The sequence below is a fragment of the Scyliorhinus torazame genome, chromosome 5 (assembly GCF_047496885.1).
Source record: "Scyliorhinus torazame isolate Kashiwa2021f chromosome 5, sScyTor2.1, whole genome shotgun sequence".
NCBI lineage: Eukaryota > Metazoa > Chordata > Chondrichthyes > Carcharhiniformes > Scyliorhinidae > Scyliorhinus > Scyliorhinus torazame.
In genome coordinates this window covers 32,171,090-32,459,447 of record NC_092711.1, presented here as the reverse complement: position 1 = coordinate 32,459,447, position 288,358 = coordinate 32,171,090, and positions in this window count along the sequence as shown.

Genomic DNA, 288,358 nt, shown 5'->3' with positions numbered 1-288,358 from the left:
CTATAGGAATGTCAGGAATAAGCGAATGACTAGGGAAAGAGTAGGACCAGTCAAGGACAGGGATGGGAAGTTGTGTGTAGAGTCTGAAGAGATAGGCGAGATACTAAATGAATATTTTTCGTCAGTATTCACTCAGGAAAAAGATAATGTTGTGGAGGAGAATGCTGAGCTCCAGGTAAATAGATTAGATGGCATTGAGGTACGTAGGGAAGAGGTGTTGGCAATTCTGGACAGGCTGAAAATAGATAAGTCCCCGGGACCTGATGGGATTTATCCTAGGATTCTCTGGGAGGCCAGGGAAGAGATTGCTGGACCATTGGCTTTGATTTTTATGTCATCATTGGCTACAGGAATAGTGCCAGAGGACTGGAGGATAGCAAATGTGGTCCCTTTGGTCAAAAAGGGGAGCAGAGACAACCCCGGCAACTATAGACCGGTGAGCCTCACGTCTGTAGTGGGTAAAGTCTTGGAGGGGATTATAAGAGACAAGATTTATAATCATCTAGATAGGAATAATATGATCAGGGATAGTCAGCATGGCTTTGTGAAGGGTAGGTCATGCCTCACAAACCTTATCGAGTTCTTTGAGAAGGTGACTGAACAGGTAGACGAGGGTAGAGCAGTTGATGTGGTGTATATGGATTTCAGCAAAGCGTTTGATAAGGTTCCCCACGGTAGGCTATTGCAGAAAATACGGATGCTGGGGATTGAGGGTGATTTAGAGATGTGGATCAGAAATTGGGTAGCTGAAAGAAGACAGAGGGTGGTGGTTGATGGGAAATGTTCAGAATGGAGTTCAGTCACAAGTGGAGTACCACAAGGATCTGTTCTGGGGCCGTTGCTGTTTGTCATTTTTATCAATGACCTAGAGGAAGGCGCAGAAGGGTGGGTGAGTAACCTGGCAGACGATACTAAAGTCGGTGGTGTTGTCGATAGTGTGGAAGGAAGTAGCAGGTTACAGAGGGATATAGATAAGCTGCAGAGCTGGGCTGAGAAGTGGCAAATGGAGTTTAATGTAGAGAAGTGTGAGGTGATTCACTTTGGAAGGAATAACAGGAATGTGGAATATTTGGCTAATGGAAAAGTTCTTGAAAGTGTGGATGAGCAGAGGGATCTAGGTGTCCATGTACATAGATCCCTGAAAGTTGCCACCCAGGTTGATAGGGTTGTGAAGAAGGCCTATGGAGTGTTGGCCTTTATTGGTAGAGGGATTGAGTTCCGGAGTCAGGAGGTCATGTTGCAGCTGTACAGAACTCTGGTACGGCCGCCTTTGGAGTATTGCGTACAGTTCTGGTCACCACATTATAGGAAGGACGTGGAGGCTTTGGAGCGGGTGCAGAGGAGATTTACCAGGATGTTGCCTGGTATGGAGGGACAATCTTATGAGGAAAGGCTGATGGACTTGAGGTTGTTTTCGTTGGAGAGAATAAGGTTAAGAGGAGACTTAATAGAGGCATACAAAATGATCAGGGGGTTGGATAGGGTGGACAGTGAGAGCCTTCTCCCGCAGATGGAAATGGCTGGCACGAGGGGACATAACTTTAAACTGAGGGGTAATAGATATAGGACAGAGGTCAGAGGTAGGTTCTTTACGCAAAGAGTAGTGAGGCCGTGGAATGCCCTACCTGCTACAGTGGTGAACTCGCCAACATTGAGGGCATTTAAAAGTTTATTGGATAAACATATGGATGATAATGGTATAGTGTAGGTTAGATGGCTTTTGTTTCGGTACAACATCGTTGGCCGAAGGGCCTGTACTGCGCTGTATTGTTCTATGTTCTATGTAACCAAGATCAAATGAAATAGTGACCTACAGTAAACAATGTGAAATTTAAAAGAGCCCGACGGTAAACAAGGTCAAATTAAACAAAGCACTACAACAGTGAATACGGTGAAATGAAACAAGGTGCCACAATAAAAAAAATAAAAGTAAACAGCCCTGCAATAAACACAGTAAAATTAAACAGTCCCTTTCAATAAAGAAGGTTAAATTAAACTGTGTACTACAGTACTACAGTAAATAAGGTCAAATTAAACGGAGCTCTGCAGTGAACAAGTTCAAATTAAACAGAGCACTTCTATAAAAAAGTTCAAATTATCAGCCTCCAGTAAAAAAAGTCAAATTAAACGGAGCCGTACAGTAAACAAGGCCAAATTATACAGAGCATTTCAATAAACAAGGTCGAATTAAACAGTGTCCTACAGGAAACAAGGTAAAATTAAACAGACCCCGACAGTAAACATGGTAAAATTAAACAGAGCCCGACATTAAATACGGTACAATGAAACAATGCCCACCAGTGAACAAAGTAAAATGAAACAGGGCCCTACAGTAAACAAGGTCAAATTAAGCAGAGCCCTTCAATAAACACGGTCGAAATAAACAGTGTCCTACAGGAAACAAGGTAAAATTTAACAGAACCCAACAGTAATCATGGTAAAAATGATCCCTACAGTATACCAGGTCAAATTAACAGTGACCTACAGTAAACAAGGTCAAAATAAGCAGTATTCTAGAGTAAATAAGGTAAAATTAAAAAGGACACTACAGTGAAGAAGGTGAAATTTAACAGAGCCCTAAAGTAAACAACGTCAGATTTTTAGCCTACAGTTATCAAGGGAAACGTAAACAGTTCCCTTCAGCAAAGACCGTAAAATTGCACAGTGCCTTACAGTAAGCAACAATGAAACAAATCAGATCCCTGCAGTAAATGAGGTCTATTGAACAAAGCCCTGGAGTAAATAAGTTAAATTAAACAGTGTCCCACAGTAAACAAGGTAAACTTATACTGAGCCGTACTGTAAATGTGGTAAAATGAAACAGTGCCATACAGTAAACAAGGTAGAATTAAACGATGTCCTGATGTATGAAAGATATAATTAAACACTGCCCTACAGCAACAAGATAAAATAATCAGTCCACAGTGAACACGGTAAAATAATCAGTGCCTTACAATAAACAAGGTCAAAGGAAACAGAGCACTACAGTAAAGACCGAAAAATTAAACAGAGCCCGGCAGTAAACACGATAAAATCGAACAGTGCCCTACCGGAAGAAAGGTCAAATTAAACAGTGCACTACAGTAAACTAGGTAGAATTAAACAGAGCCCTACAATAAATATGGTAAAATTAAACAGTGCCCTACAGTGGACAAGGTCGAATTTCACCGTGTCCACCAGTAAACGAGGTCAAATTAACCAGTGCCCTTCAGTAAACAAGGTAAATTAAACAGTGCCCAACAGTGAATAAGGTAATATTAAACAGAGCACAAGAGTAAGCAAGGTAAAATTATAGTGTGCCCTAGTGTGACCAAGATAAAAGAAAACAGTGCCCTAAAGGAATCAAGGTGAAATTAAAAATGAGCCCTACCGGAAACCTGGTCAAATTAGCAGTGACCAACAGTAAACAAGGTAAAATTAAACGGAGCGCAAGTGTAAACAAGGTAAGATTATAGAGTGCGCTATTGTGAAAAATGCAAAATTATACAGAGCCCTACAGTAAACAAGGGGAAATTAAACGGAGTCCGACATTAAATACGGTACAATGAAACAGTGCCCTACAGTGAACAAGGTAAAATTAAACAGAGCCTGACATTAAATACAGTACAATGAGACAGTGCCCTACAGTGAACAATGTAAAATTAAACAGAGCCCGACATTAAATACGGTACAATGAGACAGTGCCCTACAGTGAACAATGTAAAATTAAACAGAGCCCGACATTAAATACGGTACAATGAGACAGTGCCCTACAGTGAACAATGTAAAATTAAACGGAGCCCGACATTAAATACGGTACAATGAAACAGTGCCCTACAATCAACAAGGTAAAATTAAACAGAGCCCGGCATTAAATACAGTACAATGAGACAGTGCGCTACAGTGAACAATGTAAAATTAAACAGAGCCCGACATTAAATACGGTACAATAAAACAGTGCCCTACAGTGAACAAGGTAAAATTGAACGGTGCGCAACAGTAAACAAGGTAAAATTATAAAGTTCCCTACTGTGACCAAGGTAAAAATAAACACGGCCCTAAAGTAATCAAGGTCAAATTAAAAATGAGCCCGACAGTGAACCAGGACAAATGAAACAGAGCCCTACTGTAAACAAAGTCCAATCAAACTGTGACCTGCAGTAACCAATTAAACAGTGACCTAGAGTAAACAAGGTCAAAGCACTACAGTAAATACGGTAAAATGAAAAATTACGCCACAGTAAACAAGGTAAAATGAAACAGCCCTACAATAAACAAGGTAAAATTAAGAAGTACCATTCAGTAAAGAAGATAAAATTACACTGTGTACTATAGTAAATAAAGGCAAATTTAACGGAGCTTTGCAGTGAACAAGTTCAAATTAAACATTTCTGTGAAAAATGTCAAATTATCAGAATACAGTAAACAAGATAAAATGAAACAGAACCCTACAGTGAACACTGAAATTCAACAGAGCCCAACAGTAAACAAGGTGAAATTAAACAGTGTCCTACTGTAAACAAGGTAAAGTTAAACAGTACCTTACAGAAACAAGGTAACATTAAAAAGGACCCTACAGTTAAGAAGGTCAAATTAAACAGAGCACAACAGTAATCAAGGTAACATTATCAGCCTACAGTAAACAGGGGAATAGTAAACAGTGCCCTACAGCAAACACCGTAAAATTGGACAGTGCCTCAGAGTAAACAAGAATGAAACGAAACAGATCCCTGCAGTAAATATGGTCACATTGTACAAAACACTGGAGTAAGCAAGTTAAATTAAACAGTGTCCTACATTAAACAAGGTCAACTTATACAGAGCCGTGCAGTAAATACGGTAAAATGAAACAGTGCTGTACAGTAAACAAGGTAGAATTAAACAATGTCCTGCTGTAAGCAAATATAATTAAAGTTTGCCCGGCAGTCAACAAGATAAAAGAATCAGCCCACAGTGAACACGGTAAAGTGATCAGTTCCCTACAGTAAACAAGGTCAAATTAAACAGAGCCCTACAATAAGGATAGAAAAATTAAATAGTGCCCGGCAGTAAACAAGGTAAAATTATGTGGAGCAATACAGTAAACAAGGTAAAATTACACTGAGAACTACAATAAACAAGGTCAAATTAAACACTGCCTTACAGTGAACAAGGTAAAATTGAACAGAGCGCTACAGTAAACAAGGTTAAAATAAACTGTGTCCTACAGTATACAATTAAAATTAAACAGTGTCCTACAATAAACAAGCTAAATTTCAAATGTACCCCACAGTTAACAAGCATTGGTTAACAGCGTCCTACGGTGAATGACGTAAAATTAAAGAGTGCCCTATAGTAACCAAGATAAAATAAAAGTGTGCTCTGTAGGAAACACGGTAAAAAACCAACAGTGCTCTACACTGAATAAGGTAAAACTAAAGAGTGCACTACTTCAACAAGCCGACATTAAAAAGTGTCGCACAGTAATGAAGGTAAAATTGGTGAGTGCCGCACAGTAAACGAGGTAAAGAAACAACGTTGCACTGAACACGGTAAAATAATCGGTGCCCTATAATAAACAAGGTCAAATTAAACAGGGCCCTCCAGTAAATAAGGTAAAATAATTAAACAGAGTCCTCCTGGAAACACTGTAAAATCTAACAGAGCCCTGCCGGAAGCAAGGTCAAATTTAATAGTGCCCGACAGTAAACAAGGTCGAATTTAACCGTGTCGTAAACGAGGTCAGATTAATCATTGGACTGTAGTAAACAATGTAAAATGAAACAGTGAGCTAAAGTGAACAAGGTAAAATTAAACCGAGCGCAACAGTGAACAAGGTATAATTAATCAGAGCCCGACAATAAGCATGGTCAAATTAAACAAAGTCCTACAGTGAAAAAGGTAAAATTACTCGGAGCCCGACAGTAAATAATGTAAAATTAAACAGTGCCCTGAAAAAAACAAGGTAAAATTAAACAGTGCCCTACATTGAACAAGGTTAAATTGAACAGAGCCCTACAGTAAATAAGGTGAAATAATAAAACAGATTCCTGTAGGAAACAGTATAAAATCGAAGAGAGCCCATCAGGAGCAAGGTCAAATTTAACAGTTCCCTGCAGTAAACATGGTAAAACAAAACAGAGCCCTGCAGTAAGTACGGAAAAAATAGACAGAGCCCTACAGTAAACAAGGCCAAATTGAACACTGGTCTACTGTAAACATGGTAAAATTGATCAGAGACCTACAGTTAAACAAGGTATAATTAATCGGAGTCCAACATTCAATGTGGTAAATTGAAGCAGTGCCCTCTAGAAAACGAGGTCGAATTAAACAATGGCCTGCAGTCAACAAGGTAAAATAAAACAGAGCCCGACAGACAACAGGGTAAAATTAAATGGAGCCCGACATCAAATACGGTACAATGAAACAGTGCCCTACAGTCAACAAGGTAAAATTAAACGGTGCGCAACAGTAAACAAGGTAAAATTATCGAGTGCCCTACGGTGACCAAGAGAAAATTAAACATAGCCCTACAGAATACAATGCCAAATTAAACAGGGACCTGCAATAAACAAGCTAAACAGAGCCCACAGTAAACAAGGTCAAATTAAACGATGCACGACAGTAATTACGGTAAAATGAAACAAGGCGCCACAGTAAACAAGGTAAAATTAAACAGCCCGACAATAAACAAGGTAAAATTAAACAGTGCCCTTCAGTAAAGAAGTTAAAATTACACTGTTTACTACAGTAAATAAAGTATTCAAGGGCAAATTAAAAATGAGCCCAACAGTAAACAAGGACACATTAAACAGAGACTTATATTAAACATAGAGCCCGGCAGTAAACAAGGTAAAATTAAACGGAGCAATACAGTAAACTGGTTAAAATTAAACAGAGCACTACAGTAAACAAGGGCAAATTAAACAGAGCCCTACTCTAAAGAAGGTCATATTATATAGCGCCCCACAGTGTACACGGTTAAATTGGACAGACGCTACAATAAACCAGGTAAAATTAAACAAAGCAGTACAGTAAATAAGGTAAAATGAAACAAGGCGACACAGTGAACAAGTTAAAAGTAAACAGCCGTACAATCAACAAGGTAAGATTAAAAAGCGCCCTTAAGTAAAGGAGGTAACATTACACTGTGTACTACAGTAAATAAGGCCAAATTAAACGGAGCTCTACAGTGAACACGTTCAAATTAAACTGAGCACTTCTATAAAAAAGGTCAAATTATCAGCCTTCAGTAAACAATGTGAAATTCAACAGAGCCCAACAGTAACCAAGGTAAAATTAAAAAGGACCCTAGAGTAAAGAAGGTCAAATTAACCAGAGCCCGACAGTAAACAAGGTCAAATTATCAGTCTACAGTAAAGAAGGGAAAAGTAAACAGTGCCCGACAGTAAAGGTCGTAAAATTGGACAGTGCCTTCGAGAAACAAGACTGATACAAAACTGATCCGTACAGTAAGTAAGGTCATATTGAACAAAGCCCTGGAAGAAACAAGTTAAATGATAGCATGATATATTAAACATTGCACGGCAGTAAACAAGATAACAGAATCATCCCACAGGGAACACGATAAAATTACCAGTGTTCTACAATAAACAAGGTCAAATTAAACAGAGCCCGACAGTAAAGAGAGAATAATTAAACAGAATCCGGCAGTAAACAAGGTAAAATTAAACAGAGCACTACAGTAAACAAGGGCAAATTAAACAGAGCCCGACTACACAAAGTCATATTAAACAGTGCCCTACAGTGAACATGGTAAAATTGAACAGAGTGCTACAGTAAACAAGGTTAAATAAACTGTGCCCTACATATACAATTAAAATTAAACAGTGTCCTACAATAAACACGCTAAATTTCAAATGTACCCCACATTTAACAAGCAATGGTTAACAGTGTCCTACAGTGAATAACGTAAAATTAAAGAGTGCCCGATAGTAATCAAGATAAAAATAAAGAGTGCTCTGTAGGAAACACGGTAAAAAAAATCAACAGTGCTCTACACTGAATAAGGTAAAACTAAACAGTGCACTACTTCAACAAGCCGACATTAAAAACGTGTCGCACAGTAATGACGGTAAAATTGGTGAGTGCCGCACAGTTAACGAGGTAAAGAAACAGCCTTGCTCTAAACATGGTAAAATAATCGGTGCCCTACAATAAACAAGGTCAAATTAAACAGGGCCCTACAGTAAAAAGGCAAAATAATTAAACAGAGTCCTACAGGAAACACTGTAAAATCTAACTGAGCCCTACCGGAAGCAAGGTCAAATTTAACAGTGCCCGACAGTAAACAAGGTCGAATTTAACCGTGCCGGAAACGAGGTCAGAGTAACCATTGGACTGCAGTAAACAAGGTCAAATGTAACAGAGGCCTACCGGAAGCAAGGTCAAATTTAACAGTGCCCGACAGTAAACAAGGTAAAATAATTAAACTGTGCCCTGAAGAAAACAAGGTACAATTAAACAATGCCCTACATTGAACAAGGTTAAATTGAACAGAGCCCTACAGTAAATAAGGTGAAATAATAAAACAGAGTCCTGTAGGAAACACTGTAAAATCAAAGAGAGCCCACTGGGAGAAAGGAGAAATTTAACAGTGCCCTGCAGTAAACATGGTAAAATAAAACAGAGCCCTGCAGTAAGTACGGAAAAAATAGACAGAGCCCTACAGTAAACAAGGCCAAATTGAACACTGGTCTACTGTAAACATGGTAAAATTGATCAGAGACCTACAGTTAAACAAGGTATAATTAATCGGAGTCCTACATTCAATGTGTTAATTTGAAGCAGTGCCCTATAGTAAACGAGGTCAAATTAAACAATGGCCTGCAGTCAACAAGGTAAAATAAACCAGAGCCCGACAGTCAACAGGGTCAAATTAAACGGAGCCCGACATCAAATACGGTACAATGAAACAGTGCCCTACAGTCAACAAGGTAAAATTAAACGGTGCGCAACAGTAAGCAAGGTAAAATTATCGAGTGCCCTACTGTGACCAAGAGAAAATTAAACATAGCCCAATAGAATACAACGCCAAATTAAACATTGACCTGCAATAAACAAGCTAAAATTAAACAGAGCCCACAGTAAACAAGGTCAAATTAAACGAAGCACGACAGTAATTACGGTAAAATGAAACAAGGCGCCACAGTAAACAAGGAAAATTAAACAGCCCGACAATAAACATGGTAAAATTAAACAGTGCCCTTCAGTAAAGAAGTTAAAATTACACTGTTTACTACAGTAAATAAAGTATTCAAGGGCAAATTAAAAATGAGCCCAACAGTAAACAAGGACACATTAAACAGAGACCTTCACCAAACATAGAGCCCGGCAGTAAACAAGGTAAAATTAAACGGAGCAATACAGTAAACTGGTTAAAATTAAACAGAGCACTACAGTAAACAAGGGCAAATTAAACAGAGCCCTACTCTAAAGAAGGTCATATTATATAGCGCCCCACAGTGTACACGGTTAAATTGGACAGACGCTACAATAAACCAGGTAAAATTAAACAAAGCAGTACAGTAAATAAGGTAAAATGAAACAAGGCGACACAGTGAACAAGTTAAAAGTAAACAGCCGTACAATCAACAAGGTAAGATTAAAAAGCGCCCTTAAGTAAAGGAGGTAACATTACACTGTGTACTACAGTAAATAAGGCCAAATTAAACGGAGCTCTACAGTGAACACGTTCAAATTAAACTGAGCACTTCTATAAAAAAGGTCAAATTATCAGCCTTCAGTAAACAATGTGAAATTCAACAGAGCCCAACAGTAACCAAGGTAAAATTAAAAAGGACCCTAGAGTAAAGAAGGTCAAATTAACCAGAGCCCTACAGTAAACAAGGTCACATTATCAGTCTACAGTAAAGAAGGGAAAAGTAAACAGTGCCCGACAGTAAAGGTCGTAAAATTGGACAGTGCCTTCGAGAAACAAGACTGATACAAAACAGATCCGTACAGTAAGTAAGGTCATATTGAACAAAGCCCTGGAAGAAACAAGTTAAATGATAGCATGATATATTAAACATTGCACGGCAGTAAACAAGATAACAGAATCATCCCACAGGGAACACGATAAAATTACCAGTGCTCTACAATAAACAAGGTCAAATTAAACAGAGCCCGACAGTAAAGAGAGAATAATTAAACAGAATCCGGCAGTAAACAAGGTAAAATTAAACAGAGCACTACAGTAAACAAGGGCAAATTAAACAGAGCCCGACTACACAAAGTCATATTAAACAGTGCCCTACAGTGAACAAGGTAAAATTGAACAGAGTGCTACAGTAAACAAGGTTAAATAAACTGTGCCCTACATATACAATTAAAATTAAACAGTGTCCTACAATAAACACGCTAAATTTCAAATGTACCCCACATTTAACAAGCAATGGTTAACAGTGTCCTACAGTGAATAACGTAAAATTAAAGAGTGCCCGATAGTAATCAAGATAAAAATAAAGAGTGCTCTGTAGGAAACACGGTAAAAAAATCAACAGTGCTCTACACTGAATAAGGTAAAACTAAACAGTGCACTACTTCAACAAGCCGACATTAAAAACGTGTCGCACAGTAATGACGGTAAAATTGGTGAGTGCCGCACAGTTAACGAGGTAAAGAAACAGCCTTGCTCTAAACATGGTAAAATAATCGGTGCCCTGCAATAAACAAGGTCAAATTAAACAGGGCCCGACAGTAATCAAGGTAAAATAATTAAACAGAGTCCTACAGGAAACACTGTAAAATCTAACAGAGCCCTACCGGAAGCAAGGTCAAATTTAACAGTGCCCGACAGTAAACAAGGTCGAATTTAACCGTGCCGGAAACGAGGTCAGAGTAACCATTGGACTGCAGTAAACAAGGTCAAATGTAACAGAGGCCTACCGGAAGCAAGGTCAAATTTAACAGTGCCCGACAGTAATCAAGGTAAAATAATTAAACAGAGTCCTACAGGAAACACTGTAAAATCTAACAGAGCCCTACCTGAAGCAAGGTCAAATTTAACAGTGCCCGACAGTAAACAAGGTAAAATAATTAAACTGTGCCCTGAAGAAAACAAGGTACAATTAAACAATGCCCTACATTGAACAAGGTTAAATTGAACAGAGCCCTACAGTAAATAAGGTGAAATAATAAAACAGAGTCCTGTAGGAAACACTGTAAAATCAAAGAGAGCCCACCGGGAGAAAGGAGAAATTTAACAGTGCCCTGCAGTAAACATGGTAAAATAAAACAGAGCCCTGCAGTAAGTACGGAAAAAATAGACACAGCCGTACAGTAAACAAGACCAAATTGAACACTGGTCTACTGTAAACATGGTAAAATTGATCAGAGACCTACAGTTAAACAAGGTATAATTAATCGGAGTCCTACATTCAATGTGTTAATTTGAAGCAGTGCCCTATAGTAAACGAGGTCAAATTAAACAATGGCCTGCAGTCAACAAGGTAAAATAAACCAGAGCCCGACAGTCAACAGGGTCAAATTAAACGGAGCCCGACATCAAATACGGTACAATGAAACAGTGCCCTACAGTCAACAAGGTAAAATTAAACGGTGGGCAACAGTAAGCAAGGTAAAATTATCGAGTGCCCTACTGTGACCAAGAGAAAATTAAACATAGCCCAATAGAATACAACGCCAAATTAAACATTGACCTGCAATAAACAAGCTAAAATTAAACAGAGCCCACAGTAAACAAGGTCAAATTAAACGAAGCACGACAGTAATTACGGTAAAATGAAACAAGGCGCCACAGTAAACAAGGAAAATTAAACAGCCCGACAATAAACATGGTAAAATTAAACAGTGCCCTTCAGTAAAGAAGTTAAAATTACACTGTTTACTACAGTAAATAAAGTATTCAAGGGCAAATTAAAAATGAGCCCAACAGTAAACAAGGACACATTAAACAGAGACCTTCACCAAACATAGAGCCCGGCAGTAAACAAGGTAAAATTAAACGGAGCAATACAGTAAACAGGTTAAAATTAAACAGAGCACTACAGTAAACAAGGGCAAATTAAACAGAGCCCTACTCTAAAGAAGGTCATATTATATAGCGCCCCACAGTGTACACGGTTATATTGGACAGACGCTACAATAAACCAGGTAACATTAAACAAAGCAGTACAGTAAATAAGGTAAAATGAAACAAGGCGACACAGTGAACAAGTTAAAAGTAAACAGCCGTACAATCAACAAGGTAAGATTAAAAAGCGCCCTTAAGTAAAGGAGGTAACATTACACTGTGTACTACAGTAAATAAGGTCAAATTAAACGGAGCTCTACAGTGAACAATTTCAAATTAAACAGAGCACTTCTATAAAAAAAGGTCAAATTATCAGCCTACAGTAAACAATGCGAAATTCAACAGAGCCCAACAGTAACCAAGGTAAAATTAAAAAGGACCCTCGAGTAAAGAAGGTCAAATTAACCAGAGCCCTACAGTAAACAAGGTCACATTATCAGTCTACAGTAAAGAAGGGGAAGTTAAACAGTGCCTGACAGTAAAGATCGTAAAATTGGACAGTGCCTTAGAGAAACAATACTGATACAAAACAGATCCGTACAGTAAGTAAGGTCATATTGAACAAAGCCCTGGAGTAAACAAGTTAAATGATAGCATGATATATTTAATCTTTGCCCGACAGTAAACAAGATAACAGAATCAGCCCACAGGGAACACGGTAAAATTACCAGTGCTCTACAATAAACAAGGTCAAATTAAACAGAGCCCGACAGTAAAGAGAGAATAATTAAACAGAACCCGGCAGTAAACAGGGTAAAATTAAACAGAGCACTACAGTAAACAAGGGCAAATTAAGCAGAGCCCTACTATAAACAAAGTCATATTAAACAGTGCCCTACAGTGAACAAGGTAAAATTGAACAGAGTGCTACAGTAAACACGCTAAATTTCAAATGTACCCCACATTTAACAAGCAATGGTTAACAGTGTCCTACAGTGAATAACGTAAAATTAAAGAGTGCCCTATAGTAACCAAGATAAAATTAAAGAGTGCTCTGTAGGAAACGCAGTAAAAAAATCAACAGTGCTCTACACTGAATAAGGTAAAACTAAACAGTGCACTACTTCAACAAGCCGACATTAAAAAAGTGTCGCACAGTAATGACCGTAAAATTGGTGAGTGCCGCACAGTTAACGAGGTAAAGAAACAGCCTTGCACTAAACATGGTAAAATAATCGGTGCCCTACAATAAACAAGGTCAAATTAAACACGGCCCTACAGTAAATAAGGCAAAATAATTAAACAGAATCCTACAGGAAGCACTGTCAAATCTAACAGAGCCCTACCGGAAGCAAGGTCAAATTTAACAGTGCCCGACAGTAAACAAGGTCGAATTTAACCTTGCCGGAAACGAGGTCAGAGTAACCATTGGACTGCAGTAAACAAGGTCAAATGTAACAGAGCCCTACCGGAAGCAAGGTCAAATTTACCAGTGACGGCAGTAAACAAGGTCGAATTTAACCGTGTCGTAAACGAGGTCAGATTAATCATTGGACTGCAGTAAACAATGTAAAATGAAACAGTGACCTAAAGTGAACAAGGTAAAATTAAACCGAGCGCAACAGTGAACAAGGTATAATTATAGAGTACGCTATTGTGAATAAGGTAAAATTAAGCAGAGCCCGACGGTAAACAAGGTAATTAATCAGAGCCCGACAATAAGCATGGTCAAATTAAACAATGTCCTACAGCGAAAAAGGTAAAATTAATCGGCGCCCGACAATAAGCATGGTCAAATTCAACAAAGTCCTGAAGTGAGCAAGGTAAAATTAATCGGCGCCCGACAGTAAATAATGTAAAATTAAACAGTGCCCTAAAGAAAACAAGGTACAATTAAACAATGCCCTACATTGAACAAGGTTAAATTGAACAGAGCCCTATAGTAAATAAGGTGAAATAATAAAACAGTGTCCTGTAGGAAACATGGTAAAATAAAACAGAGCCCTGCAGTAAGTACGGAAAAAGTAGACAGCCCTACAGTAAACAAGGCCGAATTGAAAACTGGTCTACAGTAAACATGGTAAAATTAATCAGAGACCTACAGTTAAACAAGGTATAATTAATCGGAGACCTACATTCAATGTGGTAAATTGAAGCAGTGCCCTATAGTAAACGAGGTCAAATTAAACAATGGCCTGCAGTCAACAAGGTAAAATAAAACAGAGCCCGACAGTCAACAGGGTCAAATTAAACGAAGCACGACAGTAATTACGGTAAAATGAAACAAGGTGCCACAGTACACAAGGTAAAATTAAACAGCCCGACAATAAACAAGGTAAAATTAAACAGTGCCCTTCAGTAAAGAAGTTTAAATTACACTGTTTACTACAGTAAATAAAGTATTCAAGGGCAAATTAAAAATGAGCCCAACAGTAAACAAGGGCACATGAAACAGAGACCTTCACCAAACATAGAGCCCGGCAGTAAACAAGGTAAAATTAAACGGAGCAATACAGTAAACTGGTTAAAATTAAACAGAGCACTACAGTAAACAAGGGCAAATTAAACAGAGCCCTACTCTAAAGAAGGTCAAATTATAAAGTGCCCTACACTGTACAAGGTTATATTGGACAAACGCTACAATAAACAAGGTAAAATTAAACAAAGCAGTACAGTAAATAAGGTAAAATGAAACAAGGCAACACAGTGAACAAGTTAAAAGAAAACAGCCGTACAATCAACAAGGTAAAATTAAAAAGTGCCCTTAAGTAAAGGAGGTAACATTACACTGTGTACTACAGTAAATAAGGCCAAATTAAACGGAGCTCTACAGTGAACACATTCAAATTAAACTGAGCACTTCTATAAAAAAAGGTCAACTTATCAGCCTACAGTAAACAATGTGAAATTCAACAGAGCCCAACAGTAACCAAGGTAAAATTAAAAAGGACCCTAGAGTAAAGAAGGTCAAATTAACCAGAGCGCTACAGTAAACAAGGTCACATTATCAGTCTACAGTAAAGAAGGGAAAAGTCAACATTGCCCGACAGTAAAGATCGTAAAATTGGACAGTGCCTTACAGTAAACAAGAATGAAACAAAACAGATCCGTACAGTAAGTAAGGTCATATTGAACAAAGCCCTGGATTAAACAAGTTAAATGATAAAATGATATATTTAAACGTTGCCCGACAGTAAACAAGATAACAGAACCAGCCCACAGGGAACACGGTAAAATAACCCGTGCTCTACAATAAACAAGGTCAAATTAAACAGAGCCCGACAGCAAAGATAGAATAATTAAACAGAACCCGGCAGTAAACAAGGTAAAATTAAACAGAGCACTACAGTAAACAAGGGCAAATTAAACAGAGCCCGACTATAAACAAAGTCAGATTAAACAGTGCCCTACAGTGAACAAGGTAAAATTGAACAGAACGCTACAGTAAACAAGGTGAAATAAACTGTGCCATACAGTATACAATTAAAATTAAACAGTGTCCTACAATAAACAAACTAAATTTCAAATGTACCCCACAGTTAACAAGCAATGGTTAACAGCGTCCTACTGTGAATAACGTAAAATTAAAGAGTGCCCGATAGTAACCAAAATAAAATAAAAGTGTGCTCTGTAGGAAACACGGTAAAAAATCAACAGTGCTCTACACTGAATAAGGTAAAACTAAACAGTGCACTACTTCAACAAGCCGTCATTAACAAGGGTCACACAGTAAAGACGGTAACATTGGTGAGTGCTGCATGCACAGTTAACGAGGTAAAGAAACAGCCTTACACTGAACACGGTTAAATAATCCGTGCCCTACAATAAACAAGGTCAAATTAAACAGGGCCCTACTGTAAATAAGGTAAAATAATTAAACAGTGTCCTACAGGAAGCAAGGACAAATTTAACAGTGCCCGACAGTAAACAAGGTCGAATTTAACCGTGCCGGAAACGAGGTCAGATTAACCATTGGTCTGCAGTAAACAAGGTCAAATGTAATAGAGCCCTACCGGAAGCAAGGTCAAATTTAACAGTGCCCTATAGTAAACAAGGTCGAATTTAACCGTGTCGTAAACGAGGTCAGATTAACCATTGGACTGTAGTAAACAATGTAAAATGAAACAGTGACCTAAAGTGAACAAGGTAAAATTAAACCGAGCGCAACAGTGAACAAGGTATAATTATAGAGTACGCTACAGTGAATAAGGTAAAATTAAGCAGAGCCCGACGGTAAACAAGGTAAATTAATCAGAGCCCGACAATAAGCATGGTCAAATTAAACAATGTCCTACAGTGAAAAAGGTAAAATTAATCGGAACCCGACAGTAAATAATGTAAAATTAAACAGTGCCCTAAAGAAAACAAGGTAAACTTAAACAGTGTCCTACATTGAACAAGGTTAAATTGAACAGAGCCCTACAGTAAATAAGGTGAAATAATAAAACAGAGTCCTGTAGGAAACAGTGTAAAATCGAAGAGAGCCCACCGGGAGCAAGTGAGATTTAACAGTGCGCTGCAGTAAATATGGTAAAAGAAAACAGAGCACTGCAGTAAGGACTGAAAAAATAAATAGACACAGCCCTTCAGTAAACAAGGACAAATTGAACACTGGTCTACTGTAAACATGGTAAAATTAATCAGAGACCTACATTTAAACAAGGTAAAATTAATCGGAGCCCTACATTCAATGAGGTAAATTGAAACAGTGCCCTCTAGTAAACGAGGTCAAATTAAACAATGGCCTGCAGTCAACAAGGTAAAATAAAACAGAGCCCGACAGTCAACAGGGTAAAATTAAACGGAGTCCGACATCAAATACGGTACAATGAAACAGTGCCCTACAGTCAACAAGGTAAAATTAAACGGTGCGCCTCAGTAAACAAGGTAAATTTATCGAGTGCCCTACTGTGACCAAGATAAAATTAAACATAGCCCTACAGAATACAACGGCAAATTAAACAGTGACCTGCAATAAACAAGCTGAAATTAAACAGAGCCCACAGTAACAAATTAAAAATGAGCCCAACAGTAAACAAGGACACATTAAACAGAGACCTTCACTAAACATAGAGCCCGGCAGTAAACAAGGTAAAATTAAACGGAGCAATACAGTAAACAGGTTAAAATTAAACAGAGTACTACAGTAAACAAGGGCAAATTAAACAGAGCCCTACTCTAAAGAAGGTCAAATTATATAGTGCCCTACAGTGTACAAGATTATATTGGACAATCGCTACAATAAACAAGTTCAAATTAAACAAAGCAGTACAGAAAATAAGGTAAAATGAAACAAGGCAACACAGTGAACAAGTTAAAAGTAAACAGCCGTACAATCAACAAGGTAAGATTAAAAAGCGCCCTTAAGTAAAGGAGGTAACATTACACTGTGTACTACAGTAAATAAGGTCAAATTAAACGGAGCTCTACAGTGAACAATTTCAAATTAAACAGAGCACTTCTATAAAAAAAGGTCAAATTATCAGCCTACAGTAAACAATGCGAAATTCAACAGAGCCCAACAGTAACCAAGGTAAAATTAAAAAGGACCCTCGAGTAAAGAAGGTCAAATTAAACAGAGCCCTACAGTAAACGACGTCACATTATCAGTCTACAGTAAAGAAGGGGAAGTTAAACAGTGCCTGACAGTAAAGATCGTAAAATTGGACAGTGCCTTAGAGAAACAATACTGATACAAAACAGATCCGTACAGTAAGTAAGGTCATATTGAACAAAGCCCTGGAGTAAACAAGTTAAATGATAGCATGATGTATTTAAACATTGCCCGACAGTAAACAAGATAACAGAATCAGCCCACAGGGAACACGGTAAAATTACCAGTGCTCTACAATAAACAAGGTCAAATTAAACAGAGCCCGACAGTAAAGAGAGAATAATCAAACAAAACCCGGAAATAAACAAGGTTAAATAAACTGTGCTCTACAGTATACAATTAAAATCAAACAGTGTCCTACAATGAACAAGCTAAATTTCAAATGTGCCCTACAATTAACAAGCAATGGTTAACAGCGTCCTACAGTGAATAACGTAAAATTAATGAGTGCCCTATAGTAACCAAGATAACATTAAAGAGTGCTCTGTAGGAAACACGGTAAAAAATCAACAGTGCTCTACACTGAATAAGGTAAAACTAAACAGTGCACTACATCAACAAGCCGACATTAAAAAGTGTCGCACAGTAAAGACGGTAAAATTGGTGAGTGCCACACAGTAAACGAGGTAAAGAAACAGCCTTACACTGAACATGGTAAAATAATCGGTGCCCTACAATAAACAAGGTCAAATTGAACAGGGCCCTACAGTAAATAAGGTAAAATAATTAAACAGAGTCCAACAGGAAACATTGTAAAATCGAACAGAGCCATACCGGACGCAAGGTCAAATCTAACAGTGCCCAACAGTGAACATGGAAAATTAAATAGAGACCTATAGTTAAACATGGTAGAATTAAAAAGCGCCCGACATTAAATATGGTAAAATGAAGCAGTGACCTACAGTGAACAAGGTCAATTTTAACAGTGTCCAACAGTAAACGAGGTGAAATTACACAGTGGCCTGGAGGAAACAAGATCAAATTAAACAGTGAACTACAGTAAGCAAGGTAAAATTAAACAGAGCCTGACATTAAATACGGTGCAATGAAAACGTGCCTTACAGTGAACAAGGTAAAATTAAATGGCGCACAAAAGTAAACAAGGTAAAATTATAGAGTGCCGTACAGTAACCAAGGTAAAATTAAACAGAGCCATGCAGTAATCTAGGTCAAATTAAAAATGAGCCCTACAGTGAACAAGGACAAATTAAACAGCGTCCTCCTGCAAACAAGATCAAATTAAACAGTCACCTGCAGTAACCAAGGCCAAAGTAAACAGTGAACTGTAGTAACCAATGTCAAATTAAACAGTGATCTACAGTAAACAAGGTAAAATTAAACAAAACACTACTGTAAATACGGTAAAATGAAGCAAGGCGCCACAGTAAACAAGGTAAAATTTAACAGTGCCCCACAGTAAACAAGGTCAAATTAAACAGAGCTCTACAGAACAAATGCCATATTAAACTGAGCCCGACAGAAAGCAAGGTAACATTGAAGAGTCCGCTATAGTAAACACGGTAAAAAATAAACAGTGCTCTACAGTGAATAAGGTAAAACTTAAACCGAGCCCTACAGTAAATAAGGTAAAATAATTAAACAGAATCCTACAGGAAACATTGTAAAATCGAACAGAGCCCTCCCGGAAGCTGGGTCAAATTAAACAGTGACCTGCAGTAAACAAGGTAATATTAAACCGCGCCCAACAGTAAACACGGTCAAATTCAACAAAGCAATGCAGTAAATTCCATAAAATTAAACAAGGCGCCACAGTAAACAAGGTAAAATTAAAGAGCGCTTAAAATAAAGAAGATAAAATTAAACAGTGCCCTTCAGTAAAGATGATAAAATTATACTGTGTACTACAGTAAATAAGGTCAAATTAAACGTAGCTCTACAGTGAACACGTTCAAATTAAACAGAGCACTTCTATAAAAAAGGTCAAATTATCAGCCTACAGTAAACAAGGTCAAATTAAACAGAGCCCTTCAGTAAGTACGGTGAAATTAAACAGTGGCCTCCAGTTATCACGGTAAAATTAAACAGAGCCCAACAGTAAACAAGGTAAAATTATAGAGTGCCCTACTGTAAACAGGTAAAGTTAAACAGTACAATACAGTAACAAGGTTAAATTAAACAGAGCCCGCCATTGAATTCGGTACAATGAAACAGTGCCCTATAGTGAACAAGGTAACATTAAACAGAGCACAACAGGAAACAAAGTAAAATTATAGAGTGCCCTACTGTAAGCAGGTAAAGTTAAACAGTACACTACAGTAAACAAGGTAACATTAATAATGACATTACAGTAAACAAGGTCACATGATCAGCCTACGGTAAACAAGTGAAAAGTAAACAGTTCCCTTCAGTAAAGACCGCAAAATTGGACACTGCCTTTCAGTAAACAAGAATGAAACAAAACAGATCCCTACAGTAAATGAGGTCATATTGAGCAAAGCCCTGGAGTTAACAAGTTAAATTAAACAGTGTCCTACAGTAAACAAGGTAAACGTATACAGAGCCGTAAAGTAAATACGGTAAAATGAAACGTTGCCGTACAGTAAACAAGGTAGAATTAAACAACGTCCTGCTGTAAGCAAGATATAATTAAACATTGCCGACAGTAAACAAGATAAAAGAATCAGCCCACAGTGAACATTGTAAAATAATCAGTGCTCTACAATAAACAAGGTCAAATTAAACAGAGCCCTACAATAAAGAGAGAAAAATTAACAGAGCCCGGCAGTAAACAAGGTCAAATAAACCGTGCCCTAGAGTAAACACTTAAAAGTAAACAGTGTCCTACAACAAAGAAGATAAATTTAAAATCTTCCCTACAGTCAACAAGCAATACTTAATCGTATCCTACAGTGAACGACGTTACATTAAATAGTGCCCTACAGTAATCAAGATAATATTAAAGAGTACCCGAGAGTAAAAACGGGAAAAATCCAACAGCGCTCTACACAGAATAAGATAAAATTAAACAGTGCACTTCATAAACAAGCTAAAATTAAAAATGGCCCTACAGTAAGCACGGCAAAATTAGTCAGTGCCCCACAGTAAATAAAGTCAAATTAAACACAGTTCTACAGTAAATGAGATAAAATGATTAACCAGAGTCCTACAGGAATCACTGTCAAATAGAACAGAGCAATATAGTTAAACAAGGTAGAATTAAATAGAGCCCTCCAATATATATAGTAAAATGGAACAGTGCCCGACAGTGAACAAGGTCATATTTCACAGTGTCCTCCAGGAAACGAGGCCAAATTAAACAGTGGCCTGCAGTAAACAAGGTAAAATTAAACAGAGCCCGACATTCAATGCGGTACAATGAACAGTGCCCTATAGTGAATAAGGTAACATTAAACGGAGCGCAAAAGGAAACAAAGTAAAATTATAGAGTGCCCTAATGTGACCAAGGTAAAATAAAACAGAGCCCTACAGCAATCAAGGTCAAATTATAAATGGGCACTGCAGTGAACAAGGACAAATTAAACAGAGCCCTACTGTAAAGAAGTTCAAATTAAACAGTGACTTGCAGTAACAAAGGTCAAATTAAAGTGTGACCTGCAGTAACCAAGATCAAATTAAACAGAGCCCTTCTGTAACCACGGTCAAATTAAACAACCTCCTACAGTAAACAAGGTCAAATTATAGAGTGTCCCTCTGTGAAAATGGTAAAATTAAACAGAGCCCTGCAGTAATCAAGGTCAAATTAAAAATGAGCTCTACAGTGAACAACGACAAATTAAACAGAGCCTTACTGCAAACAAGGTCAAATAAATAGTAATCTACAGTAAACAAGGTAAAACTTAACAGAGACCCAAAGAAAACAACGTCAAATTAAACAAAGCACTGCAGTAAATACGGTGAAGTGAAACAAGGCGCCGCAATAAACAAGGTAAAATTAAATTGTGCCCGTCAGTAAAGAAGGTAAAATTACTCTGTGTACTACAGTAAATGAGGTCAAATTAAACGGAGCTCTACAGTGAACAAGTTCAAATTAAACAGAGCATTTCTGTAAAAAAAACAGAGGCCGATAGTCACCAAGGTAAAGTTAAACCACAGTGGAGACTAGATCCAGGGCTGTTAGCGGATCAGCAGATCTGTGAGCGAGTGAGAGTGGCCATTCGGGGGTACATAAAGATCAATGACACGGGAGAGACTGCAGCTGGGATGATCTGGGAGCGGTCATCAGAGGGGAATTCACTTCGTTCGAGCCCACAGGGATAAAACAGAGCGGTCGGAGCTGGACAGGTTGGTAGGAGAAATCAGGAGATATTCGGAGTCTCCAAATGAGGAGGTCCTGAAGGAGCGTCAGAGGCTTCAAATGGAGTTTGGGCTCCTTTTCACAGTAAAGGCGGAGGGTCAGCTGAGGAGGGCAATAGGGGCAACATATGAACATGGGGAAAAAGCTAGCAGGATGCTGGCACAACAGCTGAGGAAACAGGAGGCAGTGAGAAATAGGGAAAATAAAGGATTGGAGGGGGTAGACGGTGACGGACCCAGGGGCGGTGAATGAAGTGTTCCGGAAATGTTATAGCCAGCTGTACGAGTCGGAACCCCGGGTTGGGGAGGAGGGCATGAATCAATTCCTGGGGAGGCTAGAGTTCCCGAAGGTAAATGAGGATCTGATGGAGGCCTTGGGGGGCCCGATTAGGCTTGGGGAGGTGATAGAGGGACAGGGGGTAATGCAATCGGGTAAAGCCCCGGAACATGATGGGTTCCCAGTGGAATTTTATAAGAAGTTCTCTCGGTTACTGGGGCCGCTCCTGGTTAAGGCTTTCAACGAGTCCAAGGAGCTGGGAGTACTCCCCCCAATGTTGTCACAGGCATCAATTTCTCTCAACATGAAGCGTGACAAAGATCCAGAGAGCTGTGTATCGTACCGGCTAATCTCCCTGTTGAATGTCGATGCCAAATTATTGGCAAAGTTCCTGGCCACTCGAATCGAGGATTGTGTCCCAGAGATAATTGGGGAGGATCAGACGGGATTTGTAAAGTGTAGGCACCTGACAACCAAGATTGGACGGCATCTTAATGTAATTATGATGCCAGCGGAGGGGCTCGGAGGCTGCGGTGATAGTTGCCATGGACGCGGAGAAGGCTTGTGACCGAGTGGAGTGGAAGTATCTATGGGATATTTCAGGCAGGTTTGGGTTTGGGCAGAGAATTGTGGAGTCGGTCCGTCTACTTCACCTGGCCACAGTGCAAATATAAGGACTAACCGAGTTCGGCCAGAATACTTTAGGCTTTGTCGGGGGACAAGGCAGGGATGCACGCGCTGCCCATTATTGTTTGCCATGGCCATAGAAACATTAGCAATGGCCCAGAGAGCAGCGAATACCTGGAGGAGCATAGTAAAGGGCGGGGTGGCGGAGCACAGTGTCTCTCTCTATGCGGATGATTTTTGCTTTCTATCACGGACCCGGTGAGGCGCGATGACCGAAATCATGGAGGTTTAAGGAGAATTTGGACGATTTCCAGGCCATAAGTTAAATATGGGAAAAAGCGAGATGTTCGTGATTCAGGCACGGGGGCAGGAAAGGAGGCAGAAGGAGCTACCTTTTAAAGTGGTTGGGAACAGTTTTAGGTATCTGAGGATTCAAGTGGCCAAGGATTGGGGGCAGCTTCACAAGTTAAATGTGGGCAAAGCAGTGGATCAAATGAGAATAGGTTTTTGTAGATGGTACATGCTCCCACTGATGGTGGTGGGGAGGGTTCAGACAGTGAAGACGACTGTTCGTCCGAGGCTGCTTTTCTTTTTTCAGTGCCCCGATTTTTGTCCCAAAGGCTTTTTTCAGAAGTATGAATATGGCGATATCGAAGTGTATATGGGCGGGTAAAACCCCGCGATTAAAGAGGACACTCTGGGAACGGCCCCGCGGGTGAGAGGGATTGTCTCTCCCGAGCTTTATTAACTATTACTGCGGTCCCAACATATCGATGGTCAGCAAGTGGGCAGTGGGGGAGGAGTCAGTCGGGAGCGGATGGAGGCAGCATCCTGCATATCTACGAGCCTGGAAGCTTTCATGACGGTGACCCTGTCGTTCTCACCGGCTCTGTTCTCCACAAGTCCTGTGGTGGTGGCAGCCCTGAGTGTGTGGTGGAAATGGTGGCAATATATGAGACTGAAGAGGGCGTTAGTGTGGTCACCGATCTGTGACATTCACCGGTTTGTTACGTGGGGAGGGGACGGTGGTCGTGTTCTGGCTGGGTGGGGGCTGTAATGTATGGCAGCGGGCAGGGATGGAGAGGGTTGGCGATCTATTCATCCAGGAGGGCTTCCCGACCTTGGGGACATTAGATGAGGAGTTTGATTTGCCAGGGGGGATCGGGTTTCGGTACCTACAAGTGTGCGACTTTGTAGGGAGACAGGTCCCAAACGTTCCTCGCCTCCCCCTCAGGGGCTACAGGATAAAGTGTTGTCAAAAACAGGGGTTGGAGGTGGGACGGTTTCGGACATATTCAGGGAATTGTTAGAGTGGGAAGAGGCCGCTATCAGAGAGATGAAGAGGAAGTAGGAAGAGGAGCTAGGAGGGGAGCTGGAAACTGAAATGTGGGGAAAAGCCTTGTAACGGGAAAATGCAACCTCGTCCTGTGACGGACTTATCTTGATTCAGTTCAAGGTCGTCCAAAGGACCCACATGACGGTAGGCCGGATGAGTAGCTTCTTGGAGGAGGTGGAGGACAGATGTTGGCGGTGTGGGGGTACCCCGGCCAACCATGTTCATGTCCGAAACCGAGAGAATACTGGCAGGGATTTGCAGATGTTATGTCGGGTCCTGGAAGGTAGGGTAACCCCAATTCCAGAACCTGGCTTTCTCCTCCATGGTAGCCCGGAGACGGACCTTTCTGTAATGGAGGGGCTCGGAGCCCTCGAAATCAGGTGTGTGGGTCAGCGATATCGTGCTTATCGGTTTGGCAAAAATCAAGTTGGCTCTTAGAGGATCAATACAGGGATTCGCCCGGAGTTGGCGGCCGTTCATCGATGTTTTTCACAAAAGGTTAACGTCAGCAGTAAGGGGGGGGGGGGGGGGGAAGGCAAAAAGGCGGGGGCGGGGAGGGGGGGGGGAGGAAAATAGGAGGCATGGTCATGTTAAATAAGGACAGGGAATTTAGTATACGGGTACGTGGGGATAGGGCAGGAGATATCGGGTACGTGGTCTAATGTTTGATGTTATTTGAGGGGCTATTTTGTGTCCACCCGCGCGGTTGTTTTGGAAATGTCAATATGTGAAATTGTAAAAATTACAAATGGTTCAATAAAATATATTCTGAAAAAAATGTGAAAGAGTGCTCTAAAGTGAACAAGGTAAAATTAAACAAAACCCATGCAACAAATATGGTAAAATGAAACAGTGCCCGACAGTGACCAAGGTCAAATTAAACAGAGCCCTAAGATAATCAAGATCAAATTTAAAATGAGCCCGACAGTAAACAAGGACAAATTAAACAGGGGCCTACAGTAAACAAAGTAAAATTAAAGTGACGAACAGCAAACAAGTTATTTTAAACAGAGCCCTACAGTATTCAAGGTCAAAATAAACAGAGCACTACAGTAAATACGGTAACATGAAACAAGGCGATACAGTAAACAAGATACAATTAAAAAGAACACTGCAGTAAACAAAGTAAAATTAAACAGTCCGACAATAAACAAAGTCAAATTAAACAGAAGCCTGCAGTAAACAAGCTGAAATTACACAGAGCCCTTGTGTAAAAAAAGTCAAATTATCAGTCTACAGAAAACACTGTAAAATTAAGCAGAGCCCAACAGTGAACACGGCAAAATTAAACAAGGTCAAATTGAACGGTGGCCGACAGGAACCAAGGCCAAATTAAACAGTGAACTGCACTAACCAACGTCAAATTAAACAGTGACTTACAGTAAACAAGGTAAAATTAAACAGCCCTACAATAAACAAGGTAGAATAAAACAGAGGCCTCCCTTAAATATGGTAAAGTGAAATGGTGCCCTAAAGCAAGCAAGGTCGAATTAACCAGTCGCATGCAGGCAACAAGGTAAAATTAAACAGCGCCCCACAGTAAACAAGGTCAAAGTAAACGGAACCCGACATTAAATACGGTACAATGAAACAGTGCCCGACAGTGTACAAGGTAAAATTAAACAGAGTGCAACAGTAAACAAGGTAAAATTATAGAGTGCCCTATTGTGACCATGGTAAACTTAAACAGAGCCCTACAGTTAACAAGGTCAAAGTAAACGGAACCCGACATTAAATACGGTACAATGAAACAGTGCCCTACAGTGAACAAGGTAAAATTATAGAGTGCCCTATTGTGACCATGGTAAAATTAAACAGAGCCCTACAGTAATTTGGGTCAAATTAAAAATGAGCCCCACAGTGAACAAGGACAAATTAAACAGAGCCCTACTGTAAACAAAGTAATATTAAACAGTGACCGGCAGTATGCAAAGTCAAATTAACCAGTGACATGCAGTAAAACAAGGTCAAAACAATCAGCCCTCCAATAAAGAAGGTAAAATTAAACTGTGAACTTCAGTAAAGAAGGTAAGATTATACTGTGTACTACAGTAAATAAGGTCAAATTAAACGGAACTCTACAGTGAACAATTCAAATCAAACAGAGCAAATGGTCAGCCTATAGTAAACGAGGTCAAATGAAACAGAGCCCGACAGTAAACAAGGTAAAATTAAAAAGGGCCCGACAGCAGAGAAGGTCAAATTAAACAGAGTCCTACAGTAAACAAGGTCACATTATCAACCTACAGGAAAGAAGGGAAAAGTAAACAGTGCCCTACAGTAAACACCATAACATTGGACAGTGCCTTACAGTAAACAGGAATGAAAGAAAATAGCTCCCGACAGTAAATAAGGTCAAATTGAACAAAGCCCTCGAGTAAACAAGTTAAATTAAGCAGTGTCCTACAGTAAACAAGATAGAATTAAACAATGTCCTGCTGTAAACAAGATACAATTAAACATTGCCCGACAGTAAACAAGATAAAATCATCAGACCACAGTGAACAAGGTAACATAATCAGTACCCTACAATAAACAAGGTCAAATTATTTTTCATGCAATTTACAGTGCAGAAGGAGGCCATTCGGCCCATCGAGTCTGCACCGGCTCTTGGAAAGAACACCCTGCCCAAGGTCCACACCTCCACCCTATCCCCATAACCCAGTAACCCCACCCAACACTAAGGGCAATTTTGGACCCTGTGGGCAATTTAGCATGGCCACTCCACCTAACCCGCACATCTTTGGACTGTGGGAGGAAACCAGAGCACCCGGAGGAAACCCACGCACACACGGGGAGGATGTGCAGACTCCGCACAGACAGTGACCCATGCCAGAATCGAACTTGGGACCCTGGAGCTGTGAAGCATTTGTGCTATCCCACCGTGCTGCCCTATTAAAGAGACCTCTACAGTCAAGATGGAAACATGAAACAGAACCCGGCAGTAAACAAGGTAAAATTAAACGGAGCAATTTAGTAAACAAGGTGAAATTAAACAGAGCACTACAGTAAACAAGGGCATATTAAACAGAGCCTTACTATAAACAAGGTCAAATTAAACAGTGCCCTACAGTGAACAAGGTAAAATTGAACAGAGCGCTACAGTAAACAATGTTAAACAAACCGTGCCCTACAGTAAACAATTGAAATTAAACAGTGTCCTACAATAAACAAGGTAAATTTAAACAGTACCCTCTAGTTAGCAAGCAATAGTTAACAGAGTCCTACAGTAAATAACGTAAAATTAAAGAGTGCCCTACAGTAATCAAGGTAAAATTAAAGAGTACTCGATAGTAAACACGGTAAAAAATAAACAGTGCTCTACACTGAATAAGGTAAAACTAAACAGTGCACTACTTCAACAAGGTCAAATAATACAGAACCGCACAGTAAATAAGGTAAAAACATGAAACAGTGCCCTACGGTGAACAAGGTCAAATTAAACGGTGTGCAACAGTAAACAAGGTAAAATTAAATAGAGCCCGACATTAAATGCAATACAATGACACAGTGCCCTAGAGTGAACAATCTAAAATTATACCGAGCGCAACAGTCAGCATGGTAAAATTCTAGATTGCCCTATTGTGACCAATGTAAAATTAACCAGAGCCCTACAGTAAACACGGTCAAATTAAACAGTATCCTACAGGAAACAAGGTAAAATTGAACAGAGCCCGACAGTAATCATTATAAAATTAAACAAAGTTCTACAGGGAACAAGGTAAAATTAATCGGATCCCGACAGTGAACAACATAAAAATAAAGCATGCCATCCAGTAAACGAGGTCAAATGAAACAGTGCCCGACAGAAAACAAGGTAAAATTAATCAGGGCCACACAGTAAACAAGGTAAAATCAAACAGTGCCCTACATAAACAAGCTAAAATTAAAAAGTGTCCTACAGTAAACACGGTAAAATTAGTCAGTGCCCCACAGTAAACCAGATAAAGAAACAGCCATACACTGAAAACGGTAAAATAATCAGTGCCCCCCAATTAACAAGGTCAAATTAAACAGAACCCTACACTAAATAAGGTAAAATAATTAAACAGAGTCCTACAGGAAACACCGTAAAATCGAATAGAGCCCTCCTTGAAACAAGGTCAAATTTTCAAGTGCCCTACAGTAAACATGGTAAAATTAAAAAGAGACCGATAGTTAAATACGGTAGAATTAAACAGAGCCCTTCAATAAATAGGGTAAAATGAAACAGTGCCCTACAGTGAACATGGTCAAATTTAACAATCCCATACAGTACACGAGGTCAAATTATCAGTGCCTTACAGTGAACAAGGTAAAATTAAACAGAGCCCGGAATAAAATACGGTAAAACGAAAGAGTGACCTACAGTGAACATGGTCAAATTTAACAATGCCAAACTGTAAACGATGTCAAATTAAACAGCGGCATGCAGTAAACAAAGTAAAATTAAACAGTACCCTATAGCAAACAAGGAAAAATTAAACTGTGCCCGACAGAAATCAGGGTAAAATTCAACAGTACCCCACTGCACACAAGGTCAAATTTAACAGTGCCCTACAGTGAACAAGGTAGAATTAAACAGAGACCAACAGTAATCAATGTCAAATTAAACAGAGCCCAACAGTAAGCACGATACGATTAGACAGAGCCCTACAGTAGACAAGGTCAAATTGAGCAGTGGCCTGCAGTAAACAAGGTAAAATTAAGCAGACCCCGACATTAAATACGGTACAATGAAACAGTGCCTTACAGTGAACAAGGTAACATTAGACAGAGCGCAACAGTAAACCCGGTAAAATTACAGGAGTGCACTATTGTGACCAAGGTAAAATTAAACTGAGGTCTACAGTAATTATGATCAAATTAAAAATCAGTCCGACAGTAAAGCAGGTCAAATTAACAGTGTCCAACAGTTAACAAGGTAAAGTTAATATGAAATACAGTCCAATGAAACAGTGCGCTACGGTGAACAAGGTGCAATTTAACCGAGCGCAACAGTAAACAAGGTAACATTATAGGTGCTCTCCAGTAAATAAGCTAAAATAATTAAACAAAGGTAAAGTTGAAGAGAGCCCTTTGTAAACACAGTCAAATTGAACAGTTTCCTACAGGAAACAAGGTCAAATTCAACAGAGCCCGACAGTAAACATGGTAAAATTAAACAAAGTCCGACAGGGAACAAGGTAAAATTAATCGAATCCCGATAGAGAACAAAGTAAAACTAAACACTGCCATCGAGTAAACGAGGTCAAATTAAACAGTGTCGTACAGGAAACAAAGTAAAATTGAACAGAGCCCGACAGTAATCATTATAAAATTAAACAAAGTCCGACAGGGAACAAGGTAAAATGAATCGGATCCCGACAGTGAACAACATAAAAATAAAGAATGCCATCCAGTAAACAAGGTCAAATGAAACAGTGCCATCCAGTAAACAAGGTCAAATGAAACAGTGCCCTATATAAACAAGCTAAAATTAAAAAGTGTCCTACAGTAAACACGGTAAAATTAGTCAGTGCCCCACAGTAAACCAGATAAAGAAATAGCCCTACACTGAAAACGGTAAAATAATCAGAGCCCTACAATAAACAAGGTCAAATTAAACAGAACCCTACAGTAAATAAGGTAAAATAATTAAACAGAGTCCTAGAGGAAACACTGTAAAATCGAATAAAGCCCTACCGGAAGCATGGTCAAATTTAACAGTGCCCTACAGTAAACACGGTAAAATTAAAAAGAGACCGATAGTTAAACACGGTAGAATTAAACAGAGCCCTTCAATAAATATCGTAAAATGAAACAGTGCCCTACAGTGAACGTGGTCAAATTTAACAATCCCATACTGTACACGAGGTCAAATTAAACAGTGCCTTACAGTGAACAAGGTAAAATGAAACAGTGCCATACAGTAAACAAGGTAAAATTAAACAGTGTCATACAGTAAACAAGGTAAAATAAATCAGAGCCTGGAATTAAATACGGTAAAACGAAAGAGTGACCTACAGTGAACATGGTCAAATTTAACAATGCCAAACAGTAAACAAGGTAAAATGAAACAGAGCCCTATAGCAAACAAGGGAAAATTAAACTGTGCCCCACAGTAAAGAAGGTAAAATTAAACAGTGCCCTACAGAAAACTGGGCAAAATTAAACAGTGCCACACAGTAAACAAGGTCAAATTAAACAGTACCCTACAGGAAAGAGGGTCAAATTAAACAGTGCCCTACAGTGAACAAGGTAGAATTAAACAGAGACCAACAGTAATCAATGTCAAATTAAACAGAGCCCAACAGTAAGCATGGTAAGATTAGACAGAGCCTTACCGTAGACAAGGTCAACTTGAGCAGTGGCCTGCAGTCAACAAGGTAAAATTAAGCAGAGCCCGACATTAAATACGGTACAATGAAACAGTGCCTTACAGTGAACAAGGTAACATTAGACAGCGCACAACAGACAACGAGGTAAAATTACAGGAGTGTACTATTGTGACCACGGTAAAATTAAACTGAGGTTTACAGTAATCATGGTCAAATTAAAAATGAGTCCGACTTAAAACAGATCAAATTAACAGTGACCAACAGTTAACAAGGTAAAGTTAACATGGAATACAGTCCAATGAAACAGTGCGCTACGGTGAACAAGGAACAATTTAACCGAGCGCAACAGTAAACAAGGTAAAATTATAGAGTGCCCTCCAGTAAATAAGATAAAATAATTAAACAGAGTCCTAAAGGAAACACTGTAAAATCGAACAGAGCCCTATCAGAAGGAAGTTTAAATTGAACAGTGCCCTACAGTGAACGTGGTAAAATAAAACAGAGACCAACAGTTAAACAAGATAGAATTAAACAGAACCCCGCATTAAATATGGTAAAATGAACCAGCGAACAAGGTCAAATTTAACAGTGCCCTTTAGTAAACGCGGTCAAATTAAACAGTGGCCTGAAATAAACAAGGTAAAATACACCAGTGACCTACAGTTAAACAGGATAGAATTAAACAGAACCCCGCATTAAATATGGTAAAATGAAACAGCGAACAAGGTCAAATTTAACAGTGCCCTCTAGTAAACGCGGTCAAATTAAACAGTGGCCTGAAATAAACAAGGTAAAATAAAACAGTGACCTACGATCAACAATGTAAAATTAAACGGACGGCAAAAGTAAACAAGGCTAAATTATAGGGTGCCGTATTGTGACCAAGGTAAAATAAAACAGAGCCCTACAGTAAACAAGGTCAAATTAAAAATGAGCCCTACAGTAAACCAGGTGAAATTAACAGTGTCCTACAGTAAACAAGGTAACATTAAACAGAGCCAGACATTAAATACAGTACAATGATACAGTGCCCTTTTGTTACCAAGGTAAAATTAAACAGAGCCCGACAGTAAACACGGTAAAATTAAACAAATTCCTACAATGAACAAGGTACAATGAATCGGAGCCCGACAGTGAACAAGGTAAAAATAAACAATGCTATACAGTAAACGATGTCAAATTAAACAGTGCGATACAGAAACAAGGTAAAATTAAACAGTGCTCCATAGTAAACATGATAAGATTAATCAGCGTCCTACAGGAAACAAGGTCAAATTCAACAGAGCCCGACAGTAAACATGGTAAAATTAATCAAAGTCCTACAGTGAACAAGGTAAAATTAATCGAATCCCGATAGTGAACAAGGTAAAACTAAACACTGCCATAGAGTAAACGAGGTAAAAATAAACAGAGCCCAACAGAAAACAAGGTAAAATTAGTCAGTGCCCCGCAGTAAACGAGATAAAACAACAGCCATACACTAAAAACGGTAAAATAATCAGTGCCCGACAATATACAAAGAACAAATTTGAGCCCAACAGTAAACCAGGTGAAATTAACAGTGTCCTACAGTAAATAAGGTAAAATTAAACAGAGCCAGACATTAAATACAGTACAATGATACAGTGCCCTTTTGTTACCAAGGTAAAATTAAACAGAGCCCGACAGTAAACACGGTAAAATTAAACAAATTCCTACAATGAACAAGGTACAATGAATCGGAGCTCGACAGTGAACAAGGCAGCACGGTAACCTTGTGGATAGCACAATTGCTTCTATCTAACAAAGAACAAAGAAAATTACAGCACAGGAACAGGCCATTCGACCCTTCCAGCCTGCGCCGATCTAGATCATTTATCTAAAACTGTCAGCTATTTTCCAAGGCTCTACTTCCCTCTGTTACCCGTCCGTTCATATACCTGTCGAGATACATCTTAAATGATGCTACCACCTCCGCTGGCAGAGCGATCCAGGCTCCCACCACCCTCTGCATAAAAAACTTTCCACGCACATCTCCCTGAAACTTTCCCCCTCTCACCTTGAAATCGTGACCCCTTGTAATTGACACCCCCACTCTTGGAAAAGGCTTGTTACTATCCACCATGTCCATACCTCTCATAATTTTGTAGACCTCAATCAATTCCCCCTCAACCTCCATCTTTCCAACGAAAACAATCCTAATCTACTCAACCTTTCTTCACAGCTAGAACCCTCCATACCAGGCAACATCCTGGTGAACCTCCTCTGCCCACTCTCTAAAGCATGCACATCCTTCTAGTAATGTGGCGACCAGAACAGCACGCAGTATTCCAAATGTGGCCTAACCAAAGTCCAATACAACTGTGACATGACCTGCCGCCTCTTGTCCTCAATACCCCGTCCGATGAAGGCAAGAATGCTCTATGTCCTCTTGACCACTCTATCGACCTGCGTTGCCACCTTCAGGGTACAATGAACCTGAACTTCCAGATCTCTCTGTACATCAATTTTCCCCAGGACTCTTCCATTGAATGTATAGTCCGCTCTTGAATTAAATCTTCCAAAATGCATCACCTCGCATTTGCCTGGATTGAAATCCATCTGCCATTTCTCTGCCCAACTCTCCAATCTATCTATATTTTGCTGTATGCTCTGACAGTCCTCCTCGCTATCTGCAGCTCCACCAATCTTAGTATCATCTGCAAACTTGTGAATCAGACGTCCTATACAAGGTTAAATTAAACAGAGACTTACAGTAAATTACGTAAAATGATTATCAGAGTCCTACAGGAAACACTGTAATATCGAACGGAGCCTTAACGGCAGCAAGGTCAATTTTAACAGAGTCTTAAATGGTCATATTAAACAGTGACCTGAAGTTAAACAATGCAGAATTAAACAGAGCCCTACAATAAATATGGTAAAATGAAAGAGTGCCTTACAGTGAACATAGTCAAATTTAACAATGCCATACAGTAAACGAGGTCAAATTAAACAATGCCCTACAGAAAACACGGTCAAATTTAACAGTGCCCTATAGTGAACAAGGTAGAATTAAACAGAGGCCAACAGCACTCAATGTCAAATTAACCAGAGCCCAGCAGTAAACACGGTAAAATTAGACAGAGGACAACAATAGACAAGGTCAAATTAAACAGTGACCTGAAGTAACCAAGGTCAAATTGAACAGTGACCTGCAGTAAACAAGGCAAAATTAAACAGAGCACTACAATAAACAAGGTCAAATTAAACAAAGCACTACGGTAAATCCGGTAAGATGAAACAAGGTGTGACGGTAAACAAGATAAAATGAAACAGCTCTACAATAAACAAGGTAAAATTAAAGAGTGTCTTACAGTGAACAAGGTAAAATTGATCAGACCCCTACAGTAAATAAGGTAAAATAATGAAACAGAGTCCTACAGTAAACATGGTAAAATTAAACAGAGACCTATAGTTAAACAAGTTAGAACTAAACGGTGCTGCACATTAAATACGGTCAAAGTAAGCAGTGCCCTACGGTGAACAAGGTCAAATTTAAGAGTGCCCTCCAGTAAAAGAGGTCAAATGAAACAGTGACCGATGGTAAACAAGGTAAAATTAAACGGAGTGCAACAGTAAACAAGATAAAATTATAGAGAGCCCTATTGTGACCAAGGTAAAATAAAACAGAGCCCTACAGTAAACAATGTCAAATTAAAAATGAGCCCTACAGTAAAACCACGTCAAATTAACAGCGAACAAGGTAAAATTAAACAGAGCCTAACATTAAATACGTACAATGAAACAGTGCCCTATTGTGACCAAGGGAAAATTGAACAGAGCCCGACAGTAAACATGGTAAAATTAAACAAATTCCTATCGTGAACAAGGTAAAATTAATCGGATCCCGACAGTGAAAAAGGGATAAATGAGCACTGCCATACAGTAAACGAGGACATGTTATGCAGTGCGCTACAGAAAACAAGGTAAAATTAAACAGTGCCCCACAGTAAACATGGTAAAATTAAACTGTGCCCCACAGTAAACAAGGAAAAATTAAACAGTGCCCGATGGAAAGCATGGTAAAATTAAACAGTGCCCATAGTAAACAAGTTAAAATTAAACAGTGCCCTACATTAAACAAGTTTAAATTAAACAGAGCCCATCAGTAAAAAAGGTAAAATTAAAGGGTGTCCTACACTGAACAAGGTAAAATTGAACACAACATTACAGTAAACATGTTAAAATTAAACAAACGTAACACTGAACAGAGCCCTACAGTAAATAAGGTAATATAATGAAACAGAGTCCTACGGGAAACACTGTAAAATCGAACAGAGCCCTACTGGAAGCAAGGTCAAATTTAACAGTACTGTGCAGTGAACAAGGTGGAATTAAACAGAGACCAACAGTAATCACTGTCAAATTAAACAGAGCCCTATAGTAAACAGGGTAAAATTAGACCGAGCCCAACAGTAAACGAGGTCAAATGGAACAGTGGCATACAGTAAATATGGTAAAATTAACGAGCGCCCTACAGTAAACAAGGTAAAAGTAAACAGAGCCCGACTGGGAACAAGGACAAATTAAACAGAGCCCTATTGTAAAAAAGATCAAATTATCAGCCTACAGTAAACAAGGTAAAATGAAACAGAGCCCGACAGTAAACAAGGTAAAATGAAACAGAGCCCGACAGTAAACAAGGTAAAATGAAACAGAGCGCTTCAACAAACACGGTCAAATATACAATGTCCTCCAGGAAACAAGGTAAAATTAAACAGATTCCAACAGTAAACATGGTCAAATTACACAGTGTCATACTGGAAACAAGGTAAGATTAAACAGTGCCCCACATGAATCATGGTAAAATTAATCAGTGACTAAAGGAACAATTATCATAGAATCATAGAATTTACAGTGCACAAAGTAAAATTAAACAGTGCCCTCCATTAAACAAGGTTAAAATAAACAGAGCCCTACAGAAAAATAGTTAAGTTTAAAGTGTGTCCTTCAGTGAACAAGGTAAACTTGAACAGTTCCCAACAGTAAATAAGGTAAAATAATTAAACAGAGTCCTACAGGAAATACTGTAACATCGAAAAGAACCCACCGGAAGCTAGGTAAATTTAACAGTGCCCTCCAGTAAACAGGGTAAAATTAAACAGAGATCAACAGTAATCAATGCCTAATAAAACAGAGCCCTATAGTAAACACTGGAAAATGAAATTGTGCCCTACAGTAAACGAGGTCAAATGAAACAGTGGCCTGCAGTAAACAAGATAACATTAAACAGCGCCCTACAGTGAACAAGGTAAAATTAAACGGAGCCCGACATTATATACGGTGCAACGACACAGAGCCTAACAGTGAACAAGGTAAAATTAAACAGAGCCCTACGGTGAAAAAGGTAAAAGTAACAGAGTAAACACGGTACAATGAAACTGTGCCCCACAGTGAACAAGGTAAAATTAAACAGAGTGCAACAGTAAACACGGTAAAATTATAGAGTGCCCTATAGAATGGTTGTTGCAGGTGCCGGGGTATAGATATTTCACTAAGCTCCGGGAAGGTGGCAAAAGAGGGGGAGGGGTGGCATTGTTAGTCAAGGACAGTATTACGGAGGCAGAAAGGACGTTTGATGTGGACTCCTCGATTGAGGTAGTCTGGGCTGAGGTTAGAAACAGGAAACGAGAGGTTACCCTGTTTGGGGTTTTCTATAGGCCTCCGAAAAGTTCCAGAGATGTAGAGGAAAGGATTGCAAAGATGATTCTGGATTGGAGCGAAAGCAGCAGGGTAGTTGCTATGGGGGACTTTAACTTTCCAAATATTGACTGGAAACGCTATAGTTCGAGTACTTTAGATGGGTCCGCTTTTGTCCAATGTATGCAGGAGGGTTTCCTGACATAGTATGTAGATAGGCCAACGAGAGGCAAGGCCGTTTTGGATTTGGTACTGGGTAATGAACCAGGACAGGTGTGAGATTTGGAGGTAGGAAATTAAACAGTGGCCTGCAATAAACAAGGTAAAATTAAACAGTGGCCTACGGTCAACAATGTAAAATTAAACGGACGGCAATAGTAAACAACGCAACATTATATGGTGCCGTATTGTGACCAATGTAAAATTAAACAGAGCTCTAAAGTAAACAAGGTCAAATTAAAAATGAGCTCTACAGTAAACCAGGTGAAATTAACAGTATCCTACAGGAAACAAGGTAAAATTAAACAGAGCCAGACATTAAATACAGTACAACGATACATTGCCCTTTTGTTACCAAGGTAAAATTAAACAGAGCCCGACAGTAAACATGGTAAAATTAAACAAATTCCTACAATGAACAAGGTACAATGAATCGGAGTCTGACCGTGAACAAGGTAAAAATATACAATGCTATACAGTAAACGATGTCAAATTAAACAATGCCCTGCAGAAAACAAGGTAAAATTCACCAGTACTCCATAATAAAGAAGGTGAGATTAAACAGTGCCCTGCAGAAAACACGGTAAAATTCACTAGTACTCCATAATAAATAAGAAGGTAAGATTAATCAGTGCCCTACAGAAAACAAGGTTAAATTAAACAGAGCTCTACAGTAAAAAAGGTCAAATTAAATGGTCCGACAGTGAACAAGTTAAAATTGAACAGAGTCCGACAGTAAATATGGTAAAATGAAACAAATTCCTACAGTAAAAAAGGTAAAATTAAAGCGTGTTCTACAGTGAACAAGGTGAAATTGAACAGAGCCCTACAGTAAATAAGGTAAAATAATTAAACAGAGAAGTACAGGAAGCACTGTGAAATCGAACAGAGCCCTACCGGAATCAAGGTCAAATTTAACAGTGCCCGACCATGAACAAGGTAGAATAAAACAGGGACTAACAGCAATCAATGTCAAATTTAACAGTGCCCGACAGTGAACAAGGTAGAATAAAACAGGGACTAACAGTAATCAATGTCAATTTTAACAGTGCCCTACAGTGAACGATGTAAAATTAAACAGAGACTAACAGTAATCACTGTCAAATTAAACAGAGCCCTACAGCAAACACGGTAAAATTAGACAGAGCCCTACAGTAAACGAGGGCAAATTGAACAGAGCGCAACATTAAACAGAGACCTATTGTTAAACAAGGTAGATTTAAATGTAGCGCTACATTAAATATCGTAAAATGAAACAGTGCCCTCCAGTAAACGAGGTCAAATTAAACCGTGGCCTACAATAAACAAGTTAAAATTAAACAGTGACCTACAGTGAACAAGGTAAAATAAAACAGAGCCCTACAGTAAACAAGGTCAAATTAACAATGAGCCCTAAAGTGAACAAGGACAAATTAAACAGAGACCTGCAGTGAACAAGGTAAAATAAAACATGGCCCTACTATAAACAAGGTCAAATTAAACAGTGAACTGCAGTGAACAAGATAAAATAAAACAGAGCCCTACTACAAACAAGGTCAAATTAAACAGTGACCTGCAGTAATCAAGGTCAAATTTAACAGTGACCGACAGAAAACAAGGTAAAATTAAACGGAGACCTATATTAAATACGGTAAAATGAAGCTGCGGCTTACAGTGAACAAGGTAAAATTGAACAGTGCCCTGCAGTAAATAAGGTAAAATAATTAAACATAATCCTACAGGTAACACTGTAAAACCGAAAAGATCCCTAGCAGAAGCAAGGTCAAATTTAACAGTGCTGTACAGTAAACAAGGTGGAATTAAACAGAGCCCTACAGTAAATATGGTAAAATTAAACAGAGACCTATAGTTAACCAAGGTAGAATTAAATAGAGTCCTACATTAAATATGTTAAAATGAAACAATGCCTTACAGTAAACAAGGTAAAATTTAACAGAGCGCAACAGTAAACCAGGTAAAATTATACAGTGCCGGACTGTGACCAAGGTAAAAGTAATCAGAGCCCTACAGTACTCAAGGTCAAATTAAAAATGAGCCTTAGTGTGATCAAGGACAAATTAAACAGAGCCCTACTGTAAACAATGTCAAATTAAACAGTGACCTGAGTAACCAAGGCCAAATTAAACAGTGACCCACAGTAAGCAAGGTAAAATTATACAGGGCCGTATGGTAAACAAGATAGAATTAAACAGAGTGCAACAATAAATATGGTAAAATGAAACAATGCCCGACAGTGAAGAAGGTCTAATTCAACCGTGTCCACCAGTAAACAAGGTCAAATTAAACAGTGGCCTGCAGTAAACAACGTAAAATTACACAGCGCCCGACTTTAAATACGGTGCAACGAAACAGCGCCCGACAGTAAACATGGTAAAATTAAACATAGACCTGTATTTAAACAAGGTAGAATTAAACAGGGCCATACGGTAAACGAGATAGAATTAAACAGAGCCCTACAATAAATATGGTAAAATGAAACAGTGCTCGAGAGTAAACAAAGTAAAATTAAACAGAGCCTGATATTAAATACGGTACAATGAAACAGTGCCCTCCAGTCAACAAGGTAAAATTAAACGGAGTGCAACAGTAAACAAGGTAAAATGATAGAGAGTCCTATTGTGACCAAGGTAAAATAAAACCGAGCCCTACAGTAATCAAGGTCGAATTAAAAATGATCCCGACTATGAACAAGGACAAATTAAACAGTGACCTGCAGTAACTCAGGCCAAATTAAACATTGCCCTACAGTAAACAAGGTAACATTAAACAGAGGCCTACAGTCAACGAGACAGAATTAAATAGTGCCCTGCAGTTAACGAGATAGAACTAAACAGAGCCCTACAATTGATATGGTAAAATGAAACAGTGCCCCACAGTGAACAAGGTCGAATTTAACGGTGTCCACCAGTAAACGAGGTCAAATTAAACAGCGGTCTGCAGTAAAGAAGGTAAAATTATGCAGAGCCCGGCATTAAATATGGTGAAACGAAACAGTGCCCTTCAGTGAACAAGGTAAAATTAAACAGACTCCTACAGACAACAAGGGAACATTAAGCGGAGCGCAGCAGAAAACAAGGAGAAAATTATAGAGTGCTCCATTGTGACCAAGGTAAAATAAAACCGAGCCCGACAGTAATCAAGGTCAAATTACAAATGAGCCCTACAGTAAACAAGGTCAAATTAAACAGTGGCCTGCAGTAAACAAGGTAAAATTAAACAGCACCCTGCAGTAAACAAGGTAAAATTAAACATTGACCTGCAGTAACTAAGGCCAAATTAAACAGTAACCTACAGTAAACAAGGTTAAATTAAACAGTGACCAACAGTAAACAAGGTAAAATTAAACAGCGCCCTGCAGTAAACAAGGTAAAATTAAACAGTGACCTGCAGTAACTAAGGCCAAATTAAACAGTGACCTACAGTAAACAAGGTTAAATTAAACAGTGACCTACAGTAAACAAGGTAAAATTAAACAGAGACCTGCAGTAACTAAGGCCAAATTAAACAGTGACCTACAGTAAACAAGGTTAAATTAAACAGTGACCTACAGTAAACAAGGCCAAATTAAACAGTGACCTACAGTAAACAAGGTTAAATCAAACAGTGACCTACAGTAAACAAGGTAAAATTAAACATAGCCCTTCAGTAAACAAGGTAAAATTAACAGTGACCTGCAGTAACTAAGGCCAAATTAAACAGTGCCCCACAGTGAACAAGGTCGAATTTAACCGTGTCCACCAGGAAACGAGGGCAAATTAAACAGCGGCCAGCAGTAAAGAAGGTAAAATTATGCAGAGTCCGACATTAAATACGGTGCAACGAAACAGTGCCCGACAGTGAAGAAGGTAAAATTAAACAGACTACTACAGTGAACAAGGTAAAATTAAACAGAGCCCGACATTAAATACGGTACAATGAAACAGTGCCCGATATTCAACATGGTAAAATTAAACGGAGCGCAACAGTCAGCAAGGTCAAATCAAAAATGAGCCCTTCTATGACCAAGGTCAAATTAAATAGTGCCCTACAGTAAACGAGGTAGAATTAAACAGGGCCCTACAATAAATATGGTAAAATTAAACAGGGCCCTACAGTGAACAAGGTCGAATTTAACCGTGTCCAGCAGTAAAGGAGGTCAATTAACCAGTGGCTTACAGTAACCAAGGTAAAATTAAACAATGACCTACAGTAACCAAGGTAAAATTAAACAATGACCTACAGTAAACAATGGAAAATTAGAAAGAGCCCGACAGTAAACAAGGTCAAATTAAACAAAGCACTGCAGTAAACAAGGTTAAAATAAATAGTGGCCTTCAGTAAAGAAGGTAAAATTATACTGTGTGCTACAGTAAATAAGGTCAATTAAACAGTGCGCTACAGAAAACAAGGAAAAATATACAGTGCCCCAGGGAGGAGGGAGAATGTGTGGGACTGGGATTTACAGCTTTGGGGGAACAAGAGAGGGAAAAATGTTCCAGATAAAATAAAATTGTCTCTCCGGAATTTCTATCCTGGGCTGACAGTGATGACTTTAAAAAAAGGAGGGCAGCACGGTAGCATTGTGGATAGCACAATTGCTTCACAGCTCCATGGTCCCAGGTTCGATTCCTGCTTGGGTCACTGTCAGAGGGCGACAGTAAACATGGTAAAATTGAACAGAGACCTATAGTTAAACAAGGTAGAATTAAACAGACACCGACATTAAATACGGCACAATGAAACAGTGCCCTACAGTGAAGAAGGTAAAATTATAGAGAGCCCTAGTGTGACCAGGGTAAAATAAATGTTTAATGTTCCCTTGTTCACTGTCGGGCACTGTTTCATTGCACTGCATTTAATGTCGGGCACTGTTTAATTTTACCTTGTTTACTGTAGGTTGCTGTTTAATTTTACCTTCTTTACTGCAGGCCACTGTTTAATTTAACCATGTTTACTGTAAGCCACTGGTTAATTTGACCTCCTTTACTGCTGGACACGGTTAAATTCGACCTTGTTCACTGTAGGGCACTGTTTAATTTGAGCATTTTTATTGTAGAGCCCTGTTTAATTTGACCTTGTTTACATTAGGGCACTATTTAATTTGACCTTGGTCATAGTAGGGCTCATTTTTAATTTGACCTTGATTACTGTAGGGTTCTGTTTTATTTTACCTTGGTCACAATAGAGCTCTCTATAATTTTCACCTTGTTTTCTGTTGCGCTCCGTTTAATATTACCTTGTTGACTATCGGGCACTGTTGCATTGTGCCGTCTTTCATGTCGGGCTCTGTTTAATGTTACCTTGTTCACTGGAGGAGTCTGTTTAATTTTACCTTGTTTACTGAAGGGCACTGTTTCGTTGCACCGTATTTAATGTCGGGCTCTGCGTAATTTTACCTTCTTTACTGCATTCCGCTGTTTAATTTGACCTCGTTTACTGGTGGACACCGTTAAATTCGAACTTGTTCACTGTAGGGCACTGTTTAATTTTACCATATTTATTGTATGGCCCTGTTTAGTTCTGCCTCGTTTGCTGTAGGGCACTGTTTAATTTTACCATATTTATTGTAGGGCCCTGTTTAATTTGACCTTGTTTACAGTAGGGCACTATTTAATTTGACCTTGGTCATAGTAGGGCTCATTTTTAATTTGACCTTGATTTCTGTCGGGTTCTGTTGTATTTTACCTTGGTCACAATAGGGCTCTCTATAATTTTCACCTTGTTATCTGTTGCGCTCCGTTTAATATTACCTTGTTGACTATCGGGCACTGTTTCATTGTGCCGTCTTTCATGTCGGGCTCTGTTTAATTTTACCTTGTTCACTGGAGGAGTCTGTTGAATTTTACCTTGTTCACTGAAGGGCACTGTTTCGTTGCACCGTATTTTATGTCGGGCTCTGCGTAATTTTACCTTCTTTACTGAATTCCGCTGTTTAATTTGACCTCGTTTACTGGTGGACACCGTTAAATTCGACCTTGTTCACTGTGGGGCATTGTTTAATTTCACCGTATTTATTGTAGCGCTCTGTTTAATTATATCTCGTTGACTGTAGGCCTCTGTTTAATGATACCTTGTTTACTGTAGGTCACTGTTTAATTTAACCTTGTTTACTGCAGGTCACTCTTTAATTTTACCTTGTTTACTGTAAGCCACTGGTTAATTTGACCTCCTTTACTGCTGGACACGGTTAAATTCGACCTTGTTTACTGTAGGGCACTGTTTAATTTTACCATATATATTGTAGGGCCCTGTTTAATTCTACCTCGTTTACTGTAGGGCACTATTTAATTTGACCTTGGTCATAGTAGGGCTCATTTTTAATTTAACCTTGATTACTGTAGGGCTCTGTTTTATTTTATCTTGGTCACAATGGGGCACTCTATAAGTTGACCTTGCGAACTGTTGCGCTCCGCTTAATTTTACCTTGTTGACTGTAGGGCACTGTTTCATTGTCCCGTATTTAATGTCGGGCTCTGTTTAATTTTACATTGTTCAGTGTAGGGCACTGTTTCATTGTACCGTATTTAATGTCGGGCTGTGTTTAATTTTACATTGTTGACTGTAAGGCAGTGTTTCATTGTACCGTATTTAATGTCGGGATCTGTTTAATTTTACCTTGTTCACCGTCGTATTTAATTTTACCTTGTTCACTCTAGGGCACTGTTTCGTTGCACCGTATTTAATGTCGGGCTCTGCATAATTTTACCTTATTTACTGCAGGCCGCTGTTTAATTTGACCTCGTTTACTGGTGGACATGTTTAAATTCGACCTTGTTCACTGGGGGGCACTGTTTCATTTTACCAGATTTATTGTGGGGCTCTGTTTAATTTAACCTTGTTTACTGTAGGTCACTGTTTAATTTGGCCTTAGTGACTGCAGGTCACTGTTTAATGTTACCGTGTTTACTGAAGAGCTCTGTTTAATTTGACCGTGTTTACAGTAGGGCTCTGTTTAATTTGTCCTTGTTCATTGTAGGGCTCATATTTAATTTGACCTTGATTACTGTAGGGCTCTGTTTTATTTTACCTTGGTCACACTAGGGCTCTCTATAATTGTACCTTCTTCACTGTAGGGCACTGTTTCATTGTGCCGTATATAATGTCGGTCTCTGTTTAATTCTACCTTGTTTAACTATCGGTCTCTGTTCAATTTTACCATGTTTACTGTCGCCCTCTGTTTAATGTTACCTTGTTCACTGTTGGGCCATGTTTAATGTGACCTTGTTTATAGTGGTCACTGTTGATTTGACCTGCTTTACACTCGGGTCATTTTTAATTTCACCTTGATTACTTTAGGGGTCGGTTTTATTTTATCCTTGTCACAATAGGACACTGTATAATTTTACCTTGTTTACTGTTGCACTCCGTTTACATTGACCTTTTTCACTGCAGAGCACTGTTTAATTTTACATTCTTTACTGTAGGCCACTGTTTAATTTTACCTGTTTACTCTCGGGCTCTGTATAATTTTACCTTGCTTACTGTCGGGCTCTGTTTAATTTGACCTTGTTTACTGTAAGCCACTGGTTAATTTGACCTCCTTTACTGCTGGACACGGTTAAATTCGACCTTGTTCACTGTAGGGCACTGTTTAATTTTACCATATTTATTGTAGAGCCCTTTTTAATTTGACCTTGTTTACAGTAGGGCTCTGTTTAATTTGGCCTTGGTCATAGTAGGGCTCATTTTTAATTTGACCTTAATTACTGTACGGCTCTGTTTTATTTTACCTTGGCCACACTCGGGCACTCTATAATTCTCACCTTGTTGTCTGTTGCGCTCCGTTTAATGTTACCTTGTTGACTGTAGGAGTCTGTTTAATTTTACCTTGGTGACTGTCGGGCACTGTTTCATTGCACCGTATTTAATATCGGGCTCTGATTAATTTTACTTTGTTCACTCTCGAGCACTGTTGCATTGTACTGTATGTAATGTCGGTCTCTGTTTAATTTTACCTTGTTTACTGCGGGGCTCTGTTTAATTTTAGCTTGTTTACTGCAGGCCACTGTTTAATTTGACCTCGTTTACTCGAGGGTACCGTTTCATTTTACCATATTTATTGTAGGGCTCTGTTTAATTCTACCTTGTTTAAATACAGGTCTATGTTAAATTTTACCATGTTTACTGTCGGCCACTGTACAATTTGACCTCGTTTACTGTATGGCTCGGTCTAATTTTACCGTGTTTACTGTCGGGCTCTGTTTAATTTGACGTTAATTACCGTTAGTCTCTGTTTAATTTTACCATGTTTACTGTCGGGCACTGTTAAATTTGACCTTGCTTCCGGTAGGGCTCTGTTCGATATTACAGTGTTTCCTCTAGGACTCTGTTTAATTATTTTACCATATTTACTGTAGGGTTCTGTTTAATTTTACCTTGTTTACTGTAGGACACTCTTTAATGTTACCTTTTTTACGGTAGGGCACTCTTTAATTTTACCTTGATCACCGTAGGACTCTGTTTAGTTATACCTTGTTCACTGTCGGGCGCTGTTTCGTTGCACCGTATTTAAAGTCGGGCGCTGTGTAATTTTACGTTGTTTACTGCAGGTCACTGTTTAATTTGACCTCGTTTACTGTTGGACACGGTTGAATTAGACCTTCTTCACTGCAGGGCACTGTTTCATTTTACCATATTGATTGTTGCGCTCTGTTTAATTCTATCTCGTTTACCGTACGGCACTGTATACTTTTACCTGGTTTACTGTTGCGCTCTGTTAAATATTTCCTTGTTTACTGTAGGTCACCGTTTCATTTTAACATATTTAATGTAGAGCACTGTTTAATTTTACCGTGTTGACTGTAGGGCTCTGTTTAATTTTACCTAGTTTACTGCAGGCCACTGTTTATTTTGACCTCGTTTACTTGAGGGCACCGTTTCATTTTACCATATGTAATTCAGTGCTCTGTTTAATTTTACCATGTTCACTGAAGGGCACTGTTTCGCTGCACCGTTTTTCATGTCGGGCTCTGCGTAATTTTACCTTCTTTACTGCAGGCCGCTGTTTAATTTGACCTCATTTACTGATGGACACGTTTAAATTCGACCTTGTTCACTGGGGGGCACTGTTTCATTTTACCAGATTTATTGTCGGGCTCTGTTGAATTCTATCTCGTTTACAGTAGGTCACTGTTTAATTTAACCTTGTTTACTGTAGGTCACTGTTTAATTTGGCCTTAGTTACTGCAGGTCACTGTTTAATTTGACCTTGTTTACTGAAGGGCTCTGTTTAATTTTACCTTGGTTACTGCAGGTCACTGTTTAATTTGACCGTGTTTACAGTAGGGCTCTGTTTAATTTGTCCTTGTTCATAGTAGGGCTCATTTTTAATTTTACCTTGATTATTGAAGGGCTTGGTTTTATTTTACCTTGGTCACAAAAGGGCTCTCTATAATTTTACGTTGTTTACTGTTGCACTCCGTTCAATTTTACCTTGTTCACTGTAGGGCACTGTTGCATTGTGCTGTTTGTAATGTCGGTCACTGTTTAATTTTACCTTGTTTATTGCAGGCCACTGTTTATTTTGACCTCGTTTACTTGGGGGCACTGTTCCATTTTACCCCATATTTAATTTAGGACTATGTTTAATTATACTTTGTTTAACTATAGGTCTCTGTTTAATTTTACCATGTTTACTGTCGGGCTCTGTTTAATTTTACCTTGTTCACTGTCGGGCCTTGTTTAATTTGACCATGTTTGTAGTGGTCGCTGTTAATTTGACCTGCTTTACGGTCGGGCTCATTTTTAATTTCACCTTGATTACTTTAGGGGTCGGTTTTTTTGTATCCTTGTCACAATAGGGCACTGTATAATTTTACCTTGTTTACTGTTGCACTCCGTTTACATTTACCTTTTTCACTGTAGAGCACTGTTTAATTTTACATTCTTTACTGTAGGCCACGGTTTAATTTTTCCTTATTTATGTCGGGCTCTGTTTAATTCTACACCGTTTTCTGTAGGGCCCTGTTTAATTTCACCTTGTTTACTGTAGGGCTCTGTTTCATTTGACTTTGTTGACTGTAGGGCTCATTTTTAATTTGACTTTGTTTATAGTCGGGCCCTGTTTTATTTTACCTTGTTCACTGCAGGTCAGTGTTTAATTTGACCTCGTTTACTTTAGGGCTCATTGTTAATTTGACCTTGTTTATAGTAGGGCCCTGTTTTATTTTACCTTGTTCACTGCAGGTCACTGTTTAATTTGACCTTGTTTATAGTAGGGCCCTGTTTTATTTTACCCTGTTCACTGCAGGTCTCTGTTTAATTTGACCTTGTTTATAGTCGGGCCCTGTTTTATTTTTATCTTGTTCACTGCAGGTCACTGTTTAATTTGACCTTGTTTATAGTCGGGCCCTGTTTTAGTTTACCTTGTTCACTGCAGGTCACTGTTTAATTTGACCTTGTTTACTGTAGGTCACTATTTAATTTGACCTTGTTCCCTGTAGGTCACTGTTAAATTTTATTGTGTTCACTGCAGGTCACTGTTTAATTTGACCTTGTTTATAGTCGGGCCCTGTTTTAGTTTACCTTGTTCACTGCAGGTCACTGTTTAATTTGACCTTGTTTATAGTCGGGCCCTGTTTTAGTTTGCCTTGTTCACTGCAGGTCACTGTTTAATTTGTCCTTGTTCACTTTAGGGCTCATTGTTAATTTGACCTTGTTTACTGTAGGGCTCTGTTTTATTTTTACCTTGTTCACTGCAGGTCTGTTTAATTTGACCTTGTTTATATTAGGGCCATGTTTTATTTTACCTTGTTCACTGCAGGTCACTGTTTAATTTGTCCTTGTTCACTTTAGGGCTCATTGTTAATTTGACCTTGTTTACTGTAGGGCTCTGTTTTATTTTTACCTTGTTCACTGTAGGTCACTGTTAAATTTTATTGTGTTCACTGCAGGTCACTGTTTAATTTGACCTTGTTTATAGTAGGGCCCTGTTTTATTTTACCCTGTTCACTGCAGGTCACTATTTAATTTGACCTTGTTTATAGTAGGGCCCTGTTTTATTTTACCCTGTTCACTGCAGGTCACTGTTTAATTTGACCTTGTTTATAGTAGGGCCCTGTTTTATTTTACCCTGTTCACTGCAGGTCACTGTTTAATTTGACCTTGTTTATAGTCGGGCCCTGTTTTATTTTACCTTGTTCACTGCAGGTCACTGTTTAATTTGACCTTGTTCACTGTAGGTCACTGTTTAATTTGGTCTTGTTCACTGTAGGTCACTGTTTAATTTTATCTTGTTCACTGCAGGTCACTGTTTAATTTGACCTTGTTTATAGTCGGGCCCTGTTTTATTTTACCTTGTTCACTGCAGGTCACTGTTTAATTTGTCCTTGTTCACTTTAGGGCTCATTGTTAATTTGACCTTGTTTACTGTAGGGCTCTGTTTTATTTTTACCTTGTTCACTGTAGGTCACTGTTTAATTTTAACTTGTTTATTGTAGGCCACGGTTTAATTTGAACTCATTTACTGTAGGGCACTGTTTCATTTTATGATATTTAATGTAGCGCTACATTTAAATATACCTTGTTTAACAATAGGTCTCTGTTTAATTTTACCTTGCTCAGTGTTGCGCTCTGTTTAATTTTACCATGTTTACTGTAGGCTACTGTTCAATTTGCCCTCGTTTACAGTAGGGCTCTGTCTAATTTTACCGTGTTTGCTGTAGGGCTCTGTTTAATTTGACAGTGATTACTGTTAGTCTCTGTTTAATTTTACATCGTTCACTGTAGGGCACTGTTAAAATTGACATTGATTACTGTTAGTCCCTGTTTTATTCTACCTTGTTCACTGTCGGGCACTGTTAAATTTGACATTGATTGCTGTTAGTCCCTGTTTTATTCTACCTTGTTCACTGTCGGGCACTGTTAAATTTGATCTTGATTCCGGTAGGGCTCTGTTCGATTTCACAGTGCATCCTGTACTTCTCTGTTTAATTGTTTTCTGCAGGGCAGTGTTTAATCTCACCTTCTTTATTATGGAGTACTGGTGAATTTTACCTTGTTTTCTGCAGGACACTGTTTAATTTGACATCGTTTACTGTATAGCATTGTTTATTTTTAGCTTGTTCTCTGTCGGACTCCGATTCATTGTACCTTGTTCATTGTAGGAATTTGTTTAATTTTACCATGTTTACTGTCGGGCTCTGTTTAATTAAACTCGTTTATTTAAATTAAACAGTGGCCTGCAGTAAACAAGCTAAAATTAAACAGAGCCCTGCAGTAAACAAGGTAAAATTAAACAGAGACCGACATTACATACAGTGCAATGCAACTGTGCTCGAGAGTGAACAAAGTAAAATTAAACAGAGCCCGATATTAAATCCGGTGCAATGAAACAGTGCCCTACAGTCAACAAGGTAAAATTAAACGGAGTGCAACAGTAAACAAGGTCAAATTATAGAGTGCACTATTGTGACCAAGATAAAATAAAACAGAGCCCTATAGCAATCAAAGTCAAATTAAAAATGAGCCCTACTATGAACAAGGACAAATTAAACAGAGCCCAACAGTAAACAAGGTCAAATTAAACAGTGACCTACAGTTAACAAGGTAACATTAAACAGAGGCCTACAGTCAACGAGATATAATTAAACAGAGCCCTACAATAAATATGGTGAAATGAAACAGTGCCCCACAGTGAACACGGTCGAATTTAACGGTGTCCACCAGTAAACGCGGTCAAATTAAACAGCGGTCTGCAGTAAATAAGGTAAAATTACGCTGAGCCCGGCATTACATATGATGAAACGAAACAGTGCCCTACAGTGAACAAGGTAAAATTAAACAGACTCCTACAGTCAACAAGGTAACATTAAACGGAGCGCAGCAGACAACAAGGTGAGAATTATAGAGTGCCCTAGTGTGACCAAGGTAAAATAAAACAGAGCCCTACAGTAATCAAGGTCAAATTAAAAATGAGCCCTACTATGTCCAAGGCCAAATTAAACAGAGCCGTACTGTAAACAAGGCCAAATTAAACAGAGCCGTACTGTAAACAAGGTCAAATTAAACAGGGCTGTACAATAAATATGGTAAAATTAAACAGTGCCCTACAGTGAACAAGGTCGAATTTAACTGTGTCCAGCAGTAAAGGAGGTCAAATCAACCAGTGGCTTACAGTAAACAAGGTCAAATTAAACAGAGCCCGACATAAACAAGGAAAAATTAAACAGTTGCCTACAGTAAAGAATGTAAAATTAAACAGTGCTCTACAGTGAAAAAGGTAAATGTCAACGGAGTGCAACAGTAAACAAGGTAAAATTATACAGTGTCCTATTGTGACAAGAATAAAATAAAACCGACCCCTAAAGAAATCAAGGTGAAATTAAAAATGACCCAGAGTGTAAAGCAGGTCAAATCAACAGTGACAACTATAAACAAGGTCAAATTAAACAAGGCCCAACAGTGAAAAAGGTAACATTGAACAGAGGGCGACAGTAAACATGGTAAAATTGAACAGAGCCTATAGTTAAACAAGGCAGAATTAATCGGAGACCGACATTAAATACGGCACAATGAAACAGTGCCCTACAGTGAAGAAGGTAAAATTATCGAGAGCCCTATTGTGACCAACGTAAAATAAAACAGAGCCCTACTGTAAACACGGTCAAATTAAACAGTGACCTACAGGAAACAGGGTAAAATTAAACAGAGCTCGTCAGTAAACACGGTAATATTAAACAGTGACCTGCAGTAACTAAGGCCAAATTAAACAGTGACCTACAGTAAACAAGGTTAAATTAAACAGAGCCCTACAATAAATCTGGTAAAATGAAAGAGTGCTCCACAGTGAAAAAGGTCAAATTTAAACAGGTCCACCAGTAAACGAGGTCAAATTAAACAGCGGCCTGCAGTAAAGAAGGTAAAATTACGCAGAGCACGACATTAAATACGGTGCAACGAAACAGTGCCCTACTGTGAACAAGGTAAAATTAAACACTACAGTGAACAAGGTAAAATTAAACAGATCCCGACATTAAATACGGTACAATGAAACAGTGCCCGATAGTCAACAAGGTAAAATTAAACAGAGTGCAACAGTCAGCAAGGTCAACTTATAGAGTGCCCTATTGTGAACAAGGTAAAATAAAACAGAGCCCTACAGTAATCAAGGTCAAATTAAAAATGAGCCCGACTGTGACCCAGGTCAAATTAAATAGTGCCCTACAGTAAACGAGGTAGAATTAAACAGGGCCCTACAATAAATATGTTAAAATTAAACAGTGCCCGACAGTGAACAAGGTCGAATTTAACTGTGTCCAGCAGTAAAGGAGGTCAAATCAACCAGTGGCTTACAGTAATCAAGGTAAAATTAAACAGAGCCCGACAGTAAACAGGTAAAATTAAACAGTGGCTTACAGTAATCAAGGTAAAATTAAACAGAGCCTGACAGTAAACACGGTAATATTAAACAGTGGCACACAGTAAACAATGGAATATTAGAAAGAGCCCGACAGTAAACAAGGCCAAATTAAACAAAGCACTACAGTAAACAAGGTAAAAATAAACAGTGACCTGCAGTAAACAAGGTTAAATTAAACAGTGACCTACAGTAAACAAGGTATCATTAAACAGAGGCCTACAGTCAACGAGATATAATTACACAGAGCGCTACAATTAATATGGTAAAATGAAACCATATTAGTGCCCCACAGTGAACAAGGTCGAATTTAACGGTGTCCACCAGTAAACAGCGGAATGCAGAAAAGAAGGTAAAATTACGCAGAACCCGACATTAAATACGGTGCAACGAAACAGTGCCCTTCAGTGAACAAGGTAAAATTAAACAGACTCCGCCAGTGAACAAGGTAAAATTAAACAGAGCCCGACATGAAATACGGCACAATGAAACAGTGCCCGATAGTCAACAAGGTAATATTAAACGGAGCGCAACAGAAAACAAGCTGAAAATTATAGAGAGCCCTATTGTGACCAAGGTAAAATACAACAGAACCCTACAGTAATCAAGGTCAAATGAGCCCTACTATGACCAAGGTCAAATTAAATAGTGCCCTACTATAAACAAGGTCAAATTAAAAAGGGCTCTACAATAAATATGGTCAAATTAAACAGTGCCCTATAGCAAAGGATGTAGAACTAAACAGGGCCATACAATAAATATGGTAAAATTAAACAGTGCCCTACAGTGAACAAGATCGAATTTAACCGTGTCCAGCAGTAAAGGAGGTCAAATTAACCAGTGGCTTACAGTAAACATAGTTAAATTAATCAGTGGCCTGCAGTAAACAAGGTAAAATTAAACAGCAACCTACAGTAAACAAGGTAAAATTAATCAGTGCCCGACATTAAATCCAGTGCAATGAAACAGTGCCCGACAGTGAACAAGGGAACATTAAACAGAGCCCGTCAGTAAGCATGGTAAAATTAAACAGAAACCTTTAATTTAAAAAGGTAGAATTAAACAGAGCCCTACATTAAATATTTTAAAATGAAACAGTGCCCTACAGTGAACAAGGAAAAATTTAACAGAGCACAACAGTAAACCAGGTAAAATTGCACAGTGCCGGACGGTGACCAAGGTAAAAGTAATCAGAGCCCTACAGTACTCAAGGTCAAATAAAAAATGAGCCTTAGTGTGGTCAAGGACAAATTTAACAGAGCCATCTGTAAACAATGTCAAATTAAACAGTGACCTGCAGTTACCAAGGTAAAATTAAACAGTGACCCACGGTAAACAAGGTAAAATTAAACAGGGCCGTCCGGTAAACGAGATAGAATTAAACAGAGCGCAACAAAAAATATGGTAAAATGAAACAGTGCACTACAGTAAACAAGGTAACATTAAACAGAGGCCTACAGTCAACGAGATATAATTAAACAGGGCCCTACAATAAATATGGTGACATGAAACAGTGCCCCACAGTGAACAAGGTCGAATTTAACGGTGCCCACCAGTAAACGAGGTCAAATTAAACAGCGGTCTGCAGTAAATAAGGCAAAATTACACAGAGCCCGGCATTAAATATGGTGAAACGAAACAGTGCCTTACAGTGAACAAGGTAAAATTAAACAGACTCCTACAGTCAACAAGGTAACATTAAACGGAGCGCAACAGACAACAAGGTGAGAATTATAGAGTGCCCGAGTGTGACCAAGGTAAAATAAAACAGAGCCCTACAGTAATCAAGGTCAAATTAAAAATGAGCCCTACTATGACCAAGGTCGAATTAAACAGGGCCCTACAATAGATATGGTAAAATTAAACAGTGCCCTACAGTGAACAAGGTCGAATTTAACCGTGTCCAGCAGTAAAGGATGTCAAATTAACAAGCGGCTTATAGTAAACAAGGTAAAATTAAACAGAGCCCGACATAAACAAGGAAAAATTAAACAGTTGCCTACAGTAAAGAATGTAAAATTAAACAGTGCTCTACAGTGAAAAAGGTAAATGTAAACGCAGTGCAACAGTAAACAAGGTAAAATTATACAGTGCCCTATTGTGACAAGGATTTAAAAAAAACCGACCCCTAAAGTAATCAAGGTGAAAATAAAAATGACCCCGAGTGTAAAGCAGGTCAAATCAACAGTGACCACTATAAACAAGGTCACATTAAACAAGGCCCAACAGTGAACAAGGTAAAATTAAACAGAGCCCGACAGTGAACAAAGTAAAGTTAAACAGAGCCCGACAGTAAACGTGGTAAAATTGAACTGAAACCTATAGTTAAACAAGGTAGAATTAAACAGAGACCGACATTAAATGCGGTACAATGAAACAGTGCCCTACAGTGAAGAAGGTAAAATTAAACGGAGTGCAACAGTAAACAAGGTTAAATTATAGAGAGCCCTATTGTGAACAAGGTAAAATAAAACAGAGCCCTACAGTAATCAAGGTCAAATTAAATATGAGCCGGACTATGAACAAGGACAAATTAAACAGAGCCCTACTGTAAACACGTTCAAATTAAACAGTGACCAACAGTAAACAAGATTAAATTAAACAGTGAACTACAGTAAACAAGGTTAAATTAAACAGTGACCTCCAGTAAACAAGGTTAAATTAAACAGTGACCTGCTGTAAACAAGGTTAAATTAAACAGTAACCTACAGTAAACAAGGTTAAATTAAACAGTGACCTACAGTAAACAAGGTATCATTAAACAGAGGCCTACAGTCAACGAGATATAATTAAACAGAGCGCAACAATTAATATGGTAAAATGAAACGATATTAGTGCCCCACAATGAACAAGGTCGAATCTAACGGTGTCCACCAGTAAACGAGGTCAAATTCAACAGCGGAATGCAGTAAAGAAGGTAAAATTACGCAGAGCCCGTCATTAAATACGGTGCAACGAAACAGTGCCCTTCAGTGAACTAGGTAAAATTAAACAGACTCCTCCAGAGAACAAGGTAAAATTAAACAGAGCCCGACATGAAAGACGGCACAATGAAACAGTGCCCGATAGTCAACAAGGTAATATTAAACGGAGCGCAACAGAAAACAAGTTGAAAATTATCGAGAGCCCTATTGTGACCAAGGTAAAATACAACAGAACCCTACAGTAATCAAGGTCAAATTAAATATGAGCCCTTCTATGACCAAGGACAAATTAAATAGTGCCCTACTGTAAACAAGGTCAAATTAAAGAGGGCTCTACAATTAATATTGTAAAATTAAACAGTGCCCTACAGCAAACGAGGTAGAACTAAACAGGGCCTTACAATAAATGTGGTAAAATTAAACAGTGCCCTACAGTGAACAAGGTCGAATTTAACCGTGTGCAGCAGGAAAGGAGGTCAAATTAACCAGTGGCTTACAGTAAACATGGTTAAATTAAACAGAGACCTATACTTAAACAAAGTGGAATTAAACAGCCCACCATTAAATATGGTAAAATGAAACGGTGCCCTAGAGTAAACGAGGTCAAATTAAACAGTGGCCTGCAGTAAACAAGGTAAAATTAAACAGGAACCTACAGTAAACAAGGTAAAATTAAACAGTGCCCGACATTAAATGCAGTGCAATGAAACAGTGCCCGACAGTGAACAAGGGAACATTAAACAGAGCCCGACATTAAATACAGTACAATGAAACAGTGCCCTACAGTGTACAAGGTAAAATTAAACAGAGCCCGACATTAAATACAGTACAATGAAACAGTGCCCTACAGTGAACAAGGAAAAATTTAACAGAGCACAACAGTAAACCAGGTAAAATTATACAGTGCCGGACTGCGACCACGGTAAAAGTAATCAGAGCCCAACAGTACTCAAGGTCAAATATAAATGAGCCTTAGTGTGATCAAGGACAAATTAAACAGAGCCCTCCTGTAAACAATGTCAAATTAAACAGTGACCTGCATTTACCAAGGCCAAATTAAACAGTGACCCACAGTAAACAAGGTAAAATTAAACAGTGACCCACGGTAAACAAGGTAAAATTAAACAGGGCCGTCCGGTAAACGAGATAGAATTAAACAGAGAGCAACAATAAATATGGTAAAATGAAACAGTGCTCGACAGTGAAGAAGATCGAATTTAACCGTGTCCACCAGTAAACGAGGTCAAATTAAACAGTGCCCTACAGTCAACAAGGTAAAATTAAACGGAGTGCAACAGTTGTTGCTCTTTTTAGCCTTATTTTATTAGCTCTGATTACGTCACCTTTGCTCACGACTCGCCAGATATCTGTCTGATACCGCCACGTGGTTCAAGTTCAAGTTATGATTAAGAAGTCAGCACACGGGACTGGGAGCACAGATTGAGATGGAGGAGGTAATGAAAGGGATTGGGAGCATTCAGGCGGGGAAGGCCCCGGGACCAGACGGATTCCCGGTGGAATTTTATAAGAAGTATATGGACTTGTTGGCCCCGCTACTGACGAGAACCTTTAATGAGGCCAGGGAAAGGGGGCAGCTGCCCCCGACTAACGATATCGCTCCTCCTAATGAAGGAAAAAGACCAGCTGCAATGCGGGTCCTATAGGCCCATTTCCCATTTAAATGTGGATGCTAAGATTCTGGCCAAGGTAATGGCGACGAGGATAGAGGACTGTGTCCCGGGGGTGGTTCATGAGGACCAAACTGGGTTTGTGAAGGGGAGACAGCTAAACACGAACATACGGATGTTGCTAGGGGTAATGATGATGCCCCCACCAGAGGGGGAGGCGGAGATAGTGGTGGCGATGGATGCCGAGAAAGCATTTGATAGAATGGAGTGGGTTTATCAGTGGGAGGTGCTGAGGAGATTTGGCTTTGGAGATGGGTATATCGGATGGATACAGTTGCTGTATAGGGCCCCGATGGCGAGCGTGGTGACGAACGGACGGGGTCTGATTATTTTCGGCTTTATAGAGGGACGAGGCAGGGGTGTCCTCTGTCTCCGTTATTGTTTGCACTGGCAATTGAGCCCCTGGCCATAGCACTGAGGGGTTCCAGGAAGAGGCGGGGAGTGCTTAGGGGAGGAGAAGAACACCGGGTATCTATGTACGCGGGTGACTTGTTGTTGTATGTGGCGGACCCGGTGGAGGGGATGCCAGAGATAATGTGGATACTTGGGGAGTTTGGGGATTTTTCGGGGTATAAATTGAACATGGGGAAAAGTGAGTTGTTTGTGGTGCACCCGGGGAGCAGAGCAGGGAAATAGAGGATTTACCGTTGAGGAAGGTAACAAGATAACAGCAGTTATCATGGGGGATTTTAATCTACATGTTGATTGGTTTAACCAGGTCGGTCAAGGCAGCCTTGAGGAGGAGTTTATAAAATGTATCCGCGATAGTTTCCTCGAACAGTATGTAATGGAACCTACGAGGGAACAAGCGGTCCTAGATCTGGTCCTGTGTAATGAGACAGGATTGATTAATGATCTCATAGTTAGGGATCCTCTCGGAAGCAGCGATCACAATATGGTGGAATTTAAAATACAGATGGAGGGTGAGAAGGTAAAATCAAGCACTAGTGTTTTGTGCTTAAACAAAGGAGATTACAATGGGATGAGAGAAGAACTAGCTAAGGTAGACTGGGAGCAAAGACTTTATGGTGAAACAGTTGAGGAACAGTGGAGAACCTTCCAAGTGATTTTTCACAGTGCCCAGCTAAGGATATCTAAGGAAATAAGGGAGAGTATCAAATTGAAGGAAAAAACATACAAAGTAGCAAAGATCAGTGGGAGACTAGAAGACTGGGAAATCTTTAGGGGGCAACAGAAATCTACTAAAAAAAAGCAATAAAGAAGAGTAAGATAGATTATGAGAGTAAACTTGCTCAGAATATAAAAACAGATAGTAAAAGTTTCTACAAATACATAAAACAAAAAAGAGTGGCTCAGGTAAATATTGGTCCTTTCGAGGATGAGAAGGAAGATTTAGTAATGGGAGATGAGGAAATGGCTGAGGAACTGAACAGGTTTTTTGGGTCGGTCTTCACAGTGGAAGACACAAATAACATGCCAGTGACTGATGGAAATGAGGCTATGACAGGTGAGGACCTTGAGACGATTGGTATCACCAAGGAGGCAGTGATGGGCAAGCTAATGGGGCTAAAGGTAGACAAGTCTCCTGGCCCTGATGGAATGCATCCCAGAGTGCTAAAAGAGATGGCTAGGGAAATTGCAAATGCACGAGTGATAATTTACCAAAATTCACTAGACTCTGGGGTGGTCCCGGCGGATTGGAAATTAGCAAACGTGACACCACTGTTTAAAAAAGGAGGTAGGCAGAAAGTGGGCAATTATAGGCCAGTGAGCTTAACTTCGGTAGTAGGGAAGATGCTGGAATCTATCATCAAGGAAGAAATAGCGAGGCATCTGGATGGAAATTGTCCCATTGGACAGAGGCAGCATGGGTTCATAAAGGGCAGGTCGTGCATAACTAATTTAGTGGAATTTTTTGAGGACATTAACAGTGCGGTAGATAACGGGGAGCCAATGGATGTGGTATATCTGGATTTCCAGAAAGCCCTTGACAAGGTTCCACACAAAAGGTTGTTGCATGAGATAAAGATGCATGGCATTAAGGGGAAAGTAGTAGCATGGATAGAGGATTGGTTAATTAATAGAAAGCAAAGAGTGGGGATTAATGGGTGTTTCTCTGGTTGGCAATCAGTAGCTAGTGGTGTCCCTCAGGGATCAGTGTTGGGCCCACAACTGTTCACAATTTACATAGATGATTTGGAGTTGGGGATCAAGGGCAATGTTTCCAAGTTTGCAGACGACACTAAGATAAGTGGTAAAGCAAAAAGTGCAGAGGATACTGGAAGTCTGCAGAGGGATTTGGACAGGCTAAGTGAATGGGCTAGGGTCTGGCAGATGGAATACAATGTTGACAAATGTGAGGTTATCCATTTTGGTAAAAATAACGGCAAAACGAATTATTATTTAAATGATAAAATATTAAAACATGCTGCTGTGCAGAGAGACCTGGGTGTGCGAGTGCATGAGTCGCAGAAAGTTGGTTTACAGGTGCAACAGGTGATTAAGAAGGCAAATGGAATGTTGTCCTTCATTGCTAGAGGGATGGAGTTTAAGACTAGGGAGGTTCTGCTGCAATTGTATAAGGTGTTAGTGAGGCCACACGTGGAGTATTGTGTGCAGTTTTGGTCTCCTTACTTGAGAAAGGACGTACTGTCACTGGAGAGTGTGCAGAGGAGATTCACTAGGTTAATCCCAGAGCTGAAGGGGTTGGATTACGAGGAGAGGTTGAGTAGACAGGGACTGTACTCGTTGGAATTTAGAAGGATGAGGGGGGATCTTGTTGAAACATATAAGATTATGAAGGGACTAGATAAGATAGATGCGGGCAGGTTGTTTCCACTGGTGTGTGAAAGCAGAACTAGGGGGCATAGCCTCAAAATAAGGGGAAGTAGATTTAGGACTGAGTTTAGGAGGAACTTCTTCACCCAAAGGGTTGTGAATCTATGGAATTCCTTGCCCAGTGAAGCAGTAGAGGCTCCTTCATTAAATGTTTTTAAGATAAAGATAGATAGTTTTTTGAATAATAAAGGGATTAAGGGTTATGGTGTTCGGGCCAGAAAGTGGAGCTGAGTCCACAAAAGATCAGCCATGATCTCATTGAATGGCGGAGCAGGCTCGAGCGGCCAGATAGCCTACTCCTGCTCCTAGTTCTTATGTTCTTATGTTCTTATGAGACTTCCGGTACTTGGGGATCCAGATAGGCAAGAATTGGGGTACATTACACAGGCTTAATTTAACGCGGCTAGTGGAACAGATGGAGGAGGACTTCAAGAGAGGGGGCATGGTGTCCCTGTCACTGGCAGGTAGGGTGCAGGCGGTCAAAATGGTGGTCCTCCCGAGATTCCTCTTTGTAAAGTTAGAACGGATCAAGTTCGTATTAAGGGGTTCGGCTCAAGGGTTCACCAGGCGGTGGCAGCCGTTCGTCGACTACCTCACAGAAAGATAGAGTGATTGGAAAAGAAAGAAGACAACATCAGCAACCCGGGGGGGGGGGGGAGGGGGGGGGAGGAACCGGGCGGGCTCTCAGGGATGTCATTGTACATGTATAGACACTTGTTATAGGTAATGTATATTGGCCTGTTTTTGGATATTGGATATTTTTAGGGCAGCACGGTAGCCTTGTGGATAGCACAATTGCTTCACAGCTCCAGGGTCCCAGGTTCGATTCTGGCTTGGGTCACTGTCTGTGCAGAGTCTGCACATCCTCCCCGTGTGTGCGTGGGATTCCTCCGGGTGCTGCGGTTTCCTCCCACAGTCCAAAGATGTGCGGGTTAGGTGGATTGGCCATGATAAATTGCCCTTAGTGTCCAAAATTGCCCTTAGTGTTGGGTGGGGTTACTGGGTTATGGGGATAGGGTGGCGGTCTTGACCTTGGTTGCTCTTTCCAAGAGCCGGTGCAGACTCGATGGGCCGAATGGCCTCCTTCTGCACTGTAAATTCTATTCTATTCTATTTTGGAGAGTAACTATTTTTGACAAGGCAGTTGCCATTCTGTTTTTTGTTGTTGTTTCTGTTTATATATTATTTATTCATTTGTTTAAAACTAGCCACTGTTATTTATATTGCTTTATTGTTGTTTAAAAGAAAAATTATGTAATGTTATGTTTGGTCGAAAAATCTTGAATAAAATATATTGAAAAAAAAAATAAGTCAGCACACCGCTTAGTAAGGATTAAAACAACGGGCATTTATTATATACAACAAGCAATATTCATATACTAATACTACTATCTATACAATAAACCTATCACTACTTAACTTAGGAAGAGCCCACCAGGTCAGAGAAACGAATGGCTTGTCCAATCGGATCTGGCCCGCGGGATTCAAAAGGCTGATACAGGTCGGTGGCTAGGAGTCTCTATCGGATAGCGATCATTGGATTCAAACTTACACTTGCCGGTGGATGGTCTTGCGAAGGTCTCGAGCAGGCGAAGAGGAGAGAGATCTGAACTTGGCCCCTCACTTTTATAGGGTCCAGGGGCTTCCCGCCTCCCAGGGCGCCCCTTGACCCTGAGTCCCAAGTGATTGGATTTGGCCCCAATCCCTGGGGTCGATGTGTCCAATGGTGAGGCGATTTCTCGATCGGGGGGTGGTCGTTCACCTGTCTTTGTTTCGGCCACTGCAGGCGCCGACAGGTCTGGCCCAGTATTCAATTGCTAATATGTTGCAATTGTTCCCGGGGATAGCTGATTATACTGCAGATGTCTGGAGAGATGAGCTGCTAAAAGTCCTGAATGTAACTGCAAATATCTGGGTTGTGGGCTGTTGATAGCCCTGAGTATCGATCAGGGCCAACTTCCCCAGAGCCCAATATGCAATACTGTCTGCAGCTGCCTGTTTGTGTCTTGTTACCTGCTTTTCCCAGCAGCCTTTCTGCTGAGCCATTTCAAACTGGGTATTGGCCAGATTAATCGGGACGCAGCCATTTTACGTGGCTACGTTCCCACCTTGTGATCCTAACGCGAAGCGTGAAGGATCACATAAATTTTGTCCTCTTCGTTCCCTGACCGGGGGGGGGGGGGCACCTCCTACATGGCCACTACTCTGTCCTTAGCTATGCACAAAAAATTACCTAAACAATTCTTGACAGCGCTATGTCAGGCAGGGGCATGTGTCTAAAATAAATAAACTGGGAACCTCTAATTTTACTTAAACAATTCTTCAAGCATTATATCTTCCTATCTCTCTAAACATACAACAACAGTCACAACATTTAATATACTCTTTCCTGGCTTGGCAGTCAAGCTCTGGATCATACATTTCCATACATTTTTCTTTTTATTTACAGGAAAACGTCAGTGCATGTTTCATCATTAATAGGTCACGGGGGCCTGAGGTCTGGTCATAGCCGAATATCGGGGATTGGATCCGATAGACTGGGGTTCGAGCGCGGTACGCTCTAATTTTCCACTTGCGGAGGTGCATGGTCTGTACTGCACTACCGAGTATAGCCAATGCTAACAGTGCCTCAATGACGTACGATAAGGAGTACCAAGTTATGAACTTAGCACACCAGGATAATGCAGCATGGTCGGTGACTGGGCCCTTGGTACTACTGGGCAATGAAGTGTTAATGGCAAGGGGGTTTGGAGTAATGGGGTCCGCGTTCCCGCGCAACCAAATGTTCAGAACAAAAATGTTGAGCACGATGAAAGGAGTCCTATTGGCTGTCCTCTTTCTTTTCTTTTTCTGTGTTCGCTGGTTTTCTCCGGTCTTGGAGCTTCTGGAGTTCTGTAAGAAAAGCGTAGTGTTTGTAACTACTTGGGTTTAATAGCTGGTGTGTTAGTGTGTCTGCCCTTCTTGGGGCCAATTAAACCCTTATAATTGGTCACAATATGTGACTCTCCCCCCCCCCCCATTTTGTTTTTCAATACAAATGATTGGACACGGCACACTTCCCAATGGTGGACAAGTGCTAAGTTTATCATCCAAATGTTCTAGGATGTAAATAGCATGTGGCAGCAACCCAAAGGTTGCCTAAATAAAATAAAACTGTTTTTGAAAGAAAAGTTCAAATGAGGTGCGTGTGGGCCACGACGGGTAAGATTTGGTTGGAGTCCCCGTGTAGGACGGCTACCAATACCGTATCCCCTTCCCGAGCGTTTTTGATGAGGAAGGGGTCACTGGAGTCGAAGTCGGAGTTGCTGGGTGTGGGACCAGGATAGCAGGGAGGCGTGCTGTGGCTGTCGTCAGAGTCACAGTCGCTGTCTCTGCTGCTGCAGTCTGTGGGCGTTCCGGGGCAGAGCGTAAAGTTTGGCGAGTCAGTGTCTGGGCTGAACGTGGAGGGGGTGGGTGTGGTCACGTTGGATGTGGGCGGGGTTTGGTCGGCTGCGTCAAGCATGACGTGGTGGGAGTGGTTTGACTGTGCTCCATAAACCTTGAGCTGGTTTATGTGAAACCATGCAGTCTTACCATTTTGGTATTTAATTTTAAATACCGACGGGCTTATTTTGTCCGTAATTGAATAGGGACCCGAGTATTTTGGAGACAGAAATGTGCTGGGGTTATACACAGATAACATTACTTGCTGTCCTATGTTGTACTCCGTAGCATGTACTGCCTTAGCAAAACAGGCCTTGCTCTGTTTTCTTTTAGTGCCCAGTTTAACAGCGGCTGCTAACTGAGCCGTTTCTCTATTTGTAAGTAATTGTTCAACGGCCTTCTCGTGGGTGAGGGCTGTGACTTAGGGCTGGTCAGGTCTAAACCCAACAAGTATCCTGTCCCTTTCATGGGGCGTCCGGTCATGAGGGTGTGTGGGGTGAAACCTGTGGAGGTGGAAACAGTGTTACGCAAAAACATCAGAGCAAAGGGGAGGACCGGGTCCCAAGTGGTGTTGTTTTGCTGGACCATTTTTCTAAGGGTGGTTTTTAGGGTCCGATCCATGCGCTCCACTATACCACTCGACTGTGGGTGGTACGCAATGTGAAATTTTTGAGTTATGCCAAATATCGTGAGGACGTTCTGCATGACCCGTCCCGTAAAGTGAGAACCTTGATCCGATTCAATGCTGCGGGGGAGTCCCCATCTTGTAAAGATGTGGTGGGTTAGGATTTTGCTGTGGTTTTCGCGGTGTTGGTGCCGGCTGGAAATGCTTCCACCCGCTTTGTAAAAGTGTCAATGACCACCAGAACATATTTATAGCCATTCCTGCAAGGGGGCAATGGATCTATAAAATCGATCTGGGGGTTCGTCCAGGGGCCGTTAACGGGTCGGGTGTGGCTGAGATGTGCCTTTTTGGCAATCCTATCTGGGTTGTTCAGAGCACAGATGAGGCAATTTTCGATGTAATGGGATACATCCTCTTTAAGATTAGGCCACCAACAAAGCTGCTTGAGGTGGGCTGCGGTGGGTTCTATTCCCTGGTGTCCATGACTGTCATGGAATAGACAGATCATCTGATTCCTATCCTGTGCAGGAACCACATAAAGGCTGTCTTTTAGCACCACACCATCATGTGTGGTTATGGTATTTTGGTACCTATCGTATGAGGCTGGAAACTTCCCTTTCACAATTTCAGTGAGAGCGCTATCCTGCTTCTGGGCCGTTACTAGATCTTCGATCCTAGTCTGCACGACCTGAACTGCACTCACTGGCGCACTCACTGGGGCGCTCCCGGGGGCGTTTCCAAAAGTACCCATGCCTGGATCCTGCCTTAGCCAGTGCGTGGGCTTTTACATTTCCAGGGGGGGATGAACGATGGTGGCTGCGGACTTTTATAATGCCAAAAGTTCTGTTCTTAGCTTTTGGTAGGATATGGCGGAGTGATGGTGCTGAGGGGAGGGGTTTTCCATCCGCAGAAACAAATCCTCTTGTTTCCCAGAGGGGCAGAAATTCAGTGAGGCTGTTGCAGACGTATAGACTGTCTGAATATCTGTCTGCTGGGCTGGGGAAGGAATCTGGGTGCTCTACAATGTACGTGATGGCCGCAAGCTCTGCTGCCTGCGCGCCTAAGTGCCCGGATAATTTTTATGTGATTTCCTCGAGGGCGCGTTTCTGCGCGTCCTCTACATAAATCCCACAACCTGTCCGTTGCCCATCCAGGATTGAGGAAGATCCATCCACATAAATCCTGATGGGGTGACACGTGTCCGGGTGAGGGGGGTTCTGAGATGGAGTGGCTAGTTTTCTGGGGGGTGTTCTGGCTATAAAGGGGCCTGTATTATGGTGGAGCGAGATGATTTCACACTCATGGGGGTTTCGGGGTACTGTAGATTGTCCGCTAAGTATGTGTGAGTCTTTGTCCGTTTTACTGTGATGTCCCGTCCTTGTAAGAGAAGGGTCCACCTAGCAGCGCGGATTTGGCTGACGGTGCCATCTTTAAGTCGTCCGTCCAGTAAAAGTTGTGTGGGGGTGTGCTCGGTCAAAATGGTGATGGGGTTCAGTCCGGTAATGTAGGAAAAGTACTGGACTACCCAGAAAACTGCGAGCAGGTGCCTCTCACAGGTTGAGAATCCCTGATCCACAGCATCTAAAATTCGGGAAGCAGAAGCTACGGGTTTTAACTGGTCGCGCCGTTCCTGCAGGAGCGCGTCTGAAAGGGTGCGGTCTGTGGTCGCTACCTCTATGGCGTAAGGGGAAAGCGGTTCGGGAACTTGTCGTGCGGGGGCGGCTATGAGTGCCTGTTTTAGTGATTCCACAGCCTCCGTATGCTGCGGAAGCCATTCCCAGGGTGTTCCTTTCGTTAGGAGGTCTGAGAGGGGCGCTGCCTTGCTGGCGGAACCGTCAATGTGGTTTCAGCAGTAGCCAACCAGTCCTAAAAACGACCGGAGGGCTGACACGTGTTGGGGAAGGGGCAATTTTGCGATCGAGTCAATTCCTTTGTGCTCGATCTCGCGTTTGCAGTGTGTGATGATAGTACCCAAAAATATCACCTTTTCTTCCAATATTTGGGCCTTTTTGGGGTTTACTTTACAGCCAATGGAGTGTAGTAATTCCAGGAGTTCGGACAGAAGCTCAATGTGCTCTTCCTTGGTGTCTGTCTGCAGTAGTAGGTCGTCTACATACTGTACCAGACATTGGGGGCGAGAAAATTTTGCTAGTCCATTTGCCAGCTGTCGGTAGGAAATGGAGGGGGAGTTGTGGAAGCCTTGTGGCAGGCATGTCCACGTGTACTGCTGAGCTCTGAAAATGAAGGCAAATTTATACTGGCACGCCTTTGCCAATGGAATGGACCAGAACCCATTACTGACGTCCAAAACCGTGAATTATCGGGCATGGAGTCCCTGTTTGAGCATGGTCTCGGGACTTGTTGCAACGGTGGGGCTGCTGCGGGGGTGACTTTATTGAGTTCCCGATAATCAATGGTCAAGCGCCATGATCCGTCGGGTTTCCTTACTGGCCAAATCGGGGCATTATTAGTTGAGGCTACCGATCTTAGGACGCCGTGGACAGCATGGTAGCATTGTGGATAGCACAATTGCTTCACAGCTCCAGGGTCCCAGGTTCGATTCCAGCTTGGGTCAATGTCTGTGCTGAGTCTGCACATCCTCCCCGTGTGTGCCTGGGTTTCCTCCGGGTGCTCCGGTTTCCTCCCACAGTCCAAAGATGTGCAGGTTAGGTGGATTGACCATGCTAAATTGCCCTTAGTGTCCAAAATTGCCCTTAGTGTTGGGTGGGGTTACTGGGTTATGGGGTTAGGGTGGCGGTGTTGACCTTGGGTAGGGTGCTCTTTCCAAGAGCCGGTGCAGACTCGATGGGCCGAATGGCCTCCTTCTGCACTGTAAATTCTGTGAAAAATTCTATGACGCCCAGCTCTAATAAGCTTTCTATGACCTTCCGGATTTCTCCCTCTGCTTCCAGGGGAAATCCGTACGGTTTTGGGGGTCTTGGGTCCGGTTATTTGTATGGAACCGGTCATCCGCCCACAGTCGTGTTTGTGGGTGGCGAACGCTGCCCTGTTCCTTTGCAGGACTGCCCTAACCTGTCGGTCCGTGCTGAGGGTGCTGGGGTTGAACCAAAACTCGCCTACTGTGCTAATTTGGTTCATATAGTCCCCTATATTGAGCTTTGCGGGGGCTATAGCGGATTTCGCCATCTTCCAGACACACTGGTTGACTGGATCGAAAGAGAGGAGATGAGAGTTCATAAAGTCTATCCCCAAAATGTGCTCTGCTGTTGGGGGCAGGTCGACTAACACTACGGGGTGTTTTATATTAATGGTGCCGATCTGGATGGGTACAGGGGTTGTGATATGTCCCTGTTGTGAGTGACCTGTGAAGCCGCTGAGGGTGATAGTGGCTGTGGTGGGCCACGTGTTTTTACCAAGGGTGGAGGAATTTAAGGTTGTGCGGGACCCTCCTGTGTCCCGAGAAGCTCGATCGGCTGTCCCCTAACCTTTGCTGCGACTACGGGTCGTCCTGACCTATCCCAAAGGGTATCGCAGACCCACCTGGGGGAGCCTGTACACCGTCAGTCCGTTCCAGTCAAGTCTGTCTGGTCGGACTGGGCGCTAACGCTGTGTCTGGGCTCGGCCTTTTTCTTAATGAGAGTGCCTGTCTGTTGGGCTCTCTGTGGTTTTTTAGGGGCCTTGCATTCTTTGGCAAATTGTCCCAACTGTCCGCAATTGTAGCATTCTTGCGGTTTTGCTGGGGGGCTGCTCTTTCCCTCGTTTACCCAGGCGGGGTTGTGAAGAGTGGTTCTTACTGCCTGCACATCTGCGGCGGCTTGGTTTTCCTCAGGGGTTCTAGCTGCGGGTTTACTGTGAGCCGCTTGTTCTTTGACGGTGGCAAAGAAATGTGTAGGTCTGAAGCGGGGAGGAACGGTGCAATTTTAGCACATGCGTCCCGTAATTGGGTCACTGTGAGGGGGGGGGGGTGGAATATAAGACTTCCGCCTCGGCTGCTGTGGCGGTGCAGTGGGTTGTTACAGGGTTCATGGGAGCCTGCATTACCTGCTGTGTGTGTGGGGGGGGGGGGGGGGAGGGGGGTGCTCTCCTCCTTTGGGGTTTTCCCTGTGCACATGCTCCCTGAACATATCTCTGCGCTGTCTCTTGCAGTTCTTCCCAATCAGGGCCGTCTTCCTGGTCTAAACTTTCCCCAAAGGTGTCTTGGAATCCCTTTTGGACAGAGAGCAGTGCTTGCAGGTCTGCAATTTGCTTTTGGCACTTTGCATGGTCTAAGGTACTCTGCCTTTGTTCCGTGGTTGCAGCGTGGAGCGCTCTCAAGGCTGCCTTGAGATCACTACATTGCTTCTGTAGTGTGTCCACCTGCTTCTCCGTCTCATTCTTAACCAGGATGGCACGCTGCGTGTCCTGATAAGCCTTCTCATACTGGGATTGAAAACTGCTTAAATGCACCAGACAAGACTGGTGACCCCGTTTGGCGTCAGCCACCTCTTTGTCCTTGGCTTCTAACTGCCTTTTCAATTCCAGGTTTTCCTTTTCCATTTCGCATACATCGATTTTACTCATACGATGTATGCCCTCTATTTCCTTTCGGAGCGTCCTGACGACCTCCTCTGTGCCTCGCAATTGTGCCATGCAGGACACGCTTGCCATTGGCTTGAGCGCTTTCGCTAAGCTTTTCTTATGGATTTCACTCATTTACTTCCACCAAGTATGCCCTATACTTCCGGGACCTGAGTCGTCGTTATTACAGAAACCGCTCCACACGGGCCATCCTTTGCCCTGCAGAAATTTGCTCGTTACGTTCAAATTTGGAACAGGGGGCTAAGGTGGTGTCGTAGATGCGGGTACGGCTTGCGCTAATTTCCGAAAATACAGACTTCCGACAGTTTTGACGCAACACAATCTATCAGTTTTACCTTATAACCCTGTTAGTTACGCATGCATACACACACTTCCGAATTGTGAATTATTAACCAGAACCGCTTGAACACTTGTGGTTTTTTTGTTTTTGTTTCCGATTGGATTGTAATTCAAATTGTTGGGGTTCTTCCGGAGTGGTTTTCCACTTCTATGTCGGGTCCCGGCGGAGTCGCCAATTATGTTGCTCCTATTAGCCTTAATTACGTCACCTTTGCTCATGAGGCGCCAGGTATCTTTTTGATACCGCCACGTGGTTCAATTTCAAGTTATGATTAATAAGTCAGCACACCGCTTAGTAAGATTGAAATCAACGGTTATTTATGATATACAACAAGTAATGCTTACACAATAATGCTATTCTCTATATAGAAACCTATCACTACTGGCCAATACTTAGCTTTAGGAAGGGCCCACCAGCTCAGGGAAACGAAAGGCTTATCCAATCGTATCTGGCCCGCGGGATTCAAAAGGCTGATACAGGTCGATGGCTAGGAGTCTCTATCGGGTACCGATCGCTGGAGTCAAACTCACGCTTTCTGGTCGATGTTCTTGCGAAGGTCGCAAGCAGGCGAAGATGAGAGAGAGAGAGATCTGAACTTGACCCCGTACTTTATAGGGCCCAAGGGCTTCACGTCTCTCGGGGCGGCCCATGACCCTGAGTCCCAATTACTGGGTTCGATACGTCCAATAACGGGGCGATTCCTTGATCGGGGGGGGGGGCGGGGTAGTCGTTCACCTGTCTTTGTTTCGGCCACTGCAGGCGCCGACAGGTCTGGCCCGGCATTCAATTGCTCATATGTTGCAAATGTTCCCGGGGATAACCGATTAAACTGTAGATGTCTGGGTTGATGTGCTGCTAATGGTCTTGAGTATCGCTCTGGGCCGACTTCCCCAGAGCCGAATATGCTATTCTGTCTGCAGCTGTCCGTTTGTGTCCTGTTGGCTGTTTTTCCCATCAGCCTTTTCGGTAAACCATTTTAAATCAGGTTTTGGCCAAATTAAAAGGGACTCAGCCATTTTAGGTGGCTACACCACTTTAAATAAAGATATACTGCCCAGGGACCACTGTAAATAATGATGTACTCATCAGGGACTAATGTAAAGAATGTTATACTACCCAGCGACCACTGTAAATCAAGATATACTGCCCAGGGACCACTGTAAATAATGATATACTGCATAGAGACCACTGTAAATAATGACACACTTCCCAGTAACCACTGCAAATAATGACATACTGCGCAGTGTCCACTTAAATAATGACATACTACTCAGAGACGACAGTAAATAAGGATATTCTACACAGGGACCACTGTAAATAATAACATTTTACCCAGGGACCACTGTAAAGAATGATATTCTGCACAGTGACGACTGTAAATAATGAGTTACTACCCTGGAAACACTGTAAATAATGATATACTACCCAGTGACCACTGTAAATGCTGATATTCTACCAAACACCACAGTAAATAATGATTTACTACCCAGGAACCATTGCAGAAAATGATATACTACTCATGGACTACAATTAATAATGGTGAAGTGCCAATGATATTCTGCACAGTAACGACTGTAAATAATGATTTACTACCCTGGAACCACTCTAAATAATGATGTCCTACCCAGGGACCACTGTAAGTAATAATTTACTACACAATGTCGACGGGAAATAAGGACATACTAACGAGGGGCCATTGGAAATAAAGATATAATGCCCAGGTCCCAGGGTAAATAATGATATACTATCCAGGGACCACTGTAAATAATGATATTCTACACTGGAACCACTGTAAATAATGATATACTACCCAGGGACCATTGTAAATAATGATATACTGCCCAGGGACAACTGTAAATAATGATATTCTACCCAGGGACCACTGTAAATAATGATACAGAATCCAAGGACCACTGTAAATAATGATATACTGCTGAGGGACGACTGTAAAAAATGAGATACTAACCAGGGATCACTGTAAATCATGATATACTACCTAGCGACTACTGTAAATAATGATATGCGACACAGGGACCACTGTAAATAATGGTATTCTATCCAGGGACCACTACAAATAATGAGATACTACCCAGGGACCATTGTAAATAATGATATAATACACAGGGACCACTGTAAATAATGATATTCTTACCAGAGTGCACTGAAAATAATGCTATACTACATGGGGACCACTGTAAACAATCATCCACTATCCAGGGACCACTGTAACTAATGAAATACTATCCAGTGACCACTGTAAAGGATGATACCTACCCAAGGCCAATGTAAATAAAGGTGTACTCCCCATGGACCAGTGCAAATAATGATATAGTGACCAGGGACCACTGTAAATAATGATATTCTACCAGGGACGTCATGATGTTTCACTCTGGGACCACTGTAAATAAAACTACACGACACTGGGACCACTGCAAATAATGATTTGCTACCCAGGGACCAGAGTAAATAAAGATATACTATCCAGGGGACACTGTAAATTGTGATATACTACACAGGGACCACAGAAAATAACGATGTACTGACCAGGGAGCACTGTGACTAATGAATGACTACCAGGGACCACTGTAAATATGAATATACTCCCCAGGGACCACTGTAAATAAAGATGTACTACACAGGAAACACTGTGCATAATGATATACTCCCCAGCAACCACAGTAAATAAAGATATACTGCCCAGGGACCACTGTAAATAATGATATACTACATGGGGACCACTGTAAACAATAATGAGAACTAAATGGTTAACTATATACAGCACAGAGGTCTCTGAAACAGCTTTTTAATTGGGGGCTGCCGGACCACACTGCCTGCTCCCTGCTCCCAGGGATTATTGAGCAGTAAATGGTTAACTATATACAGCACAGAGGTCTCTGAAACACCTTTTTAACTGGCGCTCCTGAGGCCACACTGCCTGTCCCCTGCTCCCAGGGATTATTGATAATTAAATGGTTAACCATATACAGCACAGAGGTTTCTGAATCAGCTTTTTAATTGAGGTTCTCGAGGCCACACTGCGTGACCCCTGCTCCCAGGGATTATTGAGCAGTAAATGGTTAAATACGTACAGCACAGAGGTCTCTGAAACAGCCTTTTAATTGGGGGCTTACGGACCACACTGCCTGCTCCCTGCTCCCAGGGATTATTGAGCAGTAAATGGTTAACTATATGCAGCACAGAGTATTTGAAACAGCTTTTTAATTGGGGGCTCACGGACCACACTGCCTGTCCCCTGCTCCCAGGGATTATTGAGCAGTAAATGGTTAACTATAAACAGCACAGAGTATCTGAAACAGCTTTTTCATTGGGTGTATTTGTTGCGGAGGTTTGTGTCTGGGGTTAGTGTGTGTGTAGTGGGGATGTTAGTGTGTGAGGGGGTGTTTGTGTGTGGGGGGGTTAGTGTGTGTGTGTGTGTGGGACGGATAGTGTGTGTGGAGGGGGTTAGTGTGTGCGGGCGGTGAGTTAGTGTGTGTGGGGGAGGAGTTTATTGTGTGTGTGTGGGGGGCTAGTGTGTGTGTGGTGGGGGTTAGTGTTTGTTGGGTGTGGTTAGTGTGTGTTGGGGGTGTTAGTGTGTGTGGGGGGTTTAGTGTGTGGTGGGGGTTAGTGTGGGGGGGGGTTAGTGTGTGTGGGGGTGTTAGTGTGTGTGGTGGGGGTTAGTGTGTGTGGGGGTGGTTATTGTGTGTTGGGTGTGGTTAGTGTGTGTTGGGTGTGTTAGTGTGTGTTGGGTGTGTTAGTGTGTGTGGGGGGGTTAGTGTGTGTGTGGTGGGGGTTAGTGTGTGTTGGGGTGGTTATTGTGTGTTAGGTGTGTTAGTGTGTGTGGGGGTGTTAGTGTGTGTGTGGTGGGTGTTAGTGTGTGTTGGGTGTGGTTAGTGTGTGTGGGGTTGTTAGTGTGTGTGGGGGTGTTAGTGTGTGTGTGGGGGGTTATTGTGTGTTGGGGTGGTTATTGTGTGTGTGGGGGATATTGTGTGTGGGGGTGTTTGTGTGTGTGTTTATTTGGGGGGTTTAGTGTGTGGGGGGTTTAGTGTGTGTGAAGGGGCTAGTGTGTGTGAGGGGTGGGGATTAATGTGTGTGTGGGGGGTTAGTATGTGTGTTTGTGTGGGTGGGGTAGCTAGTGTGTGTGTGAGGGAGGGTTAGTGTGTGTGGGGGGGTTAGTGTGTGTGTGGTGGGGGTTAGTGTGTGTGTGGGGGGTTAGTGTGTGTGTGGGAGGTTAGTGTGTGTGAGGGAGGGTTAGTGTGTGTGTGGGAGGGTTAGTGTGTGTGTGGGAGGGTTAGTGTGTGTGTGGTGGGGGTTAGTGTGTGTGTGTGGGGGGTTAGTGTGTGTGTGTGGGAGGGTTAGTGTGTGTGGGGGGGTTAGTGTGTGTGTGGGAGGGTTAGTGTGTGTGTGGGGGGGTTAGTGTGTGTGTGTGGGGGGGTTAGTGAGTGTGTGTGGGGAGTTAGTGTGTGTGTGGGGAGTTAGTGTGTGTGAGGGAGGGTTAGTGTGTGTGGGGGGGTTAGTGTGTGTGTGGTGGGAGTTAGTGTGTGTGAGGGAGGATTAGTGTGTGTGTGGGAGGGTTAGTGTGAGTGTGGTGGGGGTTAGTGTGTGTGTGGGCTGGTTAGTATGTCTGGGGGGGTTAGTGTGTGTGTGGTGGGGGTTAGTGTGTGTGTGGGAGGGTTAGTGTGTCTGGGGGGGGTTAGTGTGTGTGTGGTGTGGGTTAGTGTGTGTGTGGGAGGGTTAGTGTGTGTGTGGTGGGGGTTAGTGTGTGTGTGGGGGTGTAGTGTGTGTGTGGTGGGGGTTAGTGTGTGTGTGGGGGGTTAGTGTGTGTGAGGGAGGGTTAGTGTGTGTGTGGGGGGGTTAGTGTGTGTGGTGGGGGTTAGTGTGTGTGAGGGAGGGTTAGTGTGTGTGTGGGAGGGTTAGTGTGTGTGTGGTGGGGGTTAGTGTGTGTGTGGGAGGGTTAGTATGTCTGGGGGGGGTTAGTGTGTGTGTGGTGTGTGTTAGTGTGTGTGTGGGAGGATTAGTGTGTCTGGGCGGGGTTAGTGTGTGTGTGGTGGGGGTTAGTGTGTGTGTGGTGGGGGTTAGTGTGTGTGTGGGGGGGGTTAGTGTGTGTGTGGTGGGGGTTAGTGTGTGTGTGGGGGGTTAGTGTGTGTGGGGTGGGTTAGTGTGTGTGTGGGGGGTTAGTGTGTGTGTGGTGGGGGAGTGTGTGTGTGGGGGGTTAGTGTGTCTGGGGTGGGGGAGTGTGTGTTTGGGGGGTTAGTGTGTGTGGGGTGGGGGAATGTGTGTGGGAGGGTTAGTGTGTGTGGGGTGGGGGAGTGTGTGTGTGGGGGTTAGTGTGTGTGTGGTGGGGGTTAGTGTGTGTGTGGGAGGGTTAGTGTGTGTGTGGTGGGGGTTAGTGTGTGTGTGGGGGGGTTAGTGTGTGTGTGGTGGGGGTTAGTGTGTGTGTGGGGGGTTAGTGTGTGTGGGGTGGGTTAGTGTGTGTGTGGGGGGTTAGTGTGTGTGTGGTGGGGGAGTGTGTGTGTGGGGGGTTAGTGTGTCTGGGGTGGGGGAGTGTGTGTTTGGGGGGTTAGTGTGTGTGGGGTGGGGGAATGTGTGTGGGAGGGTTAGTGTGTGTGGGGTGGGGGAGTGTGTGTGCGGGGGGTTAGTGTGTGTGTGGTGGGGGTTAGTTTGTGTGGGGGGGGGTTAGTGTGTGTGGGGTGTGTGGGGGTGATTTAGTGTGTGTGGGGTGGGGGAGTGTGTGTGTGGGGGGTTAGTGTGTGTGGGGTGGGGGAGTGTGTGTGGGGGGTTAGTGTGTACGTGGGGGGATGAGTGTGTGTCAGGGTGTGTGGGTGTGGTTTAGTGTGTGTGGGTGGGAGGGTGAACAGTGTGTGTGGGTGTTAGTATGAGTGGGGGTGTTAGTGTGTGTGGGGGGGTTAGTGGGTGTGTGGAAGGGGGTCAGTGTGTGTGGGGTGGGGTCAGTGTGTGGAGGGGTTAGTGCGTGTGGAGGGGTTAGTGTGTGTGAGGGAGGGTTAGTGTGTGTGTGGGGGGGTTAGTGTGTGTGTGGGGGGGCTAGTGTGTGTGTGGGGGGGGTTAGTGTGTGTGTGGGTGGGTTAGTGTGTGTGTGGGAGGGTTAGTATGTCTGGGGTGGGGGGGTGTGTGTGTGGGGGGTTAGTGTGTGTGGGGGTGGGTTAGTGTCTGTGGGGGTTAGTATGTCTGTGGTTGAGGGGGTTAGTGTGTGTGGGGGGGGTAGTGTCTGTCGAGGGGGTAGTGTGTGTGTGGAGGGTGGTGTGTGTGTGGAGGGACGTTTGAGTGTGTGTATTAGAGTCTGTGTGTGTCTGTATTTCTGTGTATATTAGTGTATCTGTGAGTGTCGGTGTGTGTGTGAGAATGTGGGCATTAGACTGTGTGTGAGAGTGCATTAGTGTCTATGTGTGTGAGTGTCTCTATTAGTGTGTGTGTGTTTGTGTATTAATGTCTCTGTCGGTCCGTGAGCTGTGTACTAGTGTCTCTCTGTGTGTGAGTGTCTGTATTAGTGTATATGTGTGTCTGTGAATGTGTCTTAGTGTCTCTGTGTGTGTATTAGTGTCGCTGTGTGTGTGTGTGAGTGTATGCATTAGAGTCTCCCTGTGTCTGTGAGTGTGTATATTATTGTCTCTGTGTATCACTGTGTGTGTATTCCTATCTGTGTCTGTGCGTTAGTGTATGTGTGTGTGTATTAGTGCCAGTGTGAGTTTGTGAGTGTGTGTATTAGTGTCTGTGTGTGTGAGTGTGTATGTGTGTATTGGTGCCAGTGTCTGTCTGTCTGTGAGTGCGTGTATTAGTGTCTGTGTATGTGAGTGCGTGTATTGTTGTCTGTGTATGTGAGTGTGTGTATTAGTGTCTGTATGTGTGTCTGTGAGTGTGTATTAGTGTATCTATGTGTCAGTGAGTGTGTGTACTAGTGTCTCTGTGTGTGTGAGTGTGTGTACTAGTGTCTCTGTGTGTGTGAATGTGTGTATTCGTGTCTGTGTGTGTCTGAGTGCGTGTGAGAATGTGTGCATTAGTGTCTGTTTGTGTGAGTGCATTAGTGGCTATGTGTGTGAGTGTCTCTATTAATGTGTGTGTGTTTGTGTATTAGTGTCTCTGTCAGTCTGTGAGCTGTGTACTAGTGCCTCTCTGTGTGTGAGTTGGTGTATTAGTGTATCTGTGTGTCTGTGAATGTGTATTAGTGTCTCTGTGTGTTAGTGTGTGTATTAGTGTCTGCGTGTGACTGTGAGTCTGTGTATTAGTGTCTGTGTATTAGTGTATGTGTGGTGTGTGTATTAGTGTCTGCTTGTGTCTGTGAGTGTGTGTATTAGTGTCTCTGTGTGTCTGTGTGTGTGCATTACAATCTCCCTGTGTCTGTGAGTGTGTATATTGTTGTCTCTGTGTATCAGTGAGTGTGTGTATTAGTTTATGTGTGTGTGTGTTAGTGCGTGTATTAGTGCATGTGTGTGTGACTGTGTGTATTAGTGTCGCTGTGTGTGAGTGTATGCATTCGAGTCTACCTGTGTCTCTGAGTGTGTATATTACTGTCTCTGTGCATCGTTAGAGTGTGTACTAGTATCTGGTGTGTGTGTGTTAATGTCGGTGTGTATTAGTGCCAGTTTGTGTCTGTGAGTGGGTGTATTAGGGTCTGTGTGTGTGTATTAGTGTCTGTATGTGTTTCTGTGAGTGTGTATTAGTGTCTCTGTGTGTCTGCGAGTGTGTATTAGTGTTTCTTTGAGCCTGTGAGTGTGTATTAGTGCCAGCGTGTGTCTGTGAGAACATAAGAACTAGGAGCAGGAGTAGGCCATCTGGCCCCTCGAGCCTGCTCCACCATTCAATGAGATCATGGCTGATCTTTTGTGGACTCAGCTCCACTTTCCGGCCCGAACACCATAACCCTTAATCCCTTTATTCTTCAAAAAACTATCTATCTTTATCTTAAAAACATTTAGTGAAGGAGCCTCTACTGCTTCACTGGGCAAGGAGTTCCATAGATTCACAACCCTTTGGGTGAAGACGTTCCTCCTAAACTCAGTCCTAAATCTACTTCCCCTTATTTTAAGGCTGTGCCCCCTAGTTCTGCTTTAACCCGCCAGTGGAAACAACCTGCCCGCATCTATCCTATCTATTCCCTTCATAATCTTATATGTTTCTATAAGATCCCCCCTCATCCTTCTAAATTCCAACGAGTACAGTCCCAGTCTCCTCAACCTCTCCTCGTAATCCAACCCCTTCAGCTCTGGGATTAACCTAGTAAATCTCCTCTGCACACCCTCCAGTGCCAGTACGTCCTTTCTCAAGTAAGGAGACCAAAACTGAACACAATACTCCAGGTGTGGCCTCACTAACACCTGATACAATTGCAGCATAACCTCCCTAGTCTTGAACTCCATCCCTCTAGCAATGAAGGACAAAATTCCATTTGCCTTCTTAATCACCTGTTGCACCTGTAAACCAACTATTTGCAACTCATGCACTAGCACACCCAGGTCTCTCTGCACAGCAGCATGTTTTAATATTTTATCATTTAAATAATAATCCCTTTTGCTGTTATTCCTACCAAAATGGATAACCTCACATTTGTCAACATTGTATTCCATCTGCCAGACCCTAGCCCATTCACTTAGCCTATCCAAATCCCTCTGCAGACTTCCAGTATCCTCTGCACTGTTTGCATTACCACTCATCTTAGTGTCGTCTGCAAACTTGGACACATTGCCCTTTGTCCCCAACTCCAAATCATCTATGTAAATTGTGAACAATTGTGGGCCCAACACTGATCCCTGAGGGACACCACTAGCTACTGATTGCCAACCAGAGAAACACCCATTAATCCCCACTCTTTGCTTTCAATCAAGTAACCAATCCTCTATCCATGCTACTACTTTCCCCTTAATGCCATGCATCTTTATCTTATGCAGTAACCTTTTGTGTGGCACCTTGTCAATTGTATTCTGGAAATCCAGATATACCACATCCATTGGCTCCCCGTTATCTACCGCACTGGTCATGTCCTCAAAAATTCCACTAAATTAGTTAGGCACGACCTGCCCCTTATGAACCCATGCTGCATCTGCCCAATGGGACAATTTCCATCCAGATGCCTCGCTATTTCTTCCTTGATGATAGATTCCAGCATCTTCCCTACTACCGAAGTTAAGCTCACTGGCCTATAATTACCCGCTTTCACCCTACCTCCTTTTTTAAACAGTGGTGTCACGTTTGCTAATTTCCAATCCGTGTATTACTTTCTATGTGTGTGAGTGTGTGTATTCGTGACTGTATGTGTGTCTGTAAGTGTGTATTAGTGTATCTATGTGTCGGTGAGTGAGTGTATTAGTGTGTCTGTGTGTGTGTGTGTCTGTGTCTCTGTGTGTGTCTTTGGGTTTGTGCATTAGTGTATGTGTGTGGTTGTGTGTGTTTGTGAGTTTGTGTGTTAGTGTCTGTCTGTGTCTTTGAGTGTGTGTATTACTATACGTGCGTGTGTGTGCGTGTGTGTATTAGTGTCTCTGTGTGTTGTGCGAGAGTGTGTTTTAGTGCATCTGCGTGCCAGTGAGTGAGTGTATTAGTGTCTGTGTGTGAGTGGTGTATGCGTGTCTCTGTGTGTCTGTGTGTGTGTATTAGTGTCTCTGTGTGTGTATTTGAGTTTGTGCATTAGTATATGTGTGTGTCTGTGTGTGTCTGTGTGTATGTATTAGTGTCTGTGTGTGTGTGTGCGTTCGTGTCTGTGTTTGTGTGAGTGTGTGTTTTAGTGTACCTGCATGTCAGTGTGTGTGTGTATTAGTGTCTGTGTGAGTGGTTGTATTAGTTTCTCTGTGTGTGTGTATTAGTGTCTGTGTGTGTGTCTTTGAGTTTGTGCATTAGTGCATGTGTGTGCCTGTGTGTGTATATTAGTGTCTGTGTGTGTGTGAGTGTGTGCATTAGTGTCTGAGTTGTGTGAGTGTGTTGATTAGTGTCTCTGTGTGTATCTGAGACTGGGTATATTAGTGTCTCTGTGTGTCAGTGAGTGTCTGTCTTAGTGTCTGGGAGAGTGTGTGAATATTCGTGTCTCTGCGTGACTGTGAGTGTGTGTGTCAGTGTCTCTGTGTGTTTGCGAATGTGTGTATTAGTGTCTCTGTGTGACTGTGAGTGTGTGTCTTTGTGTGTATGTGAGTGTGTGTAATTGTGTGCCTGCGAGTGTGTGTATAAGTGTCTCTGTGTGTCTGCGAACGTGAGTTAGTGTCTCTGTGTGTATGTGAGTGTGTGTATTTGTGTGTCTGCGAGTGTGTGTGTTAGTGTCTCTGTGTGTATGTGAGTGTGTGTATTTGTGTGTCTGTGAGTGTGTGTATTAGTGTCTCTGTGTGCCTGTGAGTGTGTGTTAGTGTCTCTGTGTGTATGTGAGTGTGTGTATTAGTGTCTCTGTGTGTCTGTGAGTGTGTGTATTTGTGTTATGGGCCAGGGTTTAGAGAACCCCAAAGTGTATCTTGGTGTTTCCCTGACCCACAAATTTTAATAGATTGTGTTATGGGGAGCACATGGCCCACACTACAGTGTGGTACAGCAGAAATGGAAAAGTATTTTTCGAAGCAAAACAATGTTTATTCTATCAGCTCAAGTTAACCTTTTTAAAACATACAGTGAACAACTTAGGAACCATTAATTCAAATTCAACCCCCAAAGAATACAACACTAAGTAATCCGTAAGCTGTCCTTTTGACATCCAGAAGACTTCAGACACATTTTACCAGAGGGACGTTAGGTTTACATTCACTACTGAGAACATTTATAATTCTGAATTCACCAAATGATCAAGAGATAGTTTCTCATGGCAGAGAGATCAACAGTACACCTGCTCTGTCTGGCTTCAGCTCCAACACTGAAAACAAATCTAAAACACACCCTGGAGCAAACAGCCAAAACGAAAGTAAAAAGCTGACAGCCAGCCCATCTCCACCCACTCTCTGACATCACTGCAGTAAAAACCACCCATTTCTAAAAGGTACTTCACTATAGATATTTATATACACACCCATTTATAAACACCCATTTCTTATAGGTACTCGCACATGACAGTGTCTGTGTGTGTGTGTGTGTGTGTGAGTGTGTGCATTAGAGTCTCCATGTGCCTGTGGGTGTGTGGATGGATGTCTCTATGTGTGCCTGTGAATGTGTGTATTAGAGTCTGTGTGTGTCTGTGTTTCTGTATTTATTAGTGAATGTCTGTGTGTGTGAGAAGGTGTGCATTAGTGCCTGTGTTTGGGTGTGTGAGTGTCTTAGTGTCTGTGAGTGTGAGTGTCTCTATTAGTGTGTGTGTGAGTACTCGTGTCTCTGTGTGTGAGTGCGTGTGTACAGAATACGAGTGTCTGTGTGTCTGTGTGGATCAGTGTCTCTGTGTATGTGTGTGTTTTAGTGTCTATGTGTGTCTGTGAGTGTCTGTATTAGCGTATGTGTGTGTCTCTGAGTGTGTGTAGCATTGCCTGTGTATCTGTGACTGTGTGTATTAGTCTCTCTGTGAATTTGTGTCTGTGTGTGATTGTATGTGTGTGTATTAGTGTCTGTATGTGTGTATGAGTGTGTGTATTATGGTTTGTTTGAGTTTGAATATAGTATTAGTATCTCTGTGTGTTTGTGAGTGTGTGTAGTAGTGTCTCTATGTGGTTGTGAGTGTGTGTATTAGTGTCTCTGTTTGTCTGAGAGTGTGTGTTAGTGTCTCTGTGTGTATGTGCGTGTGTGTATTTGTGTGTCTGCGAGTGTGTGTATTAGCGTCTCTGTGTGTCTACGACTGTGTGTTGGTGTCTCTGTGTGTCTGTGATTGTCTGTATTTGTGCCTGCGAGTGTGTGTATTAGTGTCTCTGTGTGTCTGTGAGTGTGTGTATTAGTGTCTCTGTGTCTGAGAGTGTGTTAGTGTCTCTGTGTGTATGTAACTGTGTGTATTTGTGTGTCTGTGAGTGTGTGTATTAGTGCCTCTGTGTGTTTGTGAGTGGGTGTATTAGTGTTTCTGTGTGTCTGTGAGTGTGTGTGCTACTGTCTGTGTGAGTCTGTGAGTGTATGTATTAGTGTCTCTGTGTGTGTGAGTGTGTGTATTGGTGTCTCTGTTTGTCTGTGAGTGTGTGTGCTACTGTCTGTGTGAGTCTGTGAGTGTATGTATTAGAGTCTCTGTGTGTGTCTGTGAGTGTGTGTATTAGTGTTTATGCGTGTGTGTGTGAGTGCTAGTGTCTGTGTGAGTCTGTGATTGTGTTTATTACTGTCCCTATGTGTGTATCATTGTATCTGTGTGTGTGTTTTAGTGTCTCTGTCTATGTAAGTGTGTATATTAGTGTATCTATGTGTCAGTCAGATAGTGTATTAGTGTCTCTGTATGTCTGTGAGTGTGTGCATTAGTGTGTGTGTGTGATTGTGTATATTAGTGTCCCTGTGTGTTTCAATTTATCTATCAATGTATCTGTGTATGTCTGTGTGTGTGAGTTTTGTGTATCTGGATCTGTAAGTGTGTACATTAGTGTCTCTGTGTGTCAGTGTGTGTGTGAATTAGTGTCTCTGGGTGTCTGTGAGTGTGTGTATTAGTGTCTGTGTGTGACTGTGAGTGTATGTATTAGTGCGCCTGTGTGTTTGTGTATTCGTGTCTGTGAGTGTGTATTAGTGTATCTGTGAGTCTGTGAGTGTGTATTAATGCCTGTGGGTGAGTATGTGTATTATTGTGTCTGTGTCTCTGAGTGTGTATATTACTGTCTCCATGTGTCAGTGAGTGTGTGTATTAGTGTCTGTGTGTGCGTGTGGATTAGTGTCTATGTGTGTCAGTGAGTGTGTGAATTAGTGCTTGTGTGTGAGAGTGTGTGTATTAGTGTGCGTGGGTGTGTGTCTGTGTGTGTGAGTTTTGTGTCTCTGGATCTGTAAGTGTGTACATTAGTGTCTCTGTGTGTCAGTGTGTGTGTGAATTAGTGTCTCTGGGTGTCTGTGAGTGTGTGTATTAGTGTCTGTGTGTGACTGTGAGTGTATGTATTAGTGCGCCTGTGTGTTTGTGTATTCGTGTCTGTGTGTGTCTGTGAGTGTGCATTAGTGTATCTGTGAGTCTGTGAGTGTGTATTAGTGCCTGTGGGTGAATATGTGTATTATTGTGTCTGTGTCTCTGAGTGTGTATATTACTGTCTCTATGTGTCAGTGAGTGTGTGTATTAGCGTCTGTGTGTGCGTGTGGATTAGTGTCTAGTGTGTGAGAGTGTGTGTATTAGTGTGCGTGTGTGTGTGTCTGTGAGTGTCTGTTTGTGTGTGTATTAGTGTGTGCGTGTGTGTGTGTGTCTGAGTATGTATTAGCGTATCTGCTTGTCAGTGAGTGTGTGTATTAGTGTCTCTGTGTGTCATTGATTGTGTGTATTAGTGTCTGTGTATGTCTGTGTGTGTGCATTAGTGTATCTGTGTGTGGCTGTGTGTGTTTATGAGTTTCTGTATTCGTGCCTCTGTCTGTGTCTTTCTGTGTGTGTGTATTAGTGTCTATGTGTGTGAGTGTGTGTGTTAATGTCTGTGTTTGTGTCTGTGAGTGTGTGTATTATTGTCTCTGTGTGAGTGTGTGTGTATTCGTGTCTCTGTGTCTGTGAGTGTGAATTAGTGTCCCTGTGTGTGTCTGTTTTGTGTGAGTGTGTGTATTAGTGTTTCTGTGTGTGAGTGTGCGTATTGCTGTTTGTGTGTTTGTCTGTGAGTGTGTGCATTAGTGTATCTGTGTGTGCATTAGTGTCTGTGTGTGAGTGTGTGTATTAGAGTCTTTGTTTAGGTCTGTGAGTGGATGTGTATTAGTGCATCTGTGTGTGAGATTGTGCGCATTGGTGTCTTTGTGTGTGTGAGTGAGTGTGTGTATTAGGGTCTATCTGTGTGTCTGTGAGTGTGTGTATTTGTGTCCCTGTGTGTGCCTGTGAGTGTGTGTATTACTGTCTGTGTGTGTGTGTGCATTAGTGTTTGTGTGTATTACTGTGCATGTGTGTGTGCCTGTGAGTATGTATTAGTGTATCTGCGTGTCAGTGCTTGTGTATTAGTCTATCTACTGGTCGGCGTAACATCGAGGGCTGAAGGGCCTGTACTGCACTGTAATGTTCTATGTTCTATCTGTGTGTCTGAGAGTGTGTGTATTTGTGTGTGTGAGTGAATGTGTGTATTAGAGTCTTTGTGTGCGGCTGTGTGTGTGTCTATTAGTTTCTGTGTGTGTGTATTCGTGTCTCTCTGTGTCTGTGTGTGTATGTATTAATGTCTGTGTGAGTCAGTGATTGTGTGTATTAGTGTATCTGTGTGTGAGTGTGTGTATTAGTGTCGCAGTCTGTCTGTGAGTGTTTATTCGAGTCTGTGTGTGAGTATGTGTATTATTGTCTCTGTGCCGGTGAGTGTGTTTATCAGTGTCAGTGTGTGTGTATGAGTGTGTATTAGTGTCAATGTGTGTCTGTGAGTGTGTATATTTCTTTCTCTGTGTCCGTGTGTGTGTATTAGTGTCAGTGTGTGTCTGTGGGTGTGTATATTTATTTCTCTATGTGTCTGTGTGTGTGTGAATTATTGTCTGTGTGTGTGTATAAGTGTCTGTGTGTGTCTGTGAGTTTGTATTAGTGTATCTGCGTGTCTATGAGTGTGTGTATTAGTGTCTCTGTGTGTCTTTGAGCGTGTGTATTAGTGCCTCTGTTTCTGTGAGTGTTTGTCTTTGTGTATCAGTGTCAGTGAGTGTGTGTCGTTGTGTCTGTTTGCGTGAGTGTGTGCATTAGTGTCTCTGTGAGTGTGTATTAGTGCCTTTGTGCCTGAGTATATTACTGTCACTGTGTGAGTGTGTTAGTGTCTGTGTGAGTGTGAGTGTATTACTGTCTCTGTATGTGTGAGTGTGAGTGTATTACTGTCTCTGTATGTGTGTGTGTGAGTGTGTTAGTGTCTGTGTGAGTGTATTACTGTCTCTGCATGTGTGTGTGTGAGTGTATTACGGTCTCTGTATGAGTGTGTATGAGTGTGTAGTGTCTGTGTGTGAGGGTGTATTACTGCCTCTGTATATGTGTGTGTGAGTGTGTTAGTCTCTGTGTGAGTGCATTACTGTCTCTGTCTGTGCGTGTGTGTACATTACTGTGTGTGTGTGTTAGTATCTGTGTGAGTGTGAGTGTATTACTGTATCTGCCTGTGTGTGTGAGTGTAATACTGTATGTGTGCGTGAGTGTGTGAGTGTGTTAGTGTCTGTGTGAGTGTTTTACTGTCTCTGTATGTGAGTGTGTGAGTGTGTTAGTCTGTGTGTGAGTGTTTTACTGTCTCTGTATGTGTGAGTGTGTGTGTAATACTGTCTCTGTATGTGTGTGTGAGTGTATTACTGTCTCTGTATGTGTATATGTGTGTGTTAGTGTCTATGTGTGTGTGAGTGTATTACTGCCTCTGGATGTGTGTGTGAGTGTGTGTCAGTGTCTGTGAGTGTGAGTGTATTACCGTCTCTGTCTGTGTGTATGTCAGTGTGTTACTGTATGCATGTGTGTGGTTCAGTGTCTGTGTGAGTGTGAGGGTATTACTGTCTCTGTCTGTGTGTGTCAGCGTGTGTTAGTGTCTGTGTAAGTGTGAGTGTATTACTGTCTCTGTATATGTGTGTGAGTGTGTTAGTGTCTGTGTGAGTGTGAGTGTATTACTGTCTGTGTGTTAGTGTCTGTGTGTGTGTTAGTGTCTGTGTTTGTGAGTGTGTTAGAGTCTGTGTGTGAGTGAGTGTATTACTGTCTGTGTGTGAGTGTGTTAGTGTGTGTGTGTGTTATTTTGTGTGTTAGTATCTGTATGTGTGTGTGTGAGTGTATTACTGTCTGTGTGTGAGTGTGTTAGTGTGTGTGTTAGTGTGTGTGAGTGTATTACTGTCTGTGTGTGAGTGTGTTAGTGTGTGTGTTAGTGTGTGTGAGTGTATTACTGTCTGTGTGTGAGTGTGTCAGTGTGTGTGTGTTAGTGCCTGTGTTTGTGTGAGTGTGTTAGTGTGTGTGTGTGAGTGTGTGTGTGAGTGTATTACTGTCTGTGTGTGAGTGTGTTAGTGAGTGTGTTAGTTTGTGTGTGTGTGTGTTACTGTCTCTGTATGTGTGTGTGTGTGTGTTAGTGTGTGTGTGAGTGTGTTTCTGTCTGTGTGTGTGTGTTAGTGTGTGTGTGAGCGTGTTACTGTCTCTATGTGTGTGTGTGAGTGTGTTAGTGTCTCTGTCTCTGTGAGTGTGTGTGTGTTACTGTCTCTGTGAGTGTGTGTGTGTGTGTGTGAGTGTTACGTTCTCTGTATGTGTGTGCCTGTGTGTGTATTTGTAATTTATTTGACTCCCTCAACACCTCGCCGACCATACTTGTGATGTCTTTCCCAGGCTGATGTATAATTTCATTGTGTATTTCCCTCCCTCACAGTGAACCTCATCACAATTGTGGTCCTGAAGAGAAGAAACTGTGGGCTGTCCAAATGTGTGACTTGTTACCTGTTGGCCATGGCAGTGGGGGATCTCCTGGTCGTGATTCTCGACCTGATATTCAGACACATTCCCATTGTTTTTATTGAACAGTTTATTTTCCTGCGGTCCATCCCCGTGTGTAATATCCACGCCGCCCTGCTTTATGCAGCCACTGACTGTTCTGTCTGGTTCACCGTCACTTTCACCTTTGACCGATTTGTGGCCATTTGTTGCCCGAGGCTGAAAAGTAAATATTGCAGCGAGAAAGCGGCGGCTGTGGTTCTGGGAACAGTGGCTGTGCTGAGCTGTCTGAAGGACAATTCCTGGGGGGTGATGCTGGCCGGTGGGTATCGGCTGTGGAACAACCCCTGGTTTTGTGATGTCACAGAGGGTGTTATGTTCTCTCCGGTCTGGGGACCAATCGAGTTCCTCCACCACATTCTAACCCCGTGTGTTCCATTCGTCCTGATTCTGCTGCTCAATGTTCTCACCGTCAGACACATTGTCCTGAGCAGCAGGGCCCGCAGGAGACTCCGGGCTTACAGCAGTGGGCACAGTGCCAGAGACCCAGAGATGGAGAGTCGGAGCAAATCCATCATGTTACTCTTCATTATCTCCGCCAACTTCATCCTGTTATGGTCAACGGTAATGGTTTATTCTATATGGAGCCGGATGTGGTTTCTGGGGTATGACTCTGTATGGTTAGATTATTATGTTCTGGAATTGGGCTTCATGCTGCAGCTCCTGAGTTGCTGCACAAACACTGCGATTTACGCCGTGACACAGATTCAGTTCAGGCAGCAGTTGAAAAATGTGCTGAAAGTTCCAGTTCGTTCAATTCTTCAATTTATTAAACCCTGAGAGGAAACCCCACACACTCGGCATCTCTCTCCTCGCACTGCCGGTAAAACTGACCCTCCCCAGCCAGCCTCACCCTGATTTACCATTCTGCATGACCAGGACTATCGGTGGGTGGGTGTGACTCCCCCCATTGCCGATCAGCTGGGTGTGTGCTTCCCCCCATTGCCGATCAGCTGGGAGTGTGCTTCCCCCCATTGCCGATCAGCTGGGTGTGTGCTTCCCCCCATTGCCGATCAGCTGGGTGTGTCCTTCCCCCCATTGCCGATCAGCTGGGAGTGTGCTTCCCCGCATTGCCGATCAGCTGGGTGTGTGCTTCCCCCCGTTGCCGATCAGCTGGGTGTGTCCTTCCCCGCGTTGCCGATCAGCTGGGTGTGTCCTTCCCCGCATTGCCGATCAGCTGGGTGTGTGCTTCCCCCCATTGCCGATCAGCTGGGTGTGTGCTTCCCCCCATTGCCGATCAGCTGGGTGTGTGCTTCCCCCCAATGCCGATCAGCTGGGAGTGTGCTTCCCCCCATTGCCGATCAGCTGGGTGTGACTCCCCACATTGCCGATCAGCTGGGTGTGTCCTTCCCCGCATTGCCGATCAGCTGGGTGTGTGCTTCCCCCCATTGCCGATCAGCTGGGTGTGTGCTTCCCCCCATTGCCGATCAGCTGGGTGTGTGCTTCCCCCCAATGCCGATCAGCTGGGTGTGTGCTTCCCCCCATTGCCGATCAGCTGGGTGTGTGCTTCCCCCCAATGCCGATCAGCTGGGAGTGTGCTTCCCCTCATTGCCGATCAGCTGGGTGTGACTCCCCCCATTGCCGATCAGCTGGGTGTGTGCTTCCTCCCATTGCCGATCAGCTGGGTGTGTCCTTCCCCGCATTGCCGATCAGCTGGGTGTGTGCTTCCCCCCATTGCCGATCAGCTGGGTGTGTGCTTCCCCCCATTGCCGATCAGCTGGGTGTGTGCATCCCCCATTGCCGATCAGCTGGGTGTGTCCTTCCCCGCATTGCCGATCAGCTGGGTGTGTCCTTCCCCCCATTGCCGATCAGCTGGGTGTTTGCTTCCCCGCATTGCCGATCAGCTGGGTCTGTCCTTCCCCCCATTGCCGATCAGCTGGGTGTGTGCTTCCCCGCATTGCCGATCAGCTGGGTCTGTCCTTCCCCCCATTGCCGATCAGCTGGGTCTGTCCTTCCCCCCATTGCCGATCAGCTGGGTGTGTGCTTCCCCGCATTGCCGATCAGCTGGGTCTGTCCTTCCCCCCATTGTCGATCAGCTGGGTGTGTGCTTCCCCGCATTGCCGATCAGCTGGGAGTGTCCTTCCCCCCATTGTAGATCAGCTGGGTGTGTGCTTCCCCGCATTGCCGATCAGCTGGGAGTGTCCTTCCCCCCCCATTGCCGATCAGCTGGGTCTGTGCTTCCCCGCATTGCCGATCAGCTGGGTGTGTGCTTCCCCCCATTGCTGATCAGCTGGGAGTGTCCTTCCCCCCATTGCCGATCAGCTGGGTATGTGCTTCCCCGCATTGCCGATCAGCTGGGTCTGTCCTTCCCCCCATTGCCGATCAGCTGGGTGTGTGCTTCCCCCCATTGCCGATCAGCTGGGTGTGTGCTTCCCCCCATTGCCGATCAGCTGGGTGTGTGCTTCCCCGCATTGCCGATCAGCTGGGTGTGTCCTTCCCTCCATTGCCGATCAGCTGGGTGTGTGCTTCCCCGCATTGCCGATCAGCTGGGTGTGTGCTTCCCCGCATTGCCGATCAGCTGGGTGTGTGCTTCCCCGCATTGCCGATCAGCTGGGTCTGTCCTTCCCTCCATTGCCGATCAGCTGGGTGTGTCCTTCCCCCCATTGCCGATCAGCTGGGAGTGTGCATCCCCCATTGACGATCAGCTGGGCCTGTCCTTCCCCCCATTGCCGATCAGCTGGGTGTGTACTTCCCCCCATTGCCGATCAGCTGGGTATGTCCTTCCCCCCATTGCCGATCAGCTGGGAGTGTGCTTCCCCCCATTGCCGATCAGCTGGGTGTGTCCTTCCCCCCATTGCCGATCAGCTGGGAGTGTGCATCCCCCCATTGCCGATCAGCTGGGTGTGTCCTTCCCCCCATTGCCGATCAGCTGGGCGTGTCCTTCCCCCCATTGCCGATCAGCTGGGTGTGTGCTTCCCCCCATTGCCTATCAGCTGGGTGTGTCCTTCCCCCCCATTGCCGATCAGCTGGGTCTGTCCTTCCCCCCATTGCCGATCAGCTCGGTGTGTGCTTCCCCCCATTGCCGATCAGCTGGGTCTGTCCTTCCCCCCATTGCTGATCAGCTGGGTCTGTCCTTCCCCCCATTGCCGATCAGCTGGGTGTGTGCTGCCCCGCATTGCTGATCAGCTGGGTCTGTCCTTCCCCGCATTGCCGATCAGCTGGGTGTGTCCTTCCCCCCATTGCCGATCAGCTGGGTGTGTCCTTCCCCACATTGCCGATCAGCTCGGTGTGACCTTCCCCCCATTGCCGATCAGCTGGGTGTGTGCTTCCCCCCATTGCCGATCAGCTGGGTGTGTGCTGTCCCCCCATTGCCGATTAGCTGGGTGTGTCCTTCCCCCCATTGCCGATCAGCTGGGTGTGTGCTTCCCCGCATTGCCGATCAGCTGGGTGTGTGCTGCCCCGCATTGCCGATCAGCTGGGTCTGTCCTTCCCCGCATTGCCGATCAGCTGGGTGTGTCCTTCCCCCCATTGCCGATCAGCTGGGAGTGTGCTTCCCCGCATTGCCGATCAGCTGGGTGTGTGCTTCCCCCCGCTGCCGATCAGCTGGGTGTGTCCTTCCCCGCATTGCCGATCAGCTGGGTGTGTCCTTCCCCGCATTGCCGATCAGCTGGGTGTGTGCTTCCCCCCATTGCCGATCAGCTGGGTGTGTGCTTCCCCCCATTGCCGATCAGCTGGGTGTGTGCTTCCCCCCAATGCCGATCAGCTGGGAGTGTGCTTCCCCCCATTGCCGATCAGCTGGGTGTGACTCCCCCCATTGCCGATCAGCTGGGTGTGTCCTTCCCCGCATTGCCGATCAGCTGGGTGTGTGCTTCCCCCCATTGCCGATCAGCTGGGTGTGTGCTTCCCCCCATTGCCGATCAGCTGGGTGTGTGCTTCCCCCCAATGCCGATCAGCTGGGTGTGTGCTTCCCCCCATTGCCGATCAGCTGGGTGTGTGCTTCCCCCCAATGCCGATCAGCTGGGAGTGTGCTTCCCCCCATTGCCGATCAGCTGGGTGTGACTCCCCCCATTGCCGATCAGCTGGGTGTGTGCTTCCCCCCATTGCCGATCAGCTGGGTGTGTCCTTCCCCGCATTGCCGATCAGCTGGGTGTGTGCTTCCCCCCATTGCCGATCAGCTGGGTGTGTGCTTCCCCCCATTGCCGATCAGCTGGGTGTGTGCATCCCCCATTGCCGATCAGCTGGGTGTGTCCTTTCCCGCATTGCCGATCAGCTGGGTGTGTCCTTCCCCCCATTGCCGATCAGCTGGGTGTTTGCTTCCCCGCATTGCCGATCAGCTGGGTCTGTCCTTCCCCCCATTGCCGATCAGCTGGGTGTGTGCTTCCCCGCATTGCCGATCAGCTGGGTCTGTCCTTCCCCCCATTGCCGATCAGCTGGGTCTGTCCTTCCCCCCATTGCCGATCAGCTGGGTGTGTGCTTCCCCGCATTGCCGATCAGCTGGGTCTGTCCTTCCCCCCATTGTCGATCAGCTGGGTGTGTGCTTCCCCGCATTGCCGATCAGCTGGGAGTGTCCTTCCCCCCATTGTAGATCAGCTGGGTGTGTGCTTCCCCGCATTGCCGATCAGCTGGGAGTGTCCTTCCCCCCCCCATTGCCGATCAGCTGGGTCTGTGCTTCCCCGCATTGTCGATCAGCTGGGTGTGTGCTTCCCCCCATTGCTGATCAGCTGGGAGTGTCCTTCCCCCCATTGCCGATCAGCTGGGTATGTGCTTCCCCGCATTGCCGATCAGCTGGGTCTGTCCTTCCCCCCATTGCCGATCAGCTGGGTGTGTGCTTCCCCCCATTGCCGATCAGCTGGGTGTGTGCTTCCCCCCATTGCCGATCAGCTGGGTGTGTGCTTCCCCGCATTGCCGATCAGCTGGGTGTGTCCTTCCCTCCATTGCCGATCAGCTGGGTGTGTGCTTCCCCGCATTGCCGATCAGCTGGGTGTGTGCTTCCCCGCATTGCCGATCAGCTGGGTGTGTGCTTCCCCGCATTGCCGATCAGCTGGGTCTGTCCTTCCCTCCATTGCCGATCAGCTGGGTGTGTCCTTCCCCCCATTGCCGATCAGCTGGGAGTGTCCTTCCCCCCATTGTAGATCAGCTGGGTGTGTGCTTCCCCGCATTGCCGATCAGCTGGGAGTGTCCTTCCCCCCCCCATTGCCGATCAGCTGGGTCTGTGCTTCCCCGCATTGCCGATCAGCTGGGTGTGTGCTTCCCCCCATTGCTGATCAGCTGGGAGTGTCCTTCCCCCCATTGCCGATCAGCTGGGTATGTGCTTCCCCGCATTGCCGATCAGCTGGGTCTGTCCTTCCCCCCATTGCCGATCAGCTGGGTGTGTGCTTCCCCCCATTGACGATCAGCTGGGCCTGTCCTTCCCCCCATTGCCGATCAGCTGGGTGTGTACTTCCCCCCATTGCCGATCAGCTGGGTATGTCCTTCCCCCCATTGCCGATCAGCTGGGAGTGTGCTTCCCCCCATTGCCGATCAGCTGGGTGTGTCCTTCCCCCCATTGCCGATCAGCTGGGAGTGTGCATCCCCCCATTGCCGATCAGCTGGGTGTGTCCTTCCCCCCATTGCCGATCAGCTGGGCGTGTACTTCCCCCCATTGCCGATCAGCTGGGTGTGTGCTTCCCCCCATTGCCTATCAGCTGGGTGTGTCCTTCCCCCCATTGCCGATCAGCTGGGTCTGTCCTTCCCCCCATTGCCGATCAGCTCGGTGTGTGCTTCCCCCCATTGCCGATTAGCTGGGTCTGTCCTTCCCCCCATTGCTGATCAGCTGGGTCTGTCCTTCCCCCCATTGCCGATCAGCTGGGTGTGTGCTGCCCCGCATTGCTGATCAGCTGGGTCTGTCCTTCCCCGCATTGCCGATTAGCTGGGTGTGTCCTTCCCCCCATTGCCGATCAGCTGGGTGTGTCCTTCCCCACATTGCCGATCAGCTCGGTGTGTCCTTCCCCCCATTGCCGATCAGCTGGGTGTGTGCTTCCCCCCATTGCCGATCAGCTGGGTGTGTGCTGTCCCCCCATTGCCGATTAGCTGGGTGTGTCCTTCCCCCCATTGCCGATCAGCTGGGTGTGTGCTTCCCCGCATTGCCGATCAGCTGGGTGTGTGCTGCCCCGCATTGCCGATCAGCTGGGTCTGTCCTTCCCCGCATTGCCGATCAGCTGGGTGTGTGCTTCCCCCCATTGCCGATCAGCTGGGTCTGTCCTTCCCCCCATTGCCCATCAGCTGGGTCTGTCCTTCCCCCCATTGCCGATCAGCTGGGTCTGTCCTTCCCCCCATTGCCGATCAGCTGGGTCTGTCCTTCCCCCCATTGCCGATCAGCTGGGTGTGTGCTTCCCCGCATTGCCGATGAGCTGGGTCTGTCCTTCCCCGCATTGCCGATCAGCTGGGTCTGTCCTTCCCCCCATTGCCGATCAGCTGGGTGTGTGCTTCCCCGCATTGCCGATCAGCTGGGTGTGTGCTTCCCCCCATGGCCGATCAGCTGGGTGTGTGCCTCCCCCATTGCCGATCAGCTGGGTGTGTCCTTCCCCCCATTGCCGATCAGCTGGGTGTGTGCTTCCCCCCATTGCCGATCAGCTGGGTCTGTCCTTCCCCCCCATTGCCGATCAGCTGGGTCTGTCCTTCCCCCCATTGCCGATCAGCTGGGTGTGTGCCTCACACCTAAACACAGTCTGTGCAGCAGAATGTGCCCCAGACAGAGACAGAGACTGAGACACAGACAGACACAGAGACACAGACAGAGGTACAGGGAGACACAGACAGAAACAGGGACACAGACAGAGACACTGACAGAGACATAGACACAGACTGAGGCAGAGACAGAGACACAGACAGAGATACAGAGACAGACACAGACACAGACAGACACAGAGACACAGACAGAGGCAGAAACAGGGACACAGATAGAGACACTGACAGAGACATAGACACAGACTGAGGCAGAGTCAGAGACACAGACAGAGGCACAGATAGAGACAAACACACAGAAACAGACTGAGACAGAGGCAGTGACACAGACAGAGACACAGACAGAGATACAGAGACAGACACAGACAGAGGCATAGACGCAGATAGAGACACAAACACAGAAACAGACAGAGACAGAGACACATACAGAGACAGAGGCAGTGACACAGACAGAGACACAGACAGAGATACAGAGGCAGACACGGACAGAGAAAGAGACACTGCCAGAGACACAGACAGAAACACAGACAGAGATACAGATAGAGACACAGATAGAGACACAGGTAGAGACACTGATATAGACTCAACAGGGACACAGACACAGAGAGATACAGACACAGACAGAGACGGAGACACAGAGAGAGATACAGACCGACACAGAGACACAGACAGAGACACAGACAGAGACACAGACAGAGACAGACACAGACAGAGAAACAGACAGAAACACAGACAGAAACACAGAAAGAGAGAGAATTGGACAGATACAGGCAGAGTCACAGGCAGAGATTTACCATTCTGCATTACCAGGAGAGACTGTCGGTGGGTGGGTGTGACTCCCCCATGGCCGATCAGCTGGATCAGTGTGACTCCCCCATGGCCGATCAGCTGGGTCTGTGTGACTCCCCCATGGCCGATGAGCTGGATCTGTGTGACTCCCCCATGGCCGATCAGCTGGGTCATTGTGAATCCCCCATGGCCGATCAACTCGTTCAGTGTGACTCTCCCATGGCCGATCAGCTGGTTCAGTGTGACTCCCCCATGGCCCGTCAGCTGTGTGTGTGCTTCCCCCCAGTGCCGATCAGCTGGGTGTGTGCTTCCCCCCCATTGCCGATCAACTGGGTGTTTGTGACTCCCCCAATGCCTATCGGCTGGGTGGGTTTCTCACACCTAAACACAGTCTGTGCAGCAGAATGTGCCCCAGATAGAGACAGAGACTGAGACACTGACAGACACGGAGATACAGACAGAGATAGAGAGTGAGACACAGAGACCGACAGACAGAGAGACACAGACAGAGACAGACGCAGAGACACAGAGAGAGATAGACAGACACAGAGACACAGACAGAGATACAGACAGAGACACAGACATAGACAGAGACACAGACAGACTAAGACACAGACAAACACAGAGACACAGACAGAGACGCAGACAGAGACAGGGACACAGACAGAGACAGGGACAGAGACAGAGATACAGACAGAGACACAGAGAGAGACAGAGACACAGGCAGAGACAGAGAGAGGGACAGAGAGAGAGACAGATAGAGAGACACAGACAGACACAGCGACACAGACAGAGACACAGACAGAGTTTAGCGGGAGCTTTTCCACTGCTGTCTGTGTGGGGAGCACTGACAGTGCTGGCTGTGTGGGGTAGCACTGGAAGTGCTGGCTGTGTGGTGGGAGCACTAACAGTGCTGGCTGTGTGGGGGAGCACTGACAGTGCTGGCTGTGTGGTGGGAGCACTGACAGTGCTGGCTGTGCGGGGAGCACTGACAGTGCTGGCTGAGTGGTGGGAGCACTGACAGTGCTGGCTGTGTGGGGGAGCACTGCCAGAGCTGGCTGTATGGGGAGCACTGACAGTGCTGGCTGTGTGGGGGAGCACTGACAGTGCTGGCTGTGTGGTGATAGCACTGACAGTGCTGGCTGTGTGGGTTAGCACTGACAGTGCTGGCTGTGTGTGTGGGAGCACTGACAGTGCTGTCTGTGTGGGAGGAGCACTGACAGTGCTGGCTGTGTGGGGAGCACTGACAGTGCTGGCTGTGTGGGGGGAGCACTGATAGTGCTGGCTGTGTGGGGGGAACACTGACAGTGCTGGCTGTGTGGTGGGAGCATTGGCTGTGCTGGCTGTGTGGTGGGAGCACTGACAGTGCTGGCTGTGTGGCGGGAGCATTTCCAGTGCTGTCTGTGTGGGGAGCACTGACAGTGCTGGCTGTGTGGTGGGAGCACTGATAGTGCTGGCTGTGTGGGGTAGCACTGGAAGTGTTGGCTGTGTGGGGGAGCACTGACAGTGCTGGCTGTGTGGTGGGAGCACTGACAGTGCTGGCTGTGTGGTGGGAGCACTGACAGTGCTGGCTGTGTGAGGGAACACTGACAGTGCTGGCTGTGTCGGGGAGCACTGACAGTACTGGCTGTGTATTGGGAGCACTGACAGTGCTGGCTGTGTGGGGGGAGCACTGACAGTGCTGGCTGTGTTGTTGGAGCACTGACAGTGCTGGCTGTGTGGGGGAGCACTGACAGTGCTGGCTGTGTGGGGGAGCACTGACAGTTCTGGCTGAGTGGTGGGAGCACTGACAGTTCTGGCTGTGTGGGGAGCACTGACAGTGCTGGTTGTGTGGTGGGAGCACTGACAGTGCTGGCTGTGTGGGGGAGCACGGACAGTTCTAGCTCTGTGGGAGAGCACTGGCAGTGCTGGCTGTGGGTGGAGAACTGGCAGTGCTGGCTTTGTGGTGGGAGCACTGACAATGCTGGCTGTGGGGAGCACTGACAGTGCTGGCTGTGTGGGGTGGGGTCACTGACAGTGCTGGCTGTGGGGGAGCACTGACAGTGCTGGCTGTGTGGTGGGAGCACTGACAGTGCTAGCTGTGAGGGTGGAGCACTGACAGTGCTGGTTGTGTGGGGAGCACTGACAGTGCTGGCTGTGTGGGGAGCACTGGCAGTGCTCTCTGTGTGGGGGAGCACTGACAGTGCTGGCTGTGTGGGGAGCACTGACAGTGCTGGCTGTGTGGGGCAGCACTGATAGTGCTGGCTGTGTGGTGGGAGTACTGGCAGTGTTGGCTGTGTGGTGGGAGCACTGGCAGTGCTGGCTGTGTGGTGGGAGCACTGACAGTGCTGGCTGTGTGGTGGGAGCACTGACAGTGCTGGCTGTGTGGTGAGAGCACAGACAGTGCTGGCTGTGTGGGAGGAGCACTGACAGTGCTGGCTGTGTGGGGAGCACTGACAGTGCTGGCTGTGTGGGGGAGCACTGACAGTGCTGGCTGTGTGGTGAGAGCACTGACAGTGCAGGCTGTGTGGGTTAGCACTGACAGTGCTGGCTGTGTGTGTGGGAGCACTGACAGTGCTGTCTGTGTGGGAGGAGCACTGACAGTGCTGGCTGTGTGGGTGAGCACTGACAGTGCTAGCTCTGTGGGAGAGCACTGGCAGTGCTGGATGTGTGGGGCGCACTCTCAGTGCTGGCTGTGGGTGGAGAACTGGCAGTGCTGGCTGTGTGGTGGGAGCACTGACAATGCTGGCTGTGGGGAGCACTGACAGTGCTGGCTGTGTGGGGTGGGGTCACTGACAGTGCTGGATGTGGGGGGTGCACTGACAGTGCTGGCGGTGCGGTGGGAGCACTGCCGGTGCTGGCTCTGTGGGGGAGCACTGACACTGCTGGCTGTGTGGTGGGAGCACTGACAGTGCTGGCTGTGAGGGTGGAGCACTGACAGTGCTGGTTGTGTGGGGGGTGCACTGACAGTGCTGGCTGTGTGGGGAGCACTGGCAGTGCTGGCTGTGTGGGGGAGCACTGACAGTGCTGGCTGTGTGGGGAGCACTGACAGTGCTGGCTGTGTAGGGGGAGCACTGATAGTGCTGGCTGTGTGGGGGGAACACTGACAGTGCTGGCTGTGTGGTGGGAGCACTGGCAGTGCTGGCTGTGTGGTGGGAGCACTGACAGTGCTGGCTGTGTGGTGGGAGCACTGACAGTGCTGGCTGTGTGGTGAGAGCACTGACAGTGCTGGCTGTCTGGGAGGAGCACTGAGAGTGCTGGCTGTGTGGGGGAGCAATGACAGTGCTGGCTGTGTGGTGAGAGCACTGACAGTGCTGGCGGTGTGGTGAGAGCACTGACAGTGCTATCTGTGTGGGAGGAGCACAGTCAGTGCTGGCTGTGTGGGGGGCACTGACAGTGCTGGCTGTGTGGGGGAGCACTGACAGTGCTGGCTGTGTGGTGAGAGCACTGACAGTGCTGGCTGTGTGGGTTAGCACTGACAGTGCTGGCTGTGTGTGTGGGAGCACTGACAGTGCTGTCTGTGTGGGAGGAGCACTGACAGTGCTGGCTGTGTGGGGAGCACTGACAGTGCTGGCTGTGTGGGGGAGCACTGATAGTGCTGGCTGTGTGGGGGGACCACTGACAGTGCTGGCTGTGTGGTGGGAGCATTGGCAGTACTGGCTGTGTGGTGGGAGCACTGACAGTGTTGGCTGTGTGGTGGGAGCACTGACAGTGCTGGCTGTGTGGTGAGAGCACTGACAGTGCTGGCTGTGTGGGAGGTGCACAGTCAGTGCTGGCTGTGTGGGGGGCACTGACAGTGCTGGCTGTGTGGGGCAGCACTGACAGTGCTGGCTGTGTGGTGAGAGCACTGACAGTGCTGGCTGTGTGGGTTAGCACTGACAGTGCTGGCTGTGTGTGTGCGAGCACTGACAGTGCTGGCTGTGTGGTGGGAGCACTGACAGTGATGGCTGTGTGGGAGGAGCACAGTCAGTGCTGGCTGTGTGGGGGGGCCCTGACAGTGCTGGCTGTGTGGGGGAGCACTGACAGTGCTGGCTGTGTGGTGAGAGCACTGACAGTGCTGGCTGTGTGGTGAGAGCACTGACAGTGCTGGCTGTGTGGTGAGAGCACTGACAGTGCTGGCTGTGTGGGGGATCACTGACAGTGCTGGCTGTGTGGGGGTAGCACTGACAGTGTTGGCTGTGTGGGGGAGCACTGACAGTGCTGGTTGTGTGTGTGGGGGAGCACTGACAGTGCTGGATGTGTGGGGGGAGCACTGACAGTGCTGGCTAAGTGGGGGAGCACTGGCAGTGCTGGCTCTGTGGGGGGAGCACTGACAGTGCTGGCTGTGTGTGGGGGAGCACTGACAGTGCTGGCTGTGTGTTGGGAGCTCGGACAGTGCTGGCTGTGTGGTGGGAGCACTGACAGTGCTGGCTGTGTGGGGTGGGAGCACTGAGAGTGCTGGCTGTGTGGTGGGAGCACTGACAGTGCTGGCTGTGCGGTGGGAGCACTGACAGTGCTGGCTGTGCGGTGGGAGCACTGACAGTGCTAGCTGTGTGGGGAGAACACTGACAGTGCTGGCTGTGTGGGGGGGGGGGCACTGACAGTGCTGGCTCTTTGGGGGAGCACTGACAGTGCTGGCTGTGTGTGGGGGAGCACTGACAGTGCTGGCTGTGTGTTGGGAGCTCGGACAGTGCTGGCTGTTTGGGGGACCACTGACAGTGCTGGCTGTGTGGGGGGGAGCACTGACAGTGCTGGCTGTGTGGGGGGAGCACTGACAGTGTTGGCTGTGTGGGGGGATCACTGACAGTGCTGGCTGTGAGGGGGAGCACTGACAGTGCTGGCTGTGTGGTGGGAGCACTGACAGTGCTGGCTGTGTGGGGGGAGGATGACAGTGCTGGCTCTGTGGGGGAGCACTGACAGTGCTGGCTGTGTGGTGGGAGCACTGACAGTGCTGGCTGTGTGGAGGAGCACTGACAATGCTGGCTGTGTAGGGGGAGGATGACAGTGCTGGCTGTGTGGTGGGAGCACTGACAGTGCTGGCTGTGTGGGGGGTGCCCTGACAGTGCTGGCTGTGTTGGGGAGCACTGACAGTGCTGGTTGTGTGGTGGGAGCACTGACAGCGCTGGCTGTGTGGGGGAGCACTGACAGAGCTGGCTGTGTGGGGCAGCACTGACAGCGCTGGCTGTGTGGGGGAGCACTGGCAGTGCTGTGTGGGGAACACTCACAGCGCTGGCTGTGGGTGGAGAACTGGCAGTGGTGGCAGTGGGGGAGCAGTGATAGTGCTTGCTGTGTGGGGTGGGGTCACTGACAGTGCTGGCTGTGTGGTGGGAGCACTGACAGTGCTGGCTGTGTGGTGGGAGCACTGGCAGTGCTGGCTGTGTGGGGGAGCACTGGCAGTGCTGGCTGTATGGGGGAGCACTGACAGTGCTGGCTGTGTTGAGGAGCACTGACAGTGCTGGCTGTGTGGGGGGAGCACTGACAGTGCTAGCTGTGTGGTGGGAGCACTGACAGTGCTGGCTGTGTGGGGGGAGCACTGACAGTGCTGGCTGTGTGGGGTAGGAGCACTGACATTGCTGGCTGTGTGGGGGGAGCACTGACAATGCTGGCTGTGGGGGAGCAGTGATAGTGCTGGCTGTGTGGGGTGGGGGCACTGACAGTGCTGGCTATGTGGTGGGAGCACTGACAGTGCTGGCTGTGTGGTGGGAGCACGGGCAGCGCTGGGTGTGTGGGGAGCACTGACTGTGCTGGCTGTGTGGGGTAGGAGCACTGACATTGCTGGCTGTGTGGGGGGAGCACTGACAGTGCTGGCTGTGTGGGGAGCACAGACAGTGCTGGCTGTGTGGGGGGGTGCACTGACAGTGCTGGCTGTGTGGTGAGCACTGACAGTGCTGGCTGTGTGTTTGGAGCACTGAGAGTGCTGGCTGTGTGGGGGAGCACTGACAGTGCTGGCTGTGTGGCGGGAGCACTGACAGTGCTGGCTGTGTGGGGGAGCACTGACAGTGCTGGCTGTGTGGGGGTAGCACTGACAGTATTGGCTGTGTGGGGGAGCACTGACAGTGCTGGTTGTGTGTGTGGGGGAGCACTGACAGTGCTGGCTGTGTGGGGGAGCACTGACAGTGCTGGCTGTGTGGGGGAGCACTGACAGTGCTGGCTAAGTGGGGGAGCACTGACAGTGCTGGCTCTGTGGGGGAGCACTGACAGTGCTGGCTGTGTGTGGGGGAGCACTGACAGTGCTGGCTGTGTGTTGGGAGCTCGGACAGTGCTGGTTGTGTGGGGGGAGCACTGACAGTGCTGGCTGTGTGGGGTGGGAGCACTGAGAGTGCTGGCTGTGTGGTGGGAGCACTGATAGTGCTGGCTGTGCGGTGGGAGCACTGACAGTGCTGGCTGTGCGGTGGGAGCACTGACAGTGCTGGCTGTGTGGGGAGAGCACTGACAGTGCTGGCTGTGTGGGGGGAGCACTGACAGTGCTGGCTGTTTGGGGGAGCACTGACAGTGCTGGCTGTGTGTGGGGGAGCACTGACAGTGCTGGCTGTGTGTTGGGAGCTCGGACAGTGCTGCCTGTTTGGGGGAGCACTGACAGTGCTGGCTGTGTGGGGGGAGCACTGACAGTGCTGGCTGTGTGGGGGGAGCACTGACAGTGTTGGCTGTGTGGGGGGATCACTGACAGTGCTGGCTGTGTGGGGGAGCACTGACAGTGCTGGCTGTGTGGTGGGAGCACTGACAGTGCTGGCTGTGTGGGGGGAGGATGACAGTGCTGGCTCTGTGGGGGAGCACTGACAGTGCTGGCTGTGTGGTGGGAGCACTGACAGTGCTGGCTGTGTGGAGGAGCACTGACAATGCTGGCTGTGTAGGGGGAGGATGACAGTGCTGGCTGTGAGGTGGGAGCACTGGCAGTGCTGGCTGTGTGGGGGGTGCCCTGACAGTGCTGGCTGTGTTGGGGAGCACTGACAGTGCTGGTTGTGTGGTGGGAGCACTGACAGCGCTGGCTGTGTGGGGGAGGATGACAGTGCTGGCTCTGTGGGGGAGCACTGACAGTGCCGGCTGTGTGGTGGGAGCACTGGCAGTGCTGGCTGTATGGAGGAGCACTGACAGTGCTGGCTGTGTTGGGGAGCACTGACAGTTCTGGCTGTGTGGGGGGAGCACTGACAGTGCTAGCTGTGTGGTGGGAGCACTGACAGTGCTGGCTGTGTGGGGGGAGCACTGACAGTGCTGGCTGTGTGGGGTAGGAGCACTGACATTGCTGGCTGTGTGGGGGGAGCACTGACAATGCTGGCTGTGGGGGAGCAGTGATAGTGCTGGCTGTGTGGGGTGGGGGCACTGACAGTGCTGGCTATGTGGTGGGAGCACTGACAGTGCTGGCTGTGTGGTGGGAGCACTGGCAGCGCTGGCTGTGTGGGGAGCACTGACTGTGCTGGCTGTGTGGGGTAGGAGCACTGACATTGCTGGCTGTGTGGGGGGAGCACTGACAGTGCTAGCTGTGTGGGGAGCACTGACAGTGCTGGCTGTGTGGGGGGTGCACTGAAAGTGCTGGCTGTGTGGGGAGCACTGACAGTGCTGGCTGTGTGTTTGGAGCACTGAGAGTGCTGGCTGTGTGGGGGAGCACTGACAGTGCTGGCTGTGTGGCGGGAGCACAGTCAGTGCTGGCTGTGTGGGGGGCACTGACAGTGCTGGCTGTGTGGGGGAGCACTGACAGTGCTGGCTGTGTGGTGAGAGCACTGACAGTGCTGGCTGTGTGGGTTAGCACTGACAGTGCTGGCTGTGTGTGTGGGAGCACTGACAGTGCTGTCTGTGTGGGAGGAGCACTGACAGTGCTGGCTGTGTGGGGAGCACTGACAGTGCTGGCTGTGTGGGGGAGCACTGATAGTGCTGGCTGTGTGGGGGGACCACTGACAGTGCTGGCTGTGTGGTGGGAGCATTGGCAGTACTGGCTGTGTGGTGGGAGCACTGACAGTGTTGGCTGTGTGGTGGGAGCACTGACAGTGCTGGCTGTGTGGTGAGAGCACTGACAGTGCTGGCTGTGTGGGAGGTGCACAGTCAGTGCTGGCTGTGTGGGGGGCACTGACAGTGCTGGCTGTGTGGGGCAGCACTGACAGTGCTGGCTGTGTGGTGAGAGCACTGACAGTGCTGGCTGTGTGGGTTAGCACTGACAGTGCTGGCTGTGTGTGTGCGAGCACTGACAGTGCTGGCTGTGTGGTGGGAGCACTGACAGTGATGGCTGTGTGGGAGGAGCACAGTCAGTGCTGGCTGTGTGGGGGGGGCCCTGACAGTGCTGGCTGTGTGGGGGAGCACTGACAGTGCTGGCTGTGTGGTGAGAGCACTGACAGTGCTGGCTGTGTGGTGAGAGCACTGACAGTGCTGGCTGTGTGGTGAGAGCACTGACAGTGCTGGCTGTGTGGGGGATCACTGACAGTGCTGGCTGTGTGGGGGTAGCACTGACAGTGTTGGCTGTGTGGGGGAGCACTGACAGTGCTGGTTGTGTGTGTGGGGGAGCACTGACAGTGCTGGATGTGTGGGGGGAGCACTGACAGTGCTGGCTAAGTGGGGGAGCACTGGCAGTGCTGGCTCTGTGGGGGGAGCACTGACAGTGCTGGCTGTGTGTGGGGGAGCACTGACAGTGCTGGCTGTGTGTTGGGAGCTCGGACAGTGCTGGCTGTGTGGTGGGAGCACTGACAGTGCTGGCTGTGTGGGGTGGGAGCACTGAGAGTGCTGGCTGTGTGGTGGGAGCACTGACAGTGCTGGCTGTGCGGTGGGAGCACTGACAGTGCTGGCTGTGCGGTGGGAGCACTGACAGTGCTAGCTGTGTGGGGAGAACACTGACAGTGCTGGCTGTGTGGGGGGGGGGGCACTGACAGTGCTGGCTCTTTGGGGGAGCACTGACAGTGCTGGCTGTGTGTGGGGGAGCACTGACAGTGCTGGCTGTGTGTTGGGAGCTCGGACAGTGCTGGCTGTTTGGGGGACCACTGACAGTGCTGGCTGTGTGGGGGGGAGCACTGACAGTGCTGGCTGTGTGGGGGGAGCACTGACAGTGTTGGCTGTGTGGGGGGATCACTGACAGTGCTGGCTGTGAGGGGGAGCACTGACAGTGCTGGCTGTGTGGTGGGAGCACTGACAGTGCTGGCTGTGTGGGGGGAGGATGACAGTGCTGGCTCTGTGGGGGAGCACTGACAGTGCTGGCTGTGTGGTGGGAGCACTGACAGTGCTGGCTGTGTGGAGGAGCACTGACAATGCTGGCTGTGTAGGGGGAGGATGACAGTGCTGGCTGTGTGGTGGGAGCACTGACAGTGCTGGCTGTGTGGGGGGTGCCCTGACAGTGCTGGCTGTGTTGGGGAGCACTGACAGTGCTGGTTGTGTGGTGGGAGCACTGACAGCGCTGGCTGTGTGGGGGAGCACTGACAGAGCTGGCTGTGTGGGGCAGCACTGACAGCGCTGGCTGTGTGGGGGAGCACTGGCAGTGCTGTGTGGGGAACACTCACAGCGCTGGCTGTGGGTGGAGAACTGGCAGTGGTGGCAGTGGGGGAGCAGTGATAGTGCTTGCTGTGTGGGGTGGGGTCACTGACAGTGCTGGCTGTGTGGTGGGAGCACTGACAGTGCTGGCTGTGTGGTGGGAGCACTGGCAGTGCTGGCTGTGTGGGGGAGCACTGGCAGTGCTGGCTGTATGGGGGAGCACTGACAGTGCTGGCTGTGTTGAGGAGCACTGACAGTGCTGGCTGTGTGGGGGGAGCACTGACAGTGCTAGCTGTGTGGTGGGAGCACTGACAGTGCTGGCTGTGTGGGGGGAGCACTGACAGTGCTGGCTGTGTGGGGTAGGAGCACTGACATTGCTGGCTGTGTGGGGGGAGCACTGACAATGCTGGCTGTGGGGGAGCAGTGATAGTGCTGGCTGTGTGGGGTGGGGGCACTGACAGTGCTGGCTATGTGGTGGGAGCACTGACAGTGCTGGCTGTGTGGTGGGAGCACGGGCAGCGCTGGGTGTGTGGGGAGCACTGACTGTGCTGGCTGTGTGGGGTAGGAGCACTGACATTGCTGGCTGTGTGGGGGGAGCACTGACAGTGCTGGCTGTGTGGGGAGCACAGACAGTGCTGGCTGTGTGGGGGGTGCACTGACAGTGCTGGCTGTGTGGTGAGCACTGACAGTGCTGGCTGTGTGTTTGGAGCACTGAGAGTGCTGGCTGTGTGGGGGAGCACTGACAGTGCTGGCTGTGTGGCGGGAGCACTGACAGTGCTGGCTGTGTGGGGGAGCACTGACAGTGCTGGCTGTGTGGGGGTAGCACTGACAGTATTGGCTGTGTGGGGGAGCACTGACAGTGCTGGTTGTGTGTGTGGGGGAGCACTGACAGTGCTGGCTGTGTGGGGGAGCACTGACAGTGCTGGCTGTGTGGGGGAGCACTGACAGTGCTGGCTAAGTGGGGGAGCACTGACAGTGCTGGCTCTGTGGGGGAGCACTGACAGTGCTGGCTGTGTGTGGGGGAGCACTGACAGTGCTGGCTGTGTGTTGGGAGCTCGGACAGTGCTGGTTGTGTGGGGGGAGCACTGACAGTGCTGGCTGTGTGGGGTGGGAGCACTGAGAGTGCTGGCTGTGTGGTGGGAGCACTGATAGTGCTGGCTGTGCGGTGGGAGCACTGACAGTGCTGGCTGTGCGGTGGGAGCACTGACAGTGCTGGCTGTGTGGGGAGAGCACTGACAGTGCTGGCTGTGTGGGGGGAGCACTGACAGTGCTGGCTGTTTGGGGGAGCACTGACAGTGCTGGCTGTGTGTGGGGGAGCACTGACAGTGCTGGCTGTGTGTTGGGAGCTCGGACAGTGCTGCCTGTTTGGGGGAGCACTGACAGTGCTGGCTGTGTGGGGGGAGCACTGACAGTGCTGGCTGTGTGGGGGGAGCACTGACAGTGTTGGCTGTGTGGGGGGATCACTGACAGTGCTGGCTGTGTGGGGGAGCACTGACAGTGCTGGCTGTGTGGTGGGAGCACTGACAGTGCTGGCTGTGTGGGGGGAGGATGACAGTGCTGGCTCTGTGGGGGAGCACTGACAGTGCTGGCTGTGTGGTGGGAGCACTGACAGTGCTGGCTGTGTGGAGGAGCACTGACAATGCTGGCTGTGTAGGGGGAGGATGACAGTGCTGGCTGTGAGGTGGGAGCACTGGCAGTGCTGGCTGTGTGGGGGGTGCCCTGACAGTGCTGGCTGTGTTGGGGAGCACTGACAGTGCTGGTTGTGTGGTGGGAGCACTGACAGCGCTGGCTGTGTGGGGGAGGATGACAGTGCTGGCTCTGTGGGGGAGCACTGACAGTGCCGGCTGTGTGGTGGGAGCACTGGCAGTGCTGGCTGTATGGAGGAGCACTGACAGTGCTGGCTGTGTTGGGGAGCACTGACAGTTCTGGCTGTGTGGGGGGAGCACTGACAGTGCTAGCTGTGTGGTGGGAGCACTGACAGTGCTGGCTGTGTGGGGGGAGCACTGACAGTGCTGGCTGTGTGGGGTAGGAGCACTGACATTGCTGGCTGTGTGGGGGGAGCACTGACAATGCTGGCTGTGGGGGAGCAGTGATAGTGCTGGCTGTGTGGGGTGGGGGCACTGACAGTGCTGGCTATGTGGTGGGAGCACTGACAGTGCTGGCTGTGTGGTGGGAGCACTGGCAGCGCTGGCTGTGTGGGGAGCACTGACTGTGCTGGCTGTGTGGGGTAGGAGCACTGACATTGCTGGCTGTGTGGGGGGAGCACTGACAGTGCTAGCTGTGTGGGGAGCACTGACAGTGCTGGCTGTGTGGGGGGTGCACTGAAAGTGCTGGCTGTGTGGGGAGCACTGACAGTGCTGGCTGTGTGTTTGGAGCACTGAGAGTGCTGGCTGTGTGGGGGAGCACTGACAGTGCTGGCTGTGTGGCGGGAGCACTGATAGTGCTGGCTGTGTGGGGGAGCACTGACAGTGCTGGCTGTGTGGTTGGAGCACTGACAGTGCTGGCTGTGTGTGTGGGAGCACTGACAGTGCAGTCTGTATGGTGGGAGCATTGACAGTGCTGGCTGTGTGGGGGGAGCACTGACAGTGCTGGCTGTGTGGTGGGAGCACTGGCAGTGCTGGCTGTGTGGTGGGAGCACTGACAGTGCTGGCTATGTAGTGGGAGCTCTGACATGCTGGCTCTGTGGGGGAGCACTGAAAGTGCTGGCTGTGTGGTGGGAGCACTGACAGTGCTGGCTGTGTGGGGGAGCACTGACAGTGTTGGCTGTGTGGTGGGAGCACTGACAGTGTTGCCTGTGTGGCAGGAGCTCGGACAGTGCTGGCTGTGAGGGTGGAGCACTGACAGTGCTGGCTGTGTGGGGGAGCACTGACAGTGCTGACTGTGTGGGGGAGCACTGACAGTGCTGGCTGTGTGGGGGAGCACTGACAGTGCTAGCTCTGTGGGAGAGCACTGGCAGTGCTGGCTGTGTGGGGAGCACTCGCAGTGCTGGCTGTCGGTGGAGAACTGGCAGTGCTGGCTGTGTGGGGGGGTCACTGACAGTGCTGGCTGTGTGGGGAGCACTGACAGTGCTAGCTGTGTGGGGGAGCACTGACAGTGCTGGCTGTGTGGGGAGCACTGGCAGTGCTGGCTGTGTGGGGAAGCATTGACAGTGCTGGCTGTGTGGGGGAGCACTGACAGTGATGGCTGTGTGGGGGAGGATGACAGTGCTGGCTGTGTGGGGAGCACTAACAATGCTGGCTGTGTGGTGGGAGCACTGACACTGCTGGCTGTGTGGTGGGAGCACTGACAGTGCTGGCTGTGTGGTGGAAGCACTGACAGTGCTGGCTGTTTGGGAGCACTGACAGTGGTGGCTGTGTGGTGGGAGCACTGACAGTGCTGGCTGTGCGGTGGGAGCACTGGCAGTGCTGGCTGTGTGGGGGAGCATTGATAGTGCTGGCTGTATGGGGGAGCACTGACAGTGCTGGCTGTGTGGGGCGTGCACTGACAGTACTGGCTGTGTGGGGGAGCACTGGCAGTGCTGGCTGTGTGGTGGGAGCACTGACAGCGCTGGCTGTGTGGGGGAGCACTGACAGCGCTGGCTGTGTGGGGGGAGGATGACAGTGCTGGCTCTGTGGGGTAGGAGCACTGACTGTGCTGGCTGTGTGGGGGGAGCACTGACAGTGCTGGCTGTGTGGGGAGCACTGACAGTGCTGGCTGTGTGGGGGGAGCACTGACAGTGCTGGCTGTGTGGGGGTGCACTGACAGTGCTGGCTGTGTGGCGGGAGCACTGATAGTGCTGGCTGTGTGGGGTGAGCACTGACAGTGCTGGCTGTGTGGGGGAGCACTGACAGTGCTGGCTGTGTGGGGAGCACTGACAGTGCTGGCGGTGTGGCGGGAGCACTGACAGTGCTGGCTGTGTGTTTGGAGCACTGAGAGTGCTAGCTGTGTGGCGGGATCACTGATAGTGCTGGCTGTGTGGGGGGAGCACTGACAGTGCTGGCTGTGTGGGGGGAGCACTGACAGTGCTGGCTGTGTGGGGAGCACTGACAGTGCTGGCGGTGTGGCGGGAGCACTGACAGTGCTGGCTGTGTGGTGGGAGCACTGACAGTGCTGGCTGTGTGGGTGAAGCACTGACAGTGCTGGCTGTGTGGTGGAGCACTGACAGTGCTGGCTGTGTGGGGGAGCACTGACAGTGCTGGCTGTGTGTGGGGGTGCACTGACAGTGCTGGCTTTGTGGGGGGAGCACTGACAGTGCTGGCTGTGTGGTGGGAGCTTTGACAGTGCTGGCTATGTAGTGGCAGCACTGACAGTGCTGGCTCTGTGGGGGAGCACTGTAAGTGCTGGCTGTGTGGTGGGAGCACTGACAGTGCTGGCTGTGTGGGGGAGCACTGACAGTGCTGGCTGTGTGGGAGGAGCACTGACAGTGCTGGCTGTGTGGGAGGAGCACTGACAGTGCTGTCTGTGTGGGAGGAGCACTGACAGTGCTGGCTGTGTCGTGGGAGCACTGACAGTGCTGGCTGTGTGGGTGAGCACTGACAGTGCTAGCTCTGTGGGAGAGCACTGGCAGTGCTGGCTGTGTGGGGCGCACTCTCAGTGCTGGCTGTGGGTGGAGAACTGGCAGTGCTGGCTGTGTGGTGGGAGCACTGACAATGCTGGCTGTGGGGGGTGCACTGACAGTGCTGGCGGTGCGGTGGGAGCACTGACAGTGCTGGCTGTGAGGGTGGAGCACTGACAGTGCTGGTTGTGTGGGGGGAGCACTGACAGTGCTGGCTGTGTGGGGAGCACTGGCAGTGCTGGCTCTGTGGGGGAGCACTGACAGTGCTGGCTGTGTGGGGAGCACTGACAGTGCTGGCTGTGCAGGGGGAGCACTGATAGTGCTGGCTGTGTGGGGGGACCACTGACAGTGCTGGCTGTGTGGTGGGAGCACTGGCAGTGCTGGCTGTGTGGTGGGAGCACTGACAGTCCTGGCTGTGTGGTGGGAGCACTGACAGTGCTGGCTGTGTGGCGAGAGCACTGACAGTGCTGGCTGTCTGGGAGGAGCACTGACAGTGCTGGCTGTGTGGGGGAGCAATGACAGTGCTGGCTGTGTGGTGAGAGCACTGACAGTGCTGGCTGTGTGGTGAGAGCACTGACAGTGCTGGCTGTGTGGTGGGAGCTTTGACAGTGCTGGCTATGTAGTGGGAGCACTGACAGTGCTGGCTCTGTGGGGGAGCACTGAAAGTGCTGGCTGTGTGGTGGGAGCACTGACAGTGCTGGCTGTGTGGGGGAGCACTGACAGTGCTGGCTGTGTGGGAGGAGCACTGACAGTGCTGGCTGTGTGGGAGGAGCACTGACAGTGCTGTCTGTGTGGGAGGAGCACTGACAGTGCTGGCTGTGTGGTGGGAGCACTGACAGTGCTGGCTGTGTTGGTGAGCACTGACAGTGCTAGCTCTGTGGGAGAGCACTGGCAGTGCTGGCTGTGTGGGGCGCACTCTCAGTGCTGGCTGTGGGTGGAGAACTGGCAGTGCTGGCTGTGTGGTGGGAGCACTGACAATGCTGGCTGTGGGGAGCACTGACAGTGCTGGCTGTGTGGGTGGGGTAACTGACAGTGCTGGCAGTGGGGGGTGCACTGACAGTGCTGGCGGTGCGGTGGGAGCACTGCCGGTGCTGGCTCTGTGGGGGAGCACTGACACTGCTGGCTGTGTGGTGGGAGCACTGACAGTGCTGGCTGTGAGGGTGGAGCACTGACAGTGCTGGTTGTGTGGGGGGAGCACTGACAGTGCTGGCTGTGTGGGGAGCACTGGCAGTGCTGGCTCTGTGGGGGAGCACTGACAGTGCTGGCTGTGTGGGGAGCACTGACAGTGCTGGCTGTGCAGGGGGAGCACTGATAGGGCTGGCTGTGTGGTGAGAGCACTGACAGTGCTGGCTGTGTGGTGAGAGCACTGACAGTGCTGGCTGTCTGGGAGGAGCACAGTCAGTGCTGGCTGTGTGGGGGGCACTGACAGTGCTGGCTGTGTGGGGGAGCACTGACAGTGCTGGCTGTGTGGTGAGAGCACTGACAGTGCTGGCTGTGTGGGTTAGCACTGACAGTGCTGGCTGTGTGTGTGGGAGCACTGACAGTGCTGTCTGTGTGGGAGGAGCACGGACAGTGCTGGCTGTGTGGGGAGCACTGACAGTGCTGGCTGTGTGGGGGGAGCACTGATAGTGCTGGCTGTGTGGGGGGACCACTGACAGTGCTGGCTGTGTGGTGGGAGCACTGGCAGTACTGGCTGTGTGGTGGGAGCACTGACAGTGTTGGCTGTGTGGTGGGAGCACTGACAGTGCTGGCTGTGGTGAGAGCACTGACAGTGCTGGCTGTGTGGGAGGAGCACAGTCAGTGCTGGCTGTGTGGGGGGCACTGACAGTGCTGGCTGTGTGGGGCAGCACTGACAGTGCTGGCTGTGTGGTGAGAGCACTGACAGTGCTGGCTGTGTGGGTTAGCACTGACAGTGCTGGCTGTGTGTGTGCGAGCACTGACAGTGCTGGCTGTGTGGTGGGAGCACTGACAGTGCTGGCTGTGTGGGAGGAGCACAGTCAGTGCTGGCTGTGTGGGGGGGGCCTGACAGTGCTGGCTGTGTGGGGGAGCACTGACAGTGCTGGCTGTGTGGTGAGAGCACTGACAGTGCTGGCTGTGTGGTGAGAGCACTGACAGTGCTGGCTGTGTGGGGGGAGCACTGACAGTGCTGGCTGTGTGGGGGTCGCACTGACAGTGCTGGCTGTGTGGGGGAGCACTGACAGTGCTGGTTGTGTGTGTGGGGGAGCACTGACAGTGCTGGCTGTGTGGGGGGAGCACTGACAGTGCTGGCTAAGTGGGGGAGCACTGACAGTGCTGGCTGTGTGTTGGGAGCTCGGACAGTGCTGGCTGTGTGGGGGGAGCACTGACAGGGCTGGCTGTGTGGGGTGGGAGCACTGAGAGTGCTGGCTGTGTGGTGGGAGCACTGACAGTGCTGGCGGTGTGGCGGGAGCACTGACAGTGCTGGCTGTGTGGTGGGAGCACTGACAGTGCTGGCTGTGTGGGTGAAGCACTGACAGTGCTGGCTGTGTGGTGGAGCACTGACAGTGCTGGCTGTGTGGGGGAGCACTGACAGTGCTGGCTGTGTGTGGGGGTGCACTGACAGTGCTGGCTTTGTGGGGGAGCACTGACAGTGCTGGCTGTGTGGTGGGAGCTTTGACAGTGCTGGCTATGTAGTGGGAGCACTGACAGTGCTGGCTCTGTGGGGGAGCACTGAAAGTGCTGGCTGTGTGGTGGGAGCACTGACAGTGCTGGCTGTGTGGGGGAGCACTGACAGTGCTGGTTGTGTGGGAGGAGCACTGACAGTGCTGGCTGTGTGGGAGGAGCACTGACAGTGCTGTCTGTGTGGGAGGAGCACTGACAGTGCTGGCTGTGTCGTGGGAGCACTGACAGTGCTGGCTGTGTGGGTGAGCACTGACAGTGCTAGCTCTGTGGGAGAGCACTGGCAGTGCTGGCTGTGTGGGGCGCACTCTCAGTGCTGGCTGTGGGTGGAGAACTGGCAGTGCTGGCTGTGTGGTGGGAGCACTGACAATGCTGGCTGTGGGGAGCACTGACAGTGCTGGCTGTGTGGGTGGGGTCACTGACAGTGCTGGCTGTGGGGGGTGCACTGACAGTGCTGGCGGTGCGGTGGGAGCACTGACAGTGCTGGCTGTGAGGGTGGAGCACTGACAGTGCTGGTTGTGTGGGGGGAGCACTGACAGTGCTGGCTGTGTGGGGAGCACTGGCAGTGCTGGCTCTGTGGGGGAGCACTGACAGTGCTGGCTGTGTGGGGAGCACTGACAGTGCTGGCTGTGCAGGGGGAGCACTGATAGTGCTGGCTGTGTGGGGGGACCACTGACAGTGCTGGCTGTGTGGTGGGAGCACTGGCAGTGCTGGCTGTGTGGTGGGAGCACTGACAGTCCTGGTTGTGTGGTGGGAGCACTGACAGTGCTGGCTGTGTGGTGAGAGCACTGACAGTGCTGGCTGTCTGGGAGGAGCACTGACAGTGCTGGCTGTGTGGGGGAGCAATGACAGTGCTGGCTGTGTGGTGAGAGCACTGACAGTGCTGGCTGTGTGGTGAGAGCACTGACAGTGCTGGCTGTGTGGTGGGAGCTTTGACAGTGCTGGCTATGTAGTGGGAGCACTGACAGTGCTGGCTCTGTGGGGGAGCACTGAAAGTGCTGGCTGTGTGGTGGGAGCACTGACAGTGCTGGCTGTGTGGGGGAGCACTGACAGTGCTGGCTGTGTGGGAGGAGCACTGACAGTGCTGGCTGTGTGGGAGGAGCACTGACAGTGCTGTCTGTGTGGGAGGAGCACTGACAGTGCTGGCTGTGTGGTGGGAGCACTGACAGTGCTGGCTGTGTGGGTGAGCACTGACAGTGCTAGCTCTGTGGGAGAGCACTGGCAGTGCTGGCTGTGTGGGGCGCACTCTCAGTGCTGGCTGTGGGTGGAGAACTGGCAGTGCTGGCTGTGTGGTGGGAGCACTGACAATGCTGGCTGTGGGGAGCACTGACAGTGCTGGCTGTGTGGGTGGGGTCACTGACAGTGCTGGCAGTGGGGGGTGCACTGACAGTGCTGGCGGTGCGGTGGGAGCACTGCCGGTGCTGGCTCTGTGGGGGAGCACTGACACTGCTGGCTGTGTGGTGGGAGCACTGACAGTGCTGGCTGTGAGGGTGGAGCACTGACAGTGCTGGTTGTGTGGGGGGAGCACTGACAGTGCTGGCTGTGTGGGGGGCACTGGCAGTGCTGGCTCTGTGGGGGAGCACTGACAGTGCTGGCTGTGTTGGGGAGCACTGACAGTGCTGGCTGTGCAGGGGGAGCACTGATAGTGCTGGCTGTGTGGTGAGAGCACTGACAGTGCTGGCTGTGTGGTGAGAGCACTGACAGTGCTGGCTGTCTGGGAGGAGCACAGTCAGTGCTGGCTGTGTGGGGGGCACTGACAGTGCTGGCTGTGTGGGGGAGCACTGACAGTGCTGGCTGTGTGGTGAGAGCACAGACAGTGCTGGCTGTGTGGGTTAGCACTGACAGTGCTGGCTGTGTGTGTGGGAGCACTGACAGTGCTGTCTGTGTGGGAGGAGCACTGACAGTGCTGGCTGTGTGGGGAGCACTGACAGTGCTGGCTGTGTGGGGGGAGCACTGATAGTGCTGGCTGTGTGGGGGGACCACCGACAGTGCTGGCTGTGTGGTGGGAGCACTGGCAGTACTGGCTGTGTGGTGGGAGCACTGACAGTGTTGGCTGTGTGGTGGGAGCACTGACAGTGCTGGCTGTGGTGAGAGCACTGACAGTGCTGGCTGTGTGGGAGGAGCACAGTCAGTGCTTGCTGTGTGGGGGGCACTGACAGTGCTGGCTGTGTGGGGCAGCACTGACAGTGCTGGCTGTGTGGTGAGAGCACTGACAGTGCTGGCTGTGTGGGTTAGCACTGACAGTGCTGGCTGTGTGTGTGCGAGCACTGACAGTGCTGGCTGTGTGGTGGGAGCACTGACAGTGCTGGCTGTGTGGGAGGAGCACAGTCAGTGCTGGCTGTGTGGGGGGGCCCTGACAGTGCTGGCTGTGTGGGGGAGCACTGACAGTGCTGGCTGTGTGGTGAGAGCACTGACAGTGCTGGCTGTGTGGTGAGAGCACTGACAGTGCTGGCTGTGTGGGGGGAGCACTGACAGTGCTGGCTGTGTGGGGGTCGCACTGACAGTGCTGGCTGTGTGGGGGAGCACTGACAGTGCTGGTTGTGTGTGTGGGGGAGCACTGACAGTGCTGGCTGTGTGGGGGGAGCACTGACAGTGCTGGCTAAGTGGGGGAGCACTGACAGTGCTGGCTCTGTGGGGGGAGCACTGACAGTGCTGGCTGTGTGTGGGGGAGCACTGACAGTGCTGGCTGTGTGTTGGGAGCTCGGACATTGCTGGCTGTGTGGGGGGAGCACTGACAGGGCTGGCTGTGTGGGGTGGGAGCACTGAGAGTGCTGGCTGTGTGGTGGGAGCACTGACAGTGCTGGCTGTGCGGTGGGAGCACTGACAGTGCTGGCTGTGCGGTGGGAGCACTGACAGTGCTGGCTGTGTGGGGAGAGCACTGACAGTGCTGGCTGTGTGGGGGGAGCACTGACAGTGCTGGCTGTTTGGGGGAGCACTGACAGTGCTGGCTGTGTGTGGGGGAGCACTGACAGTGCTGGCTGTGTGTTGGGAGCTCGGACAGTGCTGGCTGTGTGGGGGAGCACTGACAGTGCTGGCTGTGTGGGGGAGCACTGACAGTGCTGGCTGTGTGGGGGGAGCACTGACAGTGTTGGCTGTGTGGGGGGATCACTGACAGTGCTGGCTGTGTGGGGGAGCACTGACAGTGCTGGCTGTGTGGTGGGATCACTGACAGTGCTGGCTGTGTGGTGGGAGCACTGACAGTGCTGGCTGTGTGGAGGAGCACTGACAATGCTGGCTGTGTGGGGGGAGGATGACAGTGCTGGCTGTGTTGGGGAGCACTGACAGTGCTGGTTGTGTGGTGGTAGCACTGACAGCGCTGGCTGTGTGGGGGAGCACTGACAGTGCTGGCTGTGTGGGGGAGCACTGACAGCGCTGGCTGTGTGGGGGAGCACTGGCAGTGCTGTGTGGGGAACACTCACAGCGCTGGCTGTGGGTGGAGAACTGGCAGTGGTGGCTGTGGGGGAGCAGTGATAGTGCTGGCTGTGTGGGGTGGGGTCACTGACAGTGCTGGCTGTGTGGTGGGAGCACTGACAGTGCTGGCTGTGTGGTGGGAGCACTGGTAGTGCTGGCTGTGTGGGGGAGCACTGGCAGTGCTGGCTGTATGGGGGAGCACTGACAGTGCTGGCTGTGTTGGGGAGCACTGACAGTGCTGGCTGTGTGGGGGGAGCACTGACAGTGCTAGCTGTGTGGTGGGAGCACGACAGTGCTGGCTGTGTGGGGGGAGCACTGACAGTGCTGGCTGTGTGGGGTAGGAGCACTGACATTGCTGGCTGTGTGGGGGGAGCACTGACAATGCTGGCTGTGGGGGAGCAGTGATAGTGCTGGCTGTGTGGGGTGGGGGCACTGACAGTGCTGGCTATGTGGTGGGAGCACTGACAGTGCTGGCTGTGTGTTGGGAGCACTGGCAGCGCTGGCTGTGTGGGGAGCACTGACTGTGCTGGCTGTGTGGGGTAGGAGCACTGACATTGCTGGCTGTGTGGGGGGAGCACTGACAGTGCTGGCTGTGTGGGGGGAGCACTGATAGTGCTGGCTGTGTGGGGGAGCACTGACAGTGCTGGCTGTGTGGGGGGAGCACTGACAGTGCTGGCTGTGTGGTGGGAGCACTGACAGTGCTGGCTATGTAGTGGGAGCACTGACAGTGCTGGCTCTGTGGGGGAGCACTGAAATTGCTGGCTGTGTGGTGGGAGCACTGACAGTGCTGGCTGTGTGGGGGAGCACTGACAGTGTTGGCTGTGTGGGGGGAGCACTGACAGTGTTGCCTGTGTGGCAGGAGCTCGGACAGTGCTGGCTGTGAGGGTGGAGCACTGACAGTGCTGGCTGTGTGGGGGAGCACTGACAGTGCTGACTGTGTGGGGGAGCACTGACAGTGCTGGCTGTGTGGGGGAGCACTGACAGTGCTAGCTCTGTGGGAGAGCACTGGCAGTGCTGGCTGTGTGGGGAGCACTCGCAGTGCCGGCTGTCGGTGGAGAACTGGCAGTGCTGGCTGTGTGGGGGGTCACTGACAGTGCTGGCTGTGTGGGGAGCACTGACAGTGCTAGCTGTGTGGGGGGAGCACTGACAGTGCTGGCTGTGTGGGGAGTACGGACAGCGCTGGCTGTGTGGAGGGAGGATGACAGTGCTGGCTGTGTGGGGGAGCATTGACAGTGCTGGCTGTGTGGGGGAGCACTGACAGTGCTGGCTGTATGGGGGAGCACTGACAGTGCTGGCTGTGTGAGGGAGCATTGACAGTGCTGGCTGTGTGGGGGAGCACTGACAGTGCTGGCTGTGTTGGGGAGCACTGACAGTGCTGGCTGTGTGGGGTGGGGGCACTGACAGTGCTGGCTATGTGGTGGGAGCACTGACAGTGCTGGCTGTGTGGTGGGAGCACTGGCAGCGCTGGCTGTGTGGGGGGAGCACTGACAATGCTGGCTGTGGGGGAGCAGTGATAGTGCTGGCTGTGTGGGGTGGGGGCACTGACAGTGCTGGCTATGTGGTGGGAGCACTGACAGTGCTGGCTGTGTTGGGGAGCACTGACAGTGCTGGCTGTGTGGGGGAGCACTGACAGTGCTAGCTGTGTGGTGGGAGCACTGACAGTGCTGGCTGTGTGGGGGGAGCACTGACAGTGCTGGCTGTGTGGGGTAGGAGCACTGACATTGCTGGCTGTGTGGGGGGAGCACTGACAATGCTGGCTGTGGGGGAGCAGTGATAGTGCTGGCTGTGTGGGGTGGGGGCACTGACAGTGCTGGCTATGTGGTGGGAGCACTGACAGTGCTGGCTGTGTGGTGGGAGCACTGGCAGCGCTGGCTGTGTTGGGAGCACTGACTGTGCTGGCTGTGTGGGGTAGGAGCACTGACATTGCTGGCTGTGTGGGGGGAGCACTGACAGTGCTGGCTGTGTGGGGGTCGCACTGACAGTGCTGGCTGTGTGGGGGAGCACTGACAGTGCTGGTTGTGTGTGTGGGGGAGCACTGACAGTGCTGGCTGTGTGGGGGGAGCACTGACAGTGCTGGCTAAGTGGGGGAGCACTGACAGTGCTGGCTCTGTGCGGGGAGCACTGACAGTGCTGGCTGTGTGTGGGGGAGCACTGACAGTGCTGGCTGTGTGTTGGGAGCTCGGACATTGCTGGCTGTGTGGGGGGAGCACTGACAGGGCTGGCTGTGTGGGGTGGGAGCACTGAGAGTGCTGGCTGTGTGGTGGGAGCACTGACAGTGCTGGCTGTGCGGTGGGAGCACTGACAGTGCTGGCTGTGCGGTGGGAGCACTGACAGTGCTGGCTGTGTGGGGAGAGCACTGACAGTGCTGGCTGTGTGGGGGGAGCACTGACAGTGCTGGCTGTTTGGGGGAGCACTGACAGTGCTGGCTGTGTGTGGGGGAGCACTGACAGTGCTGGCTGTGTGTTGGGAGCTCGGACAGTGCTGGCTGTGTGGGGGAGCACTGACAGTGCTGGCTGTGTGGGGGAGCACTGACAGTGCTGGCTGTGTGGAGGAGCACTGACAATGCTGGCTGTGTGGGGGGAGGATGACAGTGCTGGCTGTGTTGGGGAGCACTGACAGTGCTGGTTGTGTGGTGGTAGCACTGACAGCGCTGGCTGTGTGGGGGAGCACTGACAGTGCTGGCTGTGTGGGGGAGCACTGACAGCGCTGGCTGTGTGGGGGAGCACTGGCAGTGCTGTGTGGGGAACACTCACAGCGCTGGCTGTGGGTGGAGAACTGGCAGTGGTGGCTGTGGGGGAGCAGTGATAGTGCTGGCTGTGTGGGGTGGGGTCACTGACAGTGCTGGCTGTGTGGTGGGAGCACTGACAGTGCTGGCTGTGTGGTGGGAGCACTGGTAGTGCTGGCTGTGTGGGGGAGCACTGGCAGTGCTGGCTGTATGGGGGAGCACTGACAGTGCTGGCTGTGTTGGGGAGCACTGACAGTGCTGGCTGTGTGGGGGGAGCACTGACAGTGCTAGCTGTGTGGTGGGAGCACGACAGTGCTGGCTGTGTGGGGGGAGCACTGACAGTGCTGGCTGTGTGGGGTAGGAGCACTGACATTGCTGGCTGTGTGGGGGGAGCACTGACAATGCTGGCTGTGGGGGAGCAGTGATAGTGCTGGCTGTGTGGGGTGGGGGCACTGACAGTGCTGGCTATGTGGTGGGAGCACTGACAGTGCTGGCTGTGTGTTGGGAGCACTGGCAGCGCTGGCTGTGTGGGGAGCACTGACTGTGCTGGCTGTGTGGGGTAGGAGCACTGACATTGCTGGCTGTGTGGGGGGAGCACTGACAGTGCTGGCTGTGTGGGGGGAGCACTGATAGTGCTGGCTGTGTGGGGGAGCACTGACAGTGCTGGCTGTGTGGGGGGAGCACTGACAGTGCTGGCTGTGTGGTGGGAGCACTGACAGTGCTGGCTATGTAGTGGGAGCACTGACAGTGCTGGCTCTGTGGGGGAGCACTGAAATTGCTGGCTGTGTGGTGGGAGCACTGACAGTGCTGGCTGTGTGGGGGAGCACTGACAGTGTTGGCTGTGTGGGGGGAGCACTGACAGTGTTGCCTGTGTGGCAGGAGCTCGGACAGTGCTGGCTGTGAGGGTGGAGCACTGACAGTGCTGGCTGTGTGGGGGAGCACTGACAGTGCTGACTGTGTGGGGGAGCACTGACAGTGCTGGCTGTGTGGGGGAGCACTGACAGTGCTAGCTCTGTGGGAGAGCACTGGCAGTGCTGGCTGTGTGGGGAGCACTCGCAGTGCCGGCTGTCGGTGGAGAACTGGCAGTGCTGGCTGTGTGGGGGGTCACTGACAGTGCTGGCTGTGTGGGGAGCACTGACAGTGCTAGCTGTGTGGGGGGAGCACTGACAGTGCTGGCTGTGTGGGGAGTACGGACAGCGCTGGCTGTGTGGAGGGAGGATGACAGTGCTGGCTGTGTGGGGGAGCATTGACAGTGCTGGCTGTGTGGGGGAGCACTGACAGTGCTGGCTGTATGGGGGAGCACTGACAGTGCTGGCTGTGTGAGGTAGCATTGACAGTGCTGGCTGTGTGGGGGAGCACTGACAGTGCTGGCTGTGTTGGGGAGCACTGACAGTGCTGGCTGTGTGGGGTGGGGGCACTGACAGTGCTGGCTATGTGGTGGGAGCACTGACAGTGCTGGCTGTGTGGTGGGAGCACTGGCAGCGCTGGCTGTGTGGGGGGAGCACTGACAATGCTGGCTGTGGGGGAGCAGTGATAGTGCTGGCTGTGTGGGGTGGGGGCACTGACAGTGCTGGCTATGTGGTGGGAGCACTGACAGTGCTGGCTGTGTTGGGGAGCACTGACAGTGCTGGCTGTGTGGGGGAGCACTGACAGTGCTAGCTGTGTGGTGGGAGCACTGACAGTGCTGGCTGTGTGGGGGGAGCACTGACAGTGCTGGCTGTGTGGGGTAGGAGCACTGACATTGCTGGCTGTGTGGGGGGAGCACTGACAATGCTGGCTGTGGGGGAGCAGTGATAGTGCTGGCTGTGTGGGGTGGGGGCACTGACAGTGCTGGCTATGTGGTGGGAGCACTGACAGTGCTGGCTGTGTGGTGGGAGCACTGGCAGCGCTGGCTGTGTTGGGAGCACTGACTGTGCTGGCTGTGTGGGGTAGGAGCACTGACATTGCTGGCTGTGTGGGGGGAGCACTGACAGTGCTGGCTGTGTGGGGGTCGCACTGACAGTGCTGGCTGTGTGGGGGAGCACTGACAGTGCTGGTTGTGTGTGTGGGGGAGCACTGACAGTGCTGGCTGTGTGGGGGGAGCACTGACAGTGCTGGCTAAGTGGGGGAGCACTGACAGTGCTGGCTCTGTGGGGGGAGCACTGACAGTGCTGGCTGTGTGTGGGGGAGCACTGACAGTGCTGGCTGTGTGTTGGGAGCTCGGACATTGCTGGCTGTGTGGGGGGAGCACTGACAGGGCTGGCTGTGTGGGGTGGGAGCACTGAGAGTGCTGGCTGTGTGGTGGGAGCACTGACAGTGCTGGCTGTGCGGTGGGAGCACTGACAGTGCTGGCTGTGCGGTGGGAGCACTGACAGTGCTGGCTGTGTGGGGAGAGCACTGACAGTGCTGGCTGTGTGGGGGGAGCACTGACAGTGCTGGCTGTTTGGGGGAGCACTGACAGTGCTGGCTGTGTGTGGGGGAGCACTGACAGTGCTGGCTGTGTGTTGGGAGCTCGGACAGTGCTGGCTGTGTGGGGGAGCACTGACAGTGCTGGCTGTGTGGGGGAGCACTGACAGTGCTGGCTGTGTGGGGGGAGCACTGACAGTGTTGGCTGTGTGGGGGGGATCACTGACAGTGCTGGCTGTGTGGGGGAGCACTGACAGTGCTGGCTGTGTGGTGGGATCACTGACAGTGCTGGCTGTGTGGTGGGAGCACTGACAGTGCTGGCTGTGTGGAGGAGCACTGACAATGCTGGCTGTGTGGGGGGAGGATGACAGTGCTGGCTGTGTTGGGGAGCACTGACAGTGCTGGTTGTGTGGTGGGAGCACTGACAGCGCTGGCTGTGTGGGGGAGCACTGACAGTGCTGGCTGTGTGGGGGAGCACTGACAGCGCTGGCTGTGTGGGGGAGCACTGGCAGTGCTGTGTGGGGAACACTCACAGCGCTGGCTGTGGGTGGAGAACTGGCAGTGGTGGCTGTGGGGGAGCAGTGATAGTGCTGGCTGTGTGGGGTGGGGTCACTGACAGTGCTGGCTGTGTGGTGGGAGCACTGACAGTGCTGGCTGTGTGGTGGGAGCACTGGTAGTGCTGGCTGTGTGGGGGAGCACTGGCAGTGCTGGCTGTATGGGGGAGCACTGACAGTGCTGGCTGTGTTGGGGAGCACTGACAGTGCTGGCTGTGTGGGGGGAGCACTGACAGTGCTAGCTGTGTGGTGGGAGCACGACAGTGCTGGCTGTGTGGGGGGAGCACTGACAGTGCTGGCTGTGTGGGGTAGGAGCACTGACATTGCTGGCTGTGTGGGGGGAGCACTGACAATGCTGGCTGTGGGGGAGCAGTGATAGTGCTGGCTGTGTGGGGTGGGGGCACTGACAGTGCTGGCTATGTGGTGGGAGCACTGACAGTGCTGGCTGTGTGTTGGGAGCACTGGCAGCGCTGGCTGTGTGGGGAGCACTGACTGTGCTGGCTGTGTGGGGTAGGAGCACTGACATTGCTGGCTGTGTGGGGGGAGCACTGACAGTGCTGGCTGTGTGGGGGGAGCACTGATAGTGCTGGCTGTGTGGGGGAGCACTGACAGTGCTGGCTGTGTGGGGGGAGCACTGACAGTGCTGGCTGTGTGGTGGGAGCACTGACAGTGCTGGCTATGTAGTGGGAGCACTGACAGTGCTGGCTCTGTGGGGGAGCACTGAAATTGCTGGCTGTGTGGTGGGAGCACTGACAGTGCTGGCTGTGTGGGGGAGCACTGACAGTGTTGGCTGTGTGGGGGGAGCACTGACAGTGTTGCCTGTGTGGCAGGAGCTCGGACAGTGCTGGCTGTGAGGGTGGAGCACTGACAGTGCTGGCTGTGTGGGGGAGCACTGACAGTGCTGACTGTGTGGGGGAGCACTGACAGTGCTGGCTGTGTGGGGGAGCACTGACAGTGCTAGCTCTGTGGGAGAGCACTGGCAGTGCTGGCTGTGTGGGGAGCACTCGCAGTGCCGGCTGTCGGTGGAGAACTGGCAGTGCTGGCTGTGTGGGGGGTCACTGACAGTGCTGGCTGTGTGGGGAGCACTGACAGTGCTAGCTGTGTGGGGGGAGCACTGACAGTGCTGGCTGTGTGGGGAGTACGGACAGCGCTGGCTGTGTGGAGGGAGGATGACAGTGCTGGCTGTGTGGTGGGAGCACTGGCAGTGCTGGCTGTGTGGGGGAGCATTGACAGTGCTGGCTGTGTGGGGGAGCACTGACAGTGCTGGCTGTATGGGGGAGCACTGACAGTGCTGGCTGTGTGAGGGAGCATTGACAGTGCTGGCTGTGTGGGGGAGCACTGACAGTGCTGGCTGTGTTGGGGAGCACTGACAGTGCTGGCTGTGTGGGGTGGGGGCACTGACAGTGCTGGCTATGTGGTGGGAGCACTGACAGTGCTGGCTGTGTGGTGGGAGCACTGGCAGCGCTGGCTGTGTGGGGGGAGCACTGACAATGCTGGCTGTGGGGGAGCAGTGATAGTGCTGGCTGTGTGGGGTGGGGGCACTGACAGTGCTGGCTATGTGGTGGGAGCACTGACAGTGCTGGCTGTGTTGGGGAGCACTGACAGTGCTGGCTGTGTGGGGGAGCACTGACAGTGCTAGCTGTGTGGTGGGAGCACTGACAGTGCTGGCTGTGTGGGGGGAGCACTGACAGTGCTGGCTGTGTGGGGTAGGAGCACTGACATTGCTGGCTGTGTGGGGGGAGCACTGACAATGCTGGCTGTGGGGGAGCAGTGATAGTGCTGGCTGTGTGGGGTGGGGGCACTGACAGTGCTGGCTATGTGGTGGGAGCACTGACAGTGCTGGCTGTGTGGTGGGAGCACTGGCAGCGCTGGCTGTGTTGGGAGCACTGACTGTGCTGGCTGTGTGGGGTAGGAGCACTGACATTGCTGGCTGTGTGGGGGAGCACTGACAGTGCTGGCTGTGTGGAGGGAGCACTGATAGTGCTGGCTGTATGGGGGAGCACTGACAGTGCTGGCTGTGTGGGGGGAGCACTGACAGTGCTGGCTGTGTGGTGGGAGCACTGACAGTGCTGGCTATGTAGTGGGAGCACTGACAGTGCTGGCTCTGTAGGGGAGCACTGAAAGTGCTGGCTGTGTGGTGGGAGCACTGACAGTGCTGGCTGTGTGGGGGAGCACTGACAGTGTTGGCTGTGTGGGGGGAGCACTGACAGTGTTGCCTGTGTGGCAGGAGCTCGGACAGTGCTGGCTGTGAGGGTGGAGCAATGACAGTGCTGGCTGTGTGGGGGAGCACTGACAGTGCTGGCTGTGTGGGGGAGCACTGACAGTGCTAGCTCTGTGGGAGAGCACTGGCAGTGCTGGCTGTGTGGGGAGCACTCGCAGTGCTGGCTGTCGGTGGAGAACTGGCAGTGCTGGCTGTGTGGGGGGTCACTGACAGTGCTGGCTGTGTGGGGAGCACTGACAGTGCTAGCTGTGTGGGGGGAGCACTGACAGTGCTGGCTGTGTGGGGAGCACGGACAGCGCTGGCTGTGTGGAGGGAGGATGACAGTGCTGGCTGTGTGGTGGGAGCACTGGCAGTGCTGGCTGTGTGGGGGAGCATTGACAGTGCTGGCTGTGTGGGGGGAGCACTGACAGTGCTGGCTGTATGGGGGGAGCACTGACAGTGCTGGCTGTGTGGGGGAGCATTGACAGTGCTGGCTGTGTGGGGGAGCACTGACAGTGCTGGCTGTGTTGGGGAGCACTGACAGTGCTGGCTGTGTGGGGTGGGGGCACTGACAGTGCTGGCTATGTGGTGGGAGCACTGACAGTGCTGGCTGTGTGGTGGGAGCACTGGCAGCGCTGGCTGTGTGGGGGGAGCACTGACAATGCTGGCTGTGGGGGAGCAGTGATAGTGCTGGCTGTGTGGGGTGGGGGCACTGACAGTGCTGGCTATGTGGTGGGAGCACTGACAGTGCTGGCTGTGTCGGGGAGCACTGACAGTGCTGGCTGTGTGGGGGAGCACTGACAGTGCTAGCTGTGTGGTGGGAGCACTGACAGTGCTGGCTGTGTGGGGGGAGCACTGACAGTGCTGGCTGTGTGGGGTAGGAGCACTGACATTGCTGGCTGTGTGGGGGGAGCACTGACAATGCTGGCTGTGGGGGAGCAGTGATAGTGCTGGCTGTGTGGGCTGGGGGCACTGACAGTGCTGTCTATGTGGTGGGAGCACTGACAGTGCTGGCTGTGTGGTGGGAGCACTGGCAGCGCTGGCTGTGTTGGGAGCACTGACTGTGCTGGCTGTGTGGGGTAGGAGCACTGACATTGCTGGCTGTGTGGGTGAGCACTGACAGTGCTGGCTGTGTGGGGGGAGCACTGATAGTGCTGGCTGTGTGGGGGAGCACTGACAGTGCTGGCTGTGTGGGGGGAGCACTGACAGTGCTGGCTGTGTGGTGGGAGCACTGACAGTGCTGGCTATGTAGTGGGAGCACTGACAGTGCTGGCTCTGTAGGGGAGCACTGAAAGTGCTGGCTGTGTGGTGGGAGCACTGACAGTGCTGGCTGTGTGGGGGAGCACTGACAGTGTTGGCTGTGTGGGGGGAGCACTGACAGTGTTGCCTGTGTGGCAGGAGCTCGGACAGTGCTGGCTGTGAGGGTGGAGCACTGACAGTGCTGGCTGTGTGGGGGAGCACTGACAGTGCTGACTGTGTGGGGGAGCACTGACAGTGCTGGCTGTGTGGGGGAGCACTGACAGTGCTAGCTCTGTGGGAGAGCACTGGCAGTGCTGGCTGTGTGGGGAGCACTCGCAGTGCTGGCTGTCGGTGGAGAACTGGCAGTGCTGGCTGTGTGGGGGGTCACTGACAGTGCTGACTGTGTGGGGAGCACTGACAGTGCTAGCTGTGTGGGGGGAGCACTGACAGTGCTGGCTGTGTGGGGAGCACGGACAGCGCTGGCTGTGTGGAGGGAGGATGACAGTGCTGGCTGTGTGGTGGGAGCACTGGCAGTGCTGGCTGTGTGGGGGAGCATTGACAGTGCTGGCTGTGTGGGGGGAGCACTGACAGTGCTGGCTGTATGGGGGGAGCACTGACAGTGCTGGCTGTGTGGGGGAGCATTGACAGTGCTGGCTGTGTGGGGGAGCACTGACAGTGACGGCTGTGTGGGGGAGGATGACAGTGCTGGCTGTTTGGGGAGCACTAGCAATGCTGGCTGTGTGGTGGGAGCACTGGCAGTGCTGGCTGTGTGGTGGGAGCACTGACAGTGCTGGCTGTGTGGTGGGAGCACTGACAGTGCTGGCTGTGTGGTGGAAGCACTGACAGTGCTGGCTGTTTGGGAGCACTGACAGTGGTGGCTGTGTGGTGGGAGCACTGACAGTGCTGGCTGTGCGGTGGGAGCACTGGCAGTGCTGGCTGTGTGGGGGAGCATTGACAGTGCTGGCTCTATGGGGGAGCACTGACAGTGCTGGCTGTGTGGGGCGTGCGCTGACAGTACTGGCTGTGTGGGGGAGCACTGGCAGTGCTGACTGTGTGGTGGGAGCACTGACAGCGCTGGCTGTGTGGGGGGAGCACTGACAGCGCTGGCTGTGTGGGGGGAGGATGACAGTGCTGGCTCTGTGGGGTAGGAGCACTGACTGTGCTGGCTGTGTGGGGGGAGCACTGACAGTGCTGGCTGTGTGGGGAGCACTGACAGTGCTGGCTGTGTGGGGGGAGCACTGACAGTGCTGGCTGTGTGGGGGTGCACTGACAGTGCTGGCTGTGTGGCGGGAGCACTGATAGTGCTGGCTGTGTGGCGGGAGCACTGATAGTACTGGCTGTGTGGGGGAGCACTGACAGTGCTGGCTGTGTGGGGGGAGCACTGACAGTGCTGGCTGTGTGGGGAGCACTGACAGTGCTGGCGGTGTGGCGGGAGCACTGACAGTGCTGGCTGTGTGGTGGGAGCACTGACAGTGCTGGCTGTGTGGGTGAAGCACTGACAGTGCTGGCTGTGTGGTGGAGCACTGACAGTGCTGGCTGTGTGGGGGGAGCACTGACAGTGCTGGCTGTGTGGGGGAGCACTGACAGTGCTGGCTGTGTGGTGGGAGCACTGACAGTGCTGGCTATGTCGTGGGAGCACTGACAGTGCTGGCTCTGTGGGGGAGCACTGAAAGTGCTGGCTGTGTGGTGGGAGCACTGACAGTGCTGGCTGTGTGGGGGAGCACTGACAGTGCTGGCTGTGTGGGAGGAGCACTGACAGTGCTGGCTGTGTGGGGGAGCACTGACAGTGCTGGCTGTGTGGGGGAGCACTGAGAGGGCTGGCTGTGTGGGGGGAGCACTGACAGTGTTGGCTGTGTGGTGGGAGCTCTGACAGTGCTGGCTGTGTGGTGGGAGCACTGACAGTGTTGCCTGTGTGGCAGGAGCTCGGACAGTGCTGGCTGTGTGGGGGATCACTGACAGTGCTGGCTGTGTGGGGGAGCACAGACAGTGCTGGCTGTGTGGTGGGAGCACTGACAGTGCCGGCTGTGTGGGGGGAGCACTGACAGTGCTGGCTGTGTGGTGGAGCACTGGAGGTGCTGGCTGTGTGGGGGAGCACTGACAGTGCTGGCTGTGTGTGGGGAGCACTGACAGTGCTAGCTGTGTGGTGGGAGCACTGACAGTGCTGGCTGTGTGGGGGGAGCACTGACAGTGCTGGCTGTGTGGGGTAGGAGCACTGACATTGCTGGCTGTGTGGGGGGAGCACTGACAATGCTGGCTGTGTAGGGGAGCACTGGCAGTGCTGTGTGGGGAACACTCACAGCGCTGGCTGTGGGTGGAGAACTGGCAGTGGTGGCTGTGGGGGAGCAGTGATAGTGCTGGCTGTGTGGGGTGTGGTCACTGACAGTGCTGGCTGTGTGGTGGGAGCACTGACAGTGTTGCCTGTGTGGCAGGAGCTCGGACAGTGCTGGCTGTGTGGGGGAGCACTGACAGTGCTGGCTGTGTGGGGGAGCACTGACAGTGCTGGCTGTGTGGTGGGAGCACTGACAGTGCCGGCTGTGTGGGGGGAGCACTGACAGTGCTGGCTGTGTGGTGGAGCACTGGAGGTGCTGGCTGTGTGGGGGAGCACTGACAGTGCTGGCTGTGTGGGGGGAGCACTGACAGTGCTAGCTGTGTGGTGGGAGCACTGACAGTGCTGGCTGTGTGGGGGAGCACTGACAGTGCTGGCTGTGTGGGGTAGGAGCACTGACATTGCTGGCTGTGTGGGGGGGAGCACTGACAATGCTGGCTGTGTGGGGGAGCACTGGCAGTGCTGTGTGGGGAACACTCACAGCGCTGGCTGTGGGTGGAGAACTGGCAGTGGTGGCTGTGGGGGAGCAGTGATAGTGCTGGCTGTGTGGGGTTGGGTCACTGACAGTGCTGGCTGTGTGGTGGGAGCACTGACAGTGCTGGCTGTGTGGTGGGAGCACTGGCAGTGCTGGCTGTGTGGGGGAGCACTGGCAGTGCTGGCTGTATGGGGAGTACTGACAGTGCTGGCTGTGTTGGGGAGCACTGACAGTGCTGGCTGTGTGGGGGGAGCACTGACAGTGCTAGCTGTGTGGTGGGAGCACTGACAGTGCTGGCTGTGTGGGGGTAGCACTGACAGTGCTGGCTGTGTGGGGTAGGAGCACTGACATTGCTGGCTGTGTGGGGGGAGCACTGACAATGCTGGCTGTGGGGGACCAGTGATAGTGCTGGCTGTGTGGGGTGGGGGCACTGACAGTGCTGGTTATGTGGTGGGAGCACTGACAGTGCTGGCTGTGTGGTGGGAGCACTGGCAGCGCTGGCTGTGTGGTGGGAGCACTGACAGTGCTGGCTATGTAGTGGGAGCACTGACAGTGCTGGCTCTGTAGGGGAGCACTGAAAGTGCTGGCTGTGTGGTGGGAGCACTGACAGTGCTGGCTGTGTGGGGGAGCACTGACAGTGTTGGCTGTGTGGGGGGAGCACTGACAGTGTTGCCTGTGTGGCAGGAGCTCGGACAGTGCTGGCTGTGAGGGTGGAGCACTGACAGTGCTGGCTGTGTGGGGGAGCACTGACAGTGCTGACTGTGTGGGGGAGCACTGACAGTGCTGGCTGTGTGGGGGAGCACTGACAGTGCTAGCTCTGTGGGAGAGCACTGGCAGTGCTGGCTGTGTGGGGAGCACTCGCAGTGCTGGCTGTCGGTGGAGAACTGGCAGTGCTGGCTGTGTGGGGGGTCACTGACAGTGCTGACTGTGTGGGGAGCACTGACAGTGCTAGCTGTGTGGGGGAGCACTGACAGTGCTGGCTGTGTGGGGAGCACGGACAGCGCTGGCTGTGTGGAGGGAGGATGACAGTGCTGGCTGTGTGGTGGGAGCACTGGCAGTGCTGGCTGTGTGGGGGAGCATTGACAGTGCTGGCTGTGTGGGGGGAGCACTGACAGTGCTGGCTGTATGGGGGGAGCACTGACAGTGCTGGCTGTGTGGGGGAGCATTGACAGTGCTGGCTGTGTGGGGGAGCACTGACAGTGACGGCTGTGTGGGGGAGGATGACAGTGCTGGCTGTTTGGGGAGCACTAGCAATGCTGGCTGTGTGGTGGGAGCACTGACAGTGCTGGCTGTGTGGTGGGAGCACTGACAGTGCTGGCTGTGTGGTGGGAGCACTGACAGTGCTGGCTGTGTGGTGGAAGCACTGACAGTGCTGGCTGTTTGGGAGCACTGACAGTGGTGGCTGTGTGGTGGGAGCACTGACAGTGCTGGCTGTGCGGTGGGAGCACTGGCAGTGCTGGCTGTGTGGGGGAGCATTGACAGTGCTGGCTCTATGGGGGAGCACTGACAGTGCTGGCTGTGTGGGGCGTGCGCTGACAGTACTGGCTGTGTGGGGGAGCACTGGCAGTGCTGACTGTGTGGTGGGAGCACTGACAGCGCTGGCTGTGTGGGGGGAGCACTGACAGCGCTGGCTGTGTGGGGGGAGGATGACAGTGCTGGCTCTGTGGGGTAGGAGCACTGACTGTGCTGGCTGTGTGGGGGGAGCACTGACAGTGCTGGATGTGTGGGGAGCACTGACAGTGCTGGCTGTGTGGGGGGAGCACTGACAGTGCTGGCTGTGTGGGGGTGCACTTACAGTGCTGGCTGTGTGGCGGGAGCACTGATAGTGCTGGCTGTGTGGGGGGAGCACTGACAGTGCTGGCTGTGTGGGGGGAGCACTGACAGTGCTGGCTGTGTGGGGAGCACTGATAGTGCTGGCGGTGTGGCGGGAGCACTGACAGTCCTGGCTGTGTGTTTGGAGCACTGAGAGTGCTAGCTGTGTGGCGGGAGCACTGATAGTACTGGCTGTGTGGGGGAGCACTGACAGTGCTGGCTGTGTGGGGGGAGCACTGACAGTGCTGGCTGTGTGGGGAGCACTGACAGTGCTGGCGGTGTGGCGGGAGCACTGACAGTGCTGGCTGTGTGGTGGGAGCACTGACAGTGCTGGCTGTGTGGGTGAAGCACTGACAGTGCTGGCTGTGTGGTGGAGCACTGACAGTGCTGGCTGTGTGGGGGGAGCACTGACAGTGCTGGCTGTGTGGGGGAGCACTGACAGTGCTGGCTGTGTGGTGGGAGCACTGACAGTGCTGGCTATGTCGTGGGAGCACTGACAGTGCTGGCTCTGTGGGGGAGCACTGAAAGTGCTGGCTGTGTGGTGGGAGCACTGACAGTGCTGGCTGTGTGGGGGAGCACTGACAGTGCTGGCTGTGTGGGAGGAGCACTGACAGTGCTGGCTGTGTGGGGGAGCACTGACAGTGCTGGCTGTGTGGGGGAGCACTGAGAGGGCTGGCTGTGTGGGGGGAGCACTGACAGTGTTGGCTGTGTGGTGGGAGCTCTGACAGTGCTGGCTGTGTGGTGGGAGCACTGACAGTGTTGCCTGTGTGGCAGGAGCTCGGACAGTGCTGGCTGTGTGGGGGATCACTGACAGTGCTGGCTGTGTGGGGGAGCACAGACAGTGCTGGCTGTGTGGTGGGAGCACTGACAGTGCCGGCTGTGTGGGGGGAGCACTGACAGTGCTGGCTGTGTGGTGGAGCACTGGAGGTGCTGGCTGTGTGGGGGAGCACTGACAGTGCTGGCTGTGTGTGGGGAGCACTGACAGTGCTAGCTGTGTGGTGGGAGCACTGACAGTGCTGGCTGTGTGGGGGGAGCACTGACAGTGCTGGCTGTGTGGGGTAGGAGCACTGACATTGCTGGCTGTGTGGGGGGAGCACTGACAATGCTGGCTGTGTAGGGGAGCACTGGCAGTGCTGTGTGGGGAACACTCACAGCGCTGGCTGTGGGTGGAGAACTGGCAGTGGTGGCTGTGGGGGAGCAGTGATAGTGCTGGCTGTGTGGGGTGGGGTCACTGACAGTGCTGGCTGTGTGGTGGGAGCACTGACAGTGTTGCCTGTGTGGCAGGAGCTCGGACAGTGCTGGCTGTGTGGGGGAGCACTGACAGTGCTGGCTGTGTGGGGGAGCACTGACAGTGCTGGCTGTGTGGTGGGAGCACTGACAGTGCCGGCTGTGTGGGGGGAGCACTGACAGTGCTGGCTGTGTGGTGGAGCACTGGAGGTGCTGGCTGTGTGGGGGAGCACTGACAGTGCTGGCTGTGTGGGGGGAGCACTGACAGTGCTAGCTGTGTGGTGGGAGCACTGACAGTGCTGGCTGTGTGGGGGAGCACTGACAGTGCTGGCTGTGTGGGGTAGGAGCACTGACATTGCTGGCTGTGTGGGGGGAGCACTGACAATGCTGGCTGTGTGGGGGAGCACTGGCAGTGCTGTGTGGGGAACACTCACAGCGCTGGCTGTGGGTGGAGAACTGGCAGTGGTGGCTGTGGGGGAGCAGTGATAGTGCTGGCTGTGTGGGGTGGGGTCACTGACAGTGCTGGCTGTGTGGTGGGAGCACTGACAGTGCTGGCTGTGTGGTGGGAGCACTGGCAGTGCTGGCTGTGTGGGGGAGCACTGGCAGTGCTGGCTGTATGGGGAGCACTGACAGTGCTGGCTGTGTTGGGGAGCACTGACAGTGCTGGCTGTGTGGGGGGAGCACTGACAGTGCTAGCTGTGTGGTGGGAGCACTGACAGTGCTGGCTGTGTGGGGGTAGCACTGACAGTGCTGGCTGTGTGGGGTAGGAGCACTGACATTGCTGGCTGTGTGGGGGGAGCACTGACAATGCTGGCTGTGGGGGACCAGTGATAGTGCTGGCTGTGTGGGGTGGGGGCACTGACAGTGCTGGCTATGTGGTGGGAGCACTGACAGTGCTGGCTGTGTGGTGGGAGCACTGGCAGCGCTGGCTGTGTGGTGGGAGCACTGACAGTGCTGGCTATGTAGTGGGAGCACTGACAGTGCTGGCTCTGTAGGGGAGCACTGAAAGTGCTGGCTGTGTGGTGGGAGCACTGACAGTGCTGGCTGTGTGGGGGAGCACTGACAGTGTTGGCTGTGTGGGGGGAGCACTGACAGTGTTGCCTGTGTGGCAGGAGCTCGGACAGTGCTGGCTGTGAGGGTGGAGCACTGACAGTGCTGGCTGTGTGGGGGAGCACTGACAGTGCTGACTGTGTGGGGGAGCACTGACAGTGCTGGCTGTGTGGGGGAGCACTGACAGTGCTAGCTCTGTGGGAGAGCACTGGCAGTGCTGGCTGTGTGGGGAGCACTCGCAGTGCTGGCTGTCGGTGGAGAACTGGCAGTGCTGGCTGTGTGGGGGGTCACTGACAGTGCTGGCTGTGTGGGGAGCACTGACAGTGCTAGCTGTGTGGGGGGAGCACTGACAGTGCTGGCTGTGTGGGGAGCACGGACAGCGCTGGCTGTGTGGAGGGAGGATGACAGTGCTGGCTGTGTGGTGGGAGCACTGGCAGGGCTGGCTGTGTGGGGGAGCATTGACAGTGCTGGCTGTGTGGGGGGAGCACTGACAGTGCTGGCTGTATGGGGGGAGCACTGACAGTGCTGGCTGTGTGGGGGAGCATTGACAGTGCTGGCTGTGTGGGGGAGCACTGACAGTGAAGGCTGTGTGGGGGAGGATGACAGTGCTGGCTGTTTGGGGAGCACTAGCAATGATGGCTGTGTGGTGGGAGCACTGACAGTGCTGGCTGTGTGGTGGGAGCACTGACAGTGCTGGCTGTGTGGTGGGAGCACTGACAGTGCTGGCTGTGTGGTGGAAGCACTGACAGTGCTGGCTGTTTGGGAGCACTGACAGTGGTGGCTGTGTGGTGGGAGCACTGACAGTGCTGGCTGTGCGGTGGGAGCACTGGCAGTGCTGGCTGTGTGGGGGAGCATTGACAGTGCTGGCTCTATGGGGGAGCACTGACAGTGCTGGCTGTGTGGGGCGTGCACTGACAGTACTGGCTGTGTGGGGGAGCACTGGCAGTGCTGGCTGTGTGGTGGGAGCACTGACAGCGCTGGCTGTGTGGGGGGAGCATTGACAGCGCTGGCTGTGTGGGGGGAGGATGACAGTGCTGGCTCTGTGGGGTAGGAGCACTGACTGTGCTGGCTGTGTGGGGGGAGCACTGACAGTGCTGGCTGTGTGGGGAGCACTGACAGTGCTGGCTGTGTGGGGGGAGCACTGACAGTGCTGGCTGTGTGGGGGTGCACTGACAGTGCTGGCTGTGTGGCGGGAGCACTGATAGTGCTGGCTGTGTGGGGGGAGCACTGACAGTGCTGGCTGTGTGGGGGGAGCACTGACAGTGCTGGCTGTGTGGGGAGCACTGATAGTGCTGGCGGTGTGGCGGGAGCACTGACAGTGCTGGCTGTGTGTTTGGAGCACTGAGAGTGCTAGCTGTGTGGCGGGAGCACTGATAGTACTGGCTGTGTGGGGGGAGCACTGACAGTGCTGGCTGTGTGGGGGGAGCACTGACAGTGCTGGCTGTGTGGGGAGCACTGACAGTGCTGGCGGTGTGGCGGGAGCACTGACAGTGCTGGCTGTGTGGTGGGAGCACTGACAGTGCTGGCTGTGTGGGTGAAGCACTGACAGTGCTGGCTGTGTGGTGGAGCACTGACAGTGCTGGCTGTGTGGGGGAGCACTGACAGTGCTGGCTGTGTGTGGGGGTGCACTGACAGTGCTGGCTGTGTGGGGGGAGCACTGACAGTGCTGGCTGTGTGGTGGGAGCACTGACAGTGCTGGCTATGTCGTGGGAGCACTGACAGTGCTGGCTCTGTGGGGGAGCACTGAAAGTGCTGGCTGTGTGGTGGGAGCACTGACAGTGCTGGCTGTGTGGGGGAGCACTGACAGTGCTGGCTGTGTGGGAGGAGCACTGACAGTGCTGGCTGTGTGGGGGAGCACTGACAGTGCTGGCTGTGTGGGGGAGCACTGAGAGGGCTGGCTGTGTGGGGGGAGCACTGACAGTGTTGGCTGTGTGGTGGGAGCTCTGACAGTGCTGGCTGTGTGGTGGGAGCACTGACAGTGTTGCCTGTGTGGCAGGAGCTCGGACAGTGCTGGCTGTGTGGGGGAGCACTGACAGTGCTGGCTGTGTGGGGGAGCACTGACAGTGCTGGCTGTGTGGTGGGAGCACTGACAGTACCGGCTGTGTGGGGGGAGCACTGACAGTGCTGGCTGTGTGGTGGAGCACTGGAGGTGCTGGCTGTGTGGGGGAGCACTGACAGTGCTGGCTGTGTGGGGGGAGCACTGACAGTGCTAGCTGTGTGGTGGGAGCACTGACAGTGCTGGCTGTGTGGGGGGAGCACTGACAGTGCTGGCTGTGTGGGGTAGGAGCACTGACATTGCTGGCTGTGTGGGGGAGCACTGACAATGCTGGCTGTGTGGGGGAGCACTGGCAGTGCTGTGTGGGGAACACTCACAGCGCTGGCTGTGGGTGGAGAACTGGCAGTGGTGGCTGTGGGGGAGCAGTGATAGTGCTGGCTGTGTGGGATGGGGTCACTGACAGTGCTGGCTGTGTGGCGGGAGCACTGACAGTGCTGGCTGTGTGGTGGGAGCACTGGCAGTGCTGGCTGTGTGGGGGAGCACTGGCAGTGCTGGCTGTATGGGGAGCACTGACAGTGCTGGCTGTGTTGGGGAGCACTGACAGTGCTGGCTGTGTGGGGGGAGCACTGACAGTGCTAGCTGTGTGGTGGGAGCACTGACAGTGCTGGCTGTGTGGGGGGAGCACTGACAGTGCTGGCTATGTCGTGGGGTAGGAGCACTGACATTGTTGGCTGTGTGGGGGGAGCACTGACAATGCTGGCTGTGGGGGAGCAGTGATAGTGCTGGCTGTGTGGGGTGGGGGCACTGACAGTGCTGGCTATGTGGTGGGAGCACTGACAGTGCTGGCTGTGTGGTGGGAGCACTGGCAGCGCTGGCTGTGTGGGGAGCAATGACTGTGCTGGCTGTGTGGGGTAGGAGCACTGACATTGCTGGCTGTGTGGGGGGAGCACTGACAGTGCTGGCTGTGTGGGGGGAGCACTGATAGTGCTGGCTGTGTGGGGGAGCACTGACAGTGCTGGCTGTGTGGGGGGAGCACTGACAGTGCTGGCTGTGTGGTGGGAGCACTGACAGTGCTGGCTATGTAGTGGGAGCACTGACAGTGCTGGCTCTGTGGGGGAGCACTGAAAGTGCTGGCTGTGTGGTGGGAGCACTGACAGTGCTGGCTGTGTGGGGGAGCACTGACAGTGTTGGCTGTGTGGGGGGAGCACTGACAGTGTTGCCTGTGTGGCAGGAGCTCGGACAGTGCTGGCTGTGAGGGTGGAGCACTGACAGTGCTGGCTGTGTGGGGGAGCACTGACAGTGCTGACTGTGTGGGGGAGCACTGACAGTGCTGGCTGTGTGGGGGAGCACTGACAGTGCTAGCTCTGTGGGAGAGCACTGGCAGTGCTGGCTGTGTGGGGAGCGCTCGCAGTGCTGGCTGTCGGTGGAGAACTGGCAGTGCTGTCTGTGTGGGGGGTCACTGACAGTGCTGGCTGTGTGGGGAGCACTGACAGTGCTAGCTGTGTGGGGGGAGCACTGACAGTGCTGGCTGTGTGGGGAGCACGGACAGCGCTGGCTGTGTGGAGGGAGGATGACAGTGCTGGCTGTGTGGTGGGAGCACTGGCAGTGCTGGCTGTGTGGGGGAGCATTGACAGTGCTGGCTGTGTGGGGGGAGCACTGACAGTGCTGGCTGTATGGGGGGAGCACTGACAGTGCTGGCTGTGTGGGGGAGCCTTGACAGTGCTGGCTGTGTGGGGGAGCACTGACAGTGAAGGCTGTGTGGGGGAGGATGACAGTGCTAGCTGTTTGGGGAGCACTAGCAATGCTGGCTGTGTGGTGAGAGCACTGACAGTGCTGGCTGTGTGGTGGGAGCACTGACAGTGCTGGCTGTGTGGTGGGAGCACTGACAGTGCTGGCTGTGTGGTGGAAGCACTGACAGTGCTGGCTGTTTGGGAGCACTGACAGTGGTGGCTGTGTGGTGGGAGCACTGACAGTGCTGGCTGTGCGGTGGGAGCACTGGCAGTGCTGGCTGTGTGGGGGAGCATTGACAGTGCTGGCTCTATGGGGGAGCACTGACAGTGCTGGCTGTGTGGGGCGTGCACTGACAGTACTGGCTGTGTGGGGGAGCACTGGCAGTGCTGGCTGTGTGGTGGGAGCACTGACAGCGCTGGCTGTGTGGGGGGAGCACTGACAGCGCTGGCTGTGTGGGGGGAGGATGACAGTGCTGGCTCTGTGGGGTAGGAGCACTGACTGTGCTGGCTGTGTGGGGGGAGCACTGACAGTGCTGGCTGTGTGGGGAGCACTGACAGTGCTGGCTGTGTGGGGGGAGCACTGACAGTGCTGGCTGTGTGGGGGTGCACTGACAGTGCTGGCTGTGTGGCGGGAGCACTGATAGTGCTGGCTGTGTGGGGGGAGCACTGACAGTGCTGGCTGTGTGGGGGGAGCACTGACAGTGCTGGCTGTGTGGGGAGCACTGATAGTGCTGGCGGTGTGGCGGGAGCACTGACAGTGCTGGCTGTGTGTTTGGAGCACTGAGAGTGCTAGCTGTGTGGCGGGAGCACTGATAGTACTGGCTGTGTGGGGGAGCACTGACAGTGCTGGCTGTGTGGGGAGCACTGACAGTGCTGGCGGTGTGGCGGGAGCACTGACAGTGCTGGCTGTGTGGTGGGAGCACTGACAGTGCTGGCTGTGTGGGGGGAGCACTGACAGTGCTGGCTGTGTGGTGGGAGCACTGACAGTGCTGGCTATGTCGTGGGAGCACTGACAGTGCTGGCTCTGTGGGGGAGCACTGAAAGTGCTGGCTGTGTGGTGGGAGCACTGACAGTGCTGGCTGTGTGGGGGAGCACTGACAGTGCTGGCTGTGTGGGAGGAGCACTGACAGTGCTGGCTGTGTGGGGGAGCACTGACAGTGCTGGCTGTGTGGGGGAGCACTGAGAGGGCTGGCTGTGTGGGGGGAGCACTGACAGTGTTGGCTGTGTGGTGGGAGCTCTGACAGTGCTAGCTGTGTGGTGGGAGCACTGACAGTGTTGCCTGTGTGGCAGGAGCTCGGACAGTGCTGGCTGTGTGGGGGAGCACTGACAGCGCTGGCTGTGTGGGGAGCACTGACAGTGCTGGCTGTGTGGTGGGAGCACTGACAGTGCCGGCTGTGTGGGGGGAGCACTGACAGTGCTGGCTGTGTGGTGGAGCACTGGAGGTGCTGGCTGTGTGGGGGAGCACTGACAGTGCTGGCTGTGTGGGGGGAGCACTGACAGTGCTAGCTGTGTGGTGGGAGCACTGACAGTGCTGGCTGTGTGGGGGGAGCACTGACAGTGCTGGCTGTGTGGGGTAGGAGCACTGACATTGCTGGCTGTGTGGGGGGAGCACTGACAATGCTGGCTGTGTGGGGGAGCACTGGCAGTGCTGTGTGGGGAACACTCACAGCGCTGGCTGTGGGTGGAGAACTGGCAGTGGTGGCTGTCGGGGAGCAGTGATAGTGCTGGCTGTGTGGGGTGGGGTCACTGACAGTGCTGGCTGTGTGGTGGGAGCACTGACAGTGCTGGCTGTGTGGTGGGAGCACTGGCAGTGCTGGCTGTGTGGGGGAGCACTGGCAGTGCTGGCTGTATGGGGAGCACTGACAGTGCTGGCTGTGTTGGGGAGCACTGACAGTGCTGGCTGTGTGGAGGGAGCACTGACAGTGCTAGCTGTGTGGTGGGAGCACTGACAGTGCTGGCTGTGTGGGGGGAGCACTGAGAGTGCTGGCTGTGTGGGGTAGGAGCACTGACATTGCTGGCTGTGTGGGGGGAGCACTGACAATGCTGGCTGTGGGGGAGCAGTGATAGTGCTGGCTGTGTGGGGTGGGGGCACTGACAGTGCTGGCTATGTGGTGGGAGCACTGACAGTGCTGGCTGTGTGGTGGGAGCACTGGCAGCGCTGGCTGTGTGGGGAGCACTGACTGTGCTGGCTGTGTGGGGTAGGAGCACTGACATTGCTGGCTGTGTGGGGGGAGCACTGACAGTGCTGGCTGTGTGGGGGGAGCACTGATAGTGCTGGCTGTGTGGGGGTGCACTGACAGTGCTGGCTGTGTGGGGGGAGCACTGACAGTGCTGGCTGTGTGGTGGGAGCACTGACAGTGCTGGCTATGTAGTGGGAGCACTGACAGTGCTGGCTCTGTGGGGGAGCACTGAAAGTGCTGGCTGTGTGGTGGGAGCACCGACAGTGCTGGCTGTGTGGGGGAGCACTGACAGTGTTGGCTGTGTGGGGGGAGCACTGACAGTGTTGCCTGTGTGGCAGGAGCTCGGACAGTGCTGGCTGTGAGGGTGGAGCACTGACAGTGCTGGCTGTGTGGGGGAGCACTGACAGTGCTGACTGTGTGGGGGAGCACTGACAGTGCTGGCTGTGTGGGGGAGCACTGACAGTGCTAGCTCTGTGGGAGAGCACTGGCAGTGCTGGCTGTGTGGGGAGCACTCGTAGTGCTGGCTGTCGGTGGAGAACTGGCAGTGCTGGCTGTGTGGGGAGTCACTGACAGTGCTGGCTGTGTGGGGAGCACTGACAGTGCTAGCTGTGTGGGGGGAGCACTGACAGTGCTGGCTGTGTGGGGAGCACGGACAGCGCTGGCTGTGTGGGGGGAGGATGACAGTGCTGGCTGTGTGGTGGGAGCACTGGCAGTGCTGGCTGTGTGGGGGAGCATTGACAGTGCTGGCTGTGTGGGGGGAGCACTGACAGTGCTGGCTGTATGGGGGGAGCACTGACAGTGCTGGCTGTGTGGGGGAGCATTGACAGTGCTGGCTGTGTGGGGGAGCACTGACAGTGAAGGCTGTGTGGGGGAGGATGACAGTGCTGGCTGTTTGGGGAGCACTAACAATGCTGGCTGTGTGGTGGGAGCACTGACAGTGCTGGCTGTGTGGTGGGAGCACTGACAGTGCTGGCTGTGTGGTGGAAGCACTGACAGTGCTGGCTGTTTGGGAGCACTGACAGTGGTGGCTGTGTGGTGGGAGCACTGACAGTGCTGGCTGTGCGGTGGGAGCACTGGCAGTGCTGGCTGTGTGGGGGAGCATTGACAGTGCTGGCTCTATGGGGGAGCACTGACAGTGCTGGCTGTGTGGGGCGTGCACTGACAGTACTGTCTGTGTGGGGGAGCACTGGCAGTGCTGGCTGTGTGGTGGGAGCACTGACAGCGCTGGCTGTGTGGGGGGAGCACTGACAGCGCTGGCTGTGTGGGGGGAGGATGACAGTGCTGGCTCTGTGGGGTAGGAGCACTGACTGTGCTGGCTGTGTGGGGGAGCACTGACAGTGCTGGCTGTGTGGGGAGCACTGACAGTGCTGGCTGTGTGGGGGGAGCACTGACAGTGCTGGCTGTGTGGGGGTGCACTGACAGTGCTGGCTGTGTGGCGGGAGCACTGATAGTGCTGGCTGTGTGTTTGGAGCACTGAGAGTGCTAGCTGTGTGGCGGGAGCACTGATAGTGCTGGCTGTGTGGGGGGAGCACTGACAGTGCTGGCTGTGTGGGGGGAGCACTGACAGTGCTGGCTGTGTGGGGAGCACTGACAGTGCTGGCGGTGTGGCGGGAGCACTGACAGTGCTGGCTGTGTGGTGGGTGCACTGACAGTGCTGGCTGTGTGGGTGAAGCACTGACAGTGCTGGCTGTGTGGTGGAGCACTGACAGTGCTGGCTGTGTGGGGGAGCACTGACAGTGCTGGCTGTCTGTGGGGGTGCACTGACAGTGCTGGCTGTGTGGGGGGAGCACTGACAGTGCTGGCTGTGTGGTGGGAGCACTGACAGTGCTGGCTATGTAGTGGGAGCACTGACAGTGCTGGCTCTGTGGGGGAGCACTGAAAGTGCTGGCTGTGTGGTGGGAGCACTGACAGTGCTGGCTGTGTGGGGGAGCACTGACAGTGCTGGCTGTGTGGGAGGAGCACTGACAGTGCTGGCTGTGTGGGGGAGCACTGACAGTGCTGGCTGTGTGGGGGAGCACTGAGAAGGCTGGCTGTGTGGTGGGAGCTCTGACAGTGCTGGCTGTGTGGTGGGAGCACTGACAGTGTTGCCTGTGTGGCAGGAGCTCGGACAGTGCTGGCTGTGTGGGGGAGCAATGACAGTGCTGGCTGTGTGGGGGAGCACTGACAGTGCTGGCTGTGTGGTGGGAGCACTGACAGTGCCGGCTGTGTGGGGGGAGCACTGACAGTGCTGGCTGTGTGGTGGAGCACTGGAGGTGCTGGCTGTGTGGGGGAGCACTGCCAGTGCTGGCTATGTAGTGGGAGCACAGACAGTGCTGGCTCTGTGGGTGAGCACTGAAAGTGCTGGCTGTGTGGTGGGAGCACTGACAGTGCTGTCTGTGAGGGTGGAGCACTGACAGTGCTGGCTGTGTGGGGGAGCACTGACAGTGCTGACTGTGTCGGGGAGCACTGACAGTGCTGGCTGTGTGGGGGAGCACTGACAGTGCTAGCTCTGTGGGAGAGCACTGGCAGTGCTGGCTGTGTGGGGAGCACTCGCATTGCTGGCTGTCGGTGGAGAACTGGCAGTGCTGGCTGTGTGGGGCGGCACTGACAGTGCTGGCTGTGTGGGGAGCACTGACAGTGCTAGCTGTGTGGGGGGAGCACTGACAGTGCTGGCTGTGTGGGGAGCACTGACAGCGCTGGCTGTCTGGAGGGAGGATGACAGTGCTGGCTGTGTGGTGGGAGCACTGGCAGTGCTGGCTGTGTGGTGGGAGCAGTGGCAGTGCTGGCTGTGTGGTGGGAGCACTGACAGTGCTGGCTGTGTGGTGGGAGCACTGACAGTGCTGGCAGTGTGGTGAGAGCACTGACAGTGCTGGCTGTCTGGGAGGAGCACTGACAGTGCTGGCTGTGTGGGGAGCACTGACAGTGCTGGCTGTGTGGGGGAGCACTGACAGTGCTGGCTGTGTGGTGAGAGCACTGACAGTGCTGGCTGTGTGGGGGAGCACTGACAGTGCTGGCTGTGTGGGGGTAGCACTGACAGTGCTGGCTGTGTGGGGGAGCACTGACAGTGCTGGTTGTGTGTGTGGGGGAGCACTGACAGTGCTGGCTGTGTGGGGGGAGCACTGACAGTGCTGGCTAAGTGGGGGAGCACTGACAGTGCTGGCTCTGTGGGGGGAGCACTGACAGTGCTGGCTGTGTGTGGGGGAGCACTGACAGTGCTGGCTGTGTGTTGGGAGCTCGGACAGTGCTGGCTGTGTGGTGGGAGCACTGACAGTGCTTGCTGTGCGGTGGGAGCACTGACAGTGCTGGCTGTGCGGTGGGAGCACTGACAGTGCTGGCTGTGTGGGGAGAGCACTGACAGTGCTGGCTGTGTGGGGGGAGCACTGACAGTGCTGGCTGTTTGGGGGAGCACTGACAGTGCTGGCTGTGTGTGGGGGAGCACTGACAGTGCTGGCTGTGTGTTGGGAGCTCGGACAGTGCTGGCTGTGTGGGGGAGCACTGACAGTGCTGGCTGTGTGGGGGGGAGCACTGACAGTGTTGGCTGTGTGGGGGGATCACTGACAGTGCTGGCTGTGTGGGGGAGCACTGACAGTGCTGGCTGTGTGGTGGGAGCACTGACAGTGCTGGCTGTGTGGGGGGAGGATGACAGTGCTGGCTCTGTGGGGGAGCACTGACAGTGCTGGCTGTGTGGTGGGAGCACTGACAGTGCTGGCTGTGTGGAGGAGCACTGACATTGCTGGCTGTGTGGGGGGAGGATGGCAGTGCTGGCTGTGTGGTGGGAGCACTGACAGTGCTGGCTGTCTGGGGGGTGCACTGACAGTGCTGGCTGTGTTGGGGAGCACTGACAGTGCTGGTTGTGTGGTGGGAGCACTGACAGTGCTGGCTGTGTGGGGAGAACTGACAGTGCTGGCTGTGTGGGGGAGCACTGACAGCGCTGGCTGTGTGGGGGAGCACTGGGAGTGCTGTGTGGGGAACACTCACAGAGCTGGCTGTGGGTGGAGAACTGGCAGTGGTGGCTGTGGGGGAGCAGTGATAGTGCTGGCTGTGTGGGGTGGGGTCACTGACAGTGCTGGCTGTGTGGTGGGAGCACTGACAGTGTTGGCTGTGTGGTGGGAGCACTGGCAGTGCTGGCTGTGTGGGGGAGCACTGGCAGTGCTGGCTGTATGGGGGAGCACTGACAGTGCTGGCTGTGTTGGGGAGCACTGACAGTGCTGGCTGTGTGGGGGGAGCACTGAGAGTGCTAGCTGTGTGGTGGGAGCACTGACAGTGCTGGCTGTGTGGGGGGAGCACTGACGGTGCTGGCTGTGTGGGGTAGGAGCACTGACATTGCTGGCTGTGTGGGGGGAGCACTGACAATGCTGGCTGTGGGGGAGCAGTGATAGTGCTGGCTGTGTGGGGTGGGGGCACTGACAGTGCTGGCTATGTGGTGGGAGCACTGACAGTGCTGGCTGTGTGGTGGGAGAACTGGCAGCGCTGGCTGTGTGGGGAGCACTGACTGTGCTGGCTGTTTGGGGTAGGAGCACTGACATTGCTGGTTGTGTGGGGGGAGCACTGACAGTGCTGGCTGTGTGGGGAGCTCTGACAGTGCTGTCTGTGTGGGGGGTGCACTGACAGTGCTGGCTGTGTGGGGAGCACTGACAGTGCTGGCTGTGTGTTTGGAGCACTGAGAGTGCTGGCTGTGTGGGGGAGCACTGACAGTGCTGGCTGTGTGGCGGGAGCACTGATAGTGCTGGCTTTGTGGGGGAGCACTGACAGTGCTGGCGGTGTGGCGGGAGCACTGACAGTGCTGGCTGTGTGGTGGGAGCACTGACAGTGCTGGCTGTGTGTGTGGGAGCACTGACAGTGCAGTCTGTATGGTGGGAGCATTGACAGTGCTGGCTGTGTGGGGGAGCACTGACAGTGCTGGCTGTGTGGTGGGAGCACTGGCAGTGCTGGCTGTGTGGTGGGAGCACTGACAGTGCTGGCTATGTAGTGGGAGCACTGACAGTGCTGGCTCTGTGGGGGAGCACTGAAAGTGCTGGCTGTGTGGTCGGAGCACTGACAGTGCTGGCTGTGTGGGGGGGCACTGACAGTGTTGGCTGTGTGGGGGGAGCACTGACAGTGTTGCCTGTGTGGCAGGAGCTCGGACAGTGCTGGCTGTGAGGGTGGAGCACTGACAGTGCTGGCTGTGTGGGGGAGCACTGACAGTGCTGACTGTGTGGGGGAGCACTGACAGTGCTGGCTGTGTGGGGGAGCACTGACAGTGCTAGCTCTGTGGGAGAGCACTGGCAGTGCTGGCTGTGTGGGGAGCACTCGCAGTGCTGGCTGTCGGTGAAGAACTGGCAGTGCTGGCTGTGTGGGGGGTCACTGACAGTGCTGGCTGTGTGGGGAGCACTGACAGTGCTAGCTGTGTGGGGGGAGCACTGACAGTGCTGTCTGTGTGGGGAGCACTGACAGCGCTGGCTGTGTGGGGGGAGGATGACAGTGCTGGCTGTGTGGTGGGAGCACTGGCAGTGCTGGCTGTGTGGGGGAGCATTGACAGTGCTGGCTGTGTGGGGGGGGGGGCACTGACAGTGCTGGCTGTATGGGGGGAGCACTGACAGTGCTGGCTGTGTGGGGGAGCATTGACAGTGCTGGCTGTGTGGGGGAGCACTGACAGTGAAGGCTGTGTGGGGTAGGATGACAGTGCTGGCTGTGTGGGGAGCACTAACAATGCTGGCTGTGTGGGGGGAGCACTGACAGTGCTGGCTGTGTGGTGGGAGCACTGACAGTGCTGGCTGTGTGGTGGGAGCACTGACAGTGCTGGCTGTGTGGTGGAAGCACTGACAGTGCTGGCTGTTTGGGAGCACTGACAGTGGTGGCTGTGTGGTGGGAGCACTGACAGTGCTGGCTGTGCGGTGGGAGCACTGGCAGTGCTGGCTGTGTGGGGGAGCATTGACAGTGCTGGCTGTATGGGGGAGCACTGACAGTGCTGGCTGTCTGGGGCGTGCACTGACAGCACTGGCTGTGTGGGGAGCACTGGCAGTTCTGGCTGTGTGGTGGGAGCACTGACAGCGCTGGCTGTGTGGGGGGAGCACTGAGAGTGCTGGCTGTGTGTGTGGGAGCACTGACAGAGAAGTCTGTATGGTGGGAGCATTGACAGTGCTGGCTGTGTGGGGGAGCACTGACAGTGCTGGCTGTGTGGTGGGAGCACTGGCAATGCTGGCTGTGTGGTGGGAGCACTGACAGTGCTGGATATGTAGTGGGAGCACTGACAGTGCTGGCTCTGTGGGGGAGCACTGACAGTGCTGGCTGTGTGGGGAGCACTGACAATGCTAGCTCTGTGGGAGAGCACTGGCAGTGCTGGCTGTGTGGGGAGCACTCGCAGTGCTGGCTGTCGGTGGAGAACTGGCAGTGCTGGCTGTGTGGGGGGTCACTGACAGTGCTGGCTGTGTGGGGAGCACTGACAGTGCTAGCTGTGTGGGGGGAGCACTGACAGTGCTGGCTGTGTGGGGAGCACTGACAGCGCTGGCTGTGTGGGGGGAGGATGACAGTTCTGGCTGTGTGGTGGGAGCACTGGCAGTGCTGGCTGTGTGGGGGAGCATTGACAGTGCTGGCTGTGTGGGGGAAGCACTGACAGTGCTGGCTGTATGGGGGGAGCACTGACAGTGCTGGCTGTGTGGGGGAGCATTGACAGTGCTGGCTGTGTGGGGGAGCACTGACAGTGAAGGCTGTGTGGGGGAGGATGACAGTGCTGGCTGTTTGGGGAGCACTAACAATGCTGGCTGTGTGGTGGGAGCACTGACAGTGCTGGCTGTGTGGTGGGAGCACTGACAGTGCTGGCTGTGTGGTGGGAGCACTGACAGTGCTGGCTGTGCGGTGGGAGCACTGGCAGTGCTGGCTGTGTGGGGGAGCATTGACAGTGCTGGATGTATGGGGGAGCACTGACAGTGCTGGCTGTGTGGGTCGTGCACTGACAGTACTGGCTGTGTGGGGGAGCACTGCCAGTGCTGGCTGTGTGGTGGGAGCACTGACAGCGCTGGCTGTGTGGGGGGAGCACTGACAGCGCTGGCTGTGTGGGGGGAGGATGACAGTGCTGGCTCTGTGGGGTAGGAGCACTGACTGTGCTGGCTGTGTGGGGGGAGCACTGACAGTGCTGGCTGTGTGGGGAGCACTGACAGTGCTGGCTGTGTGGGGGAGCACTGACAGTGCTGGCTGTGTGGGGGTGCACTGACAGTGCTGGCTGTGTGGCGGGAGCACTGATAGTGCTGGCTGTGTGGGGGAGCACTGACAGTGCTGGCTGTGTGGGGGGAGCACTGACAGTGCTGGCTGGGTGGGGAGCACTGACAGTGCTGGCGGTGTGGCGGGAGCAATGACAGTGCTGGCTGTGTGTTTGGAGCACTGAGAGTGCTAGCTGTGTGGCGGGAGCACTGATAGTGCTGGCTGTGTGGGGGGAGCACTGACAGTGCTGGCTGTGTGGGGGGAGCACTGACAGTGCTGGCTGTGTGGGGAGCACTGACATTGCTGGCGGTGTGGCGGGAGCACTGACAGTGCTGGCTGAATGGGGGGAGCACTGACAGTGCTGGCTGTGTGGTGGGAGCACTGACAGTGCTGGCTATGTAGTGGGAGCACTGACAGTGCTGGCTCTGTGGGGGAGCACTGAAAGTGCTGGCTGTGTGGTGGGAGCACTGACAGTGCTGGCTGTGTGGGGGAGCACTGACAGTGCTGGCTGTGTGGGAGGAGCACTGACAGTGCTGGCTGTGTGGGGGAGCACTGACAGTGCTGGCTGTGTGGGGGAGCACTGACAGTGCTGGCTGTGTGGTGGGAGCACTGACAGTGCCGGCTGTGTGGGAGGAGCACTGATAGTGCTGGCTGTGTGGTGGAGCACTGGAGGTGCTGGCTGTGTGGGGGAGCACTGACAGTGCTGGCTATGTAGTGGGAGCACAGACAGTGCTGGCTCTGTGGGTGAGCACTGAAAGTGCTGGCTGTGTGGTGGGAGCACTGACAGTGCTGTCTGTGAGGGTGGAGCACTGACAGTGCTGGCTGTGTGGGGGAGCACTGACAGTGCTGACTGTGTCGGGGAGCACTCACAGTGCTGGCAGTGTGGGGGAGCACTGACAGTGCTGGCTGTGTGGGGGGTCACTGACAGTGCTGGCTGTGTGGGGAGCACTGACAGTGCTAACTGTGTGGGGGGAGCACTGACAGTGCTGGCTGTGTGGGGAGCACTGACAGCGCTGGCTGTCTGGAGGGAGGATGACAGTGCTGGCTGTGTGGTGGGAGCACGGGAAGTGCTGGCTGTGTGGTGGGAGCACTGGCAGTGCTGGCTGTGTGGTGGGAGCACTGACAGTGCTGGCTGTGTGGTGGGAGCACTGACAGTGCTGGCTGTGTGGTGAGAGCACTGACAGTGCTGGCTGTCTGGGAGGAGCACTCACAGTGCTGGCTGTGTGGGGAGCACTGACAGTGCTGGCTGTGTGGGGGAGCACTGACAGTGCTGGCTGTGTGGTGAGAGCACTGACAGTGCTGGCTGTGTGGGGGGAGCACTGACAGTGCTGGCTGTGTGGGGGTAGCACTGACAGTGCTGGTTGTGTGTGTGGGGAGCACTGACAGTGCTGGCTGTGTGGGGGGAGCACTGGCAGTGCTGGCTAAGTGGTGAAGCACTGACAGTGCTGGCTCTGTGGGGGGAGCACTGACAGTGCTGGCTGTGTGTGGGGGAGCACTGACAGCGCTGGCTGTGTGTTGGGAGCTCGGACAGTGCTGGCTGTGTGGTGGGAGCACTGACAGTGCTGGCTGTGCGGTGGGAGCACTGACAGTGCTGGCTGTGCGGTGGGAGCACTGACAGTGCTGGCTGTGTGGGGAGAGCACTGACAGTGCTGGCTGTGTGGGGGGAGCACTGACAGTGCTGGCTGTTTGGGGGAGGACTGACAGTGCTGGCTGTGTGTGGGGGAGCACTGACAGTGCTGGCTGTGTGTTGGGAGCTCGGACAGTGCTGGCTGTGTGGGGGAGCACTGACAGTGCTGGCTGTGTGGGGGGGAGAACTGACAGTGTTGGCTGTGTGGGGGGATCACTGACAGTGCTGGCTGTGTGGGGGAGCACTGACAGTGCTGGCTGTGTGGTGGGAGCACTGACAGTGCTGGCTGTGTGGGGGGAGGATGACAGTGCTGGATCTGTGGGGGAGCACTGACAGTGCTGGCTGTGTGGTGGGAGCTCTGACAGTGCTGGCTGTGTGGAGGAGCACTGACATTGCTGGCTGTGTGGGGGGAGGATGACAGTGCTGGCTGTGTGGTGGGAGCACTGACAGTGCTGGCTGTGTGGGGAGTGCACTGACAGTGCTGGCTGTGTTGGGGAGCACTGACAGTGCTGGTTGTGTGGTGGGAGCACTGACAGCGCTGGCTGTGTGGGGAGCACTGACAGCGCTGGCTGTGTGGGGAGCACTGGCAGTGCTGTGTGGGGAACACTCACAGCGCTGGCTGTGGGTGGAGAACTGGCAGTGGTGGCTGTGGGGGAGCAGTGATAGTGCTGGCTGTGTGGGGTGGGGTCACTGACAGTGCTGGCTGTGTGGTGGGAGCACTGACAGTGTTGGCTGTGTGGTGGGAGCACTGGCAGTGCTGGCTGTGTGGGGGAGCACTGGCAGTGCTGGCTGTATGGGGGAGCACTGACAGTGCTGGCTGTGTTGGGGAGCACTGACAGTGCTGGCTGTGTGGGGGGAGCACTGACAGTGCTAGCTGTGTGGTGGGAGCACTGACAGTGTTGGCTGTGTGGTGGGAGCACTGGCAGTGCTGGCTGTGTGGGGGAGCACTGGCAGTGCTGGCTGTATGGGGGAGCACTGACAGTGCTGGCTGTGTTGGGGAGCACAGACAGTGCTGGCTGTGTGGGGGGAGCACTGACAGTGCTAGCTGTGTGGTGGGAGCACTGACATTGCTGGCTGTGTGGGGGGAGCACTGACAGTGCTGGCTGTGTGGGGTAGGAGCACTGACATTGCTGGCTGTGTGGGGGGAGCACTGACAATGCTGGCTGTGGGGGAGCAGTGATAGTGCTGGCTGTGTGGGGTGGGGGCACTGACAGTGCTGGCTATGTGGTGGGAGCACTGACAGTGCTGGCTGTGTGGTGGGAGCACTGGCAGCGCTGGCTGTGTGGGGAGCACTGACTGTGCTGGCTGTGTGGGGAGCACTGACATTGCTGGCTGTGTGGGGGGAGCACTGACAGTGCTGGCTGTGTGGGGAGCACTGACAGTGCTGTCTGTGTGGGGGGTGCACTGACAGTGCTGGCTGTGTGGGGAGCACTGACAGTGCTGGCTGTGTGTTTGGAGCACTGAGAGTGCTGGCTGTGTGGGGGAGCACTGACAGTGCTGGCTGTGTGGCGGGAGCACTGATAGTGCTGGCTGTGTGGGGGAGCACTGACAGTGCTGGCTGTGTGGGGGGTGCACTGACAGTGCTGGCTGTGTGGGGAGCACTGACAGTGCTGGCGGTGTGGCGGGAGCACTGACAGTGCTGGCTGTGTGGAGGGAGCACTGACAGTGCTGGCTGTGTGTGTGGGAGCACTGACAGTGCAGTCTGTATGGTGGGAGCATTGACAGTGCTGGCTGTGTGGGGGAGCACTGACAGTGCTGGCTGTGTGGTGGGAGCACTGGCAGTGCTGGCTGTGTGGTGGGAGCACTGACAGTGCTGGCTACGTAGTGGGAGCACTGACAGTGCTGGCTCTGTGGGGGAGCACTGAAAGTGCTGGCTGTGTGGTGGGAGCACTGACAGTGCTGGCTGTGTGGGGGAGCGCTGACAGTGTTGGCTGTGTCGGGGGAGCACTGCCAGTGTTGCCTGTGTGGCAGGAGCTCGGACAGTGCTGGCTGTGAGGGTGGAGCACTGACAGTGCTGGCTGTGTGGGGGAGCACTGACAGTGCTGACTGGGTGGAGGAGCACTGACAGTGCTGGCTGTGTGGGGGAGCACTGACAGTGCTAGCTCTGTGGGAGAGCACTGGCAGTGCTGGCTGTGTGGGGAGCACTCGCAGTGCTGGCTGTCGGTGGAGAACTGGCAGTGCTGGCTGTGTGGGGGGTCACTGACAGTGCTGGCTGTGTGGGGAGCACTGACAGTGCTAGCTGTGTGGGGGGAGCACTGGCAGTGCTGGCTGTGTGGGGAGCACTAGCAGTGCTGGCTGTCGGTGGAGAACTGGCAGTGCTGGCTGTGTGGGGGGTCACTGACAGTGCTGGCTGTGTGGGGAGCACTGACAGTGCTAGCTGTGTGGGGGGAGCACTGACAGTGCTGGCTGTGTGGGGAGCACTGACAGCGCTGGCTGTGTGGGGGGAGGATGACAGTGCTGGCTGTGTGGTGGGAGCACTGGCAGTGCTGGCTGTGTGGGGGAGCATTGACAGTGCTGGCTGTGTGGGGGGAGCACTGACAGTGCTGGCTGTATGGGGGGAGCACTGACAGTGCTGGCTGTGTGGGGGAGCATTGACAGTGCTGGCTGTGTGGGGGAGCACTGACAGTGAAGGCTGTGTGGGGGAGGATGACAGTGCTGGCTGTGTGGGGAGCACTAACAATGCTGGCTGTGTGGGGGGAGCACTGACAGTGCTGGATGTGTGGTGGGAGCACTGACAGTGCTGGCTGTGTGGGGGAACACCGACAGTGCTGGCTGTGTGGTGGGAGCACTGACAGTGCTGGCTGTGTGGTGGAAGCACTGACAGTGCTGGCTGTTTGGGAGCACTGACAGTGGTGGCTGTGTGGTGGGAGCACTGACAGTGCTGGCTGTGCGGTGGGAGCACTGGCAGTGCTGGCTGTGTGGGGGAGCATTGACAGTGCTGGCTGTATGGGGGAGCACTGACAGTGCTGGCTGTGTGGGGTGTGCACTGACAGTACTGGCTGTGTGGGGAGCACTGGCAGTTCTGGCTGTGTGGTGGGAGCACTGACAGCGCTGGCTGTGTGGGGGGAGCACTGACAGTGCTGGCTGTGTGTGTGGGAGCACTGACAGTGCAGTCTTTATGGTGGGAGCATTGACAGTGCTGTCTGTGTGGGGGAGCACTAACAGTGCTGGCTGTGTGGTGGGAGCACTGGCAATGCTGGCTGTGTGGTGGGAGCACTGACAGTGCTGGCTATGTAGTGGGAGCACTGACAGTGCTGGCTCTGTGGGGGAGCACTGACATGCTGGCTGTGTGGGCAGCACTGACAGTGCTAGCTCTGTGGGAGAGCACTGGCAGTGCTGGCTGTGTGGGGAGCACTCGCAGTGCTGGCTGTCGGTGGAGAACTGGCAGTGCTGGCTGTGTGGGGGGTCACTGACAGTGCTGCCTGTGTGGGGAGCACTGACAGTGCTAGCTGTGTGGGGGAGCACTGACAGTGCTGGCTGTGTGGGGAGCACTGACAGCGCTGGCTGTGTGGGGGAGCATTGACAGTGCTGGCTGTGTGGGGCGAGCACTGACAGTGCTGGCTGTATGGGGGGAGCACTGACAGTGCTGGCTGTGTGGGGGAGCATTGACAGTGCTGGCTGTGTGGGGGAGCACTGACAGTGAAGGCTGTGTGGGGGAGGATGACAGTGCTGGCTGTTTGGGGAGCACTAACAATGCTGGCTGTGTGGTGGGAGCACTGACAGTGCTGGCTGTGTGGTGGGAGCACTGACAGTGCTGGCTGTGTGGTGGAAGCACTGACAGTGCTGGCTGTTTGGGAGCACTGACAGCGGTGGCTGTGTGGTGGGAGCACTGACAGTGCTGGCTGTGCGGTGGGAGCACTGGCAGTGCTGGCTGTCTGGGGGAGCATTGACAGTGCTGGCTGTATGGGGGAGCACTGACAGTGCTGGCTGTGTGGGGCGTGCACTGACAGTACTGGCTGTGTGGGGAGCACTGGCAGTGCTGCTGTGTGGTGGGAGCACTGACAGCGCTGGCTGTGTGGGGGAGCACTGACAGCGCTGGCTGTGTGGGGGGAGGATGACAGTGCTGGCTCTGTGGGGTAGGAGCACTGACTGTGCTGGCTGTGTGGGGGGAGCACTGACAGTGCTGGCTGTGTGGGGAGCACTGACAGTGCTGGCTGTTTGGGGCAGCACTGACAGTGCTGGCTGTGTGGGGGTGCACTGACAGTGGTGGCTGTGTGGCGGGAGCACTGATAGTACTGGCTGTGTGGGGGAGCACTGACATTGCTGGCTGTGTGGGGGGCGCACTGACAGTGCTGTCTGTGTGGGGGAGCACTAACGTGCTGGCTGTGTGGTGGGAGCACTGGCAATGCTGGCTGTGTGGTGGGAGCACTGACAGTGCTGGCTATGTAGTGGGAGCACTGACAGTGCTGGCTCTGTGGGGGAGCACTGACATGCTGGCTGTGTGGGCAGCACTGACAGTGCTAGCTCTGTGGGAGAGCACTGGCAGTGCTGGCTGTGTGGGGAGCACTCGCAGTGCTGGCTGTCGGTGGAGAACTGGCAGTGCTGGCTGTGTGGGGGGTCACTGACAGTGCTGCCTGTGTGGGGAGCACTGACAGTGCTAGCTGTGTGGGGGAGCACTGACAGTGCTGGCTGTGTGGGGAGCACTGACAGCGCTGGCTGTGTGGGGGAGCATTGACAGTGCTGGCTGTGTGGGGCGAGCACTGACAGTGCTGGCTGTATGGGGGGAGCACTGACAGTGCTGGCTGTGTGGGGGAGCATTGACAGTGCTGGCTGTGTGGGGGAGCACTGACAGTGAAGGCTGTGTGGGGGAGGATGACAGTGCTGGCTGTTTGGGGAGCACTAACAATGCTGGCTGTGTGGTGGGAGCACTGACAGTGCTGGCTGTGTGGTGGGAGCACTGACAGTGCTGGCTGTGTGGTGGAAGCACTGACAGTGCTGGCTGTTTGGGAGCACTGACAGCGGTGGCTGTGTGGTGGGAGCACTGACAGTGCTGGCTGTGCGGTGGGAGCACTGGCAGTGCTGGCTGTCTGGGGGAGCATTGACAGTGCTGGCTGTATGGGGGAGCACTGACAGTGCTGGCTGTGTGGGGCGTGCACTGACAGTACTGGCTGTGTGGGGGAGCACTGGCAGTGCTGCTGTGTGGTGGGAGCACTGACAGCGCTGGCTGTGTGGGGGAGCACTGACAGTGCTGGCTGTGTGGGGCAGCACTGACAGTGCTGGCTGTGTGGGGGGAGGATGACAGTGCTGGCTCTGTGGGGTAGGAGCACTGACTGTGCTGGCTGTGTGGGGGGAGCACTGACAGTGCTGGCTGTGTGGGGAGCACTGACAGTGCTGGCTGTGTGGGGCAGCACTGACAGTGCTGGCTGTGTGGGGGTGCACTGACAGTGGTGGCTGTGTGGCGGGAGCACTCATAGTGCTGGCTGTGTGGGGGAGCACTGACATTGCTGGCTGTGTGGGGGGCGCACTGACAGTGCTGGCTGTGTGGGGAGCACTGACAGTGCTGGCGGTGTGGCGGGAGCACTGACAGTGCTGGCTGTGTGTTTGGAGCACTGAGAGTGCTAGCTGTGTGGCGGGAGCACTGATAGTGCTGGCTGTGTGGGGGGAGCACTGACAGTGCTGGCTGTGTGGGGGGAGCACTGACAGTGCTGGCTGTGTGGGGAGCACTGACAGTGCTGGCGGTGTGGCGGGAGCACTGACAGTGCTGGCTGTGTGGTGGGAGCACTGACAGTGCTGGCTGTGTGGGTGAAGCACTGACAGTGCTGGCTGTGTGGTGGAGCACTGACAGTGCTGGCTGTGTGGGGGGAGCACTGACAGTGCTGGCTGTGTGTGGGGGTGCACTGACAGTGCTGGCTGTGTGGGGGGAGCACTGACAGTGCTGGCTGTGTGGTGGGAGCACTGACAGTGCTGGCTATGTAGTGGGAGCACTGACAGTGCTGGCTCTGTGGGGGAGCACTGAAAGTGCTGGCTTTGTGGTGGGAGCACTGACAGTGCAGGCTGTGTGGGGGTGCACTGACAGTGCTGGCTGTGTGGGAGGAGCACTGACAGTGCTGGCTGTGTGGGGGAGCACTGACAGTGCTGGCTGTGTGGGGGAGCACTGAGAGGGCTGGCTGTGTGGGGGAGCACTGACAGCGCTGGCTGTGTGGGGAGCACTGACAGTGCTGGCTGTGTGGGGGAGCACTGACAGCGCTGGCTGTGTGGGGGAGCACTGGCAGTGCTGTGTGGGGAACACTCACAGCGCTGGCTGTGGGTGGAGAACTGGCAGTGGTGGCTGTGGGGGAGCAGTGATAGTGCTGGCTGTGTGGGGTGGGGTCACTGACAGTGCTGGCTGTGTGGTGGGAGCACTGACAGTGTTGGCTGTGTGGTGGGAGCACTGGCAGTGCTGGCTGTGTGGGGGAGCACTGGCAGTGCTGGCTGTATGGGGGAGCACTGACAGTGCTGGCTGTGTTGGGGAGCACTGACAGTGCTGGCTGTGTGGGGGGAGCACAGACAGTGCTAGCTGTGTGGTGGGAGCACTGACAGTGCTGGCTGTGTGGGGGGAGCACTGACAGTGCTGGCTGTGTGGGGTAGGAGCACTGACATTGCTGGCTGTGTGGGGGGAGCACTGACAATGCTGGCTGTGGGGGAGCAGTGATAGTGCTGGCTGTGTGGGGTGGGGGCACTGACAGTGCTGGCTATGTGGTGGCAGCACTGACAGTGCTGGCTGTGTGGTGGGAGCACTGGCAGCGCTGGCTGTGTGGGGAGCACTGACTGTGCTGGCTGTGTGGGGTAGGAGCACTGACATTGCTGGCTGTGTGGGGGAGCACTGACAGTGCTGGCTGTGTGGGGAGCACTGACAGTGCTGTCTGTGTGGGGGGTGCACTGACAGTGCTGGCTGTGTGGGGAGCACTGACAGTGCTGGCTGTGTGTTTGGAGCACTGAGAGTGCTGGCTGTGTGGGGAGCACTGACAGTGCTGGCTGTGTGGCGGGAGCACTGGTAGTGCTGGCTGTGTCGGGGAGCACTGACAGTGCTGGCTGTGTGGGGGGAGCACTGACAGTGCTGGCTGTGTGGGGAGCACTGACAGTGCTGGCTGTGTGGGGCAGCACTGACAGTGCTGGCTGTGTGGGGGTGCACTGACAGTGGTGGCTGTGTGGCGGGAGCACTCATAGTGCTGGCTGTGTGGGGGAGCACTGACATTGCTGGCTGTGTGGGGGGCGCACTGACAGTGCTGGCTGTGTGGGGAGCACTGACAGTGCTGGCGGTGTGGCGGGAGCACTGACAGTGCTGGCTGTGTGTTTGGAGCACTGAGAGTGCTAGCTGTGTGGCGGGAGCACTGATAGTGCTGGCTGTGTGGGGGGAGCACTGACAGTGCTGGCTGTGTGGGGGGAGCACTGACAGTGCTGGCTGTGTGGGGAGCACTGACAGTGCTGGCGGTGTGGCGGGAGCACTGACAGTGCTGGCTGTGTGGTGGGAGCACTGACAGTGCTGGCTGTGTGGGTGAAGCACTGACAGTGCTGGCTGTGTGGTGGAGCACTGACAGTGCTGGCTGTGTGGGGGGAGCACTGACAGTGCTGGCTGTGTGTGGGGGTGCACTGACAGTGCTGGCTGTGTGGGGGGAGCACTGACAGTGCTGGCTGTGTGGTGGGAGCACTGACAGTGCTGGCTATGTAGTGGGAGCACTGACAGTGCTGGCTCTGTGGGGGAGCACTGAAAGTGCTGGCTTTGTGGTGGGAGCACTGACAGTGCAGGCTGTGTGGGGGTGCACTGACAGTGCTGGCTGTGTGGGAGGAGCACTGACAGTGCTGGCTGTGTGGGGGAGCACTGACAGTGCTGGCTGTGCGGGGGAGCACTGAGAGGGCTGGCTGTGTGGGGGAGCACTGACAGCGCTGGCTGTGTGGGGAGCACTGACAGTGCTGGCTGTGTGGGGGAGCACTGACAGCGCTGGCTGTGTGGGGGAGCACTGGCAGTGCTGTGTGGGGAACACTCACAGCGCTGGCTGTGGGTGGAGAACTGGCAGTGGTGGCTGTGGGGGAGCAGTGATAGTGCTGGCTGTGTGGGGTGGGGTCACTGACAGTGCTGGCTGTGTGGTGGGAGCACTGACAGTGTTGGCTGTGTGGTGGGAGCACTGGCAGTGCTGGCTGTGTGGGGGAGCACTGGCAGTGCTGGCTGTATGGGGGAGCACTGACAGTGCTGGCTGTGTTGGGGAGCACTGACAGTGCTGGCTGTGTGGGGGGAGCACAGACAGTGCTAGCTGTGTGGTGGGAGCACTGACAGTGCTGGCTGTGTGGGGGGAGCACTGACAGTGCTGGCTGTGTGGGGTAGGAGCACTGACATTGCTGGCTGTGTGGGGGGAGCACTGACAATGCTGGCTGTGGGGGAGCAGTGATAGTGCTGGCTGTGTGGGGTGGGGGCACTGACAGTGCTGGCTATGTGGTGGCAGCACTGACAGTGCTGGCTGTGTGGTGGGAGCACTGGCAGCGCTGGCTGTGTGGGGAGCACTGACTGTGCTGGCTGTGTGGGGTAGGAGCACTGACATTGCTGGCTGTGTGGGGGAGCACTGACAGTGCTGGCTGTGTGGGGAGCACTGACAGTGCTGTCTGTGTGGGGGGTGCACTGACAGTGCTGGCTGTGTGGGGAGCACTGACAGTGCTGGCTGTGTGTTTGGAGCACTGAGAGTGCTGGCTGTGTGGGGAGCACTGACAGTGCTGGCTGTGTGGCGGGAGCACTGGTAGTGCTGGCTGTGTCGGGGAGCACTGACAGTGCTGGCTGTGTGGGGGGTGCACTGACAGTGCTGGCTGTGTGGGGAGCACTGACAGTGCTGGCGGTGTGGCGGGAGCACTGACAGTGCTGGCTGTGTGGTGGGAGCACTGACAGTGCTGGCTGTGTGTGTGGGAGCACTGACAGTGCAGTCTGTATAGTGGGAGCATTGACAGTGCTGGCTGTGTGGGGGGAGCACTGACAGTGCTGGCTGTGTGGTGGGAGCACTGGCAGTGCTGGCTGTGTGGTGGGAGCACTGACAGTGCTGGCTATGTAGTGGGAGCACTGACAGTGCTGGCTCTGTGGGGGAGCACTGAAAGTGCTGGCTGTGTGGTGGGAGCACTGACAGTGCTGGCTGTGTGGGGGAGCACTGACAGTGTTGGCTGTGTGGGGGGAGCACTGCCAGTGTTGCCTGTGTGGCAGGAGCTCGGACAGTGCTGGCTGTGAGGGTGGAGCACTGACAGTGCTGGCTGTGTGGGGGAGCACTGACAGTGCTGACTGTGTGGGGGAGCACTGACAGTGCTGGCTGCGTGGGGGAGCACTGACAGTGCTAGCTCTGTGGGAGAGCACTGGCAGTGCTGGCTGTGTGGGGAGCACTCGCAGTGCTGGCTGTCGGTGGAGAACTGGCAGTGCTGGCTGTGTGGGGGGTCACTGACAGTGCTGGCTGTGTGGGGAGCACTGACAGTGCTAGCTGTGTGGGGGAGCACTGACAGCGCTGGCTGTGTGGGGGGAGGATGACAGTGCTGGCTGAGTGGTGGGAGCACTGACAGTGAAGGCTGCGTGGGGAGGATGACAGTGCTGGCTGTGTGGGGAGCACTAACAATGCTGGCTGTGTGGTGGGAGCACTGACAGTGCTGGCTGTGTGATGGGAGCACTGACAGTGCTGGCTGTGTGGTGGAAGCACTGACAGTGCTGGCTGTTTGGGAGCACTGACAGTGGTGGCTGTGCGGTGGGAGCACTGGCAGTGCTGGCTGTGTGGGGGAGCATTGACAGTGCTGGCTGTATGGGGGAGCACTGACAGTGCTGGCTGTGTGGGGCGTGCACTGACAGTACTGGCTGTGTGGGGAGCACTGGCAGTGCTGGCTGTGTGGTGGGAGCACTGACAGCGCTGGCTGTGTGGGGGGAGCACTGACAGCGCTGGCTGTGTGGGGGGAGGATGACAGTGCTGGCTCTGTGGGGTAGGAGCACTGACAGTGCTGGCTGTATGGGGGGAGCACTGACAGTGCTGGCTGTGTGGGGGAGCATTGACAGTGCTGGCTGTGTGGGGGAGCACTGACAGTGAAGGCTGTGTGGTGGAAGCACTGACAGTGCCGGCTGTGTGGAGGGAGCACTGACAGTGCTGGCTGTGTGGTGGAGCACTGGAGGTGCTGGCTGTGTGGGGGAGCACTGACAGTGCTGGCTATGTAGTGGGAGCACAGACAGTGCTGGCTCTGTGGGTGAGCACTGAAAGTGCTGGCTGTGTGGTGGGAGCACTGACAGTGCTGTCTGTGAGGGTGGAGCACTGACAGTGCTGGCTGTGTGGGGGAGCACTGACAGTGCTGACTGTGTAGTGGAGCACTGACAGTGCTGGCTGTGTGGGGGAGCACTGACAGTGCTAGCTCTGTGGGAGAGCACTGGCAGTGCTGGCTGTGTGGGGAGCACTCGCAGTGCTGGCTGTCGGTGGAGAACTGGCAGTGCTGGCTGTGTGGGGGGTCACTGACAGTGCTGGCTGTGTGGGGAGCACTCGCAGTGCTGGCTGTCGGTGGAGAACTGGCAGTGTTGGCTGTGTGGGGGGTCACTGACAGTGCTGGCTGTGTGGGGAGCAGTGACAGTGCTAGCTGTGTGGGGGGAGCACTGACAGTGCTGGCTGTGTGGGGAGCGCTGACAGCGCTGGCTGTCTGGAGGGAGGATGACAGTGCTGGCTGTGTGGTGGGAGCACTGGCAGTGCTGGCTGTGTGGTGGGAGCACTGGCAGTGCTGGCTGTGTGGTGGGCGCACTGACAGTGCTGGCTGTGTGGTGGGAGCACTGACAGTGCTGGCTGTGTGGTGAGAGCACTGACAGTGCTGGCTGTCTGGGAGGAGCACTGACAGTGCTGGCTGTGTGGGGAGCACTGACAGTGCTGGCTGTGTGGGGGAGCACTGACAGTGCTGGCTGTGTGGTGAGAGCACTGACAGTGCTGGCTGTGTGGGGGGAGCACTGACAGTGCTGGCTGTGTGGGGGTAGCACTGACAGTGCTTACTGTGTGGGGGAGCACTGACAGTGCTGGTTGTGTGTGTGGGGGAGCACTGACAGTGGTGGCTGTGTGGGAGGAGCACTGACAGTGCTGGCTAAGTGGGGGAGCACTGACAGTGCTGGCTCTGTTGGGGGAGCACTGACAGTGCTGGCTGTGTGTGGGGTAGCACTGACAGCGCTGGCTGTGTGTTGGGAGCTCGGACAGTGCTGGCTGTGTGGTGGGAGCACTGACAGTGCTGGCTGTGCGGTGGGAGCACTGACAGTGCTGGCTGTGCGGTGGGAGCACTGACAGTGCTGGCTGTGTGGGGAGAGCACTGACAGTGCTGGCTGTGTGGGGGGAGCACTGACAGTGCTGGCTGTTTGGGGGAGCACTGACAGTGCTGGCTGTGTGTGGGGGAGCACTGACAGTGCTGGCTGTGTGTTGGGAGCTCGGACAGTGCTGGCTGTGTGGGGGAGCACTGACATTCCTCGCTGTGTGGGGAGGAGCACTGACAGTGTTGGCTGTGTGGGGGATCACTGACAGTGCTGGCTGCGTGGGGGAGCACTGACAGTGCTGGCTGTGTGGTGGGAGCACTGACAGTGCTGGCTGTGTGGGGGGCGGATCACAGTGCTGGCTCTGTGGGGGAGCACTGACAGTGCTGGCTGTGTGGTGGGAGCACTGACAGTGCTGGCTGTGTGGAGGAGCACTGACATTGCTGGCTGTGTGGGGGGAGGATGGCAGTGCTGGCTGTGTGGTGGGAGCACTGACAGTGCTGGCTGTGTGGGGGGTGCATTGATAGTGCTGGCTGTGTTGGGGAGCACTGACAGTGCTGGTTGTGTGGTGGGAGCACTGACAGCGCTGGCTGTGTGGGGAGCACTGACAGTGCTGGCTGTGTGGGGGAGCACTGACAGCGCTGGCTGTGTGGGGGAGCACTGGCAGTGCTGTGTGGGGAACACTCACAGCGCTGGCTGTGGGTGGAGAACTGGCAGTGGTGGCTGTGGGGGAGCAGTGATAGTGCTGGCTGTGTGGGGTGGGGTCACTGACAGTGCTGGCTGTGTGGTGGGAGCACTGACAGTGTTGGCTGTGTGGTGGGAGCACTGGCAGTGCTGGCTGTGTGGGGGAGCACTGGCAGTGCTGGCTGTATGGGGGAGCACTGACAGTGCTGGCTGTGTTGGGGAGCACTGACAGTGCTGGCTGTGTGGGGGGAGCACAGACAGTGCTAGCTGTGTGGTGGGAGCACTGACAGTGCTGGCTGTGTGGGGGGAGCACTGACAGTGCTGGCTGTGTGGGGTAGGAGCACTGACATTGCTGGCTGTGTGGGGGGAGCACTGACAATGCTGGCTGTGGGGGAGCAGTGATAGTGCTGGCTGTGTGGGGTGGGGGCACTGACAGTGCTGGCTATGTGGTGGCAGCACTGACAGTGCTGGCTGTGTGGTGGGAGCAATGGCAGCGCTGGCTGTGTGGGGAGCACTGACTGTGCTGGCTGTGTGGGGTAGGAGCACTGACATTGCTGGCTGTGTGGGGGGAGCACTGACAGTGCTGGCTGTGTGGGGAGCACTGACCGTGCTGTCTGTGTGGGGGGTGCACTGACAGTGCTGGCTGTGTGGGGAGCACTGACAGTGCTGGCTGTGTGTTTGGAGCACTGAGAGTGCTGGCTGTGTGGGGGAGCACTGACAGTGCTGGCTGTGTGGCGGGAGCACTGATAGTGCTGGCTGTGTGGGGGAGCACTGACAGTGCTGGCTGTGTGGGGGGTGCACTGACAGTGCTGGCTGTGTGGGGAGCACTGACAGTGCTGGCGGTGTGGCGGGAGCACTGACAGTGCTGGCTGTGTGGTGGGAGCACTGACAGTGCTGGCTGTGTGTGTGGGAGCACTGACAGTGCAGTCTGTATAGTGGGAGCATTGACAGTGCTGGCTGTGTGGGGGAGCACTGACAGTGCTGGCTGTGTGGTGGGAGCACTGGCAGTGCTGGCTGTGTGGTGGGAGCACTGACAGTGCTGGCTATGTAGTGGGAGCACTGACAGTGCTGGCTCTGTGGGGGAGCACTGAAAGTGCTGGCTGTGTGGTGGGAGCACTGACAGTGCTGGTTGTGTGGGGGAGCACTGACAGTGTTGGCTGTGTGGGGGGAGCACTGCCAGTGTTGCCTGTGTGGCAGGAGCTCGGACAGTGCTGGCTGTGAGGGTGGAGCACTGACAGTGCTGACTGTGTGGGGGAGCACTGACAGTGCTGGCTGCGTGGGGGAGCACTGACAGTGCTAGCTCTGTGGGAGAGCACTGGCAGTGCTGGCTGTGTGGGGAGCACTCGCAGTGCTGGCTGTCGGTGGAGAACTGGCAGTGCTGGCTGTGTGGGGGGTCACTGACAGTGCTGGCTGTGTGGGGAGCACTGACAGTGCTAGCTGTGTGGGGGGAGCACTGACAGTGCTGGCTGTGTGGGGAGCACTGACAGCGCTGGCTGTGTGGGGGGAGGATGACAGTGCTGGCTGAGTGGTGGGAGCACTGGCAGTGCTGGCTGTGTGGGGGAGCATTGACAGTGCTGGCTGTGTGGGGGGAGCACTGACAGTGCTGGCTGTATGGGGGGAGCACTGACAGTGCTGGCTGTGTGGGGTAGCATTGACAGTGCTGGCTGTGTGGGGGAGCACTGACAGTGAAGGCTGTGTGGGGGAGGATGACAGTGCTGGCTGTGTGGGGAGCACTAACAATGCTGGCTGTGTGGTGGGAGCACTGACAGTGCTGGCTGTGTGATGGGAGCACTGACAGTGCTGGCTGTGTGGTGGAAGCACTGACAGTGCTGGCTGTTTGGGAGCACTGACAGTGGTGGCTGTGCGGTGGGAGCACTGGCAGTGCTGGCTGTGTGGGGGAGCATTGACAGTGCTGGCTGTATGTGGGAGCACTGACAGTGCTGGCTTTGTGGGGCGTGCACTGACAGTACTGGCTGTGTGGGGAGCACTGGCAGTGCTGGCTGTGTGGTGGGAGCACTGACAGCGCTGGCTGTGTGGGGGGAGCACTGACAGCGCTGGCTGTGTGAGGGGAGGATGACAGTGCTGGCTCTGTGGGGTAGGAGCACTGACAGTGCTGGCTGTATGGGGGGAGCACTGACAGTGCTGGCTGTGTGGGGGAGCATTGACAGTGCTGGCTGTGTGGGGGAGCACTGACAGTGAAGGCTGTGTGGGGGAGGATGACAGTGCTGGCTGTGTGGGGAGCACTATCAATGCTGGCTGTGTGGTGGGAGCACTGACAGTGCTGGCTGTGTGATGGGAGCACTAACAGTGCTGGCTGTGTGGTGGAAGCACTGACAGCGCTGGCTGTGTGGGGGGAGCACTGGCAGTGCTGGCTGTGTGGGGGAGCATTGACAGTGCTGGCTGTATGGGGGAGCACTGACAGTGCTGGCTGTGTGGGGCGTGCACTGACAGTACTGGCTGTGTGGGGGAGCACTGGCAGTGCTGGCTGTGTGGTGGGAGCACTGACAGCGCTGGCTGTGTGGTGAGAGCACTGACAGTGCTGGCTGTGTGGGGGAGCACTGACAGTGCTGGCTGTGTGGGGGGAGCACTGACAGTGCTGGCTGTGTGGGTAGAACTGACAGTGCTGGCTGTGTGGGGGAGCACTGACAGTGCTGGCTGTGTGGGGGTGCACTGACAGTGCTGGCTGTGTGGCGGGAGCACTGATAGTGCTGGCTGTGTGGGGGAGCACTGACAGTGCTGGCTGTGTGGGGAGCACTGACAGTGCTGGCGGTGTGGCGGGAGCACTGACAGTGCTGGCTGTGTGGCGGGAGCACTGATAGTGCTGGCTGTGTGGGGGGAGCACTGACAGTGCTGGCTGTGTGGGGGGAGCACTGACAGTGCTGGCTGTGTGGGGAGCACTGACAGTGCTGGCGGTGTGGCGGGAGCACTGACAGTGCTGGCTGTGTGTTGGGAGCACTGACAGTGCTGGCTGTGTGGGGGAGCACTGACAGTGCTGGCTGTGTGGGTAGAACTGACAGTGCTGGCTGTGTGGGGGAGCAGTGACAGTGCTGGCTGTGTGGGGGTGCACTGACAGTGCTGGCTGTGTGGCGGGAGCACTGATAGTGCTGGCTGTGTGGGGGAGCACTGACAGTGCTGGCTGTGTGGGGAGCACTGACAGTGCTGGCGGTGTGGCGGGAGCACTGACAGTGCTGGCTGTGTGTTTGGAGCACTGAGAGTGCTAGCTGTGTGGCGGGAGCACTGATAGTGCTGGCTGTGTGGGGGGAGCACTGACAGTGCTGGCTGTGTGAGGGGAGCTCTGACAGTGCTGGCTGTGTGGGGAGCACTGACAGTGCTGGCGGTGTGGCGGGAGCACTGACAGTGCTGGCTGTGTGGTGGGAGCACTGACAGTGCTGGCTGTGTGGGTGAAGCACTGACAGTGCTGGCTGTGTGGTGGAGCACTGACAGTGCTGGCTGTGTGGGGGGAGCACTGACAGTGCTGGCTGTGTGTGGGGGTGCACTGACAGTGCTGGCTGTGTGGGGGGAGCACTGACAGTGCTGGCTGTGTGGTGGGAGCACTGACAGTGCTGGCTGTGTGGGGGGAGCACTGACAGTGCTGGCTATGTAGTGGGAGCACTGACAGTGCTGGCTCTGTGGGGGAGCACTGAAAGTGCTGGCTGTGTGGTGGGAGCACTGACAGTGCTGGCTGTGTGGGGGAGCACTGACAGTGCTGGCTGTGTGGGAGGAGCACTGACAGTGCTGGCTGTGTGGGGGAGCACTGACAGTGCTGGCTGTGTGGGGGAGCACTGAGAGGTCTGGCTGTGTGGGGGAGCACTGACAGTGTTGGCTGTGTGGTGGGAGCACTGACAGTGCTGGCTGTGTGGTGGGAGCACTGACAGTGTTGCCTGTGTGGCAGGAGCTCGGACAGTGCTGGCTGTGTGGGGGAGCACTGACAGTGCTGGCTGTGTGTGGGAGCACTGACAGTGCTGGCTGTGTGGTGGGAGCACTGACAGTGCCGGCTGTGTGGGGGGAGAACTGACAGTGCTGGCTGTGTGGTGGAGCACTGGAGGTGCTGGCTGTGTGGGGGAGCACTGACAGTGCTGGCTATGTAGTGGGAGCACTGACAGTGCTGGCTCTGTGGGTGAGCACTGAAAGTGCTGGCTGTGTGGTGGGAGCACTGACAGTGCTGTCTGTGAGGGTGGAGCACTGACAGTGCTGGCTGTGTGGGGGTGCACTGACAGTGCTGACTGTGTCGGGGAGCACTGACAGTGCTGGCTGTGTGGGGGAGCACTGACAGTGCTAGCTCTGTGGGAGAGCACTGGCAGTGCTGGCTGTGTGGGGAGCACTCGCAGTGCTGACTGTCGGTGGAGAACTGGCAGTGCTGGCTGTGTGGGGGGTCACTGACAGTGCTGGCTGTGTGGGGAGCACTGACAGTGCTAGCTGTGTGGGGGGAGCACTGACAGTGCTGGCTGTGTGGGGAGCACTGACAGCGCTGGCTGTCTGGAGGGAGGATGCCAGTGCTGGCTGTGTGGTGGGAGCACTGGCAGTGCTGGCTGTGTGGTGGGAGCACTGGCAGTGCTGGCTGTGTGGTGGGAGCACTGACAGTGCTGGCTGTGTGGTGGGAGCACTGACAGTGCTGGCTGTGTGGTGAGAGCACTGACAGTGCTGGCTGTCTGGGAGGAGCACTGACAGTGCTGGCTGTGTGGGGAGCACTGACAGTGCTGGCTGTGTGGGGAGCACTGACAGTGCTGGCTGTGTGGTGAGAGCAACGACAGTGCTGGCTGTGTGGTGAGAGCACTGACAGTGCTGGCTGTGTGGGAGGAGCACAGTCAGTGCTGGCTGTGTGGGGGGCACTGACAGTGCTGGCTGTGTGGGGGAGCACTGACAGTGCTGGCTGTGTGGTGAGAGCACTGACAGTGCTGGCTGTGTGGGTTAGCACTGACAGTGCTGGCTGTGTGTGTGGGAGCACTGACAGTGCTGTCTGTGTGGGAGGAGCACTGACAGTGCTGGCTGTGTGGGGAGCACTGACAGTGCTGGCAGTGTGGGGGGAGCACTGATAGTGCTGGCTGTGTGGGGGGACCACTGACAGTGCTGGCTGTGTGGTGGGAGCACTGGCAGTGCTGGCTGTGTGGTGGGAGCACTGACAGTGTTGGCTGTGTGGTGGGAGCACTGACAGTGCTGGCTGTGTGGTGAGAGCACTGACAGTGCTGGCTGTGTGGGAGGAGCACAGTCAGTGCTGGCTGTGTGGGGGGCACTGACAGTGCTGGCTGTGTGGGGGAGCACTGACAGTGCTGGCTGTGTGGTGAGAGCACTGACAGTGCTGGCTGTGTGGGTTAGCACTGACAGTGCTGGCTGTGTGTGTGCGAGCACTGACAGTGCTGGCTGTGTGGTGGGAGCACTGACAGTGCTGGCTGTGTGGGAGGAGCACATTCAGTGCTGGCAGTGTGGGGGGGCCCTGACAGTGCTGGCTGTGTGGGGGAGCACTGACAGTGCTGGCTGTGTGGTGAGAGCACTGACAGTGCTGGCTGTGTGGGGGGAGCACTGACAGTGCTGGCTGTGTGGGGGTAGCACTGACAGTGCTGGCTGTGTGGGGGAGCACTGACAGTGCTGGCTGTGTGTGTTGGGGAGCACTGACAGTGCTGGCTGTGTGGGGGGAGCACTGACAGTGCTGGCTGAGTGGGGGAGCACTGACAGTGCTGGCTCTGTGGGGGGAGCACTGACAGTGGTGGCTGTGTGTGGGGGAGCACTGACAGTGCTGGCTGTGTGTTGGGAGCTCGGACAGTGCTGGCTGTGTGGGGGGAGCACTGACAGTGCTGGCTGTGTGGGGTGGGAGCACTGAGAGTGCTGGCTGTGGGGTGGGAGCACTGACAGTGCTGGCTGTGCGGTGGGAGCACTGACAGTGCTGGCTGTGCGGTGGGAGCACTGACAGTGCTGGCTGTGTGGGGAGAGCACTGACAGTGCTGGCTGTGTGGGGGGAGCACTGACAGTGCAGGCTGTTTGGGAAAGCACTGACAGTGCTGGCTGTGTGTGGGGGAGCACTGACAGTGCTGGCTGTGATTTGGGAGCTCGGACAGTGCTGGCTGTGTGGGGGAGCACTGACAGTGCTGGCTGTGTGGGGGGGAGCACTGACAGTGCTGGCTGTGTGGGGGGAGCACTGACAGTGTTGGCTGTGTGGGGGGATCACTGACAGTGCTGGCTGTGTGGGGGAGCACTGACAGTGCTGGCTGTGTGGTGGGAGCACTGACAGTGCTGGCTGTGTGGGGGGAGGATGACAGTGCTGGCTGTGTGGGGGGATCACTGACAGTGCTGGCTGTGTGGGGAGCACTGACAGTGCTGGCTCTGTTGGGGAGCACTGACAGTGCTGGCTGTGTGGTGGGAGTACTGGCAGTGCTGGCTGTGTGGAGGAGCCCTGACAATGCTGGCTGTGTGGGGGGAGGATGACAGTGCTGGCTGTGTGGGGGTAGCACTGACAGTGCTGGTTGTGTGGGGGGATCACTGACAGTGCTGGCTGTGTGGGGGAGCACTGACAGTGCTGGCTGTGATTTGGGAGCTCGGACAGTGCTGGCTGTGTGGGGGAGCACTGACAGTGCTGGCTGTGTGGGGGGGAGCACTGACAGTGCTGGCTGTGTGGGGGGAGCACTGACAGTGTTGGCTGTGTGGGGGGATCACTGACAGTGCTGGCTGTGTGGGGGAGCACTGACAGTGCTGGCTGTGTGGTTGGAGCACTGACAGTGCTGGCTGTGTGGGGGGAGGATGACAGTGCTGGCTGTGTGGGGGGATCACTGACAGTGCTGGCTGTGTGGGGGAGCACTGACAGTGCTGGCTCTGTTGGGGAGCACTGACAGTGCTGGCTGTGTGGTGGGAGTAGTGGCAGTGCTGGCTGTGTGGAGGAGCCCTGACAATGCTGGCTGTGTGGGGGGAGGATGACAGTGCTGGCTGTGTGGGGGTAGCACTGACAGTGCTGGCTGTGTGGGGAGCACTGACAGTGCTGGCTGTGTGTGTGGGGGAGCACTGACAGTGCTGGCTGTGTGGGGGGAGCACTGACAGTGCTGGCTGAGTGGGGGAGCACTGACAGTGCTGGCTCTGTGGGGGGAGCACTGACAGTTGACAGCTACACCCCAGAGTGCAGTGGGCCCACCCAGAGAAACACACTGACAATTGGAACTGAATCACTGAATGGTCACAGTTACAGAGACAGCTACATCCCAGAGTGCAGTGGGCCCACCCAGAGAAACACACTGACAATTGGAACTGAATCACTGAATGGTCACAGTTACAGAGACAGCTACACCCCAGAGTGCAGTGGAAACACCCAGAGAAACACACTGACAATTGGAACTGAATCACTGAATGGTCACAGTTACAGAGGCAGCTACATCCCAAAGAGCAGTGGAACCACCCAGAGAAACACACTGACAATTGGAACTGAATCACTGAATGGTCACAGTTACAGAGACAGCTACACCCCAGAGTGCAGTGGAACCACCCAGAGAAACACACTGACAGTTGGAACTGAATCACTGAATGGTCACAGTGACAGAGACAGCTACATCCCAGAGTGCAGTGGAACCACCCAGAGAAACACACTGACAATTGGAACTGAATCACTGAATGGTCACAGTTACAGAGACAGCTACACCCTAGAGTGCAGTGGAACCACCCAGAGAAACACAGTGACAATTGGAACTGAATCTCTGAATGGTCACAGTTACAGAGGCAACTACACCCCAGAGTGCAGTGGAACCACCCAGAGAAACACACTGACAATTGGAACTGAATCACTGAATGGTCACAGTTACAGAGGCAGCTACATCCCAGAGTGCAGTGGAAGCACCCAGACAAACACACTGACAATTGGAACTGAATCACTGAATGGTCACCGTCACAGAGACAACTACACCCCAGAGTGCAGTGGAACCACCCAGAGAAACACACTGAAAATTGGAACTGAATCACTGAATGGTCACAGTTACAGAGGCAGCTACACCCCAGAGTGCAGTGGGCCCACCCAGGGAAACACACTGACAATTGGAACTGAATCACTGAATGGTCACAGTTACAGAGACAGCTACACCCCAGAGAGCAGTGGACCCACCCAGAGAAACACACTGACAATTGGAACTGAATCACTGAATGGTCACAGTTACAGAGGCAGCTACATCCCAGAGTGCAGTGGAACCACCCAGAGAAACACAGTGACAATTGGAACTGAATCACTGAATGGTCACAGTTACAGAGGCAGCTACACCCCAGAGTGCAGTGGACCCACCCAGAGAAACACACTGAGAATTGGAACTGAATCACTGAATGGTCACAGTTACAGAGGCAGCTACATCCCAGAGTGCAGTGGAAGCACCCAGACAAACACACTGACAATTGGAACTGAATCACTGAATGGTCACCGTCACAGAGACAACTACACCCCAGAGTGCAGTGGAACCACCCAGAGAAACACACTGAAAATTGGAACTGAATCACTGAATGGTCACAGTTACAGAGGCAGCTACACCCCAGAGAGCAGTGGAACCACACAGAGAAACCCACTGACAATTGGAACTGAATAACTGAATGGTCACAGTTACAGAGGCAGCTACACCCCAGAGTGCATTGGGCCCACCCAGGGAAACACACTGACAATTGGAACTGAATCACTGAATGGTCACAGTTACAGAGACAGCTACACCCCAGAGAGCAGTGGACCCACCCAGAGAAACACACTGACAATTGGAACTGAATCACTGAATGGTCACAGTTACAGAGGCAGCTACATCCCAGAGTGCAGTGGAACCACCCAGAGAAACACAGTGACAATTGGAACTGAATCACTGAATGGTCACAGTTACAGAGACAGCTACACCCCAGAGTGCAGTGGACCCACCCAGAGAAACACACTGACAATTGGAACTGAATCACTGAATGGTCACAGTTACAGAGGCAGCTACACCCCAGAGTGCAGTGGGCCCACCCAGAGAAACACACTGACAATTGGAACTGAATCACTGAATGGTCACAGTTACAGAGGCAGCTACGCCCCAGGGAGCAGTAGAACCACCCAGAGAAACACACTGACAATTGGAACTGAATCACTGAATGGTCTCAGTTACAGAGACAGCTACACCCCAGAGTGCAGTGGAACCACCCAGAGAAACACACTGACAATTGGAACTGAATCACTGAATGGTCACAGTTATAGAGACAGCTACACTCCAGAGTGCAGTGGAACCACCCAGAGAAACACACTGACAATTGGAACTGAATCACTGAATGGTCACAGTTACAGAGGCAGCTACAACCCAGAGTGCATTGGAACCACCCAGAGAAACACACTGACAATTGGAACTGAATCACTGAATGGTCACAGTTACAGAGGCAGCTACATATCAGAGTGCAGTGGAACCACCCAGAGAAACACACTGACAATTGGAACTGAATCACTGAATGGTCACAGTTACAGAGACAGCTACACTCCAGAGTGCAGTGGAACCACCCAGAGAAACACACTGACAAGTGGAACTGAATCACTGAATGGTCACAGTTACAGAGACAGCTACACCCCAGAGTGCTGGGGAACCACCCAGAGAAACACACTGACAATTGGAACTGAATCACTGAATGGTCACAGTTACAGAGGCAGCTACATCCCAGAGTGCAGTGGAACCACCCAGAGAAACACACTGACAATTGGAACTGAATCACTGAATGGTCACAGTTACAGAGGCAGCTACACCCCAGAGTGCAGTGGGCCCACCCAGAGAAACACACTGACAATTGGAACTGAATCACTGAATGGTCACAGTTACAGAGACAGCTACACCCCAGAGTGCAGTGGACCCACCCAGAGAAACACACTGACAATTGGAACTGAATCACTGAATGGTCACAGTTACAGGGGCAGCTACACCCCAGAGTGCAGTGGAACCACACTGAGAAACACACTGACAATTGGAACTGAATCACTGAACGGACACAGTTACAGAGGCAGCTACACCCCAGTGTGTAGTGGAACCACACACAGAAACACACTGACAATTGGAACTGAATCAATGAATGGACACAGTTACAGAGGCAGCTACACCCCAGAGAGCAGTGGAACCAGCCAGATAATCACATTGACAATTGGAACTGAATCACTGAATGGTCACAGTTACCTAGGCAGCTACACCCCAGAGTGCAGTGGACCCACTCAGAGAAACACACTGACAATTGGAACTGAATCGCTGAATGGTCACAGTTACAGAGGCAGCTACACCCCAGAGTGCATGGAACCACCCAGAGAAACACACTGACAATTGGAACTGAATCACTGAATGGTCACAGTTACAGGGGCAGCTACACCCCAGAGAGCAGTGGAACCACACAGAGAAACACACTGACAATTGGAACTGAATCACTGAATGGTCACAGTTACAGAGGCAGCCACATCCCAGAGAGCAGTGGAACCACCCAGAGAAGCACACTGACAATTGGAACTGAATCACTGAATGTTCACAGTTACAGAGGCAGCTACACCGCAGAGTGCAGTGGACCCACCCAGATAAACACACTGACAATTGGAACTGAATCACTGAATGGTCACAGTTACAGAGGCAGCTACACCCCAGAGTGCAGTGGAACCACCCACAGAAACACACTGACAATAGGAACTGAATCACTGAATGGTCACAGTTACAGAGGCAGCTACACCCCAGAGTGCAGTGGACCCACCCAGAGAAACACACTGACAATTGGAACTGAATCACTGAATGGTCACAGTTACAGAGGCAGCTACACCCCAGAGTGCAGTGGAACCACCCAGAGAAACACACTGACAATTGGAACTGAATCACTGAATGGTCACAGTTACAGGGGCAGCTACACCCCAGAGTGCAGTGGAACCACACTGAGAAACACACTGACAATTGGAACTGAATCACTGAACGGACACAGTTACAGAGGCAGCTACACCCCAGAGTGTAGTGGAACCACACAGAGAAACACACTGACAATTGGAACTGAATCAATGAATGGACACAGTTACAGAGGCAGCTACACCCCAGAGAGCAGTGGAACCAGCCAGATAATCACACTGACAATTGGAACTGAATCACTGAATGGTCACAGTTACCTAGGCAGCTACACCCCAGAGTGCAGTGGACCCACCCAGAGAAACACACTGACAATTGGAACTGAATCACTGAATGGTCACAGTTGCAGAGGCAGCTACACCCCAGAGTGCAGTGAACCACCCAGAGAAACACACTGACAATTGGAACTGAATCACTGAATTGTCACAGTTACAGTGATGGATACACCCCAGAGTGCAGTGGAACCACCCAGAGAAACACACTGACAATTGGAACTGAATCACTGGATGGTCACAGTTACAGAGGCAGCTACACCCCAGAGTGCAGTGGAACCACCCAGAGAAACACACTGACAATTGGAACTGAATCACTGAATGGTCACAGTTACAGAGGCAGCTACACCCCAGAGTGCAGTAGAACCACCCAGAGAAACACACTGACAATTGGAACTGAATCACTGAATGGTCACAGTTACAGAGGCAGCTACACCCCAGAGTGCAGTGGACCCACCCAGAGAAACACACTGACAATTGGAACTGAATCGCTGAATGGTCACAGTAACAGAGGCAGCTACACCCCAGAGTGCAGTGGTACCACGCAGAGAAACCCACTGACAATTGGAACTGAATCACTGAATGGTCACAGTTACAGGGGCAGCTACACCCCAGAGAGCAGTGGAACCAGCCAGATAATCACACTGACAATTGGAACTGAATCACTGAATGGTCACAGTTACCTAGGCAGCTACACCCCAGAGTGCAGTGGACCCACCCAGAGAAACACACTGACAATTGGAACTGAATCACTGAATGGTCACAGTTACAGAGACGGATACAGCCCAGAGTGCAGTGGAACCGCCCAGAGAAACACACTGACAATTGGAACTGAATCACTGAATGGTCACAGTTACAGAGGCAGCTACACCCCAGAGTGCAGTGTACCCACCCAGAGAAACACACTGACAATTGGAACTGAATCACTGAATGGTCACAGTTGCAGAGGCAGCTACACCCCAGAGTGCAATGAACCACCCAGAGAAACACACTAACAATTGGAACTGAATCACTGAATGGTCACAGTTACAGAGACGGATACAGCCCAGAGTGCAGTGGAACCGCCCAGAGAAACACACTGACAATTGGAACTGAATCACTGAATGGTCACAGTTACAGGGGCAGCTACACCCTAGAGTGCAGTGGAACCACACTGAGAAACACACTGACAATTGGAACTGAATCACTGAACGGACACAGTTACAGAGGCAGATACACCCCAGAGTGTAGTGGAACCACACTGAGAAACACACTGACAATTGGAACTGAATCAATGAATGGACACAGTTACAGAGGCAGCTACACCCCAGAGAGCAGTGGAACCAGCCAGATAATCACACTGACAATTGGAACTGAATCACTGAATGGTCACAGTTACCTAGGCAGCTACACCCCAGAGTGCAGTGGACCCACCCAGAGAAACACACTGACAATTGGAACTGAATCACTGAATGGTCACAGTTGCAGAGGCAGCTACACCCCAGAGTGCAGTGAACCACCCAGAGAAACACACTGACAATTGGAACTGAATCACTGAATTGTCACAGTTACAGAGATGGATACACCCCAGAGTGCAGTGGAACCACCCAGAGAAACACACTGACAATTGGAACTGAATCACTGGATGGTCACAGTTACAGAGGCAGCTACACCCCAGAGTGCAGTGGAACCACCCAGAGAAACACACTGACAATTGGAACTGAATCACTGAATGGTCACAGTTACAGAGGCAGCTACACCCCAGAGTGCAGTAGAACCAACCAGAGAAACACACTGACAATTGGAACTGAATCACTGAATGGTCACAGTTACAGAGGCAGCTACACCCCAGAGTGCAGTGGACCCACCCAGAGAAACACACTGACAATTGGAACTGAATCGCTGAATGGTCACAGTAACAGAGGCAGCTACACCCCAGAGTGCAGTGGTACCACGCAGAGAAACCCACTGACAATTGGAACTGAATCACTGAATGGTCACAGTTACAGGGGCAGCTACACCCCAGAGAGCAGTGGAACCAGCCAGATAATCACACTGACAATTGGAACTGAATCACTGAATGGTCACAGTTACCTAGGCAGCTACACCCCAGAGTGCAGTGGACCCACCCAGAGAAACACACTGACAATTGGAACTGAATCACTGAATGGTCACAGTTACAGAGACGGATACAGCCCAGAGTGCAGTGGAACCGCCCAGAGAAACACACTGACAATTGGAACTGAATCACTGAATGGTCACAGTTACAGAGGCAGCTACACCCCAGAGTGCAGTGTACCCACCCAGAGAAACACACTGACAATTGGAACTGAATCACTGAATGGTCACAGTTGCAGAGGCAGCTACACCCCAGAGTGCAATGAACCACCCAGAGAAACACACTAACAATTGGAACTGAATCACTGAATGGTCACAGTTACAGAGACGGATACAGCCCAGAGTGCAGTGGAACCGCCCAGAGAAACACACTGACAATTGGAACTGAATCACTGAATGGTCACAGTTACAGGGGCAGCTACACCCTAGAGTGCAGTGGAACCACACTGAGAAACACACTGACAATTGGAACTGAATCACTGAACGGACACAGTTACAGAGGCAGATACACCCCAGAGTGTAGTGGAACCACACATAGAAACACACTGACAATTGGAACTGAATCAATGAATGGACACAGTTACAGAGGCAGCTACACCCCAGAGAGCAGTGGAACCAGCCAGATAATCACACTGACAATTGAAACTGAATCACTGAATGGTCACAGATACCTAGGCAGCTACACCCCAGAGTGCAGTGGACCCACCCAGAGAAACACACTGACAATTGGAACTGAATTACTGAATGGTCATAGTTGCAGAGGCAGCTACACCCCAGAGTGCACTGAACCACCCAGAGAAACACACTGACAATTGGAACTGAATCACTGAATTGTCACAGTTACAGAGATGGATACACCCCAGAGTGCAGTGGAACCACCCAGAGAAACACACTGACAATTGGAACTGAATCACTGAATGGTCACAGTTACAGAGGCAGCTACACCCCAGAGTGCAGTGGACCCACCCAGAGAAACACACTGACAATTGGAACTGAATCACTGAATGGTCACAGTTACCTAGGCAGCTACACGCCAGAGTGCACTGAACCACCCAGAGAAACACACTGACAATTGGAACTGAATCACTGAATGGTCACAGTTACAGAGACAGCTACACCCCAGAGTGCAGTGGACCCACCCAGAGAAACACACTGACAATTGGAACTGAATCACTGAATGGTCACAGTTACAGGGGCAGCTACACCCCAGAGTGCAGTGGAACCACACTGAGAAACACACTGACAATTGGAACTGAATCACTGAACGGACACAGTTACAGAGGCAGCTACACCCCAGTGTGTAGTGGAACCACACACAGAAACACACTGACAATTGGAACTGAATCACTGAATGGTCACAGTTACAGAGGCAGCTACACCCCAGAGTGCAGTGGACCCACCCAGAGAAACACACTGACAATTGGAACTGAATCACTGAATGGTCACAGTTACAGAGGCAGCTACACCCCAGAGTGCAGTGGAACCACCCAGAGAAACACACTGACAATTGGAACTGAATCACTGAATGGTCACAGTTAAGGGGCAGCTACACCCCAGAGTGCAGTGGAACCACACTGAGAAACACACTGACAATTGGAACTGAATCACTGAACGGACACAGTTACAGAGGCAGCTACACCCCAGAGTGTAGTGGAACCACACAGAGAAACACACTGACAATTGGAACTGAATCAATGAATGGACACAGTTACAGAGGCAGCTACACCCCAGAGAGCAGTGGAACCAGCCAGATAATCACACTGACAATTGGAACTGAATCACTGAATGGTCACAGTTACCTAGGCAGCTACACCCCAGAGTGCAGTGGACCCACCCAGAGAAACACACTGACAATTGGAACTGAATCACTGAATGGTCACAGTTGCAGAGGCAGCTACACCCCAGAGTGCAGTGAACCACCCAGAGAAACACACTGACAATTGGAACTGAATCACTGAATTGTCACAGTTACAGAGATGGATACACCCCAGAGTGCAGTGGAACCACCCAGAGAAACACACTGACAATTGGAACTGAATCACTGGATGGTCACAGTTACAGAGGCAGCTACACCCCAGAGTGCAGTGGAACCACCCAGAGAAACACACTGACAATTGGAACTGAATCACTGAATGGTCACAGTTACAGAGGCAGCTACACCCCAGAGTGCAGTAGAACCACCCAGAGAAACACACTGACAATTGGAACTGAATCACTGAATGGTCACAGTTACAGAGGCAGCTACACCCCAGAGTGCAGTGGACCCACCCAGAGAAACACACTGACAATTGGAACTGAATCGCTGAATGGTCACAGTAACAGAGGCAGCTACACCCCAGAGTGCAGTGGTACCACGCAGAGAAACCCACTGACAATTGGAACTGAATCACTGAATGGTCACAGTTACAGGGGCAGCTACACCCCAGAGAGCAGTGGAACCAGCCAGATAATCACACTGACAATTGGAACTGAATCACTGAATGGTCACAGTTACCTAGGCAGCTACACCCCAGAGTGCAGTGGACCCACCCAGAGAAACACACTGACAATTGGAACTGAATCACTGAATGGTCACAGTTACAGAGACGGATACAGCCCAGAGTGCAGTGGAACCGCCCAGAGAAACACACTGACAATTGGAACTGAATCACTGAATGGTCACAGTTACAGAGGCAGCTACACCCCAGAGTGCAGTGTACCCACCCAGAGAAACACACTGACAATTGGAACTGAATCACTGAATGGTCACAGTTGCAGAGGCAGCTACACCCCAGAGTGCAATGAACCACCCAGAGAAACACACTAACAATTGGAACTGAATCACTGAATGGTCACAGTTACAGAGACGGATACAGCCCAGAGTGCAGTGGAACCGCCCAGAGAAACACACTGACAATTGGAACTGAATCACTGAATGGTCACAGTTACAGGGGCAGCTACACCCTAGAGTGCAGTGGAACCACACTGAGAAACACACTGACAATTGGAACTGAATCACTGAACGGACACAGTTACAGAGGCAGATACACCCCAGAGTGTAGTGGAACCACACATAGAAACACACTGACAATTGGAACTGAATCAATGAATGGACACAGTTACAGAGGCAGCTACACCCCAGAGAGCAGTGGAACCAGCCAGATAATCACACTGACAATTGAAACTGAATCACTGAATGGTCACAGATACCTAGGCAGCTACACCCCAGAGTGCAGTGGACCCACCCAGAGAAACACACTGACAATTGGAACTGAATTACTGAATGGTCATAGTTGCAGAGGCAGCTACACCCCAGAGTGCACTGAACCACCCAGAGAAACACACTGACAATTGGAACTGAATCACTGAACTGTCACAGTTACAGAGATGGATACACCCCAGAGTGCAGTGGAACCACCCAGAGAAACACACTGACAATTGGAACTGAATCACTGAATGGTCACAGTTACAGAGGCAGCTACACCCCAGAGTGCAGTGGACCCACCCAGAGAAACACACTGACAATTGGAACTGAATCACTGAATGGTCACAGTTACCTAGGCAGCTACACGCCAGAGTGCACTGACCCACCCAGAGAAACACACTGACAATTGGAACTGAATCACTGAATGGTCACAGTTACAGAGACAGCTACACCCCAGAGTGCAGTGGACCCACCCAGAGAAACACATTGACAATTGGAACTGAATCACTGAATGGTCACAGTTACAGGGGCAGCTACACCCCAGAGTGCAGTGGAACCACACTGAGAAACACACTGACAATTGGAACTGAATCACTGAACGGACACAGTTACAGAGGCAGCTACACCCCAGTGTGTAGTGGAACCACACACAGAAACACACTGACAATTGGAACTGAATCAATGAATGGACACAGTTACAGAGGCAGCTACACCCCAGAGAGCAGTGGAACCAGCCAGATAATCACATTGACAATTGGAACTGAATCACTGAATGGTCACAGTTACCTAGGCAGCTACACCCCAGAGTGCAGTGGACCCACCCAGAGAAACACACTGACAATTGGAACTGAATCGCTGAATGGTCACAGTTACAGAGGCAGCTACACCCCAGAGTGCATGGAACCACCCAGAGAAACACACTGACAATTGGAACTGAATCACTGAATGGTCACAGTTACAGGGGCAGCTACACCCCAGAGAGCAGTGGAACCACACAGAGAAACACACTGACAATTGGAACTGAATCACTGAATGGTCACAGTTACAGAGGCAGCCACATCCCAGAGAGCAGTGGAACCACCCAGAGAAGCACACTGACAATTGGAACTGAATCACTGAATGTTCACAGTTACAGAGGCAGCTACACCGCAGAGTGCAGTGGACCCACCCAGATAAACACACTGACAATTGGAACTGAATCACTGAATGGTCACAGTTACAGAGGCAGCTACACCCCAGAGTGCAGTGGAACCACCCACAGAAACACACTGACAATAGGAACTGAATCACTGAATGGTCACAGTTACAGAGGCAGCTACACCCCAGAGTGCAGTGGACCCACCCAGAGAAACACACTGACAATTGGAACTGAATCACTGAATGGTCACAGTTACAGAGGCAGCTACACCCCAGAGTGCAGTGGAACCACCCAGAGAAACACACTGACAATTGGAACTGAATCACTGAATGGTCACAGTTACAGGGGCAGCTACACCCCAGAGTGCAGTGGAACCACACTGAGAAACACACTGACAATTGGAACTGAATCACTGAACGGACACAGTTACAGAGGCAGCTACACCCCAGAGTGTAGTGGAACCACACAGAGAAACACACTGACAATTGGAACCGAATCAATGAATGGACACAGTTACAGAGGCAGCTACACCCCAGAGAGCAGTGGAACCAGCCAGATAATCACACTGACAATTGGAACTGAATCACTGAATGGTCACAGTTACCTAGGCAGCTACACCCCAGAGTGCAGTGGACCCACCCAGAGAAACACACTGACAATTGGAACTGAATCACTGAATGGTCACAGTTGCAGAGGCAGCTACACCCCAGAGTGCAGTGAACCACCCAGAGAAACACACTGACAATTGGAACTGAATCACTGAATTGTCACAGTTACAGAGATGGATACACCCCAGAGTGCAGTGGAACCACCCAGAGAAACACACTGACAATTGGAACTGAATCACTGGATGGTCACAGTTACAGAGGCAGCTACACCCCAGAGTGCAGTGGAACCACCCAGAGAAACACACTGACAATTGGAACTGAATCACTGAATGGTCACAGTTACAGAGGCAGCTACACCCCAGAGTGCAGTAGAACCACCCAGAGAAACACACTGACAATTGGAACTGAATCACTGAATGGTCACAGTTACAGAGGCAGCTACACCCCAGAGTGCAGTGGACCCACCCAGAGAAACACACTGACAATTGGAACTGAATCGCTGAATGGTCACAGTAACAGAGGCAGCTACACCCCAGAGTGCAGTGGTACCACGCAGAGAAACCCACTGACAATTGGAACTGAATCACTGAATGGTCACAGTTACAGGGGCAGCTACACCCCAGAGAGCAGTGGAACCAGCCAGATAATCACACTGACAATTGGAACTGAATCACTGAATGGTCACAGTTACCTAGGCAGCTACACCCCAGAGTGCAGTGGACCCACCCAGAGAAACACACTGACAATTGGAACTGAATCACTGAATGGTCACAGTTACAGAGACGGATACAGCCCAGAGTGCAGTGGAACCGCCCAGAGAAACACACTGACAATTGGAACTGAATCACTGAATGGTCACAGTTACAGAGGCAGCTACACCCCAGAGTGCAGTGTACCCACCCAGAGAAACACACTGACAATTGGAACTGAATCACTGAATGGTCACAGTTGCAGAGGCAGCTACACCCCAGAGTGCAGTGAACCACCCAGAGAAACACACTAACAATTGGAACTGAATCACTGAATGGTCACAGTTACAGAGACGGATACAGCCAGGAGTGCAGTGGAACCGCCCAGAGAAACACACTGACAATTGGAACTGAATCACTGAATGGTCACAGTTACAGGGGCAGCTACACCCTAGAGTGCAGTGGAACCACACTGAGAAACACACTGACAATTGGAACTGAATCACTGAACGGACACAGTTACAGAGGCAGATACACCCCAGAGTGTAGTGGAACCACACATAGAAACACACTGACAATTGGAACTGAATCAATGAATGGACACAGTTACAGAGGCAGCTACACCCCAGAGAGCAGTGGAACCAGCCAGATAATCACACTGACAATTGGAACTGAATCACTGAATGGTCACAGATACCTAGGCAGCTACACCCCAGAGTGCAGTGGACCCACCCAGAGAAACACACTGACAATTGGAACTGAATTACTGAATGGTCATAGTTGCAGAGGCAGCTACACCCCAGAGTGCACTGAACCACCCAGAGAAACACACTGACAATTGGAACTGAATCACTGAATTGTCACAGTTACAGAGATGGATACACCCCAGAGTGCAGTGGAACCACCCAGAGAAACACACTGACAATTGGAACTGAATCACTGAATGGTCACAGTTACAGAGGCAGCTACACCCCAGAGTGCAGTGGACCCACCCAGAGAAACACACTGACAATTGGAACTGAATCACTGAATGGTCACAGTTACCTAGGCAGCTACACCCCAGAGTGCAGTGGACCCACCCAGAGAAACACACTGACAATTGGAACTGAATCACTGAATGGTTACAGTTACAGGGGCAGCTACACCCCAGAGTGCAGTGGAACCACACTGAGAAACACACTGACAATTTGAACTGAATCACTGAACGGACACAGTTACAGAGGCAGCTACACCCCAGAGTGTAGTGGAACCACACAGAGAAACACACTGACAATTGGAACTGAATCAATGAATGGACACAGTTACAGAGGCAGCTACACCCCAGAGAGCAGTGGAACCAGCCAGATAATCACACTGACAATTGGAACTGAATCACTGAATGGTCACAGTTACCTAGGCAGCTACACCCCAGAGTGCAGTGGACCCACCCAGAGAAACACACTGACAATTGGAACTGAATCACTGAATGGTCACAGTTGCAGAGGCAGCTACAACCCAGAGTGCAGTGAACCACCCAGAGAAACACACTGACAATTGGAACTGAATCACTGAATTGTCACAGTTACAGAGATGGATACACCCCAGAGTACAGTGGAACCACCCAGAGAAACACACTGACAATTGGAACTGAATCACTGAACGATCACAGTTACAGAGGCAGCTACACCCCAGAGTGCAGTGGACCCACCCAGATAAACACACTGACAATTGGAACTGAATCGCTGAATGGTCACAGTTACAGAGGCAGCTACACCCCAGAGTGCAGTGGAACGACGCAGAGAAACACACTGACAATTGGAACTGAATCACTGAATGGTCACAGTTACAGGGGCAGCTACACCCCAGAGAGCAGTGGAACCACACAGAGAAACACACTGACAATTGGAACTGAATCACTGAATGGACACAGTTACAGAGGCAGCTGCACCCCAGAGTGGAATGGAACCACACAGAGAAACACACTGACAATTGGAACTGAATCACTGAATGGACACAGTTACAGAGGCAGCTACACCTCAGAGAGCAGTGGAACCACCCAGAGAATCACACTGACAATTGGAACTGAATCACTGAATGGTCACAGTTACTAAGACAGCTACACCCCAGAGTGCAGTGGACCCACCCAGAGAAACACACTGACAATTGGAACTGAATCACTGAAAGGTCACAGTTGCAGAGGCAGCTGCACCCCAGAGTGCAGTGAACCACCCAGAGAAACACACTAACAATTGGAACTGAATCACTGAATGGTCACAGTTACAGGGGCAGCTACACCCTAGAGTGCAGTGGAACCACACTGAGAAACACACTGACAATTGGAACTGAATCACTGAACGGACACAGTTACAGAGGCAGATACACCCCAGAGTGTAGTGGAACCACACATAGAAACGCACTGACAATTGGAACTGAATCAATGAATGGACACAGTTACAGAGGCAGCTACACCCCAGAGAGCAGTGGAACCAGCCAGATAATCACACTGACAATTGGAACTGAATCACTGAATGGTCACAGTTACCTCGGCAGCTACACCCCAGAGTGCAGTGGACCCACCCAGAGAAACACACTGACAATTGGAACTGAATCACTGAATGGTCACAGTTACAGGGGCAGCTACACCCCAGAGTGCAGTGGACCCACCCAGAGAAACACACTGACAATTGGAACTGAATCGCTGAATGGTCACAGTTACAGAGGCAGCTACACCCCAGAGTGCAGTGGAACGACGCAGAGAAACACACTGACAATTGGAACTGAATCACTGAATGGTCACAGTTACAGGGGCAGCTACACCCCAGAGAGCAGTGGAACCACACAGAGAAACACACTGACAATTGGAACTGAATCACTGAATGGACACAGTTACAGAGGCAGCTGCACCCCAGAGTGGAATGGAACCACACAGAGAAACACACTGACAATTGGAACTGAATCACTGAATGCACACAGTTACAGAGGCAGCTACACCCCAGAGAGCAGTGGAACCAGCCAGATAATCACACTGACAATTGGAACTGAATCACTGAATGGTCACAGTTACCTAGGCAGCTACACCCCAGAGTGCAGTGGACCCACCCAGAGAAACACACTGACAATTGGAACTGAATTACTGAATGGTCATAGTTGCAGAGGCAGCTACACCCCAGAGTGCACTGAACCACCCAGAGAAACACACTGACAATTGGAACTGAATCACTGAATTGTCACAGTTACAGAGATGGATACACCCCAGAGTGCAGTGGAACCACCCAGAGAAACACACTGACAATTGGATCTGAATCACTGAATGGTCACAGTTACAGAGGCAGCTACACCCCAGAGTGCAGTGGAACCACCCAGAGAAACACACTGACAATTGGAACTGAATCACTGAATGGTCACAGTTACAGAGGCAGCTACACCCCAGAGTGCAGTGGAACCACCCAGAGAAACACATTGACAATTGGAACTGAATCACTGAATGGACACAGTTACAGAGGCAGCTACACCCCAGAGAGCAGTGGAACCACCCAGAGAATCACACTGACTATTGGAACTGAATCACTGAATGGTCACAGTTACAGAGGCAGCTACACCCCAGAGTGCAGTGTACCCACCCAGAGAAACACACTGACAATTGGAACTGAATCACTGAATGGTCACAGTTGCAGAGGCAGCTACACCCCAGAGTGCAGTGAACCACCCAGAGAAACACACTAACAATTGGAACTGAATCACTGAATGGTCAGTTACAGAGACGGATACACCCCAGAGTGCAGTGGAACCACCCAGAGAAACACACTGACAATTGGAACTGAATCACTGAATGGTCACAGTTACAGGGGCAGCTACACCCTAGAGTGCAGTGGAACCACACTGAGAAACACACTGACAATTGGAACTGAATCACTGAACGGACACAGTTACAGAGGCAGATACACCCCAGAGTGTAGTGGAACCACACATAGAAACACACTGACAATTGGAACTGAATCAATGAATGGACACAGTTACAGAGGCAGCTACACCCAGAGAGCAGTGGAACCAGCCAGATAATCACACTGACAATTGGAACTGAATCATTGAATGGTCACAGTTACCTCGGCAGCTACACCCCAGAGTGCAGTGGACCCACCCAGAGAAACACACTGACAATTGGAACTGAATCACTGAATGGTCACAGTTACAGGGGCAGCTACACCCCAGAGTGCAGTGGACCCACCCAGAGAAACACACTGACAATTGGAACTGAATCGCTGAATGGTCACAGTTACAGAGGCAGCTACACCCCAGAGTGCAGTGGAACGACGCAGAGAAACACACTGACAATTGGAACTGAATCACTGAATGGTCACAGTTACAGGGGCAGCTACACCCCAGAGAGCAGTGGAACCACACAGAGAAACACACTGACAATTGGAACTGAATCACTGAATGGACACAGTTACAGAGGCAGCTGCACCCCAGAGTGGAATGGAACCACACAGAGAAACACACTGACAATTGGAACTGAATCACTGAATGGACACAGTTACAGAGGCAGCTACACCCCAGAGAGCAGTGGAACCACCCAGAGAATCACACTGACAATTGGAACTGAATCACTGAATGGTCACAGTTACAGAGGCAGCTACACCCCAGAGTGCAGAGGACCCACCCAGAGAAACACACTGACATTTGGAACTGAATCACTGAATGGTCACAGTTGCAGAGGCAGCTACACCCCAGAGTGCAGTGAACCACCCAGAGAAACACACTAACAATTGGTACTGAATCACTGAATGGTCACAGTTACAGAGACGGATACACCCCAGAGTGCAGTGGAACCACCCAGAGAAACACACTGACAATTGGAACTGAATCACTGAATGGTCACAGTTACAGGGGCAGCTACACCCTAGAGTGCAGTGGAACCACCCAGAGAAACACACTGACAATTGGAACTGAATCGCTGAATGGTCACAGTTACAGAGGCAGCTACACCCCAGAGTGCAGTGGAACGACGCAGAGAAACACACTGACAATTGGAACTGAATCACTGAATGGTCACAGTTACAGGGGCAGCTACACCCCAGAGAGCAGTGGAACCACACAGAGAAACACACTGACAATTGGAACTGAATCACTGAATGGACACAGTTACAGAGGCAGCTGCACCCCAGAGTGGAATGGAACCACACAGAGAAACACACTGACAATTGGAACTGAATCACTGAATGCACACAGTTACAGAGGCAGCTACACCCCAGAGAGCAGTGGAACCAGCCAGATAATCACACTGACAATTGGAACTGAATCACTGAATGGTCACAGTTACCAAGGCAGCTACACCCCAGAGTGCAGTGGACCCACCCAGAGAAACACACTGACAATTGGAACTGAATTACTGAATGGTCATAGTTGCAGAGGCAGCTACACCCCAGAGTGCACTGAACCACCCAGAGAAACACACTGACAATTGGAACTGAATCACTGAATTGTCACAGTTACAGAGATGGATACACCCCAGAGTGCAGTGGAACCACCCAGAGAAACACACTGACAATTGGATCTGAATCACTGAATGGTCACAGTTACAGAGGCAGCTACACCCCAGAGTGCAGTGGAACCACCCAGAGAAACACACTGACAATTGGAACTGAATCACTGAATGGTCACAGTTACAGAGGCAGCTACACCCCAGAGTGCAGTGGAACCACCCAGAGAAACACATTGACAATTGGAACTGAATCACTGAATGGACACAGTTACAGAGGCAGCTACACCCCAGAGAGCAGTGGAACCACCCAGAGAATCACACTGACTATTGGAACTGAATCACTGAATGGTCACAGTTACAGAGGCAGCTACACCCCAGAGTGCAGTGTACCCACCCAGAGAAACACACTGACAATTGGAACTGAATCACTGAATGGTCACAGTTGCAGAGGCAGCTACACCCCAGAGTGCAGTGAACCACCCAGAGAAACACACTAACAATTGGAACTGAATCACTGAATGGTCAGTTACAGAGACGGATACACCCCAGAGTGCAGTGGAACCACCCAGAGAAACACACTGACAATTGGAACTGAATCACTGAATGGTCACAGTTACAGGGGCAGCTACACCCTAGAGTGCAGTGGAACCACACTGAGAAACACACTGACAATTGGAACTGAATCACTGAACGGACACAGTTACAGAGGCAGATACACCCCAGAGTGTAGTGGAACCACACATAGAAACACACTGACAATTGGAACTGAATCAATGAATGGACACAGTTACAGAGGCAGCTACACCCAGAGAGCAGTGGAACCAGCCAGATAATCACACTGACAATTGGAACTGAATCATTGAATGGTCACAGTTACCTCGGCAGCTACACCCCAGAGTGCAGTGGACCCACCCAGAGAAACACACTGACAATTGGAACTGAATCACTGAATGGTCACAGTTACAGGGGCAGCTACACCCCAGAGTGCAGTGGACCCACCCAGAGAAACACACTGACAATTGGAACTGAATCGCTGAATGGTCACAGTTACAGAGGCAGCTACACCCCAGAGTGCAGTGGAACGACGCAGAGAAACACACTGACAATTGGAACTGAATCACTGAATGGTCACAGTTACAGGGGCAGCTACACCCCAGAGAGCAGTGGAACCACACAGAGAAACACACTGACAATTGGAACTGAATCACTGAATGGACACAGTTACAGAGGCAGCTGCACCCCAGAGTGGAATGGAACCACACAGAGAAACACACTGACAATTGGAACTGAATCACTGAATGGACACAGTTACAGAGGCAGCTACACCCCAGAGAGCAGTGGAACCACCCAGAGAATCACACTGACAATTGGAACTGAATCACTGAATGGTCACAGTTACAGAGGCAGCTACACCCCAGAGTGCAGAGGACCCACCCAGAGAAACACACTGACATTTGGAACTGAATCACTGAATGGTCACAGTTGCAGAGGCAGCTACACCCCAGAGTGCAGTGAACCACCCAGAGAAACACACTAACAATTGGTACTGAATCACTGAATGGTCACAGTTACAGAGACGGATACACCCCAGAGTGCAGTGGAACCACCCAGAGAAACACACTGACAATTGGAACTGAATCACTGAATGGTCACAGTTACAGGGGCAGCTACACCCTAGAGTGCAGTGGAACCACCCAGAGAAACACACTGACAATTGGAACTGAATCACTGAACGGACACAGTTACAGAGGCAGATACACCCCAGAGTGTAGTGGAACCACACATAGAAACACACAGACAATTGGAACTGAATCAATGAATGGACACAGTTACAGAGGCAGCTACACCCCAGAGAGCAGTGGAACCAGCCAGATAATCACACTGACAATTGGAAATGAATCACTGAATGGTCACAGTTACCTAGGCAGCTACACCCCAGAGTGCAGTGGACCCACCCAGAGAAACACACTGACAATTGGAACTGAATTACTGAATGGTCATAGTTGCAGAGGCAGCTACACCCCAGAGTGCACTGAACCACCCAGAGAAACACACTGACAATTGGAACTGAATCACTGAATTGTCACAGTTACAGAGATGGATACACCCCAGAGTGCAGTGGAACCACCCAGAGAAACACACTGACAATTGGATCTGAATCACTGAATGGTCACAGTTACAGAGGCAGCTACACCCCAGAGTGCAGTGGAACCACCCAGAGAAACACACTGACAATTGGAACTGAATCACTGAATGGTCACAGTTACAGAGGCAGCTACACCCCAGAGTGCAGTGGAACCACCCAGAGAAACACATTGACAATTGGAACTGAATCACTGAATGGACACAGTTACAGAGGCAGCTACACCCCAGAGAGCAGTGGAACCACCCAGAGAATCACACTGACTATTGGAACTGAATCACTGAATGGTCACAGTTACAGAGGCAGCTACACCCCAGAGTGCAGTGTACCCACCCAGTGAAACACACTGACAATTGGAACTGAATCACTGAATGGTCACAGTTGCAGAGGCAGCTACACCCCAGAGTGCAGTGAACCACCCAGAGAAACACACTAACAATTGGAACTGAATCACTGAATGGTCAGTTACAGAGACGGATACACCCCAGAGTGCAGTGGAACCACCCAGAGAAACGCACTGACAATTGGAACTGAATCACTGAATGGTCACAGTTACAGAGGCAGCTACACCCCAGAGTGCAGTGGAACCACCCAGAGAAACACACTGACAATTGGAACTGAATCACTGAATGGCCACAGTTACTGAGGCTGCTACACCCCAGAGTACAGTGGAACCACCCAGAGAAACACACTGACAATTGGAACTGAATCACTGAATGGTCACAGTTACAGAGGCAGCTACATCCCAGAGAGCAGTGGAACCACCCAGAGAAGCACACTGACAATTGGAACTGAATCACTGAATGGTCACAGTTACAGGGGCAGCTACACCCCAGAGTGCAGTGGAACCACACTGAGAAACACACTGACAATTGGAACTGAATCACTGAAAGGACACAGTTACAGAGGCAGCTACAGCCCAGAGTGTAGTGGAACCACAGAGAGAAACACACTGACAATTGGAACTGAATCAATGAATGGACACAGTTACAGAGGCAGCTACACCCCAGAGAGCAGTGGAACCAGCCAGATAATCACACTGACAATTGGAACTGAATCACTGGATGGTCACAGTTACAGAGGCAGCTACACCCCAGAGTGCAGTGGACCCACCCAGAGAAACACACTGACAATTGGAACTGAATCGCTGAATGGTCACAGTTACAGAGGCAGCTACACCCCAGAGTGCAGTGGAACCACCCAGAGAAACACACTGACAATTGGAACTGAATCACTGAATGATCACAGTGGATTTAAGCAGCTACATCCCAGAGTGCAGTGAAATCACCCACAGAAACACGCTGACAATTGGAACTGAATCACTGAATGGACACAGTTACAGAGGCAGCTGCACCCCAGAGTACAGTGGAACCACCCAGAGAAACACACTGACAATTGGAACTGAATCACTGAATGGTCACAGTTACAGAGACAGCTACACCCCAGAGTGCAGTTGAACTGCCCAGAGAAACACACTGACAATTGGAACTGAATCACTGAATGATCACAGTGGATTGAAGCAGCTACATCCCAGAGTGCAGTGAAATCACCCACAGAAACACGCTGACAATTGGAACTGAATCACTGAATGGTCACAGTTAAAGAGGCAGCTACACCCCAGAGTGCAGTGGAACCACTCAGAGAAACACACTGACAATTGGAACTGAATCACTGAATGGTCACAGTTACAGAGGCAGCTACACCCCAGAGTGCAGTGGAACCACCCAGAGAAATACACTGACAATTGGAACTGAAGCACTGAATGGTCACAGTTACAGAGGCAGCTACACCCCAGAGTGCAGTGGAACCACCCAGAGAAACACACTGACAATTGGAACTGAATCACTGAATGGTCACAGTTACAGAGGCAGCTACACCCCAGAGGGCAGTGGAACCACCCAGAGAAACACACTGACAATTGGAACTGAATCACTGAATGGTCACAGTTACAGAGGCAGCTACACCCCAGAGTGCAGTGTAACCACCCAGAGAAACACACTGACAATTGGAACTGAATCACTGAATGATCACAGCGGATTGAAGCAGGTACATCCCAGAGTGCAGTGGAAACACCCAGAGAAACACACTGATAATTCGAACTGAATCACTGAATGGTCACAGTTACAGAGACAACTACACCCCAGAGTGCAGTGGAACCACCCAGAGAAACACACTGACAATTGGAACTGAATCACTGAATAGTCACAGTTACAGAGGCAGCTACACCCCAGAGTGCAGTGGACACTCCCAGAGAAACACACTGACAATTGGAACTGAATCACTGAATGGTCACAGTTACAGAGGCAGCTGCATCCCAGAGTGCAGTGGACACTCCCAGAGAAACACACTGACAATTGGAACTGAATCACTGAATGGTCACAGTTACAGAGGCAGCTACACCCCAGAGTGCAGTGGAACCACCCAGAGAAACTCACTGACAATTGGAGCTGAATCATTGAATGGTCACAGTTACAGAGGCAGCTACACCCCAGAGTGCAGTGGAACCACCCAGAGAAACACACTGACAATTGAAACTGAATCACTGAATGGTCACAGTTACAGAGACAGGTACACCCTAGAGTGCAGTGGAAACACCCAGAGAAACACACTGACAATTGGAACTGAATCACTGAATGTTCACAGTTACAGAAGTAGATACACCCCAGAGTGCAGTGGAACCACCCAGAGAAACACACTGACAATTGGAACTGAATCACTGAATGGTCACAGTTACAGAGACAGCTACACCCCAGAGTGCAGTGGAACTGCCCAGAGAAACACACTGACAATTTGAACTGAATCACTGAATGATCACAGTGGATTGAAGCAGCTACATCCCAGAGTGCAGTGAAATCACCCAGAGAGACACACTGTCAATTGGAACTGAATCACTGAATGGTCACAGTTACAGAGATAGCTACACCCCAGGGTGCAGTGGAACCACCCACAGAAACACGCTGACAATTGGAACTGAATCACTGAATGGTCACAGTTAAAGAGGCAGCTACACCACAGAGTGCAGTGGAACCACTCAGAGAAACACACTGACAATTGGAACTGAATCACTGAATGGTCACATTTACAGAGGCAGCTACACCCCAGAGTGCAGTGGAACCACCCAGAGAAACACACTGACAATTGGAACTGAAGCACTGAATGGTCACAGTTACAGAGGCAGCTACACCCCAGAGTGCAGTGGAACCACCCAGAGAAACACACTGACAATTGGAACAGAATCACTGAATGGTCACAGTTACAGAGGCAGCTACACCCCAGAGTGCAGTGTAACCACCCAGAGTAACACACTGACAATTGGAACTGAATCACTGAATGATCACAGTGGATTGAAGCAGCTACATCCCAGAGTGCAGTGGAAACACCCAGAGAAACACACTGATAATTCGAACTGAATCACTGAATGGTCACAGTTACAGAGACAACTACACCCCAGAGTGCAGTGGAACCACCCAGAGAAATACACTGACAATTGGAACTGAAGCACTGAATGGTCACAGTTACAGAGGCAGCTACACCCCAGAGTGCAGTGGAACCACACAGAGAAACACACTGACAATTGGAACTGAATCACTGAATGGTCACAGTTACAGAGGCAGCTACACCCCAGAGTGCAGTGGAACCACCCAGAGAAACACACTGACAATTGGAACTGAATCACTGAATGGTCACAGTTACAGAGGCAGCTACACCCCAGAGTGCAGTGTAACCACCCAGAGAAACACACTGACAATTGGAACTGAATCACTGAATGATCACAGGGGATTGAAGCAGGTACATCCCAGAGTGCAGTGGAAACACCCAGAGAAACACACTGATAATTCGAACTGAATCACTGAATGGTCACTGTAACAGAGACAACTACACCCCAGAGTGCAGTGGAACCACCCAGAGAAACACACTGACAATTGGAACTGAATCACTGAATAGTCACAGTTACAGAGGCAGCTACACCCCAGAGTGCAGTGGACACTCACAGAGAAACACACTGACAATTGGAACTGAATCACTGAATGGTCACAGTTACAGAGGCAGCTGCATCCCAGAGTGCAGTGGACACTCCCAGAGAAACACACTGACAATTGGAACTGAATCACTGAATGGTCACAGTTACAGAGGCAGCTACACCCCAGAGTGCAGTGGAACCACCCAGAGAAACTCACTGACAATTGGAGCTGAATCACTGAATGGTCACAGTTACAGAGGCAGCTACACCCCAGAGTGCAGTGGAACCACCCAGAGAAACACACTGACAATTGGAACTGAATCACTGAATGGTCACAGTTACAGAGACAGTTACATCCCAGAGTTCAGTGGAACCACCCAGAGAAACACACTGCCAATGGGAACTGAATCACTGAATGGTCACAGTTACAGAGGCAGCTACACCCCAGAGTGCAGTGGAACCACCCAGAGAAACACACTGACAATTGAAACTGAATCACTGAATGGTCACAGTTACAGAGACAGGTACACCCTAGAGTGCAGTGGAAACACCCAGAGAAACACATTGACAATTGGAACTGAATCACTGAATGTTCACAGTTACAGAAGTAGATACACCCCAGAGTGCAGTGGAACCACCCAGAGAAACACACTGACAATTGGAACTGAATCACTGAATGGTCACAGTTACAGAGACAGCTACACCCAAGAGTGCAGTGGAACTGCCCAGAGAAACACACTGACAATTTGAACTGAATCACTGAATGATCACAGTGGATTGAAGCAGCTACATCCCAGAGTGCAGTGAAATCACCCAGAGAGACACACTGTCAATTGGAACTGAATCACTGAATGGTCACAGTTACAGAGATAGCTACACCCCAGGGTGCAGTGGAACCACCCACAGAAACACGCTGACAATTGGAACTGAATCACTGAATGGTCACAGTTAAAGAGGCAGCTACACCACAGAGTGCAGTGGAACCACTCAGAGAAACACACTGACAATTGGAACTGAATCACTGAATGGTCACATTTACAGAGGCAGCTACACCCCAGAGTGCAGTGGAACCACCCAGAGAAACACACTGACAATTGGAACTGAAGCACTGAATGGTCACAGTTACAGAGGCAGCTACACCCCGGAGTGCAGTGGAACCACCCAGAGAAACACACTGACAATTGGAACAGAATCACTGAATGGTCACAGTTACAGAGGCAGCTACACCCCAGAGTGCAGTGTAACCACTCAGAGAAACACACTGACAATTGGAACTGAATCACTGAATGATCACAGTGGATTGAAGCAGCTACATCCCAGAGTGCAGTGGAAACACCCAGAGAAACACACTGATAATTCGAACTGAATCACTGAATGGTCACAGTTACAGAGACAACTACACCCCAGAGTGCAGTGGAACCACCCAGAGAAACACACTGACAATTGGAACTGAATCACTGAATAGTCACAGTTACATAGGCAGCTACACCCCAGCGTGCAGTGGACCCACCCAGAGAAACACACTGACAATTGGAACTCAATCACTGAATGGTCACAGTTACAGAGACAGCTACACCCCAGAATGCAGTGGAACCACACAGAGAAACACACTGACAATTGGAACTGAATCACTGAATGGTCACAGTTACAGAGGCAGCTGCATCCCAGAGTGCAGTGGACACTCCCAGAGAAACACACTGACAATTGGAACTGAATCACTGAATGGTCACAGTTACAGAGGCAGCTACACCCCAGAGTGCAGTGGAATCACCCAGAGAAACTCACTGACAATTGGAGCTGAATCACTGAATGGTCACAGTTCCAGAGGCAGCTACACCCCAGAGTGCAGTGGAACCACCCAGAGAAACACACTGACAATTGTAATTGAATCACTGAATGGTCACAGTGGATTGAGGCAGCTACAGCCCAGAGTGCAGTGGAAACACCCAGAGAAACATACTGACAATTGGAACTGAATCACTGAATGTTCACAGTTACAGAAGTAGATACACCCCAGAGTGCAGTGGAACCACCCAGAGGAACACACTGCCAATGGGAACTGAATCACTGAATGGTCACAGTTACAGAGGCAGCTACATCCCAGAGTGCAGTGGAACCACCCAGAGAAACACACTGACAATTGAAACTGAATCACTGAATGGTCACAGTTACAGAGACAGGTACACCCTAGAGTGCAGTGGAAACACCCAGAGAAACACACTGACAATTGGAACTGAATCACTGAATGTTCACAGTTACAGAAGTAGATACACCCCAGAGTGCAGTGGAACCACCCAGAGAAACACACTGACAATTGGAACTGAATCACTGAATGGTCACAGTTACAGAGACAGCTACACCCAAGAGTGCAGTGGAACTGCCCAGAGAAACACACTGACAATTTGAACTGAATCACTGAATGATCACAGTGGATTGAAGCAGCTACATCCCAGAGTGCAGTGAAATCACCCAGAGAGACACACTGTCAATTGGAACTGAATCACTGAATGGTCACAGTTACAGAGATAGCTACACCCCAGGGTGCAGTGGAACCACCCACAGAAACACGCTGACAATTGGAACTGAATCACTGAATGGTCACAGTTAAAGAGGCAGCTACACCACAGAGTGCAGTGGAACCACTCAGAGAAACACACTGACAATTGGAACTGAATCACTGAATGGTCACATTTACAGAGGCAGCTACACCCCAGAGTGCAGTGGAACCACCCAGAGAAACACACTGACAATTGGAACTGAAGCACTGAATGGTCACAGTTACAGAGGCAGCTACACCCCAGAGTGCAGTGGAACCACCCAGAGAAACACACTGACAATTGGAACAGAATCACTGAATGGTCACAGTTACAGAGGCAGCTACACCCCAGAGTGCAGTGTAACCACCCAGAGAAACACACTGACAATTGGAACTGAATCACTGAATGATCACAGTGGATTGCAGCAGCTACATCCCAGAGTGCAGTGGAAACACCCAGAGAAACACACTGATAATTCGAACTGAATCACTGAATGGTCACAGTTACAGAGACAACTACACCCCAGAGTGCAGTGGAACCACCCAGAGAAACACACTGACAATTGGAACTGAATCACTGAATAGTCACAGTTACATAGGCAGCTACACCCCAGCGTGCAGTGGACCCACCCAGAGAAACACACTGACAATTGGAACTCAATCACTGAATGGTCACAGTTACAGAGACAGCTACACCCCAGAATGCAGTGGAACCACACAGAGAAACACACTGACAATTGGAACTGAATCACTGAATGGTCACAGTTACAGAGGCAGCTGCATCCCAGAGTGCAGTGGACACTCCCAGAGAAACACACTGACAATTGGAACTGAATCACTGAATGGTCACAGTTACAGAGGCAGCTACACCCCAGAGTGCAGTGGAATCACCCAGAGAAACTCACTGACAATTGGAGCTGAATCACTGAATGGTCACAGTTACAGAGGCAGCTACACCCCAGAGTGCAGTGGAACCACCCAGAGAAACACACTGACAATTGTAATTGAATCACTGAATGGTCACAGTGGATTGAGGCAGCTACAGCCCAGAGTGCAGTGGAAACACCCAGAGAAACACACTGACAATTGGAACTGAATCACTGAATGTTCACAGTTACAGAAGTAGATACACCCCAGAGTGCAGTGGAACCACCCAGAGAAACACACTGACAATTGGAACTGAATCACTGAATGGTCACAGTTACAGAGACAGCTACACCCCAGAGTGCAGTGGAACTGCCCAGAGAAACACACTGACAATTGGAACTGAATCACTGAATGATCACAGTGGATTGAAGCAGCTACATCCCAGAGTGCAGTGAAATCACCCAGAGAGACACACTGTCAATTGGAACTGAATCACTGAATGGTCACAGTTACAGAGATAGCTACACCCCAGGGTGCAGTGGAACCACCCACAGAGACACGCTGACAATTGGAACTGAATCACTGAATGGTCACAGTTAAAGAGGCAGCTACACCACAGAGTGCAGTGGAACCACTCAGAGAAACACACTGACAATTGGAACTGAATCACTGAATGGTCACAGTTACAGAGATAGCTACACCCCAGGGTGCAGTGGAACCACCCACAGAGACACGCTGACAATTGGAACTGAATCACTGAATGGTCACAGTTAAAGAGGCAGCTACACCCCAGAGTGCAGTGGAACCACCCAGAGAAACACACTGACAATTGGAACTGAAGCACTGAATGGTCACAGTTACAGAGGCAGCTACACCCCAGAGTGCAGTGTAACCACCCAGAGAAACACACTGACAATTGGAACTGAATCACTGAATGATCACAGTGGATTGAAGCAGCTACATCCCAGAGTGCAGTGGAAACACCCAGAGAAACACACTGATAATTCGAACTGAATCACTGAATGGTCACAGTTACAGAGACAACTACACCCCAGAGTGCAGTGGAACCACCCAGAGAAACACACTGACAATTGGAACTGAATCACTGAATAGTCACAGTTACATAGGCAGCTACACCCCAGCGTGCAGTGGACCCACCCAGAGAAACACACTGACAATTGGAACTCAATCACTGAATGGTCACAGTTACAGAGACAGCTACACCCCGGAATGCAGTGGAACCACTCAGAGAAACACACTTACAATTGGAACTGAATCACTGAATGGTCACAGTTACAGAGGCAGCTGCATCCCAGAGGGCAGTGGACACTCCCAGAGAATCACACTGACAATTGGAACTGAATCACTGAATGGTCACAGTTACAGAGGCAGCTACACCCCAGAGTGCAGTGGAATCACCCAGAGAAACTCACTGACAATTGGAGCTGAATCACTGAATGGTCACAGTTACAGAGGCAGCTACACCCCAGAGTGCAGTGGAACCACCCAGAGAAACACACTGACAATTGTAATTGAATCACTGAATGGTCACAGTGGATTGAGGCAGCTACAGCCCAGAGTGCAGTGGAAACACCCAGAGAAACACACTGACAATTGGAACTGAATCACTGAATGGTCACAGTTACAGAGACAGGTACACCCCAGAGTGCAGTGGAAACACCCAGAGAAACACACTGACAATTGGAACTGAATCACTGAATGGTCACAGTTACAGAAGTAGCTACACCCCAGAGTGCAGTGGAACCACCCAGAGAAACACACTGACAATTGGAACTGAATCACTGAATGATCACAGTGGATTGAAGCAGCTACATCCCAGAGTGCAGTGGAATCACCCAGAGAAACACACTGATAATTCGAACTGAATCACTGAATGGTCACAGTTACAGAGACACCTACACCCCAGAGTGCAGTGGATCCACCCAGAGAAACACACTGACAATTGGAACTGAATCACTGAATAGTCACAGTTACATAGGCAGCTACACCCCAGCGTGCAGTGGACCCACCCAGAGAAACACACTGACAATTGGAACTAAATCACTGAATGGTCACAGTTACAGAGACAGCTACACCCCAGAATGCAGTGGAACCACTCAGAGAAACACACTGACAATTGGAACTGAATCACTGAATGGTCACAGTTACAGAGGCAGCTGCATCCCAGATTGCAGTGGACACTCCCAGAGAAACACACTGACAATTGGAACTGAATCACTGAATGGTCACAGTTACAGAGGCAGCTACACCCCAGAGTGCAGTGGAACCACCCAGAGAAACACACTGACAATGGGAACTGAATCACTGAATGGTCACAGTTACAGAGGCAGCTACACCCCAGAGTGCAGTGGAACCACCCAGAGAAACACACTGACAATTGGAACTGAATCACTGAATGGTCACAGTTACAGAGACAGCTACACCCCAGAGTGCAGTGGAAACACCCAGAGAAACACACTGACAATTGGAACTGAATCACTGAATGGTCACAGTTACAGAAGTAGCTGCACCCCAGAGTGCAGTGGAACCACCCAGAGAAACACACTGAAAATTGGAACTGAATTACTGAATGGTCACAGTTACAGAGGCAGCTACACCCCAGAGTGCAGTGGAACCACCCAGAGAAACACACTGACAATTGGAACTGAATCGCTGAATGGTCACAGTTACAGAGGCAGCTACACCCCAGAGTGCAGTGGAACCACCCAGAGAAACACACTGACAATTGGAACTGAATCACTGAATGGTCACAGTTACAGAGACAGATACATCCCAGAGTGCAGTGGGACCACCCAGAGAAACACACTGACAATGGGAACTGAATCATTGAATGGCCACAGTGGAGTGAGGGTTATCACTGAAACAATGTGAGCTGTAGAGATGGGACTGATGGTGTCTGAGTGGACAGCATCCTTTCTGTTAATGTTAGTTGAACAATGTGATCAACACCGTCCAGTGTTTGCAAAGAGGTCACTCACTCAGAAAAATAATATTTGCTTTCTCTGAACACAATATCGTCATCTGTTTGTTCACATCTTTGAAAAATAAGTTGAACGATGTCACAACCTCAATTTCCCTGAGGTGGTTCCTCAGGGTATAAATTAAAAGCTTGGAGAATATATAACCTCAGAGTTTCAGACAGAGAGATTGCCAATCGCAGGAAGGGACACGTCACAGTGAAAATGCTTTATCCAATTGATATTGCTGAGAAAGTATTCTACCCAATCCTGGCTATTGTTGGTGTTCCTGGTAAGTGACTGTCACCATTGAAGTTGTGTTAATCTGTGTGTGAGCGGCTCTCTGATTTTAAACTGCGACTGAAAATGTTTAACGCTGATCTCGTGCTCACTGTTATACAGATACCTGGTCAACGATATCATTCACTTAATTCAAATATCGTTCATAATGTCTATGTTTTGAATCCATTTCATCAACTAACAATAAACCTGTTTGTAACTCACGGGATCTCTGATCAATAAAGTTGTCATGTTGAGTGGAATCTTGTATAATGTTAGATTGGATCTCAGTGAAGGCAATCTCTCTGAAGGAAGGTTTAGTAGGAGTAAGAGTGAAATCACACTGAGGGTGGATCACTAACCAGAGTGGAATATCTGACAGCGGTGAACAAGGATTACTGGAAGTATCTGTCAGTGTACAATTGTACTGAATATGGGTCTCTCACCAGAGTGGAATATCTGACAGCAGTGAACAAGCATTACTGGAAGTATCTATCAGTGTGGAATTGTCCTGACTGTTGCTCTCACCAGAGTGGAATATCTGACAGCAGTGAACAAGGATTACTGGAAGTATCTGTCAGTGTAGAATTGTACTCACTGTGGGTCTCTCACCAGACTGGAAGGTCTGATCCAATTATCTACCAATTACCGGGACTATCTGTCCGTGTAGAATTGTATTGTGTGTGGGTCAGTAACTGGACTGAAATTAGTTGGTTCTGTTTCGAAATGAGGTATTTTATTGGTGAGGGGTCGCTCCATTCTGTGGAGTTCTCTCTGTGTGTTTTAACTTTGGAATAGGTTGAAAACAGGAAGAGTTTGGCTGTGTTTTGAAGATGTTTGATATTTATTGTATGAAGTGAAATGTCTCTATCTCTGTTTTCTATTGACCTACTCCAACAGGAACGGATATCATCCACACTCTAATATTTCATAAAACCCACAACAGTGCAGTATTCCAATAGGTTTTGTGATATTTTCTCATTTCTATTGATCCTGAAATGAACTCACATGTTTGATCAATTTTTATGGGTGTTTTTAAACTGTCTTTCTGCTTCACACGATTTGTGAATCTATTCACCTGAAGCCAGAAACCCCTCCAATCCATTCACACACTTGTTTTCCAAGGAGCGATTGGGGGACTTATTGTTCTGAACAAAATGCAGCAGCGGACACGGATCTGTCGGGACATTAATGTCCCATTGAAATACCCGCTTTGCAAATTCATAATTAATGATGGTGTGTGCCTGTAATTAGTTGTATTCTGCCTCTGTATTCACTATCACTCCCAATTTGATTCTGTCTATAAATTGTATAGTTATCATTCTGCTTCCCGATCCCATACTGTTGATGGGAATGGTGAAGGAGAGTGATCCCAGTGCTGATCCTTGTGGAACACCACTTCCCACCTTCCACCAATCAGCCTAAATCCCTTTAACTCCTCTCGCTGTTTTCTGTGTGTGTCGCCAGCCTGTGTCCATCCTGCTGCTGTGTCCCCTAACTCCATTGGCTCTGAGATTACCCATCAGTCTGTTATGTCGGATCTTACTGACGGCCTTTAGAAAAATCAAATTGTTTAACATCTATCATACTACTCAGATCTATTATTTCTGGTAGTTATTGAAATAATTGGATGAAATGTGTCAGGAAGAATGTTGACTTTGGAATATGTGCCGGCTATTTAGTATACTCTGTGTTACTGGATTTCTTTTTAACTCAGACTTCTAATTCAATGCTTCCAACTGTTGACATTGTGACTGGAAGATTTGATTATATTCTGTTCTAAGTTCAAGAATAACAGAGACCGACTTCTGCTTTTCAATTCTTTGGTAATTATTCTGATGGTGATCAGTGAATAGATAATATTGTCTCTGCTGTTTCTCACTGTCTATTTTATGAATATTTGTTGTGAAATCCATCCGCCTCCAGTAATCTCCCTCTACCTGGACCCCACCCTCTGGCCTCCTATCAGCTCTTGATCTTTTCATTGAGATCTGTCAGTGCGACATCGACCGTCTCAATTTCCCTGTGCCTCTCACCAACTCTATCCTGACTCACTCTAAACTTGCTCCAATCCGCTATCGAATATCCAACCCTGGCCTGGTGATCTAAGCTGCTCACAAGGATGGTGCCATTATTGTCTGGTGTCCTGACCTCTTCCTCACAGAGGCTGACCGTCAGCTCTCAGGCCCATCCTGGTACCTCCCCCTGGACCAGCAGCACACCACCAAACATCATGTTATTGTTTACAGGGCTTTCACTGACCTCGTTGACTCTGGATATCTTCTGTCCACAGTCTCAGAGATCAGAGTCCCACAATCCCACACATCCTGCATCAACCTCCCGCTTCTACCTCCTTCCCAAAATCCACAAATTGGAAAGTCCCAGTGCACCCATTATTTCGGCCTGTTCCAGCCCCTCCAAGTTCATTTCTTCCTATCTTGATTCCATCCACTTTACCCTGTTCTGTCCCTTCCCAAAGACAGTGGTGGCACAGTGACACAGTGGTTTGCACTGCTGCCTCACAGCAGCAGGGTCCCCGGATGAATTCCTACCTTGGGTGACTGTCTGTGTGGAGACTGCACTTTTTCTCCCTGTCTGTGTGGGTTTCCTCCGGGTCTCCGGTTACCTCCCACAGTCCAGGTTAGGTGGATTGACCATGCTAAATTACTCCGGTGTCCAAAAAGATGTGTAGGTTAGATTAAGGGGTTAATAAGATAGGCGGGGGAGTGAGCTTGGTTGAGGTACTCTTTCAGAGGTTTGGTACAGACTTAATGGGCCGAATGGCCTCCTTCTGCACTGTGGGGATGTTATGGTTCCTGATTCCTCTGGTGTCGTATGTCATATAAACAAGGTCCATTTCCCTGGCCCTAACCGCCTAATCTTCACAATGGACGTCCAATCCCTCTGCACCTCCGTTCCCCAACACGAGGGTTGTGTACAGATCCTCATACCCTGCTTCCTGTAAAGACTGCATCTCATTCTCCCACTTTCTCCGCCTCCATTGCCTCTGTTCTGATGCTGGCGTCTTCGAAAATAGCCCCGCTGGCATGTCTGTCTTTTCCTTAACCGGGCCGTCCCCACCACCTTCCTTTGTTAACAGGGCTCTCGATCGTGTTCAATTCATTTCTCACACCTCTGTCCTCACACATCCCCCTCCCTCCCGGAAACATGATAGGGTTCCTGTCCTCACCTTCCACACCATCAGCCTTCCCATTGAAAGGAAAATCCTCCTCCATTTCTGCCAACTCCAGCATGATGTCACCACCAAACACATCTTCACCTCTCTCCAACCACCCCCCTCAATGTCTGCATTCCTCAGGTACCGCTCCCTCCCCCTTGTCCACTTCCCCCTCACACCCCACACCCCTTTCCCTTCCCCCAGCACCTTCCCCTGCAATCACAGACGGTGCAACAACTGTCCCTTTACCACCTCCCGTCTCCCGGTTCTCAGCAGCAAACTCTCCTTTCTGGGGAAGCAGCGTTTCACTTCTGTGCCTTCAGTTTGTTTTCCTGTATTCGCTGCTGCCAATACCGTCTCCTCGACAGTGGGGAGACTAAACGCAGACTGGGAGACTGCTTTGTGGAACACCTTCACTCAGCCCACAGCATGGCCCCAGCCTTCCTGTTGTGGCCATGTTAACTCAGCACCTTTCTCTCAGGCCCACATGTCTGTCCATGGCCTGCTACAAGAATGCAGTGAAGCCCAACGCAAGCTGGAGGAGCAACATCTCATCATCCAATTAGGATGTTGCATCCCGCAGGACGTAACTTTAATTTCAACTACTTTATTCTGGTAACTTTCTCCTCCATCTTAACGCTCTTGTTTTGGAATTTTCCTACTTTTTTGACGAATTCAATGAGTCCGAATCTGGAGAGAGTCTATTCCGGCCAAGTGAACCCTGGGGAATGTCCAATGCCGGAGCGGGAACATTCCTGAGAAAAGCTTGGCAGGGATTGTTTTCAAACAGGGAGAGGATAGATTCCTGGGAACAGTGATGTTGGGATGTTCCAGACATGGCAATGGGGGATTCCTGGGAGCGGGTGCTGTACGAATGACTAAACCTGGGAGGGGTGATCCCTCGGGATGTTCTGGAGACTGGACAGACTCTATTCTGGACAGGCTGGGCTGCATGGTAGCACAGTGGTTGGCACAGTTGATTCACAGCTCCAGGGTCCCAGGTTCGATTCCCGGCTTGGGTGACTGTCTGTGCGGAGTCTGCACATCCTCCCCGTATCTGCGTGGGTTTCCTCCGGGCGCTCCGGTTTCCTCCCACAGTCCAAAGATGTGCAGGTTAGGTGGTTCGGCCAAGATAAATTGTGTTTAGTTTCCAGACAATTTTGATGGGGTCACTGGGTTATGGGGATGGGGTGGGCTGAACTGGTTTTCTCTTTCCAAGGGCCGGTTCAGACTCGATGGGCCGAATGGCCTCATTTTGCACTGTACATTCTATATTTCTATTCCTCCCATGGTTATGAAGTGGGAAGGTCCCGCGTTTGTTTTATTTTTTCCATTGATCGTGGAGTATTCAAATAAACCAGGAGTGGGGTCCAACCCCATCAGAAATCCAGTCCAGGGAACGGTCCAATCTGGGGTGTGGTCCAATAATTGAGCTGGGGTGACAATCTCGGGTATGTTTGTATCCGGTTTGGGAAACCTGGCCGGCCTGAGTGAATCCTGTAAATCAGACTAAATGAGAAATGTAACCTCCCCAAAGGTCTCTGAATTATAAACATTTTCCTACCACTGCCATCAAACTGACAGGGCTGCAATTCACACTTCCCCCCATTCCCCATCTTTAACACTGGAGTTACATTTCCTACTCCCCTCTCTGCAATGTTAATCTCTGTGCCCACTCCTCTCCCCACACCCCCACCCACCCACTGTCCATTATATTGATGCTGCAATTGTCCTGGTTCAGACCGGGAGATTCATTACCCAGTAATTTCCCGCGTCTCTCCTTTCTCTCTCTGACAGTTAATATACTGGGAATTGTGATTCTGTGTCGGGGGAAGTGTGGCCTCTCTACCTGCACCACTCGCTACCTGGTGGCCATGGCAACGGCGGATCTGCTGTTTATTATCACTCGTCCCATACTGAACAGGATCAATGTTTATTATTTCCCCCGGAGTTTCCTGTCCCTCACCCCTGTGTGTAGTGTTAACTCTGTCCTGCGGGCTGCAGCCAGGGACTGTTCTGTCTGGTTCACCCTCACTTTCTCCTTTGATCGATTTGTGGCCATTCGCTGCCAGAAATTGAAAACTAAATATTGCACCGGGAAAACTGCGGCTGTGGTTCTGTCCACAAGCGGCCTCCTGCTCTGTGTGAAAAACATCCCCCGGTACTTTACATTGGAACCTGGGGGGATAATCGACAATGTCCAGTGGGACTGCGTCACAAAGAGCAGCTATTTCACTGACCCGGGATGGGGTGGGTATCTCTGGTTTGACCAGGTTGTAGCCCCATTGGTGCCGTTCTTCTCAATCCTGTTGACCAACGCTCTGACAGTCAGACACATTTTACTCAGCAGTCGGGTCCGGAAGGCACTGAGGGCCCAGAGCCAGGGAGACAATCGCAGCGACCCAGAGATGGAGAGCAGAAGGAAGTCAATGATTTTACTCTTCAGCATCTCCGGAACTTTCATCCTCCTCTGGACCGTGTCTGTTATTAAATTTTTCTATATGGATGTGAGAGGATTATATTACCTCACCGAGCCTCAATATACTTTACAAATAGTCGGATTTATGCTGATGGATTTAAATTGCTGCACAAACACATTTATTTATGTGGTGACTCAGTCCAGGTTCAGGGAGCAGATCAAGGTCGCGGTGAAATATCCGGTCACATCAATGATTAAATTAATGAGAAAATAAAACGGACTGAAAACCCCTCAGCCAATCAGGAGCTCCATCCGCTGACTGACAGCCTCTCAGCCGATCAGGAGATCCAGCCGCTGACTGACAGCCTCTCAGCCAATCAGGAGCTCCAGCCGCTGACTGACAGTCTCTCAGCCAATCAGGAGCTCCAGCCGCTGACTGACAGTCTCTCAGCCAATCAGGAGCCCCAGCCGCTGACTGACAGACTCTCAGCCAATCAGGAGCTCCAGCCGCTGACTGACAGCCTCTCAGCCAATCAGGAGCCCCAACCGCTGACTGACAGCCTCTCAGCCAATCAGGAGCTCCAGCCGCTGACTGACAGCCTCTCAGCCAATCAGGAGCTCCAGCCGCTGACTGACAGCCTCTCATCCATTCAGGAGCTCCAGCCGCTGACTGACAGCCTCTCAGCCAATCAGGAGCTCTAGCCGCTGACTGACAGTCTCTCAGCCAATAAGGAGCTCCAGCCGCTGACTGACAGTCTCTCAGCCAATCAGGAGCTCCAGCCGCTGACTGACAGCCTCTCTGCCAATCAGGAGCTCCAGCCGCTACGAACAGCCACTCAGCCAATCAGGAGCTCCAGCCGCTGACTGAAACCATCTCAGCCAATCAGCAGCTCCAGCCGCTGACTGACAGTCTCTCAGCCAATCAGGAGCTCCAGCCGCTGACTGACAGTCTCTCAGCCAATCAGGAGCTCCAGCCGCCGACTGGCAGTCTCTCAGCGAATCAGGAGCTCCAACCGCTGACTGAAACCATCTCAACCAATTAGCAGCTCCAGCCGCTGACTGACAGTCTCTCAGCCAATCAGTATCTCCTGGCGCTGACTGACAGCCTCTCAGCCAATCAGGAGCTGGGTCTGGGGCGTGGGGAACACTGACAGTGCTGGCTGTGTGGTGGGGAGCACTGACAGTGCTGGCTGTGTGGTGGGAGCACTGACAGTGCTGGCTGTGTGGTGGGAGCACTGACAGTGCTGGCTGTGTGGGGAGCACTGACAGTGCTGGCTGTGTGGTGGGAGCACTGACAGTGCTGGCTGTGTGGTGGGAGCACTGACAGTGCTGGCTGTGTGGTGGGGAGCACTGACAGTGCTGGCTGTGTGGTGGGAGCACTGACAGTGCTGGCTGTGTGGTGGGAGCACTGACAGTGCTGGCTGTGTGGTGGGGAGCACTGACAGTGCTGGCTGTGTGGTGGGAGCACTGACAGTGCTGGCTGTGTGGTGGGGAGCACTGACAGTGCTGGCTGTGTGGTGGGAGCACTGACAGTGCTGGCTGTGTGGTGGGAGCACTGACAGTGCTGGCTGTGTGGTGGGGAGCACTGACAGTGCTGGCTGTGTGGTGGGAGCACTGACAGTGCTGTCTGTGTGGTGGGAGCACTGACAGAGCTGGCTCTGTGGGGGGAGCACTGACATTGCTGGCTGTGTGGTGGGAAGCACTGACAGTGCTGGCTGTGTGAGGGGAGCACTGACAGTGCTGGCTGTGTGGGTGGAGCACTGACAGTGCTGGCTGTGTGAGGGGGCACTGACAGTGCTGGCTGTGTGGGGGGAGCACTGACAGTGCTGGCTGTGTGGTGGGAGCACTAACAGTGCTGGCTGTGTGGAGGAGCACTGACAGTGCTGGCTGTGTGGGGGGAGCACTGACAGTGCTGGCTGTGTGGGGTGGGAGCACTGACAGTGCTGGCTGTGTGGTGGGAGCACTGACAGTGCTGGCTGTATGGGGGGAGCACTGACAGTGCTGGCTGTGTGGGGGGGGCACTGACAGTGCTGGTTGTGTGGTGGGAGCACTGACACTGCTGGCTGTGTGGGGTGGGAGCACTGACAGTGCTGGCTGTGTGGGGTGGGAGCACTGACAGTGCTGGCTGTGTGGTGGCAGCACTGACAGTGCTGGCTGTATGGGGGGAGCACTGACAGTGCTGGCTGTGTGGGGGGGGGGGGCACTGACAGTGCTGGTTGTGTGGTGGGAGCACTGACAGTGCTGGCGGTGTGGTGGGAGCACTGACAGTGCTGGCTGTGTGGGGTGAGCACTGACAGTGCTGGTTGTGTGGTGGGAGCACTGACAGTAATGGCTGTGTGGTGGGAGCACTGACAGCGCTGGCTGTGTGGTGGGAGCACTGGCAGTGCTGGCTGTGTGGGGGGAGCACTGACAGTGCTGGCTGTGTGGGGAGCGCTGACAGTGCTGGCTGTGTGGTGGGAGCACTGACAGTGCTGGCTGTGTGGTGGGAGCACTGGCAGTGCTGGCTGTGTGGGGGAGCACTGACAGTGCTGGGTGTGTGGGGAGCACTGACAGTGCTGGCTGTGTGGTGGGAGAACTGACAGTGCTGGCTGTGTGGGGGGAGCACTGACAGTGCAGGCTGTGTCGGGGAGCACTGACAGTGCTAGCTGTGTGGGGGGAGCACTGACAGTGCTGGCTGTGTGGGGGAGCACTGACAGTGCAGGCTGTGCGGGGGAGCACTGACAGTGCTGGTTGTGTGGTGGGAGCACTGACAGTGCTGGCTGTGTGGGGGAGCACTGACAGTGCTGGCTGTGTGGGGGGAGCACAGACAGTGTTGGCTGTGTGGGGGAGCACTGACAGTGCTGGCTGTGTGGGGTGAGCACTGACAGTGCTGGCTGTGTGGTGGGAGCACTGACAGTGCTGGCTGTGTCGGTGGAGCACTGACAGTGCTGGCTGTTGGGGGATCACTGACAGTGCTGGTTGTGTGCGGGGAGCACTGACAGTGCTGGCTGTGTGGGGAGCACTCACAGTGCTGGCTGTGTGGGGTGAGCACTGACAGTGCTGGCTGTGGGGTGGGAGCACTGGCAGTGCTGGCTGTGTGGTGGGAGCACTGACAGTGCTGGCTGTGTGGTGGGAGCACTGACAGTGCTGGCTGTGTGGTGGGAGCACTGACAGTGCTGGCTGTGTGCTCGGAGCACTGACAGTGCTGGCTGTGTGGGTGGAGCACTGGCAGTGCTTGTTGTGTGATGGGAGCACTGGCAGTGCTGGCTGTGTGTTGGGAGCACTGACAGTGCTGGCTGTGTGGGGTGAGCACTGACAGTGCTGGCTGTGTGGGGGGAGCACTGACAGTGCTGGCTGTGTGGGGGGATCACTGGAAGGGCTGGCTGTGTGGGGGAGCACTGACAGTGCTGGCTGTGTGGGGGGAGCACTAACAGTGCTGGCTGTGTGGTGGGAGCACTGACAGTGCTGGCTGTGTGGTGGGAGCACGGGCAGTGCTGGCTGTGTGGTGGGAGCACTGGCAGTGCTGGCTGTGTGGGGGGAGCACTGACAGTGCTGGCTGTGTTGGGAGCACTGACAGTGCTGGCTGTGCGGTGGGAGCACATTTATTTATGTGGTGACTCAGTCCAGGTTCAGGGAGCAGATCAAGATCGCGGTGAAATATCCGGTTGCATCAATTATTAAATTAATGAGAAAATAAAACTGACTGAAAGCCCCTCAGCCAATCAGGAGTTCCAACCGCTGACTGACAGTCTCTCAGCCAATCAGGAGCTCCAGCCGCTGACTGACAGTCTCTCAGCCAATCAGAGGCTCCAGCCGCCGACTGGCAGTCTCTCAGCCAATCAGGAGCTCCAACCGCTGACTGACAGTCTCTCAGCCTATCAGTATCTCCTGGCGCTGACTGACAGCCTCTCAGCCAATCAGGAGCTGAGGCTGGGGCGTGGGGAACACTGACAGTGCTGGCTGTGTGGTGGGAGCACTGACAGTGCTGGCTGTGTGGGGGAGCACTGACAGTGCTGGCTGTGTGGGGGAGCGCTGACAGTGCTGGCTGTGTGGTGGGAGCACTGACAGTGCTGGCTGTGTGGTGGTAGCACTGACAGTGCTGGCTGTGTGGGGGAGCGCTGACAGTGCTGGCTGTGTGGTGGGAGCACTGACAGTGCTGGCTGTGTGGTGGGAGCACTGACAGTGGTGGCTGTGTGGGGGAGCACTCACAGTGCTGGCTGTGTGGGGAGAACTGACAGTGCTTGCTGTGTGGTGAGAACACTGACAGTGCTGGCTCTGTGGGGGAGCACTGACAGTGCTGGCTGTGTGGGAGAGCACTGACAGTGCTGGCTGTGTGGGGAGCACTGACAGTGCTGGCTCTGTGGGGGAGCACTGACAGTGCTGGCTGTGTGGGGGAGCACTGACTGTGCTGGCTGTGTGGTGGGAGAACTGACAGTGCAGGCTGTGTGGGGGAGCACTGAAAGTGCTGGTTGTGTGGTGGGAGCACTGACAGTGCTGGCTGTGTGGGGGGAGCACTGACAGTGCTGGCTGTGTGGGGGGAGCACTGTCAGTGCTGGCTGTGGGGGAGCACTGACAGTGCTGGCTGTGTGCGGGGAGCACTGACAGTGCTGGCTGTGTGGGGGAGCACTGACAGTGCTGGCTGTGTGGGGTGAGCACTGACAGTGCTGGCTGTGTGGGGGGAGCACTGACAGTGCTGGCTGTGTGGGGTGAGCACTGACAGTGCTGGCTGTGTGGGGGGAGCACTGACAGTGCTGGCTGTGTGGTGGGAGCACTGACAGTGCTGGCTGTGTGGTGGGAGCACGGGCAGTGCTGGCTGTGTGGTGGGAGCACTGGCAGTGCTGGCTGTGTGGGGGGAGCACTGATAGTGCTGGCTGTGTGGGGAGCACTGACAGTGCTGGCTGTGTGGTGGGAGCACTAACAGTGCTGGCTTTGTGGGGGGAGGACTGACAGTGCTGGCTGTGTGGGGCGAACTCTGATAGTGCTGGCTCTGTGGGGGAGCACTGACAGTGCTGGCTGTGTGGGGGGAGCACTGGCAGTGCTGGCTGTGCGGGGGGAGCACAGACAGTGCTGGCTGTGTGGGGGAGCACGGGCAGTGCTGGCTGTGTGAGGGGAGCACTGACAGTGCTGGCTGTGTGGGGGAGCACTGACAGTGCTGGCTGTGTGGGGGGAGCACTGACAGTGCTGGCTGTGTGGGGGAGCACTGACAGTGCTGGCTGTGTGGTGGAGCACTGACAGTGCTGGCTGTGTGGTGGGAGCACTGACAGTGCTAGCTGTGTGGGTGGAGGACTGACAGTGCTGGCTCTGTGGGTGAGCACTGACAGTGCTAGCTGTGTGAGGGGAGCACTGACAGTGCTGGCTGTGTAGGGAGAGCACTGGCAGTGCTGGCTGTGTGGGGGAGCACTGACAGTGCTGGTTGTGTGGTGGGAGCACTGACAGTGCTGGCTGTGTGGGGAAGCACTGACAGTGCTGGCTGTGTGGGGGATCACTGACAGTGCTGGCTGTGTGAGGGGAGCACTGACAGTGCTTGGTGTCTGGGGGGAGCACTGACAGTGCTGGCTGTGTGGTGGGAGCACTGACAGTGCTGGCTGTGTGGGGGGAGCACTGACAGTGCTGGCTGTGTGGTGGGAGTACTGACAGTGCTAGCTGTGTGGGTGGAGGACTGACAGTGCTGGCTGTGTGGGGGAGCACTGGCAGTGCTGGCTGTGTGGGGGGAGCACTGACAGTGCTGGCTGTGTGGGGGAGCACTGACAGTGCTGGCTGTGTGGTGGGAGCACTGACAGTGCTGGCTGTGTGGTGGGAGCACTGACAGTGCTGGCTGTGTGGTGGAGCTCTGACAGTGCTGGCTGTGTGGGGGAGCACTGACAGTGCTGGCTGTGTGGGGGGAACACTGACAGTGCTGGCTGTGTGGGGGAGCACTGACATTGCTGGCTGTGTGGGGGGAACACTGACAGTGCTGGCTGTGTGGGGGAAGCACTGACAGTGCTGGCTGTGTGGAGGGAGCACTGACAGTGCTAGCTGTGTGGTGGGACCACTGACAGTGCTGGCTGTGTGGTGGGAGCACTGACAGTGCTGGCTGTGTGGGGGGAGCACTGACAGTGCTGGCTGTGTGGGGAGCACTGACAGTGCTGGCTGTGTGGTGGAGCACTGACAGTGCTGGCTGTGTGGGGGAGCACTGACATTGCTGGCTGTGGGGGAGCACTGACAGTGCTGGCTGTGTGGGGGGAGCACTGACAGTGCTGGCTGTGTGGGGAGCACTGACAGTGCTGGCTGTGTGGGGGGAGCACTGACTGTGCTGGCGGTGTGGTGGGAGCACTGGCATTGCTGGCTGTGTGGGGGGAACACTGACAGTGCTGGCTGTGTGGTGGGAGCACTGACAGTGCTGGATGCGTGGGGAGCACTGACAGTGCAGGCTGTGTGGGGAGCACTGACAGTGATGGCTGTGTGGGGGGAGCACTGACAGTGCTGGCTGTGTGGGGGAGCACTGACAGTGCTGGCTGTGCGGGGGAGCACTGACAGTGCTGGTTGTGTGGGGGAGCACTGACAGTGCTGGCAGTGTGGGGGAGCACTGACAGTGCTGGCTGTGTGGTGGGAGGACTGACAGTGCTGGCTGTGTGGGGGGAGCACTGACAGTGCTGGCTGTGTGGGGGAGCACTGACAGTGCTGGCTGTGTGGGGGGAGCACTGACAGTGCTGGCTGTGTGTTGGGAGCACTGACAGTGCTGGCTGTGTGGGGTGAGCACTGACAGTGCTGGATGTGTGGTGGGAGCACTGACAGTGCTGGCTGTGTGGGTGGAGCACTGACAGTGCTGGCTGTGTGGGGGGAGCACTGACAGTGCTGGCTGTGTGGTGGGAGCACTGACAGTGCTGGCTGTGTGGTGGGAGCACGGGCAGAGCTGGCTGTGTTGTGGGAGCACTGGCAGTGCTGGCTGTGTGGGGGGAGCACTGACAGTGCTGGCTGTGTGGGGAGCACTGACAGTGCTGGCTGTGCGGTGGGAGCACATTTATTTATGTGGTGACTCAGTCCAGGTTCAGGGAGCAGATCAAGATCGCGGTGAAATATCCGGTTGCATCAATTATTAAATTAATGAGAAAATAAAACTGACTGAAAGCCCCTCAGCCAATCAGGAGTTCCAACCGCTGACTGACAGTCTCTCAGCCAATCAGGAGCTCCAGCCGCTGACTGACAGTCTCTCAGCCAATCAGGAGCTCCAGCCGCCGACTGGCAGTCTCTCAGCCAATCAGGAGCTCCAACTGCTGACTGACAGTCTCTCAGCCTATCAGTATCTCCTGGCGCTGACTGACAGCCTCTCAGCCAATCAGGAGCTGGGTCTGGGGCGTGGGGAACACTGACACTGCTGGCTGTGTGGTGGGGAGCACTGACAGTGCTGGCTGTGTGGTGGGAGCACTGACAGTGCTGGTTGTGTGGTGGGAGCACTGACAGTGCTGGCTGTGTGGTGGGGAGCACTGACAGTGCTGGCTGTGTGGTGGGAGCACTGACAGTGCTGTCCGTGTGGTGGGAGCACTGACAGTGCTGGCTGTGTGGGGGGAGCACGGACAGTGCTGGCTGTGTGGTGGGAAGCACTGACAGTGCTGGCTGTGTGAGGGAGCACTGACAGTGCTGGCTGTGTGGGGGGAGCACAGTCAGTAATGGCTGTGTGGGGGAGCACTGACAGTGCTGGCTGTGTGGTGGGAGCACTGACAGTGCTGGCTGTGTGGAGGAGCACTGACAGTGCTGGCTGTGTGGGGGGAGCACTGACAGTGCTGGCTGTGTGGGGTGGGAGCACTGACAGTGCTGGCTGTGTGGTGGGAGCACTGACAGTGCTGGCTGTCTGGGGGGAGCACTGACAGTGCTGGCTGTGTGGGGGGGCACTGACAGTGCTGGTTGTGTGGTGGGAGCACTGACACTGCTGGCTGTGTGTGGTGGGAGCACTGACAGTGCTGGCTGTGTGGGGGGGGAGCACTGACAGAGCTGGCTGTGTGGTGGGAGCACTGACAGTGCTGGCTGTATGGGGGGAGCACTGACAGTGCTGGCTGTGTGTGGGGGGGGGCACTGGCAGTGCTGGTTGTGTGGTGGGAGCACTGACAGTGCTGGCTGTGTGGTGGAAGCACTGACAGTGCTGGCTGTGTGGGGTGACCACTGACAGTGCTGGTTGTGTGGTGGGAGCACTGACAGTGCTGGCTGTGTGGTGGGAGCACTGACAGCGCTGGCTGTGTGGTGGGAGCACTGGCAGTGCTGGCTGTGTGGGGGGAGCACTGACAGTGATGGCTGTGTGGGGGAGCGCTGACAGTGCTGGCTGTGTGGTGGGAGCACTGACAGTGCTGGCTGTGTGGTGGGAGCACTGGCAGTGCTGGCTGTGTGGGGGGAGCACTGACAGTGCTGGGTGTGTGGGGGGAGCACTGACAGTGCTGGTTGTGTGGTGGGAGAACTGACAGTGCTGGCTGTGTGGAGGGAGCACTGACAGTGCAGGCTGTGTGGGGGGAGCACTGACAGTGCTAGCTGTGTGGGGGGGCACTGACAGTGCTGGCTGTGTGGGGGAGCACTAACAGTGCAGGCTGTGCGGGGGAGCACTGACAGTGCTGGATGTGTGGTGGGAGCACTGGCAGTGCTGGCTGTGTGGGGGAGCACTGACAGTGCTGGCTGTGTGGGGGGAGCACTGACAGTGTTGGCTGTGTGGGGGAGCACTGACAGTGCTGGCTGTGTGGGGTGAGCACTGACAGTGCTGGCTGTCTGGTGGGAGCACTGACAGTGCTGGCTGTGTCGGGGGAGCACTGACAGTGCTGGCTGTTGGGGGAGCACTGACAGTGCTGGCTGTGTGCGGGGAGCACTGACAGTGCTGGCTGTGTGCGGAGCACTCACAGTGCTGGCTGTGTGGGGTGAGCACTGACAGTGCTGGCTGTGGGGTGGGAGCACTGGCAGTGCTGGCTGTGTGGTGGGAGCACTGACAGTGCTGGCTGTGTGGTGGGTGCACTGACAGTGCTGGCTGTGTGCTCGGAGCACTGACAGTGCTGGCTGTGTGGGTGGAGCACTGGCAGTGCTTGCTGTGTGATGGGAGCACTGGCAGTGCTGGCTGTGTGTTGGGAGCACTGACAGTGCTGGCTGTGTGGGGTGAGCACTGACAGTGCTAGCTGTGTGGGGGAGCACTGACAGTGCTGGCTGTGTGGGGGGATCACTGGAAGGGCTGACTGTGTGGGGGAGTACTGACAGTGCTGGCTGTGTGGGGGGAGCACTAACAGTGCTGGCTGTGTGGTGGGAGCACTGACAGTGCTGGCTGTGTGGTGGGAGCACGGGCAGTGCTGGCTGTGTGGTGGGAGCACTGGCAGTGCTGGCTGTGTGGGGGGAGCACTGACAGTGCTGGCTGTGTGGGGAGCACTGACAGTGCTGGCTGTGCGGTGGGAGCACATTTATTTATGTGGTGACTCAGTCCAGGTTCAGGGAGCAGATCAAGATCGCGGTGAAATATCCGGTTGCATCAATTATTAAATTAATGAGAAAATAAAACTGACTGAAAGCCCCTCAGCCAATCAGGAGTTCCAACCGCTGACTGACAGTCTCTCAACCAATCAGGAGCTCCAGCCGCTGACTGACAGTCTCTCAGCCAATCAGGGGTTCCAGCCGCCGACTGGCAGTCTCTCAGCCAATCAGGAGCTCCAACCGCTGACTGACAGTCTCTCAGCCTATCAGTATCTCCTGGCGCTGACTGACAGCCTCTCAGCCAATCAGGAGCTGGGTCTGGGGCGTGGGGAAAACTGACAGTGCTGGCTGTGTGGTGGGAGCACTGACAGTGCTGGCTGTGTGGGGGAGCACTGACAGTGCTGGCTGTGTGGGGGAGCGCTGACAGTGCTGGCTGTGTGGTGGGAGCACTGACAGTGCTGGCTGTGTGGTGGTAGCACTGACATTGCTGGCTGTGTGGGGGAGCGCTGACAGAGCTGGCTGTGTGGTGGGAGCACTGACAGTGGTGGCTGTGTGGGGGAGCACTCACAGTGCTGGCTGTGTGGGGAGCACTGACAGTGCTGGCTGTGTGGTGGGAACACTGACAGTGCTGGCTCTGTGGGGGAGCACTGACAGTGCCGGCTGTGTGGGTGGAGCACTGACAGTGCTGGCTGTGTGGGGGGAGCACTGACAGTGCTGGCTGTGTGGTGGGAGCACTGACAGTGCTGGCTGTGTGGTGGGAGCACGGGCAGAGCTGGCTGTGTGGTGGGAGCACTGGCAGTGCTGGCTGTGTGGGGGGAGCACTGACAGTGCTGGCTGTGTGGGGAGCACTGACAGTGCTGGCTGTGCGGTGGGAGCACATTTATTTATGTGGTGACTCAGTCCAGGTTCAGGGAGCAGATCAAGATCGCGGTGAAATATCCGGTTGCATCAATTATTAAATTAATGAGAAAATAAAACTGACTGAAAGCCCCTCAGCCAATCAGGAGTTCAAACCGCTGACTGACAGTCTCTCAGCCAATCAGGAGCTCCAGCCGCTGACTGACAGTCTCTCAGCCAATCAGTAGCTCCAGCCGCCGACTGGCAGTCTCTCAGCCAATCAGGAGCTCCAACTGCTGACTGACAGTCTCTCAGCCTATCAGTATCTCCTGGCGCTGACTGACAGCCTCTCAGCCAATCAGGAGCTGGGTCTGGGGCGTGGGGAACACTGACACTGCTGGCTGTGTGGTGGGGAGCACTGACAGTGCTGGCTGTGTGGTGGGAGCACTGACAGTGCTGGTTGTGTGGTGGGAGCACTGACAGTGCTGGCTGTGTGGTGGGGAGCACTGACAGTGCTGGCTGTGTGGTGGGAGCACTGACAGTGCTGTCCGTGTGGTGGGAGCACTGACAGTGCTGGCTGTGTGGGGGGAGCACGGACAGTGCTGGCTGTGTGGTGGGAAGCACTGACAGTGCTGGCTGTGTGAGGGGAGCACTGACAGTGCTGGCTGTGTGGGGGGAGCACTGACAGTGTTGGCTGTGTGGGGGAGCACTGACAGTGCTGGCTGTGTGGGGTGAGCACTGACAGTGCTGGCTGTCTGGTGGGAGCACTGACAGTGCTGGCTGTGTCGGGGGAGCACTGACAGTGCTGGCTGTTGGGGGAGCACTGACAGTGCTGGCTGTGTGCGGGGAGCACTGACAGTGCTGGCTGTGTGCGGAGCACTCACAGTGCTGGCTGTGTGGGGTGAGCACTGACAGTGCTGGCTGTGGGGTGGGAGCACTGGCAGTGCTGGCTGTGTGGTGGGAGCACTGACAGTGCTGGCTGTGTGGGGGAGCACTGACAGTGCTGGCTGTGTGGTGGGAGCACTGACAGTGCAGGCTGTGTGGAGGAGCACTGACAGTGCTGGCTGTGTGGGGGGAGCACTGACAGTGCTGGCTGTGTGGGGTGGGAGCACTGACAGTGCTGGCTGTGTGGTGGGAGCACTGACAGTGCTGGCTGTATGGGGGGAGCACTGACAGTGCTGGCTGTGTGGGGGGGGCACTGACAGTGCTGGTTGTGTGGTGGGAGCACTGACACTGCTGGCTGTGTGGGGTGGGAGCACTGACAGTGCTGGCTGTGTGGTGTGCGAGCACTGACAGTGCTGGCTGTGTGGTGGGAGCACTGACAGTGCTGGCTGTATGGGGGGAGCACTGACAGTGCTGGCTGTGTGGGGGGGGGCACTGGCAGTGCTGGTTGTGTGGTGGGAGCACTGACAGTGCTGGCTGTGTGGTGGGAGCGCTGACAGTGCTGGCTGTGTGGGGTGAGCACTGACAGTGCTGGTTGTGTGGTGGGAGCACTGACAGTGCTGGCTGTGTGGTGGGAGCACTGACAGTGCTGGCTGTGTGGTGGGAGCACTGACAGTGGTGGCTGTGTGGGGGAGCACTCACAGTGCTGGCTGTGTGGGGAGAACTGACAGTGCTGGCTGTGTGGTGGGAACACTGACAGTGCTGGCTCTGTGGGGGAGCACTGACAGTGCTGGCTGTGTGGGAGAGCACTGACAGTGCTGGCTGTGTGGGGAGCACTGACAGTGCTGGCTCTGTGGGGGAGCACTGACAGTGCTGGCTGTGTGGGGGAGCACTGGCAGTGCTGGCTGTGTGGGGGGAGCACTGACAGTGATGGCTGTGTGGGGGAGCGCTGACAGTGCTGGCTGTGTGGTGGGAGCACTGACAGTGCTGGCTGTGTGGTGGGAGCACTGGCAGTGCTGGCTGTGTGGGGGGAGCACTGACAGTGCTGGGTGTGTGGGGGGAGCACTGACAGTGCTGGTTGTGTGGTGGGAGAACTGACAGTGCTGGCTGTGTGGAGGGAGCACTGACAGTGCAGGCTGTGTGGGGGGAGCACTGACAGTGCTAGCTGTGTGGGGGAGCACTGACAGTGCTGGCTGTGTGGGGGAGCACTAACAGTGCAGGCTGTGCGGGGGAGCACTGACAGTGCTGGATGTGTGGTGGGAGCACTGGCAGTGCTGTCTGTGTGGGGGAGCACTGACAGTGCTGGCTGTGTGGGGGGAGCACTGACAGTGTTGGCTGTGTGGGGGAGCACTGACAGTGCTGGCTGTGTGGGGTGAGCACTGACAGTGCTGGCTGTCTGGTGGGAGCACTGACAGTGCTGGCTGTGTCGGGGGAGCACTGACAGTGCTGGCTGTTGGGGGAGCACTGACAGTGCTGGCTGTGTGCGGGGAGCACTGACAGTGCTGGCTGTGTGCGGAGCACTCACAGTGCTGGCTGTGTGGGGTGAGCACTGACAGTGCTGGCTGTGGGGTGGGAGCACTGGCAGTGCTGGCTGTGTGGTGGGAGCACTGACAGTGCTGGCTGTGTGGTGGGTGCACTGACAGCGCTGGCTGTGTGCTCGGAGCACTGACAGTGCTGGCTGTGTGGGTGGAGCACTGGCAGTGCTTGCTGTGTGATGGGAGCACTGGCAGTGCTGGCTGTGTGTTGGGAGCACTGACAGTGCTGGCTGTGTGGGGTGAGCACTGACAGTGCTAGCTGTGTGGGGGAGCACTGACAGTGCTGGCTGTGTGGGGGGATCACTGGAAGGGCTGACTGTGTGGGGGAGTACTGACAGTGCTGGCTGTGTGGGGGGAGCACTAACAGTGCTGGCTGTGTGGTGGGAGCACTGACAGTGCTGGCTGTGTGGTGGGAGCACGGGCAGTGCTGGCTGTGTGGTGGGAGCACTGGCAGTGCTGGCTGTGTGGGGGGAGCACTGACAGTGCTGGCTGTGTGGGGAGCACTGACAGTGCTGGCTGTGCGGTGGGAGCACATTTATTTATGTGGTGACTCAGTCCAGGTTCAGGGAGCAGATCAAGATCGCGGTGAAATATCCGGTTGCATCAATTATTAAATTAATGAGAAAATAAAACTGACTGAAAGCCCCTCAGCCAATCAGGAGTTCCAACCGCTGACTGACAGTCTCTCAACCAATCAGGAGCTCCAGCCGCTGACTGACAGTCTCTCAGCCAATCAGGGGTTCCAGCCGCCGACTGGCAGTCTCTCAGCCAATCAGGAGCTCCAACCGCTGACTGACAGTCTCTCAGCCTATCAGTATCTCCTGGCGCTGACTGACAGCCTCTCAGCCAATCAGGAGCTGGGTCTGGGGCGTGGGGAAAACTGACAGTGCTGGCTGTGTGGTGGGAGCACTGACAGTGCTGGCTGTGTGGGGGAGCACTGACAGTGCTGGCTGTGTGGGGGAGCGCTGACAGTGCTGGCTGTGTGGTGGGAGCACTGACAGTGCTGGCTGTGTGGTGGTAGCACTGACAGTGCTGGCTGTGTGGGGGAGCGCTGACAGAGCTGGCTGTGTGGTGGGAGCACTGACAGTGGTGGCTGTGTGGGGGAGCACTCACAGTGCTGGCTGTGTGGGGAGCACTGACAGTGCTGGCTGTGTGGTGGGAACACTGACAGTGCTGGCTCTGTGGGGGAGCACTGACAGTGCCGGCTGTGTGGGTGGAGCACTGACAGTGCTGGCTGTGTGGGGGGAGCACTGACAGTGCTGGCTGTGTGGTGGGAGCACTGACAGTGCTGGCTGTGTGGTGGGAGCACGGGCAGAGCTGGCTGTGTGGTGGGAGCACTGGCAGTGCTGGCTGTGTGGGGGGAGCACTGACAGTGCTGGCTGTGTGGGGAGCACTGACAGTGCTGGCTGTGCGGTGGGAGCACATTTATTTATGTGGTGACTCAGTCCAGGTTCAGGGAGCAGATCAAGATCGCGGTGAAATATCCGGTTGCATCAATTATTAAATTAATGAGAAAATAAAACTGACTGAAAGCCCCTCAGCCAATCAGGAGTTCAAACCGCTGACTGACAGTCTCTCAGCCAATCAGGAGCTCCAGCCGCTGACTGACAGTCTCTCAGCCAATCAGTAGCTCCAGCCGCCGACTGGCAGTCTCTCAGCCAATCAGGAGCTCCAACTGCTGACTGACAGTCTCTCAGCCTATCAGTATCTCCTGGCGCTGACTGACAGCCTCTCAGCCAATCAGGAGCTGGGTCTGGGGCGTGGGGAACACTGACACTGCTGGCTGTGTGGTGGGGAGCACTGACAGTGCTGGCTGTGTGGTGGGAGCACTGACAGTGCTGGTTGTGTGGTGGGAGCACTGACAGTGCTGGCTGTGTGGTGGGGAGCACTGACAGTGCTGGCTGTGTGGTGGGAGCACTGACAGTGCTGTCCGTGTGGTGGGAGCACTGACAGTGCTGGCTGTGTGGGGGGAGCACGGACAGTGCTGGCTGTGTGGTGGGAAGCACTGACAGTGCTGGCTGTGTGAGGGGAGCACTGACAGTGCTGGCTGTGTGGGGGGAGCACTGACAGTGTTGGCTGTGTGGGGGAGCACTGACAGTGCTGGCTGTGTGGGGTGAGCACTGACAGTGCTGGCTGTCTGGTGGGAGCACTGACAGTGCTGGCTGTGTCGGGGGAGCACTGACAGTGCTGGCTGTTGGGGGAGCACTGACAGTGCTGGCTGTGTGCGGGGAGCACTGACAGTGCTGGCTGTGTGCGGAGCACTCACAGTGCTGGCTGTGTGGGGTGAGCACTGACAGTGCTGGCTGTGGGGTGGGAGCACTGGCAGTGCTGGCTGTGTGGTGGGAGCACTGACAGTGCTGGCTGTGTGGGGGAGCACTGACAGTGCTGGCTGTGTGGTGGGAGCACTGACAGTGCTGGCTGTGTGGAGGAGCACTGACAGTGCTGGCTGTGTGGGGGGAGCACTGACAGTGCTGGCTGTGTGGGGTGGGAGCACTGACAGTGCTGGCTGTGTGGTGGGAGCACTGACAGTGCTGGCTGTATGGGGGGAGCACTGACAGTGCTGGCTGTGTGGGGGGGGCACTGACAGTGCTGGTTGTGTGGTGGGAGCACTGACACTGCTGGCTGTGTGGGGTGGGAGCACTGACAGTGCTGGCTGTGTGGTGTGCGAGCACTGACAGTGCTGGCTGTGTGGTGGGAGCACTGACAGTGCTGGCTGTATGGGGGAGCACTGACAGTGCTGGCTGTGTGGGGGGGGGCACTGGCAGTGCTGGTTGTGTGGTGGGAGCACTGACAGTGCTGGCTGTGTGGTGGGAGCGCTGACAGTGCTGGCTGTGTGGGGTGAGCACTGACAGTGCTGGTTGTGTGGTGGGAGCACTGACAGTGCTGGCTGTGTGGTGGGAGCACTGACAGTGCTGGCTGTGTGGTGGGAGCACTGACAGTGGTGGCTGTGTGGGGGAGCACTCACAGTGCTGGCTGTGTGGGGAGAACTGACAGTGCTGGCTGTGTGGTGGGAACACTGACAGTGCTGGCTCTGTGGGGGAGCACTGACAGTGCTGGCTGTGTGGGAGAGCACTGACAGTGCTGGCTGTGTGGGGAGCACTGACAGTGCTGGCTCTGTGGGGGAGCACTGACAGTGCTGGCTGTGTGGGGGAGCACTGACTGTGCTGGCTGTGTGGTGGGAGAACTGACAGTGCAGGCTGTGTGGGGGAGCACTGGAAGTGCTGGTTGTGTGGTGGGAGCACTGACAGTGCTGGCTGTGTGGGGGGAGCACTGACAGTGCTGGCTGTGTGGGGGAGCACTGTCAGTGCTGGCTGTGGGGGGAGCACTGACAGTGCTGGCTGTGTGCGGGGAGCACTGACAGTGCTGGCTGTGTGGGGGAGCACTGACAGTGCTGGCTGTGTGGGGTGAGCACTGACAGTGCTGGCTGTGTGGGGGGAGCACTGACAGTGCTGGCTGTCTGGGGTGAGCACTGACAGTGCTGGCTGTGTGGGGGGAGCACTGACAGTGCTGGCTGTGTGGTGGGAGCACTGACAGTGCTGGCTGTGTGGTGGGAGCACGGGCAGTGCTGGCTGTGTGGTGGGAGCACTGGCAGTGCTGGCTGTGTGGCGGGAGCACTGATAGTGCTGGCTGTGTGGGGAGCACTGACAGTGCTGGCTGTGTGGTGGGAGCACTAACAGTGCTGGCTTTGTGGGGGGAGGACTGACAGTGCTGGCTGTGTGGGGCGAACTCTGATAGTGCTGGCTCTGTGGGGGAGCACTGACAGTGCTGGCTGTGTGGGGGGAGCACTGGCAGTGCTGGCTGTGCGGGGGGAGCACAGACAGTGCTGGCTGTGTGGGGGAGCACGGGCAGTGCTGGCTGTGTGAGGGGAGCACTGACAGTGCTGGCTGTGTGGGGGAGCACTGACAGTGCTGGCTGTGTGGGGGGAGCACTGACAGTGCTGGCTGTGTGGGGGAGCACTGACAGTGCTGGCTGTGTGGTGGAGCACTGACAGTGCTGGCTGTGTGGTGGGAGCACTAACAGTGCTAGCTGTGTGGGTGGAGGACTGACAGTGCTGGCTCTGTGGGTGAGCACTGACAGTGCTAGCTGTGTGAGGGGAGCACTGGCAGTGCTGGCTGTGTAGGGAGAGCACTGGCAGTGCTGGCTGTGTGGGGGAGCACTGACAGTGCTGGTTGTGTGGTGGGAGCACTGACAGTGCTGGCTGTGTGGGGAAGCACTGACAGTGCTGGCTGTGTGGGGGATCACTGACAGTGCTGGCTGTGTGAGGGGAGCACTGACAGTGCTTGGTGTCTGAGGGGAGCACTGACAGTGCTGGCTGTGTGGTGGGAGCACTGACAGTGCTGGCTGTGTGGGGGGAGCACTGACAGTGCTGGCTGTGTGGTGGGAGCACTGACAGTGCTAGCTGTGTGGGTGGAGGACTGACAGTGCTGGCTGTGTGGGGGAGCACTGGCAGTGCTGGCTGTGTGGGGGGGAGCACTGACAGTGCTGGCTGTGTGGGGGAGCACTGACAGTGCTGGCTGTGTGGTGGGAGCACTGACAGTGCTGGCTGTGTGGTGGGAGCACTGACAGTGCTGGCTGTGTGGTGGAGCTCTGACAGTGCTGGCTGTGTGGGGGAGCACTGACAGTGCTGGCTGTGTGGGGAGCACTGACATTGCTGGCTGTGTGGGGGGAACACTGACAGTGCTGGCTGTGTGGGGGAAGCACTGACAGTGCTGGCTGTGTGGAGGGAGCACTGACAGTGCTAGCTGTGTGGTGGGACCACTGACAGTGCTGGCTGTGTGGTGGGAGCACTGACAGTGCTGGCTGTGTGGGGGGAGCACTGACAGTGCTGGCTGTGTGGGGAGCACTGACAGTGCTGGCTGTGTGGTGGAGCACTGACAGTGCTGGCTGTGTGGGGGGAGCACTGACATTGCTGGCTGTGGGGGAGCACTGACAGTGCTGGCTGTGTGGGGGGAGCACTGACAGTGCTGGCTGTGTGGGGAGCACTGACAGTGCTGGCTGTGTGGGGGAGCACTGACTGTGCTGGCGGTGTGGTGGGAGCACTGGCATTGCTGGCTGTGTGGGGGGAACACTGACAGTGCTGGCTGTGTGGTGGGAGCACTGACAGTGCTGGATGCGTGGGGAGCACTGACAGTGCAGGCTGTGTGGGGGAGCACTGACAGTGATGGCTGTGTGGGGGGAGCACTGACAGTGCTGGCTGTGTGGGGGAGCACTGACAGTGCTGGCTGTGCGGGGGAGCACTGATTGAGCTGGTTGTGTGTGGGAGCACTGACAGTGCTGGCAGTGTGGGGGAGCACTGACAGTGCTGGCTGTGTGGTGGGAGGACTGACAGTGCTGGCTGTGTGGGGGGAGCACTGACAGTGCTGGCTGTGTGGGGGAGCACTGACAGTGCTGGCTGTGTGGGGGGAGCACTGACAGTGCTGGCTGTGTGTTGGGAGCACTGACAGTGCTGGCTGTGTGGGGTGAGCACTGACAGTGCTGGATGTGTGGTGGGAGCACTGACAGTGCTGGCTGTGTGGGTGGAGCACTGACAGTGCTGGCTGTGTGGGGGGAGCACTGACAGTGCTGGCTGTGTGGTGGGAGCACTGACAGTGCTGGCTGTGTGGTGGGAGCACGGGCAGAGCTGGCTGTGTGGTGGGAGCACTGGCAGTGCTGGCTGTGTGGGGGGAGCACTGACAGTGCTGGCTGTGTGGGGAGCACTGACAGTGCTGGCTGTGCGGTGGGAGCACATTTATTTATGTTGTGACTCAGTCCAGGTTCAGGGAGCAGATCAAGATCGCGGTGAAATATCCGGTTGCATCAATTATTAAATTAATGAGAAAATAAAACTGACTGAAAGCCCCTCAGACAATCAGGAGTTCCAACCGCTGACTGACAGTCTCTCAGCCAATCAGGAGCTCCAGCCGCTGACTGACAGTCTCTCAGCCAATCAGGAGCTCCAGCCGCCGACTGGCAGTCTCTCAGCCAATCAGGAGCTCCAACTGCTGACTGACAGTCTCTCAGCCTATCAGTATCTCCTGGCGCTGACTGACAGCCTCTCAGCCAATCAGGAGCTGGGTCTGGGGCGTGGGGAACACTGACACTGCTGGCTGTGTGGTGGGGAGCACTGACAGTGCTGGCTGTGTGGTGGGAGCACTGACAGTGCTGGTTGTGTGGTGGGAGCACTGACAGTGCTGGCTGTGTGGTGGGGAGCACTGACAGTGCTGGCTGTGTGGTGGGAGCACTGACAGTGCTGTCCGTGTGGTGGGAGCACTGACAGTGCTGGCTGTGTGGGGGGAGCACGGACAGTGCTGGCTGTGTGGTGGGAAGCACTGACAGTGCTGGCTGTGTGAGGGAGCACTGACAGTGCTGGCTGTGTGGGGGGAGCACTGTCAGTGCTGGCTGTGTGGGGGAGCACTGACAGTGCTGGCTGTGTGGTGGGAGCACTGACAGTGCTGGCTGTGTGGAGGAGCACTGACAGTGCTGGCTGTGTGGGGGGAGCACTGACAGTGCTGGCTGTGTGGGGTGGGAGCACTGACAGTGCTGGCTGTGTGGTGGGAGCACTGACAGTGCTGGCTGTCTGGGGGGAGCACTGACAGTGCTGGCTGTGTGGGGGGGCACTGACAGTGCTGGTTGTGTGGTGGGAGCACTGACACTGCTGGCTGTGTGTGGTGGGAGCACTGACAGTGCTGGCTGTGTGGGGGGGGGAGCACTGACAGTGCTGGCTGTGTGGTGGGAGCACTGACAGTGCTGGCTGTGTGGTGGGAGCACTGACAGTGCTGGCTGTGTGGTGGAGCTCTGACAGTGCTGGCTGTGTGGGGGAGCACTGACAGTGCTGGCTGTGTGGGGAGCACTGACATTGCTGGCTGTGTGGGGGGAACACTGACAGTGCTGGCTGTGTGGGGGAAGCACTGACAGTGCTGGCTGTGTGGAGGGAGCACTGACAGTGCTAGCTGTGTGGTGGGACCACTGACAGTGCTGGCTGTGTGGTGGGAGCACTGACAGTGCTGGCTGTGTGGGGGGAGCACTGACAGTGCTGGCTGTGTGGGGAGCACTGACAGTGCTGGCTGTGTGGTGGAGCACTGACAGTGCTGGCTGTGTGGGGGGAGCACTGACATTGCTGGCTGTGGGGGAGCACTGACAGTGCTGGCTGTGTGGGGGGAGCACTGACAGTGCTGGCTGTGTGGGGAGCACTGACAGTGCTGGCTGTGTGGGGGAGCACTGACTGTGCTGGCGGTGTGGTGGGAGCACTGGCATTGCTGGCTGTGTGGGGGGAACACTGACAGTGCTGGCTGTGTGGTGGGAGCACTGACAGTGCTGGATGCGTGGGGAGCACTGACAGTGCAGGCTGTGTGGGGGAGCACTGACAGTGATGGCTGTGTGGGGGGAGCACTGACAGTGCTGGCTGTGTGGGGGAGCACTGACAGTGCTGGCTGTGCGGGGGAGCACTGATTGTGCTGGTTGTGTGGGGGAGCACTGACAGTGCTGGCAGTGTGGGGGAGCACTGACAGTGCTGGCTGTGTGGTGGGAGGACTGACAGTGCTGGCTGTGTGGGGGGAGCACTGACAGTGCTGGCTGTGTGGGGGAGCACTGACAGTGCTGGCTGTGTGGGGGGAGCACTGACAGTGCTGGCTGTGTGTTGGGAGCACTGACAGTGCTGGCTGTGTGGGTGGAGGACTGACAGTGCTGGCTCTGTGGGTGAGCACTGACAGTGCTAGCTGTGTGAGGGGAGCACTGGCAGTGCTGGCTGTGTAGGGAGAGCACTGGCAGTGCTGGCTGTGTGGGGGAGCACTGACAGTGCTGGTTGTGTGGTGGGAGCACTGACAGTGCTGGCTGTGTGGGGAAGCACTGACAGTGCTGGCTGTGTGGGGGATCACTGACAGTGCTGGCTGTGTGAGGGGAGCACTGACAGTGCTTGGTGTCTGAGGGGAGCACTGACAGTGCTGGCTGTGTGGTGGGAGCACTGACAGTGCTGGCTGTGTGGGGGGAGCACTGACAGTGCTGGCTGTGTGGTGGGAGCACTGACAGTGCTAGCTGTGTGGGTGGAGGACTGACAGTGCTGGCTGTGTGGGGGAGCACTGGCAGTGCTGGCTGTGTGGGGGGGAGCACTGACAGTGCTGGCTGTGTGGGGGAGCACTGACAGTGCTGGCTGTGTGGTGGGAGCACTGACAGTGCTGGCTGTGTGGTGGGAGCACTGACAGTGCTGGCTGTGTGGTGGAGCTCTGACAGTGCTGGCTGTGTGGGGGAGCACTGACAGTGCTGGCTGTGTGGGGAGCACTGACATTGCTGGCTGTGTGGGGGGAACACTGACAGTGCTGGCTGTGTGGGGGAAGCACTGACAGTGCTGGCTGTGTGGAGGGAGCACTGACAGTGCTAGCTGTGTGGTGGGACCACTGACAGTGCTGGCTGTGTGGTGGGAGCACTGACAGTGCTGGCTGTGTGGGGGGAGCACTGACAGTGCTGGCTGTGTGGGGAGCACTGACAGTGCTGGCTGTGTGGTGGAGCACTGACAGTGCTGGCTGTGTGGGGGGAGCACTGACATTGCTGGCTGTGGGGGAGCACTGACAGTGCTGGCTGTGTGGGGGGAGCACTGACAGTGCTGGCTGTGTGGGGAGCACTGACAGTGCTGGCTGTGTGGGGGAGCACTGACTGTGCTGGCGGTGTGGTGGGAGCACTGGCATTGCTGGCTGTGTGGGGGGAACACTGACAGTGCTGGCTGTGTGGTGGGAGCACTGACAGTGCTGGATGCGTGGGGAGCACTGACAGTGCAGGCTGTGTGGGGGAGCACTGACAGTGATGGCTGTGTGGGGGGAGCACTGACAGTGCTGGCTGTGTGGGGGAGCACTGACAGTGCTGGCTGTGCGGGGGAGCACTGATTGAGCTGGTTGTGTGTGGGAGCACTGACAGTGCTGGCAGTGTGGGGGAGCACTGACAGTGCTGGCTGTGTGGTGGGAGGACTGACAGTGCTGGCTGTGTGGGGGGAGCACTGACAGTGCTGGCTGTGTGGGGGAGCACTGACAGTGCTGGCTGTGTGGGGGGAGCACTGACAGTGCTGGCTGTGTGTTGGGAGCACTGACAGTGCTGGCTGTGTGGGGTGAGCACTGACAGTGCTGGATGTGTGGTGGGAGCACTGACAGTGCTGGCTGTGTGGGTGGAGCACTGACAGTGCTGGCTGTGTGGGGGGAGCACTGACAGTGCTGGCTGTGTGGTGGGAGCACTGACAGTGCTGGCTGTGTGGTGGGAGCACGGGCAGAGCTGGCTGTGTGGTGGGAGCACTGGCAGTGCTGGCTGTGTGGGGGGAGCACTGACAGTGCTGGCTGTGTGGGGAGCACTGACAGTGCTGGCTGTGCGGTGGGAGCACATTTATTTATGTTGTGACTCAGTCCAGGTTCAGGGAGCAGATCAAGATCGCGGTGAAATATCCGGTTGCATCAATTATTAAATTAATGAGAAAATAAAACTGACTGAAAGCCCCTCAGACAATCAGGAGTTCCAACCGCTGACTGACAGTCTCTCAGCCAATCAGGAGCTCCAGCCGCTGACTGACAGTCTCTCAGCCAATCAGGAGCTCCAGCCGCCGACTGGCAGTCTCTCAGCCAATCAGGAGCTCCAACTGCTGACTGACAGTCTCTCAGCCTATCAGTATCTCCTGGCGCTGACTGACAGCCTCTCAGCCAATCAGGAGCTGGGTCTGGGGCGTGGGGAACACTGACACTGCTGGCTGTGTGGTGGGGAGCACTGACAGTGCTGGCTGTGTGGTGGGAGCACTGACAGTGCTGGTTGTGTGGTGGGAGCACTGACAGTGCTGGCTGTGTGGTGGGGAGCACTGACAGTGCTGGCTGTGTGGTGGGAGCACTGACAGTGCTGTCCGTGTGGTGGGAGCACTGACAGTGCTGGCTGTGTGGGGGGAGCACGGACAGTGCTGGCTGTGTGGTGGGAAGCACTGACAGTGCTGGCTGTGTGAGGGAGCACTGACAGTGCTGGCTGTGTGGGGGGAGCACTGTCAGTGCTGGCTGTGTGGGGGAGCACTGACAGTGCTGGCTGTGTGGTGGGAGCACTGACAGTGCTGGCTGTGTGGAGGAGCACTGACAGTGCTGGCTGTGTGGGGGGAGCACTGACAGTGCTGGCTGTGTGGGGTGGGAGCACTGACAGTGCTGGCTGTGTGGTGGGAGCACTGACAGTGCTGGCTGTCTGGGGGGAGCACTGACAGTGCTGGCTGTGTGGGGGGGCACTGACAGTGCTATTTGTGTGGTGGGAGCACTGACACTGCTGGCTGTGTGTGGTGGGAGCACTGACAGTGCTGGCTGTGTGGGGGGGGGGAGCACTGACAGTGCTGGCTGTGTGGTGGGAGCACTGACAGTGCTGGCTGTGTGGTGGGAGCACTGACAGTGCTGGCTGTGTGGTGGAGCTCTGACAGTGCTGGCTGTGTGGGGGAGCACTGACAGTGCTGGCTGTGTGGGGAGCACTGACATTGCTGGCTGTGTGGGGGGAACACTGACAGTGCTGGCTGTGTGGGGGAAGCACTGACAGTGCTGGCTGTGTGGAGGGAGCACTGACAGTGCTAGCTGTGTGGTGGGACCACTGACAGTGCTGGCTGTGTGGTGGGAGCACTGACAGTGCTGGCTGTGTGGGGGGAGCACTGACAGTGCTGGCTGTGTGGGGAGCACTGACAGTGCTGGCTGTGTGGTGGAGCACTGACAGTGCTGGCTGTGTGGGGGGAGCACTGACATTGCTGGCTGTGGGGGAGCACTGACAGTGCTGGCTGTGTGGGGGGAGCACTGACAGTGCTGGCTGTGTGGGGAGCACTGACAGTGCTGGCTGTGTGGGGGAGCACTGACTGTGCTGGCGGTGTGGTGGGAGCACTGGCATTGCTGGCTGTGTGGGGGGAACACTGACAGTGCTGGCTGTGTGGTGGGAGCACTGACAGTGCTGGATGCGTGGGGAGCACTGACAGTGCAGGCTGTGTGGGGGAGCACTGACAGTGATGGCTGTGTGGGGGGAGCACTGACAGTGCTGGCTGTGTGGGGGAGCACTGACAGTGCTGGCTGTGCGGGGGAGCACTGATTGTGCTGGTTGTGTGGGGGAGCACTGACAGTGCTGGCAGTGTGGGGGAGCACTGACAGTGCTGGCTGTGTGGTGGGAGGACTGACAGTGCTGGCTGTGTGGGGGGAGCACTGACAGTGCTGGCTGTGTGGGGGAGCACTGACAGTGCTGGCTGTGTGGGGGGAGCACTGACAGTGCTGGCTGTGTGTTGGGAGCACTGACAGTGCTGGCTGTGTGGGGTGAGCACTGACAGTGCTGGATGTGTGGTGGGAGCACTGACAGTGCTGGCTGTGTGGGTGGAGCACTGACAGTGCTGGCTGTGTGGGGGGAGCACTGACAGTGCTGGCTGTGTGGTGGGAGCACTGACAGTGCTGGCTGTGTGGTGGGAGCACGGGCAGAGCTGGCTGTGTGGTGGGAGCACTGGCAGTGCTGGCTGTGTGGGGGGAGCACTGACAGTGCTGGCTGTGTGGGGAGCACTGACAGTGCTGGCTGTGCGGTGGGAGCACATTTATTTATGTGGTGACTCAGTCCAGGTTCAGGGAGCAGATCAAGATCGCGGTGAAATATCCGGTTGCATCAATTATTAAATTAATGAGAAAATAAAACTGACTGAAAGCCCCTCAGCCAATCAGGAGTTCCAACCGCTGACTGACAGTCTCTCAGCCAATCAGGAGCTCCAGCCGCTGACTGACAGTCTCTCAGCCAATCAGGAGCTCCAGCCGCCGACTGGCAGTCTCTCAGCCAATCAGGAGCTCCAACTGCTGACTGACAGTCTCTAAGCCTATCAGTATCTCCTGGCGCTGACTGACAGCCTCTCAGCCAATCAGGAGCTGGGTCTGGGGCGTGGGGAACACTGACACTGCTGGCTGTGTGGTGGGGAGCACTGACAGTGCTGGCTGTGTGGTGGGAGCACTGACAGTGCTGGTTGTGTGGTGGGAGCACTGACAGTGCTGGCTGTGTGGTGGGGAGCACTGACAGTGCTGGCTGTGTGGTGGGAGCACTGACAGTGCTGTCCGTGTGGTGGGAGCACTGACAGTGCTGGCTGTGTGGGGGGAGCACGGACAGTGCTGGCTGTGTGGTGGGAAGCACTGACAGTGCTGGCTGTGTGAGGGAGCACTGACAGTGCTGGCTGTGTGGGGGGAGCACTGTCAGTGCTGGCTGTGTGGGGGAGCACTGACAGTGCTGGCTGTGTGGTGGGAGCACTGACAGTGCTGGCTGTGTGGAGGAGCACTGACAGTGCTGGCTGTGTGGGGGGAGCACTGACAGTGCTGGCTGTGTGGGGTGGGAGCACTGACAGTGCTGGCTGTGTGGTGGGAGCACTGACAGTGCTGGCTGTCTGGGGGGAGCACTGACAGTGCTGGCTGTGTGGGGGGGCACTGACAGTGCTGGTTGTGTGGTGGGAGCACTGACACTGCTGGCTGTGTGTGGTGGGAGCACTGACAGTGCTGGCTGTGTGGGGGGGGGAGCACTGACAGTGCTGGCTGTGTGGTGGGAGCACTGACAGTGCTGGCTGTATGGGGGGAGCACTGACAGTGCTGGCTGTGTGGGGGGGGGGCACTGGCAGTGCTGGTTGTGTGGTGGGAGCACTGACAGTGCTGGCTGTGTGGTGGGAGCACTGACAGTGCTGGCTGTGTGGGGTGACCACTGACAGTGCTGGTTGTGTGGTGGGAGCACTGACAGTGCTGGCTGTGTGGTGGGAGCACTGACAGCGCTGGCTGTGTGGTGGGAGCACTGGCAGTGCTGGCTGTGTGGGGGGAGCACTGACAGTGATGGCTGTGTGGGGGAGCGCTGACAGTGCTGGCTGTGTGGTGGGAGCACTGACAGTGCTGGCTGTGTGGTGGGAGCACTGGCAGTGCTGGCTGTGTGGGGGGAGCACTGACAGTGCTGGGTGTGTGGGGGGAGCACTGACAGTGCTGGTTGTGTGGTGGGAGAACTGACAGTGCTGGCTGTGTGGAGGGAGCACTGACAGTGCAGGCTGTGTGGGGGAGCACTGACAGTGCTAGCTGTGTGGGGGAGCACTGACAGTGCTGGCTGTGTGGGGGAGCACTAACAGTGCAGGCTGTGCGGGGGAGCACTGACAGTGCTGGATGTGTGGTGGGAGCACTGACAGTGCTGGCTGTGTGGGGGGAGCACTGACAGTGCTGGCTGTGTGGGGGGAGCACTGACAGTGTTGGCTGTGTGGGGGAGCACTGACAGTGCTGGCTGTGTGGGGTGAGCACTGACAGTGCTGGCTGTCTGGTGGGAGCACTGACAGTGCTGGCTGTGTCGGGGGAGCACTGACAGTGCTGGCTGTTGGGGGAGCACTGACAGTGCTGGCTGTGTGCGGGGAGCACTGACAGTGCTGGCTGTGTGCGGAGCACTCACAGTGCTGGCTGTGTGGGGTGAGCACTGACAGTGCTGGCTGTGGGGTGGGAGCACTGGCAGTGCTGGCTGTGTGGTGGGAGCACTGACAGTGCTGGCAGTGTGGGGGAGCACTGACAGTGCTGGCTGTGTGGTGGGAGGACTGACAGTGCTGGCTGTGTGGGGGGAGCACTGACAGTGCTGGCTGTGTGGGGGAGCACTGACAGTGCTGGCTGTGTGGGGGGAGCACTGACAGTGCTGGCTGTGTGTTGGGAGCACTGACAGTGCTGGCTGTGTGGGGTGAGCACTGACAGTGCTGGATGTGTGGTGGGAGCACTGACAGTGCTGGCTGTGTGGGTGGAGCACTGACAGTGCTGGCTGTGTGGGGGGAGCACTGACAGTGCTGGCTGTGTGGTGGGAGCACTGACAGTGCTGGCTGTGTGGTGGGAGCACGGGCAGAGCTGGCTGTGTGGTGGGAGCACTGGCAGTGCTGGCTGTGTGGGGGGAGCACTGACAGTGCTGGCTGTGTGGGGAGCACTGACAGTGCTGGCTGTGCGGTGGGAGCACATTTATTTATGTTGTGACTCAGTCCAGGTTCAGGGAGCAGATCAAGATCGCGGTGAAATATCCGGTTGCATCAATTATTAAATTAATGAGAAAATAAAACTGACTGAAAGCCCCTCAGACAATCAGGAGTTCCAACCGCTGACTGACAGTCTCTCAGCCAATCAGGAGCTCCAGCCGCTGACTGACAGTCTCTCAGCCAATCAGGAGCTCCAGCCGCCGACTGGCAGTCTCTCAGCCAATCAGGAGCTCCAACTGCTGACTGACAGTCTCTCAGCCTATCAGTATCTCCTGGCGCTGACTGACAGCCTCTCAGCCAATCAGGAGCTGGGTCTGGGGCGTGGGGAACACTGACACTGCTGGCTGTGTGGTGGGGAGCACTGACAGTGCTGGCTGTGTGGTGGGAGCACTGACAGTGCTGGTTGTGTGGTGGGAGCACTGACAGTGCTGGCTGTGTGGTGGGGAGCACTGACAGTGCTGGCTGTGTGGTGGGAGCACTGACAGTGCTGTCCGTGTGGTGGGAGCACTGACAGTGCTGGCTGTGTGGGGGGAGCACGGACAGTGCTGGCTGTGTGGTGGGAAGCACTGACAGTGCTGGCTGTGTGAGGGAGCACTGACAGTGCTGGCTGTGTGGGGGGAGCACTGTCAGTGCTGGCTGTGTGGGGGAGCACTGACAGTGCTGGCTGTGTGGTGGGAGCACTGACAGTGCTGGCTGTGTGGAGGAGCACTGACAGTGCTGGCTGTGTGGGGGGAGCACTGACAGTGCTGGCTGTGTGGGGTGGGAGCACTGACAGTGCTGGCTGTGTGGTGGGAGCACTGACAGTGCTGGCTGTCTGGGGGGAGCACTGACAGTGCTGGCTGTGTGGGGGGGCACTGACAGTGCTGGTTGTGTGGTGGGAGCACTGACACTGCTGGCTGTGTGTGGTGGGAGCACTGACAGTGCTGGCTGTGTGGGGGGGGGAGCACTGACAGTGCTGGCTGTGTGGTGGGAGCACTGACAGTGCTGGCTGTGTGGTGGGAGCACTGACAGTGCTGGCTGTGTGGTGGAGCTCTGACAGTGCTGGCTGTGTGGGGGAGCACTGACAGTGCTGGCTGTGTGGGGAGCACTGACATTGCTGGCTGTGTGGGGGGAACACTGACAGTGCTGGCTGTGTGGGGGAAGCACTGACAGTGCTGGCTGTGTGGAGGGAGCACTGACAGTGCTAGCTGTGTGGTGGGACCACTGACAGTGCTGGCTGTGTGGTGGGAGCACTGACAGTGCTGGCTGTGTGGGGGGAGCACTGACAGTGCTGGCTGTGTGGGGAGCACTGACAGTGCTGGCTGTGTGGTGGAGCACTGACAGTGCTGGCTGTGTGGGGGGAGCACTGACATTGCTGGCTGTGGGGGAGCACTGACAGTGCTGGCTGTGTGGGGGGAGCACTGACAGTGCTGGCTGTGTGGGGAGCACTGACAGTGCTGGCTGTGTGGGGGAGCACTGACTGTGCTGGCGGTGTGGTGGGAGCACTGGCATTGCTGGCTGTGTGGGGGGAACACTGACAGTGCTGGCTGTGTGGTGGGAGCACTGACAGTGCTGGATGCGTGGGGAGCACTGACAGTGCAGGCTGTGTAGGGGAGCACTGACAGTGATGGCTGTGTGGGGGGAGCACTGACAGTGCTGGCTGTGTGGGGGAGCACTGACAGTGCTGGCTGTGCGGGGGAGCACTGATTGTGCTGGTTGTGTGGGGGAGCACTGACAGTGCTGGCAGTGTGGGGGAGCACTGACAGTGCTGGCTGTGTGGTGGGAGGACTGACAGTGCTGGCTGTGTGGGGGGAGCACTGACAGTGCTGGCTGTGTGGGGGAGCACTGACAGTGCTGGCTGTGTGGGGGGAGCACTGACAGTGCTGGCTGTGTGTTGGGAGCACTGACAGTGCTGGCTGTGTGGGGTGAGCACTGACAGTGCTGGATGTGTGGTGGGAGCACTGACAGTGCTGGCTGTGTGGGTGGAGCACTGACAGTGCTGGCTGTGTGGGGGGAGCACTGACAGTGCTGGCTGTGTGGTGGGAGCACTGACAGTGCTGGCTGTGTGGTGGGAGCACGGGCAGAGCTGGCTGTGTGGTGGGAGCACTGGCAGTGCTGGCTGTGTGGGGGGAGCACTGACAGTGCTGGCTGTGTGGGGAGCACTGACAGTGCTGGCTGTGCGGTGGGAGCACATTTATTTATGTGGTGACTCAGTCCAGGTTCAGGGAGCAGATCAAGATCGCGGTGAAATATCCGGTTGCATCAATTATTAAATTAATGAGAAAATAAAACTGACTGAAAGCCCCTCAGCCAATCAGGAGTTCCAACCGCTGACTGACAGTCTCTCAGCCAATCAGGAGCTCCAGCCGCTGACTGACTGTCTCTCAGCCAATCAGGAGCTCCAGCCGCCGACTGGCAGTCTCTCAGCCAATCAGGAGCTCCAACTGCTGACTGACAGTCTCTAAGCCTATCAGTATCTCCTGGCGCTGACTGACAGCCTCTCAGCCAATCAGGAGCTGGGTCTGGGGCGTGGGGAACACTGACACTGCTGGCTGTGTGGTGGGGAGCACTGACAGTGCTGGCTGTGTGGTGGGAGCACTGACAGTGCTGGTTGTGTGGTGGGAGCACTGACAGTGCTGGCTGTGTGGTGGGGAGCACTGACAGTGCTGGCTGTGTGGTGGGAGCACTGACAGTGCTGTCCGTGTGGTGGGAGCACTGACAGTGCTGGCTGTGTGGGGGGAGCACGGACAGTGCTGGCTGTGTGGTGGGAAGCACTGACAGTGCTGGCTGTGTGAGGGAGCACTGACAGTGCTGGCTGTGTGGGGGGAGCACTGTCAGTGCTGGCTGTGTGGGGGAGCACTGACAGTGCTGGCTGTGTGGTGGGAGCACTGACAGTGCTGGCTGTGTGGAGGAGCACTGACAGTGCTGGCTGTGTGGGGGGAGCACTGACAGTGCTGGCTGTGTGGGGTGGGAGCACTGACAGTGCTGGCTGTGTGGTGGGAGCACTGACAGTGCTGGCTGTCTGGGGGGAGCACTGACAGTGCTGGCTGTGTGGGGGGGCACTGACAGTGCTGGTTGTGTGGTGGGAGCACTGACACTGCTGGCTGTGTGTGGTGGGAGCACTGACAGTGCTGGCTGTGTGGGGGGGGGAGCACTGACAGTGCTGGCTGTGTGGTGGGAGCACTGACAGTGCTGGCTGTATGGGGGGAGCACTGACAGTGCTGGCTGTGTGGGGGGGGGGGGCACTGGCAGTGCTGGTTGTGTGGTGGGAGCACTGACAGTGCTGGCTGTGTGGTGGGAGCACTGACAGTGCTGGCTGTGTGGGGTGACCACTGACAGTGCTGGTTGTGTGGTGGGAGCACTGACAGTGCTGGCTGTGTGGTGGGAGCACTGACAGCGCTGGCTGTGTGGTGGGAGCACTGGCAGTGCTGGCTGTGTGGGGGGAGCACTGACAGTGATGGCTGTGTGGGGGAGCGCTGACAGTGCTGGCTGTGTGGTGGGAGCACTGACAGTGCTGGCTGTGTGGTGGGAGCACTGGCAGTGCTGGCTGTGTGGGGGGAGCACTGACAGTGCTGGGTGTGTGGGGGGAGCACTGACAGTGCTGGTTGTGTGGTGGGAGAACTGACAGTGCTGGCTGTGTGGAGGGAGCACTGACAGTGCAGGCTGTGTGGGGGAGCACTGACAGTGCTAGCTGTGTGGGGGAGCACTGACAGTGCTGGCTGTGTGGGGGAGCACTAACAGTGCAGGCTGTGCGGGGGAGCACTGACAGTGCTGGATGTGTGGTGGGAGCACTGACAGTGCTGGCTGTGTGGGGGGAGCACTGACAGTGCTGGCTGTGTGGGGGGAGCACTGACAGTGTTGGCTGTGTGGGGGAGCACTGACAGTGCTGGCTGTGTGGGGTGAGCACTGACAGTGCTGGCTGTCTGGTGGGAGCACTGACAGTGCTGGCTGTGTCGGGGGAGCACTGACAGTGCTGGCTGTTGGGGGAGCACTGACAGTGCTGGCTGTGTGCGGGGAGCACTGACAGTGCTGGCTGTGTGCGGAGCACTCACAGTGCTGGCTGTGTGGGGTGAGCACTGACAGTGCTGGCTGTGGGGTGGGAGCACTGGCAGTGCTGGCTGTGTGGTGGGAGCACTGACAGTGCTGGCAGTGTGGGGGAGCACTGACAGTGCTGGCTGTGTGGTGGGAGGACTGACAGTGCTGGCTGTGTGGGGGGAGCACTGACAGTGCTGGCTGTGTGGGGGAGCACTGACAGTGCTGGCTGTGTGGGGGGAGCACTGACAGTGCTGGCTGTGTGTTGGGAGCACTGACAGTGCTGGCTGTGTGGGGTGAGCACTGACAGTGCTGGATGTGTGGTGGGAGCACTGACAGTGCTGGCTGTGTGGGTGGAGCACTGACAGTGCTGGCTGTGTGGGGGGAGCACTGACAGTGCTGGCTGTGTGGTGGGAGCACTGACAGTGCTGGCTGTGTGGTGGGAGCACGGGCAGAGCTGGCTGTGTGGTGGGAGCACTGGCAGTGCTGGCTGTGTGGGGGGAGCACTGACAGTGCTGGCTGTGTGGGGAGCACTGACAGTGCTGGCTGTGCGGTGGGAGCACATTTATTTATGTTGTGACTCAGTCCAGGTTCAGGGAGCAGATCAAGATCGCGGTGAAATATCCGGTTGCATCAATTATTAAATTAATGAGAAAATAAAACTGACTGAAAGCCCCTCAGACAATCAGGAGTTCCAACCGCTGACTGACAGTCTCTCAGCCAATCAGGAGCTCCAGCCGCTGACTGACAGTCTCTCAGCCAATCAGGAGCTCCAGCCGCCGACTGGCAGTCTCTCAGCCAATCAGGAGCTCCAACTGCTGACTGACAGTCTCTCAGCCTATCAGTATCTCCTGGCGCTGACTGACAGCCTCTCAGCCAATCAGGAGCTGGGTCTGGGGCGTGGGGAACACTGACACTGCTGGCTGTGTGGTGGGGAGCACTGACAGTGCTGGCTGTGTGGTGGGAGCACTGACAGTGCTGGTTGTGTGGTGGGAGCACTGACAGTGCTGGCTGTGTGGTGGGGAGCACTGACAGTGCTGGCTGTGTGGTGGGAGCACTGACAGTGCTGTCCGTGTGGTGGGAGCACTGACAGTGCTGGCTGTGTGGGGGGAGCACGGACAGTGCTGGCTGTGTGGTGGGAAGCACTGACAGTGCTGGCTGTGTGAGGGAGCACTGACAGTGCTGGCTGTGTGGGGGGAGCACTGTCAGTGCTGGCTGTGTGGGGGAGCACTGACAGTGCTGGCTGTGTGGTGGGAGCACTGACAGTGCTGGCTGTGTGGAGGAGCACTGACAGTGCTGGCTGTGTGGGGGGAGCACTGACAGTGCTGGCTGTGTGGGGTGGGAGCACTGACAGTGCTGGCTGTGTGGTGGGAGCACTGACAGTGCTGGCTGTCTGGGGGGAGCACTGACAGTGCTGGCTGTGTGGGGGGGCACTGACAGTGCTGGTTGTGTGGTGGGAGCACTGACACTGCTGGCTGTGTGTGGTGGGAGCACTGACAGTGCTGGCTGTGTGGGGGGGGGGAGCACTGACAGTGCTGGCTGTGTGGTGGGAGCACTGACAGTGCTGGCTGTGTGGTGGGAGCACTGACAGTGCTGGCTGTGTGGTGGAGCTCTGACAGTGCTGGCTGTGTGGGGGAGCACTGACAGTGCTGGCTGTGTGGGGAGCACTGACATTGCTGGCTGTGTGGGGGGAACACTGACAGTGCTGGCTGTGTGGGGGAAGCACTGACAGTGCTGGCTGTGTGGAGGGAGCACTGACAGTGCTAGCTGTGTGGTGGGACCACTGACAGTGCTGGCTGTGTGGTGGGAGCACTGACAGTGCTGGCTGTGTGGGGGGAGCACTGACAGTGCTGGCTGTGTGGGGAGCACTGACAGTGCTGGCTGTGTGGTGGAGCACTGACAGTGCTGGCTGTGTGGGGGGAGCACTGACATTGCTGGCTGTGGGGGAGCACTGACAGTGCTGGCTGTGTGGGGGGAGCACTGACAGTGCTGGCTGTGTGGGGAGCACTGACAGTGCTGGCTGTGTGGGGGAGCACTGACTGTGCTGGCGGTGTGGTGGGAGCACTGGCATTGCTGGCTGTGTGGGGGGAACACTGACAGTGCTGGCTGTGTGGTGGGAGCACTGACAGTGCTGGATGCGTGGGGAGCACTGACAGTGCAGGCTGTGTGGGGGAGCACTGACAGTGATGGCTGTGTGGGGGGAGCACTGACAGTGCTGGCTGTGTGGGGGAGCACTGACAGTGCTGGCTGTGCGGGGGAGCACTGATTGTGCTGGTTGTGTGGGGGAGCACTGACAGTGCTGGCAGTGTGGGGGAGCACTGACAGTGCTGGCTGTGTGGTGGGAGGACTGACAGTGCTGGCTGTGTGGGGGGAGCACTGACAGTGCTGGCTGTGTGGGGGAGCACTGACAGTGCTGGCTGTGTGGGGGGAGCACTGACAGTGCTGGCTGTGTGTTGGGAGCACTGACAGTGCTGGCTGTGTGGGGTGAGCACTGACAGTGCTGGATGTGTGGTGGGTGCACTGACAGTGCTGGCTGTGTGGGTGGAGCACTGACAGTGCTGGCTGTGTGGGGGGAGCACTGACAGTGCTGGCTGTGTGGTGGGAGCACTGACAGTGCTGGCTGTGTGGTGGGAGCACGGGCAGAGCTGGCTGTGTGGTGGGAGCACTGGCAGTGCTGGCTGTGTGGGGGGAGCACTGACAGTGCTGGCTGTGTGGGGAGCACTGACAGTGCTGGCTGTGCGGTGGGAGCACATTTATTTATGTGGTGACTCAGTCCAGGTTCAGGGAGCAGATCAAGATCGCGGTGAAATATCCGGTTGCATCAATTATTAAATTAATGAGAAAATAAAACTGACTGAAAGCCCCTCAGCCAATCAGGAGTTCCAACCGCTGACTGACAGTCTCTCAGCCAATCAGGAGCTCCAGCCGCTGACTGACAGTCTCTCAGCCAATCAGGAGCTCCAGCCGCCGACTGGCAGTCTCTCAGCCAATCAGGAGCTCCAACTGCTGACTGACAGTCTCTAAGCCTATCAGTATCTCCTGGCGCTGACTGACAGCCTCTCAGCCAATCAGGAGCTGGGTCTGGGGCGTGGGGAACACTGACACTGCTGGCTGTGTGGTGGGGAGCACTGACAGTGCTGGCTGTGTGGTGGGAGCACTGACAGTGCTGGTTGTGTGGTGGGAGCACTGACAGTGCTGGCTGTGTGGTGGGGAGCACTGACAGTGCTGGCTGTGTGGTGGGAGCACTGACAGTGCTGTCCGTGTGGTGGGAGCACTGACAGTGCTGGCTGTGTGGGGGGAGCACGGACAGTGCTGGCTGTGTGGTGGGAAGCACTGACAGTGCTGGCTGTGTGAGGGAGCACTGACAGTGCTGGCTGTGTGGGGGGAGCACTGTCAGTGCTGGCTGTGTGGGGGAGCACTGACAGTGCTGGCTGTGTGGTGGGAGCACTGACAGTGCTGGCTGTGTGGAGGAGCACTGACAGTGCTGGCTGTGTGGGGGGAGCACTGACAGTGCTGGCTGTGTGGGGTGGGAGCACTGACAGTGCTGGCTGTGTGGTGGGAGCACTGACAGTGCTGGCTGTCTGGGGGGAGCACTGACAGTGCTGGCTGTGTGGGGGGGCACTGACAGTGCTGGTTGTGTGGTGGGAGCACTGACACTGCTGGCTGTGTGTGGTGGGAGCACTGACAGTGCTGGCTGTGTGGGGGGGGGAGCACTGACAGTGCTGGCTGTGTGGTGGGAGCACTGACAGTGCTGGCTGTATGGGGGGAGCACTGACAGTGCTGGCTGTGTGGGGGGGGGCACTGGCAGTGCTGGTTGTGTGGTGGGAGCACTGACAGTGCTGGCTGTGTGGTGGGAGCACTGACAGTGCTGGCTGTGTGGGGTGACCACTGACAGTGCTGGTTGTGTGGTGGGAGCACTGACAGTGCTGGCTGTGTGGTGGGAGCACTGACAGCGCTGGCTGTGTGGTGGGAGCACTGGCAGTGCTGGCTGTGTGGGGGGAGCACTGACAATGATGGCTGTGTGGGGGAGCGCTGACAGTGCTGGCTGTGTGGTGGGAGCACTGACAGTGCTGGCTGTGTGGTGGGAGCACTGGCAGTGCTGGCTGTGTGGGGGGAGCACTGACAGTGCTGGCTGTGTGTTGGGAGCACTGACAGTGCTGGCTGTGTGGGGTGAGCACTGACAGTGCTGGATGTGTGGTGGGTGCACTGACAGTGCTGGCTGTGTGGGTGGAGCACTGACAGTGCTGGCTGTGTGGGGGGAGCACTGACAGTGCTGGCTGTGTGGTGGGAGCACTGACAGTGCTGGCTGTGTGGTGGGAGCACGGGCAGAGCTGGCTGTGTGGTGGGAGCACTGGCAGTGCTGGCTGTGTGGGGGGAGCACTGACAGTGCTGGCTGTGTGGGGAGCACTGACAGTGCTGGCTGTGCGGTGGGAGCACATTTATTTATGTGGTGACTCAGTCCAGGTTCAGGGAGCAGATCAAGATCGCGGTGAAATATCCGGTTGCATCAATTATTAAATTAATGAGAAAATAAAACTGACTGAAAGCCCCTCAGCCAATCAGGAGTTCCAACCGCTGACTGACAGTCTCTCAGCCAATCAGGAGCTCCAGCCGCTGACTGACAGTCTCTCAGCCAATCAGGAGCTCCAGCCGCCGACTGGCAGTCTCTCAGCCAATCAGGAGCTCCAACTGCTGACTGACAGTCTCTAAGCCTATCAGTATCTCCTGGCGCTGACTGACAGCCTCTCAGCCAATCAGGAGCTGGGTCTGGGGCGTGGGGAACACTGACACTGCTGGCTGTGTGGTGGGGAGCACTGACAGTGCTGGCTGTGTGGTGGGAGCACTGACAGTGCTGGTTGTGTGGTGGGAGCACTGACAGTGCTGGCTGTGTGGTGGGGAGCACTGACAGTGCTGGCTGTGTGGTGGGAGCACTGACAGTGCTGTCCGTGTGGTGGGAGCACTGACAGTGCTGGCTGTGTGGGGGGAGCACGGACAGTGCTGGCTGTGTGGTGGGAAGCACTGACAGTGCTGGCTGTGTGAGGGAGCACTGACAGTGCTGGCTGTGTGGGGGGAGCACTGTCAGTGCTGGCTGTGTGGGGGAGCACTGACAGTGCTGGCTGTGTGGTGGGAGCACTGACAGTGCTGGCTGTGTGGAGGAGCACTGACAGTGCTGGCTGTGTGGGGGGAGCACTGACAGTGCTGGCTGTGTGGGGTGGGAGCACTGACAGTGCTGGCTGTGTGGTGGGAGCACTGACAGTGCTGGCTGTCTGGGGGGAGCACTGACAGTGCTGGCTGTGTGGGGGGGCACTGACAGTGCTGGTTGTGTGGTGGGAGCACTGACACTGCTGGCTGTGTGTGGTGGGAGCACTGACAGTGCTGGCTGTGTGGGGGGGGGAGCACTGACAGTGCTGGCTGTGTGGTGGGAGCACTGACAGTGCTGGCTGTATGGGGGGAGCACTGACAGTGCTGGCTGTGTGGGGGGGGGGGGCACTGGCAGTGCTGGTTGTGTGGTGGGAGCACTGACAGTGCTGGCTGTGTGGTGGGAGCACTGACAGTGCTGGCTGTGTGGGGTGACCACTGACAGTGCTGGTTGTGTGGTGGGAGCACTGACAGTGCTGGCTGTGTGGTGGGAGCACTGACAGCGCTGGCTGTGTGGTGGGAGCACTGGCAGTGCTGGCTGTGTGGGGGGAGCACTGACAATGATGGCTGTGTGGGGGAGCGCTGACAGTGCTGGCTGTGTGGTGGGAGCACTGACAGTGCTGGCTGTGTGGTGGGAGCACTGGCAGTGCTGGCTGTGTGGGGGGAGCACTGACAGTGCTGGGTGTGTGGGGGGAGCACTGACAGTGCTGGTTGTGTGGTGGGAGAACTGACAGTGCTGGCTGTGTGGAGGGAGCACTGACAGTGCAGGCTGTGTGGGGGAGCACTGACAGTGCTAGCTGTGTGGGGGAGCACTGACAGTGCTGGCTGTGTGGGGGAGCACTAACAGTGCAGGCTGTGCGGGGGAGCACTGACAGTGCTGGATGTGTGGTGGGAGCACTGACAGTGCTGGCTGTGTGGGGGGAGCACTGACAGTGCTGGCTGTGTGGGGGGAGCACTGACAGTGTTGGCTGTGTGGGGGAGCACTGACAGTGCTGGCTGTGTGGGGTGAGCACTGACAGTGCTGGCTGTCTGGTGGGAGCACTGACAGTGCTGGCTGTGTCGGGGGAGCACTGACAGTGCTGGCTGTTGGGGGGGCACTGACAGTGCTGGCTGTGTGCGGGGAGCACTGACAGTGCTGGCTGTGTGCGGAGCACTCACAGTGCTGGCTGTGTGGGGTGAGCACTGACAGTGCTGGCTGTGGGGTGGGAGCACTGGCAGTGCTGGCTGTGTGGTGGGAGCACTGACAGTGCTGGCTGTGTGGTGGGTGCACTGACAGTGCTGGCTGTGTGCTCGGAGCACTGACAGTGCTGGCTGTGTGGGTGGAGCACTGGCAGTGCTTGCTGTGTGATGGGAGCACTGGCAGTGCTGGCTGTGTGTTGGGAGCACTGACAGTGCTGGCTGTGTGGGGTGAGCACTGACAGTGCTAGCTGTGTGGGGGGAGCACTGACAGTGCTGGCTGTGTGGGGGGATCACTGGAAGGGCTGACTGTGTGGGGGAGCACTGACAGTGCTGGCTGTGTGGGGGGAGCACTAACAGTGCTGGCTGTGTGGTGGGAGCACTGACAGTGCTGGCTGTGTGGTGGGAGCACGGGCAGTGCTGGCTGTGTGGTGGGAGCACTGGCAGTGCTGGCTGTGTGGGGGGAGCACTGACAGTGCTGGCTGTGTGGGGAGCACTGACAGTGCTGGCTGTGCGGTGGGAGCACATTTATTTATGTGGTGACTCAATCCAGGTTCAGGGAGCAGATCAAGATCGCGGTGAAATATCCGGTTGCATCAATTATTAAATTAATGAGAAAATAAAACTGACTGAAAGCCCCTCAGCCAATCAGGAGTTCCAACCGCTGACTGACAGTCTCTGAACCAATCAGGAGCTCCAGCCGCTGACTGACAGTCTCTCAGCCAATCAGGGGTTCCAGCCGCCGACTGGCAGTCTCTCAGCCAATCAGGAGCTCCAACCGCTGACTGACAGTCTCTCAGCCTATCAGTATCTCCTGGCGCTGACTGACAGCCTCTCAGCCAATCAGGAGCTGGGTCTGGGGCGTGGGGAAAACTGACAGTGCTGGCTGTGTGGTGGGAGCACAGACAGTGCTGGCTGTGTGGGGGAGCACTGACAGTGCTGGCTGTGTGGGGGAGCGCTGACAGTGCTGGCTGTGTGGTGGGAGCACTGACAGTGCTGGCTGTGTGGTGGTAGCACTGACAGTGCTGGCTGTGTGGGGGAGCGCTGACAGAGCTGGCTGTGTGGTGGGAGCACTGACAGTGGTGGCTGTGTGGGGGAGCACTCACAGTGCTGGCTGTGTGGGGAGCACTGACAGTGCTGGCTGTGTGGTGGGAACACTGACAGTGCTGGCTCTGTGGGGGAGCACTGACAGTGCCGGCTGTGTGGGTGGAGCACTGACAGTGCTGGCTGTGTGGGGGGAGCACTGACAGTGCTGGCTGTGTGGTGGGAGCACTGACAGTGCTGGCTGTGTGGTGGGAGCACGGGCAGAGCTGGCTGTGTGGTGGGAGCACTGGCAGTGCTGGCTGTGTGGGGGGAGCACTGACAGTGCTGGCTGTGTGGGGAGCACTGACAGTGCTGGCTGTGCGGTGGGAGCACATTTATTTATGTGGTGACTCAGTCCAGGTTCAGGGAGCAGATCAAGATCGCGGTGAAATATCCGGTTGCATCAATTATTAAATTAATGAGAAAATAAAACTGACTGAAAGCCCCTCAGCCAATCAGGAGTTCAAACCGCTGACTGACAGTCTCTTAGCCAATCAGGAGCTCCAGCCGCTGACTGACAGTCTCTCAGCCAATCAGGAGCTCCAGCCGCCGACTGGCAGTCTCTCAGCCAATCAGGAGCTCCAACTGCTGACTGACAGCCTCTCAGCCAATCAGGAGCTAGGTCTGGGGCGTGGGGAACACTGACACTGCTGGCTGTGTGGTGGGGAGCACTGACAGTGCTGGCTGTGTGGTGGGAGCACTGACAGTGCTGGTTGTGTGGTGGGAGCACTGACAGTGCTGGCTGTGTGGTGGGGAGCACTGACAGTGCTGGCTGTGTGGTGGGAGCACTGACAGTGCTGTCCGTGTGGTGGGAGCACTGACAGTGCTGGCTGTGTGGGGGGAGCACGGACAGTGCTGGCTGTGTGGTGGGAAGCACTGACAGTGCTGGCTGTGTGAGGGGAGCACTGACAGTGCTGGCTGTGTGGGGGGAGCACTGACAGTGTTGGCTGTGTGGGGGAGCACTGACAGTGCTGGCTGTGTGGGGTGAGCACTGACAGTGCTGGCTGTCTGGTGGGAGCACTGACAGTGCTGGCTGTGTCGGGGGAGCACTGACAGTGCTGGCTGTTGGGGGAGCACTGACAGTGCTGACTGTGTGCGGGGAGCACTGACAGTGCTGGCTGTGTGCGGAGCACTCACAGTGCTGGCTGTGTGGGGTGAGCACTGACAGTGCTGGCTGTGGGGTGGGAGCACTGGCAGTGCTGGCTGTGTGGTGGGAGCACTGACAGTGCTGGCTGTGTGGTGGGTGCACTGACAGTGCTGGCTGTGTGCTCGGAGCACTGACAGTGCTGGCTGTGTGGGTGGAGCACTGGCAGTGCTTGCTGTGTGATGGGAGCACTGGCAGTGCTGGCTGTGTGTTGGGAGCACTGACAGTGCTGGCTGTGTGGGGTGAGCACTGACAGTGCTAGCTGTGTGGGGGGAGCACTGACAGTGCTGGCTGTGTGGGGGGATCACTGGAAGGGCTGACTGTGTGGGGGAGCACTGACAGTGCTGGCTGTGTGGGGGGAGCACTAACAGTGCTGGCTGTGTGGTGGGAGCACTGACAGTGCTGGCTGTGTGGTGGGAGCACGGGCAGTGCTGGCTGTGTGGTGGGAGCACTGGCAGTGCTGGCTGTGTGGGGGGAGCACTGACAGTGCTGGCTGTGTGGGGAGCACTGACAGTGCTGGCTGTGCGGTGGGAGCACATTTATTTATGTGGTGACTCAGTCCAGGTTCAGGGAGCAGATCAAGATCGCGGTGAAATATCCGGTTGCATCAATTATTAAATTAATGAGAAAATAAAACTGACTGAAAGCCCCTCAGCCAATCAGGAGTTCCAACCGCTGACTGACAGTCTCTCAACCAATCAGGAGCTCCAGCCGCTGACTGACAGTCTCTCAGCCAATCAGGGGTTCCAGCCGCCGACTGGCAGTCTCTCAGCCAATCAGGAGCTCCAACCGCTGACTGACAGTCTCTCAGCCTATCAGTATCTCCTGGCGCTGACTGACAGCCTCTCAGCCAATCAGGAGCTGGGTCTGGGGCGTGGGGAAAACTGACAGTGCTGGCTGTGTGGTGGGAGCACTGACAGTGCTGGCTGTGTGGGGGAGCACTGACAGTGCTGGCTGTGTGGGGGAGCGCTGACAGTGCTGGCTGTGTGGTGGGAGCACTGACAGTGCTGGCTGTGTGGTGGTAGCACTGACAGTGCTGGCTGTGTGGGGGAGCGCTGTCAGAGCTGGCTGTGTGGTGGGAGCACTGACAGTGGTGGCTGTGTGGGGGAGCACTCACAGTGCTGGCTGTGTGGGGAGCACTGACAGTGCTGGCTGTGTGGTGGGAACACTGACAGTGCTGGCTCTGTGGGGGAGCACTGACAGTGCCGGCTGTGTGGGTGGAGCACTGACAGTGCTGGCTGTGTGGGGGGAGCACTGACAGTGCTGGCTGTGTGGTGGGAGCACTGACAGTGCTGGCTGTGTGGTGGGAGCACGGGCAGAGCTGGCTGTGTGGTGGGAGCACTGGCAGTGCTGGCTGTGTGGGGGGAGCACTGACAGTGCTGGCTGTGTGGGGAGCACTGACAGTGCTGGCTGTGCGGTGGGAGCACATTTATTTATGTGGTGACTCAGTCCAGGTTCAGGGAGCAGATCAAGATCGCGGTGAAATATCCGGTTGCATCAATTATTAAATTAATGAGAAAATAAAACTGACTGAAAGCCCCTCAGCCAATCAGGAGTTCAAACCGCTGACTGACAGTCTCTCAGCCAATCAGGAGCTCCAGCCGCTGACTGACAGTCTCTCAGCCAATCAGGAGCTCCAGCCGCCGACTGGCAGTCTCTCAGCCAATCAGGAGCTCCAACTGCTGACTGACAGTCTCTCAGCCTATCAGTATCTCCTGGCGCTGACTGACAGCCTCTCAGCCAATCAGGAGCTGGGTCTGGGGCGTGGGGAACACTGACACTGCTGGCTGTGTGGTGGGGAGCACTGACAGTGCTGGCTGTGTGGTGGGAGCACTGACAGTGCTGGTTGTGTGGTGGGAGCACTGACAGTGCTGGCTGTGTGGTGGGGAGCACTGACAGTGCTGGCTGTGTGGTGGGAGCACTGACAGTGCTGTCCGTGTGGTGGGAGCACTGACAGTGCTGGCTGTGTGGGGGGAGCACGGACAGTGCTGGCTGTGTGGTGGGAAGCACTGACAGTGCTGGCTGTGTGAGGGGAGCACTGACAGTGCTGGCTGTGTGGGTGGAGCACTGACAGTGCTGGCTGTGTGAGGGAGCACTGACAGTGCTGGCTGTGTGGGGGGAGCACTGTCAGTGCTGGCTGTGTGGGGGAGCACTGACAGTGCTGGCTGTGTGGTGGGAGCACTGACAGTGCTGGCTGTGTGGAGGAGCACTGACAGTGCTGGCTGTGTGGGGGGAGCACTGACAGTGCTGGCTGTGTGGGGTGGGAGCACTGACAGTGCTGGCTGTGTGGTGGGAGCACTGACAGTGCTGGCTGTATGGGGGGAGCACTGACAGTGCTGGCTGTGTGGGGGGGCACTGACAGTGCTGGTTGTGTGGTGGGAGCACTGACACTGCTGGCTGTGTGGGGTGGGAGCACTGACAGTGCTGGCTGTGTGGTGTGGGAGCACTGACAGTGCTGGCTGTGTGGTGGGAGCACTGACAGTGCTGGCTGCATGGGGGGAGCACTGACAGTGCTGGCTGTGTGGGGGGGGGGCACTGGCAGTGCTGGTTGTGTCGTGGGAGCACTGACAGTGCTGGCTGTGTGGTGGGAGCGCTGACAGTGCTGGCTGTGTGGGGTGAGCACTGACAGTGCTGGTTGTGTGGTGGGAGCACTGACAGTGCTGGCTGTGTGGTGGGAGCACTAACAGCGCTGGCTGTGTGGTGGGAGCACTGGCAGTGCTGGCTGTGTGGGGGGAGCACTGACAGTGCTGGCTGTGTGGGGGAGCGCTGACAGTGCTGGCTGTGTGGTGGGAGCACTGACAGTGCTGGCTGTGTGGTGGGAGCACTGGCAGTGCTGGCTGTGTGGGGGGAGCGCTGACAGTGCTGGGTGTGTGGGGGGAGCACTGACAGTGCTGGTTGTGTGGTGGGAGAACTGACAGTGCTGGCTGTGTGGGGGGAGCACTGACAGTGCAGGCTGTGTGGGGGGAGCACTGACAGTGCTAGCTGTGTGGGGGAGCACTGACAGTGCTGGCTGTGTGGGGGAGCACTAACAGTGCAGGCTGTGCGGGGGAGCACTGACAGTGCTGCATGTGTGGTGGGAGCACTGACAGTGCTGGCTGTGTGGGGGGAGCACTGACAGTGCTGGCTGTGTGGGGGAGCACTGACAGTGTTGGCTGTGTGGGGGAGCACTGACAGTGCTGGCTGTGTGGGGTGAGCGCTGACAGTGCTGGCTGTGTGGTGGGAGCACTGACAGTGCTGGCTGTGTCGGGGAGCACTGACAGTGCTGGCTGTTGGGAGAGCACTGACAGTGCTGGCTGTGTGCGGGGAGCACTGACAGTGCTGGCTGTGTGGGGAGCACTCACAGTGCTGGCTGTGTGGGGTGAGCACTGACAGTGCTGGCTGTGGGGTGGGAGCACTGGCAGTGCTGGCTGTGTGGTGGGAGCACTGACAGTGCTGGCTGTGTGGTGGGTGCACTGACAGTGCTGGCTGTGTGCTCGGAGCACTGACAGTGCTGGCTGTGTGGGTGGAGCACTGGCAGTGCTTGCTGTGTGAATGGAGCACTGGCAGTGCTGGCTGTGTGTTGGGAGCACTGACAGTGCTGGCTGTGTGGGGTGAGCACTGACTGTGCTAGCTGTGTGGGGGGAGCACTGACAGTGCTGGCTGTGTGGGGGGATAACTGGAAGGGCTGGCTGTGTGGGGGAGCACTGACAGTGCTGGCTGTGTGGGGGGAGCACTAACAGTGCTGGCTGTGTGGTGGGAGCACTGACAGTGCTGGCTGTGTGGTGGGAGCACGGGCAGTGCTGGCTGTGTGGTGGGAGCACTGGCAGTGCTGGCTGTGTGGGGGGAGCACTGACAGTGCTGGCTGTGTGGGGAGCACTGACAGTGCTGGCTGTGCGGTGGGAGCACATTTATTTATGTGGTGACTCAGTCCAGGTTCAGGGAGCAGATCAAGATCGCGGTGAAATATCCGGTTGCATCAATTAATAAATTAATGAGAAAATAAAACTGACTGAAAGCCCCTCAGCCAATCAGGAGTTCCAACCGCTGACTGACAGTCTCTCAACCAATCAGGAGCTCCAGCCGCTGACTGACAGTCTCTCAGCCAATCAGGGGCTCCAGCCGCCGACTGGCAGTCTCTCAGCCAATCAGGAGCTCCAACCGCTGACTGACAGTCTCTCAGCCTATCAGTATCTCCTGGCGCTGACTGACAGCCTCTCAGCCAATCAGGAGCTGGGTCTGGGGCGTGGGGAACACTGACAGTGCTGGCTGTGTGGTGGGAGCACTGACAGTGCTGGCTGTGTGGGGGAGCACTGACAGTGCTGGCTGTGTGGGGGAGCGCTGACAGTGCTGGCTGTGTGGTGGGAGCACTGACAGTGCTGGCTGTGTGGTGGTAGCACTGACAGTGCTGGCTGTGTGGGGGAGCGCTGACAGTGCTGGCTGTGTGGTGGGAGCACTGACAGTGGTGGCTGTGTGGGGGAGCACTCACAGTGCTGGCTCTGTGGGGAGCACTGACAGTGCTGGCTGTGTGGTGGGAACACTGACAGTGCTGGCTCTGTGGGGGAGCACTGACAGTGCTGGCTGTGTGGGGGAGCGCTGACAGTGCTGGCTGTGTGGTGGGAGCACTGACAGTGCTGGCTGTGTGGTGGTAGCACTGACAGTGCTGGCTGTGTGGGGGAGCGCTGACAGTGCTGGCTGTGTGGTGGGAGCACTGACAGTGCTGGCTGTGTGGTGGGAGCACTGACAGTGGTGGCTGTGTGGGGGAGCACTCACAGTGCTGGCTGTGTGGGGAGCACTGACAGTGCTGGCTGTGTGGTGGGAACACTGACAGTGCTGGCTCTGTGGGGGAGCACTGACAGTGCTGGCTGTGTGGGAGAGCACTGACAGTGCTGGCTGTGTGGGGAGCACTGACAGTGCTGGCTCTGTGGGGGAGCACTGACAGTGCTGGCTGTGTGGGGGAGCACTGACTGTGCTGGCTGTGTGGTGGGAGAACTGACATTGTAGGCTGTGTGGGGGAGCACTGAAAGTGCTGGTTTTGTGGTGGGAGCACTGACAGTGCTGGCTGTGTGGGGGGAGCACTGACAGTGCTGGCTGTGTGGGGGGAGCACTGACAGTGCTGGCTGTGGGGGAGCACTGACAGTGCTGGCTGTGTGCGGGGAGCACTGACAGTGCTGGCTGTGGGGGGGAGCACTGACAGTGCTGGCTGTGTGGGTTGAGCACTGACAGTGCTGGCTGTGTGGGGGGACCACGGGCAGTGCTGGCAGTGTGGTGGGAGCACTGGCAGTGCTGGCTGTGTGGGGGGAGCACTGATAGTGCTGGCTGTGTGGGGAGCACTGACAGTGCTGGCTGTGTGGTGGGAGCACTAACAGTGCTGGCTGTGTGGGGGGAGGACTGACAGTTCTGGCTGTCTGGGGCGAACTCTGACAGTGCTGGCTCTGTGGGGGAGCACTGACAGTGCTGGCTGTGTGGGGGGAGCACTGGCAGTGCTGGCTGTGTGGATGGAGCACTGACAGTGCTGGCTGTGTGGGGGAGCACGGGCAGTGCTGGCTGTGTGAGGGGAGCACTGACAGTGCTGGCTGTGTGGGGGAGCACTGACAGTGCTGGCTGTGTGGGGGGAGCACTGACAGTGCTGGCTGTGTGGGGGAGCACTGACAGTGCTGGCTGTGTGGTGGAGCACTGACAGTGCTGGCTGTGTGGTGGGAGCACTGACAGTGCTAGCTGTGTGGGTGGAGGACTGACAGTGCTGGCTCTGTGGGGGAGCACTGACAGTGCTAGCTGTGTGAGGGGAGCACTGACAGTGCAGGCTGTGTAGGGAGAGCACTGGCAGTGCTGGCTGTGTGGGGGGAGCACTGACAGTGCTGGTTGTGTGGTGGGAGCTCTGACAGTGCTGGCTGTGTGGGGGAGCACTGACAGTGCTGGCTGTGTGGGGGATCACTGACAGTGCTGGCTGTGTGAGGGGAGCACTGACAGTGCTGGCTGTGTGGGGGGAGCACTGACAGTGCTGGCTGTGTGGTGGGAGCACTGACAGTGCTGGCTGTGTGGGGGGAGCACTGACAGTGCTGGCCGTGTGGTGGGAGCACTGACAGTGCTAGCTGTGTGGGTGTAGGACTGACAGTGCTGGCTCTGTGGGGGAGCACTGACAGTGCTGGCTGTGTGAGGGGAGCACTGACAGTGCTGGCTGGGTGGGGGGAGCACTGACAGTGCTGGCTGTGTGGGGGGATCACTGACAGTTCTGGCTGTGTGGGGGGAGCACTGGCAGTGCTGGCTGTGTGGGGGAGCACTGACAGTGCTGGCTGTGTGGGGGAGCACTGACAGTGCTGGCTGTGTGGTGGGAGCACTGACAGTGCTGGCTGTGTGGTGGGAGCACTGACAGCGCTGGCTGTGTGGGGGAGCTCTGACAGTGCTGGCTGTGTGGGGGAGCACTGACAGTGCTGGCTGTGTGGGGAGCACTGACAGTGCTGGCTGTGTGGGGGGAACACTGAAAGTGCTGGCTGTGTGGGGGGAGCACTGACAGTGCTGGCTGTGTGGAGGGAGCACTGACAGTGCTAGCTGTGTGGTGGGAGCACTGACAGTGCTGGCTGTGTGATAGGAGCACTGACAGTGCTGGCTGTGTGGGGGGAGCACTGACAGTCTTGGCTGTGTGGGGAGCACTGACAGTGCTGGCTGTGTGGTGGAGCACTGACAGTGCTGGCTGTGTGGGGGGAGCACTGACATTGCTGGCTGTGGGGGAGCACTGACAGTGCTGGCTGTGTGGGGGAAGCACTGACTGTGCTGGCGGTGTGGTGGGAGCACTGGCATTGCTGGCTGTGTGGTGGGAGCACTGACAGTGCTGGATGTGTGGGGGAGCACTGACAGTGCAGGCTGTTTGGGGGAGCACTGACAGTGCTGGCTGTGTGGGGGAGCACTGACAGTGCTGGCTGTGTGGGGGAGCACTGACAGTGCTGGCTGTGCGGGGGAGCACTGACAGTGCTGGTTGTGTGGAGGGAGCACTGACAGTGCTGGCTGTGTGGGGGAGCACTGACAGTGCTGGCTGTGTGGTGGGAGGACTGACAGTGCTGGCTGTGTGGGGGGAGCACTGACAGTGTTGGCTGTGTGGGGGAGCACTGACAGTGCTGGCTGTGTGGGGGAGCACTGACAGTGCTGGCTGTGTGTTGGGAGCACTGACAGTGCTGCCTGTGTGGGGTGAGCACTGACAGTGCTGGCTGTGTGGTGGGAGCACTGACAGTGCTGGCTGTGTGGGGGGGGAGCACTGACAGTGCTGGCTGTGGGGGGAGCACTGACAGTGCTGGCTGTGTGCGGGGAGCACTGACAGTGCTGGCTGTGTGGGGAGCACTCACAGTGCTGGCTGTGTGGGTGGAGCACTGGCAGTGCTTGCTGTTTGATGGGAGCACTGGCAATGCTGGCTGTGTGGTGGGAGCACTGGCAGTGCTGGCTGTGTGGGGGAGCACTGACAGTGCTGGCTGTGTGTTGGGAGCACTGACAGTGCTGGCTGTGTGGGGTGAGCACTGACAGTGCTGGCTGTGTGGGGGGTGCACTGACAGTGCTGGCTGTGTGGGTGGAGCACTGACAGTGCTGGCTGTGTGAGGGGAGCACTGACAGTGCTGGCTGTGTGGTGGGAGCACTGACAGGGCTGGCTGTGTGGTGGGAGCACGGGCAGAGCTGGCTGTGTGGTGGGAGCACTGGCAGTGCTGGCTGTGTGGGGGGAGCACTGACAGTGCTGGCTGTGTGGGGAGCACTGACAGTGCTGGCTGTGCGGTGGGAGCACATTTATTTATGTGGTGACTCAGTCCAGGTTCAGGGAGCAGATCAAGATCGCGGTGAAATATCCGGTTGCATCAATTATTAAATTAATGAGAAAATAAAACTGACTGAAAGCCCGTCAGCCAATCAGGAGTTCCAACCGCTGACTGACAACCTCTCAGCCAATCAGGAGCTCCAACCGCTGACTGACAGTCTCTCAGCCAATCAGGAGCTCCAGCCGCCGACTGGCAGTCTCTCAGCAATCAGGAGCTCCAACCGCTGACTGACAGTCTCTCAGCCTATCAGTATCTCCTGGCGCTGACTGACAGCCTCTCAGCCAATCAGGAGCTGGGTCTGGGGCGTGGGGAACACTGACAGTGCTGGCTGTGTGGTGGGGAGCACTGACAGTGCTGGCTGTGTGGTGGGAGCACTGACAGTGCTGGCTGTGTGGGGGAGCACTGACAGTGCTGGCTGTGTGGTAGGAGCACTGACAGTGCTGGCTGTTTGGGGGAGCACTGGCGGTGATGGCTGTGTGGGAGGAGCACTGACAGTGCTGGCTGTGTGGGGTGAGCACTGACAGTGCTGGCTGTGTGGTGGGAGCACTGACAGTGCTGGCTGTGTGGGGGGAGCACTGACAGTGCTGGCTGTGGGGGGAGCACTGACAGTGCTGGCTGTGTGCGGGGAGCACTGACAGTGCTGGCTGTGTGGGGGAGCACTGACAGTGCTGGCTGTGTGGGGTGAGCACTGACAGTGCTGGCTGTGTGGGGGGAGTACTGACAGAGCTGGCTGTGTGGGGTGAGCACTGACAGTGCTGGCTGTGTGGGGGGAGCACTGACAGTGCTGGCTGTGTGGTGGGAGCACTGGCAGTGCTGGCTGTGTGGGGGGAGCACTGACAGTGCTGGCTGTGTGGGGAGCACTGACAGTGCTGGTTGTGTGGAGGGAGCACTGACAGTGCTGGCTGTGTGGGGGAACACTGACAGTGCTGGCTGTGTGGTGGGAGGACTGACAGTGCTGGCTGTGTGGGGGGAGCACTGACAGTGCTGGCTGTGTGGGGGGATAACTGGAAGGGCTGGCTGTGTGGGGGAGCACTGACAGTGCTGGCTGTGTGGGGGGAGCACTAACAGTGCTGGCTGTGTGGTGGGAGCACTGACAGTGCTGGCTGTGTGGGGGGAGCACGGACAGTGCTGGCTGTGTGGTGGGAAGCACTGACAGTGCTGGCTGTGTGAGGGGAGCACTGACAGTGCTGGCTGTGTGGGGGGAGCACTGACAGTGTTGGCTGTGTGGGGGAGCACTGACAGTGCTGGCTGTGTGGGGTGAGCACTGACAGTGCTGGCTGTCTGGTGGGAGCACTGACAGTGCTGGCTGTGTCGGGGGAGCACTGACAGTGCTGGCTGTTGGGGGAGCACTGACAGTGCTGACTGTGTGCGGGGAGCACTGACAGTGCTGGCTGTGTGCGGAGCACTCACAGTGCTGGCTGTGTGGGGTGAGCACTGACAGTGCTGGCTGTGGGGTGGGAGCACTGGCAGTGCTGGCTGTGTGGTGGGAGCACTGACAGTGCTGGCTGTGTGGTGGGTGCACTGACAGTGCTGGCTGTGTGCTCGGAGCACTGACAGTGCTGGCTGTGTGGGTGGAGCACTGGCAGTGCTTGCTGTGTGATGGGAGCACTGGCAGTGCTGGCTGTGTGTTGGGAGCACTGACAGTGCTGGCTGTGTGGGGTGAGCACTGACAGTGCTAGCTGTGTGGGGGGAGCACTGACAGTGCTGGCTGTGTGGGGGGATCACTGGAAGGGCTGACTGTGTGGGGGAGCACTGACAGTGCTGGCTGTGTGGGGGGAGCACTAACAGTGCTGGCTGTGTGGTGGGAGCACTGACAGTGCTGGCTGTGTGGTGGGAGCACGGGCAGTGCTGGCTGTGTGGTGGGAGCACTGGCAGTGCTGGCTGTGTGGGGGGAGCACTGACAGTGCTGGCTGTGTGGGGAGCACTGACAGTGCTGGCTGTGCGGTGGGAGCACATTTATTTATGTGGTGACTCAGTCCAGGTTCAGGGAGCAGATCAAGATCGCGGTGAAATATCCGGTTGCATCAATTATTAAATTAATGAGAAAATAAAACTGACTGAAAGCCCCTCAGCCAATCAGGAGTTCCAACCGCTGACTGACAGTCTCTCAACCAATCAGGAGCTCCAGCCGCTGACTGACAGTCTCTCAGCCAATCAGGGGTTCCAGCCGCCGACTGGCAGTCTCTCAGCCAATCAGGAGCTCCAACCGCTGACTGACAGTCTCTCAGCCTATCAGTATCTCCTGGCGCTGACTGACAGCCTCTCAGCCAATCAGGAGCTGGGTCTGGGGCGTGGGGAAAACTGACAGTGCTGGCTGTGTGGTGGGAGCACTGACAGTGCTGGCTGTGTGGGGGAGCACTGACAGTGCTGGCTGTGTGGGGGAGCGCTGACAGTGCTGGCTGTGTGGTGGGAGCACTGACAGTGCTGGCTGTGTGGTGGTAGCACTGACAGTGCTGGCTGTGTGGGGGAGCGCTGTCAGAGCTGGCTGTGTGGTGGGAGCACTGACAGTGGTGGCTGTGTGGGGGAGCACTCACAGTGCTGGCTGTGTGGGGAGCACTGACAGTGCTGGCTGTGTGGTGGGAACACTGACAGTGCTGGCTCTGTGGGGGAGCACTGACAGTGCCGGCTGTGTGGGTGGAGCACTGACAGTGCTGGCTGTGTGGGGGGAGCACTGACAGTGCTGGCTGTGTGGTGGGAGCACTGACAGTGCTGGCTGTGTGGTGGGAGCACGGGCAGAGCTGGCTGTGTGGTGGGAGCACTGGCAGTGCTGGCTGTGTGGGGGGAGCACTGACAGTGCTGGCTGTGTGGGGAGCACTGACAGTGCTGGCTGTGCGGTGGGAGCACATTTATTTATGTGGTGACTCAGTCCAGGTTCAGGGAGCAGATCAAGATCGCGGTGAAATATCCGGTTGCATCAATTATTAAATTAATGAGAAAATAAAACTGACTGAAAGCCCCTCAGCCAATCAGGAGTTCAAACCGCTGACTGACAGTCTCTCAGCCAATCAGGAGCTCCAGCCGCTGACTGACAGTCTCTCAGCCAATCAGGAGCTCCAGCCGCCGACTGGCAGTCTCTCAGCCAATCAGGAGCTCCAACTGCTGACTGACAGTCTCTCAGCCTATCAGTATCTCCTGGCGCTGACTGACAGCCTCTCAGCCAATCAGGAGCTGGGTCTGGGGCGTGGGGAACACTGACACTGCTGGCTGTGTGGTGGGGAGCACTGACAGTGCTGGCTGTGTGGTGGGAGCACTGACAGTGCTGGTTGTGTGGTGGGAGCACTGACAGTGCTGGCTGTGTGGTGGGGAGCACTGACAGTGCTGGCTGTGTGGTGGGAGCACTGACAGTGCTGTCCGTGTGGTGGGAGCACTGACAGTGCTGGCTGTGTGGGGGGAGCACGGACAGTGCTGGCTGTGTGGTGGGAAGCACTGACAGTGCTGGCTGTGTGAGGGGAGCACTGACAGTGCTGGCTGTGTGGGTGGAGCACTGACAGTGCTGGCTGTGTGAGGGAGCACTGACAGTGCTGGCTGTGTGGGGGGAGCACTGTCAGTGCTGGCTGTGTGGGGGAGCACTGACAGTGCTGGCTGTGTGGTGGGAGCACTGACAGTGCTGGCTGTGTGGAGGAGCACTGACAGTGCTGGCTGTGTGGGGGGAGCACTGACAGTGCTGGCTGTGTGGGGTGGGAGCACTGACAGTGCTGGCTGTGTGGTGGGAGCACTGACAGTGCTGGCTGTATGGGGGGAGCACTGACAGTGCTGGCTGTGTGGGGGGGCACTGACAGTGCTGGTTGTGTGGTGGGAGCACTGACACTGCTGGCTGTGTGGGGTGGGAGCACTGACAGTGCTGGCTGTGTGGTGTGGGAGCACTGACAGTGCTGGCTGTGTGGTGGGAGCACTGACAGTGCTGGCTGCATGGGGGGAGCACTGACAGTGCTGGCTGTGTGGGGGGGGGGCACTGGCAGTGCTGGTTGTGTCGTGGGAGCACTGACAGTGCTGGCTGTGTGGTGGGAGCGCTGACAGTGCTGGCTGTGTGGGGTGAGCACTGACAGTGCTGGTTGTGTGGTGGGAGCACTGACAGTGCTGGCTGTGTGGTGGGAGCACTAACAGCGCTGGCTGTGTGGTGGGAGCACTGGCAGTGCTGGCTGTGTGGGGGGAGCACTGACAGTGCTGGCTGTGTGGGGGAGCGCTGACAGTGCTGGCTGTGTGGTGGGAGCACTGACAGTGCTGGCTGTGTGGTGGGAGCACTGGCAGTGCTGGCTGTGTGGGGGGAGCGCTGACAGTGCTGGGTGTGTGGGGGGAGCACTGACAGTGCTGGTTGTGTGGTGGGAGAACTGACAGTGCTGGCTGTGTGGGGGGAGCACTGACAGTGCAGGCTGTGTGGGGGGAGCACTGACAGTGCTAGCTGTGTGGGGGAGCACTGACAGTGCTGGCTGTGTGGGGGAGCACTAACAGTGCAGGCTGTGCGGGGGAGCACTGACAGTGCTGCATGTGTGGTGGGAGCACTGACAGTGCTGGCTGTGTGGGGGGAGCACTGACAGTGCTGGCTGTGTGGGGGAGCACTGACAGTGTTGGCTGTGTGGGGGAGCACTGACAGTGCTGGCTGTGTGGGGTGAGCGCTGACAGTGCTGGCTGTGTGGTGGGAGCACTGACAGTGCTGGCTGTGTCGGGGAGCACTGACAGTGCTGGCTGTTGGGAGAGCACTGACAGTGCTGGCTGTGTGCGGGGAGCACTGACAGTGCTGGCTGTGTGGGGAGCACTCACAGTGCTGGCTGTGTGGGGTGAGCACTGACAGTGCTGGCTGTGGGGTGGGAGCACTGGCAGTGCTGGCTGTGTGGTGGGAGCACTGACAGTGCTGGCTGTGTGGTGGGTGCACTGACAGTGCTGGCTGTGTGCTCGGAGCACTGACAGTGCTGGCTGTGTGGGTGGAGCACTGGCAGTGCTTGCTGTGTGAATGGAGCACTGGCAGTGCTGGCTGTGTGTTGGGAGCACTGACAGTGCTGGCTGTGTGGGGTGAGCACTGACTGTGCTAGCTGTGTGGGGGGAGCACTGACAGTGCTGGCTGTGTGGGGGGATAACTGGAAGGGCTGGCTGTGTGGGGGAGCACTGACAGTGCTGGCTGTGTGGGGGGAGCACTAACAGTGCTGGCTGTGTGGTGGGAGCACTGACAGTGCTGGCTGTGTGGTGGGAGCACGGGCAGTGCTGGCTGTGTGGTGGGAGCACTGGCAGTGCTGGCTGTGTGGGGGGAGCACTGACAGTGCTGGCTGTGTGGGGAGCACTGACAGTGCTGGCTGTGCGGTGGGAGCACATTTATTTATGTGGTGACTCAGTCCAGGTTCAGGGAGCAGATCAAGATCGCGGTGAAATATCCGGTTGCATCAATTAATAAATTAATGAGAAAATAAAACTGACTGAAAGCCCCTCAGCGAATCAGGAGTTCCAACCGCTGACTGACAGTCTCTCAACCAATCAGGAGCTCCAGCCGCTGACTGACAGTCTCTCAGCCAATCAGGGGCTCCAGCCGCCGACTGGCAGTCTCTCAGCCAATCAGGAGCTCCAACCGCTGACTGACAGTCTCTCAGCCTATCAGTATCTCCTGGCGCTGACTGACAGCCTCTCAGCCAATCAGGAGCTGGGTCTGGGGCGTGGGGAACACTGACAGTGCTGGCTGTGTGGTGGGAGCACTGACAGTGCTGGCTGTGTGGGGGAGCACTGACAGTGCTGGCTGTGTGGGGGAGCGCTGACAGTGCTGGCTGTGTGGTGGGAGCACTGACAGTGCTGGCTGTGTGGTGGTAGCACTGACAGTGCTGGCTGTGTGGGGGAGCGCTGACAGTGCTGGCTGTGTGGTGGGAGCACTGACAGTGGTGGCTGTGTGGGGGAGCATTCACAGTGCTGGCTCTGTGGGGAGCACTGACAGTGCTGGCTGTGTGGTGGGAACACTGACAGTGCTGGCTCTGTGGGGGAGCACTGACAGTGCTGGCTGTGTGGGGGAGCGCTGACAGTGCTGGCTGTGTGGTGGGAGCACTGACAGTGCTGGCTGTGTGGTGGTAGCACTGACAGTGCTGGCTGTGTGGGGGAGCGCTGACAGTGCTGGCTGTGTGGTGGGAGCACTGACAGTGCTGGCTGTGTGGTGGGAGCACTGACAGTGGTGGCTGTGTGGGGGAGCACTCACAGTGCTGGCTGTGTGGGGAGCACTGACAGTGCTGGCTGTGTGGTGGGAACACTGACAGTGCTGGCTCTGTGGGGGAGCACTGACAGTGCTGGCTCTGTGGGAGAGCACTGACAGTGCTGGCTGTGTGGGGAGCACTGACAGTGCTGGCTGTGTGGGGGAGCACTGACTGTGCTGGCTGTGTGGTGGGAGAACTGACATTGTAGGCTGTGTGGGGGAGCACTGACAGTGCTGGCTGTGTGGGGGAGCACTGACTGTGCTGGCTGTGTGGTGGGAGAACTGACATTGTAGGCTGTGTGGGGGAGCACTGAAAGTGCTGGTTTTGTGGTGGGAGCACTGACAGTGCTGGCTGTGTGGGGGGAGCACTGACAGTGCTGGCTGTGTGGGGGGAGCACTGACAGTGCTGGCTGTGGGGGAGCACTGACAGTGCTGGCTGTGTGCGGGGAGCACTGACAGTGCTGGCTGTGTGGGGGAGCACTGACAGTGCTGGCTGTGTGGGTTGAGCACTGACAGTGCTGGCTGTGTGGGGGGACCACGGGCAGTGCTGGCAGTGTGGTGGGAGCACTGGCAGTGCTGGCTGTGTGGGGGGAGCACTGATAGTGCTGGCTGTGTGGGGAGCACTGACAGTGCTGGCTGTGTGGTGGGAGCACTAACAGTGCTGGCTGTGTGGGGGGAGGACTGACAGTTCTGGCTGTCTGGGGCGAACTCTGACAGTGCTGGCTCTGTGGGGGAGCACTGACAGTGCTGGCTGTGTGGGGGGAGCACTGGCAGTGCTGGCTGTGTGGATGGAGCACTGACAGTGCTGGCTGTGTGGGGGAGCACGGGCAGTGCTGGCTGTGTGAGGGGAGCACTGACAGTGCTGGCTGTGTGGGGGAGCACTGACAGTGCTGGCTGTGTGGGGGGAGCACTGACAGTGCTGGCTGTGTGGGGGAGCACTGACAGTGCTGGCTGTGTGGTGGAGCACTGACAGTGCTGGCTGTGTGGTGGGAGCACTGACAGTGCTAGCTGTGTGGGTGGAGGACTGACAGTGCTGGCTCTGTGGGGGAGCACTGACAGTGCTAGCTGTGTGAGGGGAGCACTGACAGTGCAGGCTGTGTAGGGAGAGCACTGGCAGTGCTGGCTGTGTGGGGGGAGCACTGACAGTGCTGGTTGTGTGGTGGGAGCTCTGACAGTGCTGGCTGTGTGGGGGAGCACTGACAGTGCTGGCTGTGTGGGGGATCACTGACAGTGCTGGCTGTGTGAGGGGAGCACTGACAGTGCTGGCTGTGTGGGGGGAGCACTGACAGTGCTGGCTGTGTGGTGGGAGCACTGACAGTGCTGGCTGTGTGGGGGGAGCACTGACAGTGCTGGCCGTGTGGTGGGAGCACTGACAGTGCTAGCTGTGTGGGTGTAGGACTGACAGTGCTGGCTCTGTGGGGGAGCACTGACAGTGCTGGCTGTGTGAGGGGAGCACTGACAGTGCTGGCTGGGTGGGGGGAGCACTGACAGTGCTGGCTGTGTGGGGGGATCACTGACAGTTCTGGCTGTGTGGGGGAGCACTGGCAGTGCTGGCTGTGTGGGGGAGCACTGACAGTGCTGGCTGTGTGGGGGAGCACTGACAGTGCTGGCTGTGTGGTGGGAGCACTGACAGTGCTGGCTGTGTGGTGGGAGCACTGACAGCGCTGGCTGTGTGGGGGAGCTCTGACAGTGCTGGCTGTGTGGGGGAGCACTGACAGTGCTGGCTGTGTGGGGAGCACTGACAGTGCTGGCTGTGTGGGGGGAACACTGAAAGTGCTGGCTGTGTGGGGGGAGCACTGACAGTGCTGGCTGTGTGGAGGGAGCACTGACAGTGCTAGCTGTGTGGTGGGAGCACTGACAGTGCTGGCTGTGTGATAGGAGCACTGACAGTGCTGGCTGTGTGGGGGGAGCACTGACAGTCTTGGCTGTGTGGGGAGCACTGACAGTGCTGGCTGTGTGGTGGAGCACTGACAGTGCTGGCTGTGTGGGGGGAGCACTGACATTGCTGGCTGTGGGGGAGCACTGACAGTGCTGGCTGTGTGGGGGAAGCACTGACTGTGCTGGCGGTGTGGTGGGAGCACTGGCATTGCTGGCTGTGTGGTGGGAGCACTGACAGTGCTGGATGTGTGGGGGAGCACTGACAGTGCAGGCTGTTTGGGGGAGCACTGACAGTGCTGGCTGTGTGGGGGGAGCACTGACAGTGCTGGCTGTGTGGGGGAGCACTGACAGTGCTGGCTGTGCGGGGGAGCACTGACAGTGCTGGTTGTGTGGAGGGAGCACTGACAGTGCTGGCTGTGTGGGGGAGCACTGACAGTGCTGGCTGTGTGGTGGGAGGACTGACAGTGCTGGCTGTGTGGGGGGAGCACTGACAGTGTTGGCTGTGTGGGGGAGCACTGACAGTGCTGGCTGTGTGGGGGGAGCACTGACAGTGCTGGCTGTGTGTTGGGAGCACTGACAGTGCTGCCTGTGTGGGGTGAGCACTGACAGTGCTGGCTGTGTGGTGGGAGCACTGACAGTGCTGGCTGTGTGGGGGGGAGCACTGACAGTGCTGGCTGTGGGGGGAGCACTGACAGTGCTGGCTGTGTGCGGGGAGCACTGACAGTGCTGGCTGTGTGGGGAGCACTCACAGTGCTGGCTGTGTGGGTGGAGCACTGGCAGTGCTTGCTGTTTGATGGGAGCACTGGCAATGCTGGCTGTGTGGTGGGAGCACTGGCAGTGCTGGCTGTGTGGGGGAGCACTGACAGTGCTGGCTGTGTGTTGGGAGCACTGACAGTGCTGGCTGTGTGGGGTGAGCACTGACAGTGCTGGCTGTGTGGGGGGTGCACTGACAGTGCTGGCTGTGTGGGTGGAGCACTGACAGTGCTGGCTGTGTGAGGGGAGCACTGACAGTGCTGGCTGTGTGGTGGGAGCACTGACAGGGCTGGCTGTGTGGTGGGAGCACGGGCAGAGCTGGCTGTGTGGTGGGAGCACTGGCAGTGCTGGCTGTGTGGGGGGAGCACTGACAGTGCTGGCTGTGTGGGGAGCACTGACAGTGCTGGCTGTGCGGTGGGAGCACATTTATTTATGTGGTGACTCAGTCCAGGTTCAGGGAGCAGATCAAGATCGCGGTGAAATATCCGGTTGCATCAATTATTAAATTAATGAGAAAATAAAACTGACTGAAAGCCCCTCAGCCAATCAGGAGTTCCAACCGCTGACTGACAACCTCTCAGCCAATCAGGAGCTCCAACCGCTGACTGACAGTCTCTCAGCCAATCAGGAGCTCCAGCCGCCGACTGGCAGTCTCTCAGCAATCAGGAGCTCCAACCGCTGACTGACAGTCTCTCAGCCTATCAGTATCTCCTGGCGCTGACTGACAGCCTCTCAGCCAATCAGGAGCTGGGTCTGGGGCGTGGGGAACACTGACAGTGCTGGCTGTGTGGTGGGGAGCACTGACAGTGCTGGCTGTGTGGTGGGAGCACTGACAGTGCTGGCTGTGTGGGGGAGCACTGACAGTGCTGGCTGTGTGGTAGGAGCACTGACAGTGCTGGCTGTTTGGGGGAGCACTGGCGGTGATGGCTGTGTGGGAGGAGCACTGACAGTGCTGGCTGTGTGGGGTGAGCACTGACAGTGCTGGCTGTGTGGTGGGAGCACTGACAGTGCTGGCTGTGTGGGGGGAGCACTGACAGTGCTGGCTGTGGGGGGAGCACTGACAGTGCTGGCTGTGTGCGGGGAGCACTGACAGTGCTGGCTGTGTGGGGGAGCACTGACAGTGCTGGCTGTGTGGGGTGAGCACTGACAGTGCTGGCTGTGTGGGGGGAGTACTGACAGAGCTGGCTGTGTGGGGTGAGCACTGACAGTGCTGGCTGTGTGGGGGGAGCACTGACAGTGCTGGCTGTGTGGTGGGAGCACTGGCAGTGCTGGCTGTGTGGGGGGAGCACTGACAGTGCTGGCTGTGTGGGGAGCACTGACAGTGCTGGTTGTGTGGAGGGAGCACTGACAGTGCTGGCTGTGTGGGGGAACACTGACAGTGCTGGCTGTGTGGTGGGAGGACTGACAGTGCTGGCTGTGTGGGGGGAGCACTGACAGTGTTGGCTGTGTGGGGGAGCACTGACAGTGCTGGCTGTGTGGGGGGAGCACTGACAGTGCTGGCTGTGTGTTGGGAGCACTGACAGTGCTGCCTGTGTGGGGTGAGCACTGACAGTGCTGGCTGTGTGGTGGGAGCACTGACAGTGCTGGCTGTGTGGGGGGAGCACTGACAGTGCTGGCTGTGGGGGGAGCACTGACAGTGCTGGCTGTGTGCGGGGAGCACTGACAGTGCTGGCTGTGTGGGGAGCACTCACAGTGCTGGCTGTGTGGGTGGAGCACTGGCAGTGCTTGCTGTTTGATGGGAGCACTGGCAATGCTGGCTGTGTGGTGGGAGCACTGGCAGTGCTGGCTGTGTGGGGGAGCACTGACAGTGCTGGCTGTGTGTTGGGAGCACTGACAGTGCTGGCTGTGTGGGGTGAGCACTGACAGTGCTGGCTGTGTGGGGGGTGCACTGACAGTGCTGGCTGTGTGGGTGGAGCACTGACAGTGCTGGCTGTGTGGGGGGAGCACTGACAGTGCTGGCTGTGTGGTGGGAGCACTGACAGTGCTGGCTGTGTGGTGGGAGCACGGGCAGAGCTGGCTGTGTGGTGGGAGCACTGGCAGTGCTGGCTGTGTGGGGGGAGCACTGACAGTGCCGGCTGTGTGGGGAGCACTGACAGTGCTGGCTGTGCGGTGGGAGCACATTTATTTATGTGGTGACTCAGTCCAGGTTCAGGGAGCAGATCAAGATCGCGGTGAAATATCCGGTTGCATCAATTATTAAATTAATGAGAAAATAAAACTGACTGAAAGCCCCTCAGCCAATCAGGAGTTCCAACCGCTGACTGACAACCTCTCAGCCAATCAGGAGCTCCAACCGCTGACTGACAGTCTCTCAGCCAATCAGGAGCTCCAGCCGCCGACTGGCAGTCTCTCAGCAATCAGGAGCTCCAACCGCTGACTGACAGTCTCTCAGCCTATCAGTATCTCCTGGCGCTGACTGACAGCCTCTCAGCCAATCAGGAGCTGGGTCTGGGGCGTGGGGAACACTGACAGTGCTGGCTGTGTGGTGGGGAGCACTGACAGTGCTGGCTGTGTGGTGGGAGCACTGACAGTGCTGGCTGTGTGGGGGAGCACTGACAGTGCTGGCTGTGTGGTAGGAGCACTGACAGTGCTGGCTGTTTGGGGGAGCACTGACAGTGATGGCTGTGTGGGAGGAGCACTGACAGTGCTGGCTGTGTGGGGTGAGCACTGACAGTGCTGGCTGTGTGGTGGGAGCACTGTCTGTGCTGGCTGTGTGGGGGGAGCACTGACAGTGCTGGCTGTGGGGGGAGCACTGACAGTGCTGGCTGTGTGCGGGGAGCACTGACAGTGCTGGCTGTGTGGGGGAGCACTGACAGTGCTGGCTGTGTGGGGTGAGCACTGACAGTGCTGGCTGTGTGGGGGGAGTACTGACAGAGCTGGCTGTGTGGGGTGAGCACTGACAGTGCTGGCTGTGTGGGGGGAGCACTGACAGTGCTGGCTGTGTGGTGGGAGCACTGGCAGTGCTGGCTGTGTGGGGGGAGCACTGACAGTGCTGGCTGTGTGGGGAGCACTGACAGTGCAGGCTGTGTGGGGGGAGCACTGACAGTGCTAGCTGTGTGGGGGAGCACTGACAGTGCTGGCTGTGTGGGGGAGCACTAACAGTGCAGGCTGTGCGGGGGAGCACTGACAGTGCTGGATGTGTGGTGGGAGCACTGACAGTGCTGGCTGTGTGGGGGGAGCACTGACAGTGCTGGCTGTGTGGGGGAGCACTGACAGTGTTGGCTGTGTGGGGGAGCACTGACAGTGCTGGCTGTGTGGGGTGAGCACTGACAGTGCTGGCTGTGTGGTGGGAGCACTGACAGTGCTGGCTGTGTCGGGGGAGCACTGACAGTGCTGGCTGTTGGGAGAGCACTGACAGTGCTGGCTGTGTGCGGGGAGCACTGACAGTGCTGGCTGTGTGGGGAGCACTCACAGTGCTGGCTGTGTGGGGTGAGCACTGACAGTGCTGGCTGTGGGGTGGGAGCACTGGCAGTGCTGGCTGTGTGGTGGGAGCACTGACAGTGCTGGCTGTGTGGTGGGTGCACTGACAGTGCTGGCTGTGTGCTCGGAGCACTGACAGTGCTGGCTGTGTGGGTGGAGCACTGGCAGTGCTTGCTGTGTGATGGGAGCACTGGCAGTGCTGGCTGTGTGTTGGGAGCACAGACAGTGCTGGCTGTGTGGGGTGAGCACTGACAGTGCTAGCTGTGTGGGGGGAGCACTGACAGTGCTGGCTGTGTGGGGGGATCACTGGAAGGGCTGGCTGTGTGGGGGAGCACTGACAGTGCTGGCTGTGTGGGGGGAGCACTAACAGTGCTGGCTGTGTGGTGGGAGCACTGACAGTGCTGGCTGTGTGGTGGGAGCACGGGCAGTGCTGGCTGTGTGGTGGGAGCACTGGCAGTGCTGGCTGTGTGGGGGGAGCACTGACAGTGCTGGCTGTGTGGGGAGCACTGACAGTGCTGGCTGTGCGGTGGGAGCACATTTATTTATGTGGTGACTCAGTCCAGGTTCAGGGAGCAGATCAAGATCGCGGTGAAATATCCGGTTGCATCAATTAATAAATTAATGAGAAAATAAAACTGACTGAAAGCCCCTCAGCCAATCAGGAGTTCCAACCGCTGACTGACAGTCTCTCAACCAATCAGGAGCTCCAGCCGCTGACTGACAGTCTCTCAGCCAATCAGGGGCTCCAGCCGCCGACTGGCAGTCTCTCAGCCAATCAGGAGCTCCAACCGCTGACTGACAGTCTCTCAGCCTATCAGTATCTCCTGGCGCTGACTGACAGCCTCTCAGCCAATCAGGAGCTGGGTCTGGGGCGTGGGGAACACTGACAGTGCTGGCTGTGTGGTGGTAGCACTGACAGTGCTGGCTGTGTGGGGGAGCACTGACAGTGCTGGCTGTGTGGGGGAGCGCTGACAGTGCTGGCTGTGTGGTGGGAGCACTGACAGTGCTGGCTGTGTGGTGGTAGCACTGACAGTGCTGGCTGTGTGGGGGAGCGCTGACAGTGCTAGCTGTGTGGTGGGAGCACTGACAGTGGTGGCTGTGTGGTGGGAGCACTGACAGTGCTGGCTGTGTGGTGGTAGCACTGACAGTGCTGGCTGTGTGGGGGAGCGCTGACAGTGCTGGCTGTGTGGTGGGAGCACTGACAGTGGTGGCTGTGTGGGGGAGCACTCACAGTGCTGGCTGTGTGGGGAGCACTGACAGTGCTGGCTGTGTGGTGGGAACACTGACAGTGCTGGCTCTGTGGGGGAGCACTGACAGTGCTGGCTGTGTGGGGGAGCGCTGACAGTGCTGGCTGTGTGGTGGGAGCACTGACAGTGCTGGCTGTGTGGTGGTAGCACTGACAGTGCTGGCTGTGTGGGGGAGCGCTGACAGTGCTGGCTGTGTGGTGGGAGCACTGACAGTGCTGGCTGTGTGGTGGGAGCACTGACAGTGGTGGCTGTGTGGGGGAGCACTCACAGTGCTGGCTGTGTGGGGAGCACTGACAGTGCTGGCTGTGTGGTGGGAACACTGACAGTGCTGGCTCTGTGGGGGAGCACTGACAGTGCTGGCTGTGTGGGAGAGCACTGACAGTGCTGGCTGTGTGGGGAGCACTGACAGTGCTGGCTCTGTGGGGAGCACTGACAGTGCTGGCTGTGTGGGGGAGCACTGACTGTGCTGGCTGTGTGGTGGGAGAACTGACAGTGCAGGCTGTGTGGGGGAGCACTGAAAGTGCTGGTTGTGTGGTGGGAGCACTGACAGTGCTGGCTGTGTGGGGGGAGCACTGACAGTGCTGGCTGTGTGGGGGGAGCACTGACAGTGCTGGCTGTGGGGGGAGCACTGACAGTGCTGGCTGTGTGCGGGGAGCACTGACAGTGCTGGCTGTGTGGGGGAGCACTGACAGTGCTGGCTGTGTGGGGTGAGCACTGACAGTGCTGGCTGTGTGGGGGGAGCACGGGCAGTGCTGGCTGTGTGGTGGGAGCACTGGCAGTGCTGGCTGTGTGGGGGGAGCACTGATAGTGCTGGCTGTGTGGGGAGCACTGACAGTGCTGGCTGTGTGGTGGGAGCACTAACAGTGCTGGCTGTGTGGGGGGAGGACTGACAGTTCTGGCTGTCTGGGGCGAACTCTGACAGTGCTGGCTCTGTGGGGGAGCACTGACAGTGCTGGCTGTGTGGGGGGAGCACTGGCAGTGCTGGCTGTGTGGGGGGAGCACTGATAGTGCTGGCTGTGTGGGGGAGCACGGGCAGTGCTGGCTGTGTGAGGGGAGCACTGACAGTGCTGGCTGTGTGGGGGAGCACTGACAGTGCTGGCTGTGTGGGGGGAGCACTGACAGTGCTGGCTGTGTGGGGGAGCACTGACAGTGCTGGCTGTGTGGTGGAGCACTGACAGTGCTGGCTGTGTGGTGGGAGCACTGACAGTGCTAGCTGTGTGGGTGGAGGACTGACAGTGCTGGCTCTGTGGGGGAGCACTGACAGTGCTAGCTGTGTGAGGGGAGCACTGACAGTGCTGGCTGTGTAGGGAGAGCACTGGCAGTGCTGGCTGTGTGGGGGGAGCACTGACAGTGCTGGTTGTGTGGTGGGAGCACTGACATTGCTGGCTGTGTGGGGGAGCACTGACAGTGCTGGTTGTGTGGGGGATCACTGACAGTGCTGGCTGTGTGAGGGGAGCACTGACAGTGCTGGCTGTGTGGGGGGAGCACTGACAGTGCTGGCTGTGTGGTGGGAGCACTGACAGTGCTGGCTGTGTGGGGGGAGCACTGACAGTGCTGGCCGTGTGGTGGGAGCACTGACAGTGCTAGCTGTGTGGGTGGAGGACTGACAGTGCTGGCTCTGTGGGGGAGCACTGACAGTGCTGGCTGTGTGAGGGGAGCACTGACAGTGCTGGCTGGGTGGGGGGAGCACTGACAGTGCTGGCTGTGTGGGGGGATCACTGACAGTTCTGGCTGTGTGGGGGGAGCACTGGCAGTGCTGGCTGTGTGGGGGAGCACTGACAGTGCTGGCTGTGTGGGGGAGCACTGACAGTGCTGGCTGTTTGGTGGGAGCACTGACAGTGCTGGCTGTGTGGTGGGAGCACTGACAGCGCTGGCTGTGTGGGGGAGCTCTGACAGTGCTGGCTGTGTGGGGGAGCACTGACAGTGCTGGCTGTGTGGGGAGCACTGACAGTGCTGGCTGTGTGGGGGGAACACTGACAGTGCTGGCTGTGTGGGGGGAGCACTGACAGTGCTGGCTGTGTGGAGGGAGCACTGACAGTGCTAGCTGTGTGGTGGGAGCACTGACAGTGCTGGCTGTGTGATGGGAGCACAGACAGTGCTGGCTGTGTGGGGGGAGCACTGACAGTGCTGGCTGTGTGGGGAGCACTGACAGTGCTGGATGTGTGGTGGAGCACTGACAGTGCTGGCTGTGTGGGGGGAGCACTGACATTGCTGGCTGTGGGGGAGCACTGACAGTGCTGGCTGTGTGGGGGAAGCACTGACAGTGCTGGCTGTGTGGGGAGCACTGACATGCTGGCTGTGTGGGGGGAGCACTGACTGTGCTGGCGGTGTGGTGGGAGCACTGGCATTGCTGGCTGTGTGGTGGGAGCACTGACAGTGCTGGATGTGTGGGGGAGCACTGACAGTGCAGGCTGTTTGGGGAGCACTGACAGTGCTGGCTGTGTGGGGGGAGCACTGACAGTGCTGGCTGTGTGGGGGAGCACTGACAGTGCTGGCTGTGCGGGGGAGCACTGACAGTGCTGGTTGTGTGGAGGGAGCACTGACAGTGCTGGCTGTGTGGGGGAGCACTGACAGTGCTGGCTGTGTGGTGGGAGGACTGACAGTGCTGGCTGTGTGGGGGGAGCACTGACAGTGTTGGCTGTGTGGGGGAGCACTGACAGTGCTGGCTGTGTCGGGGGAGCACTGACAGTGCTGGCTGTGTGTTGGGAGCACTGACAGTGCTGCCTGTGTGGGGTGAGCACTGACAGTGCTGGCTGTGTGGTGGGAGCACTGACAGTGCTGGCTGTGTGGGGGGAGCACTGACAGTGCTGGCTGTGGGGGGAGCACTGACAGTGCTGGCTGTGTGCGGGGAGCACTGACAGTGCTGGCTGTGTGGGGAGCACTCACAGTGCTGGCTGTGTGGGTGGAGCACTGGCAGTGCTTGCTGTTTGATGGGAGCACTGGCAATGCTGGCTGTGTGGTGGGAGCACTGGCAGTGCTGGCTGTGTGGGGGGAGCACTGACAGTGCTGGCTGTGTGTTGGGAGCACTGACAGTGCTGGCTGTGTGGGGTGAGCACTGACAGTGCTGGCTGTGTGGGGGGTGCACTGACAGTGCTGGCTGTGTGGGTGGAGCACTGACAGTGCTGGCTGTGTGGGGGGAGCACTGACAGTGCTGGCTGTGTGGTGGGAGCACTGACAGTGCTGGCTGTGTGGTGGGAGCACGGGCAGAGCTGGCTGTGTGGTGGGAGCACTGGCAGTGCTGGCTGTGTGGGGGGAGCACTGACAGTGCTGGCTGTGTGGGGAGCACTGACAGTGCTGGCTGTGCGGTGGGAGCACATTTATTTATGTGGTGACTCAGTCCAGGTTCAGGGAGCAGATCAAGATCGCGGTGAAATATCCGGTTGCATCAATTATTAAATTAATGAGAAAATAAAACTGACTGAAAGCCCCTCAGCCAATCAGGAGTTCCAAACGCTGACTGACAGCCTCTCAGCCAATCAGGAGCTCCAACCGCTGACTGACAGTCTCTCAGCCAATCAGGAGCTCCAGCCGCCGACTGGCAGTCTCTCAGCAATCAGGAGCTCCAACCGCTGACTGACAGTCTCTCAGCCTATCAGTATCTCCTGGCGCTGACTGACAGCCTCTCAGCCAATCAGGAGCTGGGTCTGGGGCGTGGGGAACACTGACAGTGCTGGCTGTGTGGTGGGGAGCACTGACAGTGCTGGCTGTGTGGTGGGAGCACTGACAGTGCTGGCTGTGTGGGGGAGCACTGACAGTGCTGGCTGTGTGGTAGGAGCACTGACAGTGCTGGCTGTTTGGGGGAGCACTGACAGTGATGGCTGTGTGGGAGGAGCACTGACAGTGCTGGCTGTGTGGGGTGAGCACTGACAGTGCTGGCTGTGTGGTGGGAGCACTGACAGTGCTGGCTGTGTGGGGGGAGCACTGACAGTGCTGGCTGTGGGGGGAGCACTGACAGTGCTGGCTGTGTGCGGGGAGCACTGACAGTGCTGGCTGTGTGGGGGAGCACTGACAGTGCTGGCTGTGTGGGGTGAGCACTGACAGTGCTGGCTGTGTGGGGGGAGTACTGACAGAGCTGGCTGTGTGGGGTGAGCACTGACAGTGCTGGCTGTGTGGGGGGAGCACTGACAGTGCTGGCTGTGTGGTGGGAGCACTGGCAGTGCTGGCTGTGTGGGGGGAGCACTGACAGTGCTGGCTGTGTGGGGAGCACTGACAGTGCTGGCTGTGTGGTGGGAGCACTAACCGTGCTGGCTGTGTGGGGGGAGGACTGACAGTGCTGGCTGTGTGGGGCGAACTCTGACAGTGCTGGCTCCGTGGGGTAGCACTGACAGTGCTGGCTGTGTGGGGGGAGCACTGGCAGTGCTGGCTGTGTGGGGGAGCACTGACAGTGCTGGCTGTGTGGGGGAGCACTGACAGTGCTGGCTGTGTGGTGGGAGCACTGACAGTGCTAGCTGTGTTGGTGGAGGACTGACAGTGCTGGCTCTGTGGGGGAGCACTGACAGTGCTGGCTGTGTGAGGGGAGCACTGACAGTGCTGGCTGTGTAGGGGGAGCACTGGCAGTGCTGGCTGTGTGGGGGGAGCACTGACAGTGCTGGCTGGGTCGGGGAGCACTGACAGTGCTGGCTGTGCGGGGGGGATCACTGACAGTTCTGGCTGTGTGGGGGGAGCACTGGCAGTGCTGGCTGTGTGGGGGAGCACTGACAGTGCTGGCTGTGTGGGGGAGCACTGACAGTGCTGGCTGTGTGGTGGGAGCACTGACAGTGCTGGCTGTGTGGTGGGAGCGCTGACAGTGCTGGCTGTGTGGGGGAGCTCTGACAGTGCTGGCTGTGTGGGGGAGCACTGACAGTGCTGGCTGTGTGGGGGAGCACTGACGGTGCTGGCTGTGTGGGGAGCACTGACAGTGCTGGCTGTGTGGTGGGAGCACTGACAGTGCTGGCTGTGTGGGTGAGCACTGACAGTGCTGGCTGTGGGGGGAGCACTGACAGTGCTGGCTGTGTGGGGGGAACACTGACAGTGCTGGCTGTGTGGGGGAGCACTGACAGTGCTGGCTGTGTGGAGGGAGCACTGACAGTGCTGGCTGTGTGGTGGGAGCACTGACAGTGCTGGCTGTGTGGGGGAGCACTGACAGTGCTGGCTGTGTGGTGGGAGCACTGACAGTGCTGGCTGTGTGGGGGGAGCACTGACAGTGCTGGCTGTGTGGGGAGCACTGACAGTGCTGACTGTGGGGGAGCACTGACAGTGCTGGCTGTGTGGGGTGAGCACTGACAGTGCTGGCTGTGTGGTGGTAGCACTGACAGTGCTGGCTGTGTGGGGGAGCGCTGACAGTGCTGGCTGTGTGGTGGGAGCACTGACAGTGCTGGCTGTGTGGTGGGAGCACTGACAGTGGTGGCTGTGTGGGGGAGCACTCACAGTGCTGGCTGTGTGGGGAGCACTGACAGTGCTGGCTGTGTGGTGGGAACACTGACAGTGCTGGCTCTGTGGGGGAGCACTGACAGTGCTGGCTGTGTGGGAGACCACTGACAGTGCTGGCTGTGTGGGGAGCACTGACAGTGCTGGCTGTGTGGGGGGAGCACTGACAGTGCTGGCTCTGTGGCGGAGCACTGACAGTGCTGGCTGTGTGGGGGAGCACTGACTGTGCTGGCTGTGTGGTGGGAGAACTGACAGTGCAGGCTGTGTGGGGGAGCACTGACAGTGCTGGCTGTGTGGGGGGAGCACTGACAGTGCTGGCTGTGGGGGAGCACTGACAGTGCTGGCTGTGTGCGGGGAGCACTGACAGTGCTGGCTGTGTGGGGGAGCACTGACAGAGCTGGCTGTGTGGGGTGAGCACTGACAGTGCTGGCTGTGTGGGGGGAGCACTGACAGTGCTGGCTGTGTGGGGTGAGCACTGACAGTGCTGGCTGTGTGGGGGGAGCACTGACAGTGCTGGCTGTGTGGTGGGAGCACTGACAGTGCTGGCTGTGTGGTGGGAGCACGGGCAGTGCTGGCTGTGTGGTGGGAGCACTGGCAGTGCTGGCTGTGTGGGGGGAGCACTGATAGTGCTGGCTGTGTGGGGAGCACTGACAGTGCTGGCTGTGTGGTGGGAGCACTAACAGTGCTGGCTGTGTGGGGGGAGGACTGACAGTGCTGGCTGTGTGGGGCGAACTCTGACAGTGCTGGCTCTCTGGGGGAGCACTGACAGTGCTGGCTGTGTGGGGGGAGCACTGACAGTGCTGGCTGTGTGGGGGAGCACTGACAGTGCTGGCTGTGTGGGGGAGCACTGACAGTGCTGGCTGTGTGGTGGAGCACTGACAGTGCTGGCTGGATGGTGGGAGCACTGACAGTGCTTGCTGTGTGGGTGGAGGACTGACAGTGCTGGCTGTGTGGGGGAGCACTGACAGTGCTAGCTGTGTGAGGGGAGCACTGACAGTGCTGGCTGTGTAGGGAGAGCACTGGCAGTGCTGGATGTGTGGGGGCAGCACTGACAGTGCTGGTTGTATGGTGGGAGCACTGACAGTGCTGGCTGTGTGGGGGAGCACTGACAGTGCTGGCTGTGTGGGGGATCACTGACAGTGCTGGCTGTGTGAGGGGAGCACTGACAGTGCTGGCTGTGTGGGGGGAGCACTGACAGTGCTGGCTGTGTGGTGGGAGCACTGACAGTGCTGGCTGTGTGGGGTGAGCACTGACAGTGCTGGCTGTGTGTGGTGAGCACTGACAGTGCTGGCTGTGTGGGGGGAGCACTGACAGTGCTGGCTGTGTGGGGTGAGCACTGACAGTGCTGGCTGTGTGGGAGGATCACTGACAGTGCTGGCTGTGTGGGGTGAGCACTGACAGTGCTGGCTGTGTGGTGGGAGCACTGACAGTGCTGGCTGTGTGGGGGGAGCTCTGACAGTGCTGGCTGTGGGGGGAGCACGGACAGTGCTGGCTGTGTGCGGGGAGCACTGACAGTGCTGGCTGTGTGGGGGAGCACTGACAGTGCTGGCTGTGTGGGGTGAGCACTGACAGTGCTGGCTGTGTGGGGGGAGTACTGACAGAGCTGGCTATGTGGGGTGAGCACTGACAGTGCTGGCTGTGTGGGGGGAGCACTGACAGTGCTGGCTGTGTGGTGGGAGCACTGGCAGTGCTGGCTGTGTGGGGGGAGCACTGACAGTGCTGGCTGTGTGGGGAGCACTGACAGTGCTGGCTGTGTGGTGGGAGCACTAACCGTGCTGGCTGTGTGGGGGGAGCACTGATAGTGCTGGCTGTGTGGGGAGCACTGACAGTGCTGGCTGTGTGGTGGGAGCACTAACAGTGCTGGCTGTGTGGGGGGAGGACTGACAGTGCTGGCTGTGTGGGGCGAACTCTGACAGTGCTGGCTCTGTGGGGGAGCACTGACAGTGCTGGCTGTGTGGGGGGAGCACTGACAGTGCTGGCTGTGTGGGGGAGCACTGACAGTGCTGGCTGTGTGGGGGAGCACTGACAGTGCTGGCTGTGTGGTGGAGCACTGACAGTGCTGGCTGGGTGGTGGGAGCACTGACAGTGCTTGCTGTGTGGGTGGAGGACTGACAGTGCTGGCTGTGTGGGGGAGCACTGACAGTGCTAGCTGTGTGAGGGGAGCACTGACAGTGCTGGCTGTGTAGGGAGAGCCCTGGCAGTGCTGGCTGTGTGGGGGCAGCACTGACAGTGCTGGTTGTATGGTGGGAGCACTGACAGTGCTGGCTGTGTGGGGGAGCACTGACAGTGCTGGCTGTGTGGGGGATCACTGACAGTGCTGGCTGTGTGAGGGGAGCACTGACAGTGCTGGCTGTGTGGGGGGAGCACTGACAGTGCTGGCTGTGTGGTGGGAGCACTGACAGTGCTGGCTGTGTGGGGTGAGCACTGACAGTGCTGGCTGTGTGGGGTGAGCACTGACAGTGCTGGCTGTGTGGGGGGAGCACTGACAGTGCTGGCTGTGTGGGGTGAGCACTGACAGTGCTGGCTGTGTGGGAGGAGCACTGACAGTGCTGGCTGTGTTGGGGTGAGCACTGACAGTGCTGGCTGTGTGGTGGGAGCACTGACAGTGCTGGCTGTGTGGGGGGAGCACTGACAGTGCTGGCTGTGGGGGGAGCACGGACAGTGCTGGCTGTGTGCGGGGAGCACTGACAGTGCTGGCTGTGTGGGGGAGCACTGACAGTGCTGGCTGTGTGGGGTAAGCACTGACAGTGCTGGCTGTGTGGGGGGAGTACTGACAGAGCTGGCTGTGTGGGGTGAGCACTGACAGTGCTGGCTGTGTGGGGGGAGGACTGACAGTGCTGGCTGTGTGGGGCGAACTCTGACAGTGCTGGCTCCGTGGGGTAGCACTGACAGTGCTGGCTGTGTGGGGGGAGCACTGGCAGTGCTGGCTGTGTGGGGGGAGCACTGACAGTGCTGGCTGTGTGGGGGAGCACTGACAGTGCTGGCTGTGTGGTGGGAGCACTGACAGTGCTAGCTGTGTGGGTGGAGGACTGACAGTGCTGGCTCTGTGGGGGAGGACTGACAGTGCTGGCTGTGTGAGGGGAGCACTGACAGTGCTGGCTGTGTAGGGGGAGCACTGGCAGTGCTGGCTGTGTGGGGGGAGCACTGACAGTGCTGGCTGGGTGGGGGAGCACTGACAGTGCTGGCTGTGCGGGGGGATCACTGACAGTTCTGGCTGTGCGGGGGGAGCACTGGCAGTGCTGGCTGTGTGGGGGGAGCACTGACAGTGCTGGCTGTGTGGGGGAGCACTGACAGTGCTGGCTGTGTGGTGGGAGCACTGACAGTGCTGGCTGTGTGGTGGGAGCGCTGACAGTGCTGGCTGTGTGGGGGAGCTCTGACAGTGCTTGCTGTGTGGGGGAGCACTGACAGTGCTGGCTGCGTGGGGGAGCACTGACGGTGCTGGCTGTGTGGGGAGCACTGACAGTGCTGGCTGTGTGGTGGGAGCACTGACAGTGCTGGCTGTGTGGGGGAGCACTGACAGTGCTGGCTGTGGGGGGAGCACTGACAGTGCTGGCAGTGTGGGGTGAACACTGACAGTGCTGGCTGTGTTGGGGGAGCACTGACAGTGCTGGCTGTGTGGAGGGAGCACTGACAGTGCTGGCTGTGTGGTGGGAGCACTGACAGTGCTGGCTGTGTGGGGAGCACTGACAGTGCTGGCTGTGTGGTGGGAGCACTGACAGTGCTGGCTGTGTGGGGGGAGCACTGACAGTGCTGGCTGTGTGGGGAGCACTGACAGTGCTGACTGTGGGGGAGCACTGACAGTGCTGGCTGTGTGGGGTGAGCACTGACAGTGCTGGCTGTGTGGTGGTAGCACTGACAGTGCTGGCTGTGTGGGGGAGCGCTGACAGTGCTGGCTGTGTGTTGGGAGCACTGACAGTGCTGGCTGTGTGGTGGGAGCACTGACAGTGGTGGCTGTGTGGGGGAGCACTCACAGTGCTGGCTGTGTGGGGAGCACTGACAGTGCTGGCTGTGTGGTGGGAACACTGACAGTGCTGGCTCTGTGGGGGAGCACTGACAGTGCTGGCTGTGTGGGAGACCACTGACAGTGCTGGCTGTGTGGGGAGCACTGACAGTGCTGGCTGTGTGGGGGGAGCACTGACAGTGCTGGCTCTGTGGCGGAGCACTGACAGTGCTGGCTGTGTGGTGGAGCACTGACTGTGCTGGCTGTGTGGTGGGAGAACTGACAGTGCAGTCTGTGTGGGGGAGCACTGACAGTGCTGGCTGTGTGGGGGAGCACTGACAGTGCTGGCTGTGGGGGGAGCACTGACAGTGCTGGCTGTGTGCGGGGAGCACTGACAGTGCTGGCTGTGTGGGGGAGCACTGACAGTGCTGGCTGTGTGGGGTAAGCACTGACAGTGCTGGCTGTGTGGGGGGAGCACTGACAGTGCTGGCTGTGTGGGGTGAGCACTGACAGTGCTGGCTGTGTGGGGGGAGCACTGACAGTGCTGGCTGTGTGGTGGGAGCACTGACAGTGCTGGCTGTGTGGTGGGAGCACGGGCAGTGCTGGCTGTGTGGTGGGAGCACTGGCAGTGCTGGCTGTGTGGGGGGAGCACTGATAGTGCTGGCTGTGTGGGGAGCACTGACAGTGCTGGCTGTGTGGTGGGAGCACTAACAGTGCTGGCTGTGTGGGGGGAGGACTGACAGTGCTGGCTGTGTGGGGCGAACTCTGACAGTGCTGGCTCTGTGGGGGAGCACTGACAGTGCTGGCTGTGTGGGGGGAGCACGGGCAGTGCTGGCTGTGTGGGGGGAGCACTGACAGTGCTGGCTGTGTGGGGGAGCACTGACAGTGCTGGCTGTGTGGGGGGAGCACTGACAGTGCTGGCTGTGTGGGGGAGCACTGACAGTGCTGGCTGTGTGGTGGAGCACTGACAGTGCTGGCTGGGTGGTGGGAGCACTGACAGTGCTTGCTGTGTGGGTGGAGGACTGACAGTGCTGGCTGTGTGGGGGAGCACTGACAGTGCTAGCTGTGTGAGGGGAGCACTGACAGTGCTGGCTGTGTAGGGAGAGCACTGGCAGTGCTGGCTGTGTGGGGGCAGCACTGACAGTGCTGGTTGTGTGGTGGGAGCACTGACAGTGCTGGCTGTGTGGGGGAGCACTGACAGTGCTGGCTGTGTGGGGGATCACTGACAGTGCTGGCTGTGTGAGGGGAGCACTGACAGTGCTGGCTGTGTGGGGGGAGCACTGACAGTGCTGGCTGTGTGGTGGGAGCACTGACAGTGCTGGCTGTGTGGGGGGAGCACTGACAGTGCTGGCTGTGTGGTGGGAGCACTGACAGTGCTAGCTGTGTGGGTGGAGGACTGACAGTGCTGGCTCTGTGGGGGAGCACTGACAGTGCTGGCTGTGTGAGGGGAGCACTGACAGTGCTGGCTGGGTGGGGGGAGCACTGACAGTGCTGGCTGAGTGGGGGGATCACTGACAGTTCTGGCTGTGTGGGGGGAGCACTGGCAGTGCTGGCTGTGTGGGGGGAGCACTGACAGTGCTGGCTGTGTGGGGAGCACTGACAGTGCTGGCTGTGTGGTGGGAGCACTGACAGTGCTGGCTGTGTGGTGGGAGCACTGACAGTGCTGGCTGTGTGGGGGAGCTCTGACAGTGCTGGCTGTGTGGGGGAGCACTGACAGTGCTGGCTGTGTGGGGAGCACTGACAGTGCTGGCTGTGTGGGGGGAACACTGACAGTGCTGGCTGTGTGGGAGGAGCACTGACAGTGCTGGCTGTGTGGAGGGAGCACTGACAGTGCTAGCTGTGTGGTGGGAGCACTGACAGTGCTGGCTGTGTGGTGGGAGCACTGACAGTGCTGGCTGTGTGGGGGGAGCACTGACAGTGCTGGCTGTGTGGGGAGCACTGACAGTGCTGGCTGTGTGGTGGAGCACTGACAGTGCTGGCTGTGTGGGGGGAGCACTGACATTGCTGGCTGTGGGGGAGCACTGACAGTGCTGGCTGTGTGGGGGGAGCACTGACAGTGCTGGCTGTGTGGGGAGCACTGACAGTGCTGGCTGTGTGGGGGGAGCACTGACTGTGCTGGCGGTGTGGTGGGAGCACTGGCATTGCTGGCTGTGTGGTAGGAGCACTGACAGTGCTGGATGTGTGGGGGAGCACTGACAGTTCAGGCTGTTTGGGGAGCACTGACAGTGCTGGCTGTGTGGGGGAGCACTGACAGTGCTGGCTGTGTGGGGGAGCACTGACAGTGCTGGCTGTGTGGGGGGAGCACTGACAGTGCTGGCTGTGTGGGGGAGCACTGACAGTGCTGGCTGTGTGGGGGAGCACTGACAGTGCTGGCTGTGGGGGAGCACTGACAGTGCTGGCTGTGTGCGGGGAGCACTGACAGTGCTGGCTGTGTGGGGAGCACTCACAGTGCTGGATGTGTGGGTGGAGCACTGGTAGTGCTTGCTGTGTGATGGGAGCACTGGCAATGCTGGCTGTGTGGTGGGAGCACTGGCAGTGGTGGCTGTGTGGGGGGAGCACTGACAGTGCTGGCTGTGTGTGGGGAGCACTCACAGTGCTGGATGTGTGGGTGGAGCACTGGTAGTGCTTGCTGTGTGATGGGAGCACTGGCAATGCTGGCTGTGTGGTGGGAGCACTGGCAGGGGTGGCTGTGTGGGGGGAGCACTGACAGTGCTGGCTGTGTGTTGGGAGCACTGACAGTGCTGGCTGTGTGGGGTGAGCACTGACAGTGCTGGCTGTGTGGGGGGTGCACTGACAGTGCTGGCTGTGTGGGTGGAGCACTGACAGTGCTGGCTGTGTGGGGGGAGCACTGACAGTGCTGGCTGTGTGGTGGGAGCACTGACAGAGCTGGCTGTGTGGTGGGAGCACGGGCAGAGCTGGCTGTGTGCTGGGAGCACTGGCAGTGCTGGCTGTGTGGGGGGAGCACTGACAGTGCTGGCTGTGTGGGGAGCACTGACAGTGCTGGCTGTGCGGTGGGAGCACATTTATTTATGTGGTGACTCAGTCCAGGTTCAGGGAGCAGATCAAGATCGCGGTGAAATATCCGATTGCATCAATTATTAAATTAATGAGAAAATAAAACTGACTGAAAGCCACTCAGCCAATCAGGAGTTCCAACCGCTGACTGACAGTCTCTCAGCCAATCAGGAGCTCCAGCCGCTGACTGACAGTCTCTCAGCCAATCAGGAGCTCCAGCCGCCGACTGGCAGTCTCTCAGCAATCAGGAGCTCCAACCGCTGACTGACAGTCTCTCAGCCTATCAGTATCTCCTGGCGCTGAATGACAGCCTCTCAGCCAATGAGGAGCTGGGTCTGGGGCGTGGGGAACACTGACAGTGCTGGCTGTGTGGTGGGAGCACTGACAGTGCTGGCTGTGTGGGGGGAGCACTGACAGTGCTGGCTGTGTGGTGGGAGCACTGACAGTGCTAGCTGTGTGGGTGGAGGACTGACAGTGCTGGCTCTGTGGGGGAGCACTGACAGTGCTGGCTGTGTGAGGGGAGCACTGACAGTGCTGGCTGGGTGGGGGGAGCACTGACAGTGCTGGCTGAGTGGGGGGATCACTGACAGTTCTGGCTGTGTGGGGGGAGCACTGGCAGTGCTGGCTGTGTGGGGGGAGCACTGACAGTGCTGGCTGTGTGGGGAGCACTGACAGTGCTGGCTGTGTGGTGGGAGCACTGACAGTGCTGGCTGTGTGGTGGGAGCACTGACAGTGCTGGCTGTGTGGGGGAGCTCTGACAGTGCTGGCTGTGTGGGGAGCACTGACAGTGCTGGCTGTGTGGGGAGCACTGACAGTGCTGGCTGTGTGGGGGGAACACTGACAGTGCTGGCTGTGTGGGGGGAGCACTGACAGTGCTGGCTGTGTGGAGGGAGCACTGACAGTGCTAGCTGTGTGGTGGGAGCACTGACAGTGCTGGCTGTGTGGTGGGAGCACTGACAGTGCTGGCTGTGTGGGGGGAGCACTGACAGTGCTGGCTGTGTGGGGAGCACTGACAGTGCTGGCTGTGTGGTGGAGCACTGACAGTGCTGGCTGTGTGGGGGGAGCACTGACATTGCTGGCTGTGGGGGAGCACTGACAGTGCTGGCTGTGTGGGGGGAGCACTGACAGTGCTGGCTGTGTGGGGAGCACTGACAGTGCTGGCTGTGTGGGGGAGCACTGACTGTGCTGGCGGTGTGGTGGGAGCACTGGCATTGCTGGCTGTGTGGTAGGAGCACTGACAGTGCTGGATGTGTGGGGGAGCACTGACAGTTCAGGCTGTTTGGGGAGCACTGACAGTGCTGGCTGTGTGGGGGAGCACTGACAGTGCTGGCTGTGTGGGGGAGCACTGACAGTGCTGGCTGTGTGGGGGAGCACTGACAGTGCTGGCTGTGTGGGGGAGCACTGACAGTGCTGGCTGTGTGGGGAGCACTGACAGTGCTGGCTGTGGGGGGAGCACTGACAGTGCTGGCTGTGTGCGGGGAGCACTGACAGTGCTGGCTGTGTGGGGAGCACTCACAGTGCTGGATGTGTGGGTGGAGCACTGGTAGTGCTTGCTGTGTGATGGGAGCACTGGCAATGCTGGCTGTGTGGTGGGAGCACTGGCAGTGGTGGCTGTGTGGGGGGAGCACTGACAGTGCTGGCTGTGTGTGGGGAGCACTCACAGTGCTGGATGTGTGGGTGGAGCACTGGTAGTGCTTGCTGTGTGATGGGAGCACTGGCAATGCTGGCTGTGTGGTGGGAGCACTGGCAGTGGTGGCTGTGTGGGAGGAGCACTGACAGTGCTGGCTGTGTGTTGGGAGCACTGACAGTGCTGGCTGTGTGGGGTGAGCACTGACAGTGCTGGCTGTGTGGGGGGTGCACTGACAGTGCTGGCTGTGTGGGTGGAGCACTGACAGTGCTGGCTGTGTGGGGGGAGCACTGACAGTGCTGGCTGTGTGGTGGGAGCACTGACAGAGCTGGCTGTGTGGTGGGAGCACGGGCAGAGCTGGCTGTGTGCTGGGAGCACTGGCAGTGCTGGCTGTGTGGGGGGAGCACTGACAGTGCTGGCTGTGTGGGGAGCACTGACAGTGCTGGCTGTGCGGTGGGAGCACATTTATTTATGTGGTGACTCAGTCCAGGTTCAGGGAGCAGATCAAGATCGCGGTGAAATATCCGATTGCATCAATTATTAAATTAATGAGAAAATAAAACTGACTGAAAGCCACTCAGCCAATCAGGAGTTCCAACCGCTGACTGACAGTCTCTCAGCCAATCAGGAGCTCCAGCCGCTGACTGACAGTCTCTCAGCCAATCAGGAGCTCCAGCCGCCGACTGGCAGTCTCTCAGCAATCAGGAGCTCCAACCGCTGACTGACAGTCTCTCAGCCTATCAGTATCTCCTGGCGCTGAATGACAGCCTCTCAGCCAATGAGGAGCTGGGTCTGGGGCGTGGGGAACACTGACAGTGCTGGCTGTGTGGTGGGGAGCACTGACAGTGCTGGCTGTGTGGTGGGAGCACTGACAGTGCTGGCTGTGTGGGGGAGGACTGACAGTGCTGGCTGTGTGGTAGGAGCACTGACAGTGCTGGCTGTTTGGGGGAGCACTGACAGTGCTGGCTGTGTGGGGGGAGCACTGACAGTGCTGGCTGTGTGGGGTGAGCACTGACAGTGCTGGCTGTGTGGTGGGAGCACTGACAGTGCTGGCTGTGTGGGGGGAGCACTGACAGTGCTGGCTGTGTGGGGGAGCACTGACAGTGCTGGCTGTGCGGGGAGCACTGACAGTGCTGGCTGTGTGCGGGGAGCACTGACAGTGCTGGCTGTGTGGGGGAGCACTGACAGTGCTGGCTGTGTGGGGTGAGCACTGACAGTGCTGGCTGTGTGGGGGAGCACTGACAGTGCTGGCTGTGTGGGGTGAGCACTGACAGTGCTGGCTGTGTGGGGGAGCACTGACAGTGCTGGCTGTGTGGTGGGAGCACTGGCAGTGCTGGCTGTGTGGGGGGAGCACTGACAGTGCTGGCTGTGTGGGGAGCACTGACAGTGCTGGCTGTGTGGTGGGAGCACTAACAGTGCTGGCTGTGTGGGGGAGGACTGACAGTGCTGGCTGTGTGGGGCGAACTCTGACAGTGCTGGCTCCGTGGGGTAGCACTGACAGTGCTGGCTGTGTGGGGGGAGCACTGGCAGTGCTGGCTGTGTGGGGGAGCACTGACAGTGCTGGCTGTGTGGGGGAGCACTGACAGTGATGGCTTTCTGATGGGAGCACTGACAGTGCTGGCTGTGTGGTGGAGCACTGACAGTGCTGGCTGTGTGGTGGGAGCACTGACAGTGCTAGCTGTGTGGGTGGAGGACTGACAGTGCTGGCTCTGTGGGGGAGCACTGACAGTGCTGGCTGTGTGAGGGGAGCACTGACAGTGCTGGCTGTGTAGGGGAGCACTGGCAGTGCTGGCTGTGTGGGGGGAGCACTGACAGTGTTGGCTGGGTGGGGGGTACACTGACAGTGCTGGCTGTGTGGGGGGATCACTGACAGTTCTGGCTGTGTGGGGGGAGCACTGGCAGTGCTGGCTGTGTGGGGGGAGCACTGACAGTGCTGGCTGTGTGGGGGAGCACTGACAGTGCTGGCTGTGTGGTGGGAGCACTGACAGTGCTGGCTGTGTGGTGGGAGCGCTGACAGAGCTGGCTGTGTGGGGCAGCTCTGACAGTGCTGGCTGTGTGGGGGAGCACTGACAGTGCTGGCTGTGTGGGGGAGCACTGACGGTGCTGGCTGTGTGGGGAGCACTGACAGTGCTGGCTGTGTGGTGGGAGCACTGACAGTGCTGGCTGTGTGGGGGAGCACTGACAGTGCTGGCTGTGGGGGGAGCACTGACAGTGCTGGCTGTGTGGTGGGAACACTGACAGTGCTGGCTGTGTGGGGGGAGCACTGACAGTGCTGGCTGTGTGGGGAGCACTGACAGTGCTGACTGTGGGGGAGCACTGACAGTGCTGGCTGTGTGGAGGGAGCACTGATAGTGCTGGCTGTGTGGGGAGCACTGACAGTGCTGGCTGTGTGGGGGGAGCACTGACTGTGCTGGCGGTGTGGTGGGAGCACTGGCATTGCTGGCTGTGTGGGGGAACACTGACAGTGCTGGCTATGTGGTGGGAGCACTGACAGTGCTGGATGTGTGGTGGGAGCACTGACAGTGCTGGCTGTGTGGGGGGAGCACTGACAGTGCTGGCTGTGTGGGGGAGCACTGACAGTGCTGGCTGTGTGGGGGAGCACTGACAGTGCTGGCTGTGTGGGGAAGCACTGACAGTGCTGGCTGTGTGGGGGGAGCACTGACAGTGCTGGCTGTGTGGGGGAGCACTGACAGTGCTGGCTGTGTGTTGGGAGCACTGACAGTGCTGGCTGTGTGGGGGGAGCACTGACAGTGATGGCTGTGTCGGTGGAGCACTGACAGTGCTGGCTGTGTGGTGGGAGCACTGACATTGCTGGCTGTTGTGACGAGGCACTGGCAGTGATGGCTGTGTGGGTGGAGCACTGACAGTGCTGGCTGTGTGGGGGGAGCACTGACAGTGCTGGCTGTGTGGGGGAGCACTGACAGTGATGGCTGTGTCGGTGGAGCACAGGCAGTGCTGGCTGTGGGATGGCTCTGAACTGACATAAACTGTCCATTGTGAACTGACATAAAATGGCCACCGTGAACTGACATAAAATGGCTGCCGTGAACTGACATAAAATGCCCCCCTTCAACCAATATAAAATGACCACCGTGAACTGACATAAAATGGCTGCCATGAACTGACATTAAATGGTCACCGCGAATGGACATAAAATGGCTGCCGTGAGCTAACATAAAATAGCCACCGTGACCTGACATAAAATGGCCACCGTGAACTGACATACAATGGCCACCGTGAACTGACATAAAATGGCCACCGTGAACTGACATAAAATGGCCATTGCGAGCTGACATAACACGGCCCCCGTGAACGGACATACAATGGCCACCGTGAACTGACATAAAATGGCCATTGCGAGCTGACATAAAACGGCCCCCTTCAACCGACATAAAATGACCACCATGAACTGACATAAAATGGCCACCGTGTACTGACATAAAATGGCCCCTTCGACTGAATAAAATGGCCCCTGTGAACTGACATAAAATGGCTACCGTGAACTGAGATAAAATGGCCACCATGAACTGACATAAAATGGCCCCCGTGAACTGACATAAAATGGCCACCGTGAACTGACATAAAATGGCCCCCCGTGAACCGACATGAACTGGCCACCGCAACTGAGATAAAATGGCCATTGCAAACTGACATAACATGGCCATTGTGAACTGACATACAATGGCCAATGTGAACTGACATTCAGTGGCCATTGTGAACTGACATAAAATGGCCACCATGAACTGACATAAAATGGCCATTGTGAACTGACATAAAATGGCCATTGCGAACTGACATACAATGGCCATTGAGAACTGACATACAATGGCCACCATGAACTGACATAAAATGTCCACTGTGAACTGACATACAACGGCCATTGTGAACTGACATACAATGGCCACCATGAACTGACATAAAATGGCCATTGTGAACAGACATAAAATGACCACCGTGAACTGACATACAATCGCCACCGTGAACTGACATAAAATGTCCACTGTGAACTGACATACAATGGCCACCGTGAACTGACATAAAATGACCATTGTGAACTGACATAAAATGGCCACCGTGAACTGACATAAAATGGCCATTGCGAGCTGACATAACACGGCCCCCGTGAACGGACATACAATGGCCACCGTGAACTGACATAAAATGGCCATTGCGAGCTGACATAAAACGGCCCCCTTCAACCGACATAAAATGACCACCATGAACTGACATAAAATGGCCACCGTGTACTGACATAAAATGGCCCCTTCGACTGAATAAAATGGCCCCTGTGAACTGACATAAAATGGCTACCGTGAACTGAGATAAAATGGCCACCATGAACTGACATAAAATGGCCCCCGTGAACTGACATAAAATGGCCACCGTGAACTGACATAAAATGGCCCCCCGTGAACCGACATGAACTGGCCACCGCAACTGAGATAAAATGGCCATTGCAAACTGACATAACATGGCCATTGTGAACTGACATACAATGGCCAATGTGAACTGACATTCAGTGGCCATTGTGAACTGACATAAAATGGCCACCATGAACTGACATAAAATGGCCATTGTGAACTGACATAAAATGGCCATTGCGAACTGACATACAATGGCCATTGAGAACTGACATACAATGGCCACCATGAACTGACATAAAATGTCCACTGTGAACTGACATACAACGGCCATTGTGAACTGACATACAATGGCCACCATGAACTGACATAAAATGGCCATTGTGAACAGACATAAAATGACCACCGTGAACTGACATACAATCGCCACCGTGAACTGACATAAAATGTCCACTGTGAACTGACATACAATGGCCACCGTGAACTGACATAAAATGACCATTGTGAACTGACATAAAATGGCCACCGTGAACTGACATAAAATGGCCATTGCGAGCTGACATAACACGGCCCCCGTGAACGGACATACAATGGCCACCGTGAACTGACATAAAATGGCCATTGCGAGCTGACATAAAACGGCCCCCTTCAACCGACATAAAATGACCACCATGAACTGACATAAAATGGCCACCGTGTACTGACATAAAATGGCCCCTTCGACTGAATAAAATGGCCCCTGTGAACTGACATAAAATGGCTACCGTGAACTGAGATAAAATGGCCACCATGAACTGACATAAAATGGCCCCCGTGAACTGACATAAAATGGCCACCGTGAACTGACATAAAATGGCCCCCCGTGAACCGACATGAACTGGCCACCGCAACTGAGATAAAATGGCCATTGCAAACTGACATAACATGGCCATTGTGAACTGACATACAATGGCCAATGTGAACTGACATTCAGTGGCCATTGTGAACTGACATAAAATGGCCACCATGAACTGACATAAAATGGCCATTGTGAACTGACATAAAATGGCCATTGCGAACTGACATACAATGGCCATTGAGAACTGACATACAATGGCCACCATGAACTGACATAAAATGTCCACTGTGAACTGACATACAACGGCCATTGTGAACTGACATACAATGGCCACCATGAACTGACATAAAATGGCCATTGTGAACAGACATAAAATGACCACCGTGAACTGACATACAATCGCCACCGTGAACTGACATAAAATGTCCACTGTGAACTGACATACAATGGCCACCGTGAACTGACATAAAATGACCATTGTGAACAGACATAAAATGGCCACCGTGTACTGACATAAAATGGACCCCGTGAACTGACATAAAATGGCATTGTGAACAGATATACAATGGCCACCGTGAACTGACATAAAACGGCCATTGTGAACAGACATGAAATGGCCACTGTGAACTGATATACAATGGCTGCCGTGAACTGGCATAAAATGGTCACTGTGAACTGACAAAAAATGGCCATTGTGAACTGACATACAATGGCCATTGTGAACTGACATAAAATGGCCATTGCGACCTGACATAAAACAGCCCCCGTGAACTGACATAAACTGTCCATTGTGAACTGACATACAATGACCCCCTTGAACTGACATAAAATGGCCATTCTGAGCAGACATAAAATGGCCATTGTGAACTGACATAAAATGGCCATTGCGACCTGACATAAAAAGGCCCCCGTGAACTGATATAAACTGTCCATTCTGAACTGACATACAATGGCCACAAATGAACTGACATAAAATGGCCATTGTGAACTGAGATAAAATGGCCACTGTGAACTGAAATAAAATGGCCACTGTGAACTGATATACAATGGCCGCCGTGAACTGACATAAAATGGCCATTGCGACCTGACATAAAAAGGCATCCGTGAACAGACATAAAATGGCCCCCGTGAACTGACATAAACTGTCCATTGTGAACTGACATACAATGGCCCCCTTGAACTGACATAAAATGGCCAATGTGAACAGACATAAAATGGCCATTGTGAACTGACATACAATGGCCACCTTGAACTGACATAAAATGTCCACCGTGAACTGACATAAAATGGCCCCCGTGAACTGACATAAAATGGGCACCGTGAACTGACATAAAATGTCCCCCGTGAACCGACATGAACTGGCCACCGCAACTGAGATAAAATGGCCATTGCAAACTGACATAAAATGGCCATTGTGAACTGACATACAATGGCCACCGTGAACTGAGATAAAATGGCCATTGCAAACTGACATAAAATGGCCATTGTGAACTGACATACAGTGGCCACTGTGAACTGACATAAAATGGCTGCCGTGAACTGATATACAATGGCCCCCGTGAACTGATATAAAATGTCCATCGTGAACTGACATGAAACGGCCCCGTGAACTGACATAAAATGGCCGCCATGAGCTAACATAAAATAGCCACCGTGACCTGACATAAAATGGCCGCCATGAACTGACATACAATGGCCACCGTGAACTGACATAAAATGGCCATTGCAAGCAGACATAAAATGGCCCCCGTCAACCGGCATAAAATGACCACCGTGAACCGACATAAAATGGCCACCGTGTACTGACATAAAATGGCCCCCATCGACTGAATAAAATGGCCCCCGTGAACTGACAAAAATGGCCACTGTGAACTGAGATAAAATGGCCACCGTAAACTGACATATAATGGGCACCATGAACTGACATAAAATGGCCCCCGTGAACTGACATAAAATGGCCACCGTGAACTGACATAAAATGGCCCCCGTGAACCGACATGAACTGGCCACTGCAACTGAGATAAAATGGCCATTGCATACTGACATAAAATGGCCATTGTGAACCGACATGAACTGGCCACTGCAACTGAGATAAAATGGCCATTGCATACTGACATAAAATGGCCATTGTGAACTGACATGCAATGGACATTGTAAACTGACATACAATGGCCATTGTGAACTGACATGCAATGGCCATTGTGAACTGACATACAATGGCCACCATGAACTGACATAAAATGGCCCCCGTGAACCGACATGAACTGGCCACTGCAACTGAGATAAAATGGCCATTGCATACTGACATAAAATGGCCATTGTGAACTGACATGCAATGGACATTGTAAACTGACATACAATGGCCATTGTGAACTGACATGCAATGGCCATTGTGAACTGACATACAATGGCCACCATGAACTGACATAAAATGGCCCCCGTGAACTGACATAAAATGGCCACCGTGAACTGACATAAAATGGCCCCCGTGAACCGACATGTACTGGCCACCGCAACTGAGATAAAATGGCCATTGCAAACTGACATAAAATGGCCATTGTAAACTGACATACAATGGCCACCGTGAACTGACACAAAATAGCGATTGTGAACTGACATACAATGGCCATTGTGAACTGACATATAAATGGCCACCATGGACTGACATAAAATGGCCCCCGTGAACTGACATAAAATGGCCACCGTGAACTGACATAAAATGGCCCCCGTGAACCGACATATACTGGCCACCGCAACTGAGATAAAATGGCCATTGCAAACTGACATAAAATGGCCATTGTGAACTGATATACAATGGCCCCCGTGAACTGACATTAAATGGCCATTGCGACCGGACCTAAAAAGGCCCCCGTGAACTGATATAAAATGTCCATCGTGAACTGACATAAAATGGCCCCGTGAACTGACATAAAATGGCCGCCATGAGCTAACATAAAATAGCCACCGTGACCTGACATAAAATTGCCGCCATGAACCGACATAAAATGACCACCGTGTACTGACATAAAATGGCCACCGTAAACTGACATAAAATGGCCCCCATTGACTGAATAAAATGGCCTCCTTGAACTGACATAAAATGGCCACCGTGAACTGACATAAAATGGCCTCCGTGAACCGACATGAACTGGCCACCGCAACTGAGATAAAATGGCCATTGCAAACTGACATAAACTGGCCATTGTGAACTGACATACAATGGCCATTGTGAACTGACATGCAATGGCCACCGTGAACTGACACAAAATGGCCACCGTCAACTGATAAAAAATGGCCATTGCACACTGACATAAAATGGCCATTGTGAACTGACATAAAATGGCCATTGTGAACTGACATACAATGGCCACCATGAACTGACATAAAATGGCCATTGTGAACTGACATAAAATGGCCATTGTGAACTGACTCACAATGGCCACCGTGAACTGACATAAAATGGCCATTGTGAACTGACATAAAATGGCCATTGTGAACTGTCTTAAAATGGACCCCGTGAACTGACATAAAATGGCCACCGTCAACTGAAGAAAAATGGTCACGGCAAACTGACATAAAATGGCCATTGTGAACTGACATACAATGGCCATTGTGAACTGACATACAATGGCCACCATGAACTGACATAAAATGGCCATTGTGAACTGACATAAAATGGCCATTGCGACCTGACATAAAAAGTCCCCCGTGAAATGACATAAAATGGCCACTTTGAACTGAGATAAAATGGCCACCGTCAACTGAAATAAAATGGCCATTGTGAACAGACATACAATAGCCACCATGAACTGACATAAAATGCCCCCCGTGAACTGACATAAAATGGCCACCGTGAACTGACAAAAAATGGCCCCCGTGAACCGACATGAACTGGCCACCACAACTGAGATAAAATGGCCATTGCAAACTGACATAAAATGGCCATTGTGAACGGACATACAATGGCCACCGTGACATAAAATGGCCATTGTGAACGGACATACAATGGCCACCGTGAACTGACATAAAATGGCCATTGCAAATTGACATAAAATGGCCATTGTGAGCTGACATACAATGGCCAACGTGAACTGACATAAAATGGTCATTGTGAACTGACATAAAATGGCCATTGTGAACTGACATACAGTGGACACCGTGAACTGACATAAAATGGCTGCCGTGAACTGACATACAATGGCCGCCGTGAACTGACATAAAATGGCCATTGCGAGCAGACATAAAAAGGCCCCCGTCAACCGACATAGAATGACCACCGTGAACTGACATAAAATGGCCACCGTGTACTGACATAAAATGGCACCCATCGACTGAATAAAATGGCCCCCGTGAACTGGCATAAAATGGCCACTGTGAACTGAGATAAAATGGCCACCGTGAACTGACATAAAATGGCCATTGTGAACTGACATACAATAGCCACCATGAACTGACATAAATGGCCCCCGTGAACTGATATAAAATGGCCACCGTGAACTGACATAAAATGGTCCCCGTGAACCGACATGAACTGGCCACCGCAACTGAGATAAAATGGCCATTGCAAACTGACACAAAATGGCCATTGTGAACTGACATGCAATGGCCATTGTAAACTGACATACAATGGCCACCGTGAACTGACACAAAATGGCCCCCATGAACTGACATAAAATCCCACCGTGAACTGACATAAAATGGCCCCCGTGAACCGACATGAACTGGCCACCGCAACTGAGATAAAATGGCCATTGCAAACTGACATAAAATGGCCATTGTGAAATGACAAAAAATGTCCATTGCAAATTGACATAAAATGGCCATTGTGAACTGACATACAATGGCCACCGTGAACTGACATAAAATGGCCATTGTGAACTGACATAAAATGGGCATTGTGAACTGACATAAAATGGCCATTGTGAACTGACATAAAATGGCCACTGTGAACTGACATAAAATGGCCAATGTGAACTGACATAAAATGGCCAATGTGAACTGACATAAAATGGCCATTGTGAACTGACATAAATGGCCAATGTGAACTGACATACAATGGCTACCGTGAACTGACATAAAATGGCCATTCTGAACTGACATACAATGGCCATTGCGACCTGACACAAAATGGCCCCCGTGAACTGACATTAACTGTCCATTGTGAACTGACACAAAATGGCCATTGCGACCTGACATGAACTGTCCATTGTTAACTGACATAAAATGGCTATTGTGAACTGACATAAAATGGCTCCCGTGAACAGACATAAAATGGCCACCGTGAACTGACATACAATGGCCATTGTGAACTGACACACTAATGGCCGACTGCTGGTTGTGGATTTTGTTTTGGCAGAGTCCCAGAGAGAGACGGAGAGACGAAGAGACCGAGAGAGATGGAGAGGGGAGAACAGCCTCCCCCCACCGAGAGAGATGGAGAAGGGGAACCCCCTCCTCCACCGAGAGAGATGGAGAAGAGGACCCCCCCCCCCACCGAGCGAGATGGAGAAGGGGTAACCCCCACCCCCCCCACAGAGAGAGATGGAGTTGGTGGAACCCCCCTCCTCCCCCACCGAGAGATATGGAGAAGGAGACCCCCCCCCCAAAGCGAGATGGAGAAGGGGGAACCCCCCCCCACCGAGAGAGAGATGGAGAGGGTGGAACCCCCCTCCCCCACCGGGAGAGATGGAGAGGGGGGAAATCCCCCTCCATCGAGAGAGATGGTGAGGGTGGACCCCCTCTCCCCCGCCGAGAGAGATAGAGAGGGGGTCCCCCCCACCGAGAGAGATGGAGAGGGGGGAGCCCTGCCCCCACCGAGAGAGATGGAGAGGGGAGAACTCCCCCTCCACCGAGAGAGATGGAGAGGGTGGACCCCCCCCCCGCTGAGAGAGAAGGAGAGGGCGACCCCCCCCACCACCGAGAGAGATGGAGAGGGGGGACCCCCCACCGAGAGAGATGGAGAGGGGGGACTCCCCCGGCGAGAGAGATGGAGAGGGGGACCCCCCCACCGAGAGAGATGGAGAGGCGGGAACCCCCACACCCACCGAGAGAGATGGAGAGGGGGGAACTCCCCCTCCACCGAGAGAGATGGAGAGGGTGGACCCACCCCCCCCCCGCCGAGAGAGATCGAGAGGGGGTCCCCCCTCCACCGAGAGAGATGGAGAGGGGGGAACTTTGCCCCCACCGAGAGAGATGGAGAGAGGGGAGCCCTGCCCCCACCGAGAGAGATGGAGAGGGGAGAACTCCCCCTCCACCGAGAGAGATGGAAAGGGTGGACCCCCCCCCCCGCTGAGAGAGAAGGAGAGGGCGACCCCCCCACCACCGAGAGATGGAGAGGGGGGACCCCCCACCGAGAGAGATGGAGAGGGGGGACTCCCCCAGCGAGAGAGATGGAGAGGGGGACCCCCCACCGAGAGAGATGGAGAGGCGGGAACCCCCACACCCACCGAGAGAGATGGAGAGGGGGGAACTCCCCCTCCACCGAGAGAGATGGAGAGGGTGGACCCCCCCCCCCCCCCCCGCCGAGAGAGATGGAGAGGGGGTCCTCCCTCCACCGAGAGAGATGGAGAGGGGGGAACTTTGCCCCCACCGAGAGAGATGGAGAGGGGGGACACCACCAAAGAGAGAGATGGAGAGGGGGGACTCCCCCACCGAGAGAGATGGAGAGGCGGGAACACCCCACACACCGAGAGAGATGGAGAGGGGGGACCCTTCCCCCCCCCCCACCCCCACCGAGACGGAGAGGAAAACTGCAGGGGATGGGCACAATGAAAATGTGGAGCTTGTTCAAAGAACAGCTACTGCGTGTCCTTGATAAGTATGTACCTGTCAGGCAGGGAGGAAGTGGTCGAGCAAGGGAACCGTGGTTTACTAAGGCAGTTGAAACACTTGTCTAGAGGAAGAAGGAAGGAGGCTTATGTAAAGATGAGACATGAAGGTTCAGTGGGGGCGCTCGAGAGTTACAAGTTAGCTAGGAAGGACCTAAAGAGAGAGCTAAGAAGAGCCAGAAGGGGACATGAGAAGTCTTTGGATGGTAGGATCAAGGATAACCCTAAAGCTTTCTACAGATATGTCAGGAATAAAAGAATGACTAGGGTAAGAGTAGGGCCAGTCAAGGACAGGAGTGGGAAGTTGTGCTTGGAGTCCGTGGAGATAGGAGAGGTGCTATACGAATATTTTTCATCACTATTCACACAGGAAAAAGACAATGTTGACGAGGAGAATACTGAGATTCAGGCTACTCGACTAGAAGGACTTGAGGTTCACAAGGAGGAGGTGTTAGCAATTCTGGAAAGGGTGAAAATAGACAAGTCCCCTGGGCCGGATGGGATTTATCCTAGGATTCTCTGGCAAATGTTGTCCCCTTGTTCAAGAAGGGGAGTAGAGACAACCCCGGTAAATATAGACCAGTGAGCCTTACTTCTGTTGTGGGCAAAATCTTGGAAAGGTTTTTAAGAGATAGGGTGTATAATCATCTGGAAAGGAATAATTTGATTAGACATAGTCAACACGGTTTTGTGAAGGGTCGGTTGTGCCTCACAAACCATATAGAGTTCTTTGAGAAGGTGAGAAACAGGGGGATGAGGGTAAAGCAGTTGATGTGGTGTATATGGATTTCAGTAACGCGTTTGACAAGGTTCCCCACGGTAGGCTACTGCAGAAAATACGGAAGCATGGGATTCAGGAAGATTTAGCAGTTTGGATCAGAAATTGGCTAGCTGGAAGAAGACAACGGGTGGTGGTTGATGGGAAGTGTTCAGACTGGAGTCCAGTTACTAGTGGTGTACCACAAGGATCTGTATTGGGGCCACTGCTGTTTGTCATTTTTATAAATGACCTGGAGGAGGGCGCAGAAGGATGGGTGAGTAAATTTGCAGCTGACACTAAAGTCGGTGGAGTTGTGGACAGTGCGGAAGGATGTTACAAGTTACAGAGGGACATAGATAAGCTGCAGCGCTGGGCTGAGAGGTGGCAAATGGAGTTTAATGCAGAAAAATGTGAGGTGATTCATTTAGGAAGGAATAACAGGAAGACAGCGTACTGGGCTAATGGTAAGATTCTTGGCAGTGTGGATGAGCAGAGAGATCTCGGTGTCCATGTACATAGATCCCTGAAAGTTGCCATTCAGGTTGAGAGGGTTGTTAAGAAGGTGTACGGTGTGTTAGCTTTTATTGGTAGAGTGTCTGAATTTCGGAGCCATGAGGTCATGTTGCAGCTGTACAAAACTCTGGTGCGGCCGCATTTGGAGTATTGCGTGCAATTCTGGTCGCCGCATTATAGGAAGGATGTGGAAGCATTGGAAAGGGTGCAGAGGAGATTTACCAGAATGTTGCCTGGTTATGGAGGGAAGATCTTATGAGGAAAGGCTGAGGGACTTGAGGCTGTTTTCGTTAGAGAGAAGAAAGTTAAGAGGTGACTTAATTGAGGCATACAAGGTGATCAGAGGATTGGGATAGGGTGGACAGTGAGAGCCTTTTTCCTCGGATGGTGATGTCTAGCACGAGGGGACATAGCTTTAAATTGAGGGGAGATAGATATAAGACAGATGTCAGAGGTAGGTTCTTTACTCAGAGAGTAGTAAGGGCGTGGAATGCTCTGCCTGCAACAGTAGTGGACTCGCCAACACTAAGGGCATTCAAATGGTCATTGGATAGACATATGGACGATAAGGGAATAGTGTAGATGGGCTTCAGAGTGGTTTCACAGGTCGGCGCAACATCGAGGGCCGAAGGGCCTGTACTGCGTTGTAATGTTCTATGAGAGAGATGGAGAGGGGGGAACAGCCACCTCCCCACCGAGAGTGATGGAGACGGGGGGGGCCCCCACCGAGAGAGATGGAGAGGGGGGACCCCCCCACCGAGAGGGATGGAGAGGGGGGAACCCCCACCCCACCGAGAGAGGGAGTGGGGGAACCCCCCCCCACCGAGAGAGATGGAGAGGGGAAACCCCCCCCCCCCACCACCGAGAGAGATGGAGGGGGGGAATCCCCCCACACCGAGAGAGATGGAGAGGGCGAATCCCCCCACACCGAGAGAGATGGAGGGGTAAATCCCCCCCCCACCGAGAGTTGTGGAGTGGGGGGAACCCCCCCCCCACCGAGAGGGATGGAGAGGGGGGACCCCCCACCGAGAGGGATGGAGAGGGGGGAACCCCCACCCCACCGAGAGAGATGGAGTGGGGGAACCCCCCCCCCAACGAGAGAGATGGAGAGGGGAACCCCCCCCCCCCCCCACCACCGAGAGAGATGGAGGGGGGAATCCCCCCACACCGAGAGAGATGGAGGGGGGGAATCCCCCCACACCGAGAGAGATGGAGAGGGCGAATCCCCCCACACCGAGAGAGATGGAGGGGGGGAATCCCCCACACCGAGAGAGATGGAGAGGGCGAATTCCCCCACACCGAGAGAGATGGAGGGGGGAATCCCCCCACCGAGAGTTGTGGAGTGGGGGGAACCCCCCCCCCCACCGAGAGGGATGGAGAGGGGGAACCCCCCCCCCCAAATCCACTGAAAGAACACGGCTGAAATCGATGGAGGGAGAAAAGAAAGGGGGGGGTAAGGGGGTAAACAAGGAGCAGGGGGTCACACACCAGGTCGGCCCGGAAGGGCATCACGGAGGGTCTGCGGGGGAGAGAGGGGAAGGGTTAGGGAAAGGGGGGTTGGGGGTGGGCAGACACGCCGAACTGAACGGCAACAGTTTGTAACGATAGAAACGTAAGAGAACGCCTTTTCACTCTCTGAGAAATGTAAACAAGCCGCAATGCACAGAATTGTGGAAATGGCAATAAAAATATTTTTTCAATAAATTCAGAGCCCAGTTCAGTTTTTCCAATTCAGGGGCAACTTAGTGTGGCCGTGAACTGACATACAATCGCCACCGTGAACTGACATAAAATGTCCACTGTGAACTGACATACAATGGCCACCGTGAACTGACATAAAATGACCATTGTGAACTGACATAAAATGGCCACCGTGAACTGACATAAAATGGCCATTGCGAGCTGACATAACACGGCCCCCGTGAACGGACATACAATGGCCACCGTGAACTGACATAAAATGGCCATTGCGAGCTGACATAAAACGGCCCCCTTCAACCGACATAAAATGACCACCATGAACTGACATAAAATGGCCACCGTGTACTGACATAAAATGGCCCCTTCGACTGAATAAAATGGCCCCTGTGAACTGACATAAAATGGCTACCGTGAACTGAGATAAAATGGCCACCATGAACTGACATAAAATGGCCCCCGTGAACTGACATAAAATGGCCACCGTGAACTGACATAAAATGGCCCCCCGTGAACCGACATGAACTGGCCACCGCAACTGAGATAAAATGGCCATTGCAAACTGACATAACATGGCCATTGTGAACTGACATACAATGGCCAATGTGAACTGACATTCAGTGGCCATTGTGAACTGACATAAAATGGCCACCATGAACTGACATAAAATGGCCATTGTGAACTGACATAAAATGGCCATTGCGAACTGACATACAATGGCCATTGAGAACTGACATACAATGGCCACCATGAACTGACATAAAATGTCCACTGTGAACTGACATACAACGGCCATTGTGAACTGACATACAATGGCCACCATGAACTGACATAAAATGGCCATTGTGAACAGACATAAAATGACCACCGTGAACTGACATACAATCGCCACCGTGAACTGACATAAAATGTCCACTGTGAACTGACATACAATGGCCACCGTGAACTGACATAAAATGACCATTGTGAACAGACATAAAATGGCCACCGTGTACTGACATAAAATGGACCCCGTGAACTGACATAAAATGGCATTGTGAACAGATATACAATGGCCACCGTGAACTGACATAAAACGGCCATTGTGAACAGACATGAAATGGCCACTGTGAACTGATATACAATGGCTGCCGTGAACTGGCATAAAATGGTCACTGTGAACTGACAAAAAATGGCCATTGTGAACTGACATACAATGGCCATTGTGAACTGACATAAAATGGCCATTGCGACCTGACATAAAACAGCCCCCGTGAACTGACATAAACTGTCCATTGTGAACTGACATACAATGACCCCCTTGAACTGACATAAAATGGCCATTCTGAGCAGACATAAAATGGCCATTGTGAACTGACATAAAATGGCCATTGCGACCTGACATAAAAAGGCCCCCGTGAACTGATATAAACTGTCCATTCTGAACTGACATACAATGGCCACAAATGAACTGACATAAAATGGCCATTGTGAACTGAGATAAAATGGCCACTGTGAACTGAAATAAAATGGCCACTGTGAACTGATATACAATGGCCGCCGTGAACTGACATAAAATGGCCATTGCGACCTGACATAAAAAGGCATCCGTGAACAGACATAAAATGGCCCCCGTGAACTGACATAAACTGTCCATTGTGAACTGACATACAATGGCCCCCTTGAACTGACATAAAATGGCCAATGTGAACAGACATAAAATGGCCATTGTGAACTGACATACAATGGCCACCTTGAACTGACATAAAATGTCCACCGTGAACTGACATAAAATGGCCCCCGTGAACTGACATAAAATGGGCACCGTGAACTGACATAAAATGTCCTCCGTGAACCGACATGAACTGGCCACCGCAACTGAGATAAAATGGCCATTGCAAACTGACATAAAATGGCCATTGTGAACTGACATACAATGGCCACCGTGAACTGAGATAAAATGGCCATTGCAAACTGACATAAAATGGCCATTGTGAACTGACATACAGTGGCCACTGTGAACTGACATAAAATGGCTGCCGTGAACTGATATACAATGGCCCCCGTGAACTGATATAAAATGTCCATCGTGAACTGACATGAAACGGCCCCGTGAACTGACATAAAATGGCCGCCATGAGCTAACATAAAATAGCCACCGTGACCTGACATAAAATGGCCGCCATGAACTGACATACAATGGCCACCGTGAACTGACATAAAATGGCCATTGCAAGCAGACATAAAATGGCCCCCGTCAACCGGCATAAAATGACCACCGTGAACCGACATAAAATGGCCACCGTGTACTGACATAAAATGGCCCCCATCGACTGAATAAAATGGCCCCCGTGAACTGACAAAAATGGCCACTGTGAACTGAGATAAAATGGCCACCGTAAACTGACATATAATGGGCACCATGAACTGACATAAAATGGCCCCCGTGAACTGACATAAAATGGCCACCGTGAACTGACATAAAATGGCCCCCGTGAACCGACATGAACTGGCCACTGCAACTGAGATAAAATGGCCATTGCATACTGACATAAAATGGCCATTGTGAACTGACATGCAATGGACATTGTAAACTGACATACAATGGCCATTGTGAACTGACATGCAATGGCCATTGTGAACTGACATACAATGGCCACCATGAACTGACATAAAATGGCCCCCGTGAACTGACATAAAATGGCCACCGTGAACTGACATAAAATGGCCCCCGTGAACCGACATGTACTGGCCACCGCAACTGAGATAAAATGGCCATTGCAAACTGACATAAAATGGCCATTGTAAACTGACATACAATGGCCACCGTGAACTGACACAAAATAGCGATTGTGAACTGACATACAATGGCCATTGTGAACTGACATATAAATGGCCACCATGGACTGACATAAAATGGCCCCCGTGAACTGACATAAAATGGCCACCGTGAACTGACATAAAATGGCCCCCGTGAACCGACATATACTGGCCACCGCAACTGAGATAAAATGGCCATTGC